Source organism: Lemur catta, chromosome 2 (genome assembly GCF_020740605.2).
Source record: "Lemur catta isolate mLemCat1 chromosome 2, mLemCat1.pri, whole genome shotgun sequence".
NCBI classification, from domain to species: Eukaryota; Metazoa; Chordata; class Mammalia; order Primates; family Lemuridae; genus Lemur; species Lemur catta.
This window is the reverse complement of record NC_059129.1, coordinates 102,518,321-102,774,496: the sequence shown is the minus strand read 5'-3', so window position 1 is coordinate 102,774,496 and position 256,176 is coordinate 102,518,321. Positions and strand designations below refer to the sequence as shown.

Here is a 256,176-nt window from a genome sequence, read left to right as displayed (position 1 = left end):
ATAACTGAACCATAAAAAACTAGAGCTACAAAAAAGCTGTCATGCTTTTCAGCACCTTGAGCCAAGAAGGCTTGAATGTGCAGACAAATGTTCTTGTGTTTGGTCCAGTTAAGGGACACACACCTGCCAGGGTCCAAGAGTGAGTTTTCTAGTCTGATGTTCTTATTTTTTCCAAATTTACCAAATCCTCTCTGTAAGTCTCCCTCACAGTACAGAGCAACTGTGGCATTTTGGTGCACTGAACACTTTTCCAGTTTGCAGATCATCTAGGAAACTGACTTGAAGTGCCGTCTGGATCTGTTGCCAATGTCAAAAATTTTGCAAGTATTCTTGCCTTTTTAAAAGTAATTTACATGATGATTTTTACTCATGTTTTGCTAAATTTTGTTTCCCCAACTTCACTTAAAACCATAGTCTTGGCTTGCGCCCATAATCCTAGCACTCTGGGAGGCTGAGGCGGGAGGATTGCTTGAGGTCAGGAGTTCAAGACCAGCTTGAGCAAGAGTGAGACCCCGTCTCTACCAAAAAACAAAACAAAACACCATAGTCTTCCAAAAATAGTTTAATATCCTGAACACTTCAACTGCAAATTGTGTTATAGTCTTATCTGTTAGAAGAATGCATTTCAGATTTATAGTAAGTTTCCCAGAGATTTTGATTTTTTTCTTACTATGGTTAAATCATAAATTCATTCTTTTTTGTTTGCTCTTGAAATTTTGCTGTTGGATGTGTCTGATGTCCAGTGCATTTGAATTGATGAAGTATTGGTGTTACCTGCAGAGGCAAGTAAAAGAAAGCAATTATATAGATGTGAGTTAAAAAAAAAAAAAAAAGCATTGCTAAGGGAAAAAAAGGAGGGATTTGACCTGATTTATAGACTTTTTATATTAATTCAGCTCCTTGGGTAATTGCTCAGCTCTTCATGTGAACTTTCCACTTGTAAAAATAAATAAATAAATAATAAGTAAATAAATACATACATACATACAATAAAAAGCTTTTCTCCTTTTATGAAAGAAAACAAAACAAAGCAAACAGATGTGAGAGGAAAGGAGGAAGACCTTTCTTTAGCCTTTCTCTTATCTCTTATTTTGTCTCCTTTTTCTTTTTCCTCAGCCTGTTTTTCTATTGTCATTTAAATTTTTCCTCTTAGCTAATATTTGATATTTTCTTGACTTTATTTTTATATTCTGTATTAGTTTGCTGGGGCTATCATTGCAAAATACCACTGACTGGGTGGCCTCAACAACAGAAAATTATTTTCTCACCATTCATGAGGCTGAAAGTCCAAGATCAAGGTGCCAGCAGGGTTGGCTTCCTCTGAGCCCTCCCCTTGGCTTGCAGCTGGCCACCCTCCTGCTGCCTCTTCCTGTGGCTGTCCCTGTGTGCATGGGCACTCCTGCTGTCTCTCCCTTTTCTTGTAAGGACACCAGTCATACTGGATTAGGGCCACATGCTAACAGCCTCACTTTAATCACCTCTTTAAAGACCTCATCTCCAAATATGTTACATTCTGGGGGTTGGAATTTCAACAAATTAATTTGGGGGCATTTCTTTACATTTTTATAGCCCATTGTCTTAGTCAATGTGGGCTGCCATACAACATACCAGAAATTTATTTCTCACAGTTCTGGAGGCCAAGAAGTCCAAGGTCAAGGTGCTGGCAAGGTACATTTCATTCTGAGGGCTCTTCTCTTGGCTTGTAGGTGGCCACCATCTCACTGTGGGCTCCCATGGCCTCTTCCTTGTGCACATGCATGTGGAAGGAGCAAGCTCTCTGATGTCTCTTGTTATAAGGGCACTAATCCCACCATGAGGGCCTCACCCCCATGACCCCATCTGACCCTAATTATCTTCCAAAAGGCCCCATCTCCAATTAGCATTTCACTGGGGGTAGGGGCTTCAACATATGAATTTTGGGGGAACTCAAACATTCAGACCACAACATCCATGTATGTATGTCTCTGTATCAGTCAATTTCCACTTGGAAAAACAGAAACCATCCAAAATATTTCAAACAGAGTGGAATTTAATACCAGAATTAGTCACAAAAGTGTAGAAAGGACTGGTGGAACAAAATGGAGAAGGAGAAATTACCTAGAGATCAGGAAGCCGCTACCGTGGCTGGGTTGGGAGCTGACAGACATGCACTTTCTGTATGTACTGCTCATGCTCAAACCACATTTGTTGCCAACCAGAAACCCACTGATGCTACTGAAACTGCCTGTCATGCTTTCAATTTGAATTGAGTTAAATATTTAGATTAATTTAGAGCAAAGTTACTCTTTTCTATTATTGACTCGTTTATCCACTGTCATGGGTTATCTCTCCATTTACTTGGTCATCTTTAATATCTTTCAGTGAAATATAATTTTCTCCATAAAATAGTGATGATATATATATCTGTAATAGTTTGAACCTAGTCATAACACATCATAGTTGTCTCTGATTGTGAATAGTTCAGGGAGTACTTTACCACAGCATTGGAAAGGTCAGAGAACAAGCCACATACAAGTAGGTAAGCTTCAGGCGGGTGCCATTATTACTTGGTTTTTTTTTAACTGAGTTCCCTGCATTAACTTGACTTTGACAGGCAGTGAAGCAGGAGAGGTAGCGAAAGCCTGTGAACTAAAAAGCCTGGCTAAAAGCCCTCCTGCTTAAGCAATTCAACTTTCTTCACTTCAGTCTTCTCATTTGGAAATTCAGGATCATTATACAATGTCCCTTTTGGGAATATGGAGATTAAATGAAATAATATATCTACATCATTTAATGCAACCCTGCCCAGGCCTGATATTCTATTACAATGCTATTCCTCCATTCTCTGTGTACTATTGTTGGGTGTCCTGTCCAGTCTCGGTCTTGGCTAGTGGGCAGCTGGGACCCATCTGTCAGTGCTCCACCATGCTGTTGCTGTCCTGAGTTGACTGTGCCCTACAACGTACTGTTGTCCTCCCGTGTGGACTCTGCAGTTTCGTCATCTGTGGATAACTGCCATCTACCTCGTGACCTGGCAGTTAGTTTTGGTCCATGGTAGCCGCAGGGAAGGCTAACTCTGACGCCAATGATGCATACGCTTCAGGCCCCTTCACTTGCTCCGGCTCTTGTGAGGGACCTTGGTAATGGGTTCACTTGGTCATAAGATGCTGTAAAATTTTGCATAAAATAAATTTTACAAAAGTAAGATATTCACTGCGATCAGTTAAGACCACTGCCTTTTTCCACTCTGTTTTTCCTTCTATCAATTTCTTTCTCTGTCAGATGCCATCAAAGTGGTCATGGGTATTTTTTTCTTTCATGATTTGGTATATATTTTTTACTTTAAAGAGGGTTCTTGAAACTGTATAAACTTCAAACCCCACGAAAGCTGAATCTTCCCCCAAATCACATTTAAAAAGTGTGTTGTTGGGGAAGTTCATACTCAAAATACGCTCTGAATGTATTCAACCAAACGCTCAGTTCTGCCGGTTCCCTTTCAAATGTTTATTGAAAACATATGGAGTGCAAAGGGCTCATGCTACAAAATGATGTATGTAAAGGGGTGTGTAACAAATTCCTGTATGTGGCGAGGAGGAGCGTTTTCAGATTTAAGATTGTAAAGGCTGACTATGGAAGCCAACATCTTCTGCAGCTTCCCCCAGCAGAGTGTCTCGGAGTTGCGGGTATTTGTTGTCGTGTCTGAATTTGCCAGAAGTTAGTAATGGCGCTATTTTTATCTCTAAAGTCTACAGTGGACTGGTGTTTTGCTGGCAACTGCTAGTTCTCCAAGTAAGTTCATTTTCATCATTTATTCCCTGCCTCTCTCTGCCCACCATATCAGACACCAAACCTTAGAGATCTTCACGGAAGTTCCAATAAGTAAGTCTTGAAAGTCTTACTTTATGAGGAGGAAAGGGGTCGATTATAACTGCGCTACCTCTGTGTCTGGAATCAGGGCTACTTGCCAAAATAGCAGAGGCTTGAGCCGCCTTGGCTCACACCTTCCCTGCGCCCTGTCCTGACCTGTTGCTGCACGCACGGGAATCCCGGGGGCCTGAGCCTGGCTTCAACAGGCCTCTGAAGAACGCAGGTTCCGTTGGCTTCAGGCCCTTAATTTACTGGCATCTAGCACAGGAGCAAGGCTAACACACCGCAAGCCGTCAACACCCAGGGACAGCAGAGCAGAAGGGGCAGGGTGGGAAGGGGGCCCCAATTGTGCTGCAGAGGTGAGGTTCTGGGGACCCCCGCAGCCCACGTTAAAATCTTTCTGAAAGAGTGTTGGAAGTGGGGGACATGTGAAGCCCAGCTCGCCTGAGTGACCTCAGCGACTCACCTGTAAGGTGATAGCACTAGATCCCACCAGACGGTCCCTAGGGCTGTTTTAGCTCTCTCCTCTGTGATGCCGATGCCGGTTTTCCTATCAGTTTTCTGAATGATCCCTCATTCTAGTCATATTGCTACAGCTCCATGTAAAGAAAGATAAAGGACTTATTAGTCTTATCCATATACAAATCAGCTTTCTTTCTGGGTTTCATTTCTAAATACATTCACCTCTTCTTGCTTTTCAGAGGAAAGTAGAGCACTGACCTGGGCAGGGGGAAGGAGCGGCCTTCCTAGATACCTTCTGTGGCTGCCACTACTTGCTGGACGCAGCCCTGCAGCCTGGCCTGCTTCCCGCACTTTCACACTCTGCCGTGCGCACGCCTTCCCTTCCCTCAGCTGGCTTTGACCTTCCTGCCTCTGAGGCTTTGCTCACACCATTCTCCCTCCTGAGATTTCTCCCCCTCCTCTCCTTTGTCCATCCAAATCCCACTGATTCTTTGGAGCCTTCCTCACTTGCCATCCTCTCCCCTGGACCCATGTGTGTCCATCACACTCCCCTCTCTCCTGAGCCCTCACAGCCCCTCAGAGCGCATCTGTGCTGGTTGTTAGAGGACTGTCTTGCTTCCTTCCTTGAGGAAGAAAACCTCCCAGAAATCCTCAAGTCTCTTATAGCCCTTACAGTATGCCTTGGACACAGTGACTGCTCTACAAATGTTTGTTGATTGATTTTTTTATAATAGCTACTCAATAAAATATGACACCACCTGTGCTATTGTGAAATATATTTATTTGATCTTCATCTCAGTTTTCTGACATACAGCTCCTAAAAACCCTTGGAATCTCTGGAGTGATATGAGTGTCTTTTGTTTGCTAATGAGATAACTGGTGGCTGGGGGCCTCTAGACAGGTTCAGAATGGGGGCTGGTCACCTGGAAAGACCAAGGCACAATTAGGGGTTTGAGGCCCAAGAAGGGAGAGGGGGTTGCAGGTGAAGTTGATCACCAATGGCCAATGATTTAATCAATCCCATCTAGTAGACAAGCTTCTGGAAAAGGCCGAAAGGACAGGGGAGATTCCAGATAGCTGAACACATGGAGGTTCTGGGAGGATGGTGCCCTGGAGAGGGCATGGGAACTCCACACCCCTTCCCACAGGCCTTGCCTTATGCATCTCTGCCCTCTGCTGTTCATCTGTATCCTTCGTGACGTCCTTATCAATAAACTGGCAAATATAAGTAAAGTGTTTCCCTGAGTTCTGTGGCCGGCTCTAGCAAATTGAACCTTAATCAGCTGCACGTGAGATAGGGGTCGTGGGAACCCTGATCTATATAGCCCAGGCCACAACCTGGGGCTTGTGATTGACATCTGAAAGGCTTGTGTAACTGAGCCTCAACCTGTGGGATCTGACGCCATCTCCAGGTGAGGCAGCTATTGTCAGAACTGAATTGAATTAGAGGACAGCCTGCTGATGTCTGCCAGAGAATCTGCAGAATTGATTGCTTAGCATGCGGGGAAACAGCCCCACACTTCTCCTCACAGAAACATTCTATATTGAGTGACCATGAGAGTAGTAAGTGCAGTAGGAGAAAAAACAGTGTGGGTTTTTCTCCCTCTGTGTCTTGGTCCACCTTACCAGGAATTTTATGTGTCTTAACTTACTGGAGGCTTACAACTACCTGCAAGGGAAATCTTGGTTTGTTCCCACTTTTCAGATGGGGAAGCAAACTCAGAAGTTAGGTGACTTGCTCAAGGTAAAACAGACAGTTCGCCTGGCACCAAAGTGCATGCTTTGGTTAAGAGTTTGAGCCTTGGAGTCTGATCCTTAGACTGGGCTTGATCACTTAAGAGACCCTGGGCTCTTCCTTGTTTTGGAGCCTCAGTTTGTTCCTCCATAGAATGGGGATAATATTAATAGTGCCTACTTCATAGGGTGGTTATATGATATGGTGTCATCCATAGGTCTAGCGCATGGTTGATGCTAAATACATATTAGTTAAAATACTATTATCTCTATATTGGTACATCAAACCACCTGCCTGGAAATAAACCCATTGACTGTGAAGTGTGTAGTGCCTAGTGCTCGGTAGACACTTGGCAAATATTGGTTCCCTTGTTTGAATATGTGGGCTAAAGAATCAATTGGGTCCTATCCTGGATTATCTCCTGAATAGTTTTTTCAGCTCCAATCGGGTCATCATCTTAGTGACAACAACATTGCTCTGCCCTTGCCCACCCCTTGCCCCGCCCCCCGCTGACCCAACGGGAGACTGTGGCTCACTCTGGGCAGCCACATGAGGTAACCAGTGTTTGCTTCTGGCTGGAACTTGCTGGAAGTTGGGCAGGCTCACCCTTTGTTTACCACACCTCCATATCAGCTGGAGAAATCCCAGGCCGGCGGCGAGGTGGAGCGTGTGGAGCAGACAGGGAACCCGCTCCCTGGGGCTGGGCAGAGACAGCCTCCCAGAGCTCATGAGATGAGGTCACTCGCTCCTTTCTCCAGGGCAATGAGTGACAGAGACACAGCCGCATGGGCCAATGGAGAGTAAGATTAGAGGGAATGTCCTTAGTGAACTCCCCAATGGGAAGCAGTTTTGCTTTCCTTCCGTCTCTCAGGGCATGAGACCAACCAGTCACTGGAAAACAAGTTTTGGTGCCAGAGCCTTCCGTGGGTTCCAAGACTGCTTTTTCAGAGACAGGTACTTGAATCCTCTTGCTTTTGGCTCAGGGGTCTTTCTGTCCACACCCTGGGAGTTTGGGGCTATGTCTTAATAGGGTCGGGGGACAGTGACTGGCAGGTCACTGTGCCAGGAAGCACCCACCTTGGCAGCTCACTCCTCTCCTCCGTGGCAGCTGGTCATTCTAAGCCCAGACTGCCTTCCCTCTCAATTCGTTACAGCTATTTTGAGAGAGCTGCTGTAAGAGGAGGCCGATGTGAAATAGCGAAGCCAGTAAGGGCACGGGTGGCTGCCTCCTGCCTCCAGGGAACACGAGGGGCTGCGCCCCTGCGGCCTGTCCCGCCCCTGCGGCCTGTCCCGGCCCTGGCAGGTCTGCTCCCTCAGCTGGGCAGCCCATGGGACAGCAATCAGATTAACAAATGGCTGTGGAAACGCACGGACTGCTTGAGGGGCAGAAATAACATTACACCCCATTGGAGGGCTTTAAAGTCGCTCAGTGCAAGAGACCTTCAGAACTAGAAGAGAAAGCAGAGACCACCGACAGCCAAGCCCACCTTTGCCCACAGCCCCCGCAGAGGGACTGCTCACCCCCTGCAGAGGAAGGCGCATCTCTGCGTGAGGGAGACCACGGTTCACACCGCGTGACCCGATGCCCTGGCCGCTGTTCTTTGGACAGGGGAGGGCAACTGTGCCCAGGGCAGATTTATGGGCTGGCTTAGCCCAGTAGGCTGTCTGGGGCTGGAGCTCTGTCCAACAGGGGTGGCAATGACCACCCGGGACAATTGCATTTTCTCTCTCCAGAGTTTAAACCTGAGCCCCGCAGAGAGAGTCAGAGAGCGTGAACAGACGTGGACAGACAGACAGGGGAGCCAAGGCAGGCAGGGAAGCTGACAGTGGAGCGGGGCCCAGTGGGAGGGTGTGGGCGGGTGTCCAGCCCTCGGCAGCCCTCGTCCCCACACGGGGCGCCGGTCTCAGGACGCCCAGCCCGGGCCCCTGCGCGTTCACTCAGACTCTCCCAGGAGTCCACTGTATGGGACAAGCTCCAGTGGGTCTGTCTTAGTTACCACCTAAAGGAGCTAATCAAGAATCCGTGGGTCTGTTTTACAATGAGGGAGGCTTGGAGACCGCGGGCCACTCCCCAGGTTACAGAACCAGTCCAGGACCGAGTCCAGGCAGGAGTCCAGGTTTCCCTAGCTGCAAGCGTGCTCTCCAAGGGCTGGGGGCAGTTCAGGGGCAGGGGGTGCAGGGTGCGGACAGTGACTGGGGCAGATAGCGGAGGAGACGATGAGTTCAGTCACTCAAACTTTCTGTAACGTCCTTATCATTAAAAGCACATTTGTGAACAGTGAGAGTTGAGTTCTAAACTGCTCGTGGGTCATGCCTACTCCTGACTGCCGCTCAGGTGGTTTCTGGGAGCAGAGACTACCCGGCTCACCTCATCAGCCTTTGCTGGGTTGTGCCCACAGGGAAAATAGGTTAGGAAAGGGGGCAGAATGAGTAGAAATCTGCCCCCAAATGCAGACCTACTAACCAACTGTGTGTTCTAAAGGCAGATCCAGTCCAGTTTGGGGCTAACATCTAAAAGCCCATAGAGACCTTGCTGCCCGTACCCCAGTATTTAATGGAAAGAGAGCTTAGAGGGATGTTTTCTTCCTCCCACAAGAAACATCAACAGGCCTGGGGGTGGTGGGGCAGGTTAAAAGAAACGCCAGCAGGAGAGGTCTTTTTCTGAGAGGCTGAAGACCTAAGGAAGGAACTGTCAGGGCCAAACTTTGTCTGGAAGGAATAATCCTTGAGACAAGGCGTGCAGCCCACATGTCCCTCCTCACAGGCCCATGGACGCGGCCCGGGTGGCGGTGGTGGGGGCAGGCCTGATGGGGCTCTCCACCGCGGTGTGCGTGTCCAGACTGGCCCCCCCATGCTCCGTGACTGTCATCTCAGACAAGTTTACTCCTGACACCACCAGCGATGTGGCAGCCGGGATGCTTATTCCTCACGCTTATCCAGGTGAGAGAGATTCCAGCTCCTCTGTCAGAGGTGATGGATGTGGGACGGAATGACGGTGGAGTTCTGCCAGCAGAGACGGCTGGCTGTGTGCGTAAGTGCAACGTGCAGTTTTAACATCCTGTTGGGTCATCTCCTAGGAAAGGTTCAGTTATGCTGCGGGACAAAATCAACGACCAAATCTTAGCAGCTGAAAAAGCAAAGGTTTGCTCTTGCTCATGCTGTATGTGGGCTGAGCATCAGCAAGGGTGCGGCTTGTCACCCAGGCACCCAAGCCGCGGAGCAGCTGTCATCCAGATTTATTGCAGCACCCGTGCCAGGGGGCAAGGGAGCTCTGAGGGTCTCGCCTCACGGTTAAATGCTCTGGTCAGGAAGTGGCTTTCAACACATCTGATGACAGCTCATTGTCAGAGCTAGTCACGTCCCCCCACCTCTCAGGAGGAGGCAGCAGGTGCAATTCTGTGAGGTCCCCAGATGCACAGCAGAAGCATTTGATGAACAGCATTGAGGACTAAACAATCGGTGACTCTAAGCCTTTCAGAAATTACTTGTTATGGGACTAAAATCATCCTAACTTCTAAGCCAGTATAAAAACAATTAGTCAATATGCATTTAGGCCTGAAGATGTATTGATCTTTGAACCTGGCCATGTATCCTTTGCATTCTGCCTTCTTACGTGTTCAGTGAGTGGTGGGAAACAGCATCAACCAAGATCACATTGCAGCTAACAAGGTTTATACACACTGTCCCCACTTCCTCGTTTCCACTCTCTTTTTCTCCTTTAATTTTAGTTTTTATTCTTTATCAAAGTTATATGTGCACATAATTTAAACAGTCAGGTAATTTACAACATTGATTGCAAAAAACAACAATCTGGAATATGAGAATTGCCTTGCCCTTTCAATCTGGAAACACTGCTCTGTAGTCCAGGAAGCAGCCTTTGAGTTACTCAATTGTTCATTTCCTCCTTCTGATGTCTCTGACTCTTTTTTTGGAATTGCTGTCATATGGAGCCTCCTGGACTGATCCTCCAATTCTTTTTTTTTTTTGTGAGACAGAGTCTCACTTTGTTGCCCAGGCTAGAGTGAGTGCTGTGGCGTCAGCCTAGCTCACAGCAACCTCAAACTCCCGGGCTTAAGCGATCCTACTGCCTCAGCCTCCCAAGTAGCTGGGACTACAGGCATGCACCACCATGCCCGGCTAACTTTTTTTCTATATATGTAGTTTTAGTTGTCCATATCATTTCTTTCTATTTTTAGTAGAGACGGGGTCTCGCTCTTGCTCAGGCTGGTCTTGAACTCCTGACCTCGAGCGATCCACCTGCCTCAGCCTCCCAGAGTGCTGGGATTACAGGTGTGAGCCACCGCGCCCAGCCTGATCCTCCAATTCTTTTAGCTTTTCCCCTCTCCTATTTCTATCTCTCTCTTTATTTTGCTTTCTTGAGATTTTCCCAATTTTATCTTTCTCCTTGCTGTTGAATTTTTTTTATTTCTACTATAATATTTTTAATATTCCACAGCTTTTATTTTGCTCTCTGAATGTTCCTTTAACATCCTATTTGTGTCATATGGTTACAATGTCCTTTTTTATCTTTCTGAGGATACTAGTAAAAGTTTTTCTCCCCACATAGTTTCTGTCATCTCCAAGTTGTGTTTTTTGTGTGGTGTTCCTTATTTTTCATGATAAAGATTTTCCTTGGCTGTGCGGGAATCTTTACGTGCCTGCTGATGTTTATGAGTAGGACCCTGAACAGATGGGAATTTCTGGGTGCTTGCACAGGACTTGTTACCTGTGAGCTCCCCGGAGTGGGATGGCAGGGCTGTTTAACTGGGCAACCTCTGACATCATTACGTTTAAGTCTTTCTTCTTGGGAAGGTCACGTTCCCCAGAGAAGAAGCTTCCGTCTCCTGGCTGGGGAGGGTGAAGGCCTGCCAGCATTCTAGAAGGGGAGGGGAGAAGGGTCTGGGATCCTAGCATCTAGTCTGCCTGTGTTTCCTTAACCTCTTATTTTCAGTATGGCATCCCTGCCCTTGCCTGTATTTGGCGTTTCACAGTCCAGAGACCTTGTTTCACCCAATAATGAATAAACCCATCTTTTGCCAGGGTGGTGAGGGCAGTAGGCTTGGCATTGCAGGCTCAGGAACTTGGCTAGGTCAGCTCCTGGGAGCTGCCTCCCAGGAAACAAACACAGGAGCCTGGTGTATTTGCTAGATGCCAGCTCACATTAGGTGCCTTTCTTGGGACAAGAGTTCCTGTGTCTATTTTCCAGGGTCTCCCTTGCTTGTACCAGGCCTGAGTGGTCAGAAGGCTGCCTGGCAGTCATGGAATCATCTTCAAAGAGGGAGGCTCATCTGAGAGTTCATCCAGTCCACTGAGGCCCGAGCTCTCTTTGGCCAGGTGGCTGGGTCTCCTGGCCCAGGGTCTTGCTCTCCCTGGTGCTGCTGGATAAAGACTTTGGTCTTCTCTTTCAGAGACCCTATTCAGACCAAACCCACTAGTAAATATCTCTTGTACTCATAAATGTCAATACCATATGGGGACCATGCCTGTCCCACAGGGTTGCTGTGAGAATTAAATGAGTGAATATATGTGAAGCATTTAGAACAGTGCCTGGCACATGGTAAGTGCTATATCAGCATTTGCTATTCTTTCTACCACTCTGGCTACAGTTTTGTTTTACCAGCACTTGAACGTGAATTATGTCACCAGGCTTGCTTCACCCACGGTTGAACGGGAATTGTCTGTTCTTTGGGGATGACTTCTGCAGCATGTGAGTCCCAGCCACTGTTTTGTCTCTAAGGCTTGGGGTGGGAACAGAGGGCTGCGTTTCAATACAGCCCCACACGCTGGCACAGATCGTTGGGGTATGATCCATATGCAGTCTAATTTAGTTTTCTCTGTAGCTTATTATTTATTTCTTATTTCTAAACCAGCAGCCCTGGTCTGCAGTTTTGGACTATAGCATTGAGTTCACATGGGCACATGTTTAAAGACAACAGTACAGATCCAATGCTAAGAAATATTTATTAGCTCTATAACAAGTGAATTGTTTTAAAACTCTACTACTAAAGTGCCCTCACTGACCTGGGGGCTCTGTGTGGGGAGCAGGATGTTTCCAAGGGTCTCGCTCATGATCCTTCCATGGGAATCAGATGGCCACATACTTCACCCCCAGCTGGATTTGTCTGTGACTTTGGGTTATGCCTACTCCCTGTGCCTACAATGGACACTATTATTTGAGGGCTTAAACCCTGCCTCTTGTTTCCTCCCTGACAGGCCCGGCACCCTTCCAGAAGCTGTGTCCGTGTCTAACCCCCTGGGCTCTGGCAGGGATGCCTGGGGGATGGGTGGCCCCCACACGCCCCTGCTGGCCTCAGGAATGCTGCTCTGAGCTGGTCCCTGAGTCCATGGTGTGGAGGGTAATGGTGCCCCTGGCAGGGAAATCCGGCCTGCAGGGGGCTCTTCCCCAGGGGCCTGTCCCCCAAATGCAGGGCTTTTTTCTTGTAGGGCGAGCTTCCTGGGCTTCTTATCCACATGCAATGTGTTCCCTGCCCTGGCTGACCTGGGCCCCACAGACCTGCCCTTGTCATCCACTGCGTTTCAGCCCCCAGGAAGGAGGCCCTTTGTCCTTTGTCCTTTGTCCTATCACCTCAGCTGTGCGGCCAGCCGGATCTCTCAGCTGTAAACTAACCTCTGCTCAGCTTGGTGACAGACCCTCCGATGACCTCTGGAATAAATATACCTAGTGCCAAGGTCTGCCTTCCAGCTGGCTCACACATTAGGTTTTTCTGTGACTGGCCTGTTTCCCGCCCACTGATTAATCATTATATGAGCAGACACGGATGGCGTGTGTCAACATGCAGCACTCTGGCTGCTGACGGACCCTCCACTGTGGTACTTTACACAAATGTTCCTCCCGGCCTCCTTGTTTTTCCCGTTTCTAGGAAGGAGCTTATCTGAAGCACTGTCATTCTCATCCCTTTCCTTTCTGTTCCACTTTGCTTTGCTCCGTGATTGCAGACACACCCATTCACAAGCAGAAGCAGTGGTTCAGAGAGACTTTCGATCACCTGCTCTCAGTCGCCAGTTCTGCAGAAGCTGGGGACGCCGGTGTCCATCTGGTGTCCGGGTAAGTGAGGAAATCTCAAGTCACCTTAGAATTGAGGAGGACCTTAACAGACATTGGAGTTCAACATACACTCTTTATTGAGTATCTGCAGTGAGCAGAGTGCTGAATTAGATGCGGGAGGATTTAGAAAGAACATTATAGGCTTTCTCCAAAGAATTCAAGAAGGACAAGTTACAGTATTAGACTTTTTTTTTTTTTTTTTTTGAGACAGAGTCTTGCTGTGTTGCCCGGGCTAGAGTGAGTGCCGTGGCGTCAGCCTAGCTCACAGCAACCTCAAACTCCTGGGCTTAAGTGATCCTACTGCCTCAGCCTCCTGGGTAGCTGGGACTACAGGCATGCGCCACCATGCCCGGCTAATTTTTTTCTATATATATTTTAGTTGGCCAGATAATTTCTTTCTATTTTTAGTAGAGACGGGGTCTCGCTCTTGCTCAGGCTGGTCTCGAACTCCTGACCTCGAGCGATCCACCCACCTCGGCCTCCCAGAGTGCTAGGATTACAGGCGTGAGCCACCGCACCCGGCCAGTATTAGACTTTTTAAACAATAAACAACTGCCACAGTTTCCCATCACAAATATTATTTTGAGTTTCCTCAGGAACTATGCAGTGATTTGCAAATTTGGCTAAAAAACCACATAGGAGGTAAACATTGAGCTTGGGTTACATGGGGACGTTGTGGTGAATGGAAAGCAAACAGGTGTGACATTGGAATGAGTGCAGAGACCTAAAGGTACAGGGACGTCTTATTTATTTGGTGTCCTTGGAGAATGAGATAATCTAAAGAAGTAAATTTTGCAGTCACTAAAGTTGCCTTTGAAGTGCCATTTGAAAAAAAAAGATTTCTGAAATGGGTAACACGCTTCTATTTGATTTTTAATATCTGACTTCAGGAGACATGCATAATTAAATGAAAATTTGAGAATAAATTCTATTTAACATTCCTAAAACAGACTAGGACTTAAAACATGACAATATCTTTTAATATCTTCTTAAAGAGATCATTAAATATTCTATCACTTTTATATCTCAGTGTCATCATCTGCCATAACACATGCCATCTGTGTTATCGTGTGTGATAACAGTCTCCCTTCTGAAGAGCAGAGGGGTGTTTGCCTTTTACTAGGCCCCCAAGCCAGTACATCTTTTGTACCATTGTGCCTGCTTTAAACATTTTGCCCCATCTCCTCTTTTGATGTCAGGCTGCCCACTGGCATTTTCAGTGGGTGTACACACCTCCCTCAGGCAGATTTCAACCCTTTTTTTCTCTTTTTGTCTTTCCTCACTATCACAAACACCAAGATGATGTTGACGTCAATAATTTCCCAAAAGCCCCTCCGCAAAGTAGCAGCTTTTGCTCCTCTATCAACCTATGGATTGATTCTTCTCTGTAACTATCTCCAGAGCTAGCTGATGAACCACAGAGAATAACTGTTTGCATTGATTTATGGTCACTCTTTGTTTTTGTCCAAAACCAACACAATCCAGTCTAATTCACAAACTTTGGCTCTAAGTAATTTTTGGAAACAGCCATGTCCAAAATTCAAAGGTCTTTCAAGAATAAGACTTTACAAGTGTCCTGTGCCTTTTTGGCATACGTGGATAGCCTTATTCATTCATTCAAAATGATTTATTCAGCACTCCCCAGTGCCAGGTACTCTCTTAGGTATCAGGGATACAGCAATGAGCAAGTTAGTAACGCTGCCTGGCTCATGGCAGATGCTTGCTTAATAAATATGTGTTGAGTGAATTTTTAAGGAAAATAGACACAGTCCTGCCCTCATGTAGTTTATAATCTGTAGGGAATGCACTAAATCTAGTGAGTTACCAAACTCATTGTGGCGTGAGTTACCAAAGGGAAAGAGGACAGGGTGCCATGGAAGCAGATGTCTGGAGAACAAACTTGCTCTGGGAAGTTACGAGAAGCTACCCAGAACACAGAGTTTCATCTGAGACCATCGGGAAGAGTGTGAGCTAGTCTGGCGATGTTGTGGAGGTGAAAGGGGATGGAGACAGGTGGGAGACAGAAGAGACAGCATTCCAGTAGAGGGAACAGAACAGCACACACGTAGACCTGAGTCTAGGGGACTGGTGTGTTGGAGAGACTGAAGAAAGTCCAGGGTAACAGGGAGCCACTGAGGGGGTTTTCACAGTGAAGCAACGGATCATTTTTGCATTTCAAAAATATTTTGCCTGTAGTGTGGAGGATGGCTTTGTGGGAAGAGAGATGGTGGGATAAATTGGGTGTTGATAGTTGGGATAGAGAGTAGATGGAGTTGAGAAATGCCTAAGAGGCGATTGGATGGGACTTGATAGTTGATGGCATTTGGGGGGGAAGGGGGGAGAATCAAGGATGACTCTTGGGTTTCTGTGTTAGCACCTGGGTAGATGGGTACCACTTTCTGAGTTGGGTAAGGCTGGAGAAAGAGCAAGTGTGTGTGTGTGTGTGTGTGTGTGTGTGTATGTGTGTGTGTAAATGCATGAGACGTCTAAGTAGACTTATCCAGTGGGGAGTAGGCAGCATGGTCTGGATCTGTTTTTGGAGCTCAAGGGAGAGAACAGGGCTAGATATGAAACCTTCTGAGTGTTTGGCCTGTAGATGGTGGTGAATTTACAAAAGAGGGCAATCCAGCCCAGGGTGAGTGTGCAGAACGCGACAGGAAGTGGGCCAGCATACAGCCCTGCAGCAAGCAACATTTGTATTAATACCTTCCTGGGGACTGCTCTGAATGAATTACTTAGAAGTATAAATTCTGGTATGTTAATCATTAGCAACTATTTTTAATGCTATTTTAGAGCAATGATTTACAACATTTATTCATTTACTGATGAAGATAACGCAATATTTATAAATCCAAATATATACATAGCAGCTATAAGTAGCAGTATTACTACAGGCTTCTTGTTAACAATCAATATTGTTCCAGGCTCATCTACCCCAGTGATGCCAGTGACTTAATGATAACAGGGCTCCTCTTGGCAACCCTGGCTTCTCTCTCGTCCTACAACTAAACTTGATGACTTAAAACTTAACTCATAATTTGCACCTCTGCTTCCTTCACACCTGCTATTGCTCGTTCCAATTTAGGTATCTCATTTAGAATTGAGGCTAACCTTTAAACTTTTAACGTTTTGCTTACAATTTATGTAAACCATTGTGCAAAGCAGAAAAGACTTTCCTCAAAAATGCATCGTCATAAGAAAATAAAGAAAAATTGGGCAAGAGTTTTTTAGAAAAGGAGTATTAAATTCAATCTTTAAAAGGTATGTTATTTTGGCCAGGTGTAGTAGCTCACACCTATAATCCTAGCACTTTGGGAGGATGAGACGGGAGAATTGCTTGAGGCCAGGAGTTCAAGACCAGCCTGAAAATATAGTGAGACCCTGTCTCCACAAAAAATAAGAAAAATTAGCCGGGCATGGTGGTGGGCGCCTGTAGTCCCAGCTATTTGGGAGGCTGAGGCAGGAAGGCCAGATTGCTTGAGCCCAGGAGTTCGAGGCTGCAGTGAGCTATGATTGCACACTGCACCCCAGCCTGGATGACAGACAGAGACCCCCATCTCAAAACCCAAAAAGGTATGTTATTTTAAAAATGTCTTATTGCCCTAAACATGAACATTTGAAATTTAGCTACTGAGTTATCTAAACCCAAGAGAATGGAAGAATAGATCTTTTTCTCTTTACATTTATAGGAAGTGAATTTTTATTAATAGAATGCTTTAGAGAATATGTCACATGGAGTTTACTAGAAATATGTTATTTCACAAAATTTCAGGGAAATTTTCCACTTACTATTTTTGAGTTGGCAGATATTTCAGAGCCTTCCTACTGAAGAAGTGCCATTCTGGGCTGATGTGGTTCTGGGATTTCGAAAGATGACCGAGGAGGAGCTGAAGAAATTCCCTCAACATGTGTTTGGTCAGGCTTTCACCACCCTGAAATGCGAAGGCCCTGCCTACCTCCCGTGGTTGGAGAAAAGGTGAGTTGAAATGGCTGTTCCCTGTTCCCTTTATCTGTCATAGCAGCAAATAATTTCATAGCTATTCATAAAATTTTGTACTGAAAACTCTGTCCTCCCTCAGAGCTCTTTTGCATGGTGTTTTGTTGCTCACGAAAGGCTCAGGCTTTGTAAAACAGCCTGAAGACACTGTCTGTGTCACGTGGTCTAAGTCACACCATGCTCATGGACACGTCTGTCTTCTAGTTTCAGTGTGCACCTTGATGCCCAATTTGTTCCCCACCCTCCCCAGCCCCAGGGGAAACCCACTTACTGAAACAGTATCTTAGTTTTCTTCATCTGTAAAATGGAGAAGTTTGGAGAATAGGCTTCCAGCTAGACAGTGATGTAATTTACTCTACTTCTTTGGATGAGAGAATCCTATGCTTATTATAAACTATTTTTGAATTTTTTTCTCATTTGTGGTAAAGAAAATAGCTTTGTTATTCTCTTTTGTCATAAATAAGAATGCTAAAACTGAGGGCCTATCCAAATTATGTAATTTCTTCCTCACTAAGTTCAGCCCATAATATCTTGAACTTGCATTTTGGCTTGATTTTCAGAATTGTTTCCAGGTAGTTAGGAAACACATTGAGAGTATACTTATCTGAGATACATCAATAAATCTGCCTTTAGTTTAGTCTGGACACTGCAGGCATGTGGAGTGTCGTGAAACATTCACCCTTTCAATTCTTGAATCTGTATATTTGATAGATGAATAGAAACCATGTGAATTATTGCATAAATGTTGGAAAAGTGACTTGAAGCAAGCAGCAGGGGCAATAATCTGGTCCCAGATGTAGGTTATGGGATAACTGTTTCATACAACTCATTGATTACACAATTCTTTGTTGAACACCTGTATACGCCTGGCACTGTGCTAGAAGCTGGTCAAAAAAGAAGGATAAAATATGGTTACTTTTTAAAAAGAAATTCCTGGCCTATTGGGAGTGATTGTGTGTGTGTGCATGTTTATGTATGTGAATTAACAATTACAGTGATACACATGGTGAAGGTTAAGTCCAGATTCATTCAGGTTGGACTGGGAGCACAGAGGAAGGAGCCTAACTCTGCTGGGCACATCAGTGACATCATGATGTATCTTTGTAGCTTTTTAAGCACTTGTCTCACTGTTACCTCTTAGCAATTTATATAGGACATTCTGCTTTTTAAGTTCCAGTTTCATAAAACCTGTACTTTTGTCCCTTTTTTCCTGGCCCATAAATCACTGTGTGCTAAATTTGGACTTGTATCCTAAGCTGATAAATGTACATTCTGAGCCATCACTCGATGGAGTTGTCCACCAGCCAGCACGCAAGTGTCAGCCAGCAGCATCACCATCTTTTCCGAGTGGCAATGTTGTGTAGCGTTACACTTTTTCCCTAATATTAAACAAATGACTGGAAGTAGAAAACTAGAAGTGTTGATGCCAGTGATAAGAAATTGAGGTGTCATATATCTTATGTTTATAAAATTCAGAGAAGTGGAAATTATTAGGCAGGCCAAATAGTGACAGAGCTTTACTTTCAATATGATGCATATTTTTTTTTATTATGAGCCCTTCCTCTGAAAAAACCCAAAATGGAAGAAATGTGCAAAATATTGTGTAAAAAAGGTGAGGTGTCATTAGAAAGTTTTAAAATTTTTGATATTTTTAATTGTCTTGGACTGAAGTTTCGTTATTACCCCAAAGTCTATCATGTTTGGCTTCTCATCTTGGACTTTTGTTTCAGGGATCAGGAAGGTCTATAGGGAACCTGGCTGGAGCCTTGTGGTCTCTGGCAGACCAGGAAGAGGTGGGTGAGAGAGAACCTGAGAGTGTTGCTCTCACTCAGAGAGACTGTGAAGGGCTGGTCAAGGGCTTTTCTGTGTGGGGATGCCTGGGACGGTGCCAGAGGGACAGTGAAGGATGCAGAGATAAGGGAAGTGAGGAGATCCAGTAAACCCTTTATCCAAAGTCCTAACACTTTGATTATCACTTTATCTTTCCTCTTTATACATATTTTTTCAGAACCATTGAAAGTAAGTCGCAGACATGATGACTCAGTAAGTTTTTAAACACTTGTTCTAAGAACAAGGATATTCTTTTATGTAAGCACAGTACTACGACAAAAATCAAGATCTTTATATTGATACAACACTATAATCTATGGACCTTATTCATGTTCTGCCAATTGTCCCAATGATGTCCTTTGTAACTGCATTTACACATTTTTTTCTGGTCCATGATCCAATCCATGATCACATGATCACACATTGCCTTCAGTTGTCGTGTCTCTTTAGTCTGTTGTCTGTCTTTATCTTTTATTACCTTTACAACTTTGAATAGTATAAACAGTTTTGTACAGTGGCCCTCAATGGGAGTTTGTCTGAGGTTTCCACAGGATTGGATTGAGGTTTTGCGTTTGGGTGGGAATGCCACAGAAGTAACGTTGAATCCTGATTGCTTCATATTAGCAGGCACGTGATGTCAGTTTGTTCCTTTGCTGGGGATGTGAACTTTTATCACCTGGCCTGCCAGGTGTCTCCACTGTGAGTCACTACTTTTTCCCTTTGTAATTACTAAATATTTTGTTATGATATACCTGTGACTATGAAAATATTCTGTTCCTGTAGAAACTAGTTCCTATGAAACTAGTACTTTTGCCTACTAGTTTTAGCATTCTTTGATGATTCTTGCCTGAATCAATTATTACTGTGATGTTTGACAAGTGATCTTTCTATAACTCCTTCTACATTTTGTTTGCTTTCTACTGTAAAAAAAAGAGTATTTCCTTTTCCTATGTTTTTTATTCGATTATTTATTTATACAAGTATAAACTCATGGATTCCTATTTTATTCAATGAATTGTAACCTATACTCTTATTTATTTTCATGTTCAAATTGTCTAAGATTTAGTCAGTGAGAGCCCCTTTAAACTGCTCCTGTGTTTTTTTGACTCATTCACATCACTTTTTAAGCACTTCCTTACTTTTGGGCACAACGGGATTCTGTACACCCCCAGTTTTGAGAAGAAAACAATTTTTCTTTTCATGAAAATTTTCCTCCATCTTTTCCTTAATGCAAACCTGAGGTAATGCCACAATTTAATATTATGGATTCATTACAGAAATAAATTGCCTTTACTCTTTCTCCCTCTCTTTCTCTCTGTCTCCTGAAGTTTTCCCTCTCTTGTGATTTGACTCCTGATTTTGGGTGTAGCTAAAGAACATACCCAACATCAGACCCACTTCTACCACAAGCACCCGGAAGGCCAAGTTTACATTTAGAATTCCTGGATTCCCAGGGGTGTCGCATCTTAACATGGTGGCAAGGGGCCTTAAGTGCACTCCAGGGGGCACCCCAGCCCAGGCACGCGGACTCCATCCCATACCCTCCCCCTGAAAATAGTCCCTTGGCCACCATTTGGGTGCACCAGGGGTGCACACTGTGGTGTGGTCTGCCCCTCGAAGGAAGACAATGCAGGCCCTGAACAAATGTAGGGGATATGGGGGTCCTAGGTCCCCAGAACATGAACTAGAAGTGAAGGGAAAGGACTGGCTGAGCACATCTCTGTGCCCCACGTACTCATTGTCTCAGGGGCACGGTCTTCTAGGCGCCCAGCCAAGGAAGGAAGGGCTCAGAACAGCCAGGGTAAGCTGTGAGTCCTAGTAATGGTCTTGAGCTTATGGGTTACCAGGGTTAAGGGATGTGAAGAGTTTCTCCCAATCTCTCGCTGAAGCATTGGGTATAAAGTCAAGAAATAAGACCTAACCGGTAATTCCTCCTGGGAGAGAGGACTCATTGCTTTCCTTTTGCTTTAGGGGACAAATAGTTGATAAGGTCCTTGGGAGACAAGGAAAGTTTTGATGAGGCAGGGAGGGAGCATGAAGGCCCAGGGCACCTGAAGGATTGTCACTGTGGGAGGGACAGAGGCAGGGAAGCCAGCTTCACTCCCCCCCGCCCCCCTGCGGGTCACCTCCTCTGAGCAGTCTTCCGAAGTCTCCCAGTTTGCCTGGCTCTGCTCTGAGCCATCTCTCCGCGATGGGGGTCCGGGAGTCCCCCGTCAGGCCGGGAAGTGACACCAGCCCCCAGCGCTGCCCTGCACCTGCGTGGCCACCCTCCTTGCTCCCAGGCTTGTTGACAGTGAAGGTTTTAGCTCCGGGGCAGCCCTCAACCATTCCTACACAAAACAGAAATCACCTGAACAATGTCTTCTTCCTGCTTCCAAAGTATCACCTTCTAGAAAGCAGGCCCAGGTTTCCATAATAACCGTATTTTCAGGCCTGATCTCTGACTGCGGGGTGAAGGCCGGGGAGCAATCCTGCTGCCCCCTCAGGAGGTGTGGGCCTGCGCTCAGCGTTGCGCCCCGCTTAAGATAGCCCAGAGAGGGTGGTGCCACCTGCTGACCGCAGCGGCCTGATGACAGGCAGACGGCTGTCGTGCTTCCCGTCTGCAGCCGGCTTACAAGAGGACCGAGGGGCTGCTCTTGGCCCCCATAGGGTCCCGGGGAGGCCCCCTGCTGTCTTTGATGCGCACGCGGCAGCTGGGACGCGAGTGGCACAGACAGAAAGCCGCAGTCTGCGGCTGGGAAGAGTGGAGGAGGAGACCCTTGTCCCAGCAGGCCCCCCAGACCCGACCCTATCTGCAGCGCCGCTCTGCAGCCCCCTGTGCCCCGATGCCTTGCTTCCTCCTGCTCCGCAATGCCCCCTCCCCCGTCAGCACGCAGACGCCCCTCTCTGTGCGGACTAGCGGGGCCCAGCCCCAGCGCTTGGCATCCCCTGTGCCCCCGCGGGGGGTTCGCGGGGCAGGGTGAGCAGGGCCGCGGGTGGGAGACCCCATGGCGAGCCCCGCCAGCCCTGCCTGCCCCCCGCACTCCGGTCTACTCTGTGGCCTCCCACGCAATAAGTGTTCAGCCTCCGGCCTTCTGCCTCTAAAGTGAGCTCTTCGCTCAGCTACTTACACAGGATCTTGGGCCTAAGAACTATCCTTCTGAAATAATACAAACTTCTAGGGAAAAAAATGTTTTTTACCACAAATTAGGTCTGTAGTATTTTTCAAAGAAGAGATCATCATCTCCTTCTCAAAAGAAGAAATAACAATGCCCAACAATATCCAGAAAAACCCCCAGTGACTCAGTCACCAAGCAGATCATATTTTATATCTTCAGCGAGTGGAGTCATACTCTGCTGCTTTTTCACTCACCCCTTCCAGGAGGGAATCATAGAGGCAGAGGAATCATCTTCCGCCTGGCAGCCTATATATCACCCCGGAGGGACCAGGACCGCCCTCCCTGGATGACACCGGAGAGCTGGGCGGCCGTTTCTGTAACTGGGCCCCGATTGCTTCCAGGGGGCCACACCGTGTCCCGCGGCGGCCCCTGCTGACCGCAGCGCTGACCGCAGCGCTGACCGCAGTATTTCCCTTTCCGCCGTCCTCTCCTCCCCACGCGGCCGATAAGGCCTCTCTGTTACTTTCTTTCTCTGCCAGAGCCCTCTGTCTCCCGTCTTTGCCTTCCCTGGGTCTTATGTTCTCCGCGCGGCCTGACTCGCGGAGTCAGGGAAGGGAACCCCTGCGACTTCCTGCCCGCTGTACGGAGACAGGGCTGTACATCAGCAATGCTGACGGGTCGTCCCAGCCGTACAAACGTCCAACTCGCGGAGGTCCCTTCCCTTGTGCAGCAGACCCCTGCTCCGCGCCCAGCACGCGGGACCCGCTAGAGCACGGCCTTCCTCCCCTTCCAACCATCTGCCCCCAGCCCCTAACCAGAGGAGCAGTGGGCAAAAGGCACAGACTCGCCGTCTACTAGGAGCGCCCCGCTTTTTCCCTGGCTAGGCAAGGATGAAGTGAGAGGGCACTGGCCAGCAAGGTGGAAAAATGATGGTGTTTGTTGTTTCTGATGATGTCAACAACGGTAGTAGGGACTAGGTGGAGGCTGTGTGGGGTGCAGCAGCACTGGGGGCTTCCATTAGGGCTTTGGGGGTTGCTCTAAGGCAGCTGCAGAGGGGAACTTGCTCTTCACAAGCCCACCTGCAGCTAGACGGCCTAAGTGTGCACGGCTGCCCCGTTCAGGCCCACCCTGCCTGCAGAAACCCTGAGCTTCATCTACACTCACCTCCTCCACGGGGCCAGAGGCTGCTCCACGCCTGAACGGGGCCTAGACGGAGTAATATGAGTCCATGGAGTGGACAAGGCAGGGAGGGACTTCCTGAGAAGTGTGAAAGAGAATGCAGTTTATTTTACTGGAGTACGATTGCAAGGGCATGAGTGAGGAATGTGGTCATCAGATGACATAATGTTGTCAGGTCAAAATCAGACTGTATCTATTTAGTTGCTTTATAAACCTAAGAAATTATTTTAAAATTCTAACTATTATAAGGTATCTTAGGTATAGCTACATTGAGTGTCACCCTGAAGAAACAGTGGATTTTTTTCCCCCGCAAATCTGTATGCGTAGTACTATTTGCCAATTGAGATTTTAAATTAGGTTTTTTTCCTTGGTTTCAGACAAGTAGATCACTGTTAATAAGGCATTGCTCTTCAGGTTTGAAACAAGGACTAATTTCAAAAACCGACTACATCTAATAATGCATGCATAATACATCCTACTACTCTGTCTAATAAATTCCTTATGTAAAATATCTCACAGAGACAGCCTTGCCCCCTGGTCCCTGAGCACCAGCCCAGGCCCAGCCATCCTTGCTTGTATCTTTGGCCACAGCTGCCTCCTCCCTGGTTCTCACCTCTCCTCTCCAAGCTATCCTCACATAGTGACTCAGAAACTCGATGCTGTTTTCCTCCTTCCAACTAACTTTAAAAGACAGATGCCACCTTGGTAGCCACCAGGCCTTCCTGGATCACAGTAGAGCCGGGCTCCACACAGAGGTGGGGAGAAGTGTCCCCTTCCCAGTTCTGAACCTCCAAGGCAGCCCTGCTCGGAATCAGTGCCAGCCTGGGGCCCTCACCCTCTAGCCGGGGGAGCCCACTGGGGAATGGACACCTTGCTGTCCCCTCCTCCTTTCACCATCCTGGGCCAAGGCACAGAGTCCAAAAGCAGTCTGGCCTGCAGAGAAGCAACTCGGCCTTCACACAGTCATTTACCTTCTCGCCCCAAAGTAGTCTTAGAACCAAGAAGAAAGAATCAGAAATTTTAAATTTTAAATGAAAAAAACATTTTTTCTCCCTAGTTTCTACTCATTAAGTTTCAAAAACTATTAGGGTCTAAGTTTCAGCAAGTGAATTGCAGGGCCACATGGGCTCCAGGGAATATATTGGCTCTGCTGGTTTAGTTGCCTTGTCTCACCCTTCACTGTGTCCCTGCAGAGCTGTACCTTCCCTCCTGCCCTGTCTTCTCATTCCTCTCCCTCCCTCGTCCCACTGCCCCCAGGGCTGCTGGCAAAGCAGCTGCTCACACCTATTGGTGCCCATGCTCCATCCCACTGCACTGGAGCCCTCCAGACCCTGCTGCCCACAGGGTCTCCACAGCAGAGCCCCTACCTCTCTGTTTAGTGCTACGCAGGGTTCCTCTCTCACCAAGTCTTCAGCTGAGGAAGAGGATGGGAAGTAGGGTGGGAATTGCCTCTAATCCCAAGAGCAGAGAAGGGATGAGGGGACTTCTCTTTGCTTGTGGGAGATGGAGTGTGTGTGTGGGAAGGGGGGACGTATGTGTAAAGAAATGCGTAGTGGACTCCCATCCTTCTCAGGGGCACAGCCAGCTCAATTTCCCTCCTTGCTGAAATTCCCATTGAGTTGAAAGAAGGGCCCCAAAGATGACTGTCCCCCATGTTTATGGTCAGGCTGATGTAGTCCAGGGAAAATAGGCACTCATGTTTTAGGGTGAGGACCAGAGGACATTAGGCTGGGGCTATTTAGTGAGCCCAGGTTCTTGAGAGCCCCCTGTCCCCTATTTTCTTATGGGAAATTGGGACAATGGTATTCTCTCTCTCTGGGATGAGGACTTGCTCAGTTTCAGGAAGCCCCAAAAGGAAAGTCATCAAGCTTCTGATACCCAATCATGTCCCCCCAAACTTCCAGAATAACTATCTCATATGATCATAAAAGCAGCATTGTAGGCACCTGGTCACCTAACTTAACATCCAGCTTCTGGGTACAGTTTCCTCCTATGCATTGATGTCATCTTGATGCATTGCCCATGGGATGTATAATGATGACTGGGCATCATCATTTGCATTGCAGTGGCATAAAGCTGCCCAGTCTCTGGGCATATTCAGTAAATTTGCTCTTGGGGAACAAGGCCTGGGAGGGACCCAGCACAGTAGGCCTGACAGGGCCTTCCAACAGCCCAGCCGCTCTGGTAATTTAAGAAGTCTCCAAGTACAGGTTGGACTTTCATCAGGAGCTAGTACCACAGGGGACCCTTGAAATGCAAAAGAATACATTTGCATTTATTGAATGCCTGCATAATTATCCTAACAATCCTGTGAGTTAGACATTCTCATCCCTGGCTTACAGTTGAAGAAACAAGTTCAGTGAGTTTAAGAAATTTGCTTAAATCCCAAGGCTGGTAAATTCTCTTATTTCCCTGAATTAGGAACATAATTCTGACTTTTAATTAGGATGGCTGGAGCACAGAACCTACTATTCAAATATGAGAACATGGAATCCACAATTAACATGGAATCTACAATCTATTAAAAGCAAAACCAAGATAATGTTCAAATAATGATTAATTTAAAAAATGTTTTTAATTGAAACGTCATTCTTAATTCAATGTAAGTGGTGTATGGGTATTCCTGAGGGCAGGAATACTCATAGATGAAGGTCTTATATTTTACAGTAGCATAACAAACCCCTAAACCTTTTAATTTTTCTTACAAAAAATCTTTATTGAGCAACTGTAATGTGCTTTGCACTATGTCAGACTTTTTCCAGATGTTGCCTTATTTCATTTTCACAATGAGCCTATGAAATCAGTATTATTATCCCTGTACTATGGACTGAAGGATTAAAGCTTAGAGAAGTTGAATAATTTGATCAGGATCATAAGAATGGTAAAGGGTAGAGCGCTCCTGAACCCTTTTTAAATGTCTTTTCTTTGTGTTCACTGTTTTAGAGATTATAAACACACTGCAAAGTGTTGGTCAGTATCATCACAGAATTCCAACATACTCTTCTTTCTAAGCCAGTGTTGGGGGGAAAAAAACTTTACAGAGTTATTTTACCTTTAACAACATTCATCTATTATTGTATGTTTAGAACAGATAATTTAAGCTTCCAAATTGTTTATTCTACTGAGAGAGATGAAAACTTGTGACCATAAAATTTGTTACATTCAATATTTTCATCTATGAGCTTTTTACTTAGAAAACAAACAAACAAAACAGCTCCAGCCTCATTCTCCCTCTTTTAACCACTTTTAGTTACATCAGAAAGTAATCCATTGGCTTTATTGGTTTTTTGCAGCCCTAAAGTATGAATGTTTGCCAGATTTTTTTCTTTGGTTTCCTTCTCTCAAGTAAAAAACTTACTGTCTTCCATGGATTTTCAGAATAACAAGAAAGGATGCATAGAGTAGAAATGCCAGCGCTTAGGATTTAAGCCCTGTTGTTTGGAGCATTGGTGCTGGACATACAGCTTGTATTTAATAGGAAGCGCACTGCAGGCTCATGTAATCTTACAGCAAGAGGCAGCCTTTGAGCTCTCTCCCCTAGCACAGTGCTTGGCACAGCACAGGCCCCCAGCAAATATTTGTTTAATAATAAATGAATCTGAGGAGATGGAGCCCATTGCAGCAGCTTCCCCTTCAGTCAGATGCAGAGAAGTTGGAAAGTGGCGCGGAGATCGCTCAAGGCTGTTCTTGTATATAATAGGAAACTGAGCTATTGGGGTCAGGCTCTCTGCACTGGAGCAGCAATGTTGGTCTGTTCCACTCTCATTAACTTGAAGTATTTTCTAAAAATGGGATCCAGTGTCAGAAGACCAGTTTCCTGCTGATCTTGATACAAGTTTCAATTGAACTTTCCAAACAGGAAGTGAGATCCCTCCTTATTACATTAAAAATCAGTTGTCAGTCAGGCACGGTGGCTCATGCCTGTAATCCTGGCACTCTGGGAGGCCAAGGCAGGAGGATCACTTGAGGTCAGGTGTTTGAGACCAGCCTGAGCAAGAGTAAGATCCCATCTCTACTAAAAACAGAAAAATTAGCCAGGCATGGTGGCTCCTGTAGTCCCAGCTCCTTGGGAGGCTGAGGCAGGAGGATTGCTTGAGCCCAGGAATTTGAGGTTGCTGTGAGCTAGGCTGACGCCATGGCACTCTAGCCCGGGCAACAGAGTGAGACTCTGTCTCAAAAAAAAAAAAAAAAAAAATCAGTGGTCAAACCATGCCGTCATTTACCACCTTCTCAGCCACCTCTTATTTGTGCTCTGGAAGTTTCTGCCTTTTCTTATGTTTTCCTTCACATTAAACTTTTGTTTATCTGGCCTTCAAAGCAGATGGTGCTCAGAAATGCTGGCATGACCACTTCTGCTCTCTCAGGAGCAGGTAGGGTACAAGCACTCTACCTCCATTTCCCATGTCAGCCCTTCCCAGTTTCTCCCTGAAATAGGCTGGGATTGCAGCAGTCAGGGAGAGAGGATGCCAATGTGGTGTCACCCTGTATTTGTCAGGGTTCTCCAGAGAAACAGAACAAGCAGGGTGTGTGTGTGTATATATGTATATAAACAAGGAATTGGCTCACACAGCTGTGGAGGCTGGCAAGACCCAAGCTCTGCAGGATGAGTTGACAGGCAAGTTGGAGACACAGGAGAGCCAATGGTGTGGCTCCAGTCCAAAGGCCAGCAGGCTTGACACCCAGGAAGAGCCAATGCTTTAGTTCCAGGCCAGAAGCAGGGAGAAGCCAATGTCCCGGTGTGAAGGCAGTCCAGCAGCAGGAATTCGCTCTCACTTGGAGGAGGGGCAGCCTTTTGTTCTATTCAGGCCTTTGACTGATTGGACAAGGTGCACCCACATTAGGGAGGGTAATCTGCTTTACTCAGTCTACTGATTTAAATGTTGATCCTCATTCAAAAACACCCTCACAGGAACACCAATATTTGGCCAAATATTTGGGCACCCGTTGGCCCAGTCAAATTGACACGTAAAATTAACCATCACAGGCCCAAAGTAAGATTTCATATTGTCTTTGGTACTGGCTGACATTTCCTTCAAGCCCACTCGGTAAGGGGCCCCGAGCTGGGTCATGAGGGCCGTAAGAAGCATAACATGTAGTCTCTTCCCTTGAGGAATTTATGATTTACTGATATCAGTCCCCTAAAATGTGTTGTGCTTAGTAGCTTTCAGAGTAGTGGCTACTATCTTACTGGGACCTCACAGCCCTCCCCTGAGGCAGGCAGGGCGGTGTCATCCCCAACACAGATGAGGAAACTGCGGAGCAGAGAAGTGAGGTGAGTTGGCCAAGAGCTCAAAGCTAATGTGAGACAGAACTGGGACCTAATCCCTAACCTTTCTGATCCTACATCCCCTCTCGTGTATTAACAGAACTTCACCCTGCCAGGCGTTCACACCTCTGTCTGCCAGTACCTCTGTCAGCCCTTCAGGAAGGGCCCCGCGACTGACACTGTTTTGGTCCCTCTGGGCAGCGCCTTGTGGCCACGCACTCGACCCACATCTGTGGAACACAGCTGCCGAGAGCCTCTTTCTCACATTAAACCTTCTTAGACTCATACTTAATCATATGAAATTCATATTAAACCTATAAATAAGAATACACAACCTGGGGGTTATTGTTTAATGGGTACAGGGTTTCCATTTTGTAAGATTAAAAAAGTTCTGGAGATGGATAGTGGTGATGGTTGTACAACAGTATGAATGTGCTTAATGCCGTTGAATTGTACACTTCAAAATGGTCAAAACGGTCAAATTTTATGTTATGTGTATTTTACCACAGTTTTTAAAAAAGAGTATAGGGCCTGGATAAGCCATTTCTTTTCATTATCGATATACTTGGTCCAAAAAATAATTACCAGTTACAACTGTCATTTAGTCTATTGACCGCAAATATGTTGTGTTCTCATGCTAATATCCCCGTAGACATGGGGAGGCGGGCATGTGACCCCGTACCAACCATTTAGTCAGGGAGACCAGACTAATGCAAGGGAACATGAGGAGCTAGCGATATGAGACAAAACGTCCAAGGCAGTAAATTTGGGTGTTAAATAAATGAAATAAACAAGAAATGCTTGCTTAAAATACCAGATCGACTTGGTATTTATTTAGCATCTAGAATGATATAGGAATTCTACAAAACATAAAAAGGGCAAGACATACGAGTATAATTTCCTTTGTTTTGAATTTTCAAAATAGGTTTTCATTTCGGTACAACTGTAAGAACCCCCAGTCCCCAAGGCTAGGAGGCAGCTGATGGCTGGAGTCTGGCCCTGGAAGTTTTCGAGGTGTGTTCAGCAGGTCGTCACCTCATTTTTGTTCCCGTGTTCCTGTTCTTCACTTCCTGGAGGTAGCTGAGCAGAAGGCGACTGTGGCTCACCTCATGGTCTTTCTTCCCAGGGTGAAAGGGAGTGGAGGGCAGATACTCACCCGACGAGTGGAAGATCTGTGGGAGCTTCATCCATCCTTCGACATCGTGGTCAACTGCACGGGCCTTGGAAGCAGACAACTTGCAGGAGACTCAAAGATTTTCCCTGTAAGGGGCCAAGTGCTCAAAGTTCAGGCTCCCTGGGTGAAGCATTTTATCCGAGATGGGAGTGGGCTGACGTATATTTATCCTGGTATATCCCATGTAACCCTGGGTGGCACTAGGCAAAAAGGAGACTGGAATCTGTCCCCAGATGCAGAAATTAGCAGAGATATTTTTTCCCGATGTTGTGCTCTGGAACCCTCCCTCCGTGGAGCCTGCGACATAAGGGAGAAGGTGGGCTTGAGACCCTCCAGACCAGGTGTGCGGCTGCAGAAAGAGCTCCTAGCCCGGGACGGCCAGATGCTACCTGTGGTCCACCACTACGGCCACGGGGCCGGGGGCTTCTCGGTGCACTGGGGCACTGCCCTGGAGGCCGCCAGGCTGGTGAGCGAGTGTGTCCATGCCCTCAGGACCCACACTCCCAAGTCAAAGCTGTAGATGTCATGAAATGACAGCAAATGGCTCCGGAGACTATTGATCAAAGCACAGTTTAAACATCAGAACAGGTTCAAATAACTTTTTCATTGCTTGAAAGTTTAACTAGGCATTTCTTTGTTTTCAAAATCAGAAACAATGCAGCAGGTAAACTTAGGAAGTCTAGTACTAATGACACAGGGCATAAAGCTCTTTTTTTGTTCTTAAAAATACTTGTTATAGAGTAAGATTTCTTTTAGATCTGATGTCCAAGCACCTATGCTAATTTATACGAATGCTGGAAGCTATAAGGATTTTGACATTTTTTTTGGCTCACAAATCCACAGAAAGAGATAATGTATGGAAAAGTCACCGTCAGTTGCAGAGCTACCTGTGATCCTCTTAGGTTATAATGAGCATTATAATCCCTCTAAATACATGATGATCACAAAATGCAGACTTGCCACATTTAATTGAAGACAAAGTATGATGACTGCTAGCATTAGTGGCAACCTTTTCCTCCCCTCAGCTGGTAATCATGGTAGAAGACAGAGATGAAGTTGCTTAGGGATCTGGCATCAATTCAGTAGCTGGAGTCGATCACCTAAGTGTTGTACATTCTGTTACCACAAATGACGGCGAGCTGGCTTGCTGTGTAGCTGACTTTGCCTAAGCATTTTTGAAGATTGAAAATCATGTGCAGCCAAAGAGCTAATTTGCTAATTAAGGTGGAACAATCATTCTGCATGACATCTAAGCAAAAGGCATCCTGCAGGTTGTTAAAACATGCTGGGGAAAAGGGGAGTGTGTCTCATGACAAAATGAGTTTGGGGATTGCTGAGTTAAATAAGTTTTTCCTGGCTTTTTGCCTCAGGCATGCCCAGAGCCTTTAATCTGCTCATGTGTTTTGTGAATCTTCAGAAGGGTGTTTGGCTTGGGTGAATGGAAAGCCAGATGCTATTCATTGAGGTAAGGAGGCTTGAAAAGAAATAGATTTAATTTTAATGTTTGAAAGAGATGACAACCTATGTTTAATGATAACAGGTTCTATTTTGGACATCCTGGGTGAGATGTGGGATTGGCAATGAAAATGGGAAAGAGAAAGGTCCCCGCACAGCTCTGGCTTTACTGTCTCTTTCATTGAGCATCAGCGTATGATTTTGTTTAAAGAGAACATTCTGCTGGTAGAGAGTGAGAGAAGCATGCTGGCGTGTTGGATAATCTTTATCATTCCACTTCTGCAGTCTTAAAATTCTTAAGTTAAATCAAGTGTGAGAGCTTTTCTACAGATTTCCACCAGGGGGTGGTGTTGCATCAAATTCAGATAAATTGGTACAGTCGACTATTTAGAAATGACTAGAAATAAAAAATGGATACCAAGTGTGCAGAGTGTGTGTGATTCTTTTGAGGCTTTGGAGTTTACATGCTCAAAATGCAATGATTCTGAATTCTGTTTAAAGAATTTGTGAAATGTATAAGTTTAGATAGACTGGAAACACACATATGCATCTCACATAATCCATTAGAAATAAGGTTATGATAAAATGGCATTTCAAAGGGGGGAAACAAAATTTTTAATGGTTAAAAATAAAAAGGAAGGACACTGCTCAGAAAAGGTAGGACTTCAGTCGTTTCGCAGTGGTTTTCAGAGTACGCCTTTGTTCCGTGTGCTGCTACATTTTTATTTTGTGTGCAGAGGCTCACACTCTAAGACCTTTGCCTATTTGCTACCCTAGTTTAGCTTCACACTGCATTTTGCATTTCTAAAGCTCAGCACTACGAGACTGCAAGACTGGAGGCTTCTTGGAAAAGTGGCCATGGCTGCATGCCCTGATTTCATTTTCTCTAATTGCTAAATATTTGCTCCCAGTGTTTCTCAAAGGTTATTTATTTTGGTCAGTATCTGCCAATCTGGGGTGCACCCGAGAATCACCTGGGAAGTTCTGAAACAATATTGATGTCCAGACCTGCTTTCTGAAATTAGACTCTTTGTGGGTGGGGTGCAAGTATGGCATCAGTATTTGCTCAAAACTGCCCACAGGTTCTAACTGACAACCAGGGCTGAGAACCACCGAACACTATTTCCCTTCTCTCCTCGTAGGGCTCCCCTGCTAGTATAACTACAGTCCTTCCCCTCCTTCTCTGCCTTCTTGGTGCATTGAGCTAAGAGGGATGTGCTCACTTAAGCAGGTGTGTCCTTAGGCACTGCTGGGCAAAGTGGCCTATAGGAATTAGCTGTCTCCCAAAGTGGCTCCCTAGAAAAGCTGGGAATCACCTTGCTGGCTATATAGGTCAGCTGCCCAGAGACAGCTGTCTGTCATTGTCTAAAAGATGAGAGACTGAATATACAAATGGACAAAGTCCAGAGCATACAAAAATAGAACTCTGACTCACAACCTGCAGCAACCTACCCAAAAAACCAATCCCCTTTTCTGCAATAAACAACACAGGAAGCCAGTCTGCTCTATGTCAGACCTGCAGGAAGCCAGATTGTCATCACTAGTAATCCAGAAAGCTAAACAGTAACTTCTGTAACAATTGGCACAAAATGGCTGGACTTGATTAATAATTGACAGCTCCCCTAATTTTTGTCCCCTCTTCTAACTCAAGATCAACCAGAGAAAGCAAAATATGCACCCCTAACCAATCACATAGGGTGCTCTGCTTCTAGTTAACCCACCTGCATCTTCACGTGCCAACAGTCTCCAGTCAGGGCATATCTGACATCTCTTTTTTCTACCATAAAGCTTTCACGCTCCTCTGCCCACATTTCAGTCTCTGCCAAACACAAGCAATGGTGGCTGACTTCTTTGCTATAGCAAAATCTAAAGAAATAGCCTTTGCTTTTCTCATTTGGTTGGTGTATTAGTCAGGGTTCTCCAGAGAAACACAACCAAGAGGATATAGATAGATACATAGAAAGAGATTTATTATGAGGCATTGGCTCACATGGTTATGGAGGCTGAGAAGTTCCATGATCTGCTGTCTGCAAGCTGGAGGTCCGGAAAAGCCAGTGGTGTGGATTTGGTCAAAACCCGAAGGCCTGAGAAGCAGAGGAGCCAATGGAGTAAGTCCCAGTGTGAACTGGAAGGGCAGGAATGCTGATGCCCAAGGGCGGGAGAAGATGGATGTCCCAGCTCAAGCAGAGAGCACACTTGTCCTTCCTCACCTTCTTGTTCTGTTCAGGCCCTCGACACACTGGATGATGCCTGCCCACACTGGTGAGGACAATCCTCTTTACTCACTTTATTGATTCAAATGCTTCTCTCTTCCAGAGATGTCCTCATAGACACACCCAGAAATGATGTTTTGCCGGCTATTTGGGCCCAGTCAAGTTGACACAGAAAATTAACCATCACAGCTGGTCTTCGTTTATTTCCACAAAGACTTCATGTTTATATAAGTTGAGGTCCTCTCCAGTGATCCATGCTACCGCCCGAGAACGGACTTTTTCTTCTTTTCTTCCTTGTTTTCTATTTTAGAACATCTTTTTTTTTTTTCTGAACACGGAGAACAACTGATGTCCTTCTCAAATCCCAGCTTTCAAGTGTCTGACCTTTGTGGCTGAGTGTGTGCCTGCTGTGCCTGTGACCCAGAGCAACAAGGCTGCTCGGAGGCCCTGGCATTGCCCACACAGTGCTGCTTCAGCAAAGGCTATGCACAAACTTTTAGGGCTTTGTTTTTAACTTTCAAGATATTTGCTTAGGAAGAAAAGAAGTTAAACAGAAAGGCCATAGCCCAGTTGGACACAGTTGCACATAGGAAAAGCTATTTGAAAAAATGACATATATGCTTCCTTTTATGGAATTGATGCATTCAAATCAGCTGATATTCAAACCAGTTTTTCTCAATCAATTAAAAGCTTTTGGAGAGAAGGAACAAAAGGATGGTGGGACCTCTGTCTGCTGAGAGTTGTAGTTCTTGGAAACCTCTTCTAGGACTCTCATAACTTGTCAAATATTTGAAATGAATGTAGCGCTTGTAATCTTTTTTTTTTCCTTGAATTTCTCTCATCTTTCTCCTTGAAGATGTGAATGATGGGGACACATTTGAAACCTGTTTTCTTAGGATATCATTTACTCAAGAAAAGCCGATTGAGATGTTAAGTGGTCTCTTTCTTCTTGAAAAATCTTAGCAGTTTGCCACCAGGCCTGGGGGCTTTATTATCCTAAGTGACTTTGCTGCCTATAAATCACAGCCCTAAGTCACCAAAGGAAATGAGTTAACCAGATCCCTCAAAAATATAAGCAATGTTTCTTCAATTATTAGCAGAACAATTGACTTCCATCTGCTCAGGGCACCTGCCTACCTGGCCTGCAGCCATGCTACCCACAATTCCACCCCTCAGAGTCTGTTCCCTTTGAATTGCAATTTTTATCCTGGTGCATGTTCTATGGCATCAGTCCATGTCCAGACTTTTCGTTTACTGTAGTATTTTCCCTTCTGTACAGATCCAAGTTGTCTGGCAATATTACTCAGCATGAGGTCGATAGGCCCAGTGGTCTGCCTGCTCTGTCTAGGCCCCCTTTCCTGGGAAATCTGCTCAGACCTGGGGGACTCACTAGTGGGCAGTATCCCCCACACTCTGCCTCTCTGGTCACATCTTATTGGATCAGAGGAAATTATCAGTTAAGTTTGGGTTCAGTTGCTCCCGTCACCCACCATTATTTGCTTTAACCAGATGGGCATATATTTCTCTCACATAAAATAAGCCTAGATATAGACAGTTTGGGCCTGGTGTGGGGTCTCCAATGGCCTTCAGTGGCACAGGCTCCTTCCTGCTCACACTCTGCTAACTCAAGGGTATGGCCCTTGTGCTGAGACCCAAGATGGCAGTCAGAGCCTCAGCCATCACATCATCACATCCACACCCCGGGAACTTCACGGAAGACTCACTTGTTTATATTTCACTGCACGGGATTTAGTCTCAGGGTTACACTGAGATTGAAGGGAAGCTAGGAACGTAGTCTTTTGGCTTGGTGGTGATGCAAAGACCAAGGTTTTAGCAGCCTCTGCTAAAAGTATCAAACTATAAATTGGGTTAAGCTGGTCAGGTTAAGCATTTGCACTAAGAGATTCTAAAACTATTTTCTGGCAATGGCAGGCTCTAGAGAGTCCAGGTTGTTCAGGTTTACACAGAGGAAGCCAAGCAAGAGAGAAGAGGAAGAGAAAAGCAGAGGGACAGAAGCCCCGGGGGCCCTGTGCTACTGCTGAAGCACTGAGGGTGACCTTGGGTTCTGACCCAGTCCCACTTCTTAGGAGGTCTCACTGGACAGTAAATTCTGCATTCCTCAGAAACTGCATATTGTTAAAAACTGGTTTTTAAAAATTGTTTTAAGAAGGTAAAGAAGAAGGGAGCTGAAGTGTTTCAAATTCCCCCCAAAAGAAGGTTTTTTTTTTCTGTAATAATTTCAATAATAAGAATCCTTTTTATAGCCAAAGAGTAAAATCTAAACATCACAGATCAAATCCACCATTTGGTAACTTGTGGCTTTTGCTTAAAAGTCTTGTCCCTTTTTTCCTTTCCTATCACCAACTCAGGATATTTTACATATTCTTACTTCCTTTATCATTATTATCACCCATTGTTAGGACAAAGTCAGAGCTACTCAAACAAAGCCCTTGTGTTGCTCAGGCAACAGTTTTTCTTGTATTCTAGACATATTATTAGTTCTTAGTCAAGATCTTGTTATAACCAATGGTGACCTTAGTAATACCGATTATGTTCTTTAATTAATAGAAGTGAGTTATGGCCAATTTGTAGGGCAAAAACTCATATTTTAGGAGTAATGCCTGTATTTAATTTCCTGTCCATAGATTCTATGCCACATGTGGCCTTCTGGATCCTTGAGTGTGGCCTTTTGACTGAATCCAAATTTTACAGAACAAATCCTTTTAATAAAGTTTAGATTTGGTCGAGGGGCTGCACTTGGGGATCTGGAGGGCCACATGTGGCCTTGAGGCTGGAAGTTCCCTAGCCCTGCATGGGGAAATATTTTATCATAACCCTCCTTTTTCCTTTAGCCTATTTAAGTAGGTTCTCTCCTTTCAACCCAAAATCCTCGTCTAAGTCAGTTTATAGAAAACAAGTGGATGGCTGTGATGGGAAAACACAGTTTAACCATCCACTAGACCAGGGGTCAGAAAACTTCTTCTGTAAAAAGCCCAGGTGGGCACAATTGTACATGTTTGTAGTCCCAGCAACTCAGGAGGCTGAGGCAGGAGGATTCCTTGAGCCCAGAAATTGGAGACTGCAGAGGCGGTAGTGAGCTATGATCATGCCACTGCACTCTAGCATTCTAGCCTGGGTGACAGAGTGAGACCCTGTCTCTTAAAAAACAAACAAACAAACAAACAAAACCCAAAAAAAAAATCCCACCGAACTCCTCCTCAACTCTGCCATTGTAGCCTGAGAACAGTCATAGACAATACATAAACAAATTGTTAGGGCTGTGTTCCAATAAAACTTTATTTACAAAAATAGGCAGAAGGCAATATTTGGCCTCAGGGGTGTAGTTTGCCCTGTATTAGACCATAAGCTCCACGTGGTCAGGAACATGTCTGATTTAACACTTAACACCCAGCTCCAGGCACTAAGCCTGCACTTGATATATGTTTGCTGAATGACTAGGTGAGTAAACCATTACTGTAATATCAACGGGCAGATTATTCCAGCTTAAATTTGGAAAAAAAATGTTAAACCCTATTTAGTAAGCTCTCTTGTTGGCCTTCTGATTGATTTTCCTTAAAAACTGTAAAAATCTACGTACTCCTAAAATCTCACAGCTTACATTTATGGCCTGGACTGTCAAGGAGCTGAAGCAGCTAGAAAGAACAGGCTGGAGAAATCTTTCTTGGAAGAAAAGCCAGCATGTCTGTGCCTCCACCCAGGTCTGTGTATCTTCCTGGCGTTATTCTACTAAGCTGGGGCCATGAGGGGTGTTAAGGGCACTCCCTGCTAAAGGAGCAGCTTAAGGCTCCGTCTCTTCCCTGCTTCTGTGCTCTCTGCAGCCTCCAGGCCTTTGCGCCTGGGATTTGGCTCCTACTACAAGTGGAACAAGATAAAAGATAAACATCAGTCCTGTGTCGGGAAACAGCTTTGGCCAGAACCTTCTCTGAGGCTGATGGCTCATCTCAGTGCCTTCTTCCCACACTGACCCCAGGTGCTGCTGCCCACCTGGGCCACCAATAGCACTTGTATAATAATCTGTCCGGTCTTTTCCTCGGCTTGCCTTACCCTGGTACTCAAACACGAGTTAACTTCCCTGAACAAAATCCTCAGGACCAGAGGTCTTCGACATTTTACATTAATTTCTCTTTGGGAATTTCTGCATCACAGGAGATGCCCAGAGCCCTGGATTGAGGTCAGCTTCCTTGAAATTTCCTTCAGCAGGTGGGCAGAGTTTTTATGATCCCCCTCACGGACAGGCCCACACTTTCCAGGTCTCCCGTGCCTCGGGCAGGGACCTCATTTCTAATTCCTTCTTCATGCACTCTCAAGCCCTCTTTCCCTGGGGCCCTTTCTGGATATTGAAACCCCAGCCCCCACGTCATCTCTCTGTAGGTCATCTTCCAAACATATGGCCCAAGTATAAACAAGCATTTTGAGTGGAGCAGTCTAAGTTCAGGTTTAGAAGGAAAATGATTTTTTCTAACTCTGCAGGAGCATAGTTCTGCAAATATACACCATTTAGTCTGTAAAATAAGACACATAATGCTAGGAAGTTTTCTCCATCTTCTAGAATCTACTCCATTCCCCCCAGCAAGGAAGGGAGCTTCTCAGTCATGCTCACCAGTGCAACTTCAATGTCAAGCTTAGCGGCTGGTACATAGTAGGTTCTCAATCATTTTGGTTGTAATGACCAACAGATTAATCTTCATAAAGTTGAGAGAGTCCTCACAAGTCAGTAAGAAAAAAAATGGGCAACTCAATAGAAAAATAGGCAAATGATATGAATAAGAAGGTCACAGAAGACTTGTCAAATGGCTAGTAACTCTGTGAAAATATGTTCAGTCTTACTTATATTTAAATAATTAGAGCTCAACAGTGAAATTTAGTTGTTTACTTACCACGCCAGCAAAGATTGAAGGGAAAGTTGATATCCAAGAATGTGGAGAAATAGGCTTTTATAAACCATAGGTGAAAGTATAAGTGGCTTTCTAGGAGGAAAATTCCACAATTATTTTAAAATTTAAAAAATATTTGTTCCCTTTGACCCTATATTTCTCTTCTAGTAATTTATCCTAAATAAATAATGATATATCCATAGGATGAAATACTATGCAGTTGTTCAAAATGTTACAAATCTGTATGTACAAACATAGAAATGTGACCAGGATATATTAAGTAGAGCAAATTACAAACATTGGTATACTATAATATCTTTTTTGAAAATAATACCCGTAACAAAGTGTAAATGTGTATATTTCTTTATATACCAAAGAACAATAATGGAGACATATCTATAAAATGTTGCCCATGATTGTCTTGGGGAAGAACTGTGGGAGATATTTATTTTCTACTATATTGATTTATAGTGATTACATTTTGTATTATAAAGGGGTGTTAATTGTATTATTTTCAAAAAGAATAATATAAAAAAGAAAAGGAGTCCCTGTTTCGGGTATTTCGGAGGACACTAGGGACTTTGCCTAGAGCCTTTTCAGTGGGGGACTGTGAGGAGAACCAGGTGCACAGGCCCCAGGAGTGATTCTGTTGTGAGGAAGTGGAAACGGAGAGCACAGACAGCTCTTTCAAGAAGCTCATCTGCTGGTTTCTAAAGGGAGTGAGGTCGGCGGAGAGCCCTTTAAGATGGGAGAGACATGAAAATGCTCAAATGCTGAAGGAAAGAGACCCTAGGGTGGGAGAAATTGAAGATCCAAGCCATGGAAGGCTAAGGGTCAAGGGACCTTGATGTACAAGGACCCTGGGGGAAGGCAGGGGAGGGCTGGTGCAGAGACGGAAGGAAGGCCAGCAAAGGGCACGTGGGGTGGGCACATGTAGGTGTGGGTAAAGACACTGTTGGAGCTCTCATCTGATGACCTGGGTCGTTCCCTGTAAAGTAGGCAGCAAAATCTCTTGCTGATAATGAGTGAGAAATTGTAGGAGGGAAAAGGAACTTGAAGAGAGGGGTGAAGTTTTAGAAGAGACATGTGGAGAACTGACCAGGAGCACCTGAAATGGATCACTGGGTAATGCCTGGAGGTTGGTGATCCTAAACTGGTGGTGCCCCAAATCTGCAAAACTAATTAAATAAATAAATTAATTAAAGGCATATTTATTAAATGCCAATGACGTGGCAGACAATTTTCCCAAACAGGGGGAAAGAGTGGCAAATGAGACAAAAGTCTTGTCTTCATAGAGCTTATATTCAACTGGGGGAGACAATACATAAATACATACCCTAATGTTAGGAATTGTTAAGTGCTTTGAGAAAAATTTTTTTTTATGTAGGGAGGATCAAAGTCTGCAATTTTATAGAGAGTGCTTTGGTTGGGCCTCTCTGGGCAGGTGACACCTGAAAGAAACCCGAGTGAAGTGAGGGGATTGTGATCCCTGTGAACGTCTGGGGAAGAACCTTCCAGGCAGAAGGAGCAGCAGGTACAAAGGCCCTAAGGGGAGTGGAGTGTGCCTGGTGTGCACAAGGGAGGCGAGGAGGCCAGTGTGGCTGGGGGCAACGCGCAGGAAGGGGAATGGGAGAAGATCGGGTCAGAGAGGGAGACCCAGGTGGGTCAGGTATGGATTTTGGGTTGTGTGCTAAACGCAGTGGGAAGCTATCGGAGAGTTGAGAATGAAGGCATGACATGCTTTGGCATCACTTTGGCAGCTGTGTAGAGAATAAACTGAAGCGGGGGGAGGGCAAGAAAACAAAAAGGCAGACAGCGGTGAGGAGCCCATCGGAACCAGCCTGTGGAAAGAGGACAGGGGGTGGGACTAGGGAGTGGGGGTGACAAAAAGGGCTACATTCTGTATGTATTCGGAGGGTAGAATTACAGGATTTGCGAATGGATCAGGTGCGGGACGTGAAAATAAAAAAGGAGGTAAAGATGACTTCCAGGTTTTTGGTGAAAGCGTCTGGATGAATGAAGCTGCTATGCTCCGAGATGAAAAGCATTGAGGGAGGAGAAGGTTTAGTTGGGGGATGGGAGGTACAAATAATCACGTGCCCGAGAAGCCGTCAGAATCACCTCCACCACTCAGTGCTCAGTGCCTGGCGCCACGCAGCCCTGTAATCAGGGTCAGGCTCGCCTGTAGGCAACTAAATGGCACCCATGCCCGGTGACATCAGGGGTACTTAGAATGTCCTCTGTTCCTTGACTTTACTGACCTCAAATTTCACCTGAAATTCCATTTTTTATTATATGTAATGACTTTTTGGTTTTATATTATTTTTAAAATTTTAATAGATTTAGGGGGTACAAGTCGAATACTGCTACATGTATATATTATAGTGGTGAATGGGCTTTTAGTGTACCCATCACCCGAGTAGTGTACAGCGTACCTCACAGATAATGTAGTAACTTTCAACTGGAAGAAAATGTCCTCTTTGTTCTGCTCACTGGGGACAGGTTGGAGGAGAGAATGTGTGATGAGACTTTAAAAAGTTCGTGGAAAATTGGAATTAAAAGATAAAGATATAAACTTTATTTCTCAACATAAGCTCCATCAAGGTCAAGATACTTTCGTAAGTAATGATACCAGCCATTTAGTCCATCCCAAAGAACAGAAGGGCCTGGGAATTCAACCATGTCAACATAGTCTTTTTTACATTAACTGAAGAAAACTGGGTGTCCTTTACAGATTTCTTAAGATTAGGAAACCAACAAAAAAAACAAAAAAAAGTCAGAAGGAGCCGAATTAGAGCTGAAACATGGATGCCTAGTGATTTCCCATCAAAATTTTCCTTGTTTGATGAGAGGAATGAGCAGGAGCATTGTCATGTGAAGAAGCGCTTACTGGTCAAGTTTTCCTGGGTGTCTTTTCTGCTAAAAATTTGACTAGCTTTCTCAAGTGACTCTCATAATAAGCAGATGTTCTTGTTCTTTGGCTCTCCAGAAAGTCAACAAGCAAAATGCCTTGAGCATCTCCAAAAACTGTGGCCATGACCTTTGCCATTGAAAGTCCACTTTTGCTTTGCCTGGACCACTTCCACCTCTTGGTGGCCATTGCTTTGACTGTGCTTTTTCTTCAGGATCTCACTGGTAAAACCATGTTCCGTCTCCTGTTACAATTCTTCACAGAAATGCCTCAGGATCTTGATCCCACTTATTTAAAATTTCCATTGAAAGCTCTGCTCTTGTCTGCAGCTGATGTGGGCACAACGGTTTTGGCACCCATCAAGTGGAAAATTTGCTTGACTTTAATTTTTCAGTCAGAATTGTGTAAGCTGGACTGATTGAGATGTCTGTGGTGTTGGCTATTGTTTCTGCTGTTAATTGTCTGTCCTCTTCAATTAGGGCACAAACAAGATTAATTTTTTCCTCAAAAACTAATGTGGATGGTCTCCCACTGCAGGCTGCATCTTCAACATTGTCTAGTCCCTTTTTTTTTTTTTTTTTTGAGACAGAGTCTCACTCTGTTGCCTGGGCTAGAGTGCCGTGGTGTCAGCCTAGCTCACAGCAACCTAAACTCCTGGGCTCAAGCGATCCTTCTGCCTCAGCCTCCTGAGTGGTGGGGACTACAGGCACACGCCACCATGCCCAGCTAATTTTTTTTTCTATATATTTTTAGTTGTCCAGCTAATTTCTTTCTATTTTTTTAGTAGAGACGGGGGTCTCACTCTTGCTCAGGGTGGTCTCGAACTCCTGAGCTCACACAGTCCACCCGCCTCGGCCTCCCAGAGTGCTAGGATTACAGGCTTGAGCCACCGTGCCCAGCCTCTAGTCTCTTCTTAAAACACATTATCCATTTGTAAACTGCTGATTTCTTTGGGGTATTGTTCCCAGAAACTTTCTGTAAAGCATCAGTGATTTCACCGTTCTTCCACCCAAGCTGAACCACCAACTTGATGTTTGTTCTTGCCTCAATTTTAGATGAATTCCTAGTCTGATAGGGGTCCTTTTCAAACTGATATCTTATCATTCTTAGAGCCTCAAACTAGATCCTATTCAGACATATTACAACAAGTTAGTATGGGTTTATTTTAGTGGAAAAATTTTTGAAAGCCATGCACAGTTCTTTTCATAATACCCATTTTCCATGAACTTTTTGAAGACCTGTCGTACATGAAGGGCGGAGGAGAAAGGCATATCAGGGTCCGCAGGAGACTCATACGAAACAAAAATGTTTGGGAAGGCAAAGGTCTTCAAGCAGACACTAGTGATTTACAACTTAATGTGAATGTGTTTCAGGTCTCAGTTGAGAGTTAGTGTTGTTAATGTAGAATTCAGGGTGGGAAGGTTGTGGGGGTAAAAGGTAGAAATGTTTGGGAAATCCACATACACTGGGTCTCTGCTGGAGTTGGCAGAGTTTTGATGAGGGTGGTGGTGCGCAGAGCACAGAGGTATGTGAAAATATGTTTTGCTGAGGGTGGGCGGTGCCTGTACTCATTAAGGCTTAAGTGAAAGAGTAGAAAATACTGACATGTGCAGATGTGAATAAGGTGTATGTACAGTGGGCAATGTATTTGCTATTTCTTATATTTGGAAGGAGACAAAGAAAAATGTGTTTAGAGGAAGTGAGCGGGTAACAGAATCATTTCACTTCTAGACAAGGCAGGACTGCTAGGATTTCTTTTCTGGCTAATCTGGGAAGAGTTTGGAGGAATGAGGCAATGTTTTTTTCTTTTTCTCAGTTATGTGTTAAATACTTTGGGGCTATGGGTGGAATGATTTTTTTTTAATTTTAGAATATTACAGGGGTACAAATATTTTGGTTACATGAATCGCTTTTGTACCGCTTTAGTCAAAGTTATAAGTGTGCCAATCACCCAGACAGTGTACATTGTACCCGTTAGGTATGATTTCAGCCATGCCCTCCTGGTGGAACGATTTTAAAGAGCTATTCAGAGACAAGGGAATAGAGTCAGCAGAATGCTGGGCTGTTAAGGGGAGAAGGCTGAGATAGAGGCATTATGACTACTTGCAGGCTGCAACAGAGGAGTTTATCCACAAAGCATTTCTTCAGTCTTTCCTGGGAGAATTAGAAACACTTTCACAACTATCTAATTTTAATCTTTCCAACATTCTTGTAAGGTAGGTAAGAAGGAATATTCTTACACTTTTTTTTAACAGATCATAAAATTACATGACAAGTATTTTCCAGAGAAACCATGTGAGGCCAAAGTGTAAAGTCAGTCAGAGAAGTCTATCTTCTGAGAGCAAAACTGTTATTCTTATTGCAGAAGCATTTTGTTTAGTCTGTACCTTCTCCTTTCTAATTCATGTTATTGATGGTCTTCAATATAGTAATGGCAGGGCTTAGTATTGACCACTAATGCCTGGTAACAGCGTTAATCATGAAGGCTTTCCTATAGTTTTGAGTGGATTGTGCATAGAATATGCTTTTTTTTTTTTTTTTTTTTTTTGCTAGGCATTTAGAGAGTTTTCAGAGTTGCAGAAAATTTCTCTGATACATGAAGCTGTTGAACCTTAGGAGCAGTCTTTTGTTCAGCAACTCAAAAAGCCTTTCCTGGAACATGAACTGCTAATGACAGACAGAATATTTTTTTAAAAGTCATTGCTAGTTATTACTTCCTACCTCCTATTGTCTGAGGAGAGAAATAATTCTATTGATCTGCCCAGCTAACTTTTACCCTTGCCAGTAACAAAGACTTAATTTTTAACAATGGCGGTGAATAATAGACAAACAGAGCCAATTTAGTCTGGGTTAGTAGAGCCTGAAAGATAATGCAGCGTCTCCCCTTTGTTTAATATGGGGTTCGAGGCAAACTGTGTGGAAAGAGTTGTGTTTCTTTAGAGCCTGGTGGTTAACAAGATGAAAACCTTTGTGTTAAACAAGGTTTCTGTGTTTCAAAGAGATTTGATTGTGACAGCTTATGGAGTTAGTTTCAATATTTATTTCTTGCCAATGAAAGCTTAATATTATCTCCTTTTCACATTTAATTTAATTGTTAAAAAAATTCAGGACTGGAGGCCTTTTGTGAAGTCAATACCCTTTTGATGTTAAACCAGAATTAGGCAAAATGAAGTTGTTAGCTGGTCATATATAGTGCCCAGTGGTCACTAGATTCCCCCTTTTGCTGAAATTGAGTGCTGGAATATGATGATGTGGCTTGCAAACAATTTTCATTATTGTCCACCAAACTTAGGAAGGCTATAACCTCATCTACTAAATCTACAAAATCAAGATCCCTCTGAAATTTCATCAGTCTAGCTTTTAGGGGCTTTAAGAAAGACACTTCAGATGTACTGTAGTATTGCTATGAGGCTATTCTTGGTGCATTCTGTGGGGCTGCAGCAAAAAGTGAGAGAATTTATTCTGAAATAATTATACTATTAATACATTATTATCTAACTTAATGTGAAGAAAATGCACAGTTGGGCGATGACCACTTTATTTTGTTAAATCTCTGTGTTCAAACCTTATAAAATTCTATAAATTACTGGAAGAACATTCTACAGGAAAGAAAGAGACCCATTTTAGTCTTGGAAGAAGAAGTAGAGAAAGGCCTGGAAAAGTATTCTCTTTTTGCATTTGGAAGATTTGGAATCAATCTTTTTCGATGTCAACATATCTGATGTTTTGTGTTTTACAGTTTGATACGTTTTATTTTGAAGAATATAAGGTGAGGGCTTTGGGAATACTATAGCCTGCATTCTTAGGGCCTATGAAGGTCTTAATGATTTTACTTCCAATCATCCCAATCTCTTCTGCTCAAAACCATCGATGACTCCTCATTGCCCTTTTAATAAAATTCAGACTCCTCAGCCTGCTCTTTCTAAACCATCATGGATAACTGTCCCATCTCCAGGATAGGGCCGTAGTGTTCTTTTCAGGCAGGGGAATGACAAGAGAAAAGATCCAGAGGCAGGACAGCACAGTGGGTGCTGGGGTAGAGTGCATGAGGGCACTCGGAGGTTGGGTCCACATATACAAGTCTGGCGTTGCAGGTTTCTCGAAATCCTCTGTTGCATAGATTTCACTGAGCTCCTCTCCATGCCAGAGAGGGGTTACGAGCAAGGAGGCAAAAATGAATTATTCACCATCCACATCCCCACCCTGCATCTGCTGTGGGACGCAGGCTGGTAAACAATCACCGCAGACGCAGTTACTTGCTTTGATATACCTGGCTGGGACAAAGTGATGGTAATAATGGGAATTTGTTTCCTGATTTTTACATATAATTTCCTCACATTAAGGCAGAATTAAAAACCCACAAAGACACCAAAATAAGGACTGCTGCTATTAAAAACCTAGCCAGTGATCTCATGCCCAGTGGTTGACGTAGCTAATGTGCGCACCCCAGTGATATTAGCAAGACACCGAGATTCTTCCCCACTCTTCTTTGTTACCCAGCTCAGGGTGGCTTTTCTCCTGGCCCCCCTTTGTGACAGGGAACTGGGTTTTTTTCTCCTTCTTTCTCTCCTAGCAACAGCAACATTCTTGCAGACAGCATTAGTCTCCCTCTCTGAGCAACCATCCAAGTCGGCAGGGCAGGAGGGAGGAGAGGGTCGCTCAGATTCTGAGAAGTCCTGGGCAGTCTCTAGCACCAGGCGCATTCCTGACGGAGGGGTGGGGCGATGTGTGCACTGCCATTGGCTTTGTATTTGATACTAATGGTGCAAACTCACAGTCAAGTGATCAGCGCTGGGGCTACTCCAAGGGGCAGGTGAAAAGGCATGAGAGATGATGGAGCTGGAGCAGTATGAAGAGCTGGCTTTAAAGAGAAACAAGGGGGAAGTGAGCACAGGAAGCAGGATGAGAAAGGTAAAGGAGAGAAAAGTGGTGTGGTTGTGTGGCACACAAAACCCACAGCAATCAGAAATAAAAGGAAGAAAGGAACTGCTTTAGACTAGTGCCGGTCGAAGCGGGAAGGAAAGGATCTGCTAGTTAAATTGGATCAATGTGCTTTCCCAGAAATAATAGAAACCTAGTGAGACACTGCCTGCCATGTGATGACTCTAAGAAAAAAGACCAGGGGCTTGGTAGTAACACCAGCAGAATAACTCTGGTTTTTGTTTTTCCTTTTTTTTTTTCTTTAGAGCAAAAGTGTCTCACTATGCTGCCCAGGCTGGCCTTGAACTCCTGGGCTCAAGCAATCTTCCGCATAGCTGGGATTTACAGGCAGGCCACCACACCCAGCTTCATTTCTCCTCTTATTAATATTTCAGTAGAGTCGAGACCCAGTAAGCCCACGTCCCCAACAATTCAACCTGAAGCAAGAGAAAGAGGAACATAAACTGGTGCAAAACAAATGTCCTCTCTGATTTTACAGTGAACAACAACAATAACAAATTACACATGATAGCACTGTGTGCCAGGCACACTACCCTAAGTGCTTTAAATATATTAGTAACTCATTTAACCATTACAACAATATCTTCATACTCTATGAGGAAGTTACTATTATTACGCCCATTTTATAGATGAGGGAACTGAGGCACAGAGAGTAAGGTAACTTGTGAGCTGAAGGGCATTTCATCCCAGTGAGAGCACCATAGAGTTCCAGGTGTTACTGCCTCCTGAAGAGCAATTGAGGAGCAGGCTCTTGCTGTATACAATCCCTATGGGTAACTACAACTCCTTCCTTTCATTTCACTATGGTGAGAAATTCTAAGCACAAACAGGGGAAGGGAGGGAGGGTGGAAGGGAGGACTTTTGTACTCCTTTTACCTCCCTGTGCGGTGTTGTGAGGTAGAACAGAATGGCTGCCAAGGGGCCTCCTGAACTATTGAATATGAAGACCCTTTGTTAATGCCTGAAACTTTGCTAGCAGCGGTTCTTAGAGGACTGGGGGAGAACATTTGCACCCATGGATATGAGGACACCTTGTAACAACTGCCTCCTACATTCCACCCCCCCCCCCTGCCAACCATTAGCACTGTGGGAACCACTGTGCCAGGGTTTCTAAAAGTTTGATTGTGGACCACCTGAGGCTTGTTAAAATAAAGGTTTGGGGGACTCACCTCTGCTTGAAAATTCTCTGGAGGTGGGGCTTTCGAACCACATTTGAACAACTCCCCGGGTAATTCTTATGTACACTTAAGTTTCACAGCCTCTATACTAAGATCTGAAAAAAACATAGTTCTTAGGTTTTTGCCTAGGGCTACAGCAGTAATGTGATGAGAAAGTAAAATGGCTTTTGACCTCAGGATTTTTAATATATTCACAAGCCGAGTGGAAATGACAGAGCCCTGAGATTTTCGCCTTGGGCATGCTGGGCCTCACTTTATCCTGTCAGTTCCCTGGTGATCTTTTCTGACCTTAAAAGGTTTTTTTTAAGCCCTTGACTTTGGGAAAGTTTCAACCAGGAATGTTTTTGACTTCAAAGTGATCTGTAGCTGGGAGATTATTTCTGGCATGTGTCATAATGATAAGATGAATCGAGGGTGCGGGAGAGGAAAGGCTCTACAGGTGGTCCTATGAAAAAGGCAATGCTGTGGTAATTCTTAACCTAAGCCCCTTTATTGTCACAAAATCCACGAATGTCTCATTGTGGGAGCTTATGTCTGTAAATAAACCTTTCTAATAATGCCTCAGATGTGTTTTCAGAACACATCCAAGAAAGCGCGCGCGCGCGTGTGTGTGTGTGTGTGTGTGTGTGTGTGTGTGTGTGTGTGTGTTACATCTTTTTGTCAGAACTTCCTGCCCAGGGGTGTTGGGGCCTAGGGTTTACCTCAGAGCCACCAGCCCCTGCAGTCTCCACCCTGTGCCTGCACTGATCTTCCCACACCAGCATCTTTGATCTTGGGTGTGTTTTTTCCTCCAATGGCTTGTGTGATGCATTCCCTGATTCTTCCCAAGTTCCTTGGGGGGTGGGCAGGAAGGTACCAGGTTGGAGGGATTATCTGTGAGCCAGCCAACAGAGATTTGACTATGATTCTTTTTAGGTTAGGATGGATGAGCAACGTGGTCTGCTGGAGAACTGTGGTATCTTGGGTCTGACCTCAGCAGAATTGGGGTGTGATGTTTGTCGTTTGCCAACAATTCCAGAGACATAATTGAAGCCCATCCCATGCAAGGCATTGCTGGCGGTTCAGAGGCAAGTGAGACCCCCAGCCCTATGCCTGAGAGACATCCCAGGCAGAGGAAGGCTAAAGCAAGTCCACAAATGTTAGTGTAACAATGGGAGAACACAGTGTGAAGGGGGATTCAGAAGAGGCAGGAAAGGCTCATGCTCTCTCTCCCAAGCAGGCCAGCCCATTAAGACATTCCCTAGGCATTTTCCATATGACTACCCCAGAGTTAGCTTTATTAGGTTGTGGAATATGCAGTGGTGTGATTTTAGGCAGGGCTCCCAGCCTCAAATAGCAGTTCCAATGTCTGTCATTCCATTAAAACTTTGTTCTTTTAGCTCTTGAGACCTTTCATCCTGAGTGCTTTTAACATAGATGCTTCTGATGGGACTATCATCATGCGGAACTACTACCTTAATATTTCGCTACTCCTTTGGGGGGGCGGAGGAGGAAACCAACTGACAGTCCAGTGAACACAAATCCCATCTGAGATGTGGCTTGGGACCGGTGTTACGTTAGAGGGGAGTTGAAGAATGGGCTCAAGTGTGGTGATGGAAGAAATAGAAGGGAACTAGAAATAAACTTTGCTTAGTTCATCCTTCTGTTGGGAGCTGTCTCAAGGCTATCCTTTGAGGTTTTCCAATGATAACAAAGGAATATTTGATGGACTTTAAATGGGATTAATATGGCCTTTTTGGTGGATTTAAAAATTAATAATAGCAGTTCATATCAAAAGACCTATAATTTTGCCTTAACCTAGCATTCTACTCTTAAGAATTAAACTTAGTGTGATGGAATAATTATAAATACACACAGACTCGATTCATTCTTCACTCTTTAATTTGACAATTATTTATTGAGCACATACTATTAATATTAATACATGCCAGGTACTGTTCTAAGCACCAAGATTATAGCAATAATTAAAGTAAACAAAGTCCCTGACCTCATGGAGCTTACATTCTAGTTGGGGAAGACAGATAATGAACAAGGCATCGTGTTATCAAACCTCATGGGCAGTTTTCAGTCCACACACATCTTATTAGACCTCTCAGTCTCTTCCTTCTAGAAATACTTTCTTCATTTGGCTTCTGGGACACTACATTCTATTACCTTCCTGCTTATTTATCTCAGTACCCTTTGATGGATCCTCCTCATCTTCCTGACTTTAAATTGGGGAACCCCAGAGCTAAGCCTTCAAATACTTCACATCTATACAATAATGACTCAAATTTATATTTCCAGTCCTCACTATTCCCTTGAATTCCAGTCTTTTACAGCCAATGAGCTACTCCACATCTCCATTTGCATGTCCCAAACTCAGTGTGACCACCAAAATCAGACTCTTGATTTTCTACTCCAAACTACTGTTACTTGAGTCTTTCCCTTCTCAGTTCATGGCAACTTCATTCTTCCAGTTACTCAGGCAAAACCTTGGAATCATTCTTGGCTTCTTTCTTTCTCTCATACTCCACATATCTATGACCAGATTAAACTACAAAGATGTCCATCACAGCATTGTTTATAAAAATAAGAACTTGGAAATGATCTAATCATTTCACAGTGGAAGAATGGTTAAATTATGGTACATATTGTAAGTCAATAGGTTACTGTTCAAGGATATTTTTATTACAGAAAACTTCTAACATGCTTAATGACAGAGAGCTGTGAGCCCACCATCCAGCTACGACAATGATCAACTCAACAGCCACTCTTGTTTCATGTACACCCCCACTTATGTCCCACCTCCTCAATGGGTTATTGGTAAGCCAATTCCAGACATCCTATTATTTAATATGTAAACTATACAACACATTATGTTGCAAAAGCAGACTGTGCAGAAATATGTATAATATGATTTCATTTTTGTAAACTACATATATATGCAGGGCAAAAAGTCTGATGGGATAGCTATCTCTGAATTGTGATGTTGTGAATGATTGTTGATTTCTTCTTTTGCTTGTGTGTATTTTCCACAATGCACATGTATTACACAGAAAAAAGATGATGAGGGGATGGGGAAAGATATTGAGGCCAGATATTTTAGCTTCATTCCTCTTGTAAATTTGATTTATTCAGGCTGCGTATTTCACACTGTGAAAAAGAAATAACCACTCGATGGAGGTAAAGGTCCTTCCTGGTCAGCTATGTTTTCTCTTTGGACACTCTGTAATGAAAACTTGCCACACAAGCATCTATCTTTACAACAGGGTTTCTCAACTTCAGCTCTTCTGACATTTTGGGCTGGTTAAGTCTTTGTTGTGGAAGGCTATCCTTTGCGTTGAAGGATGCCCACCAGCATCCCTGGTCTCTACCTATTAGATGCCAGCAGCATCCACCCCGTACCCCACCAAGTCTAACAACCAAAAATGTTTTCGGACATTGCCAACTGTCCCCTGGGAGGCCAAATCACCCCTGGTTGAGGACCACTGTGCTACAGCATGTGTGCAACTTGAAATGCATGTTGTCTAGGAGATTAGCAGTAAAAATGTTCCGTTTCACTCATTTCCCTGGCTGAATGCTCAAGGAGGATGTAATTTGTGATCTGATGAAAGCTTCTATTGTGGTTTACTGACCTGCTCGTTTAATTAACCAACCTATGACACAGCGGTTAATGATTATTTGCATTTTGAAACGTATCCAGAAACGACCAAGACACATTCAACTCTATGAGAAAAGCAAAGGTCATGAATGAAAGAAAGATTGCTTGTCAGCCGCAGCAGTGATCAGTAAGACTTGCCTCTCCAGCCCCCCAACTGACCCATGTTATTATTCATTATTGTCCACGACACAGGAAAATATTGCGTGGAAATTAAAAACAGGAGATTTCTTCCTAGAAAATTAGTGATACTCAATGCATATAAACGGTTCCTTTTTATTAATAATAAACACATAGACACAGTTGGAAAAGAAAAGGGAAAATGGTACTTAATTAAATATTGCATTTAATTTGGATTTTTTTCCCATAATGGAAACATCTTATTAGAGAACCACAGAAATGAGATAAGGGAAAATATGAGGTCATCTTGCCCATTCTCTTCAAGAGCTACACTGTTCTTTATGCACCCCCTGCCTCATCCTCCACTCCTAGTCCAGAGTCTTAGTGAAAGTTCCCATTTTAATAATGAGGATACTCCTCATGTTTTTTTCCCTGGAGAGAAACTCAACAGATGAGCAGAGGGTATACATTAGTGGTATCATGATCTTTAAAAGATTAGTTAGTGGCATTGTGCCGACTGCATAGAAAATGAAACCTCTAGCAAAGTCTGCATCAGACATTACTGATCCAGGTTTATCAAGCATCATACAAATTGCATCTTAAATAGCATTACACAATTTTACAACTTAGTAGAGTTCATTTCTTGCGTCTTAATGGTGTTTGCTTGGAATTGTTGGGTACGACTAATTCCAGAGAATACTGTGTAAGATATTTATCATCTCTTTATACTTTCTTATGCGTGCCTACCTCAGAATCAATGTTTACTTTTTGTTTTTCATGACAACGTCCAGGATTTTCTTTAATGGTAAATAGCAAAAATAATCACTATTAATTGAATATCTCCTGTGGGCCAGGTATTATTTAGCTAACAAACATATAACATTTAATGCAATACTTGTAATCCTACCATATACGAGGTCTGTCCAGAAAGTATCCAGCCAATGTTAATATTACTATAACAAGAACAGTTTGTGCGACATCAACGTAACCTGGCAGCCAAGGAGAGTGGACTGGGATGCACATGTGTGAACAAAATGACTGCACTGTCCTAGTCAGTGGAGCGCTGGACGCTGTTGAGTGAGCATGTGTACTGTGGCTGTGGCATTCAAAATGAGCAAGTAGAGCAACGAATCTGCATCAAATTTTGCGTTACGCTTGAACGTTCCTCCGAGGAAGCTATTCAGATGATTCAGGAGGCTTTCGGTGACGATGCAATGAGTGCAGCGCAAATAAAAGTGTGGTACAAATGCTCCAAAGGTGGTTGAGAATCTCTTGAAAGTGATCCATGTTCTGGAAGGCCTGCAACAAGCAGAATGCCTGAGAATGTTGAACGTGTATGGGTTAAGTTAAGAGACGCTGGGAGAACTGTGTGAGGTCCCAAGGTGCCTACTTTGGAGGGGACTGAGTCCTTGTTCTATGTACAATCTTTCTTGTATCTTCTTCAATAAATGTCTCTATTTTTCATATTACATGGCTGGGTACTTTCCAGACAGACCTCCTGTATAAGTCTGTTTATGTACAGGAAAACTGAGGCTCAGAGAGCTTAAGTTCTTTGTCCAAAGTTTCACAGTGCCTGAATGACAGGGTCAAACATGGTTCAAGTAAGTAGTCACAGGATGTGCTGCTGTCTCTCACAGTTTGTATGAGGAAAAATGTACTTGTTTGGATTCCTTAAAACGGAGCCCATCTGCAATAGCCCCCAGGTTGCATCTAAGAAAACAGTGAAAGTCAATCATAATGAAACATGCAGGAGCCCAAGGACCTGGTGTGGCCAGGCAATGGACTAGACTGGGTTGGGAAATTTTGTTACACGTAGAGAAATAGCCCGAGTGCTTGGTTCAGTGACAAAGAATAAACTGGATCTTTTTTAAGCCAGGAAGAAAAGAGGATTTTAGAGAGGAGGGTTCTCTATGGAAAATTCCTGAAATTCAAAAGGGAAGGGGGTGAGGCTCCCTCCATATGTGATCTCTGTTGACCATGCTGTAGGTTAAGGGGAAAAAGAGGATAGGTAAGCAGGGGCAGTCACACGCAGAAACATGGAAAATGAAAGGGTTAAAGCAAGGGAAAAAATTCGATCACGATTAAAAAAAAAACAGCTCCAAACCTAAAACCCAAACTCACACCAACTGTGTTGTGGGAAAGAATTCTACTAACAATTGAAAATGGCACATCCAACACTGGACTTCAGGCTGTAAGCGTTCAGTCTGATTAATTAAGGTCAAGGTGATGATGGAAATACCAGCTGGGGAGCATTTTGCCGAAAGATAAATTTGTCCCTCTGTATCTCTGCAAGACAGCAGTGAGGTGTGTGTTTGGAGCTAAATTAATTTGATTTACATCATGCCATGGTAACTTCTGTTCTCTCTCCCTGCTGTCAGATGTCTTAGCTGGCTTTTTCCCTCTCCTCCTTCACCCCCACACATTTCATAACATGGAGAGAAAGCACGAATTGGCTTCAGGCAGAATTTAGAAATGGAATAACTCTAATCTGATTATTCTACATTGAGCTCCATTCGTCCTCTGCCCCCCTCCTTTCTTGAGAGGGAGAAGTTGTAAACCTGGGCATAAGTGCGATTTATTTTTATATTGTGTTTAATGGCAGAAACTGCTTGACTGTTGATTGTAGCCACACCTGGCAGCTCACCTAAGCTCATCCTGTGTTTCTCCAACAATACTAATACCAGAAAATGAAGCTGGGGCTCGGGATCCCATTAGGAAAGCGTTTTCTGGCCTCGTCTCTTTCAGCTCCGCCAGGCTTCGGCGGCCGGGCTGGAGGGCGCTTCTTCAGAGAGCCCTGCTCGGCCGGCCGCTCGCGTCCGGGGCGGGGTGGGGCGCGCAGCCCCGGGCCCGCGCCTGGCCCACCGCCCCTCGCCCCTCGCAGCGGCAGGGCGCGCTCGGCGGGCAGGATACGGTTACGCCGAGGCTTCCTCGGGGTGGGGAGGAAGGGAGGCGGGTCCGAGCCCGCGCCCCGGCCCGCGGGGGAGTTCTCACAGTCGGCAGCTCGGGCCCGCGGGGCCACATCCCTGTTGCCGGCCGGGCGCCGCCCGCGGGACCCCGAGCGCGTCCCCGGGGCCCGGCCCCGCCATGGCCCGGGACAGGCCGCCCGGGAGGGGCTGCAGCGCCCTGCGCCGGGGTCTGCTGGGCGCCGCGCTGCTGCTCGGCCTGCGGCTCTGCGCAGGGTTGTGGCGCGCCCAGCCCGCAACCGGGCCCCCGGCCCGCAGCGCCCCGCCGGCCCCGGCCTTCAGGCCGCCCGGGCCGCACCTGCCGCCCGCGCCCGGCCCGCCGCGCGGCGCCAGGAGGCAGGTGACCTACGTGCGCAGCGGGCGCCGAGCGCCGCCGGGGGGCGGCGGGAGCGGGACGCCGGAGCCGAGCTGCTGCGCCCCGCGCGGGCGCCCCCGGCGGAAGGTCAGTTGGAACCGTGCGGTCTTGGGCCCTGGGCCCGAATCCCCTCCCCGACCGCGCGGCGGGGCCCTCCGCTCGGGATCGCAGGCCACCCCGCTGGGCCCTCCAAAGCCTTCCTCTTCTCTAACCCCCGTGCTCTCTGAGGCGGCTCCACTGGTCGCATCCTCCCAAGCTCAGACAGAGTGAAGTGGGACCGAGCAGAGTTCATTCAATATTCAACTGACACCAGTGGCTGAGCGTCCACTGCGTGCCAGGCGCCCTCCCAGGCTCTGGATATCCAGCAATAAGGACCATGCCCTGCCCTCACGGGGCGTACACTTTAGTGAGGGGACGGCTTGAGCGATAGGCAAGGGAAGTGACGGGCAGGGACGGGGAAAGAAAGGAGTTGTAGTTGCTGTTCATGTGCTGTGTTTCTCCCAGTTTTCCCCTCGAGGCCAGGACAAAGCAGGGTGGGTGTCCACTGGGAATGGCTTGTCCACTCCCTACATCACAGGGAAAATCCACGCTCAAGCCGAATTTCCTTTGAATCCCACTGCCCGGGTTGGCAGGAAGGTTGGTGCAGGGTGAGAGGTCCAGTCCCCAGCGCCATTTAATGGGAGGTTAATTGGATACGCGAGGACCCAAGTAATAACCTGGCTTTGTCTGACATCACTCCGCAGTGTTGCGCTTCCTTCCGCATTAACTTCTTGGCTCATACCTCATCGAGTAGTCCATTTTAGCCTCTGATCGGTAAGCCTCAGGCCTCCTACCCTTCTTTTTGGAGCTCGGTAATTTACATGGTACTTGGGAATGAACAGATTAAGGACTACAGGTATGAGCTGGCCTCGTCCTTGCAGCCGTCAACGCCTCCTCCCAACCCCATCCACATCCTGTGAAGCACTTCCTTCGGCTGCCTGGCTTTTCCTCATTTCAGTTGGACACCCTTCCCCCACCCCTGCTGTTGGACAGGGGGAAAAGCTCTTCCTCTGACTGAGTTGCTTCCTTCCCAGTATCACACCCCACCACTTCCTCCACTGCTTTTCCCCGCCTCCTCCTCTTAGGTCTTTGCACTCTGTCCTTCCACACCACTGCGGTTCCTTTCCAGGCCATCAGTGTTATCTTCCTGGATAACAAATATTTGTTTCTGTCTCTGAAACCTCATCTCCTATGTAAAGTCTTAATTAGCTCTTCCAGAAGAAAGCGGCCACTCCCTCCCCATGCTTCTAATGCACCTTCCATGATATCATGTTATGCATTCAGCACACTTTTGCCAAGGGCTTACCAGGTACCCAATGCTGCATCAGGTGCTGGAGGCACAAGATGAGTTCAAATTCTCATGGGAGAGGCACTCAGCACAGGCATCCGCTGATGTGACCAGTACTGTAAATGAGGCCTTGAACTCTGCCTGCTGAGTCAAGAAAGGCGGACTGAGGAGGGGAACACTTGACCTACAACTTGGTAAGAGTTGGGTTTCTTTTGTTCCTTTGTGGCTGTCCTCAAATGTCCCATCCTTGATACCCTCAACCCCACCCTGCACTTCTTTTAGATTCACTCTCAACATCTGTTCTTTCTGCAGTCACCTGTCCAAGAATTACTCTTAAGTCTTTGTCTCTACTTGAGACAACAGTACAGATAACTGGAACTTGTCCTACAAATAGCAAGGTTTGGAATGCGTAGGCTCAGAGGACCACTGGTCACACCCGTCCCATTAGGAGGCTGCTACAGTGATCCCTGCTGGAGATGGAGGAGGCTGAGACAGGGTGGTAGGTGTGGAGGTGGTGGAAGGATGTGTTTGGAAGGTAGATGAGGGAGGAGCAGTTGGTTCCTGCTTGGTTGTTTTGTTTGGGGGATGGAAGAAAAGCAGGAGTTTGGTTTTGAGATATCCTTTGGTCATTCAGGTGGAAATGTCAAATAGGCAGTTGGACGTGTGAATCTGGAGTTTGGAGCAAACATCCAAACTTGCTTATATAAAAATATATAAGAAAGAAGGTAACAGTTTGGGATTTGAGAGTCATCATGTACAAGTGGCACTAAAACCATGATATTGTATGAGGTCAACTAGAAAGTGGGTGTGGCTAACAAAGAAAAGAGATCTCAGTCTGAGCCCTGGGGCTCAGTTTAATTAAAATTAAATTAGGAAGAAAAAAAAAAGGAAAAATTTAGCATAGTGCCTGACATATTAGTCTACTCCAGCTCTGTAGCCTCAGCCATTTGCCAAATGTAGTTTGTTATAACCTATTTCCATGCCTTTGGCTTTTCTGATTTGTTTACTTGCAAGGTCCCTCTTCCCCCTTCCTATGACTCCTGCCCTTTCCATCCTTGAACATTCAGGTCAGCGTTCATGATCTGGAAACCTTCCCACAGCAATCCTTCCATGCTGATCTCTGCCCAGTTTGGGATGACAACAGAAATGCTGTCTGATTTGTGTTGCTTTGTACATGTTGCAACCCAGTAATCCATTTCAGATTGAATATTTTGTGTCCACTGTTGTTCTTGATGGGAAGGATTGTGTTTCCCATAGGGATCCCTAGTAAATGTTTACTCCTGAGACACCAATATGTAAAAATATAAGAATCTTACTATTTCAGCCTATTATGGGTAACTCTAAATGTCTTTGGTTAAAAATATATAAGAAAGAAGTAAGTGGGCTTATTGCTGTTTTAGCCGCCTCCTAAGGAAAAATTTTCCCTGGATTTCCTTGTCCCTAGCTATTTACCTATTTTCAGGATGTACATCTAACCTCCTCAAATTCCTAGATAGTGAGAAAATTGAATTTGTTTCATTTTCCCATGATTTAACAGTTGAATTAAAATATTCCTTAAAACTGGAAAGACCAGTTATCTAATCTTTCCTTCCACTTCTGGGAACAGAGCTCACTAACCTGCATCTCCCTAGGGACAAGTCTTGTTCCTTTTCAGCCTCACATCACGAGGTGGTATAATATAAGCTGAATGCACTGTTAAGTAATTGAAATAAAATTTGGAAGTTGTTTGTTAAACTCCTTGGATCTTATTTTATTTAAATTTTGTTTGTTGAGGATACTGATCAACAATATTGTTAGGTTCTTGGTTACTTTGCCCTGGGCACCCCCCAGATGGGTAAAGGAGAAAAAGTTCCATTCTATTTTGAGGATGGCTTTCTGGGTGGATGAAAACCTGCATGAAATAATTGGGTTGCTGAGTGTGTCTTGTCACCAAGCTTCTTTTGCAGGTGTTAGAGGCACAAAAATTCAGCAATTACATTGCCCCTTATTCATAGCTTATGTTCTTCTTAAAGAAAACAATCTATTATAAAAAAGAGAAGTGAAGTGTAGTTCTCATATAATTCTTTCTCTCTTTCCTCATTCCTTTCTTTCCCTGAGGCATGGAAGAACTAGCTCTAAATATTAAGTCCTTTTTTGCATCAGGGGTTCTAATTTGACAGCACTGTGAAATGAGGACAAATGACAGAGAATGGATATTAATAAATACTGCTCTTTTTGATTATGACCATCCTGGAACCTGTACATTCTTGTATATTGCAGACTCTTTAAGCATTGGATCAGAGCTCTTAATCTCCAAATTTTGTATACTACCCATGCATAAAAATATCACTGTGACTCTTTTTCTTTCTCTTCTCTGTTTTCTATCTGCATGTGGTTTTTCTGTTTTGTTTTGTTTTTTCCTTTTTCTTTCTTAAGCAGACTTTTATTATGTTTACCATGAGTAATGTTCTTTTTGGGAGGATTTATGGGAAGGACTAAGCTATGGTCTCCATGATTTACGTCTTTTTTTTTTTTTTATGCAGCTCTTGGGCGGATGTTATACTTCTTACAGGTTGACAATCCACCTAAAAGACAGCAGCAAAATACAGGGCTTATTTGCAGAAGAGAGAAACTCACTCAAGGGCCAAGGTTTCCAGAGAAATTTCTTCTCTCTTATCGGATATATTTTACTTGACATTTAATATGTTGGATAGAAAAGTGACTTCTGAGTCACAGAGCTACAGAACCCAGCAATGTGCTGGCTTGGTTTGTTAGTTACAGATTCTTTGGAACAATGTGTCAGGGGGGAAAAAAAAAGCTGTTTCCTCTTCTCCTGAAAAACCATATGGCAAAATTTGGTCTTTCTCACTTCTTGCCATCCTCTTAGTTTTCTAATTCTGTGATTGTCATCAAGAAGAAAGAGGGAAAATGACATAGTATGCCCCCTGTTATATCCAACTGCCTGAAGAGTCATTATTCTTTAGGAAATACTTGAAGGTAGGTTTGAATTGCTTGTGAAATATGGCCCAGCAGTTTCCAGCTCCTCAGGTTTTTGCGTGTGTACCTACACTTCAGTCCTTCAGGGAACATTAATCAGTCCTCTCACACTGTCCTTAGGAGGCAAAGCATTTTCATTTTAAACAAAGTCATTGAGGGTAATTGAATGAACTCCAGCAATATGTGGGTGTGAAATAGCACTTGCTTAGTTGCAAAGAAAAGCAGGCTTTCATTACAACTTTGATGTGTCTTAGATGGGGAACAGGGCGCTGCACTCTTTCCAAACCCCGCAGTTGCTCAGGGAGCATTCTGTGGGTAAAGGAACTGCTAATGGAGGCTCTATTGTTTTTCAACAACTGGTGGTGGAGATTTTAGGTTTTTGTGTGTAATTTATCCAGTCCATTTTCTCCGAGGAAAAGAATGTCTTATCAGTTTTCTTGGATAGGATTGGATTTCCTTTTTAGTCTGTGAAGAGAATCAGGGCCCAGTAGTTAAACGGAAGACTGTCAAGGGTGGTAGGCATTTGAGTTTTTCTGCCTGTGCTGTGATACCTTTGGAGTCCTGTGCTTATAAGGGGTTTGGCTCTTTGTGCTGGGATTTGTAGAAGGTAACATGAGCCTGTTTTATTTACCATGAGGCACACACTAAGACAGGAATCTACCAGCGCTGATAAGCTTCTTTTAAAAGCAGCACTTGGGTCTTCTAGATACTTCATGTTGATCCCACTAATGTCTTGTGGAGTGTTCTGCTAAAAATGGGTAGGAAAATTTGCTGTCCAAAAAGCATTTTTATCCTGCTCAAATGATTGAAAAAAATTGAGTTTATGAGCCTTATAATCTAGGTCCAGATGTAATATAAACGAATAGCAAGCTGGGTTGCTAGTTGGCAGCTCAGGAGGTAAATTTGGCCTATGAATTTTGTTCAAGTCACATGGTGTTTTAAGTATTTGAACATAAATATCTTTAGATGGGGCATATAGTGTCTAGTGGGGTCAGCTCACCATTCTCTCCATTTACCTCACCTGTCTTGTCTCAGAAGGCATTTCAACCCTGAGCCAGATCATGCCAGTCAAAATTAGCAGTCGTTTTCCTAAAAAGTGACAAGTGAGGTTAATGCTAATTGCAATGGTAGCATGGCACATGACTACTAGGTAGAAAGGAACTGAAGGTCCTTTTAAATTGTTCCTGTTGAGGAAGATGAGTTACCTACGGCTGGAGCTGGATATTGGGGAGGGTAAGATTGTAGGAGAATATACTTAGTTAATATAATGTTCTTTTGGGTGTAAATAAGAAAACTGGACTCTGGCCTAACTTAAAAAAGAAAAAAAGAATTAAAGAAATGTATTGGGAAACCTTGGGGATTTCTCACTGAATTAGAGGAAAAGTTGATGACCACCTTGTGGAAGAAAGAACGACTAGAGCTGCTTTGGAAATCCCAGCTTTCTGAATTCCTGACCTTCTTCTTTAAGTGCTGCTGTAACGCAGCTTGCCTCACTGGCCTGCAGGACTGAGTCTCTGATAGTCACTCTGGATCAGCCAGCTCTGGCCACTTGCCCTTGACATAGCCCAAGGGCTCCCTCCCTGTCCTGGAAGCCATTCTTAGAGAAAAGAGAAACTTTCTCTAAGTTACCGCAAGAAATCAAGTCCTTGGCATTCTTTACTCAGTATATTTTTGTGTAGGTTTGCCCTTTGGTTTTTGTTTTTCTCATATGTTATTCTTTTCTTTCAACTAGCCCTTGGACATGAGCACCTAGAAATAGAGTATAAGGTTGCTTTTGTTTTAATAATCTCAGACCCTAGCATCAATGTGTGTGAATATATATATATTTCTTTAAATATTAACTATTTCTCTGTCTAGATGTATTCTTATAGATAACCCTATTTCCAAGTAGCTTTTGGCAATAAGTTGGCACCTTGTGTATACTTCTGACTTTTTTTTTTATTCAGTGGGTGTATGCACACAAAATCTATTTATATATAATATGTTTCCTATACTTTTTTCATATTTTACTTTTTTTAAAGTAAAAAGTTATTTGTCTTTTAGTAGAGAAAGTAAAATAAATATCAGTAGTTAGCCAATGATCCCAATTAGGGTTCTCAAACCAAAGTTAGAATCTTTTGTTCTTTGATTCTTTTTTCTGTGAATGCAGCGTTACTTTGCAAAAAAAAAAAAATCTGAAAAATTCTTCAGAGCCTCTGGATATTTACACCCCTTTGCAACTGGCTAGTCTGGGATTCTTTAACATACGGTGATTTCTGTCAGTTAGGACTCTCTGGGTTGCAAGTGACAGACACAAATGAAACTGGTGTGAATGGCAAACAAGGACCGACTGAAACAGTACTGGGGAGAAAAAGAAAAGCTGCAGAAACCAGGAAGGCTCTGGAACTTGATGATGTCTACAATGAGCACTGAAGACCTTAGTCATCCGTATTGCCCATTACTACAGATGTGCTGGGTATTTATCTTTCATTTCAGCCACACTTTTGAATATCTTTCCTGTGTTTAAGGAATTCTCTACCTTTCTAAGAAAAATGCCAAAATTTTTCCCCCACTTCTCATTGCGTCTACAGTGCATTCATGTGACCTGTGCTTCACCATTCAGATACACCTGCATGAGCATTTGGATTGGACCTTACAGAGGTCCAAAGGAGGAGGTGGCACAGGGACCACAGAGTGGCTCAGGGCTGAGGTTCTAGCAGCGGCATCCAGAGCTCAGAGTGGTTGAATGAGCTGTGGTGTCCAGACCCAGCGGTGGGGCAGCATAGTCTACACCGGCATGTCTGGAGGTGGTGTTACTGCCTTGAGATTCTGTAAGCTAATAAATCTTTAATCAATTCCTTTTCTGCTTAACTAGCCAGAGTGGTTTCTATTGTTTACAACTGGGAACCTTGGCAGACCAATAAATTAGAACTGGCAGATGGGAAGGTTACAGCGGTAAAACTTTTCCTTTTCTATTCTGCTTAGGTCTATTTAATTCAGATTTTGGAACATGATGATTGGGGGCCAAGTGAACTATGGGCTGAGGGACCTTTCCCTGGCAAGATAATAACATTTTGCTTCAGATACTAAATTACACAAATCTGCTAACATCACTAGAGACTCCAAGCCCTTTTTCATGGCACTATTTGTCTGGGGAATCCAGCAGGAGGGGCTCCTTTATGCTTTATGCTGCGGTCACAAACAATGCTGCAGTCTCAGGGTTCATACTAACATGCGTTTATTTCTTGCTGGTGCTGTGTACGCACTGTGGGCTGGCAGGGGTGGGGCATTGCTTTGTGCTGGCATCGTCCTCCCTCTGGACCCCAGGCCAGCAGCGCAGCCACCATCTGGAGCATTGCCGATCACCTTGGCAGAGGGGTGAGTGCTCTGGAGGGTCTCGCATGGCATTATTAAAAGCCCTGGCCTGGAAGCAGCATACATCACTCCTGCTCACAATCCAGTGGTCAGAGCAGTCGCTTGGCCCCGCCCAATGCTAGAGGTGCCATCCTGCTGTGTGCCAGAGTCAGAGAGCTGGTGAGCAGCACTTATGGCCACCACAGTATGGTAACCCTTCAATCATCCGTGTCTAAACGGACATTGTCTAGGTCATGTTTCACGTTCACCGTTTTGAACGCCTCACTGAATCTGCACATTTCACAGTATTGAATAAAGCATAGGAGGCTCTTTTCAGGAAACTGAGATCTAAAATGAAGCAGACGTGAATTTGGCAGAATAGTGAAAAAAAACAAGACTTGATTTACATCTTACAAGCAGTGCTGTGGTGCATCCTGAAGTTTGTTAAATGCGATCATTCTTGTTGACATTGTTTATGTTAGATTCTTTGCACAAAGCAGGGATGGGATGATGGTCTGCTGGTCTTTTTCTCTGGGGGGGAAAAATGCAAGTTATTTGAATAAATAAAGCCATGAGTGTAAATGAGCTGAAGACCTCTGATGAGATGAATCAAACGCCATGTCTAAATCCATCTTCATGGTGATCACTTACCCAGTTTTAGTTGGAGCCAGTCGAATGACTTCCAAACGTGTTTTCAGAATCCAGCCACAGATCAGAGGTAATTCATGTTGAATGGCATTTGCTATTGTGCACAATATGACAGCAAGTCATTTTAGTTTATTTTTCATCTTTGAGTGGAACACAACAAAAAAAATCCTAATGAGCAAAATATATGCTCATCGAGCTCAGAGTGATTAGGCTGTGGAAGAAGGATTTTTCTTGCAGCAGTTTTGGGAGTAAAATATGGGAGAAGTCAGTGAAGGTTATACATGGGATCCTTGGAGACCTGTTTACCTGGATTTACAAATGTCATAAAAATACTGCCGCATGATGCAGCCTTACCTGTAAGATAGGCTCATATATTTACACTTGAGGTCAGAAGTTTAAATTTTGCTCCCGTACTTACTGAATGTGGACAAATGTAATACCCTCTCTGAACTGTAGTTTCTTCCTCTGTAAAAAATTAGTAATACTTAATTCACAAGATTGTTGTGAAGATTAAACAAGAACATGTTGGTGAAAGCACTTAGCAGGTGTCCTGGCACATGGAAATAGTTCAGTAAATGAATCTGATCTGTGTTCAATATTGTGTTGCCAGCTGGGACACTGGCCTGTGATTGTCAAAAAGGTATAGGGGTGTTGGCTGGGTACAGTGGCTCATGCCTGTAATATTGGCACTCTAGGAGGCCGAGGCAGGAGGATTGCTTGAGGCCAGGAGTTCAAGACCAGCCTGAGCAAGAGCAAGACCCCGTCTCTACCAAAAAAAAAAAAAAAAAAGAAAAAAAAATGGAAGCATTAGCCAGGCATGGCGGCATGTGTCTGTAGTTCCAGCTACTCAGGAGGCTGAGGCAGGAGGATCACTTGAGCCCTGGAGTTTGAGGCTGCAGTGAGCTATGATGATACTGCTGCACTCTAGCCCAGGTGACAGCGCAAGACCCAGTCTCAAAAAAAAAAAAAAAAGGATATAGGTGTCTGTGGTGTATAAAGCCCAATTGTAATTTTTAATATTTCTTTTATTCTTGAAACTTAATATTCTCTTAATATTCTCAGGGATCAGAGGAGTTGGAATATTTTTTAAAAATTTGGAATAAAAGCTAGCAGTAATGAGTACATTTTTGTTAGTGTTTTTATTATAAATTAATTTCCTGTATAACTCATTTGTTATGAAATTGTTATGGCTTACCTGTCCGTATCAGTTTATGATTTTTTTTCTTGAAAACTAATTACAAATATCTTTTACAATGTACTGTTGAATAATTTTGGTCTGTATTAGGATTGACTGTATAAATGTATAAATTCCAAGCTTTTAAAATATAATTTTCCCTCAAAAGAATGTTTACAGATCTGCTATTAACTGGGTTGCTTATTACCACTATTACCTTTTTAGTTCAAAGGAGGCTGTTTGGAGTAATCAGGGATTAAAGAGCTAATTGTTGAATTGTTTTTCTGGCCCTGTCTTCCACATTTTAGTCAATAAAGTGCATATTATTATACTTGGTACTTTATATGCATTTTAAAGATAAACTCAATTTAATCAACACAATAAACAACGTCTAAGTATCAACATTGCACATAGTATTATGGGGAATATAATTCCTTCAAGAAGCTTCTAATTTAAGAGTGGGCTGGGAGGGGGCCATTGTCCTAGGGGAGTTGCATATATATTCTTTCCTTTAATTCTCAAAATGAACCTGTGAGGTAGGAATTGTCCTCATTTTGCAGACGAGGAAGTCAAGGCTCAGAGACACTAATAAATTTGGGCAGGACATAGCTATAAGGAATGAAGTGAAGGTCTGAACTCAAAATCCATGCCTTTTTCTGTTTGCCTGCTGAGAAGGGAGCTAACAACCAAGTCTGACATAAAGTGTATTATTTACCAGATAAAAATTAAAATCTTGTATACAAAAGACACCACAAAATTAAAAGACAAATCATAGTCTGGGAGAGGATATTTGCAATGTATATCACCACTAGAGGATTAATATCCAAAACCTTAAAAGAACACCAGCAAAACAAAAAAGACAAAACAACAGAAAAATAAACATGGAATCAACCAGAAGTTAACAGAAGAGGAAATCTGAAAGGCCAAAAAACCAAATTGTATATATGTATAAAGGTGATCAATTCTACTAATAAGAAGGGGAAGCAAATGGAAACACGATGGGGTTCTAGCTCATCCCCATCATATTGTAAGAAATACATCTGATAAAACAAAGATTGATAACAATATGGAGAAAAGGGAGCTCCTTACTATCAGTATACTGCTTTATTCAAAGTAGCTCCCTAGCCCCACTCTTTTAATACCTTCTTTCATTTTCTCTATAGCATTATCACTCTCTATTTTTACTTTAATTTTTGTTTGCAGCCTCATCCCCGATGAAGGTAGGGAGCTCCTCTGTCTTACCACCGTTTCCCCAGTGACTATGATAGTTCTGGTACATAGTACGTGCTCAGTAAATAGTGGCTGAAAGAATGGTTCTTTCTATCATGGGGGTACTAGACCAATGGGTTTGAGGAACAGCTGAATCTCTCAGGTACTACTACAGAGTCCCTTTGAGGTCTCTGATCTCTTTATCAGGGTATTGACACCGTAGACTCTTAGCATAAATAACCCAGCATTCACTTTCTTCAGATAATGGTGACTACAGAACACAGGTCCAGGACCACATCCGGCCTGCGCCTGTTTCTGTATGGCTCATGAGCTAAGAATTATTTTTACAGAGAAACCGTTGCAATCAATCTGATGTTAGGAAACATGAATTTTGAACCCCAATAAAGCAAAATGCTATAAAAAAAATAAATCTCATTCTTCTCATTACTAGATATGTATTACTAAAAATTGTGCACAATTATTATTATTGTGTTTTGAATTTTATCATAAAAGTGTTGTAGATCTCTGTCTTCTCTCTTGTTATATAAGTACTTACTTAATGTCCTTGATTTTGCCTCTTGGCTCACAAAGGCTAAAGTATTTACTTACTATCTGGCTATTTTCAGAAAATGTTTACCAACCCCTGCTGTAGACGTGGCCTCAGGGTCACCTAACTGTGACTGTTCCAGGGGTGGGGGTGAGAAAAAAACTTCAGTGGACCTAGACTTTTTCCATCTTCAGTGTGAGAAGAATAGTCCTGGACTTCCAACAGGGCACCGAGAGAATGTTCTGGTACTCTCTGACCATTCGTGGGAATGTCACCATAAAGTCTTGAAGGTCCTAAGAGGCTGCAGTGAACATTAAAGGGATAAATCTTGGTTTTTCCTACTGTGACCCATTACCCACTTTTTCTAACACAACTGTGAGTTTGTTGAGCAGATTATATTGTGAAAGTCAGATGATCCTATCTTTTCCAGCTTCTGGGGTCACCCTTTCCCTAATACTTACATTAAAATGTCCTGAGCCATGTGCTATGAGTTCAGTATCTTTTCTTCCCTCCAGTATTCTGATAATGTCTGGGGCTTACATTTCTCATCACCCTTCTCTGAATTCCTGCTGCTAGCTCAGTGTCTCCTGTCTGGCCACTGTGGTCTCCTCTTTGCACTGCCCACTTCTTTAATCTTCGAGAGTGACACCAACACAGGCCTGACTGAAGGTCTCAGAAATGGAAGAAGACATCAACGCGGTTCTAAACAGAAATCAACTTAAAATTGGTGCCTTGAAGTTTTCCTGCCCACTGGGATTTCTTACAGGCTGTCTTCTCTTTGTAGGCTCCTGCTCCATTGTTTCTGCTTCTCCTGTCTACACATCAGTCCTTGTCTTCCATTTCAAGGCTTCACACTCCCACTCCCCACCCCCGTCTCTTGAGCTTCTAGCAAACAAGTGCCAAATACATGTCCTTTTCTTACTCAGCCAATTTAGCGTCCTTTGTTTGTCCCTCTTCGTCCAGGCCTGGCCTAGATGTGAATTATGCCGTGCTGGCAGAAGGCAGAATTGGCTGCAGTCAGTGTTTGTTTTCGGTAATCATGTTTCCCCATCCTCTCTACTATTAGACAATGCAGATAATGTGCTCAGTACAGCGCCTTGACCATGGTAAGCAGTCATTATATGCTGTGTTATGGTGTATGGGAAATATGTTATTAGTGGTATTTTGGGAGCAGCAATATATTGCTTCATGCAGAACCCCTTTTTTCCTTCACACATATCTTCATTTCCCCCTTTGACTTTTGGAGTCCCTGGTGAACTGTATTTCTTTCTGTCTGCCATGGAAATGGGTGATGACATGAACTTTAGGTTCAGAAGTGCCCAGAAGTTACTCAGCAATTGCATTCCAGGTATATACCCAAGAGAATTGAAAATATATTTTTACACAAAATTTGTACATGAATGTTTGTAGCAGCATTAGTCAGAATAGCCAGAATTTGGAAGCCACTCAAATGCCTATCAACTAATGAATGGATACACAAAATGTAGTATATCCATACAGTGGAATCTTATTCAGCCATAGAAAGGAATGAAGTACTGATACATGCTACAATGTGGATGAACCTTGAAACATCATGCTAAGTAAAAGAAAACAGTCACAAAAGGCCACATATTGCATTACTCCATTTTAATGAAATGTCCAGAATAGGCAAATCTATAGAGTCAGAAAGTAGATTAATGGTTGCTGGGGTGGAGGGGGGGGTATGAGGAGTGACTGCTACTAGGAACAAGGTTTCTTATTGAGGTGAAGATAATATTCTGGAATTAGATAATGGTGATAGTTGCAAACCTGCATATATACTAAAAGCCACTGAATTGTACACTTTAAAATGGTAAATTTTGTGGTATGTGAATTATATCTCAGTTTTAAAAAATACCCAGAAGCCCACAGAATGAATGACAGGTGTGAAACTACATGCTTTGCTCTGTTCAAATAAAGGAACTGTGAGAGCACCCTGGGATCTCGGCCTGACGGTGCTCACTGGTGGGCACAGGGATGTTCAGCAGAAACGTGGAGCCCACGTGTTTGCTTCTCTAGGTAGCACCTGGCTTGGCCTCTCAGGAATGGTCTCCTGGCCCCTGGTGAACCTCCTGGTGCTCAGTCTCCTGACAGCTGCCCAGGCCTGGCAGATGCATTGCAGAACCAGACGCACACAGCCCTGCATTAGAAACCTAGGAGCTTGCCATGTGCCAGATGAGAGGCAGCTTCAAGGTGCTGTCGCTATTGAGCCTGCTGACCTCGTAGTGAGTCAGCTTTTTGCACAAAGCACTGACACAGAGCACCAGGGGTTTGTCAAAAGATGTGGCCAAGCATCTGTCAGCCCACTGCACCTCATACATGAGTGAGTTCTTGTGCAGCTAAGGACTTCAGCTACCTCGGCTCATCTTTCTCACTTTCATTCTCAGCCAAATCTCTGTTGTCACCTCATTCGTAAGGACTTGGGTGCAGGCAGCATCCTATACATGTTGGTGGGCGTTTGTCTTAAAGGGAACAGCAGTTACACCAATACCTTGCTTTTAGACAGCTCTTCCCAGCTCACAAAGGCTTGCTCTGTTGTTATTTATCAAGTGGTTCTTATAATACCCTTAATGAGTGAGATGGATGTTATTTCCATTCCACCAAGAGGGAATCTGGTTAAATTATTGGTTCAAGATAAATTGAGTTTATAACCCAGGTCAGCCAAGCTCAGATTTAGTGTTGTTTCTACTCTGTGCCATGACTACCTCTATGCTGAAACCCGGATCTCAGAAAAGTATGCTAATTACTATAGATTTTAGGTTTGATATTAAGGCTTCCTAAATGTTTTCCAAATCAACTAATGTATTTTAAAGCTTAATTTTAGCTATTTTGTCAGGCTGGAATTTCAAGTATGTCTTATATTGCTTAAAAACAAATTTGAACCAGTTATGTAATTATGATAGGGCATGTTCTTTTGAGTAGTGAATATTCATTTTGCACAGAAATAGTAAAAGATGGCTTATTTAACTAATGTGCACTTAGAGGAAACTCAATCAGGAACAGATAGCTACATTGGTTTTGAAATTGAAATGCTTGAATTTATTTGGGTACCCTGGTTACAGAGAGTTGTTTTGGAAAATCTGAATGCCTGGGCGTTATTCCTGGACAGGGAATGTTCTTATTTATAAAACCAAACCACCAGCACAGATTGGAGCCTGTTTAACACATATAACATTGTATCCTTCCTTGTTATGTTGATGTGTTAAGATAAGAAACAGGAGAAAAGAGCACTACCTATATGTGTAATTTGTTATTTTAGAAATATAGGTAAGCCATGATACTCATAATTAAAATAAAGACATGTACATTTGGTCAAATCATTAACTTAATAGGAAAAACAGAAAGTGCTCTTAAGGTTTTTAAAAAAATGTTCTATAATAATAATAAAACCATACAGGAATGGGAGAAGGGCAAGGGAAATTGGAAATTTAATTTTCTGTGCCTTTTATCTGAGGAATTCTTATGTTACAGTTATTTTGAAAACCAAACTTTTTGATTTAAAAATAGAAGTGAAGAAATAGGAACAGATTGGAGTCTAGAGGAAAAAATTTAGAGAAAGAAAGAGAGAAGTACAACAGGAGGGCTCTGCACAGGGAGTGCTTGTGTTCAGCTTCGTCTCAGACTTCCTCAGGGCCGTGTAGGTGACCGGGACAGTTGACACTTGGACTGAGTTCACAACAGTGCTTCGGTACCTTTTTGAGTTACACAAATTTGATGAAAACAATTTGATGGAGGCTAGGGACAAGCGTTCCAGAATAATGAACATTTGCACATGACACAATCATTTGCAAATTCAGGGGATTCAAGGCCCTTGTGAAGTCTTCAACTCTTAATCCAAGAGTGGATCAGAATTGTTCATAGGAGTTCTCAGAGTGCAGATACCTTGGCCTCCCCTGGCCCTGCCTCCTGTGATGGACCGCTCCTGCAGGCAGGTGTGAGTGCCAGGTTAAGACATGGCCAGTGATGGTAGGGATGGCTGATTTCTAAACTTGGGGTGGAGAGTTTAATAACTAATGTTCACTTTTAACTGAGGCTGCCCAGTATGATGATGGGCTTTTCTCTGCTGGCATCGCCTGGATGCTGGCTGGGCTGAGTCCTCAGCACGTGGGGCCCAGTGTCCTGGACGACAGCCTGTAGCATCAGACCCACCCCTAGCAACCCCCTCTAGCCAGGCCTAGCTTCTTCCTCGTGGTGCTGAGATGTGTGATCACCTTGGACTCCTTAAGCTACACCTTGAAGAAGAGCCATGTTTTGTTTTCAGGATAGTAGCCAGTGGTTCCTCCTGCTATTGATTTTTGTGTTATTTCATTTGTAAATAAGTGCTTGTTCTATGCTGTAAAGATGATGAATGCTAAAAAAAATTTTAAAGGTGGGAAAATTTATAGTTTCTTGAGAAAATAAATATAAAGGAAGCTATGGGTCATCTCTTCTACCTTGTCTACATCCTGATTTATATTTATATTCCTCCAGCTACTCACTGACATTAATCTCTAGCACCTTTCTGAGTTGATTAATAGCATTGCACTGTCTCTAACTATGCACTTGTGAATCTCTACAACTGTTCGTTTAATTAACAAGTTGAGTAGAAGCCTCATATTCAAAGTCTCTGGTTTGCAGTACTCAGTTATATACATTAAAAGGTGGTTCACACAGTGAATCACAAAAACATATACCTACACAGTGTATTTTTACTGAAAACATACACATGTACATTCATTTGCCAATCTTTTGTTGTGTGTATGGCCCCTGGCTGGAGTTCTGGTCTTTCTTGCGAAAACTCATCTAAACTACATCACCCAATCTTTCCAGTTTTGTTTTCTTCAAAGTAGAGCAAGAATTTGACACTTGCAAAGCAATCTGAGTGCAGAACACCTCTAGATTTTAGTGATTTTGTTATTCTCTTTTACAGTTACTTCATCCCTACATAATGCAACAGTATTTAAAAATAGCACCTAGCCTTTATTGACTTGGTTTTTATAAAAAGAGAACCCATTTTCTTTCTGTGCACACATTTCATGGTTTTACCTAATTTCCAATTAAATTATATCATTTCAATAAGTTGTGCAACTGATATAGCCTGGTTTGGGGACAAACCAAATGACTCCTGGGGAACATAAACTAAGCTGCAGAAGTGCACAGATAGGGAAAATTCTGAGTTGGTTTTGTAGAGACAGATTAAGAATGCTTCTACGGTAATATATGTTGAAGAAAATAAAAATTGTCTACCATGTTTTGAATATATTGGAGCTCACTTACTTTACTTATAAAATAAATTCCTACAAGGAGGAATACACTCATTTAATGTTAAGAGAATCTGCACAGCATTGTTCTTATACAGGATGAATGGCAAGAACCAGACCAGAGCAGTTGTGACCAGAAGGTTCTCTCTGTGAGGTTGTCTCTGTGGGATCAACCTCCCATGACAAATATAGTTTTCATCTTTAGCTGAAAAACTACTTTTTCTGCATTTAACAAATAAACTTTACAGTAACAAATACATATAGCTTCCAGATTACATGCCAACAACCTTTGGCATGTGAAAATAAACCTTCAATGTTATAGAAAAGCTCTGTGCTCTACTTAAACAGATTTGGACAAAACCTAACTTTATGATTTCAAGGTACAGAATATGTACAGATTTAGCTAAAAGTTTATGATAACTGGTATGTAGATACTTTTTAATCTATCAAAACAAATGCTAATTTTTAATGATGTGTTTTAAATTCTCTAAAATGCTTCCTTGCGGTTTCTCTCAGGGCTCCCGCTAAACTACTTGTCATCTCTGGTTTATATTTTAATTTGAGCAAAGCTGAATCAAAGACATCTAGGGTTTATAATAATTAATTTCCACCTAAAAAAATTATTTATATTTAGCAAGATTAAGATATTACTCTAAAGCCCAGTTAGTGAATTTCCCTACTTTCTTCCAAAGTAGTAGAAAAAAATTGTCCTCAGCTCCAAGAATGAAGCCATGTTCTCTCTTCCCTGGCATTTAAATCAATGTGAAAATGTCCCTTGGAATCACTTCTGAGGGAGACTGTAAAAGAAGCAAAACACATGGTGTCTTCATGAGGCTTGGAGTCTGGTTGGAGAAACAAGATTGACACACTAGAAACAGATTCTACCAAATGTTTGGTTATGTATAAAATGAGAAGTAAAAGTAATATTGCTGAAGCACCTGCTTTGCACATAGCAGAGGCATGAGGGATTAGGAAATTTGAGGGAAATGTGTGGGACTAACACTAGACTCTAAAGAATAAATGGAATTTGAACTGACAAGTGAATAACGGAGAGGATTCTGGGCAGGAGGAAACAGGCCTAGCTCAGTATGTTAGGGCAGGATGCACTAGAAAACAGACCAGAGGGTGGCATTTGTTTTATAACTAGAATTTCCTCATGGCTTTTATCTGAGCACTTCCTAAGTTCTCTGGGTCTGATCTCAACACTGACTTGTTTTTGGTTACATTTCTTTTCTTTCTCCATAAAACAATGGTGTGTTCTAGACTATCATTCAATCTCTGATAGTGTGCATTGAGAAGGTTATGTGGGGATGCATTCATGATAATGATAACTGTCTTTTACTGAGTGCCTTTTAGGGGCTTGTATCAGTCAGGATAGGCTAGGTTATGCTGCAGTAACAAACATCCTTCAAATTTCAGCAGATTAAAGTAAGAAACTTTTATTTCTCACTCATGCTACAAGTCCAGTGTGGGTTGGTGCGGTGAGAGGCGAGGTCTCAGCTCGTGGCTGCCATTCAGGGACTCAGGCTGCCTGTTCTGCTACTTACATGTACCATCACCATTCAACAGAAAGGCCTGAATCCTTTCCCCAACACATTCTAATCCTCCTTTTTAGCTCACTGAGGATTCATCTCCATAACATCTTCAGAGCCACTAGTGAACTTTTTAGTATGTTCCACATTTTATGGATAAAGAATTTCATGAATTTCTTACCCCATTGCATTGATGAGTTGATCAGCTCAAGACAGTAATTGTGGTTTTTACCTGGGAATTCCTTCTGAAGTTGCTATTGGGTATGCCATGTCTGTATTGTCGGGGAAACTAGGTATGGGGAAGACAAAACTCTGAAACCTAGGTTGGAGGCAGTGTGATGTGGCAGGGCGGGTAGGGGACTAGCAGCCTAGAGGCCTAGGCCCAGATTTCATCCCTGCCACCTCCTACCTGGGTGACTTTCACATGTCGCTTCACCTCTCTGAACTTCATTTTCTTTGAAGGGGTTGGTCTACATTATCCCTAAGGTCTCTTTCAATACCACAATCCTCTACAAGTAAGAAACAAGTAAAATTAAGGCTTGAAATGGTTTGTGTCTTCTAGAATCCGTAACCTGGTTTGTTTGTTTGTTTTTTAATTCTTCCTTGTGGAAGCAAGTTTGTTTTTCTTTAATGCAAAGAATATTAGTCCTTTCTCATACAATTAAGATCTATGTTCAAGATTTCATGAGCTTAAATGTACATTTATTTGTACAATTTCCCCCCTTTTTACACTTGTTATATCCAGTCTGAAATGGGGAAAGGGCCCTGGGCCAAGGTCAATTGCCACTTTGGCAGCTTTACTTCTAACCTTGGAGATTCTCACTCCTGTTCACCAAAGAACCCTGAGTCCAGACAGTAACATGGAGGCGAACCCAATAATAATTGACCTCCAGAAGGGTCTGCCTCCTTCAGCAGTTCTTCACGTTCCTGAAAGGGGCCATTTAGTGATGAAGCGGGTAGATTTTTCCTTCCATTTAGGTTTGAGGCTGAAGTGCATTTGGTTCCAGAGGAGTGCAGCCAGCTCTGCCCGCCGTGTTCTGCCCTGCTGGCAGCTTCCCACGGATGAAAAAGAAGCATTTATATGGCTTCTTCTAACTTGTCAGGCACTATAACTTATAGCACATTCAGACAGGAAAATGTTCTATAAATATAGAATCATGCAGAGAATGTCCTGGAACCAGAGTCTTATCTCTAAGTGTCTGGTAGGATTTACTGAGGCTACCAAATACTGTATCACTGTCTAACAGCCAGAGGGGGAGACTGGACAGTATGACACATGGACAATATGAAAATGACAAAAGAGTTAGTTAATGAAGGAATGCATGCTGAGAACTGAGAAATACATACATATTAATACACACACACAGTTGTGTGCAGTGACATAGTCAATGGGATGTGGCAGTCTCATCAGGAAACTGGTGGTAGATGGTGTGTGGCTTCCCCCAACCTGGCTGTCCAGCCATGGCAGAGCACCTAACATCTTGCTTGCTTGTGTCCTTTCTCAAAGATGATTAAGCACCATGCAGTGTCCACAGATGGTTTCCAAAGAAGGCTTTGCTTCCTGTCAGGTCACCCCCTTGTCCCTTCAGGGTGGCTATAGGATGCTGCCAGATTGTGTTTCAGGTGCCATTTGTGGCCCCTGGGAGGCATTCTTTCTGCCGTAATTCCTGTTCCTCTGCACTTGGTGACTCTGAGTGAGGCATTTTTTTTTTTTTTTGAGATAGAGTCTCATTTTGTTGCTCAGGCTAGAGTGCCGTGGCATCAGCCTAGCTCACAGCAAGCTCAAACTCCTGGGCTCAAGCAATCCTACTGTCTCAGCCTCCCGAGTAGCTGGGACTACAGGCATGTGCCACCATGCCTGGCTAATTTTTTCTATATAGTTTTAGCTGTCCAGATCATTTCTTTCTATTTTTAGTAGAGATGGGGTCTCGCTCTTGCTCAGGCTGGTCTTGAACTCCTGACCTCAAGCGATCCTCCTGCCCCGGCCTCCCAGAGTGCTAGGATTACAGGCATGAGCCACCGTGCCCGGCTTTGAGTGAGGCATTTTAATTCTTTTTGGTGATAAAAATCACTTCTTGTTTAGAGTCTAGAACTGAAATGCTTTCCCTGGTTTAAATGAAGTTGAGGACTGATGTGGGCTGAGAGCCACCAAAATGGCCCTAGGAACCCCCTGTGGACAACCCTGGGTTGCAGATAAACTTGTGGGGACAATGGAGATTGATGTGCAGGTGTTGAGGGAAAACTCCTTTTTCCTCTCCTTTCTCTCATGCCCCCCTTTTCCTGTTCCCTTCTCCATTCCTCTCCCCACTCTCAGTGGCTTTATGTTCTCCCCACCCTCTGCCAACTCCAGTTTTCCTTTGGCTTTGGAAGCTACTTGGGATTCCCAGCATCTTTGAAATGGGTTTATGATGTGCTGCAGACCTTCCATCCCGAGAAGCTGATGTTTCAGGAACTGGTAATTGTTTGATGGGATGTTAACTGACTGGAATTTTCTGACTGAAGCAAGTCCATGAACATAGCAATTGATGTTGATCCAGACGATGTTAACCTGCTAGGATTCTGAGTCCCAGGAAGTCCAGGAGGTATCCTAAACATTTTGATGAGGCTGTGCGTACATGTGCAGGGTGTGTGTGTGTGGAGAAAGAGAGAGAGAGAATGCTTAAAAATGTTAATGCTCTTCTGAATTTCCATTTGCTTTCCTAGGCAAACATTCTTATATCAACTTACTTTCATAAGACAAATGAAACTCCCTCCTTTCCTGGTTGATGTGCTACCTCAGTGAAACCCACGATTTGACATTCGAGTCCTTGCTGCGTGCATGCAGGTGCTGGGTAGTTTCTGTATCATGAAAACAAAACCCTCTGCCTTTCATTGGATCTACTCCAGGTATTTGGCTTCTCTTTTTACTGCCTGTGGTAAAAACCTAAAATACACTATGTTTTATTCTCTTAGCCATTCCCTCGTGTGTTTCAATCTCACCCACATTTGAACCATTTTTAACATATACAGAAAATGTGGTGAATGTAAAGATGTCAGTTTAAGAACAAAGCCCGACTCAGACTTATTTGGCCTCTCTTTCCAACCTACCAGCAGAACTTAGAGAATAAATCTAGAGCTGAGTATTTATTCCTCCCTGTCCTTTTTTTGTTGTTTATTCCTTCCTAAAAGTTATCAGGGCCTGCTTGAATTATGGTGCATTTTTTCTTGTCAGAGTTGATTTGATTTCTGGTTCCCTTGCCTCCCGGCCTACACTGTGTAATGACGCAGAGGCGGCAGATTGATGGGGAAAGGATTCAGAATGCTGCCCTGGATTTGGGTTTCAGCCTGCGTGCTGTCTGCTGCCAGAGATGTTTAGCAGATGGTCCCGGAGAGGTGGGACTGGGCCTTGACAGGGAGGGGCCCCAGGGGAAGAGGCTTCTCTGGGATGGGCTTGCTCTGCCCTTTTTCACCTGGCCGTTTTGACCCTGTCTGTCACAAGAGTCATGGAGGCTCAGTTTTTGTTGTTTTTAGTTTTCAGCGTTTGGTTATGATGTGTATAAGTATGGAACTCTCTGATTTTCCCCTTAGAGGTTTGCTGAGCTTCTTGAATCTTTAGGTTTATGTCTTTTGTCAAATTTGGGGATGTTTCCGCCATTATGTCTTTAAATACTTTTTTCTGCACTGCATTCTTTCTCCTCTTCCCCTGAAACATCAATGACATGAATGTTGCACAGGTCCTTGGGGTCTTTCTGTTCCGCCCCCACCCCCACCCCCAAATAGTTTTTTCTCTCTGTTGTTCAGATTGGATACTTTCTATTGGTCTGTCTTCAAGTTCATTCCATTACTAAGTCCATCCACTGAGATTATTCCCATTATTATATTTTTCTGTTCTAAAATTTCCATTTGGATCTTTATGCCTCCCATTTCTTTGCTGAGACTTTCCATTGCTTTCAGGAATGCACACCTTTACTTCGTGGAGTATTTTATAATAGTTCCCCTTAAGTCTTTGTCAAAAAATTCCAACATCTGTGTCATGCCTACATTGGTATCTGTTGATTGTCTTTTTCCCACACCAGTTGGGATTTTCCTGCTTCTTCAGATACTTAGTAGTTTTGGATTGTATCCTGGACATTTTGAATATTGTGTTATATACTACAGATAATGGTGATGTATTTGTTTTAATAGGCAATTCACCTGGCTGAGTTCAGGCCTCAAGTTCCAACCAGCCTTTTGTGGGTTGTGATTTCAACGTCCATTCTGTTTTCAAAGCCTGTGCCGTGTGGTTCAGCTCTGTCCCATCTGCATCCCACCCAGGGGCCAGTCTGGGAGCCAGGCAGAGGTCTGTCTGCTAGCTCAGTTCTCACACTTTGGTTTGCTAACCAGAATCAGATCCATGCATACGCAGTTCTAGAGTGAGCCCAGGACTTTATAAACCACTTTATGGGTTGCTTTTCTAAGGTACTCCTCCCCGATTGCCGATTGCCGTAGGATTATCTGGTTCCCTGCAGTTTCTGAGCACCTGGCTGGTAAGCCTGGGCTTTAGTTGCCCCTGCTCTGCCTGTGCTGGGCTGCACACTGCCTGTGACTGTGCCTGAGTACAAGGCCAGCAGCGGCAGCTGGAGGAGGGAGACAGAAAATAGTCAGTGGGGATTCACCCCACCCTCTGGGGGCCACAGCCTCATATCAGAGAAGAAGATTTGTTTTACTCCTGGTTTTAGGTGCCTTCCGGCCCCCACTGTGGCTTCTACCGCCTCCATGGGATTGCCTGGGGGTTGAGAGGCACAAATAGAGAAAGGGAAAAAAAGGAGGAAAAGTGAGGAATTTCCCCCACTCTCTCTGGGCACTAGGAGAGGCTTTCCCTCCTTGAGCCTGGACCAGAGGGCTGCTCCTGAGCCCTTCTGCCTGTGCCAGCAGCCTCCAGGGGGCGGGAGCATTACCAGAAGGAAAAACAATGGTGAACTCGCTGCTAGTGCCCAGGTACTTTGAATTCTGGTCTTCCTCCCCGATCTACCTGCTACTGTTTGTTGACTTTTCAGATTCCTCAAATAACTGCTCCCTGCATTCCAACCAGCTTTCATTGCTGCATTCAGTGGGAGACACAGGGTGCGAATGTGACCCACAACTGAATCTGAGATCCTTTATTTTTAAATGAAATCTTTGCATGGGGTACCTGAATTTTAAACATCACCACACAATGTATAACTCACCCCTGCTCTTTTTGAAGCAGGGCTGAGTCTGAGCAACCAGCTGATGACATGAGAATGCAGAGACAAAGGCATGTGAACTGCACCCCACCCAGCTTTCAAAGCCCCTGGGCACGCTGTAAGCGCGGTAGAAACGTAGTGGCGGACGCTGACAAGCTGTCAGCCGTGGCTGGATTCATGTTCAGTCCAGACACCATTTTGTTCCCCTCCTCCCCCAACAACTCTCATCCTCTCCTGCTAAAAAGGAATAAACAATTTCCTTCAGTCATTGTTTCCTGCCCACTCACAGATGCTCTTAATTAGCGCAAAATTGCAGCAAAATTGCTAAATAAATCTATTTTACTTGTTTTGGGTTTGTTTCTCCCAGAAAGCTTAGGCTTCCCCATCATCAACACATCCTCAGAGTTTTGTTTAGTTTGAGTCAAGGACTCACAACCTTGTTCTTTTCCAGGAGCACAACCGTAATAAACAGGATCAATTGTTAGTTATCTCTCCCAGCAGAACATTGCTGGTTCTAAAACCTTTCAGGAGCTTAGTAGTGGTGGGAACGTGCATGTGGCAGTATTGAATCTTTATAAAAAGTATCCTGAACACTGTATCAATTATCCATCACGATGAAGGAACCAATCATTGAAATTACTATCATACAATTTCATCCCCAAAAGGACTATGGCATTGAAACAGAGAGGAGTGGACCATTAGAAGCTTTCTTTTGCTTATTTTACATTTAGTTTTTACACCAAAGCAATGTAAAAATGCATGCACAAAAATTACTTGTAAAGCTGCTGGTGTCACTGTTCTTAATTTGACAATTTCTTTGTAGGCTGCATGAGGTCATTCATGGATATGAGGATATAGCCTGTGAAGAAGAAAGCTGTTATTCCAAATTTTAAGACGAAGAAAGCTTTTGCACAAGGCAGAATCAATAGCTCTCTTTTCTAGGTCATGGGCAGGCCTCCTTTTTTCTTTAAATTTTTAAAAATGCTACCAGTTTTGCTTGGGGCTTATGGTATCGAGTTAATATATTTCTTTCATGTGCACAAGTGTAGGCTGGTAGGCAAAGGAGTATTTTAAAAGATTGCTTTATTTTTTGCTTTGTCTTTTAGGAGTAAAATCTCAGAATTCAGCTTCATAGCTTGAGAGAATCATTTTCTCTTTTAAAAAAACAACATTTAATGCTGAGATAACAAATGGTAAAAATATCCCAAAGCCTCGTGGTTGTGCTTGTTGCAGTCTTTTTGAGTCAGATCCATTATCTCTACTCACCGAATGACTCAGTGATCACTTTTTACCCTTTGAGAAGTAGAATCTCAGATATCTGCAAAATAGCTACTCAACAGCACGAGTTAGTTGTGCATCGAATCTTCTGCTGTCTTTAATCTGAATTTTTGGAGTTTTTTCTATGTAACGAAGACATTTGCCTCTCATTAGAAGAAGCCAGCCTGCTTTCCAATACTCATTTCCTGGAGAAGGTGCCAGATACGGCCTTCACAAAACAAAAAGGGGCGTGCTTCCTTCCCTTGCACATCCAGGACCACGTGTGCCCTGAGAAAGGCTTGTCTGAGGCCGGGGAGGTTCCTTTGTGTGAATGTCCTGGTGGTTTGGGAGCAGAGGGACCCCATCCCTGCGGGAGCTCAGGAGCAAGGCCGTTTCTCTGTGGCAACTCATGGAAATGCTCCATGCGACATTTCAGCTCAGGCTTGCTGGGGACAGGCCAGTCCAAAATGATGGACCCTCCCACCACCTTCTGTGTGAGCTGCTGCTTTACCTGTCTGAAGAGGAAGTACAGGCGGCAGACGGGACTGGGAGTCCATGTGCCCACTTCCTGGGAGCAATGGGGTGGCATTGTTATGGCCACTGGATAGTTGAGACACATGGATAACAGGCATTTAGTGTACCCTGGTATTTAGGGAATTGTTTGGAGTAAAATCGTAATAATAAAAATTGTTTTGAAAAGAAAAAGATGGTTTTTGTCCTTTTCTATTAGCCTGCCATTGGTGTTTTAAGGTGCTCAGAGAATTCTATTTGTGGGAATTTGGGAAGGACAAATGTTGATATGTGCACTAGAGAATTAAGACAAATAATAATTGAAAGAGATGATAAAAGCTAGTGGTTTCCATGGGGAAATAATCACAAACTGCTGTCAGACTGATTCCAATAAGAACATTGCTTTATGTGAAATGTTTTTTAAACAGCTCAACCAATGCATTAAGCCAGAGCACTTCTGAGGGCATTTATTTGTTGTATGTTTCTATTATATCCCCATCTGAGACTCTTCAACTTATATTATTTACTATTCTAGCTGCTGTGTTTAGCTTCTTTGTGGTCAACACCCAGTTGGAAATGAGAAATACCAGATTGCAAGAAGGGTACTATTTGTGGGTCCTTAAGATAATTCTATAGTTTCACCATATTGATTCACCATAGGGATTCATAATTACTCATCTGTGAAGTTCCTTTCATATGTTATCCCAGGTTAAATGCTACTTCTGTGTTGAAGGTGTCTCTTTAATGATGCTAGAAAGAACTTTGATGTGCTTATGGGCTTCTAGCAGTGGAGGCTGCTTCCCAAAAGCTGCTTTGTATTTTCAGGCATTTATTTTGGAGTAATACTCAGGTGCTCCGTCTCTTTGTGCCCCCATTGTACCCTGTAGAGATTTCTGTCGGAGCCCTACAACCTTCATTGCCTTTGTTGGTTTACACAGCTGTGTCCTATATTAAATGGTCACACAGAGCCTGGCATGAGGCACAAGTGCCCACTGAATGAATGAACGACTCTTTGGTCAAATCTCACTGCCTCTTTCCAAAGAATGCCGTGCAGGAGGCCTTCCATCCGCCCCCGCGTCCTCCAGGCCCAGTCTCCCCCTGCTCCCTGCTCTGCCCCTGGGAGGCTGACCTGCATGGACCAACCACACCCTCCCTCTTCTCTGCCTTCCCTTTGGGTTTGGCCAACAGGAGGCAGGAGATTGACGGTGGGGCAGACGGTCAGGGTGGAGTATGTTATAGGATCAGCTGTGTTCTTCTATTAAAGACCTTCTCGGCCGGGCGCGGTGGCTCACGCCTGTAATCCTAGCTCTGGGAGGCCGAGGCGAGTGGATCGCTCGAGGTCAGGAGTTCGAGACCAGCCTGAGCAAGAGTGAGACCTCGTCTCTACTAAAAAAAATAGAAAGAAATTATCTGGCCAACTAAAAATATATATACAAAAAAATTAGCCGGGCATGGTGGCTCATGCCTGTAGTCCCAGCTACTCGGGAGGCTGAGGCAGTAGGATCGCTTAAGCCCAGGAGTTTGAGGTTGCTGTGAGCTAGGCTGATGCCACGGCACTCACTCTAGCCTGGGCAACAAAGTGAGACTCTGTCTCAAAAAAAAAAATAAATAAATAAATAAATAAATAAAGACCTTCTCTGTTTGGTTTCCCTCGGGCTTGTCGGGGCTCTCTGGTGTTACCAGACACCGGTATTGCATTATTCCTTATTGGTTTCCTTGTACCCTGCCCACACCTTTGTAAGTGGTCTCTCTATTAAATTAGCCAGTTTGAACGAGCTCACTGGATCCTGCTGGGAGCCTGACTGATGTACCCAAGTCACTCAGGTGACAGCATTGGTTATAATCTAGGTATCATAGGGGCAGAATGATACCTCTCCTCACTTATCATAAGCATCACGGCCAGCACTCCTGTAACAAAAGGCAGGTGAACAAGAGAAAAGCATAACAAATTTATTTAATCAAGGTTTTATGTGACATGGGAGCTGTCAGAAATGAAGACCCAAAAATCCAAGGAAAATGGTCTATTTTAATGCTTAGGTTCAATGAAGAATGGACAGCTGTGTAGAGATATGATTGGACAAAAAGGGTAAAATCTAACACTAATAGACTGAGTAGGGAAACGCAGCAAGGCCTGTCTGTCCCAGATTGTTCTTGTCTTCTCTGAGAAGCATTCCTCCCTCCTGGGGAGGAGCAGAACCCCTCTGGCATGAGGGTATTCGAGGGAGAATGGAGAGGGAGAGGGTGACCTTTCTAAGGTGACCCCTTGCCTTGCGGAAGAGGGGTCCTAGTTTCTATGACCTGCCTTACAGAAGAGGAATTCTGGTTTCTTGGATTTGCTTCAGAATGAGAAAGAGGAAAGAGAGACAGGAAGGCAGGAGACGGTCAGAGAGAACTTTATCTCAGGGCCTTTCAACGACCTTCGGTTTAAAGTACTCAGTATGCCAAAGCACCACGCTTTGGGGTGTCATGTTCTGAGCCCCAACAATATCATAATCTGTCTCCCTTGCATTGTTTCAAGTAAACACCCACGTCTAGGCCAGCCTACTTCCAAATTAGAATCAAGCTGGGCAGGGGTCAGCACACCGCAGCTTGCAGGCCAAATGCAGCCTGCCGCCTGTTTTTGTAAACGGAGCTTGATTGGAATGCAGCCAAGACCATTTGTTTATTTATTGTCTGTGACTACTTTTGAGCTCCAATGTGAGGAGTTGCAACAGAAACTCTGGCCTGCAAAGTCTAAAACATTGGCTATTTGACCCATGATAGCAAAGGTTTGCCAACCCCTGATTTAGAGGAAAACCAAAACATGCGAACTTCATCCTTTTCGTCATCGAGAGGCTCTGGGCCAGATGCTGGGGGCACTTGTGAGTGGTCCCATGACAGTTAAGTGGGAGGTTTCAAGCCCCAGGCCTAAGTGCTCGTGGAGCGTCCTGTGGCTATGCCGACTGCCGTGGCAACCCGGGAAGGCACTCTGTCCACGCGACGCGGAAAGAGTGTGACCAAGCGAAACTAGGAGGCATGTGTGTTTAATGTATGATTTCATAATCAAATAATTTCCTGAAAAGAATGACTCTCTGGAACGTTTTAGCATTTCCCTATCAAGTTATTTTGTACCTGTCTGTCTCTCCCACCGGACTGTGAGCGCCTTCTGGGAGAGTCCGGGTTTTATTGGGACCTGTGTTCACCAGTGCCTGGCATGGAGTGGCTGAGGCTCAGTAACTACTGTTTGACTGAATGGTGACCAACATCTCACTCAGAGAAGGAAACATTAAATGGGGGGGGGGTGGAAGGCAGTACTGGAAGATATATCAGTTGATGTTCTCCAGCTCTCGCTGACTAGAGTTCCTGCTCACCCTTCACAGAGCAAGAACAGCCATGGGAAAAGGCTGTTCTTCCAGAAAGGGGGCCCCTCGGGGAAGAACGGCCACGTCATTTGTGGGGCCCAGTGTAAAATGAAAATGCAGGACCTCTTCTTCCAAAATTATGAAGAATTTCAAGGCAGTGTCAGCAGAGCATTAAACCAAACCTGGCCCTTCTAAGAGGGACAGGTTGCATACCCAGGAGGCCGGCCCTGCCTCATGGATTCCTGAACGAAAGGCAGCCTGTGGGCAGTCGGGGAGGGGTCCTTCAGCCCGAGGGACTGCATGGTGCTCAGCCACCGCAAGAGCAGCACAGGCTGTGGGGATGCTAGGACTGCGGGCTCTAGTGTCCCTGCGATGGTGTGTGTCTGATAATGCCTAACCGAACACTCCATCACTTCCAGAGTGTTTGCAGTGATCTCAGACCCACACACCAGAGTGGATTCCTCTTCCCCAAACTCAGACACCTGGCTTCATAATGACCAACCTGCCTGTTCCTGCCCTGCTCCAAGGCAGTTTAACCCCAAGTCACTTCTGCCACTCCGACATACCACATTTGTACTAAAGTGTCTCAGGGCTAGCCTGTTTAGATATTTCTTATTTGGATGACAGACATTTCCTGCCTAGAGAACAATGTGTATACATGAATGTTCCCTTTATCTTGTCCCCAGAACTCTCCCCTGCCCCTTTCTCACCATGAGAGGGGGTTTAGGGACCCATCCTAACCAGGATCCCTTGTGCTGTGACACCCCAAATCCTTCCTGATGCTAGACATCTACCCAGGCAGCTGCTAGAGCTTCTCCTGCCCCCAGCCCTTCCCACGCTGCATGCTGAGCTCTCTCCCCTCCCCTTCCCTTGGAATCAGAGGGAATTTTCTGGAGCTCTCCAGGTGGTGACAGCTGTAGGTGGGGAGCTCTGGGCTCCAGCCAGTGCCTCCTTTTCATGGGAGGGGTTCCCATTTTTGCTTCTTCCAGACCACTGCCTTCCCCCAACCCTTCATCCATTCATCCTTGCTGCAAAACGAGGCTAAGGGGTCATCCTAACCCTTCTGCTCATGGGGGCTCCTCCTGCCCCCTGCTAAAAGGTGGAGGCTGCCTCACAGTGTTGGAAAACCACTCTCCCCAGCTCTGGTGGTGACAGCTCTGGGTCCTCGCCCTGCAGCCAGGTGGCGTTACCCCATCACCCTGTGCTTAGGAGGATAATTGAGGGCCCTGAGCATTTTTTCTCCACACAGACGAGCCTCCAGGATCATGGTGCTGCAACCAACAAAACTGGCCTGTAAGAAGACACATGTTCTTTTTTCCCCCCAAAGTTCTTTCTTTCTTTCTTTTTTAATTGTATAACTTTAAGGGTTACAAGTGCAATTTTGTTACATGGATGTGTTGTGTAATGGTGAAGTCTGGGCTTTTATTATATCCCTCACCCAAATAATGTACATTGCACCCATAACCCCCAGCCTTCCACCCTTCAGAGTCTCCAGTATCTGTCATTCCACTCTCTGTCCGTGTGCACACATTATTTATCTCCCACTGATAAGTGGGGAGGCACATATTCTTAAAGCTCCAAGCTTTGGGAAACTGTAGTAGATAAAGGAGTTTTTTTTTCTGAATGAGAGGGCGGCATCATGTCATATAAAGCCACGGTTAAGGGAGAGCCCGATGGGGTTGAGTGGAGTTTGCCTTTGATCACAAGTGCAGAGTCAGACAGTCCCCGGGGCCTGTGCAATCTCATGCTTAACCTGGGATCTGGCTGTCTCGGGACTCGTTTGTCTCCCTGTGACTGATGTGGCCTTAATGACAGCAGCTCCCTGAGAGCTCCTTGAGCCTGTGTGCACATGTGTTTGTTTTGCTGACAGCTAAAGCAGCCTCGCCCCCACCTCACACTCTTCCTCCTTCCCTTGCCCACCACGCTTCTAGTTCCTGACGCTGCCCGTGTTGTGTGTCTCCCGCAGGGTCCCAGGTGGCAGATCCGTCTCCAGCCTTGGGCAGGCCCTGCTCAGTCCCTGGATGAAGAAGCCTGGAGGTTCCTGAGATACATCAGCACCACCCAGGTTGTGTTGCAGGCTCACGTGGGTTTGAGAATAATGTAAAAGATTCGGATTGGCCCTTTGAAAGAAGGATTTGTCAGTGAGGGGCTGGGGAGGGTCTCAGTGACTCCTGATAGGGACTTGATAGGGCTGTGATTTCCGAGCATTGCTGCCTAAATTCATCCACTCACTGGAGGCAGATAAGATGCCTTCCATTTGCTCGGGCATCTTCTTCCTTCCAGGAGTATCATCAACCTGAAATGTTTTAATGATTCATCCCATAGTGTTCTAAAGATCCGCTTTAGAAAATTGTTTTGGAAAACCATTTGAAGCGACAGATTGGTCCCTGTGAGTAGGCAGTCAAGTGTGTCACAAAACAAAACCATCATCTGGAGGTTCAAGTTCCATTTTGTATTTGGAGGAATTTGCCTTTTCACTCTTCTGCCACAGATGCTTGGCAGCCAGGGACGTGCTAGGCAAGAGAGCAGAGGAGACTTTGCAGGCAGTGTGCTGAGGAGTTAATGAATCCAAAGGCTCTCTGTCCTTAGAGCCGTTTAAATCATTACTGAGCACCGGCCTTTATTAGTGACTTAACACACTGTGGCAGCTCCTGCCCAGCTGCAGGCTGAGCCAGTGCCCCAAGCAGGCAAAGAGACTGTCCATTAAGGAGAGTCTATGGCTCTTGACACGTTAATCAGGAGGTTCCATTCTCAAGTTGCCTGATCCCGGGGGACAGAGAGACAGAAGAGAAAATCAAGGCCCCAGGGAAACAGCCCTGCACTGAGAGGTGCTAGCAAATTAGGAGTTCAGACTGCCTGTGAGCTGTGCAGTGGGGCTGGGGGTGTTTGGGGGGAGTGCTAGATTCTTTTCATCTCCCTCCAGCCTGGGCTTTTGCCATCCTACTTTTCTTCCCCAACCTCGCTCATCCATGGGAGAGAATATATTTCTAAATCTTCAGGAGGCTAGTTTAGGGGTAAAAGAAAGTCCCATGTCGCTTATGATGTAGTCAGACAATCATATGGATTTTAATATTTGTCACCCAAACATGGAAGTAAAAGCTTATTGAATTAATTATGAGTGATGGGATGAATTGGTCCCTGTGCCGCACATCATTTTATCTTATTTTGCTGCTGCAAATTAATTTGGCAGACTTATGCAGACTTAATTAAAATACTGAAATTTTAATTTTACAGTTTGGTTTTACATGAAGGATAAGAATCTGGACCTCTTAACTGTTGACTATAAAAAGCCCTTAAAGGCCCCAGAGAAAAACAAGAGGTGTTAAATTTATGAGTTGAATTTGAGAACTATGGGCTTGTCCCCCACCCCTACAAAATAAATTTACCTAGTGCAAGCGTCTAAATTCCATTTTATATATATTTCACATTAACTTTCTGTAACTTATAAAAGGCATATTTACTTAGAAGAGGCTCTTGAGGCATGAAATGGCCATTTCAGACCCCTCTTGGATCTTTCCCCATGCTATGGGCTGAGAGGAGAAAAACTCTAAAAAAAAAAAAAAAAAAAAAAAAACCCAGAAGCATCCTACGATGTGATGTTGTAAACCTGGGCAATTTACTTGGTGTCTCTGGCTCTCCTTTGGATCCTGAAATAGAATAGATTGTATCAAATTATTTTGAAGGTCCTAAGGTTGATCCCTTCCAGTTCTGTGTGCTTGTACTGTGCACAGAGTAGTAAAGAATTGTTATTAACCAAGTATTTTTGAGAGCCCACACATGGCCAGGAACCGTGCTAGGCCTGGGGCATATGGTCTCTGCCCTCAAGATTCTAACAAACTAGTTCTGAAGGCAGATAAATGGATGTATAGTTATTATTCAGCTTGATGAGTGCAATAGTAGAGAATGGGTTGTTGAAGCTCTCTAGAAGGATTTTTGTCCTCCAGAAAGAATGCGATAAAGTTTCAAACCTCACAATGGTTTTATAATCAGGAGCCATTTTATCCAAGTATGGTACCATGCTTTGATGTACTTCCGGGTTACTAGGAGGCCAGCCGGTGGGAGCCACCAAAGATGACACTATGTGGTTCTTAATCACAATCTTTTACCAACCAAATGCTCCCTCCCCTTCTCCATGTAATGTACAGCTTTTTGGAGGCTTTTGTGGCTTATGCCTCATTTAGAACTCATCTTGACAATGAAAGCCTACAAAACTGGCAGAACATTAGAGTCATTGTTACCTAAAATTTTCACAGTTAGCAGAAGTGAGTCATAATGGGCAAGGAAAAAAATAAAACCTCTGAAGTTATTAAAGTGAATTCCACCCCCATTCTCTTATGCTACTTTTTAAAATATAAAAAAAATTATGTCTCTCAAATCTGTATTCAAGCCTGTACAGCAAAGCCCAGCATTTGACATGTTCATCGATTTATTCATTCCTCAATTCAGCAGGTATTTGCTGAGCACCTGCTTTGTGGCTGGCACTGTGCTGGCCACTGGGAAATCAAACCTGGATAAAACACTCCCACACACTGGTAAATAGCAAGGGTGCGAGAATTATGTGTTCTCTAACAGGGGGTGTACAGATGGGTGAGGAAGGGTTTCTAGGCTGAGGCAGCTTGGGAACAGAGGCACGGGGCATGGGACAGCCTGGCAATAGAGAGCAGTGGGTGTGGTACCCTTGGACGTGTCCATCGTAGTGACCTTGGAGGCATGGTTGGGGCTAGGCATTTCTTAGTGAAACACCAGACCAGAGGAAATGGTATTTGGGTAGAGTGTGCAGAACATCAAGCTCAGGTTAGTTAGGTGCTATTGTTTTTTCTAACGTGAAACACCATGATGCACGGCAAAGTTCTGCAGTTGATGATACACTGTCTGCCACTGACACGAAAGGGTTAAATCATAAACACAGCGCTCTGTTCTAAAGGGAAAGCTCCAGATCCAGCTTTTTATGTCAACCCCCAAACCATATGCCTCCAGGAAGCATGCCTCACAGTACAAAATTAATCTAAGCAACGGTGGCTGTTTTAAAAAGGAAAATAAATATTTAAAAGCCTATTTTTCTGTTTGTTCATCCATCCACCCTTCCATCCATCCAGCCATCTACCTAGTTATCTGCACATCTGTCTATTTGTCAGAATAACCGAAGAACCCAGGCTCTGAAGATTTGGACTACAGCTTTACAATGATAATATCTATTATATTTACTGCTACACACACACACACACACACACACACACACACACACACACACACACACACCCCGCAGGATAAAAACAATAAAAATACACTTCTGCCCTTGAACCTTTCAAAAGTAATGGTACGGTATAAATATACAGTTGATCATTAAAGTAATTCTTGCCAAAAGTTCCAAAATTTTAAGGGTTCCTTTTGCCAGATTCTACTTATGGCTTGGCAGAAATGCTATGCAAGCTTTTGGGATACAAATGAAACAAAAATAAGTTAGATCCCTTTAGGTCCAATAACTAAAAAACATTTCAGAAAGCATTTTTTTCCTGGAGTTTATTTTCCTTTGTCCAGACCTAATTTGCATTATATGGCTAAAATTACAAGGGGAATTAGACAGAGAACATAATTAGTTGAGTTAGAGCTTAGCTAGAAGTTACTACTCTCACTTATTTTGCTTACAAGAGAGTTTATTGAAGCCCTGGTCATAAATCTTAACTAGAAAGTTTGAAAAAAATCAATATTTAATTAATTTTTAGAGGCAGAATTTTTATGGAGGACTTTTAGTTGTTTTCAAAAGCTAATGGCTATCAATGAGATGGTTAATAAATGGTTAAAACTGAATAACTCTGTGTTTTATTTTTGAGCTTAGAGAGGAAGGGGGAACATTGTCAGAGAGACTGAGTGGAAAAAAGTGTCTCTCCAGTAGGGATATATCTGTGCAAGATGAAATCCATAGAATAATTAGAAATGCTTAAAGTGGAAGAGAAGAAAGCCCTAGTCCTTGACTTTAGCAAAGGAGGAGTGGCTGGACTCCAAGCCCTGACTCTTGGCCCTTAATATTTACCTGGTTTTTGGAGGCCTCTGGCTAGTTGTTGGTGCCAACCTCTTTCAAGCAGTGGTCCCCAACTTTTTGGCACCAGGGACTGGTTTCATGGAAGATAGTTTTTCCAGGGACCCGGGGTGGGGTGGGAGTGTCATGGGTGTGGGTGGGGGTGGTGCGGAGCTCAGGCCCGGGGGTTGAAGACCGCAGTATTAGGGGTAGGGTCAGAGGGCCTGCTGTTTTCTATCTGAAACTCTGTCCCAAGAATAGCTTCTTCTCTTAATTTGCTAAGGCACAGGTATGACCAGGCTGGAACATTTTGCCTGGGGCTTTACAAAAGGCCTGCAGTAAACTCACAGGGCCACATGCATAAGAATCACCTAGGGAAGCTTATTAAAATGCATGTTCCCAAATGTCAGCCTCGAAGAGTGTGCTTTTGAAGATCTGGAGTGGGAGCCAGGAATCTGCATTTTAAGTATCTCCCCGGTGATTGTGTTGCAGGTGGACCACACCTTGAGAAACACTGTGAAAAAGGCGAGAGTAGGTTTGGGTGGTACTAGGAGGGAATTATGAACAAGGACTGGTGAGCATCCATATCCTGATCTATCACATGGAGGTTCTCAGGGAGAAGGGCACACAAAGAACAATAGTAATGGGAATCATTTACCACTTCCATAAATACACCCTGGGAAGCTTCCCTGGAGCAAATGGCTCAGACTTCTGAGGTCCAGGCATGCCCTGGAGGCCCACAGAACTGCCCTGGACTAAGTAACTTCCTGCTGGAGGCTCATGGAGCAGAATGCTAGGGAAAGTGCTGATATTTAAGGCACAGTAATCTGCCCACTAGTGGAACAGGCCCAGTGAACACTCTGAGCTCTGACTAATTAGATTAGCAACTTCTCTTCCCTTGAGTGGGTGGGTGGGGAGTGGGAGGTGGGCAGGCAGAGATGTAATTTCCATTTATCTGTGGGAGAATAGTAGGAGATGAATTATACAAAATAACATGCTGGTGCACCCAGCTAATAAATGTATTCTGTAGTAGTTGCTTGAGAAAAGATTCATTCCATTTTCTGTTATTATTTTTCCCTTTAAACAATGGTTGGGGATAGAGAAGTAGAAAGATACTGGTTAAAGGAAAAGGATATATAAGGTTTTCACTTTTTCTGCTTTCCTCTAAGATGTTCAAATCCTAGCAGAAGAGTCTCTCATTGTCACTGATAAATAGTGCCGGGATGATTTTGCCAGGCCAGCCCTAGGTTTTAGCAAGAGTAATGCAGATGCAGATGTATTAGTAGTTGAACAGGCTCTTCATAATATCCTCTTCTTAGATTAAAATTTTGGCAAGTCAGTTAAATGAAAGGATTAGGCAAGCCTAGGATGTCTGCTTAAGAAGAATATTGCTTGCTGTTGTGTTTTCCAATGAGTGAAAGCAATGAACCTCAAAACATCTGGAGTGGTCTTTCATCAGTGATGTGCTAGCAAGAGCTGCTGCATTCATGGAGCATCATGATGACTGTGAGAGTTTTGAGGGATTCAGGGAAATACTGTTGCTCAGTAAGGTAAATGCCACAGAACTTACTTTCTCTGGTTCCCGCAGCCTCAGCCGTGCAAAATGCACCAGCTTCAAACACAAGTCAGAATTGCTTATGGAGTGTATTTGCTTAATGTGCAGTTGAAATTAGAGACTTGCTTCTGTTTGACTTAGATATACATTCTCTTTGGTTTTCTTATCTAATTTTGATGGATGAGTTAAGAGAAGTGCTTTGGTTAGCTCAGGAAGTGCCTCCTGCCTGGGGCTCTTGGCCTCCTTCCTCAGGAGGAAGCTCATTAGAGCAATAAGTCACAAAGAACACTGCCTTATCAGCAGGGACTGCCTATTAATTTCACTTGACCCATGATCAGCTGTTTACTTTGGATAACATCTGCCACCTTTGTGGACCTTAGTGGCCCCACCTTATCTGCCTGAAATAAGGAAGAGATAATCTTGTGAGTATCCTTCTGAGATCTATGCCTGTGATTGTATCTCACATCTTGTAGTAGGGCCACTGTGGGTAGCAAAGGCGTCTGTGCTTTGTGAGCACTGTCCTCTGTGTCTGGGACGCCCTGGGTCTGAGCCTCTTGGTCAACTTCTCTTCATCCTCTAAGACCAACACACCTCTGCAAAGCAGTTCTGACCCCTCCTCCCTCCTGTCTTTGCCCCTGATTTGTTCTCTCTCGTATACCCTGTGCACATGGCTGCAGCTGCTCTTAACTTCCCTTCAAGCCTGCATATGGTCTCCATGAGGTTACTTATTATCTGGTAATTGAAATCCCTCCAAACATTTTATAGCAGTCTTGTGGTCCCCTGGGGAGGGGCGTCGTAGTTAGCTGTGGAGAAGGATATGACTCTCCTATTATGGTTTTCAGGGGCTGGGGAAGCACTAAGTCCCTACCTGCCATTTATCATCCAGGGTTTTAAATTATTCACATTGATTTCCAATCCTTACAGATTGCATGTGATCACATGAATACAGACAACCTGGCTCCTGATGCCAGCCCTGCACAGAAGCCCTGGTCGGTGTGTCTTGATGACAGGTTTGGCCTAGCTCATCAAATCCACAGCAAGCAGTGCCGCCTCTACTCTTTGGGGTGAGTACATTTTTCACAGCAGAAGAAAACACAGACTTTCCTTTAGGCAGCCGAGGCTTCTTCAGCAACACAAGGTTAGGAATGGTTGCAGCGTATAACAGGTGCTGTGCTTTGCATCCTGACATTGTTTCAGACTGATCTCTTTGTTGTGCATCTGCAGGAATGTGCAGATAACAGATGCCTCCTTGGCCAGAGCTACTTCCCCCCACCCGCATTCTGCTGGTAGTAAGTTGGCAGCTCCAGTTCTCAGCATGAAGATGATCCTCTTGGTGAAACCAATGATACTAAGAGCATTCTTATTGTAATGAGAGAGAAGAATATTAATGAGCACAGCCAGAAAAAAAAGGATGTTAGAAATTTTATACACAATTAGGAGTGACCCAAGACAAGCAATGACCACTGTTGATTTTTATGTTTTGTATCAATGATAAATCTATGTGTAGTTTTACATTTTTTTTTTATAAAAAGCAAGGGAACTCTTATGAAAACCATGTGACTTTGTCAAAACTATTTGGAAAAAATTGATATTCAGTTATTCAGGTTGAAAATGACCTGAATGTACAAATAGATTTAGAGAGCGTTTTGTAAAGAATGAATATAAACTAATGAGACTATTTCATTAAATATACCAGTACTTATATAAACAGGCCTGAACTTACAAATGATAAATGTTTCCAAAAAAAGGGCAGGAGGAAATTGTGTTTTGTTTGGAACACCCTGTTCCCTAGACTCTTTGCAGAAGTAATGTAGGTTCTCAGGCTAGACCACTGAAGTCCTTTACAAACAGTACTGGGGACCCCAAGGAGTGTCACATGCTTGTTCCTCACCTGTCGGCTTTACCACCTCTACAGTCTACATTCAGGGCCAGGTATGATAACCACCAGCCATAATCATAGGTGGTCAGGGTTAGGGGCCGAAGGGATCACCATTGTTGTCAAACTATAAGCAAACAAAAGTTACTAGTCATTGTGGATTTTTTAAAAAAGATTCAAATAAGAATTTAAAGATAGTGGGAGGCCGGACGCGGTGGCTCACGCCTGTAATCCTAGCACTCTGGGAGGCCGAGGCGGGTGGATCGCTCAAGCTCAGGAGTTCGAGACCAGCCTGAGCAAGAGTGAGACCCCGTCTCTACTAAAAATAGAAAGAAATGATTTGGACAGCTAAAAATCTATATAGAAAAAATTAGCCGGGCATGGTGGCGCATGCCTGTAGTCCCAGCTACTCGGGAGGCTGAGGCAGGAGGATTGCTTGAGCCCAGGAGTGTGAGGTTGCTGTGAGCTAGGCTGACGCCATGGCACTCACTCTAGCCCGGGGAACAGAGCAAGACTCTGTCTCAAAAAAATAAAAAAATAAATAAATAAATAAATAAATAAATAAATAAAGATAGTGGGAACATTTTTATGTGGGTTAAATGAAGAGCAATGGTATATATCGGTGGAGCTTGCACACAGTAGGGCCTTAACACGTATCCGCTATTAAAGGATTGCTTGAAAGGAGAAGACTAGGGAGGGAAGCTGGTTATGCTTTGCTCTAGATGTGGAGGCTGTGAATTTGAAGATGAGATGCTCCGACAGTTGATTAGAACAGAACTCTTTTTCTGGGAGGCCACCAGCTATGCTTCGAGATTGTAGGAAGGATGGGAAGTTGTGACAGCAGAGTTTATTTTATGTCGCATTAAAAATGTATGAAAGTGGGTCATAAAAATAATTGCATAGTACCACATGCAAATTGGAAATCTCAGCTTGGTCCTATTTTCTTGCTCCAAAGTGCCTTTATATTTTACTTAATATTTTACACCCTGGAATAATTTAATTTAAAGCATATAACTGAATAAAATAAAACTTGGAAAGCTTTGGGGAACATTTTTAAATTCCTTTTTGCTTTCCTTGTACTTCAGAGCTGTTAGATAAGATAGTTCTGCAGTAAGAGTTCATATTATTGCATGTAAAAAAGTAGTTTATCATTTAAAAACATTTTTATTGATGCATAATATTTTACATATTTATGAGCTACGTGTGTTATTTTGTTACATGCATAGAATGTGTAATGATCATGTCAGGGTATTTAGGATATCCATCACCTTGAACATTTATCATTTCTATGTGATGGGGACATTTCAAAACCTCTGTTCTAGCTACTTTGAAATATACAACACATTGCTGTTACCCTTAGTCACCCTACTGTGCTATTATTCCTTCTATCTAACTGTATGTTTGTACTCATTAACCAACCTATCCTCTCCCTCCCCCCTTCCCATTCTCTAGTATCTGTCTTTCTACTCTCTACCTCAACTTTCTTAGCTCCCACATAAGAGTAAGGACATGCAATATTTGTCATTCTGTGCCTGGCTTATTTCTGTTTTTATTTTTATTATTTATTTATTTATTTAAATTTCAGAATATAACTGGGGTACGAACATTTTGGTTACATAAATTGCTTTTGTACTGTTTGAGTCATTGTACCCATTAGGTGTGAATTTGCCCATCCCCTCCTCCTCCCTCCCACCTGACTGATTTCTGATGAAAGTTATTTCCATATGTGCATGTAACATGGATGGCTTATTTCATTTAACATAATGACCTCCAGTTCCATCCATGTTGCTGTGAATGTTAGGATTTCATTCTTTTTAAAGGCTAAATAGTATTCCATTGTGTATATGCCATATTTTCTTTATTTATTCATCCATTAATGGACACTTAGGTTGATTCTATATCTTTGCCGTTGTGAATAGTGCTGTAATAAACATGGGGATGCAGGAATCCCTTTGAGATACTGATTTCTTTTCTTTTGGATATATACCCAGTAGTGGAATTGCAATTTCAATTAGTTCTATTTTTAGTTTTTTGAGACATCTCCATACCATTTTTCATAGCGGCAGGCTGTACTAATTTACATTCCCAGCAACAGTATGTGAGTTCCCTTTTCTCCTCATCCCCACCAGCATCTGTTATTTTGTCTTTTTAATAATGACCATTCTAACTGGGGTAAATGATATCTCATTGTGGTTTTGATTTGCATTTCCTTGATGATTAGCAATGTTGAGAATTTTTTCATGTACTTATTCAAAACAAAAATAGACAAGTGGGACTATATTAAACTTAGAAGCTTCTGCACGGCAAAGGAAACAGCCAACAGAGTGAAGAGATAACCTGTTGAATGGGAGAAAATATCTGTAAATTACTCATCTGACAAAGGACTAATATCCAGAATGTACAAGGAACTCAAACAACTCAACAGCAACAAAACAAATAATCCCATTAAAAAGTGGGCAAAGGACATGAACAGACATTTCCCAAAAGAAGTTTCTCATTTTCATTTAAATGTTTACTATTCAAAATCAACTTTGTACAGAGCAGAAAGAACATCTGAATGTACTTCAGATGTACAGAAGAACATCTGAATTCCACTGGGAAAAGAAATGAATAGATTATAAGGGCCAATATTTGATTAAAAACATGAAAGTGCTTAATTGAAAACTGAGACTAAAGAAAATATTTCTGATGCCTAAAAAAGGATGCCTTGGATTGCCGGTGATTATGCTGATTTCACTGTTGTTAAGGATCCAGGACCCAGACTATCATCCTCCTGCTCAGGTAAATTGCCTGGGGGGCAATTATTAATAGCTTGCTGGCTGACAACATCTCAGTTGATGCTCAGGGAAGAGGGAGCCCCTGGCCAGAAGTGGTACTCCTGAAATGAGGAGCAAGAGCTGGGAGTCAAAGCTTTTTATTCCACAGTTAATGTAAAAGGCATTTGTCTGAAAGAGTGCACTCCATATAATGTTCAGTTGAAAATGAAAATCAGATCCTTTTCAGTTTTGAAATGAAGTAGGCTAGATCAATTAAGATAAAGTAAGGCACTGAGGAAAGGTATATATTAGGGAGAAGGGGATAGAGAAGAGAAATAAGCCGAGGCTGTGGGTTGGATGATATCATCTGCCTTGTGACTTCAGATGGGGCCTGCCCTGCAAGTTTTCTTGTATATATAGTGGTGGGGCGGTGGTGGGAAGGTGAGGGTTGAGGGTGGTAGATAAAGTGAAAGGAGAAAAATCACCTATTTTACTTTTTATGTCAAAGATTGTATTTTAGGGGTAGGAGAGGGAAAGGAGGGAAAGACTTGAGAAGGTATAATACATCGGCAAATATTTTTCATCTCTTTTTTAGGTAGGTTGGTAGGTTGTGCCTTTTGGTTTCAAGTCATAAATTCTCAGCATAAGCAGAAGATTTTATAAGTGACACATGGTTAGGTAACAAGAGCCAATATTTTATACAGAAAATCTGGGACTTTTGGTTACCATGAGCATTTTCAGAAGAATGAGTGAGCTTCAGAGCTAAATGTTTTCATCTTATAACAGCTGAACACAGGAGGAAGGGTGTTAGTATAGTGTATGTGAATGAGGAATCAGAAATTCATGGACCCCAAGGTCTCTCTTTAGGCATTTCCCCCCTAATCACCCTCTCCATGTAATTTTAATACCTTTAATACCATAGATATACTGTATATCTGTTTACGTAAAGTGTGCATATCTGTGCTTTGTATGTAAAAAGAAGAAAGATATTTTTGCCCCCAAAATTCATTTTGTACCTGTGGGAGTGGTAAGTGTCCCTGTTGAGAATACATGTTTTAGATGAAATCTTGGTATTTCATGCAATGTTACATAATGAAAATTAATAATCATAAAATAGTTTTTATCCACTGTTGTGTCATTTATGCTTTTAAAAACCTGTTTCTTTCCCTCTAGTAGTTGGCAGTTTGCAGGTCTAGATAGTCATTTGGCCAGATTCTCTGGTTCCTGCTGGGTTGGAGAATGGAGTGCTGAAACTCCCGGGGAGCCACTAATTGTCTTACCTCTTCCAACCCTCCGCCTTCAGCAGGGAGGGTTAAAAACGCTCCCTGTATCTGCTCTGAGTTTACTTATTTAGATTTAGCTTTTTAAGCAGCTTATTGAGATATAATTCACACACCACACAATTCACCCCTTTAAAACACACAGTTCAATGGTTTTTAGTCACTATGGTCAATTTTAGAGTATTTTCATTACCTCAAAAGGAAGCCCTGTACCCAGTAGCAGTCACTCTCAATTTCTCTCCAATCCTCTTCCACCAAGCCCCCAGCACCCAGCCTTAGGTGCCCACTACTCTACTTTCTGTGTCTATAGATTGGCCTATTCTGGACATTTCGTACACATAGAAGCATACAATACGTGAGCTTTGTGACTGGCTTCTTTGACTTAGCATAATGTTTTCAAGGTTCATCCACATTGTAACATGTGTCAGTACTCCATTCTTTTTTATGGGTGAATAATATTCCATTGTGTGGACTGTAGTAAGGATATACCACATTTTATTTATCTACTCATCAGTTGATGGACATTTGGGTTGTTTCCACTTTTTGGTTATTATGAACAATGTTGCCATGAACATTCATATACAAGATTTCATGTGGACATATGTTTTCATTTCTCTTGGGTCTGTACCATTTTACTTCCCCACCAGTAATCTATGAGGCTTCCAATTTCTCCACATCCTTGCTGACACTTGTTATTATTGGTCATTTTGATTATAGCCATCCTAGTGGATGTGAAGTGGTATCTCACTGTGATTTTGATTTGTATTTCCCTACTGGCTAATGATCTTGAGCATCTTTCATGTGCTTATGCTCAGAGTTTTTGATTCCTGAGGAGCATAAAAGCCACTTACCTTAATACTCTCAGAAATATTTTGAGAACCAAGGGCTTGAAATAGTGCCATAATTCATCCCTTCTACCCTTCAGCAGCATTAGAAGGCATGTGGTTGTCAACACCACCCACAACTAGTCCAAAGAACACCTTTGTGCAACTCAGGAAAAGGCACCCTTCCCTCAAGAACCTTTATTGCCATCTGCTAGAAAATCATCATTATGGTAATTATAATGTGAATGGCACCTCCTAAAGTTGTTCAGTGCACAACCCACACAACCACATGCAGGGGTCCTGGTTGTTTTTCTCCGAGCTGTCAGAGAAAAAGAGCCAAGATGGCTACTCTGTTATTCTATTACGTTTGGATTTAGCCCTATAAATCTCCCTTTATCTATTTCCTCAACAACTCTCAGATTTGGTAGTCCTTCTATGCTGACAAATTTGTTGTGATCTCAAACCCCAGCATTAACATATATAGAATAATATTTAAAAGCATGGTTATATAATTTTATCTCCTCCATAGGGAGGGAGAGGTTGCAGTATGAGCCTTCATTCAAAGGCTTATACGTATTAACTGCTTAACTATTTCAGCAATGGATTGTAGCTGGGACTAATTGTCCCTCAATATTCATTCTCCCCTTTTTTCTTTGGTAACAGAACCCCTGAGGTTAGCAGGGCACATGGCCACTTGCTGATGGCTGAATTCCTCAGCCTTTGGTGTAGCTATAAGGGGCCATATGACTATCATTGAGCAGTAGGATATGAGTGGAAGTGATATGTGCAACTTCTAGGCCACACCCCCAAGAGGAAAAAGTGAGACCATCACTTCTCCTCTTACCATTCCCAATGGCTGGAATACAGATGGAGTGGCAGAAATGGGACAGTCATCTCAGACCTTGAGATGAGAGCCCTGTGATCTATATTCCTTGCTTCATGAAATAAACATTAAATAAAATATTTCTATCAAGTAAAATTTTCTACAATGAATTCTCTTTCCAGTTAAAGAACAGCAGAAAATGGTCTCCTGATAGACTAAATACATTTTTGCTATAAATAATGGTTGTCATTTTATTATGGTTATTTGTTCAAAAATCTTTCTTCATTACTGCTTTGTGAACTTCTTCAGACCAAGGACCATGTTTAATTTATCTGTTACTCCCTGGTGTCCAGTAGAGTGCCTTGCACATATAAAGTGCTCTATAAATATTTATTTATATACATGAACAAATGAATGAAATGTAGCCCACTACAGGCTACATTTGGATACTGGATATCGTACTGGATATCCTGGGAATTCCAAACTCTACCTAATAGTTTTCTTCCACTTAGGGCAGCATTTTATAGGTCTGTCTGTTGTCATTCATCTACTCAGCATTGAGGATTCAGAAATGGGAAAAATTGACACAGGCTTTTTCTTCATGGAGATTTACTGTCTAATCAAGTAACTGACAGTTCCCTAGACCTGAGATCACAAATATTCCTTCTATGATCCTGTGTCCTGCGTTCATCGCAGTAAGGTATAGTATAGAGAGTGCATGATTTGGAACCACCTAAATTGGATTTGACTCCTGGTTTTAGCACTTTGGGCCGTGTTTTGTAACACCTATGCATGCTATAGCTATTCCTGCTCTTGCTTTTTACACCTGCCACAAACTTTACTAATTTAAACTGAGCTTAAAGAAGTATTTCAAATAAATTAAGAATTATAGACATTGGTTAAATGAATATAGTTTATTACTTTCCAATATAGTACATATTTATATATTAAGATTAAATAGATTGAGTAAAAGTAACATAAGTTAATCAAAAAATTACAAATTGCAAATAGTTTCATGTTATCTAATGTATTATACAAAATAGTTCCCCACTATTTAATGATTAACTTATGTGTGTATATGTTTGCTTATGATATTTATAACAGAGAACACTTGTATGCAAATAGAAAATTTCTGGAAAGATACACAGAAAACTGCTAACCATGGTTATCTCTGGAAATTAGTGGCTAAACATTGTAGTGGTAGAAAACCTTTTCTTTTCATTTTATATACACTTCCTACAATTTGAGTTTTTCCATGTGTATTTATTTTACAATTATAAGCAACTAGTTTAAATTGAAAACATACCAATATATAATAAAGTACTTTACCAAAAAAAAGTAGAACTTTGTGTAGCTAATTTAATTACGGTTGTTTTTTGAGGTCTTGATTAAAATACATATATGTGTTTTAGAATGGAGAATGTTTTCTTGTAAACAATATTCTGAACATTCAGAGGAAGAAATTCTTCACATTTTTTACTCTAAAAGGTTTATATACGAATTACATTTAGTGAGTACTTTTTTTGACAGTGTTCTCTGTTCTCTTAGTGAAGGTACAAAACTGCTCTTTTCTACTGGGGGACCTACGACAACACTGCTTTGTTCATCTCAGTTTCAAAAAAATTTAATTAACTGAAAAATCCCTTGGGACAGGTAAATTCTACAATATTCTGATCTACATGGAAATAAATCTGTCTACTAAAAAATGCTTTGTAGTTTCAACTGCAACTTTTGGATTTATCCTTAATACTAGGTATATCAGTTAGCTATTAATGTTTAATAAATCACTCTAAAACCCAGTGGCTTAAAACCACCATTATTTTCTCTCACCTGGATGTCTGCAGGTCAGCTGGGCTTCCATGGATCCAGGCTGGGCTCAGCTGGGAGGCTTTACTTCAGGCTGAGGTGGCAAAGGGCAGTTCTGTTTTTTCTAGAAGGCTGGTAGACTGGCTGGGGTGCCCCTGCTCCTCACATCTCTTATTTTCCTGAGACCAGCAAGCTATCTGGAGCACGTTTTTATTGTGATAATAATGCAAGAGAGTGAACAGAAGCACACAAAGCCTAGGATCAGGACTGGCATACTGTCACTTCCTTCCATAAAGCCAGTCACATGGCCAAGCCAAAAAAATCAAGGCATGGAGAAGGACACTCCGTCATGATGAGCGGGCAGCAGTGTGGATGAGGAGGGGTGAAGAATTAGAGCCAGCAAGTCAGTCTGCCACACCAGATTAGGTAATGGAAAATTGGGAGGAAACCAGGGTAGAGACTACAATGATTTGAGCTGTGTGGATTAATAGGAGGTAGAAAATAGGGAACAGGATTTCTTAGGTAGAAGAAATGGAAGTGTCTATGAGAGGAGTGCTGAATTTTTTTTAGGCAAAAAGGGTTGAAAGAGCTGTAGCTGAAGGACATCAGAGGGCTGACATGCAATGGAATGCAGTGAGGAAAAGAGCAGTGTGTAGGGTGAAGGGACAAGAAGAGGCAGGCGAGACTACAGTCATCCTTCAGCATCCGAGGAGGCTGGTTACAAGACCACTGCAGATACCAAAATCTGTGGATGCTCAAATCCCTGATATAAAAGGGCCTGGTATTTGCATATAATCTTGGAACATCCTCCCTTATACTTTAAATCACCTCTAGGTTACTTATAATACCTATGATGTAAATGCTATGTAAATAGTTGTTACACTGTATTGATTTTTAAAATTATTTTTTATTATTGTATTGTTATTTTTTATTTTTATTTTTGTGAATATTTTCAATCTGCAGTTGGTTGAATTTGTGGCTAGGAACCTGCAGATACAGAGGAACAACTGTATTAAGAATGTCTAGGTGGATGATCTTTGTACTGAAGACTTAAATTAGTTAAATAAAATCAGGGAAATGATTCTTATCCACTGAACTTGTACACTTCCAAATTATGTAATAGTCAGTCATTCCTCGGTATGGGGGGTCATTGGCTCCAGGACACCCTCACCCCCTCCTACCCTATGGATACCAAAACTTACGGATAGAAAAGTCAACCCTCCATATCTGTTTTTCAGTCCAAATTTGGTTGAATCCACAGATACGGAACCACAAATATGGAGGCCTACAGTATTTATTGAAAAAAATGCACTTATAAGTGGCCCCGGGCAGTTCAAACCTGCATTATTCAAGGGTCAGCTGTAGTAGAGTGTAAGATAATGAAGTATTTCTGCAGTGGGTTTAGGTTTGGCCAGTGTATTACAGATATTCTGGGTTTTGGTATCCTAAATCACATATAATTATAGTATTTTGCACAGAGAAGTCATAGCCACCATTTTTAAAAATTACTCTTTGGTTAATTTCATGCTTGTTATTAAAATTGATCCTTTAATCAAAGTGATACTTTATACCACTAAAAAAGAATATTTCTCACTAAATCCAATATTTGTAAGTTTATAATATTCCACATGAGGTGCTACCTATTTGGTACTTAAATATAATGAAATCATAGTTTCTTCCCCTTTTGATGTGAATTTAGGTAAGGAATTTCTTCTGCTTCTTCAGTTCTGGATCCAGCAGAACCATCTACATTTGCCTTTTTTTCTTTGCACTGTTTAAAAATATACTTTATTTCTAAGAAAATAGCTGTTGTTTTTAAGTCAAATTGCATGCACAGCACTGGTCATTAGAGACAAATGACCTCCTTAATAGAACACACCTCTCAAAGGAACGGGTCCTAGGGCTTATATTTTTTAATACATTCTGAGAAAATCTCTTTAGACTATTGGATATTCTTCCTTGTTTCATTGCTACTGTGATTTACATCTTTTAAGACAATCAGTTTGATAGCACTTCTACTTGTTTGAGCGTATGATTCTCTGGTCTGTTTAGCAGATAAATTCTCTTTATCCAGAAGCTTTGAGCTTTAGTGCTTTTTGTGAAAGAAAGTTTATTGTATGTGTACATTGGAAAACGAGAAGGCTTGATAATGGCTAAGAAACTTGGCCTTGGAACTGTCATTTTGTCAATCCAGCAGGGCGTATGGAACTCATGACATTTGTTGTTGTTTCCTCCTTGTTTCTTTGCAGGCTGGGAAGTGACGATACCCGTTTTGAAGTTAGCATGGCCAACAACGGCTGCGAAGTGCATCGTTTTGATCCCAGTGTCAAGTCAGCTCATGTTCTGGAGAGTCAGCGCCTTTGGTATCATCGTTTGTCCATCGACTGGCGGGACCCGCATCCAGCTGTTGCCGCCCACAAACCACATAGCAACACCAGAAAACTGGGAAGCATTTTGAATGAATTTGGGCATCATAAGGTGAGGTTTTTCATTTGGTTTCATAATTAAATAAAGCAAACAAATCCATAAACGTTTTTTTTAAATGCAAACCAAGGATAACAACATTGGCATTGGATAGTTGACGGTGCAGTTTTAATCTTACTAATCACCCAAAATTATTCACAGAGTCAACTCTGTAAACATAAAGTTTTGGCAAAGATATAAATATTTAAACTTATTTGGAGATTTTAGTTGTTGAGTAATGCTGAGGTCTTGGCCAACACTGAGCAAGAAGACTGAAAAACTTACTTCTGGCGTAGGCTGAAGAATACCATTTCTGTTTGGCAATTATTTAAAATTTTCAGAAAGGGCAAACTACTTATGTTGACCTCAAACACAAAAAATAATCTGAGCCAGGTTTATGTTTGTGAGAGATTGCTTGTGCATTGTTTCTCACTGTTATAACATATGTCTCATGTTTGTCACTATTTTGCGCCTCTGGGTTCTTAAAGTTCAGAAAATATGTGTAGTTTTGATTAAAATCTACTTTCTAAAATTGAATAAACATTATGTATTTTATATAATTATGTCAAATGATGTCAAATCTCTGTAAATACTTTATTGTGAATGGACAGCAAAAATGGAACTGAGTCTTTGCACTGTGTTCCCTGAAAGCAATTTTTAGTGTAATATACCCAAACTAATTGCATTCAGTAGGCAGATACTAGGGTTCTCCTGAGTGTAGTTGGCTTGTCTTTGATCTCTAACCCTGGTTGGGTCTGGCCTATCTTAGCCTGTCGTTCCCAGCCAGAGGTGCCATGTAATTTAGAACTTGTCAGAATGGGAGTTTCTAGTTGAGAAATAATGTGTATGGGACTCAATTTTAAACTTGAGCTGGCTTTTTGATCTTTAATAAGAGGCCTATATTATTATTCCTCTTTCTTTCTCCTCCTCCCCTTCTCTCCCTCCTCCTCTTTTTTCCTTTCCTCCTGCTCCTCCTGCTGTTCCTCCTCTGTCTCCTCCTCCTCCTCCCCATTTCTCCTTCTCTTACTGTTCCTCCTCCTCCTTCTTTTAAACCCCTTTAATTAGACAGCCCAAGCTTCTTCAAGAACAACTTCAAAGAATTTGCTGTTCTTTTAACATGTGATTAACTATTGATTTATATTTTGCCTTTCCACTGATAGTAACTAGCATTTAATAGTCAGGAGCCTTAATGAAACATATATATACACACAAACACATACATTTTTTTGGGTAAAATCCCAGAACAGAACCCTTTTTAACATGCTATTGATGTTTAAAATATGTGTGGGAAGAAGCAGGAGCATTTTTCAGAACTTTATTTTTATATTATTTTATTTTTTTGCTACTTGTTACCTTTGTAGACCTGTTTTTTACAGCTGAAAATTACAGGCCTGATTCTCTAATATGTCAACTCTAGCTTATTCAACGACGCAGCTACTTATTCTTTGTGTGCAATTAGGACTCTTGCTGCTCCCCCTCCTTGATGCTCTTTATTTCCTGGCCCTCTCCAGCCCCAGTCTTCAAACAAAAGAGTAGGGAAAAAAGGGGAGACTCAGTGCCATTTTGCTTTTTTTCAGTAACATTTTAGCAAAAGATTTGGTAATGGTAAGGGTAAAAGATGACTTTGAAAGGTGATCTGTGGATACAACCTATCTAACCACATTTGTTATGGAAAATGTGTTTTTGGATAGCAAGGTGGGTACCTGAATTGTGTTTGTTTAGCTCCATGGGAGCTGCAGGGAGCAAACCTTTACGCTGAGGAGAAAGCATGGAGCTTTTTGCAACACTGCTCCTGAGACAGCAGAAATATTTATAATAATACCTAAAAAGGAGAAATGCTTTAAAGGATTGCTGCTATTCCTAAGGCTACTTATTTTTATTAAAAACATTCACAGTGAAAGCGATCAGGCTCAGAATTGCCAGGCGTGCGTTTACTGCTCTAAAAAAAAAATTTCCTTGTTGAAGAATTTAAAAGATACTGATGTTCTTCCATAGAGATTCTTTTGGGGAATGCTTTAAAACAAAAAGAACAAAAACTAAACCCATCGGCGAGTGATTGCTTCCATTAGGAGCATGCTTCTAGGAGCTATGTGGTGCCAGATAAAAGGAAACCTTGTCTGTGGCCTGTAGCCGGCATGGTCTGTTTTCATTTTTCTGCATGTGCAGACACTGGTAAATCAGATGTGGAAAGCAAAGGGGAAGCAAATAGGAAACAACACAGTAACAAATGTCAACACTTTTTGCCTAGCCTCCTTTTGACTCCTTTATTCTGAAAGTGACTGTAGAAACCAAAGCATCGTTAGTTGTTTTTTTATTTCATGACTTTGAAATATCTCATATTGTTTTGTAATAATTTCCACGTTAGGCTGTTGTTGTTCTCTTTATCCACACCTAGATTCCAGCCCATCGGGCAAAACTGGGTATAAATGAAAGCGGCATTCTGAGATAGTGACAGAAAGATGCATATGGCTTTTGCACTGCTTTTAAAACTCTTTGGTAATTTTAACTTCAAACTATAAATTAAAAATAACCTTTCTGAAGCATCAGGCTACAGCAGCTGCATCAGCAAAACCATGTGGACCAGAAGCCCAGTCTGTCAGGGAATGACATCACCTGGATCCAGCGCTATTTGAAATGATTAACTGTCTCCTCCTTGCTGAAGCGCTTGTTGCTGTTAACTAAGCATAGGAATTTTTCCAGAATGTCACTAGACATTGAATCTAAAGTTTCTGCTCATATTAATCATAATATATGCTTTTTTCCTAAAGTCTTTATTATACACTCAGAGTGTCCTAAATGATCCAAGCTGGTTAATGAGACGTTATAACAATTATTATTATTTCCAGTCTTAACCATGCTGCTGCTAATATGAACAACACGACTGCCTGAGAGTGTACCTTTGTAAACTCATTAATCTAAGTTTGAAGGATGGGTCCTCTTAGTGGCTTTTGGCATTGGTAAAGTCATCGAACCTCTCTGGTGCTTAGTTGGATTGTGAGTGAAATGAGGACAATGATAACTGCCTAAATTGTGGATTGTTTTTTGAGAACTAGCTATGAGAACACAATGTGAAAGTCCTCTTCAGAATGCCTGGTGTGAATTAGTCACTTATTTGTTTTCAGTAATTTCAAAGGATTTTTTTCTTTAACAATTTTAGGAAATTTTTACAAAAAATTTTGTCTTTTTTTTTCTTTCTTTCTTTGTTTTCAGGGAAAATGTAGCAGAGACTTCTCTAGAAATTGCTAACTGCATCTAATTCCAGTCAAGATTTTTTAATGAAAGTTTCGTGTGAAACTGAAGGGCAGTTGGTCCTTCAAATGTGGTTGTAGAGAATTGTTATTATTATATTAATATATGCTGCCTCGGGGCGCTGAACAGTTGCTGGCACATGTATAGGAAGTAAATACTGTGCTGTATAGAGATTAAATAAGCTGTTGAGGATTAACTGGGATCTGTTCCACACAGAGCGGATGTAGACCTAGGCTGCGGGGGCTGGGGGCGCTGGGCAGATGACCTGGGGAAGCTGAACTTCCTGCGGGTCAGCTCTGGGTGACGAGTCCTTCTTTGCCCACTCTTGTCACCAGCCAGGCGGCAGCTGAGTGTCTGCTTGGACCCTCTCAGGACCGCCCGTTTCTGTCTCCCTCGGCCTGGAGCTCACCACTGATTCCAGAATGTCAGTTTTGTTGTGAGGTCTCTACTATGTTTGAAAGAATATGGGCTTTGAAATTAAACTACAGAAAGATTCCCATTCTTTTCCTTTTGCATATTATAATAAATTGGCAAATATAAACAAGATACTGATACTGCCCTGAATTGGAATGCTTGTTGGGAATAATACACTTTGCTGCTGAAAATGGAAAATAATATACTCTTTTAGGAAGAACATTCAACCATGGGTATATATTATGTCGATTTTATTTCCAGAAATCTTTTTTGCCTTAAATTCCACTTTATCTGGTATTAGTTCCACCACACCAGCTCTCTTTTGATAACTATTTGTATGAATACCATTCGGAATTCCTTTATTTTATTCTTTTGATATAGTTTTAGTTTATGTGTAGCATATAAGAGTAATGTATTCAGTATATGTCTGGATTGTGTTTTTAAACCCAATCTGATAATCTGTCTTTACACAGGTGTCTTTAATTCATTTATGTTTGTATTTATTGTGATTATTGGTATTCGGGGGCTAATTTCTACTCTTTTAAATTGGGCCTTTGGTTTTCTATTTTTTCTTTTTTTCTCTTCTTGCCAAAGCTTATATTTTTATTTTTCATGGCTATCTTTAAATTTTAAATGTATATAATTAGCTATAAAATTTAAAACCATGTAAAATTATTCAATATTTCTATATTCTTCCTAAACATGACAAAGATCATAGCAAGTTAACTCTCCATTGAACATGGGTGTCTACATTATTATCTGGAGTTTTACCCTTTTTTTTTCATTTTGAAAAAATTTTAAATGCAAAAGTTGCTAGCATAAGACAATGAACTCTCATATATTTTTTCAGTGAGATTCACCAATTGTTAATATTTTGCCACATTTGGTGCTCTCTCTCTCTCTCTCCCCTTATATATGCAGAGATAATTCAACAATTATCTCTGCAAATTAAAAAAGTTATAAAACTCATTGGAAAGGAATGGATGAATACTTCCATAATATTAAACATTTATCTACATATGTGAGTTTAATTCATTTATATGTACTATTTTTGGTGATATATTTGGGCTAATTGTGTCTTACTTTGGTATATCTCAGTCCAAGAGCTGGTATCATAATTAACGTGGAAACAGTGAAATATCCTTATTAAAGTCAGGGGAAAATAAAGATGTTTATCATTACCATTTTTAAAAAGTAGATTAGAACTCCTTAAAAAAAACAAACTTCTCATTTTGAGATGATTTATAGATTCACTTGTAGTTGTAAGAAATAATACAGAAATTCCATACACCTTTTACCCAGTTTGCCCCAGTGGCAAACCTTTGTATGATATCACAACCAGGATACTGACATTGATACAGTTCAGATACAGAATATTTCTAGTACCACAAAGATCATGTTGCCCTTTTATAGCCATAGCTACCTTCTTCCCCTTACCTCTTTCCCTAACCCTTGGTAACCACTAATCTGTTTTCCATTTTTATAATTTTGTCATTTTCAAGAATGTTATCTAAATTGAATTATATAGTGTCTAATCATCATTGCTATTTGACCTAGTTCTTAATAGCCAATACAATTAGAAAAGAGAAATTAATTTAGAAATAAAAATTAGGAAGAAGGCAAAATTTTATTATTTACAGATGTATTATATTATTATTGAGGGATTTATTATTTGAAGATAATATACTGGATTATTATTATTTGAAGATTATATACTGGAAAACTCAAAAGAATCTAATGAAAAGCTGTCAATAAGAAATATAATGAGTTATCTGAGTGCAGTATACAAAAATTTTAAAACTACACTTTTATGAATAAAAATCAGTTAGAATATAAAAAGGAAGTAAAGACATCATTTACAAAAGCAACAGAAAGATAATGAGACATGTGCAAGATCTACAAGAAGAAAACTTTAACCACTGAAGGATTTAAAAGAAGATTTGAACAAATTCAAAGACAGCACATTCTTTGATATAAAGACTCACTATCATAATGATTTAGTTTTTCTTATGTTAATCTATTTATTTAACATGATCCCAATAAAATTGCCTGTAGAATTTTTTTTTGTAGAACTAGATATGCTGATTCTAGAGTTTATATTGAATTAACAAGCAGAAATAGCCAATCAAATTTTGATAAAGGAGGTTAAGTAACCCAATGAGGTATTAGAACTTCTTACCAAACTATAATAAAAACAAAACTGTACTATTGCATAAATAGATAAACAGATTAGTGGGCAGAATAGCATATCCAGAAATACATCCAAATACATCCAAATGCACATTTGATATATGATACAGGTGGTATCTCAATCAGTGGGAAAAGATGCATATTACAGTAAAATTATGGGTAGGCATTTATAAGAAATTAATTTTAATTTTTATTTATGCCTTCTGCCAAAAAATCCAAACCAATAAAAAAAGAAATATTTCTAAAAACCATAAATAGGAAGAAAATACTAAGAAAAAAAACTTTGGGGATTTTTTTTATAATCCTGGAGTTAGAAAGTCATAAAAGAAAAAGATAATTAATTTGATTACATATAAAATTTCTGCATGGTAAAACTACCAGAAACAAAATTAAAATACAAATAAGAAACTAGGAAAATATTGACAATTCATTTCATAAGCAAAGAGTTAATTTCACCTGTATAAAAGGGCTTCAACAAATCAATACGAGAAAGATCCATGACTTGATAGACAGTTGATGAAAAAACAGTTTGCAGAAAAGGAGATACAGATGGCTTATATCTGTGGTCCCAAACCCAGTACCGGTCCAGGACCTGTTAGGAAACAGGCCACACAGCAGGAGGTGAGCGGCAGGCGAGCCAGCAAGTGAAGCTTCATCTGTATTTACAGCTGCTCCCCATCACTTGCATCACTGCAGAAGCTATGACTCCTGTCAGATCAGCAGGGGCATTAGATTCTCATAGGAGCACAAACCCTACTGTAAACTGTGCATGTGAGGGATCTAGGTAGTGTCTCCTTATGAGAATCTAATGCCTGATGATCTGAGGTGGAGCTGAGATGGTGATGCTAGCACTGGGGAGCGGCTGCAAATACAGATTATCATTAGCAGAGAGGTTTGACTCCCCAGTAAATATAATGTGCTTGAATCATCCTGAAACCATCTCCCCACACACCCATCCATGGAAAAATTGTCTTCCATGAAATCGGTCCCTGGTGCCAAGAAGGTTGGAGACCTTAAACCATCTCTGCACACACCCATTCATGGGAAAATTATCTTTCATGAAATAGGTCCTTGGTGCCAAAAAGGTTGGGGCTTATATGAAAAAGTACTCAGATCGGGCGCGGTGGCTCACTCCTGTAATCCTAGCACTCCAGGAGGCCGAGGTAGCAGGATTGCTTGAGCTCAGGTGTTTGAGACCAGCCTGAGCAAGAGTGAGACCCTGTCTCTACTAAACATAGAAAAATTAGTCAGGCATTGTGGTGCACACCTGTAGTCCCAGATACTCAGGAGGCTGAGGTAGAATTGCTTGAGCCCAGGAGTTTGAGATTGCAGTGAGGTATGATGATGCCACTGTACTCTACCAAGGGTGACAGAGTGAGACTCTGTCTCAAAAAAAAAAAAAAAGAGAGAGAGAGAAAGAAGAAAGAAAGAAAGAATACTCAAACTTGCTAATATTAAGAGGAATACAAATAAAATTAGATACAATGTTTTCATCAGATTTTCAAACATAAAAAGTAGCAGGAATGTCAATTGGTACAACCTTTCTGCAGGGCAGTTTGACAATATCTGTCACATTGCAAGTGCAGATCCAGCAATTCTACTTGTGTGAATTTGCCACACAATCATATTCCCAGATGTGTGAACTGATATATAAACAGGTTATTTTTTTGCAGCGTCATTTCTAATAGCAAAGGATAGAAAACAATCTACATACACACCATTGTGGAAGTGGTTAAATGAATTATTGCACATCTTTTCATGGACTACTTACAATGTACCATAAAAAGAGAACAAAGCAAATTTTTATGTACTGATATGGAACAATATTTGAAGTATATTTTTATGAAAAGGAACTTACAGTGTAAAGCAATTACTAAACAGTTTTGAAAACAAAGAACAAAATTAGAGGATTTATACTACTTGATTTCAAGACTTAATATAAGTGATAGCAATCAAGATAGTATGGTACTGGCCGGGCGCGGTGGCTCACGCCTGTAATCCTAGCACTCTGGGAGGCCGAGGTGGGTGGATCGCTCAAGGTCAGGAGTTTGAGACCAGCCTGAGCAAGAGTGAGACTCTGTCTCTACTAAAAAAATAGAAAGAAATTATCTGGCCAACTAAAATATATATAGAAAAAATTAGCTGGGCATGGTGGCACATGCCTGTAGTCCCAGGTACCCGGGAGGCTGAGGCAGTAGGATCGCTTAAGCCCAGGAGTTTGAGGTTGCTGTGAGCTAGGCTGATGCCACGGCACTCACTCTAGCCCGGGCAACAAAAGTGAGACTGTGTCTCAAAAAAAAAAAAAAAAAAGATAGTATGGTATTGACATAAAGATAGGCGTATAAATCAATGGAAGAGAATTTGGAAATAGAAACACATATATAATTATAAAAGTCACCAACGTAATTTAATGGGAAAAATTATAGTCTTTCAAACAAATGGTGCTGGAACAAATGGATATCTGTATGGAAAAAAAGTGACTCTTAACTTCACATTATCTCAAAAGTTATTTTGAAATGAAATGTAGACTTAAACATAAAAGCCAATATTATAAAACTTCTAGAAGAAAATATAGGAGAAAATCTTCACAACCTTGAAATAGGCAAAGATTTCTTAGACAGGATATAAAAAGCATAAACCAGAAAATTTTTAAAAAAGATAAATTGGACTTCATCAAGATTGAAATATTCTGTTCCTCAAAAGACATTGTTCAGAACATAAAAACTGGAAGAAAACATTCACCACAGGTATATCAAACAAGACTTGTATTCAGAATACGTACAGAACTCTTAAAACCAAAAATAAGAAGACAACTCAATAGGAAATAGGCAAAAGATTTGAACCGACACTTCACCAAAGAAGATATACAGATGACAAAAAACACACACGAAAACACGCTCAATGTCATTAGTCATTAAAGAAATGAAAACTAAAGCCACAATGAGATAACACTTCATAACTACCAAAATGACTAAAATTAAAAGGATTGATGATACCAGGTGATGGTGCGGATATGGAATAACTGGAGTTCTCAAGCCTTTCTAGTGGGAATGCAACCTCTTTGGAAAAGAATTTGGCAATTTCTTGTTAAGTTAAACATATTTACCAATTAACCCTGCAAACCTACTCCTACGTGTTTTAGCAAAGACAACTGAAAACATGTGTCTATACAAAGGCTTTATAACTGAAAATTTACAGACGCTATATTCCTAATAGCCCCGACAATCCAAATGTCCTAGCAGAGTGAATGGGTAGAGAAGTTATGGTATGAATATATCACCTGCAATGTACCATACACCGTACATCCATATAGAATGGAATATCACCCAGCAATAAAAAGGAACAGGCTTGGTAATACATACAGCACAAATGAGTCTCACACACTTTATACTATATGAAGGAAGCCAGATACAAAAGACTACATATTATATGATTCTCTACTTATATGAAGTTCTAGAATAGGCAAAACTATTCTATAGTGATAGAAATCAGAGCAGTGGTTACTTGGGGCAGGCAGTGAGGGGGTGGAATAGGAGATTTACTGAAAGGATCACAAGGAAACTTTTGGGAGTCATGGAAATATTCTATGTTTTGAATGTGTTGTGGTTACATGGGTACATACATGTCAAAAGTCATCAACCTATATATTTAAATGTATGAATTGTATTGTGTATAAATTATACCTCAGTAAAGGCAAATTGAAGAAGAGAGTGTGTAGATTGCTACCATTCTACCATTCACATTGTTTTTGTCTATATAGAATTTCTCTGAAAGTGTATACGAGAAAATGGTGATACTGGTTGCCTCCAGGGAGAACTGGATGGCTGGGGAAGAGGCTCAGTACTCTGTGTATATTTTGAATTTCGTACCTTGAGAATATTCAAAAAATTAAAATATTTTCAATTGCTTCTCCTCCATTTCCTTTATTCTGTACTTCTGGAATTCCTTTTAGATGTATTTTTGGAGCCTCGAAGACCATCCTCCTCGTTTCTTTATTGCTTTTTCGTATTTTAAAATGTCATGCACTCTGTTCTACTTTAGGGTAAATGCCTCAGCATGAGCTTCCAATTCTTTAATTTTCTTTTTAACTATGTGCAGCCTAGAGTTTATGCCATTTATTGATATTTTATGAAAAAATGACTGTATTTTTCACTTCCAAGATTTTTAATTGGTATTTTTCCTGTCCATCTGTTCATTTCTATTATAGTTTTGCATGTTTTTATTTAACAATGTATTGTCACTGGTTGTAAGTTCGTAAAAGTTGACATTATTCTTCTTGATTGATCCAAACATCCTAAACATACTCATTTTATTAAGTGAGTTTCCGTAGTGTAGTGGTTATCACGTTCGCCTAAGGTACTCATTTTAAACTTTTATCAGACTGTTTAACAAAATTAATTTAATCTTGGAATGAAGTAATGTTCCAATCATTGCTTTGGCTGGTTGTTTCTCTTATCCTTTGGTTTCTGTGCGTATGTTGTAATTTTGGGTTGTTAGCTTATTTTCAGTGAAAGGTTTTTGATTTGATTTTGCTTTTCTCTTTCTTTTTTGCCTCACCCTTCTATGCTTAGTGATTTTGCAGTAGCCTCCAGGACTTGGTCTTTTATAAGCATCTGGGGGCTCCCACTCCTCCCAGTGATATTTGGAATCCAGCTCATTTGCTGTTTGCTAGGGTGCATCTCTCTCCTCCCATCTCTCTAGGCCAGTGGCTGGTGCTAAGCTAGAGCTCCAGCCAGTGGTTGTTAGCAGTTTATTTCAGGCTCCTTTGTGGAGCCAGGGAGCACCACCCCAGCCCGTGGCTCTAATCAATGAATGTGGCTCCAGTTGCTGTCTCAGGGGAGCAACTGCAAGTCCAATTTCCTTTAGGAGATGCACACCCAGCACCACTGCCACCTGCTTTAGGCTGGCAGCCAGAATATCCTGGCTGCCATCCTGCTCACTGCTCTGTGCTCTGGTCCATGGAGACGTTCAAAGCAAGTTTTCAGCCCTGCTTTGTCCTTTCCCTCTCTCCCTCTCACTCTCCCTCTGTTTCTCTTACATAATTCTCCCTTTTTGCTTTGTGCTTATCACAGGGGCAGGGGGTGCAGCATCTTACCTTCGTATTTCTCTTTAAATCAACTTTAAATGGATTCATCTTTCTTTATTGTCTGAAGAAGTAATGTCCATGGACTCATGAGTCAGCTGTCCTAGTTGTGTTCGCTAATACATATTAACAATACCTTAACAAATGAAAGCTTTTGAAATGTTTATTTATGTTGCCCCCCAATCATATTCTATACTATTATTTCTCAAAGTTAATGTATCTGTGAACCACCTAGAGAAGTGAATTAAAATGCAAGCGGTGATTCAGTAAGTCCAGGGTGGAGCCTGACATTCTGTATTTCTAGTAAACTCTGAGATGATGCTGATGTTTGTTGCTGGTTGGAAAATTATACTTTGAGTAGCAAGGTGTGTACCACACTTGGAGAAACACAGGACCAGAGGATATTTCATAATAATTGGCAATGCTGGGACTTGAGCCCAGGTGGTGTCCCTCCAGAGCCCGAGCACCGGGCCATTTTGTGCCCTGTTGTTGTCTTCCATCCTCAGCCTGCATCTCCCTCTGCCCAGGTGATGTGAGGGACGGACACTCTGTCGGGATCCAGATCATTTTTTCATTCCCACGCAGCCTATTGCATCAGATTTCGTACCAGCTGTTGTCCTGGGACAAATTTTTTCTCAGGAGGGAAGCAAACGGCCCCTGCCAGTCTGCCACACCAGGTCAAGACCCAGGCGTGCCTGAGTCCTAGATTTACCCATGAGCTGGAGCTCTGCTTTTGAGCTGTGTGCTCCTAAATGAGCTGTGTGTGTCTCCTAGGCAGAGACCCCTTATTGTATGGACTCCCATTTGAAATACGTAGTGAAGCGCACTGGAAATATATGGGATGTATGTTGGACTAACTGTTTCCCCAGCACCTTCCTAAATAGAAATGTGCAGGCACCAAAGTTCGGAGACCTTATCTTTTGACACAGCCTACCCTGATGCACAAGCAGCAGCCTTGAGTATCCAGAGACCTCAGTTACTAATGTTTCAGAAGAATGTTTGGGCAGGAAACCTTACAGAAAACCAGATACTGTGTGGTAAAGGTAGAAGTCCATGTGATTCTTTAAGGTCCCGGGACAATTTTCTATCTAAATTTGTTTATTTTCCTTTTTCAAAGAGAAGTGTGTTTCTTTCTGTGTATTTGAAGGCAACTTCCTCTTGCAGAATTGCTGTTTAATCACAAAGGTGCTGTGTTTCTGTGAAATAAGCCGGTGGCAATTTAGCAGTAATGAGTCATTCATGGAGCTGAATTGCAATTTGAAATGCAGAGACATCTTTCTGTCTCCATCAATGTGCAGTGGACCCTAAGGACAAGTTGCCTTGGGAAAGTGAGTCAAGAACTTCCGAAAGCAACAGTTAGGAAATGGGTTTTTTTTGTGTGTGGTTTTGTTTTGTTTACCCTTTTCGCTCATCTATAAAGGTGAGATTTGCCATGTAGCAAAATGTCTTGGCTCTTCTTAATATTTTTCAAACCATTCAGTATTCTGCTAGCATGGAGCTACAATAGATTAGAAGAGAGAACTAAGTACATCTGGATTTAGCTGCGGTTGGTGTTTTGTTTGTTGTTGTTCTCTCCTCGGTTTTCCTGGGGCAGAAGTCATGACTGGCGAAGTTGTATGTGAACAGTGTTCTGGAGTCTGGAGACCCACTCCCACCTGTACAACCAAGTAGTTCTCAGATTCTAATGTTGGAATGGGGGATACCAGACCACAAACCAGAACAAAAGCGATAACATACCACAAGTGAGGAATTCAACCACAGAGGGAGCTTGATTAAAATGTCAAATTCAGGACCAACCCCAGAGATTCTGATTTAGTTGGTCTGGCATGGAGCCTAAGAAGCTGCATTTTAACCAATTCCACCCCACTCTAACCCAGGTGCTGTGAAGATCACCCTTTGAGGAACCTCACTGCGTAGAAAGGATGTGAGTGGCTGGGGCTGCCATTTGCAAATCCCTCACCCTCTTCTGGGCATAACGCCCTTGAAACAAGAAGGGGGTCTGGAGCCAGGCTGTCAGCTTCTGCAGCATCCTCCCTGACTCCTTTACAAGTCTCTGAGCCTTCCGTGCCTCAGTTTCCTCTATTGTAAGATGTGTGATATGAACCCCTGCCATCGGAGAATGTTGTGTAGGCCAATGAACTCGTATTAATGAGAGAAAGGAACAAGAAGTTTCCATAAGACCAAATTTGTGATTTTATTTTATGGAGAATTATGATTGACTATTGCTTTTTTGAGATTTTCAAAGGAGACCAGTATTATTACAGAAGAGGAATACTTCACATGTGAAAGAAATGAGCCTCCAAGGAGCTGGCATTTGTTTTTCTTTGTTGCTGTGTACCAGGAATGGCTGTACTTGTCTGAGCATCTTGCCATGTGGACAAAGTTTGGGGAATGAGAACCAAGTGAATCCTGAGGAAGTAGAGGGCTGTGAGCTCAAGGTGCCCCTCAGGTTCCTGGGTTTCCCTTTGTGTGATTTCCTTTCCTAAAGAAGACTGTGGGTCTGTCGAGGACTGCCATGTTCAGTGATGCGTGGCTCAGATTTGCAGGATCATGTAGCTCTGCAGTTCCTTTATACGTGTTAAAAAAAAAAGCTTAATGCCTTTTGACAGTAAGAGCTCTGAGAACTTGCAATCGTGTTAGTGAATCCTCTGAGGGAGTGTATATTCCTGAGCAAATCCTTCCAGGTCGCACCCGTGCTGGCCATTTCTGCCTCGGGAGCTTAGCCCAGGCCAGTTTTCAAAGGTGCCCAAGCATAGCAGACACACCCATGAAACAGCCTCCAGGTGCTTGGGAAAAGGTGTTCACAGGTTTCAGAGGTAAAACCTGATGTATTTTCCAACCAGTAAAAATATCAGGAAAGGAGGATTTCATTTGCCACTTTTTAGTTAAAAACATAAGGACCTTTTAAAAAACACAAGTTTTGCAGCGTGGAGTGGCATTCAACAGTTTTGCAATTAAAATGATAATGAAACATTTCTTACAAGAACTTCTCTTTAAAATCAGCATGATGGGTTCACAGCACACCATTAGAAGGAATTATGTAAAGGAGCCTCTCTGCTCCAAGTTTTATTTTAAGATTTAATTTATTCCAGATTCTGCAGGAATAAACCATCCATGTGACAAGCCTGCTAACAGATGTCAATTTAGTTTTATAGCACATGCCTGCACTTCAGAGTCAGAAAATGAAGATTATTCTTCTTGCCTGCTGTTTATTACATGACACAGCTTCATAACACCATGCCCCAGAGGACAGCTGATTAATAACCTGTGGGCTGGCAACTTACCCTGCTTCTGTCTGTGTTCTGCAGCGTTAAGTGTATGCTTTCTTTCACATTACCCTTTTGGATTAACAGAGGTACTGGAAAGAGCAAAGGTGACAGAAAATGGAATTTTCTTTGTTTTAATGCCATCTAGGTCAGAAGACATTATACTGTAGTATCTGTAGTTTAAGAGAAATAAAATAAAAATACATAAGAATTATTCAACTATACAGAAGTAAATCTATACTAAAATTTTTTGTGATGTTGGTAGGTAAAACATAGTGACTCCATTATGATAAATATTATCTTAAATTCAACCATAATAAGAAGTCTTCACTTCTTCATATTCACAGGGCACATTTCCCTATGTTCCCATGATAGAGGAATGATCAGTTTATTTGCATATTGCATTTCTGTTCATATCCCCATCCATGTGTCTCTCTATCCATCTGTCCATCCATCCATGTATCCATCCAATAGATATTTATTAAGCACCTTCTATATGCAAGGTTCTGCATTTAAATATTAAATACGTAGGAATAAACAAGTCTCTTTTTAATTTTTTAAAATTTCTAATTGTGGTAAAATACACTTAACATAAAATTTACCAGCTTAATCCTTTTTAAGTGTACAATTCAATAGTGTTCTGTATATTCACATTGTTATGCATCTACTCTCCAGAAATTTTTCATCTTGCAAAAGAGAAACCCATATCCATTAAACAATAACTTCCCATTCCTTTCCTTTCCCCTGGTAACCTCTAATCTACTTCCTGTGTATGCATTTGCCTGCTATAGGTACCTAATACAAATGGAATCACGCAGTGTTTTGTCCTTTGTGTCTGGCTGATTTCACTTAGCATAATGTTTTCAAGGTTCATCCATATTGTAGCATGTGTCACAATTCCCTTCCTTTTTAAGGCTGAGTAATATTCCATTGTATGTACAAACTACACTCTGCTTATTCATTCATCTGCAGATGGACACTTGGGTTGCTTCCACTTCATGCCTATTGTGAGTAACAAATACCTCTTCAAGATCCTGCTTTCAGTTTTTTGGTTATATACCCAGAAGTGGAATTGTGGATCATGTGATAATTCTATTTTTAATTTTTTGAGGAACCATCATACTGTTTTCCATAGCAGGTACGTCATTTTACATTCCCATAGACAAGTCTTTTAATATTAACGTGTAGCTGAAAAGACAAAAATGTGATCTTGTAATGAGTGCTACAAAGGAAAAGTACAGTGTGCTAGGGGAATGTTTAATAGAGAAATCCAGTCGAATCTGTTGTTTATTCTTGTATTTCTGATGCCTAGTCCACAGTGGAGGCTCGATAAGTATTGGGTATGTGGGTGAATGGGCCATCCAGACCCTCGGTGTTTCCTTCCTGCTCTTCAGCTGCCCTCCTGCTGTCGAATGGAGAGCCGCTGTTAATGGTTTACGGGCTTTTCCTTGGTTGCCTCTATGGATCTCTGGGGAGATTGTGGAAAACATTTTTCTAGTAATGCTTTTTTTCTCAGTCTGTTTATGATCCAATATTCAGAGATGTTGAGATATTTCCACCAGATTTGTCCCTGCCTTTTCTTGGTGGGGAAAAAAGAAAGCTGCGTGCCGATGTAAGATAAAAGTGTAGTAATGTTAGGAAGTGGTGGGGTATTCAGGGAGAAATGTTCTCTCTATTATTAGAACATTACTTCTGTTCTCTAAAGAATTTTGTTCTATAAAGATAGCAAAAAGACCTCTTGCTCATTTTCTCATTTTGGCTTTAGTCAGTAACATTTTGCTCAATTATATGCTATTTATAGCTATTTTAAATTGAAATTTCATTCTTGAGATTTTTCAGGAGAATTTCAGACATTTAAAATGTACAGACATTATATTTGAAGACTTAAACTTCTTGTCCTGGTGTTAATAAAAGGAATCTGCTTATCTGATCCCCAAACTAATGAAGACATATTTATTATCCTGTCCAATTTTTAATTTTGCTAACAATTGAGGCATAGAAAGAGGCTGGCCACAAAAATATTTGGCACACTTCTTTCCTTAGAAATTTTTACTGGTTTTGCTGTTTGCCATGGTGTTATTATTCTGATCAGCTAGAGCGATCAGTTATTTGTCTGGAATGAGTCCTGAGTGTTTATTATAATTGCTCTGATCTTGATATTGGCACAGGAGAACAATGTTGATGACATTTTCAGGATACTGGCTTTGGGTCAGGTAGCAAGTATTGGGCCATGGTGCCCAGTGGGAGTTGCTCTCAACCACAGAAAACCAAACACCAATTCTACAACCTGTTTGTTGTGTGAATAGCAAGGTGAATTAAGCCTTCTGAGCTGCATTCCATTTTCTGTAAAATGAGAAGGATAATACCTTCCATGCAAGACTGTTGAGGGGATTAAAGACAAAAAAGGACTGTAAAAAGACTAAATGTCTGGTCAGTTGTTCCCCAGATGGGAGCTATTTATTAAATTGTTATTGTGTTGGAGTGATTTGAATTGTTTTAGGACAAAATTCAAATACTAAGGATAGAGTATATGTTATGGATGATTGGTATATTTTATTGCTCTTTTACTTTCTTAGTGATAGTGGGGGAACGTCTATTAAGTCAACCATTTACTCCAGAAAACATTAAAGAGAGTCAGTATCCTGGATTGGATTTGGGAAGTATTTAGAACAACAGTAGTGTGAATCTGATGTCCAGACATCCCTTCAGTGTTCTTGGGACCAATCTTTCTGCAGTGACAGCCATGGACATAATTTTTGTGTGTTTCAAATATTCCACCTGCTTCATGGCATCTGCAGAAATCTCATAATTTAATGATCTTTCCCATGTGCATCTCTTGCGTTTGAGTACTTAAAGCTACACAGGCTTATTGAGTATACTATTGTGAGATATTTAAGTGGTGAATATTGATATCTTTGAAAATATTTTAGATAGTGATAGTTAAGTACTTTTCACTACATTGGCCTTATGACATTGTATTTCCCTTTAGGCTGACCTCTTTCTGAAACCTTCTGGTATATCATTTTGACTCCTTTCTGGGGACATATCTAGTACCAATTGTTGGTTGAACTAAGTGCTCAGGAATATTCTGGATAACTAAATTTTCTAACTAAATGAAAAAGGCACTGTTGCTCACCTCTTTCTTGTTGTTCTCTTCCGGTGCTACCTACCGTGTTGAATATAAACACCTCATTTGATGTCCAAGATCTCGATTCAGTTTTTCAGCCTCTTTATTTTCCACTGGGTTACTACAGATAGATATCCTATGCTCTAACCTAACGAAATGGTTTTACTTCCAATTTGCCTAAACTTTCTCATCTTATGTAGCTTCAATCATAGTCCTATAATGTCTATTGAAGTACTCAACCTCATTGAAAAATAATTCCAATCATGTCTAATATTTTCTCTGATCTGATCAAGTAAAACAATTTTATGCATCTTACAAGTCCTATCCCAAATGCTGTCTCTTCCATAAAGCTTTTCTCAAAATCATTTAATATTTTTGGATTACATAAGTGACATATATTCACTGTAGAAAATTTAGATAATAGAGAACTCAGAAAATAAAAGGATGAAAATTAAACTCACCTATATTTCTACCACTGAGATAACTACTATTAATATATACAGTCTCTCTTTCCTGACATCCCCCCCGCCCCCATAGTATATATATTTTTAAAAAATGAAAGTGGGATCATGGTGTAGATGCTATTTTATAATCTGGGGTTTTTTACTTAAAATATTTTGAACATTTTTATATATTATTAAACATTTCATCTAGATGTAATGCAGCATTGTGTATAATTGCAAAATTCTGGAAACAATATAATTGTTCTTTAATAGAGGACTGAATAAATGAAATATAGTAAAACCCATACAATTGAATACTCAGTGAGTATTAAAGTACATGCTTTATATCTATATTTTGCTTATATGGAAAGATATCTAAAATAAATTGTTAAGAGCCCAAAGCAAGTGCCAAATAGTGGGTATACCATGACACTCACTTTGAATAAAAATAAAGCAGTGTGTACACAAATACATGCTTGTATATGTACTTTAAAACACAGATCTTTGCCCAGGAACGGTGGCTCATGCCTGTAATCCTAGCACTTTGGGAGACCTAAGTAGTAGGATTGCTTGAGGCCAGGAGTTCAAAACCAGCCTGAGAGTGAGACCCCGTCTCTACAAAAAACAGAAAAATGAGCCAGATGTGGTGGCGCTTGCCTATAGTCCCAGCTACTTGAGAGGCTGGAGCAGGAGGATCACTTGAGGAGTTTGAGGTTGCAGTGAACTATGATGATGCCACTGCACTCTAGTCCCAGTGACAAAGTGAGACCCTGTCTCACAAAGAGCAACAGCAACAACAAAAAAACCATAAATCTTTGGGTAAAGGTTTTGGGTAAAAGTACTGGGGATTCTTTGGGTAAAAGTACTTTAGGTGCCTTTGGGTCTTTGGGTAAAGGTGTGTTTTTGGGTAAATATACTTTAGGTAAAGGTACTGGCGGGGGAGAAAGACACTTCATTGTCCTTTTGAAGGGGTTGTACATTTTTTTTACCATGTGTACTTTATGATTTTTCCATAAAATCTTATACAATGCTTATCTACAGTGTAATTTTTAAATGCTGCATATATTCTAGTGAATGGATATATCATAGTTTATTTAACCACTCTCCAATTTTTGAACATATAGATTATTTCCAGTTTTTGACTACTATAAACTGTGCAGTCTAAGGCTTTTCATATGCATTGTCGAAATACCCTCAAGAGAATTTGTACCATTTTACTCTACTAGGATTTGTCCAGTGGATGTGATTTCTTACTTCTTTGAATTCCCGCAAAACTTTGTTTGCGTATCTTTTATGGAAGTTAGCTAGTTCCTTGCATCATAATTACCTGGGTACTTAGAGCATGTCTACGATACATGCTATATCTGTCTATATGATATACTATGTATCTATTTATACTATACACTATGAAATTCCTGAGAAAGTGACTCAGTCATATTCACCATTGTCCCCGTTGCAGTACACAGCACGGTGCCTGGCCTGTGTGAAACATGCAGTAAGTAAATACTGGGTGCATTGAAATGAATTAGCTTCACACTGTTAGTGAGCAGCTTTCTAAAATGATGGTATTGAAACTTGCTCGTCTGGCTGGGCATCCTGTGGTCGTAGCCCTCTTTATAGACCACCATCCTCCTTGTGGAACTTCATGAAATCCGAATATCTCTAGTTTAATGATTTGAGCTAACTTTACCAGAAGAAAGCATGGCTATTTATGTGTAGGAAACATAAAATCACAACAAAAGACCACGTGTAACCAAGCCATAGGACTATGCAGGATTGACTACTTCAAATTTCCCATTAATAATTGGTAGTCACTTGTCATTTATTTATTTTTCTCTTGGCCCTTGGTGGCAGACAATTAGCGGTCAGTGTGCAGGCTTAAGAAACACTGATGAGTTTTGTCATTTGGGAAATTACCTTGATGCAACAAAGCCTCCACAAATACTACTGGGTGAGCTGTCCCACAGGTTATGGATCACAAATTAAGATGCTTGAGTCACATGGTTTGTTGAATCAATTAAAAACACACATTGGGATTTAAGGGGAGAGAGGTGGAGTAAGTTAATGTCCTTAGGATCAGGTACAAGCAAGTAGAAGGATCCCCCTGCATGAATCCTGCTCAGCGGGCCAGTCTTGCTCTCCTTCTCCTCCGTCTCCTCTCCTTCTCTCGTCAGCTTTCCATGCTGACCGGCCCAAAGGACCAGAGTTGAGGTATAGAGGCTCAACTGGAGAGACGCAGGGACGAGTGTGTCTGGTCACACTGCAAGCTCACCAGTTAGCCTGTGAGCAGCTATGGATTTTATCCGGCAGAGTATCAGTGAGGTCAGAATGGGTGTCATCAATGGGTGGCCAGTTGAAGACCTCAGGAATATTGAGTGACTCATATACCTCATGTATATTTAATGTTTAGTGGCAATTTTAGTGTTTATTCAGCAGTTCTATCACTTTCTCTCCTTAGCGCACATATGTACTGCTTATTTTATTTATACCTAATATGTCTTGTAAGTTACTTACTTATCTATACTTGGCACATGTTGTGAATTTCACATATCCCTTTTGACTTTTCATCTTCTATAGAAGAATTGAATATTCTCAAATAAAACAATACATGCACATTACCAGTTTGAAAGTTAAAATTGATAAGATTATGTTGATTAATCCACTTCAGTGTTCAAACATCTTGATCCAGTATTCTACAGGAACCTAAAACAGTCATGCATGGGCCCTAATGAATGAAACAGAGTGAGCAAAGTGAGGTACAGTCATGCATCGCTTAACAATGGGGCTAAGGGCCAGCGCAGTGGCTCATGCCTGTAATCCTAGCACTCTGGAAGGCCGAGGCAGGCAGATCATTTGAGCTTAGGAGTTCGAGTCCAGCCTGAGCAAGAGCAAGACCCTATCTCTACTTAAAAAATAGAAAGAAATCAGCTGAACAACTAAAAATATATAGAAAAAATTAGCTGGGCATGGTGGTGCATGCCTGTAGTCCCAGCTACTCAGGAAGCTGAGGCAGTAGGATTGCTTGAGCCCAGGAGTTTGAGGTTGCTGTGAGCTAGGCTGACGCCACGGCACTCTAGCCTGGACCACAGAGTGAGACAAAAACAAAAACCCAACAGCGCTATGTTCTGAGAAATATACCATTAGGCGATGTTGTTGTGTGAACATATAGAATGTACTTACTCAAACCTAGATGACATAGCCTATTGCTTCTAGGCTACAAACCTGTACAGCATGTTACTGTTTGGAATGCTGTAGGAAATTGTAACACAATGGTAAGTATTTGTGTATCTAAACATATCTGAACATAGAAAAGGTATAATTCAACACCCTTAAAACTGATCTGCAGAGAAAAAATTATTCTGGCATATTTTTAAGCCACACAGTGTCCAAGACAGTGCTTTTTGACAAGTAAGAATTTTTCTCTTGTGGTTAAATTCTGTTTAATGGAGATTTTGCTGTTCACCTAATGGCTATGATTTCGGAGAATGTGTGTTTGAGGCCAAAGTCTCTGGTCTCAGGCCTAGTATAGCCAGGTTCTTAAAATTTCATAGAAAATGAAACTTGCCAAATAACTTATTACCACCTCTTTAGCCATTGCTCTCAGTTTCTCCCCCAGTCTAGATTTTAACACAAGCTGTTTCAAAGAGGAAAGTGCAGAGATAAAGTTTAGCCTCTTCTAGTGTTCTTGTAAAAGGTAATGATGTATAGAGAAGCCAAAGGCATTAGCAAGGAACAGAAACAGAAGGAATGTTCTACCTGCTGGAGAGTTGGCTCTCAAAATGCCCTTTCTCCAGTTAGCACAAGGGAACCAGAAACGACAGACTCAGCTTGCCCATGCAGTCATGACCTTGGCCTGAAAGAAGGTATCAAATGGGATTGGCCTGAAAGAATTACAGAAAGTAGAAAGGGTAGAAATTTGGCTAGCTGTGTTGTTTTTACTAAAAAACAAATGTGCTAATATCAAATAAGGCTCCCTGTGACAGTTACTCAAACTTTTCTTGGTTGGGCAAAATTTGAAAAAAATTTATCATGTGAGGAAAGTGAAGCATCATTCTTTTTGCTTCTTACACATTCTGTTATCAAGAATATTCTTTTTGGAATGTTTGGGGGAAAGTCAGAATAATTTTGCATGTTTTAGTTCAGCCCAGAGTCTTCCTATTTATAGTTTTTGACATGCAAGATAAATGTTTTTAATCAAGACAAATTCACTTATTTATAAGAACACACCATATTCAAGAATCAAGATGAAGGATAAGATATCATGGATAAGAAAATCTCCTATCCAAGTAGGAGAGTGTTAATTTATTGGGACAGCAAGCGATATTAAAGGTGCTTTAGCTTTCTATAATACCTTCCTGACAAAGATTCCTTTACTATAACTTAAACTGCATTTTTTTGAGGGCTTCTCCATTTAGAGTGAATTTAACAATCATAGATTTAATATAGGGTAGCCATTTCCAAGAAATTATTGGACAGCAAAGGATAAATGAATCCTGTTCCCTAGGCAACTGCATGGAAGGGTGTAACGTCCCTCAAGCTCCTAAAATGAGGTTTAAAGTTGCTACTATTTTTGGTTTCAGCTTACTCTGGAAACGGTTTTTATTCCTTGAAATTACTCTTTTATATAATGAAGTTTGAGCCCTTTCCAGCTCCTCTCCCTGTAATGTCAGTCTTCTGTGTGACAGCCTCTCCGTCCTTTGATCTCAGCATGTGTGGCTATAAGAGGAATGGCTGCCCTGGAAATGAGATGGAATTGGGGATGGAAACTAATCTCTTGAAAAGCAGAGACATTTCCAGCTATTCGTTAGGCTTTCATAATTTCATGAAGAAGAGTGCTGTGGGCTTTTTTGACCCGCTCAGTCTTTTGTAATTTTTTAAGCTAATGTGGTATAGGACACTCAGGTTTAGGTGGAAAGTATTTTAAATAGAAAAAAGTGCTGCAATGGGTACACTTCTGATTCTTTCAGTAGGCTCTTTGTGTGGATGCCAATGCCATCTCTTTTATGTGGTTCCCCCAGTATTGCCATGCTTTTTCATCTGCCACCCTTCTTTTGACCTTTTTTTCTCTTGTTCTCCTTGCCCTAATTCTATTAATATTTGGTTTTTTAATGATTTTTTTTCACTACATATATATTGAGCAACTGCGGTCTTAGGAGCAGGCTGGGAAATCCCTGTGCAAGGGCCAGGTGTCGGCAACCTTTCAGAAATGGGGGGTCTAGCTGCTGACTCCATCTCCTCAACATGTTGTGGCTGGTGGTGCCTTGTGACTCAGCAAGTCCAAGGGACCTCTGGAAGGCCCCCCAATAAACATACTCTTCATTGTATTCTACCAGTTAGATTCACTTGGGTTCATTAGGTATGATCTTTGGAAAAGAGATTCCTCTCTGGGAGGTTGAGTTTAATCTTGCCTAAGTATCAATGACTTAAGTCATGTAATCTTCCCAGTTTTTCACGCAGATGTTGTGTGATACTTGGCTGAGGGGATCGAGATTGGCCGAGGTGGAACAGGGAGAAATTTTTGTATATGGCTCGGTGGTACATATTCCATGATAAGGGGCCTTGGCCAGCCAGAGGGCATCTGACAGTGAAGGCTGTGGGTGGGAAGTCACAGGAGGTGAGGGAGGAAGGTGGGAAGGAGAAACACATGGGGATGATTTGCCTTCTTTACTGTTTTGGCTAAGTGCCACCTGCAGAGTTTCATGACGTGCTTTCCTTGTGCAGGTCAGCCTTAGGTTGTTAGTGCTTGTTGTATACTAACTACTGTCAAGTATTTCCTCCTTTATGCTACAGGTGAAGGAGAGAGACTGGATTTTTCTTGTTGTTTGCTTTTGCTGGATAATATTGAAAACTATTTATGTATTCTGTAAACACTTTTTGAAGGCCTCCTATAAATCAGGAACTCAACCAAGGACAGGGAATCAATGGTGAAGGTCCTTGCCTTTAAGGACATTGTGGTTGATGAGATGAGGCAAACATTTGTACAAAAATTATATATTATAACAATGTACTAAGCGCCACCACAGAGAAGCAGAAGAGATGTAGCTCATTTTTCTTGGGGAGTGAGGAAGGGGGCACGGAGGAGGTGATATTTCAGGTGGCTCTTGGAAGTTGAATAGGAGTTTATCCAAGGCAGAAGAAGGGAGGGCAAATAGTAAATACAAGGGCACAGAGGCGAAAAAGAGGATGGCAAATGCTGAGAAAGGTTAAAACGTCAGCATGGCTGGCACAAAGAGTGATTTGTGGAGACAGCAAGGACATGGAGGCAGGAAACGGAGGCTGTGAGGGAGCCGGTGAGGCCTGAGAGCCCTCTGGATTTACTCTGTGGCTGCAGAGAGCCAGCAGGGGCCTTTAAGCAAGGGACTTGTAAAATGAGGCTTAAAATTAGGTAGATAATTCTGGAAGCATTATGGAAGGTGGACAATTCAGGGCTAAGATCTCTTGAGAGAGTAGACTCAGTTCATTAAAAATATTGGACAAGCAACCATTAAAAAGATTGATTATAGTCAGTGTTGGAGAAGCTGACATTAGTCAGCCTTGGCATTTTAGCAATGACTGTAGCATCTGTCAGTGCTACCGAAAGTTAAAGTGTGGGCAGGCAGGAGGGTCTTTTACTTTTTGTTTTATACATTTCTCTTTTAGTTGTATTTTTACAGCTATTGTTTATATTATTATTAGTATAAATTATTAATTTTTAATAAAATTATACTATAATTTATAATGTAAATTATATTATGTAATTATTATAATATAATAATATATTTATAAATTAAAATTTATTTATAAATTATTTAAATAATTTAAATAAAATAATTTATTTATAAATTATAAATTTATAAATAATTTATAAATTTTTATAAAATTATATAATTTTAGTACAGAATTATTTTTTTTGAAAGGAGAAAGCAATAAAATTAAAGCTACAGCACAAAACATTTAAAAGCTCTATTTAATAATTCATTTAAAAAAGGAATATTCATTCCTAAAGCATTTAAAAATTCCTCTGGGGCTTGCTATAAACAAATTTGAACTGGGTTTTTGCCTGTACAGAAAATGGACATATGTCACATTCCCCACAAACAGTGACATCTAATTTTGCACTATCAGCAATTAATTATTTTCCTCCGTGGATCTTGTTAATCCAAATTGTAGATTACTCCAAATAAATACTTGATATTTAGCTATGAACTGTGTACTTACAACTCTTTTGAGTGTGGGTTTGGAAATGATGCCATAGATAACTGAAAATTGACTTAAAAATGTAGACTATAAAGATTTTTTTATTTTTTATTGTTTTGGAGACAGGGTCCTGCTCTGTTGTCCAGGATAGAGTGCTGTGGCATCATCATAGCTCACTGCAACCTCACACTCCTGGGCTCAAGTGATCTTCCTGCTTCAGCCTCCTGAGTAGCTGGGACTACCGGCGCATGCTATTGTGCCCGGCTAATTTTTTCTATTTTTTTGTAGAGATGGGGTCTTGCTCTTGCTCAGGCTGGTCTTGAACTCCTGGAGATTTTTTACACAGACTATGGACTCTCTTTTGTTGATCCTTCCCTGTGTATTGTTTTTTCAAGTTCAAATGTGTCTGGGTGAAAATTTCCAGCACATAGATCAAGAAGCTTACAATTGATACAGCCTTGTTCATCATATTTGGTTTTTTGAAAACAAATTGAAAATGTATGTTCTTAACTGAGATATTAGGAAGCTGTCTTCTGCATGAATTCATTAGTGAAACATCCACTTACAGGACTAAAGTAACCAAATATGGGAACTGCACTTCAGAATAACCAAGATGATGTTGTTTTTCCTCTCCGCGTGTAAACAACACAATTAGAACACATTCATCTCCTTTAAGATGTTTATGGAAAACATTGTTATAAGGATCATTAGTAACTTAAGGAATTTAGAATAACTTGAACTTGCTATTAATAATATAGTGTCTTGTAAGAGATTTGTCTTTCTGGGAAGTTCAAATGTTATTATCATACCCAGGAAAGAAGCTGTTAGGCTGTGAGGTAATGATTCTCATGCCACTTAAGTTGCTTCAGAGCTCTTCTTGGTGCCTGGAAAGTGTCTGCCTGAAACCATCCACTCCCTGCAATATAGAGCATACATTTTATTTAGGGAAGGTGTTCCTGGTGACAGATTAGCAACTGGCTGGCTGCTAAGCTCAATAATGGTGTCTGCACTCGGGGAAGTTGCATTCTACCCTTGGTTTCTACTGAAAAAAATGCCATTTGGAAAACTCCCCCAGCTTCAATAAAATTACATTACATCATGGCTGAAGCTTCCCAGTCATCAGCAATTCTTTTAAAGAAGAAAGATGAATAAGAGGATAAGGAATCCTGGAAACCTCAATTAAAAAATTATAAAAACAGCCACCACCAAAATCAAGCAAAATGACAAAGTCTCTCCCTGGTTGACAACCCATAAAACTTTAATGATTACCTCCACTCTCTCTGTTCTGGGCCAACACACACACTTTTAAAAAATCCATTGTATGTATTGATCTCTTTGATTCAGTTACAAGTGTATAGTTTGCCACACAAAGTAGTAAAAGTATCTTTCACTTCAACTGTTAGGCAGCGGTCCTGCTATTTTCTCTGTTGTGAGAATAAGAGAGGTTTTAGGGCAGTCAGAGAGGAGAAATCTCAACAGAAGTCCTCACACTACCCTTCCCTCTCCGCCCCCTTCATATCCTCTTCTTCCGCCTCCTTCTTGTCAAGCAAGTGAGGCTTTTAGCATCACATAAATGTTAGATGACTCCTTCACTCCTCCATAGGTGCTGCATCCCTTCCTTCCTTTTGAATTTATAATCTTTTTTGCTCATACAATTCAAAGATTGCCAGGTGTGAATCAGTGGATGTTGTGAAACATGAAAAAAATTAAAACTTCTTAATTCACATTAGCATAAAAAATGCAATGACAATCACATTTTTTAGGAAGGTCAGCTCTCATGTCATATAACTCTATGTAGGTTAAATTGTGTGGGCAGATCTTCACTGCTATGGAATCAAAAAATCCTAGGATAGCCTGCTGAGTTACACCAAAGAGAAGCTTAGGCTGTTTGCAGATATCTCTAGAATACTCAAGTCAAGATGTTGAAGTGATCTTTGCCTGAAATATGGGGAACTGGTCATGAGTATTAAACACATAGCCTTTTAAAATGAAAAACAAACAAACAAACAAACAAAAAAAAAAACAAACCAAAAACATAACCAAAATGTTAATAGTCCCTCTTGGGACTGGAATTTTGAACAAGTATTTTCTTTATACCTTTTTGTAGTTTGCTAATTTTTAACAATTGCCATATCTTATTTTTATAAACAGAAACAAACAGCTTCCCAAATTGTTTTCCTTTTCTAGGAATGGAGAAGCTTGGGGTGAGGCTGGGATGTCATATGTTTGTTTCTTGATATGTTAGGTCTCAAATAAGTTTTTAATCTTTTTGGCAATTTAACACGTGATATGATGTTGTCTGTAGACCTGGCTCCTTACAGTTGGACTTTACCAGAATCTAGGAGTTAAAGGAAAAAGCAAAATCCATTTCTGGAGTGCAGCGGGGTGAATTAGTGGGAGGAAACCCCTCCATAGCAGGAATGGGGGCTTCATGGCACTTATTCCAGCATCTACAGATGCACATGGTGACTTTCTTCTTATGTAATTGTGTTAATTTATATGGAATTTTATAAAACATGAAGTGATAAGAAAATGTCCCAGCCCCAAATTATGCCACTTGGTCACAGGGAAGCTATGAAATTAATATGAATGACAATGTCACTGCTCTAGAAAAAGTACATGGAACAAGGGGTTGGGGATGCCAGTTCTAATGACCTAATAAACTACAGCTGCTGAAGTGTGTGTGCCTTGCTTGAAGCCAGGCCTGACTGCTGCCCTTCACCCCCAGGAATGGCAGCGAGTGCTAATAGCTCAGCAAATGTATTCGATTAATAAATACTGCACATTTGCTTTTTTCCTGTCATTTTTACCAAAAGAACTGTAAAGTCAGAAACCTTCAACAATGTTGTATTTTGTGCTTCGATCCTTTAATACTGTGGGGGTGTAAGAACATGGTATAAGAACACTTGTTTTGAATTCAGACCCAGTTAGCGTCCTCATTCTGCCACTTAATAGATGTTGGTTGATTGTTTAACCTCTCTGAATCTAAGGTTTCTATGGAAACTGCTAGGAATTGGTCTTGGCTTCGCCTCTCACAAGTTGTGTGACCTTTCTAGGCCTCAGTTTCCCCATCTGTAACATGGGGATAAAAAAAGCACCTGTTTTATTTGCTTGTTTGAGGAGTAATTGAGACATTCCATGTGAAGTGCTTAGCAGACTACTTGGCTGGGCACATAGCACATGCTTAAAGTTGGTTATTAGTTTTGTTGTTACCAGTAGACACAAGATAAGAAGATTAAGCATGTGTTATGTGGAATTGCACATCTAAAGTAAATATTAAGGGCTTTTAAATAATATCCAATGAGAGCCAATGAATGGTTATCTCTGCAAGTTACTGTCTATGCATTTTTACTAAGAGGTTTTTAGATCTAATCTATATCTGAGTATCTAGCACATTTGTTTGGTTACTGTATAGGGGATATGTATATGTTATAATCAGGTACTTATTTTTTTGTGTGTAAAGTTTTTCCTCTCTCATTCTAATTGCTATATAAATTTAACAGGAAATTCAAAAGTCATGCTGCTTGAATTTTTTCTTGCAGTTTTTTTTCTTATTTTCTGACTTTTAGCCATACGTCTGTTTATAGTTTGCTTTCATTTAATCCTTTCTTTTCTCTTGGGCTGGGCCATGTATATATGTCTTGATTATAAGCAGAGGTGACTTTACCATGAGGTTAATGAAACTCAAGCTTTAGGGCCTGTCCCTTGCATGGGCTACAGTTCCCTCCCAAGACCTGCACCTAATTCTATATTAGGTGTATTTATAATTTTGTATTCCTTTTTTCAAAAATAGGGTCCCTCGAATGAAATAAGCTTTAAGCTCTGCAAAATCTAGATCTGCCCCAATTATAATTTACATTTGTTTTGCAGGTGAAAGACAACACATCCAACTTTAAAATTGTCTAAAGTGAATTTTATTATGGGAACATTATGAGACTAAGTATATCTTTACTTTCTTATTTTACTTGAGGTTCTGATTAAATTTTGCTCTGCTTTTTAAAAAAAATCTGTGCCTTCATTAAAATCCTTGGCTGGTCAAAATAATGTCAATATCTGGCTTCTTAAGTATATTATAGAATTTCAAATGTGTAGAGATCTGACTTCATTAACATGATGGCTCAAACTTATTAATAGATTTTTTTCAGACTAAAGGAACTGACTAAGTGTGACTTTGCAGCCCAGTTTTGTTATGTGTTGTAGATTGCTCGACGAAGAGAGGAGGGATAGTGTGGATAGTGTAGTGTGGCGACCATGGGAACTCTAGCAGGAGAATTGCTGTGGTCCTGGAGCAGAGTAAAGGGAGGCAAGAAGAAAGTACTCGAATCTAGAGGAAGAATAGAGACCACAGAATTAGAAAGTTACTTACCAATTCCGAAGTGCTGAACAAGGAGAGTGAATGTTTAGATGGGAACTTTAACTTTGAATAGACATGGATTGTTGGTCTATTGCATGTCTACCAACCACTTCACAGAAGCTTTCAACTCTGAATAACTTTTCCAATGGGGACACCACTCTTAATAGCCACGAATACTAGAATATGTCAAATATATTTAAGATTAGGTTGAGTTGCATGTGAAAAAAATAATAACATTATTTAAAAATAGGAAAAGTTTCTTCCTCTTACATAAAAGAAATCTGGAGGTAGGTAGTACAAGTCTTGTATGGAGACTCCACAGTTATCAGGGACCCAGGCTCCATCCAGTTTTCTCTCCCTCCACCCCTAGTGTGTAATCCTTCTCATGTTCCAATATTGCTGCTGGAGCTCCAGCCATGACAGCCTCATTCCAGGCAAAAAGATGGAGGAAGCACTAAATACAGGCTTTTCCTTTAAGGAAACTTCCTGGAAATCCCACATGACACTTTTACTTATGTCTTATCAGTCAGATGTTAGTCACATGGCCACACAGCCATAGAAAGACTAGAAAACATAAGTCTTTTATCTGGGTAGCTTGTTGTCAGCTAGAAATTAGGGCTTTGTTATTAAGGAAGAAGGAATAATGGATACATGGGCAAGCAATGGCTCTGCCGTGCTATATTTGCCTTTAAACTAAATGATGGTATATGTTGCTATTTTCCTTATTTTCCTTATTGTTGCTATTTTCCTTATTTTATAAAATGCATTTCTTAGTGCATTTTATAGGATCTGAGTTTGTATTAATGTGCAAACTGGTATTTATCAGAAGTAAATTTAGAAAACACCAGATTGTGCTTTTCTGGGTACTTCTGGTACAAAGAAATTCTTGGCAGAGAGGGATACTGGGAGAAGAAAGGAACTGTGCTTTTTTCTAAGATATAGTCATCTTTAAGGTGACTGCCTGGTTAGTCTTTAACTCACAAGGAGAATGAAGCTTAGAGTTGTAGACTTGCCTCAAAGCTGTGTGTGTGTGTGTGTGTGTGTGTGTGTGTGTTTGTGTGTGTGTGCACGCGTATCTAGCACTCAGAGCAGAGGAGTGATGTTTGAGAAGTGGAATCTCTGTCACTAATTAATTACTTTGTGATCTTGAGTATATCATTTGGCCTTATCTGTAAGATGAGAAAGTTGGACCAGATGTTCACAAAGTCCCTACTGGCTCTAATCTTTTATAACCCAGAACCTGGGGGGGGTCATTTAACCATCCACCTATCCACCCACCACTCATCCATCCATCTATCCCTCCATCTGTCTGTTCATGTCCTTCATCCATCCTCCCACTTATCCATCTATCAAATATTTTTGAGCATCAAGTGCCTGGCAGTGCGCTAGAGACTAAGTATTCAAAAATAAATAATTTAGGCCGGGTGTGGTGGCTCACGCCTGTAATCCTAGCCCTCTGGGAGGCCGAGGCTGGTGGATCGCTCGAGGTCAGGAGTTCGAGACCAGCCTGAGCGAGAGCTCGTCTCTACTAAAAATAGAAATAAATTATCTGGACAACTAAAAACATATATAGAAAAAATTAGCTGGGCATAGTAGCGCATGCCTGTAGTCCCAGCTACTCGGGAGGCTGAGGCAGTAGGATCGCTTAAGCCCAGGAGTTTGAGGTTGCTGTGAGCTAGGCTGACGCCACGGCACTCACTCTAGCCCGGGCAACAAAGTGAGACTCTGTCTCAAAAAAATAAATAAATAAAAATAAATAAATAAATAAATAAATAAATAAATAAATAATTTATCAGCCTTCATGAAGCTAATGGTCCAGGGTAAGGCATAGGAAGTATAGCATTTTTGCCTCTTGTCAGATGAAAATGCAGTTGAAGAAACTCTGTCTTCGTATACACTTGCCAGTGTGCTGTATTACAGATGGCTCTTGGCTATTATGTTTGAAATACCTCCGTTGATTTCTTGTACCAAATTGTAATTTTGCCTGTGAGTCATTTCCCAAAACATAGCTGCTGTGAAGCACAGAAGGCACATTTTGATATTAGCTTAAGTCAGATGATATTAAGTTTTTTTGGATGGACCTTATGGAGAATTGGTGAAAATAATAACAGCTAACAGTGACGGAGCTATTACTCTGTGTTAGGTACTGTGCATGGTGTTTTACACATATTTTTGGTTTAACCTCAAAACAGCCCTATGATGTGGGTCCTGTAGTTTTCCTCTGAGTCACTGAGAGGCTAAACAGCCTGCCCCAGACCCTTGTGGTGGGGCGATGTGCCCCAGAGCCAAGGCCCTCGGCCACCACCACTGTTCTTGGAAAAGTACTTGTGTGCACAAACACACATTTTTGTACACAGCTCTAGGAGATATAAGTCTCCCTGAAACCTTGGCAATGTGTTAAGGAAACTCTCACCTAATTGTATCATAATTAAGAAAGCAGCTGGTTAGAAAACCACCATATACCTTCCAAAGTCAAAGATTACCAACATGGAGACACTTTCTGCATCTGCTCACGAGAAGAGGAAGGAACCAGCCTGTGCTGAGGCTGAGTCCTGTGCATTGTCACCATGAGAAACTCACCCAGTGTCATCAGCCACGTCCAGCGATTCTCAGACTGTGGTCCTTGGACCGACCCTCAGCTGGGCTCCCATTAGAAGTACAAATACTCAGGCCCCACTTCACATCTACTGAATCAGAAACTGTGTTTTCACAAGCCCTCCAGCTGGTCCTGAGGCATGTGTCTTCTGAGCAGCGCCATCCAATAGGACTTTGTGTTGAAGATCAAGACCCTGACACAATACATGTGCCCAGTGCATGACGGAATCCATAGCTGCTCTCATTCCTAACTTCCAGCCCTTGACACGGGGCCATGGGTAAGATGTTAGGGAGGCAGATGGGCAGGACTTGTTGTCTGCTAGGATGTTACACCTGCTGTGTGCCAGGACTTCTGGTAGAAACTTGACACCCAAAAAGGAGTGAGGTTTCTGCCCTGAAGGAACTTATAGCCCAGGTAAGGGAATCGACATATCAACACGAGTGAAAACCATGCTGTCTACTTCCCTAGAACTCTGTACAGGGTCTAGAAATGGAGGACATTGAGGTGGCCCCAATAGATCTAGTGTGAGTTGTGATGGTGTTAACTGCAGCACTGGGGTTCACGTCACATATGACTGGCCAAGGAATAGTCAGAGCTTTGAGACCTGGAGGTTGATTTGTTAGAAGGGATACTAAGATCTGAGGTGAGGCTAGGCTAGGTGGTGAAAGCAATTTCTTATGTATTTTTTCAAAGCTGCATTCTTCAACTGTGTGTGTGTGTGTGTGTGTGTGCGCACACACATGTGTACACAAATGTCCTGAGACCTCTTAGTATCCCCTCATCTCCTTTCATTTCTGCTTCTAAACACTTGGCCCCACTTCCTGCTGATCCTTTCATCATTTTCCTCCCCAGGACACTATTTCTTCTCACTTAGATTTCAGGATATGTTGAAAACAAAAATAAAAACTAAATACCAAGTGAGTTTATTTTGTGTCCCTCTATGTTAGTGCTTGCCTTTGGACCACGTTTTATGTGGCATCAGTCACATTGCTGGCCCCAGCATGCTCTGAGATTGACCTGGTCCCAACATCTAAGGGTAGAGATTCCCCTGTGGAACCTCAAGGACATGTCTTCCTGGAGAACATTTTATTTGGGTGCTTACTTGTTTATACATCTGTTCATTTAGGAGTGGTTTATAGTTGTATATGTTTTATGTCTTCTTTCTAGAAATACGTTAGAACACTTGCATAAATACAGTCAGGCCAGAAAAATAAATTAACCGGGTGATGTAACGTTAAGGCACCGGGTTCTGATCTTAAGGTCAGAGAATGACTGTTGTCTTCAGCTGCCCCCAGGGAAATGGGATAGAAATAAAGACAGAACAGCTGCCTGACGCTGTCCCTGGTCCTGCCTTTCTGCCTGACTCTGCCTGGGCCAGGTCCCTTGCTCCCACCTCAATCCTGCCTGGATCTGTGCTGCTTGATTCCTTGCTGTTGCTTGTTACCAGTAGCCCTGCTGACTTCTAACTTCTTCACTTGTCACCAGCTCACTCATTACCTGTCCCCGACTTGGATTTGTGGGGCTACGTAGTACATTACCTTATCCAGCCCAGACGATTCTTGTCTAGCAGCCTCTGGTTGGATTCTTTGGTCAAGCTGAATATCTGGCAAAAACAAAACAAAACAGCCTTTGTTTGTAAATGTTTTCCTCATTTCCTTTTAAATTCATTTGCAGAGTATTGTTCCCTGCAGAGGTCATTTCTGTGAGCTGATTACTACATAAAAATATTTTCTTTTATTATTAGTTCATTAGCTTAGGGTGACCCTCCATATTTCTCATAATATGCAGGGCAAACCTCATCTCTTTTTCCCTAGTGATAGCAGAAATCTTGTAATGTTATATTTCTGCCAGTTGACAATGATAATCAAAACTGATTTAGTGTGTTTAAAGTCTAGGGCTCTCAAGGAGACTTTTAATCCTCTTATTTATTCAAGATAGATTAATTTGCTCTATTTTTCTACAACAAGATTCTCTTTCTAGCTTCCAGTTTTGTAGGTACAGATATATCTTCCTTTAAGTAGCCTTGATATAGAAAAGCCTGGATTTACTTTATCCTTAAATAACAACTTTTCATAATTAAACTAAAATGCAGGAAGAAGTTGTATTGATGTAATTATTTTGAAATTATGATTGACTATTGACCCAAACTGTAATGAATATGAAGAATGAATGTAGCTAGATTTGTTGGGTGGTAGGTATTTGATAATAATTCAATTTTTAAAAATATTCACAAATAACTAGATGATGTGGTCAAATAAATAATAATTTTTAAAAGATGAGCTCAATCACAAAGTTCAATTTCCACACTCCTTTTGGGCATTTATCTTTTACAAAATGTGAAATTTTGTAACAGGCATGTGTAAATGCCTTATAGTATATGACTCTGGCCCAAAAAACAGACAGCTCATATTGAGGCAAGCCACTGTGTTTGCAGGTCATTTGGAGCCTGAGTGGAAAGTTCCTCCTTCTGAGTTGGGTGACCGATAAGCTGCATGGTTAATATTGACATTTTATTGGAGTTGCTTATGTAGCTTTGGCTCTTAGCCAGGGATTTGATTAGTATGGTGATTAATTATCTTCATAACTGAGGGTAATAGCCATCTTTAAGCTTTAATATGTATTTTCTGGATAGAAAAAGAGACTTATCTTTTTAATCTAGATTTAATCTAGAACAATAGATGAAAACATTTTTTACTAAAATGTTTTAAATAAAAAGTTATGTAAAGACAATTTAACATGTATTTAGTTAAAATTTATTTGTTTTATTGTTTTCTCTTTCTTTACATATTAATAGCGTGCAGGTTTTTGTCTAATCCAGTAACTCTCCAGACAGCAAGGGGTAGGTGGGTTTAGGAAAGTTGCAGAATGTCACAGGGTGTTTACCGGGCTGGTGACAGAGGAGCCTTTTGTGGTTTGTGTGCACTGGGCTCCTAGCTTGGTACTACCTGGTTTGTCCTCAGTGTTTCAAGAGCAGGGACAGGAAGGGGATATGGGTTATAAAATTATTAAAAGTTATAAACTGTGCCCATGCTTTGAACCTGCTGTTCTACTTCAGAGGGTTTATTCTAAGGAAATAATAGAAGGCGTTCAAAGTCTTAGCTGCCACATTTGTTCATAGCATCAGTTTGTAGCATCATCCATTTGGGAACAAAACTTAAATGTACATCAGAAGGAGGAGTGGTTAAATAAATTATTTTAAATCATTATAAAAGCTGTTAAAAAGTAAATTATAGACCGAGGCTTTCAAACTTTTTTTTTTTATTAAATCAGGAGAGCTCTTTTTCCAAATGAAAATTTGTGAGGGATTCCAAATATATAAAAGAGATCAAAAGGGAGCTGCTCTTGTTGAACTGAGGTCTGGAGCTTCTCCCATTTGACGTCTTCCTTGTCCCAGCTGGGCCCATCAGTTACCTCCGTCAGAGTTTTATGAAAGCTCTTAGAGACTTTGTTTGAGAGAAAATTTCAGACGAAAATTTATTGACATGGAAAGATATTCATGGTCTGTTACATTAGAAAGCAGATTTGAAAACACAGTATCATTCAATTTTGTGAAAAAACATGGATTTTGGTAATGCTCATATGTGTTATAATCTTTATTGTGTGTGTGTGTTTATGGCAAAGGAAAATGTTTAGGAGTTGTAGAGTAAAATGCCTTTAAACTCTGGATTATAGTTATTTTAATTATTTTTGCTTATCTATGATTTTAATTTTATGTAATTATGTATTGTTTTTATAATAAGAAAATATTTTTGGTTGAGTATATTTTAATTTCTAGAACTCATAGCTTTGGAATATATAGTATTTGACATAATACAAGAAACTTTTAACTTTTAAAAAGATTCACATAAATAGCACTTGGTCTCTGTTCTAGCTATCTATTGCTACATAATGAATCAGTCCCAAACTTAGCTTTTTAAAATAACAACAACTGATCCCTTTATGCTCTGTCATAGTTTGTGTGGGTCAGAGTTTTGGGAAGGGCTTTGCTGGGTGGTCCTGGCTCAGGGTCTCTTATGCGGTTGCAGTCAGTGAAGGCCGGAGCAGCGGAGAGTTGGCCAGTCATCTCTCTCTCTTCACACTGACTCAGGGCCTCTTCCTGTGGTCTCTCTGCAAGCACTAGTTTGGCCTTTCTCATAGCATGGTGGCCTCAGGGCAATCAAACACCTTGCACGGTGGCTAACGTTTTCAAGAGCAAATGTACCTATTAGCAAAGTACAAGCTGCATCACCCTTTATGGCCTGGGCTTGGACATCTCCTAGAGTCACTTCTACCAGACTTTGTTAGTCAGTAAGTCTTAGCCTATCAAGATTCAAGGGGACCAGCTACATAATTTGCGGGGCCCAGTGCAAAATGAAAACGACAGGTCCCTTGTTCAACAATAATTAAGAATTTCAAGACAGTGACAGCAAAGCATTAAACCAAGCACAAAGCCCTTCCAAGTGCAGGGCCCTGTGTGACTACACAGGTTGCACTGACGCTGGCCCAGGGGAGGGAACGTTGACCTCATCTCCTGATGGGCGGAACGGCAAGGCCGCACACAGGAAAGGATGTGAGCTGGGGGATAATGGTGTGGTCATCTCTGGAAAATAAAATGTACCCAGTGTCTGTGACGCACCTCCAATTAATTTGGTGGCTTACACTTTTACTACCTAGAACCAGAGTCAGCCATCAACTACAAGGGAGAAACTTCAGGCTACCACAACAGTAACAGGGATGTATTTTAAAACTCTTTATGGAGATAGTGGTTGCCTCTAAAGAGACGATAGAAAAATATTAATACCTGTTTTGTATCTGTTGTGGGTTGAATTGTGTCTCCTCCCCTAAATTCGTAGGTTGAAGCCCTAACTCCCAATGTGGCTGTATTATTTACAGATAGGGCCTTTAAGAAGGTAATTAAGGTTAAATGAGATCGTAAGGGTATGGCCCTAACCCACTAGGACTGGTGTCTTCACAAGGAAAAGAAGAGACACCAGGGGCGCATGCACAGAGGAAAGGCCATGTGAGGACACAGCAATAAGACAGCCATCTGCAAGCCAAGGACAGAGGCCTCAGGAGAAACCAAACCTGTTGGCATCTTGATCTTGGACGTCTAGCCTCCAGAACTGTGAGATAATAAATTTCTGTTGTTTTAGCCACTCAGTCTGCTATGGTTTGAATGTTTCTGTCTCCTCCAAATTTCATGTTGAAACTTAATCCTAATGCAACAGTATTAAGAGGTGGGGGAGGGAGTCCACCCCTTCTCACCCCTTGCATGCCTTCCGCTAAGTGAGGACACCTAGATGGTGCCATCTATGCGAGACAAGCCCTCAGCAGACGCTGAACCTGCCAGGGTCTTGATCTTGGACATCCCAGTCTTCAGAACTGTGAGAAATAGATTTCTGTTCTTTATAAATCACCCAGTATGAGGTATTTTGTTATAGCAGCACAAACAGACTAAGATACAGCCATGGCAAACTAAAACAATATCTAGCAGTTGCAAATATTTACTTTAGTGGCCCTTTTTAGTATTTTCTATATTACTCATCCTAATCCATTGAACATCCCAGGTTCTCTGTCAACTTCCAAGGAAAGCTGAATCTAAAGCAAATGCCAAGTTTTAATTAATGTCTCTTCTTTAATAACATTCTGACGAATAAAGTCTTTATTATTCATTTTTCCTGGAGTATTGCTTGTGTCCAGTAAAGGTGCATGTCTATTGTAATACTGTAGCTCTTCTATGGATTTGTATAAAGTAATATTATTGCCTCAGATGGTTGCTGGCCCTTGGGCCTTTGGAACAGGACACTTCTAAGCATTGGCCCTGAGAATTGACTCACAAACACACTGCAAAAGCCCAATTGTGGCCGGGCGCGGTGGCTCACGCCTGTAATCCTAGCCCTCTGGGAGGCCGAGGCGAGTGGATCGCTCGAGGTCAGGAGTTCGAGACCAGCCTGAACGAGACCCCGTCTCTACTAAAAAAAAAAAATAGAAAGAAATTATCTGGCCAACTAAAAATACATATAGAAAAAATTAGCCGGGCATGGTGGTGCATGCCTGTAGTTCCAGCTACCAGGGAGGCTGAGGCAGTAGGATCGCTTAAGCCCAGGAGATTGAGGTTGCTGCGAGCTAGGCTGACGCCACGGTACTCACTCTAGCCTGGGCAACAAAGTGAGACTCTGTCTCAAAAAAAAAAAAAAAAAAAAAGCCCAATTGTGATAGCACCCTCAAACGCTGTTATGGGTTCAATTGTGTCCCTCCCAAAATTCACATGTTGAAGTCCTAACTCTTGGTCCCTCAGAATGTGACCTTATTTGGAACCAGGTCTTTACAGAGGTACTCAAGTTAAAGTGAGGTCATTAGGGTGAGTGCTAATCCAATATGGCTGATGTCCTTATAAAAAGGGGAAATTTGGACACGGACATGGACACACAGAGAGAACACCATGTGAAGATGATGGTGAGGCTCAGGAGAGCAGAAGCCAAGAAATGCCTGAGATTGCCAATAAACCACCAGAAGCCAGGAAGATGCAGGAACAGATTCTCCCTTGTGGCTCTTAGGAGGAACCAACTGTGTGATGCTTGATCTTGGAATTCTAGTCTTCACAGCCATGAGACAATGAATTTCTGCTATTTAAACCACCCAGTCTGTGGTGCATTGCTATGGCAGTCCCTTCCTCCCCTTTCCTGGAATCTCTGCAGTTCTGGGTGGGTGATCACAGGACAAACTTGTGCCCATGGTGAGGAAGCTGCCAGATGGCATCACATCTCAACCCAGTTAAAATGAAAATTCTCATTTCTTCAAAGAGTTTTGTGAAAGTCAGTTTGTTGGATTTTTCAGGTACAAGGCAAAGGAAATAATTTTTGATAGAAGGACTCCTTTAATACCTCTGATACCAAAAGATTGTCTTATCTACCTTCTTTGAGACCCTTCTACCCAAGAATATGTCTTCACTTATTCCAGAGTTTACAGGGAGTTAATGCTCAGTTGTTTTTCTCCAGAAACCTGATTTAACCCAACTGTATTAGGATTGGCACTTAATTATTCTGATCTAATAATTTGCGTGATTTTTAGTGCCATAATTGTTGAAAGCTGATATTAGAATCCTAAAAGTGGCATATCTTATTCAGCAATGTTTAATGCTTTATAATAACAATAATATTGGAGGCATTATGCAGTAATAATGGAAATTACATTTGCAAAGTCATTGTAGTAATGGGACATTCTGAAATGCAAGAAATAGAGAAAGCTCACTGGAAGAGCAGAACATGTTTTATTCACAGCCTTTTGGCTGTCTGTGCTCTCAGGTCGGAAGCAGGGAGGAGCTATGTGATCCCTGCTGGCATGCCACCCCTGGGCTGCGTGATTGAGATCCACCCTTCAGTTTTGATCGAAGTGGGGGATTTTCAGTCACTGGCATCAAAAAAGGGTGGGAGTGTTGAAAATACTTTTTGCTCTTTAAGACAGATTATCATTTTATAAATGAAAATTGGATTTCCAAAGAAAGCATATATTTGCTATGGTTTAGCCTAATAATTTGGTTCTCTTCGAGTTGCTCGCAACTTCTGATTGATAGTTTATTTAAAAATATGTTTGGAAAAAATATACAAATTCTATTCCCTATACTTCACTAATACAGTTTTATGTCACTTTAAAGCTGATTAACTTTACCCTGTCCTTTGAATACTTTGATGTGTTGCTCACATTCAATTTATGCAAACTCACAGAAAACCACGATGAAAATAAATCTGTAAGGAACTTAAGAGATTCTTGGCTATGTGAACTGATACGACCAATGCTGATTTTGAGTTTTGGATACTTTCTGCAGCAATTAGATAATTTTGTAAAGTTTTAATTAAATATTTCTTTTGGCAGCTTCACTGCCCTTCATCCAGGAGTATTCTGCTTAAAACTGCCAACATTAAACAAAGCCATGGAAGTGCCAGGGCAGCATAGATGGAAAAAAGAGTGAATTAGTTTCACTGTGTCTGATTCACAAGAATTATTTTGGCCCAGTGTATGTTCACACGGAAGCTGCCTTTGCTCAGTTTCTTTTATGAAGAAAGGTTTTTCTTTTTTACTTTTTCTCTTTGATTATAGAACTGTTGAACAGACAAGCTGGTTTACAGATATTTAGTCTTGTCTAGTCTTTTCTAAGGCCGCTCAGTGTTTTGGGGGTTACCACATTCCTTTTCCTTGGTGGAGCGGGAGGTACTATTCAGGCAAGAGAGTGCAGCCATCTCCCACAGGGCCTCAGGTCATCAGGCAAAGCCCATTTTTTATAGCAATTATATGTAAATTCTTTGTACTTTCTCTTTCAATCAACTCTGAAATCACACAAGGAATGTTTCCGGGGCACCAAGAGCCTCAGATTTCAGCCTTACATGAGAAGCTTATCAAACAGATATGCACGAGAGAGAGGAGAGGCTGGGCTTGGTGCTCATCCACCTTCTAAATGAGCAAAGATATTTTCACTTTCATGGAGCAGGATATTAGTGGCTTCAGTCGGTAGCTTCTTGCAGGGCTGTGTCACCACTTGGGACTACAGCCTTTGCTCCTTTGCAGTGATTCCCTCCGTTCTAATTATGCCGATTTGTGTGTGAATGCTGTCAGCTTTTCCCTGTGTGGTAAAATGAGCCCCCTGGACAAGTGCTCTGCAAGTGTAAAGTGGGTATACCGATGGCAATACTTTACTCAAGGGCCCATATTCACTCTCCAACAGCACCTTATTTTCCAAACCCAAAACCTCTTTGGGACACTGAGGTTATCCATTTTTTTCTCTGTGTTCTAATGAGGAGGCAGCATCATGTAGTGGTTAAGAACGCAGGCTTTGCAGACAGACTGATTTCACCGCTGCCTCCCCAGCTGTGTGACTGATTCCTCACTGAGTCTGGCTCCTACTCTTTAATTAGGGACACTAACAGGATCACCCTCACAGCACTGTTGAGAGGATTAAGTGGCTACTACAAGGGGAAGCACTTAGCGTGGTGTCAGGTACATATAAGTACTTGGTAAGGATTAGCTTTTGTTGCTTTCTGAAGATGTTTAGGGTTCTGCTAGTCTAATAGATTTTGTGCAAATCCAGCAAAACGGAGCTGCTTCTCATAACTGGATTAATTGCAAAATATTTCTCTCCCCTCATATTCTTCCTTTATTCCATCTCACCTGAGATATGAACTTGTATTCATTAAATGAGCAGAGGATGGTGTTGCTTTTTTAAAATTTAGAATGCTGTACTAGTATATATTAATACTTTTAAAAGAAGTCATGGAATAATACTACTTTTCTTACAAGTCCAGTATTCAGGTACCCGAGAACTCTTTCCTTGGCTTCCAGTACTGATGATGTTGGAGGGGGATGAGGCTGGGAAGGTGGTCCCTGCAGGCAGTGGCCCTCTGTCAGTGCCTCCTTGTAGCCACCATTCTGTCAGGGCTTGGCTGGGTTCGTTGGAGTGGCACAGAGCTTGTGGGGAAAGGCTGTGGGCACAGAGCTCCACAGTACACACTCCAGCTTCTCCTTCTTGGGTGTCCATTCCCACTGGGCAGAAAGCAAGAAGGTCCAATATGATTTCTGCCTGGGATTTCATTATTTGTATATTAACATTTAATATGGAATAAGGTTAGAAGTTCATGTCATAAACAGCCACTAGAAAATTTCCTCCAACTCTAAAATAAGTTCTGCTTCTTTAGGAGGTTGTTAGGTTGTTAGAACATGAGGCTCTTAATAACAAGATGGTATTTTCAACAGTGATTTGTCAAATCTGCTAATCTCATCTCATTGCTGTGTTACAGATTGACGTTCTCAAGGCAGATCTGGAAAGCGCAGAATGGAAAGTTTTGGAAAATCTTATTTTGGAAGATGTCCTCGAGCAGATTGGACAGCTCATCTTTGAGATCCATCTCCACTGGCCTGGGTTCGAGGTCAGCGGTAGCGACAGCAGCGTCGTGCGGTTCTGGTACAGCCTCCTCAAAGAGTTAGAACTAAAGGATTTCAGACTTTTTCACAGTTACAAAGATTTATCTAAACCTCAGCTATTCCTGAAGAAAGACATTTTCAATGCAAGTAGCTGTTATACTCTGAGTTGGGTGAATACAAGGTGGAAATAGGAAGCAGGACCTCATCAAGAACATGAGGGAATATGACTATTTGCAAAATGGAACATGTCCATGATTCTAATAATGGGTTTACTCTCCCAGTCTCCCACTAGGCTGTACCTGCTTGAGGCAGGGAGTGTGGTATTGCCTTTGTAGGGCATGTAGTGAGCGTGGTGCTCGGCATGTGACAGGGACACAGTTAATACTCGTTGAAGGGGTGCACACAGTCACTCCCATTTGCCCAGAACCAGGCTTTTTGCCTTTTGCCTCTGACAGAGTGTGGATGCTTGCCCTCCTCCACTTTAACTTGAAAGATAATCCCCTGCTCAGCCCAGTTTTCCCTAAAATTCACTACATATCTATAATCCATGAATTCACCAGCATTAGTTGAGATTATGTAAGTTTTCCATTTTTACTAGGTTGATGAGATTTTTAAGTTCATTGCCTACTGTCTAAAATAGTGCCTTTCATTTGACTCTGACTCACCTCTCTCAAGGGTTTGCTTGTTTGCCTTGTCAGTAATATTCTTTGAAACCTTATAGATTGCAGTAATTCCTCATGCTGTGGCTTCGTGAGAAACAATCATTCTGGTTTCTGGGAACTCAGACACACCAAATTCTGTCACTGAATTAGAAAGACTAGACTGTCAAGAACTTCAACTCAAGATTCTTGTCATGTGTAACCTGAAATCCCCTTCATTTGCTATGAAATTTAGCATAAAGCAGAATATGGGTGTCTTTGCTGCTGCCTTTTTTGCCTTCAAACATGATTTTCTAACAGACTTGCCTATGCTGTTTAATTTTTTTTTTTAATACATTATCTCAAATGCTAAGTGCATTTTTCTTTACTGCCAGTTGGCAGCATTGATAAGATTGCGGCCTGAGGGCCACAGTCTCTCTTTCCTAGGATGGTCATCTAGTTTTTCAGTAGCACCAATCCTTTTTACATTAAAAAAAAAAATTAAGTGGAAAGTTTAGGTTCTTAATAGTTCAAATGATCTCTATCATTCCTATTTACAAGATTAGACATTACTCCTCTGAACAATTAAGAAAAATCCTATTTCCAATAAGTTACATAGTATAAAAAATAAATCAAATTATTGTCTAATTATAAATTAATTATATTTTTGGTATTTTTTTACATCTTGAGAGTGTAAAAACTGTATGTATATTGTTCAAAATTTTGGGGGAAGGGAGGGGGTAGAAGAATATTGTTACTAGACTTCAACCTTTCTCCCAGCTTTGTACTTCCTCCTATCCTCAGACATTTCCCACCTTCTCTTTGTTTCTTGCAGGGGTTTGAAAATGCCATTCCTCAAGTGAGAATCCAAAATATATTACAATGGAATGATCTCACTAACTTGAGTTCCAAAGAGAACAAGACTTTCTGAGTTAGTTGTGATGGTTTTTTAAAAATATAAATGAGGTTTTTATTTTAAAACTCATAGTACACCTAATAATAAAAGTTGTTGAGCTGAGAGGCCCAGCTTGAATAAGTGTGATTTGAAATGGCAGTTTAGTCATTTCAATGTACGTAGGTATTTCAAATATGCAAAAGGGTCCATAAAAACTCTAAAGTGGTTTATACTGTTAGTTTTTATGGTGTCATCTCCAAAGCAAAGCTAACTTTAGCCCACTTCTGGATTATATCACATATTTTTTTCATAAATTTTGATATACTGAAATAAACATTTTTATACACTAAAGTATGACAAGTGTACTAATTTTAAGTGTCCAGTCTGATCAACTTTTAGATATGTACACACCCATATCAAGATTCGTAATTCATGAAACTGGAGATTTGGGGCATTACTGAAAGCCCCCTTTGTCTGGGGCAAGTTAACCATTTATTCCAGATCGGTGGTGCAGAACATTGCCATCATCACACCATATATGTCTGAAGCAAGAATGGCTGTCCTGTTAAAAAAGAATAAATCACAAACATACCCACCCACACCCACCAACTAGGCAGCCTGTTTAATAGTTATTCATACTTATTTTATGCTTATTTCTGAAACTGTCCCTTAATCTCTTCATGGATAGTTTGAAATTTATGATGAATATTCTGATGGTTGCTAAAGTCTCCCTGCCTCTAGAATTTATTATGCTTGTCACGTAGGCCAGGGTTTCTTAACCTCAGCACCATTGACATTTGGGCTGGATAATTCTTTATTGGAGGTGGGAGGGCCATTCTGTGCACTGCAGGATGTTTAGCAGCATCCCTGGCCTCCACCTACCGGGTGGCAGGAGCACACCCCCCATTACCCCTCCCCAAAGCTGTGGCAACCAGATATGTCTGCGGACAGTGCCAAATGTCCCCTAGGCGGCAGAATCACCCACTGTTGAGAACGATGTCTTAGGGGGCCACCAGAGGGACCAGGATACTGCCGCACTGTTGTTTGCTTGTGAAGAACAGGCAAAGACAATAATTATCACCACTGTAACCACAACAAAAGCAACACAAATGGAATACAACAAACAATCAAGAGGTACTATTTACTGAGAGCTTACTGTTTGCCAAACAATTTGCATAACTTATTCCCAATTCTCCCAGCAACCCCAGTAGTTTTTCTTTGGATGGGTAAAAAAGAACTGAGGTTAAATGGCTTATTCAGATGACTCAATAGTAGATGGAGCAACAGGAATCCACATTTCGGTGTTTCACATCCCACAAAGCCTGTATTTGGTCTCCTCCACAACGCTGCCTCCGCAACCTTTGCCAAATATAAGATGCTTTGTCTGAAGGACACATTTTTGCTTCCCTATCTGTAAAAGGGGACAAAACAACAAATAGATAAGACCTCCAAGTCTGTGAGAGTCAGAATTATTTTGTAGCTTGCAGGTTTGCTTACCTTAAACCATCTACTTGATTAAACTATTCCTGCCAAATGGAGGCTCACTGAAGAAATATGGGGACCCAGCAACTTCTCTGTCGATACATTTAGGTTGCCAGAAAAGCTCTTAGAAGGCCTGGAAGTGACTCTTGCTCTGGCTTATCTTAGTACTTGGCACTTTCTTCCTGAGTTTTAGAAAGAGCACAGTCATTTGGAGCTGCAGTGTGATTCTCCTTTGCTTAAAGCTACTCTTTGACTTGCAGATAAATGAGCTACAATGTGAATATCTGTGATGTGCATCTCCTTAATTAACTCTTACCAGTGTTCATGAATGATTCCAAAAATACAAATTTAATAATGCTCTTATCAAATGACAAAAATAACTGCTCTTTTTTAGGTATAAGACATATGAGGATGTAAGAGATCCAGAAGTCACCTTTTAGCATAAACTGTGTCACAATCTGAGATTAAAGAAAAATAGTTTTCCCCTACCTCTTTTCTTTTCTTCTTCTCCTTCTTATTTATTTATTTATTTTTCTGTTTGGAGACAGGGTCTCACTCTCTTGCCCAGGCTGGTGTGAAGTGGCATGAGCATAGCTCACTGTAGTCTCAAACTTCTGGGCTCAAGCAACCCTTCCTTTTTTCTTAGAGTGGTTGTAGCTGATGCAGTCATAATAGTTTATCATATAAGTATTTGCAACTATTTGACACGTTCAAATGAAGAAAGCCAGAGAGAAGTGAACAAATTTCTATTAGAATTGACTGAAGGTCCACTAATGTTTATATCAGTGAAGAAAAAAAGTAAATTCATGAATTTACAGTGTTTAGTCCAAATCAGTTATTCATGTAAACATTTCTGCCTTGGTTATAAGATCTTTTAGTAAATACAAGATTTGCTTATCTTAAGTATTAAATGTTTAGATTTTGGAAAGCTTGGATTAATACAGGAAGCCAGGCTCATCATATTTTGCCAGTGTAAAAATGAAGACCTAATTTAAACAGATCATTCTACTTAACAATATAGCAGTACCTCTAAGCTCAATTAGTATAATTGTTCTTTTCTGGTGGAGATAAACCTATGTTTGACTTTTAAGCAATAACATAATTCTTTTTGTCCTAGCCAATTGCTGGTACTTTGTGAGTTCAGTAATACATTTAACCTTATGTTAAAACATCTTCCTTTTTCTTACATTGAAAGAGGTATTTGAATTTAGATAAAATCATAACCAAAGATTCAATATATTCTTAAAACTGCCTAAATGTAGAGATTATTGAAATTCTTTAAATAATTTTGTTATATTTCTGTCCTCAAGAAAAATAAATCAAATATTCTCAATGTTGTCATACTTTATGTTTAGAACTATTATATATGGAGAAATGCTCATTCTCAATTCATTAAAATTAATGCTTTCTAAAACCAGAAACTTCTTATTTTTCTCAGAATATTTTAACTTGTTCTTAGTGATTGCTTTTGTACTATATGATTGTCTGAAATAATAAGGGATTTAAAAATTTGGGGGCAAGTTTGACTAGAGTCACTAGACTCTTCAAAATTAGACTAGACCATTTCAGTACAGAAGCCAAGTATGTACAGGACTCACACCCAATCGGTATGTACCATAGAGAAGATCTGTTGTGCAACGTGGTGATTATAGTTAATAACAATAAACTGTATAATTGAAAACTGCTAAGAGAGTAGATTTAAAATGTTCTCACCACAAAAGATTAAGTACAGTGTATATGAAGTAATGGGTGTCTTAATTAGCTTAATTTAGTCATTCCACAATGTATCCATGTAACAAACTATCATGTTGCACACCATAGATATAAATGATTTTTGTCAATTAAAAAAAAAGTACGTCCCATGGAATCCTTCAGACATATTTACACTTAAAAAAAAAAAAGTACCAGTAGAGCTATGGTGGTTGGTAAATTGCTGTGGCTTTGAGTTCCTGGGTGGTCCTCCTCCACTGGAGCCTCTCACAGAATGTTTGGGCAATTAAAAGTTAATGCAGACCACAAAAGGCAGCTTCCAGGACCGTGACTCAGCATGGACTCAGCACTGTGGCTAGCTTCTTTTATAACTGGTCTATCTTCTGCCTTACTTGTCATTGGGTACTTTGAATATCACCCCTGGGGGGGGTGAATATAATAAACAAAGGTCCAAGTGGGTTCTATAACATAATGAGGAACAACATTTATCTATCAATAAAAATTAGCTATTATCTGTACAAGAAAATATTATTTCTCAAGGATTAATGACAGATCAAACATCATTTTCTCAGGGACCCCTCTGTTAAAGGCCCCCAGCTGTGTGTCCCCACAATGCCCTTAACACTCTCCATACTTTACTTGTGTAATGTCTGTCTTTCCTAGCAGACTGTAAGGTCCATGAAGGTAAGGCCCATGTCTGCAAGCCCCACTGTCTAGCATGGAACCTGCTAGGTAAAAGGTGCTCAATAAATATTGTTGAATATAAATTTAAAAAGCTATTTCACGTTGAATTTTTCCAGCAAATTATTTCATCACCATTTGTTATTGAAGTTTTTTTCTGGCATTAAAAATACCTTTGGAATTTAGGTGGACCTCATTTTGTTAATTTAAATTTGGACACAATTTGTCCTTGTCTTGACATGGTTGTTTATTGCACTGCATGTGCTAGTCCCCATTCCTGATAAAAGAATGCTACCCTGGAGATCTTCTTGACTTTAGAGAATTGAGAGCTATAGAATAATTGAATTGAATAAATACAATAATAGGGCCAGGGCGCAGTAGCTCACGCCTGTAATTCTAGCTCTCTGGGAGGCCGAGGCGGGCAGATCCTTTGAGCTCAGGAGTTTGAGACCAGCCTGAGCAAGAGCGAGACCTTGTCTCTACTAAAAAAAAAAATAGAAAGAAATTAATTGGACAACTAAAAAAATATATATAAAAAATTAGCTGGGCATGGTGGCGCATGCCTGTAGTCCCAGCTACTTGGGAGGCTGAGGCAGGAGGATTGCTTGAGCCCAGGAGTTGGAGGTTGCTGTGAGCTAGGCTGAGACCATGGCACTCTAGCCCAGGCAACAGAGTGAGACTCTGTCTCAAAATAAATAAATAAATAAAAATAAACAAATAAATACAATAACAATTTTTCAGTTTATGAGAGAAGGAAGGTAGGATGATGTGAACCTATGTCTACCAAAGATAGGGGCTACTATTTTTATAAAAATGATTGAATCCACACTGTTTTTATAGGACAAAATGGATAATAAAGACTATAGTTGAAAGAGTAAAATCAAGGTGAGAAAAGATATTGTATTCTCAAGACTGAAGTATGTATGAGCCAAGGAAATTTCCTTGTGGGCACAGAGAAAAGTGATGGGGCCATAACTCTAATGGAAGGACCATGATGTCTTCAGGTACAGGTTCTGTTTTACTAAAGGATAAAATAAACACTATGTAAATAGCTGTTTCTTTTAACCTACTTAAGATATGGCAAGCTAGAAGTCACAAATATTATGACACAAATCTGAGTTTTAAAAATATATAATTAAGTGGCACTATGTAGAGGCAGGTCAGCAGGATGAAGGGAATTAGGTGCTCTTGATACTGCTAACTCAGCAGTTCCCAACCTTTTTGGCACCAGGGACTGGTTTCATGGAAGACAATTTTTCCATGGAGGGGGGTGGAGGGGAATGGTTTCAGGATGATTCAAGTGGATGACATTTATCGTGTACTTTATTTCTATTATTATTACATTGTAATATATGATGAAATAATTATTATACAAACCTCTCTGCTAATGGTAATCTGTAGCTAGTTCCCCAGCACTGGCATCACCACCTTAGCTCCACTCAGATCATCAGGCATTAGATTCTCATAAGGAGCCACAACCCAGATCCATCACATGCACAGTTTACAGTAGGGCTTGTGCTTCTGTGAGAATCTAAAGCAGTCACTGATCTGACAGGAGGTGGAGCTCAGGTGGTCATGCCAGCGATGGGAGCGGCTGTAAATACAGATGAAGCTTCCCTCACTCACTCCTCACTCACCTCCCGCTGTGCGGCCTGGTTCCTAACAGGCCACAGACCAGTACCAGTCTGCGGCCCAGGGGTTGGGGACCACAGTGCTAACTAGCTGTGTTATACCCAAGCAAGTCATCACCTTTCTTGGCCTATTTTATCTTAGTTTAGAATACTTAATTTCTATAAGTTTTGTCTAGCTTGAAAATTTCACTATTTTGACTATTGTGCCTAGACAATGGTAGGATAATTTCTTGTGTGCTGCTATGGTCTGAATGTTTGTGTCTCTCCAAATTCATGTTGATATTGAATCCCCAATGTGTTGGTATTAAGAGGTGGTGCCTTTGGGAAGTGACTAGTTCATGAGGGCAGATCCCTTGTGAATGGGATTAGTGCATTTATGAAAGAGCCTTAAGGGAGCTTGTTCCTCCTCCCACCATGTGAAGACCCTGCAAGAAGGCACCACGTCTGAAGCAGAGAGAAAGTCCCTACCAGACACCAAATCTGCTGTGCCTTGATCTTGGACTTCCCAGGCTCCAGAATTGTAAGCAATACATTTCTGTTCCTTATAAGTTACCCAGACTAAGGTATTTTGTTGTAGCAGCCCAAACAGACTAAGACATGTGCTATAAAAGGAAATCTTAGGATAAATTCAGAAGAATCCAAATGATGTGCTTATGCAGAAGAAAAAGCCCGGATAAGATAAAAGGTGAATCCATAATGATGGTTCTTTGGTCACCAAGTGAAATGCCCTTAGGAAAAGTACTTTTGTGGATCATACACTTAAATTTACATGGTTCTCAAAATCAGAATGTAGGTTTCATACACTGCACCAGGTTATACTTCTGTTTTTAGACTGTCCCAATATGGCAACATCTAAAGATACTAAATACAGCTATATATTATTCTCAAAGATCCTCCCATGTGTATACATATAATGTATATGTGTGTGTATATATGTATGTAGGAGATGTGTTTGCGTGTGGCTGAATGTCTAAGAAGGAAAACTCTTTAGACACAAAAAGCCCAGAGGGAACCTAGAGCCAGAGAGGTAGAGCAGGAACCTACACTGCAGTAGCCCTAGGCCAGTATACCAGTATGGCTAGAGACCTAGGGCACTAGAGATAGGCCTGGTGATGGGCGGAAAGGACTGGGGCTGAGCACACCTATTGCAAAGTGGGATCCTTAAAAGGCTATGACCTCAGTGAAAAGTGAACCCCAAAATTCCACACCTACCAGTGCACGAAAGCTTATCTCTGCTACAACTGAGTACAAATAAAAGTTTTCATGAGAAACTGAAACTGCAGGCCTGTGCAAGGAATTGAATTTATCCTAATCACACAGTGAGGAAAACCATAAGCTAAGAAATTAAGATAAAAATCTAGTTCTAGGGGGTGATACTTCAGGGGTATGTGGCAGAAGCAGATGTAAAACCACTCTGAAGGGACTCTTCACCAATCCAGGCTACAAAGGATTTCCTTAGAAAAACAAAACCCATAATTAAAAATTACAACTGACAAGGAAATAAATGGTCCACCATGAGGTAGTCAACAGACACAATAAACACTGGGATTTTTAGTCCAAGGACTTGAGATAACAGAGTAACAATCTTAAAGAAAGTGTAATATATACCTGGTTTAACACGATGAAAGCCATAAAAGACTATATGGAAGACACTATGAAAAAGAACAGGTAGACATTAAAAAATACTAACAGACCTTCCAGAAAAGAAAACTAATCACTGAAACAAGAAGTTTAATGGATTAAACAACAGATTAGGCACAGGTAAGGAGACTTTAAAATGAACTGGCAGACAGACCTGAGGAAACTACCCAAAATGTAGCACAGAAAAATCTCGTATCTTTATGAGATATCTTATGATCAGTTTGACTTTTAGAGTGTCCTTCAGAAGTGGCAGTAAAATTGAATATGAGCTATTCTTGTATAAAATGCGGTACTAAAATTGTACTGCATAAGGTAGACACATGTTGCTAGCGAGCACTTAAAATGTGGCAGAGGAACTAAATTTTAGATATTCACTTTCAATTAATTTAAATTAAAAATCACATACAGTCACGCTCTGTATAATGTTTCAGTCAATGGCAGACTGCATATACAACAGTGGTCCCTTAAGACTATGGTCCCCAAGCCCTGTGCCGCAGACCAGTACTGGTCCGTGGCCTATTGGGAACTGGGCCTCACAGCAGGTGACAGGTGAGTGAGGGAAGCTTCATCTGTATTTATAGCCTCTCCCCATCGCTCACATCACTGCCGGAGCTCTGCCTCCCTCACACCCACCCCTGCCATGGAAAAACTCTTCCATGAAACTGGTCTGGGTGCCAGAAAGGTTGAGGACCGCTGCCTTGAGATCATAACGGAGCTATATAATGGAGTAGTCCATACTGTCTAGGTTTGTGTAAGTACATTCTTTGATGTTCACACAACAAAGAAATCGTATAATGACCTATTTCTTAGAATGTACCCCTATCTTTAGGCAACACACTTGATTCAGTTATTGGGAAACTTTTTCAGTGTTTGGAACAACTTGTGCATAAAAATCAACTCTGTATTTTGTTGAAAATTTAGTGTCTGAATTGAGATGTGCTGTAAATGTAAAATACATTATCAGATTTCAAAGACTTAGTATGAAAAAAAGTAAAATAAAAATTTTAAAAATAATTGAGTACATCTTGAAATAAAATTTTAGATATATTATGTTAAATAAAATATATTAAGTCCCTTTTTAAGAAACCTAGCTATTAGAAAACTTGAAATTACATATGTGACTCACATGTATCTATTGGACAGCACTGTACTGGAACATAAATCAAAAACTGTTTGAGATCTGAGCTGGTCTCCCAGATCTAAAATGCTGGAGGTTGGAGTAGGAAATGGGGAGCTAAAAAATTCATTTGAAGATGCTATTACAGTTATAGGAAGCTGTAGAATCAAAGGAGTTATTTCTTTTACTTACTGTCACTAAAAATAAAGCCACTCTAAGGGCTCTGGCTGCAAGTCTGTGACTTCTTTTTCCTTAAGTTCCAAATAAATGCACTGTTTGAGAAAGTTCTTTCCACAATTAGAGTGACTATGAATATGGAAGGTATATATAATATACATGCATACATATATACACACATGCACAAACATATTTTTGACTACCTACATTTCTCTTTGACTTTACATGCTCCAAATTGTCTAGTTTCCTAAATGCCCAAGATAAATTCAGGACTCTACCTCACTGGTTGACTTTGATTTGGGAGGTCTGAGTTTAGCAACAAGACTTCTACATTTTTAAAAAGCTTCCCAGTGATTATATATAGATGTGTGTGTTTTTAATTGCAATATTTTGTTACCTCATTCACTTTATTTCCCATTGATCAAATAAACATTTCATAACAAATTTTGAGTCATATGTTGTGATAGATACTTTCCTTCCATTGGATCTTTTTTTCTCCTTCTCGAACCCCTTAGTGATTGCTTTGTTTTCATTGTATTTCATCAACTATTTTGTCATCCACTAAAAAAGAATGAATGTTGCCAATTAAACAATGACACATATTGATTTTAACCATAGCCCTATTCAGAAATGTCAAAATGTGAAAAATACGCATTTTCGATGAAATATGGTTTCAATATTCCCCAGGTCTCACTTTGAGACCCACATTTAATACTGCTGGTGGACACTGATCGTGACCTGGATGCCACTTTCCGCTCATTCCCTTCCCCATATCTGAATTCATTATGGCTCCCCAACTAACCCGTACTTTCTTTTGAATTCTACTTTTCAGTAAGTGACACAATCCCCAGGTAATTCCTATGCAGACAGTTCTTAGTCTACACTCTGAGAAGCACTGTTCTTCAAGGAGACCCTCTATAACTGGTATTTATGGTTGTCATCCAAGCGTTCGACACTTCATTGTCAACATTTTTCTTTCAGGTATTTTATAAACATGCTAAGGATACCAGCCAGCCCCATAATGTATCCTTAAGAACTACTTAGAAATGTGCCTGTTTGATGTTATTCTCTGTTTTTTATCTTAAAATTGGCTCCTTATTTAGGACAAAATATTCCCAGCATTTGTTTCAATATTAAAATATTCGTTCAATTAAATCTTTCACTAAAGCATCTCTTTTATTCTAACTTTTAGGAAGGAAATGTCCTGGATATGACAAAAAGATTGCAGTGAGGAAAAAGAGCCAGATGGTAACCACTGAAGTCCAGTAACAATATAATCTTGAGACTTTTTTATGCTGGAAAAGAACCTCACTCATTTATGCACTCTAAAATGGGGTGGCACCACTACTAAATGAATGTGGAATGCGTTAAATGTAATCTGTGTGTTCTGAGGGTATTGCCCTGATTTTATTATTTAGTTAGAATAAACCCATTAATATACCTGAATACACCACACCCATCTTTCAAGCATCATTTCTTTCCATATGACCCATTTATATCTGCAAATTGTTTAATTTGGTGTTTCAACATACTTAGGACTTAAAAGGAGACTAAACATGAACATTGCTATAACACTTTCTACAAAAAATGCTTTATTTAAAAATAAGATCTTTTTAAAAAAGAGACAACTTTTATATACAGTTACTTAGTTCAGAAACAGTGAAAAACACAATAAAATAAATCCGGATTTAGAAATCATGATTTGTCACTTGTAATACTGGTGCTAAACAAGACAGTTTAGATGTATGATTCTTTTCATCCTGTCACATTTCAATAATTCACATTTGTTAAAACAGTAGTTGGACTAAAGAAAAGGTTGTGTCTGAATCCTTTCCCCTGCAGAATCTGCCACCCTTCCCGGCAGTTACAGAAATGGCAGCAGTTAGGCAGTGTGTTTGTATTTCTTTCAGTGTCTGTGTGTGAGAAAATACATCTCCTGTACTTTTATTTTTTTCTATTTCCTTCATTGAAATTTACTTGTATGTGGCTATAGGGCCTGGTCTTATGTACTAGGTCTTTTTAAATTTAAATTTTAAAAATTAACGCTCTCTAAGGCCAAGGAACATGCAATACTATGATAGCACAGGACTCGGAGCTTAATGCTCTTAGGTCAGCAACACTCAACATGATTTTGATCTCCAAGTCAGCACTCTGAGCAGCTATCAACCAATCTTTTCCAGCATGGTACTGAAATATGTCAAACCACATTCAAACATCTAATATAGACTTATAATAAAATAAGAGAAATGGCTTATCAAACTAAAGTGCTATTAGCTACTATATTCAAGATGCTGTCTTGATTTCATAACCTGAAGTTATCTTCTTGGAATGTCCAATTTTTTTCAAAGGCTTACAAAGATGTTTAAACTTTTTTTAATCTTAAAAGTTCTGTCATATACATTCACAAGCAAAATCAGAATAATTTTAAAGATAAAACATATGACTTCAAAGAAATTACAAGTTGACATTTTGGACTATGCCCTCATACCTTATCTCCTATGAGGAGGATTTCAGTAGTAACATCTGTGAAGCAATTTTCTGAAAATGTAGCCAGGTCATCACTGACAGTGAATATAAATACAATTCAACGTCTTGGCTCATTTTCTCGAGTTCTATCTTCAGAAATAATGTAGATTCTCTGGTTAAATAAATATAGTCCTGTCTACACTGATCAGGGTAGAAAGTCAAGGAAAGAACTTTGGACTAATTTTTATTTTACATTGTTTAATAGTTAGAGGAATGCTGCAGTTAAAGATTACTGATTTACAACTAAAAATATACAACATATGTCACCAAAAATAGTGGAACTTCTGAAGCCAAAAGATTAGAACTTAACCCACTGAAAATAATGGGCATAGTAATTATGGGTGGCTTTATCCTACTTTCAGATTTATATTAAATGATATCATCCCTGTTCTTTATTGCCCTTTTGGTTGAAGAGGTGAGTACATGGCACCTTTCTGAGCCATTAATTACATTACCTTTTCTAGGATCTCAGATCCATTAGGGATTCTTTTTTGACCCCAAAGGGATCCTTTCAGAATGTCATGAAGATAAACCAAAACAGCCTGCCAACAATAACTACTTGTAAAATAGAAAGTCAATGGTCATTCTCTACATAAATAACACCTATAAAGAACAAAATGAAGTTGCCAAAGAAATTATATAAGTCAAATTTACAAAGTTTTTTTTTTTTAAACAATAGGTCAGCGTCATAAAGCCATGTAAAGAAACATTACCTGTAAAAATCAAGTTATCAACCAATACATTTAATAATTAAATACAGTTAAATATGACATTGGATCAAAAATGATCCCAGATAGTATAAGGTTAATCCCACAATTTAATGAGACCATCCCAACCACATGTTATGACCTTAGATGTTTCATGAGGATGCCAGACTGCACCTATACACACTTTATCATGAGCTTTAAACCGACTATAGAGTTTTGTGGTCTTCCAGTCCCAAATGTTTAATTTTCCATTTCCATCTCCTGAAATCACATAGCTGTAGTGGGAAGAAAAATAAATCTAAATAAATTCAAATATCTTAAACTGGTAAAGTAGATGAAGAACAGAGAAAGATTTTATCTTTTTACCTTAGCATGAAAAAATAAAACCTAATGCAAATAAACAATATTCAGAATAACAAGGCAGAACATGAAGCAGTCTATTAATTTGAACTTCTATAATAAAACCTCCCCGTTGAGCTACCAATCTAAGAGTAGAAAACTTTTTTTATTTTTATTTTTTGAGACACAGTCTCTGTTGCCCAGGCTGGAGAGCAATGGCATGATCATAGCTCACTGTAGCCTTGAACTCCTGGGCTCAAGTTTGGCCTCCCAAAGTGCTGGGATTACAGGCGTGAGTCACTCCACCTAGCCAGAAAATTATTTTTTACTGGAGTACAGAGAGTCCCAGGGGCCATAATGAATGATGTATCACAGTCTCTAGACAGCCAGGAACAGTGTAGGGGAACCAATTTCACATATAGCCAGTGAATACATTTAGACCCATTCTACTATAGTAACTCTACTACTTCCACAATTATTTTCGGGCTTCAGTATCTTTTGAATACATCTAAGGCTGAATCAGAGGTAGAAGCCCAATCACCAGGCTAAACATACAGAATTACAGGGATTTCTAAATTACTTCTATCTATATATTTTAATTAAGAATGGTGCTATAGGCTTCACAAATCCATATGACCTAGAAATAGTCAAAAGCTGCATTTGAAGTTTCAGCAGACAAGCTGTAGTTAAGTTGTTCAACACTGCAATACAGAATTCTTCTAGTGTTCATTCAATCATAGCAATATAGCGATTATAGCATTCCTAGTCTTGCTTAGAAAAGCAAAGAGAAAATAAGGCATTGCTGATATAACATAGGGACTTATTAGGTGGCTAAAAGGCATAGGCCTAAGTAATATAAGGAGATATACTGAAGAACTTAAAAATTCAAAATACAAGTTTCCTAACTTGTTCTTGCTTTTAGATTTGGCATTCTGACAGATTATAGAGCTCTCATACAATTACATTATGTGACAGTGATTTGTAAAGTATTATTTACACAATAGCTTATATCATATTTAAATATGAAAATAGATTAGAAGATTTAAAGTTACCTCATGTCTGGTGAAAAGTCCACTTGACAAGCATAGCCTGCTACCATGTGGCCCTTAAAAATTTTTTTCTTATTTAATCTAAATCTGTTCTGTGCTCCAAAAATTAAGATTTGGTTGTCCATGGATTGGCATGCTAGCCACTTGCCTGTAAATTCAAAAAATGGGATATTTTAGAGAAAGACTGAAAAGTTTTAAAAAATAAATATGTTCACTGTGATTAATACTCTTTTGCTCCCAACTACTTTATAATACTAGAAAATAAATTTACCATACCACCTGTAAAATGTTACAACTATGTCACTGGCAAGAGGTATTAATATATAAAGTAATGGGTTTTGCTTATACAATCCTGTATCATTAAGAAATCTCCATATAGAAACTTTTCTTTTTTTTAAAAAAAGGAAATACAAAAATCCCAAGCTTAGTATCAATTGAACTAAAGCAAAACTTATGAAAATAAATCAATTTGTAGGAAGTATAGAAAACAGAACTATGGGAAGAAAGAGACCTATCTGTGGTAATTATGGAATTAGGAAAATTAAGTCTGGTGAGAAAACCTAGGATTATTAAATTATAGCAACTGTTTTTTTGAGACAGGGTCTCACTCTTACCCTCGGCTAGAGTGCAGTGGTGTGATCATAGCTCACTGCAACCTCAAACTCCTGGGTTCAAGCAATCTTCCCTCCTGCTTAAGCTTCTTGAGTAGGTGGGACTATAGGTGTGCACCATCAGGCCCAGCTAATTTTTTAATTTTTTGTAGAGATGGGGTCTTGCTGTGTTGCTCAGGCAACACATGACTGTACTTGCATCCGATATACAGTAGTCCCTTGGTATCTATGGGTGACTGGTTCCAGGACCCCCTTGCCCCCTTACCATGGATACTGAAATCCACAGATGCTCAAATCCCTTATATAAAATGGCATAGTATTTGCATATAAACATGTCTCCTGTATACTGTAAAATCACCTCTAGATTACTTATATTAATAATACCTAATGCAATGTAAATGCTATGTTAATAGTTATTACTGTACTACTTTATTGTTTTTTTCCTTGAATATTTTTGATCTGTGGTTGGTTGAACCTAAGGATGTAGAACTTATAGATATGGAGGGCCAATTGTGTTTGTAAACAATGCTTACTAAGGAAACAATCTTAATGCCTGAGTGGGTAAATGACCTTGTTCAAGATGGGCACAATATTTGTAACAGTTTAAAAGCACATTACATAAAATGTATATGCAGTGACAAAGTATATAATATAGTGATTATCAAAATAGGATCTAGTTAGGTTGCTCTTCTCACAGAAATGATTGGGCATTTGACAACTATTACCAATCTGCCTGTGGCAGATGTCCTGAAGGAAGAGCAAACTCTTCCTTGTTCTACACTTACAGTAGCTATGTGAGTTAATAGTGGCTTCGATGATGATGTTCCCCGACATCATAACTATCTATCTATCTAGGACATGGTTTTGCTTTGTTGCCCAAGTCTATCTATCTGTCTAAGACATGGTTTTGCTTTGTTGCCCAAGCTGGAGTGCAATGGCTGGATCATAGCTCACTGTAACTTCAAACTCATGAGCTCAAGTGATCATTCTACCTCAGCCTCCTGAGTAGCTAGGACTATAGGCATGTGCCACCATACCTGGCTAATTTTTTAATATATTTTTTTGTAGAGAAGGGATCTCACTTTGTTGCCTAGGCTGGCCTCAAACTTCTGGCCTCAAGTGATCCTGCCACCTTGGCCTCCCAAAGCGCAGACCCTCCACTTTAATATCTTCATGTAGAGCTATAATTATATTGGTATATTGTCAGTATCTCTATAGCACAAATTATCTTGTACTTAAAAGGCAATGGATTATTGAATAGGAAACAGTATTTCCTTTCTTTCCTTTTTTCGTTTTTTTTTTTTTGAGACAGAGTTTCACTCTGTTGCCCTGGCTAGAGTGCCATGGCATCAGCCTTGCTCACAGCAATCTCAAACTCCTGGGCTCAGGTGATCCTCCTGACTCAGCCTCCCAAGTAGCTGGGACTACAGGCATGCACCACCATGCCCGTTTTGTTTTTTTTTTATATATATTTTAAGTTGTCCAGCTCATTTCTTTCTGTTTTTTTAGTAGAGATGGGGTCTCGCTCTGGCTGAGGTTGGTCTAGAACTCCTGAGCTCAAACGATCCACCCGCCTTGGCCTCCCAGAGTGCTAGGATTACAGGAGTGAGCCATTGCGCCCGGTCCAGGAAACAGTATTAAATAGATTTATCTTTTTTATTTTTGCCCTATGAAATGATTTATTGAAACTGATTATGTTGGAAGTAGAATTAAAAAAAAACAAACAAAAAACCCCTACTGTCAAATAGAAATCCTTAGATGCTCAATGACAGCTGTAAATCTTTGTTTCTTTTATTTTTATTGTCTAGAAAAACAAGAGTAGGTGAAGTGACTCACATATGAAAACTAGTAATTATTTCTAATATTGAAAAGATTTCCTTATACAAGTATGGCACTGTGACAAAATTCCCCCGGAAGGGATTGGCCAAAGTTCTTTTGAATATAGCAATTACACCATTTCTTAGAAGCTCATTTAAAAACACATTCTATGTACTAACTCACCATTTGGAGACAAAGTCACTGCAGGCATTGAGTGCATACTGGGTTCTGCTATATACTTGAAATCCACCGGGATATCCCTAAAAATTTAGAATAGCATGCATATCAGAGTAAGTAATTTTAAAAAAGTACCTTTAGAAGAATTATATCCAAAACAAAAGGCTAATATCCAAATAAAAACAAACTCTTGAATTTATATATTTAATAGACCTTTAGTGAAACTTCCTGGAAGAAGGAAAATCACAAAATGGTATTGTATTACTTATTATAAATCTTTTAGTTTATTAATGACTATCCTTTATGATATATAACAGTGTCAGTGATTTTGTTTTCTATTTTATTTAAACTTTGGCCTTTATGTTAAAAAAATCTGTTACTTAAAGTTCTGTAATAATGAACTCACCTAAAAATGTACTATGGTAGGCAGAAGCAAGATGTCTGAGGCAAGGTCACAGGGAAGTATTATTTTACCAGCCAGTCAAGCTCAACTTGTTGTTACTCTGTGAGTGGGTAAGAGTGTTACAGAGCTTTCAGCAACTCAAGTGGATGTCAGGCAAGGCTATAGGGACTGTGAGCTGGTCTAGCCATCCAGAAATGACTAAGGCCAGGGAGATTAAGTACCAGCTTGGTACGTGGACTATTTTCAGTTTACATGTAAAGCACTTCAAATGTGTACAGTGCAGGAGAAAAAAATTAAAAAAATAAGTCTCATGTGAGAGATATAAATACTAAAACAAAAACAAGAATCCAAAACTAGTCACCTAAATTTAGAATCATCAAAAGTTCTAAGTACCTTTTCATTTTTAATATTCTCCACGATAAAAATGCTTTAGCAATTCTGAAAGGATTTTTGGTCTTGTTGCTTTTCGTGAGACCAGAAATGTTTTTGTACAGCGTAATATGTGGGAAATGTAATCTGAAGAATAACATAGAATATGGAGCAGCAATTTCAATTTCAAACTCTGATTTGAGTTCCAATACTGTCATTAACTGGAAAGTAATAATTTGCCTTCATATAAGCATTTTCTTTATCCATTTATCCATTTACCCAGCAGTAGGAGCAAATGATTAGAAAAAAACTTCTGTCAGGGTCTTGGTTGGAGGAATATTTTCTGGTGTGACCTGGGAAACAACACCATCTGTCAGATCTCCAGTCCTTTACTGCTGTAAGTCACCAGTGAGGACTGACATTCAGAATGACCAAAATGTATTAAAAAGAACCGCAATATAAAAAGAGTTTGTGTTTTTTTCCCTCTCCATGTTTATTATTAGTGGCTAATAATCTTATAGCATGAATTAAAACATAAGAGCATTTGAAAATTAAATTAACCATAGTTCAGGTTCAGTAAACAAATTCAAATGGACACTTCATTTGATACAACAAATTCTAGAACAAGGAATAAGTCTGAACTACCTTGCAGACTTCTAGTAAAAATGTCTGTTAGGCATCGTTATATTTAATAAACACACAATTTTCTAATTAGATACTGTAATTCAGTATAATAAGCTAGTAAGTAACTCATATGTTATAAATAATCTTCAGTTTGGAAATTAATTCACCAAAAAAACCCTTAAAAAAGTCTATGAAAATTTAAAGATAAAAGATAAACAGTGTGCCACACTTTGTAAAATTTTCTTTTAAAAATATTTTACCAAAATAAGTACCTTCTGGAGAAAACATTTCTATGACATTTTATGCATTTGGTTGGTTAAAATGCCCTAGGCTGCTGAATTCTAATATAATCTCTATTCTCCTTCAGAACTACCTAAATGTTAGTTTATATAGTATTGTTTAAGAAAGCCCAGTTTCCTTTGGTTTGTTTTCTTGTATATTATGGTACTCTAAGCAGGTATAGGGTACAGTAAAAGTTTGGCAAACACCACTTGTCTGAAGGCCCCAGAGTTGCTAATTTTCCTATAGCTGAGGCCAACTCTCACTTTGAGGAGGTCAAGGCCTTCCTTCCCTTCCTATGCAAGCCGCCTGTATCACTAGCAATGGCTCCTAGGAATGGCTCATGCACTGAAGCACAGTTCTTGGGATCCTGTGCTGGTTTTTCTTCCTACTTGTCTTTGTAGCAAGACTGATCCTCACATTTATTAATTTCTCACTAATCAAATGCAATACAAGTTACCTTCTCTCCCCACCAGTCCCTTCATCTAATTAGCCCCTTCCATATGATCAAAAATTCAAGCTCAGGAATCAGTTTGACCTGAATATGAACTCTGACCCTTTCATGTCCTATATAACCTTGGGAAAATTACTTAACCTACCTTAGTTTCCTTATGTATAGAATGGGAATAACAAATGTACCTATCTCATAGGATTGCTTTGCATATTAAATCAAATAGTTCACATAAAAATGCTTAGCATAGTGACTGGCATATAGAAAGGGCTCAATAAATATAACATCATTTTTTTTTTTTTTTTGAGACAGAGTCTCACTCTGTTGCCCGGCTAGAGTGAGAGCCGTGGCGTCAGCCTAGCTCACAGCAACCTCAAACTCCTGGGCTTAAGCGATCCTACTGCCTCAGCCTCCTGAGTAGCTGGGACTACAGGCATGTGCCATTATGCCCGGCTAATTTTTTCTATATATATTTTTAGTTGGCCAGATAATTTCTTTCTATTTTTTTAGTAGAGATGGAGTCTCGCTCTTGCTCAGGCTGGTCTTGAACTCCTGACCTCGAGCGATCCACCCGCCTTGGCCTCCTAGAGTGCTAGGATTACAGGCGTGAACCACCGCGCTCGGCCTATAACATCATTAATAATTACAACAATAATGACTTCTTTAGATATTAAGTGCATACTGTGTGCCAGGCACTGTGTTGGTGCTGGGGACAGACAGTAAGCAAGACTGACACCGTTTTTTTCCCTCAAGGTTAAGAACTTGTCGGGAAAGAGGAACAAATCAGCACAAAAGTATGCTAAAGCTGTGGAAAGCAAAAAATAGTGTAGGATGACAGAGAACAGGCTCTGGGGATTGATCAGGATGGCTCTGATAGTAAGCAAGGGACAAACTGAAATCTAAAGGATGTCATCATTTCAAACAAACAGCACCATGACTTTTTAGGAGCATTTCTTAAGATCCAAGAGGAAATAAAAAAAGAAGCATGCTGATATCACCCTTAATTTAATAGAAAATATTTGCTGATCAGTGCTTTACTTTAGAAAACACACTCAAGTCTTCTTAAGCCCTGTAACAGCTACAACATTTAAATATTTGCAAATTTGTTTTATACCACTCTACATTTAAAAATGGAGCTGAAATATCACCTGAAGGTAGAAACATCTGAAAGTTTAAGTATAATCAAACTGGTAAAATAAAGAAAACAAAACCAATCATATATATATATATATATATATATATATATATATATATATATATATATATGAATATATACATATGTATATATAGTTGTTCTCCAGAGTATTGTGCAAATGATCTAAGGTGGCTCATATAAAACTTGTGTCTTCATCAGATTCTCTGTAAAGAACATTTCTGAAGTAAGAAAGATTTTAGTTACAAGGTAGTCTCAAACCATGGACCTTAAGGATAATGCTATACAGTACAGTAACTCTCCACTAATTGGGGGTAATCTGGAGGCGTGTAGTGGTGGTGGTGAGTGTGGGAGAAACTACAGTTAAATTCCATTAGGTCTTCAATTACCCAAATTGTCTTGACAATGGTTAGGGACCTGCTCAGCTCCCTCAAGAGATTCAGTTTGAGGAGAAAACCACTGACTATGTTTCAAGGCTTCCCACTTCTTCTTAAAGTAGAACAACTTCTGGGGGTGGGAAGACACATTTTCTAGTCCTTGCTAGGCTGTAATCATGGTTGAGCCGTGCTTCATAACTGACTGTAAAAACAAGCTGGGTTCCATCCAAACATTCATTTTAGCAAAAGATTAGTATGCATTTTTTTGCAACTAAATTATAAAACATGATCTACAATACTTAATTAAATTAGCTTTAATATTGCTTGACTTTAGAAAAATCTTCTTTTCTCTAGGACAGCAAAATTAACCAATATATTATGATTATATTCTACGAGTAAAACATTTATACAAGGGTGATAATATGGTGCAACTTTCAGCACTGAATAATCATAAAGCAGATGTTTACAAAGTTAAGAAAGACACCCGTATTTTCTTTGGGTTGGTTCTGAGGCCAAGGTCTTATGCTTAATTCCCCGACTTCTTGCCAGTCATTTTGCGAAGATGAATAAAATACCCAATAAAGAATGTAAGAGAACAATACAAATCTATCATCACTGTAAGAAAAACAACTCAAAATACACATCTTTGGAAAGACTGTCCAGACTACGAAGGGTAGCATATTTAGATTTTTATATCCATATTGTGGGTACTTAAACAATTAAAACTGTTTGACTGATAAGCCCGGATCACAGTTGCAAAAATACTCAAATAATTTCATATTATCAGGCTTTGTCTTTGGCTATAAATTTTTTAATTACTTTCTTTATATAAATCAGATTTTCTACTGATAGAAACTCACCATTCCCAAACTCTTAGGCTCTTATCATCAGATGTGCTCACAAATCTCCTATTCTCATCAACAAAAACAATGGTGTTGACAGCTCCCAAATGCCGATCATATTCCTGCACAATTTCTCCACTTCGAATGTCCCACTACATGTCAAATAAGAGAAAAGGTAAAGATGGAAGCAGAGCAGATTTATGAAAAAGAACAAGGACCATAATTCTGGAAAGTGGAGTGGGAAAAGATCTCCAACATCATGTTTTTATGAATTTACTGTTTTCTACTAAGAACTGAGCATCAGCAGTCCTTAAGAGTAGTGAACATTAAATGAGTTAATATTCCTTATTCTATCCCCTGATATAACATAAAGCTTATGAATCTTAATAAAAATACTGGAAAACACTTACTTGCACAATCTTCTTATCCGACATCCCAGCCACAAAGAGATTTTGCTTATCTTCATCAGGATTGAATTTGACACAATAGGGCACTTTTCGGTTTGTAAATCTTGATATACACTGTCCTAAAACCAAAGATTCAAGTAAAATAAATTTGACCACTACAAGATGACTATGAGATTAAGATCTAGAGGTCATTTGCTTAATAAATTTTGAGAAAGAGCAGCCTGCTTGCTCTTTACTATAAACTATATTGTTCTTTTTCACAGATTTTAAATGATTAAAAATATGTTTTTCAAAACTAAATCTGTATCACCAATGGTAGAATAAATTATAATTCCATTCATACTAAGGAATATTACAAACAATAAAAGAGAACAAACTACCAGTACAAGCCACATGGATGAATCTCAGACATTATGTTGAGTGAAAGGAACTAGAAACAAAAAAGAATATATGGTATGATTGCATTTAAGAAGTTCAAGAACAGGAAAAATGAATTCATAATGACAGAAGTGGTTAGTGGGAGTGGGTGCAGACTAGAAAAGGGCATAAGTAACCCTTACTGAGTACTGGAAATGTTGGGATATTTTGAGCTTGGTGGTAAACAACTGCATAGATATGTTTACAAGAAAAAAAAAAATCACTGAATATTTATGCACTTTATACACTTTACTGTAGGCATATTCTATGTTGATTTTTAGAAGAGTCCACAGGATGGCAGTCTTTCAGTCTTGGCTACACAGTAGAAATCATGGTCCATAGCCTGGACCAATTACAGAAGTAGCTTAGCTCTGATGGTGGGACCCAGGCATCAGTAATTTTATAGCAATGCTAAAGAGGTGAAGAGCACAGGCTTGGCATCAGAGAGACCTTGGTTTGAACCCCACTCTGCCACTTACCAGCTGTGTGACCCTGGGAAAGTTACCTCTTTAAGCCTTAGTTTCCATACCTATAATGTATTAATAGTACTTACCTCATAGGCATATATTAAGATTGAAGGAGATACTGCATATCAATGTTTACTTAGCATTATACCTGGTAAACAGTGCTTAATAAATATTAGCTGTTATCACTACCCTTAAACCTTAGTAAGATTAAAAGATGATTTTTTAATTATATAAAAATTATATTAACCACAACATACTGATGCAATTAACATGGCTGTGAATATATAAAACCAACTGTGCCATGGAAGTTCAGATCTACATTTTAATCAAATTTGAGCAATTACATTTAATCCTGTTCATCAGACATTTATTGTGTTTCTATTACGTGTAATGCACTGTTCTAGGTTGATATAGGGGAACAAAAAGATCAATTACATGGTCTATGGAAGCTTTCAAATTTTCTTGTCTATCAGTAATGTTTGCTTTATATAGTGTATCTGGTGGAAACAAAGTTTCACAGTGAAAGAGCTACTTAAACAGTTTCAACCCTACAAACACATTTTGTGGTATTAGCTGATAGTCAATGGTATGAGAATTAGCAGTCAGAGAAGGAGCCATTTTGCCACAAAAGACCACTTATACTGTTTCATATAAAAATGATAACTTCTAAGATTGATATGTATTAGTATAAGTGAGCTCTTACCTGTCTCAGTGTCCCAGAGCTTCAGATATCTGTCATACGCTGCGCTGAGGAACTGTGTTCCTGCAGTATTAAAGCAGATGTCCCTAACAGCTTTACTGTGACCTAAAGGCAGAGCCAATAGAAATGGCAGTGAGATGAAGTTTTGTATCTTCTCTTAAAACATAAACACCATAAAGAGAAACAGCATTAAACGGTAGTTCTCGAGTCAGGCTGTGAATCAAGGTCACTGGAACCCCATCACTTAATTTACTGGCTTAGAATATGTTATGTGTGGGCTTCGGAGTGTGGGTGTTTTTTTCCCCTTTAAGAAGCTCCTCAGGTGATTCTGATGCATAACGTTTTGGTAAGAACAAAGGAAAAGATCTAACTTTTTTTTTTAAAGTTTGTCATGGCAATCTCTTAATATGCAGTGCATACAATTGATGACTAACCAGCTAAGAATTATTGCCAATTAAAGAAATGACTGCTGAAATTTTGGAGGTTCGCTCTCAGATTGCTCACCAGGCTGGAAGTAAAAACAAAGTGACCTAAACCTAAAGCTCAAGAAATTGTAGCCCTTGTTCAATAATTGTATATTTCTGTGATCACATTACCAAATTTCACAAACCGATTCAGAATCTCGGAGACTAAGCCTTTTTGAAAACTATAATATTAGCTTCTGTTTTGTTTTAAGATGGCATTTAATTTTAAGGTGCTGATTACGCTTTACGTAGAAATCAATCTTGCCAGATCAATCAACTCTTTTGAAAGTTACAGGGACAAATAAAATGTGGCTAAACAAAACCAGAAACTTTCCTATTTTTATTACCCTATGACCAAGACATGTACAGTTGTACAAAATGTGCATGGCACAAATTGTCAATCACATGTGGCAGCCCTAAACTACCACCACCAGTGAACTCCCGTCAGGCAGTATGTGCCACTGCAATTAGGCATTCTTTTCTAAAGCAGGAGTCCTGGTCAGAGCTGCTATCCTTGCTTCCTAAGGAGGAAAATTTCAGTTTTTCACTAAAAAATGATCTTCCAGAACAGGGGAAACAGATGGGAACCAAATACACTGTGTTTGACAGAGACATTTTGTTCTCCTACATGCAGCTAAGAGCCTTTCCACAAGTTTTCCTTCAGGCTGTGGTGGCATCTTGGGCAGTATTTATTTGGAGGGAGGCTCTAAAATCATAACAAAGCACTGCAGAACTGACTCCCACTTTAATCTAAAAACAGAGCCACTATCATGTACACAGAGTTTCAACATGGTACAGTTAAATTTGGAAAGAGTAGCCTTCACATGAAATTTGACAAAGACAATAAACCTGTCTCTACCAAAAAGGCTGGTTGTCAAAAAGCTGTCCTCCCTTTGGCCCTCTTATTTTCTTCAAAAAGTTCTCTCAAACTTATCCTTTTGCATGCTTTAGCTGCCAATTCCCAGCCTCTCTTTAAAGCTCAACATCTAGCTATCTAATTGCTTACTGGACATTTTCACCTCAGTACCCCAAAGGCAGCTCAAATTCAATGAGTCCTAAACCTCATCATCCTCTTATGTTCCCTCTCTTGGTGAATGGCACCACCATTCCTCCAGCAACCTGGGAGTCACCCTAGATTTCTGCATCACTCTGATCACTGACTTCCCATTACTAAATCCTAGTGCTTTTAACACTTAAGAGTTCCTTTCTTCTCTATTTCTGCTGCTTTGGTTCAGACTTTCATCATCTCTAATTCAGATCAATGAAATAACCATGTAATTCATGTCCCTTCCTCCAAGCTTGCCCTACCAAAGCATCCTCCATATTGCCAAGTGATCTTTGTAAACTTCAAATCACGTTGCTTTCCTGCAAGAGCTCTTTAATGGCTCCTCAATGCCTTAGAATAGAGTGTAAACTCTTTATTAAAGGTACACAAGGTCATCCACACTCTGGTCCCCCTCCTGCTACTTTTGTCTGCTTTTGTCTCTCACTATTCCCCATGCCCTGGCAATCCTGAAATATATGTGGTTCCCCCAAAGTGGCACGTTTCTCACATCACTTTTGCTTTTGCTTCTGCTGCTCTCACTTGCTAGTTCTCTTTATCTCCCTGAGGAGACTTACTCCTCCTTCCAGACTCAGCTCGAGTCTATGAAGACTTTCCTTTACATCAACATAGCAAAATTACTGTGAATGATGTCATTACTTCAAAAAGTCTTCCCAAACAGATTTATAACCAGAGAGAAAATAAATATTACCAATAAATGTTCTCAAACAGCGCCGGTCTCCGTAAACCTCCCATAGCTGGGAAAAAAAAAAAACAATACATGGAAATACTAAATTTAATAAAAGCCTTTCAATCAATGACAAGTCATATGCTGGCTATGTGTGTGCATATCTGCATGTGTACAAGCGATTTAATCGTTAAATATTGCTTGACACAGCTACTTTGTGTTGTACTATTTGGAACACACACAAACTTCTTAAAACTAAGGAGTTTTAAAGATCTTTACATCAAAATATCAAGAGAACCATAGATGGACTTAATTCAGATGACTTCTTATTTTTTATTGTTCTTTTCTGTGTTTTATATATTTTCTATGATGAAAATACTACAAACTGCTTTTAAAGGAATTAAATGATATTAAAACTGCCATGTATACAATATTTTGATACTGACTTTTTACTTTTCTGAAGTAATAACTATTATAGAAACCATATGAAAATGATGACATAGAGTAAAATAATAGGCTCACAATTTTTATCACATCTAAAGTAGATTAATATAATAGCTTCGAAACTAGCTCTATTTTTGTCTGCCTCAAATCCAATCCTCAACAGTGCTGCTGGTGTTCTGAAATAGAAAGCATTTGCTGGCTACCCAATGCCAAGAGGATATAGTCTCAGTTACTGCAGCATACCAGGCAAGGGCCTCTGAGACCTGGTCTCTTGCCATGACTGAAATCATTCTTAGTCTCTTAGATTTTAAGCTCTAGCAACCACAGAACTGTTGTAGTTTTCAGCATGCATCATACTGATTCATTCTATTCACTTGCCTCAAACACACTCTACTTCCGGCCCCCCAACCCTTTACTTAGTTAACCTTCCTACTGAGGTATGCTTCCTCTTTGAAATCAGAGTATCTTGTGTCTGCTTCTATAATAATCATTTATATCACAACAACATGATCACCCTAAGGGCAGGGACAGTGCCTTAACAATTTTTTACCCACAGCCCCTTGCACATAATAGGCATCTAATAAATGTTAATAAAAGTGAACTAGGTTGGTCAGAGAGAAGACCATCTCAATTAACATAGTCTATATAAAGTAAAAGTTTAAAGGAGATAAGGGTTTTTACTCCAAACTGCTGGTCTGTCATTTTAAGCTGTTAGAGACAAATGCCAAATGGTTGCTCTTATCAAAGGAAGCTGCCTTTATATGTTGTTAATACCCATGAATTATTTACAAAGGATTAAATTTTAATGATTCAACTTTCCAAGCCCCAAGAGCACTATAGAGTTGATATTTATTGAACCATCATAATAGTTCTTAACGGTCTGAACACAGAGAAGACACCAAAAAGATAAGAACTATCCTTTCAGATTAAAAATGTTTTTTCAAGGCTTTCTTCATATTCAAGTTGACATGCATTGGTAACTGAGGTTTTTTCTACCACACATTGTATGGCTGAACAGAACTAAAGGTGGAGCTTCTGAGAACAGAAAAAGTGGGAGGAGGGGCTGGGAGCATTTTTGCTACTTGGTGTCTACTAGTACCTAGAAGAAAAAGGATGAATTACATTGTCTACTCTCTAAAAATAGGATTTCTATCATGTGTCCTCTCTACCTCATAAGGTTCAGAGAAACAAATGAACTCAGTTACCTATCCAAAATCTCTATAAAAGTGCATTATTAGTGATTAAATATTTAGTGTCTGAAGCCAAAGTTTCTGGATTACATTCTAATAGTTGTCTATGCTTAAAAAAGAGCCTAGCCAATCGAACCACAGAGCCATAGTTGAATCTACATGTTTGGAAGCAGTTCATAAATCGCTGCATTCATGGGGCCCAAGACAAAATAATTAGCTTCTAATTGCCTAACAAACCCAAATTTATTTATAATTAACCGAATAGATTTAATGAAAGAACTAGCTTTGCAGCACTCCTATTCTGTTACTGAAAACTCACCTTGATTTTACAGTCCATGGAGCAAGACAGCAATAAATGGCCGGAGAGAGGAAACAATCTGACTGCACTGACGCCCTATAAAAAGGTATTACAGTTATCAACCAGAAGCATTCTAAACATCAGCTAAAATTAAGCATCAAGAAAAGACAGTATATTTTAAGCAACCTAATTTGCTATTTTTCTTCATTCCAAAAATCATGCCCTAGAAGAACCTTCATTAGTATTCCAGGAGCAGGCCTTATTGACACTAAGCTTTTGAAGATTTTTTTTTTTTTTTAACCTTCAATATTGACTTCCTCACCCAAGGGAATCCTGAGTTAATCAAATTGCTAATGCCTCCACTTCTCTTCTTTCTTTTACTTAGTCCCTTTGGTCTTTGCAAAAAGCTGGAAATTATCAGTTGAAATAGTGCACACGACAAAGAATATCAATACCAAAAGTTTTCATGTATTTTGTCTCTGCATTAGTTTCAACATTACCATAGTTTATGAACCAGGAAGCATCTGATTTCTGAAAGTCTGATAACCACAAGAGCTAACACAAGATTACTGAGGCTAAGCAGAAGACTTGGTGCTAGTACCAGCCCACTACTCACTGATTTGGTGCCCAAGAGGAAGCAGAATGTGGCAGAAACTTGCGGCGAAGGCCGGGGCTACAACAACGGGGCAGGACACTGAACCATGAATGCTATGTCATGACCAATTCAGATAGCCTTGAAGACTGATTAGTCATTTGTGACTGACATGTGTGGGCACATCCAGAGCCTAACTCAGGTTTATCTTCAATTTCACTTCCCTGCATCTTTACTAGAAATACTGAATGTTACATATCAATAGCTGAAACTATGTTGGCTTCACTATTATAACATTACAGGAAACAGAAACAAGCTACTTATACTTACCTTTGTGTGCCCAGACCACACATGAATTTGTTTTTTGGGAAGGTAACACTTTTCAGGTGGCACAGCTGACCGCAGGTTAACACCAACATCCTGAGGTATGTGAAGATAGGACCTGCCTTGATAGTCATACATTTCTTTAACTGAAACAAGAAGGCAAAGGAAATCAATGAACAAATGTAAGCCATAGTTATGAAATCTATATTCTTGAAGTATTTTATTCATAGGGATATCATGCTCTATTAAGGTTTAGGTAATAACACTCTGATGATGTTAAGATCAAGAGTCAGCTAAGATTTAGCTGCTTGAAATCATTTGCTATCATTTACAACTGGGGGTAGTTGGAATTCCTAAATATCCCAAGATTATTAGACCTTTAAATAAGATCTATACTTCATTACTCAGTTACACATTTTAGTGATATATAATAAAGACTTCACTGCAGTATAATTACAGTGAGGGAAGAAAAGATAAAACTTGGGCCTTATGAGTCACTGGTAAAGAATCAGAAGCAAAACAGGATAAGAAGGAAGTTAAAACAAAACAAAAAATATCAACTATCCTTTCCCCCTACTTTCCTCTTTTATGCCTTTCTGGTTTCTTTTAATTTCTGTTTCCCCACTTTCACTACAAATTTTACAATAAAGTCATCTGTGGAAATTAAATTACACAGCATACATAAAGCATTTAGCAGCATGCCTGGGAGAGAGTCAGTACTCAATAAATGCTGTTATTATTATGTTATTGTTATTGTTATGGTTTTAAGCACCATAATACCGAATAGACTCCTTGCAGATAAAAAAACTTGAGGAACCCAACATGGCATCATCAAATCTAAATATCTGATATATAACAACAGAATAATTAACATTATCAGTGCTGAATTATACTTGACAGTTTCAAATACTCACTACATAATTTCTTAAATATAACTAATTATTAAAGAACAGGTACATTGTAGACTATTTGTAATTTATTTTGGTGACTATGCATTGAGAGTCTTAATCTCCAATCAGTCACATGAAAAACAAAGTTTATCCTTTTCAAGTATAATTTAGTAATGGTCATGAACTGTGAGAATATCTGAATATTTGGCCGGGGTTAAAAACAGTTAAAATGACTGGGTCACTATTAATATAGCAAAAGAGTCAACTTTGTCTTAAGAAAGAACAGATTGTGGACCATTCAATTTCTTCTTTATCATTTTCATATTCATTAATACTTCAAAAAAAAATCTGCAGCTGTCATTAATCATGCTATTCTCTCTCCTTTATTAGTGCACAGAAGAGTCTGCTGTAATTTCTTTGGGATACAAATTGTCCAACATAATTATTCTTAATATAATGATTTTTATAACAGTTGATGGTAAAGTTAATTAATATTATTTGAACAGAGAATAGAGTAATATGAAAGATTTTCATAAAATAAAGAAGTATAAAAAATATATTACCATGTAAGATTGTCTTCTCCTCCCCAGGTTTCTCTTCTTCCTGTTTGCCTTTTTTCTGCCTCTTTGCTGTGATTTCATCCAATTCTTTTTGTTCTTCCTAAGGAAATTAAAGAGTGAACTTTAAAATGAATGTTCTAGAACCCTATCATGCTCAAAGTTGGTCACAAATTCTTTATGATGAGGTCCACATTTTTGCTGAAGCAATAGCTTACGAGAATGTGTCCCAGGATAACAAGCTTGACTCTTCCATAAGCAGAGACTGATTACCTCTCCCATAGATTACAAAATGGCATTAAACATATAATGAATACTAGATAATACTTTAAAACTGATTTATACAAAATTAATCCTTCTGGAACACTTAGAAATAAATTCAACATGTTATGTTAATTATGCAAGTGAAAAGACAAAGCAATTAGAAAATCTAGTACCAGAAAAGAAACTGAATTTTAGTAGACAATGTTGTTCTTCAGTAAATAGCTTTTACACAGTCACAGGGATATCAGTAACAACTATAGATTTGTGACACAACTCTTTTGGGAGGAGCTGTGGAAGGAAGATGAGGTGGCGGTAAATCTGTCTACAATAACAGTCAACAGATCATCTCTAAAATAAACAAACATATGCTGCTATTTATATTTATTTTAGAGATCATCTATTGACTTGTTTTTATAGATAAAGATATACTGGATGTAAGCAACACAGATTTACTGGATGTAGGTAACACCTAGAATGCAAGCTTCATGAGGACAGGTTTTTCTTGATCTTGTCCATTGCTGCATCCCTGGGACCTAGAACAATGCTTGGCTCATAGAGACAGTGGGATTAGAAGGTGGGGAAGGGACAGGTAGAGCTCTGTACTTTTACTTTATAAACTTCATAGCAGTATTATTTTAAACAATATAGATAAAAGTTGTTCAAAATTTTAAATAAATAAATAAATAAAACCTCCCATCACTTCTGGTATCATAGCAAGGCTGATTCTGTAGTTACTATCCAAATGTCTGGTATCAGAACAACAGCTACCATGGCAGCTTAATAGCAATATCAAGTGATCTTTATTGAACATTGTTCACTATTATATTTTAATAAGAAAGTACAAAAGAAAATAAATCAGCAAGAAAGGTAAACAAATACTCTAAAGAAAAACAAAGAAATTTTATTACATTTTCTTAAAGAACTAAGGCAGAGAAATTGTGATGAGTCATTTGGTTCTCTAAGGAAATCTCAAGTTTATTAATTAACATAGATATCCTTCATAGAGGCACAGCATACAAATGAATTGACAATGAAAACCATCAAAGCTTACCTCTGAAGGTTTGGCTACATCTTTTTCATCCACATATTTTGCCCAAGGTCCCAAGAAACCATCAATATTAGATGCATCATTTTCTTTGAACTTTTTCCTCTTTTCTATTTTCTTCTGACCAGTTTCAAACACAGTTAAACCTATATTAACAAAAAAAAAAAGAGAGCAATCACAAATATGTATACTTTCTAAAGATATATCAGCATATATATATAACTTTGTTTTATACGGTTAAAGAAAGGTGATTGTTCAAGTGACCAAAGATTTATTAAAAAACAAACTATCCAAAATCTGTATGAATCTGACATACACCAACTCATGCTATATAAAAAGGGATTCAACATTCTAGGGAAAGCAGCTTTCTACAAATGTAATATTTTGCAAATTCTAATACTGTGTATTCAAAGAAAAGACCCAAATATGTAATCCTACAATGATATACAACCCTTTTAATGAATCAAAAACCTGTATCAGTGGATTTTTACCACTTTTTGAAAGAGACCCAGTAACTCAGTATTGCTATATAATGATAAATCTACCTTTGAAAGCAAGAATAAACTTTAATTTATCATTTAAAAATAGAATTAAATTACACTAAGTACTTAGTAAATTATCTTCATTTCACTTGTAACGCAACAATATAAATCAAACAAAACCTTGTTTGGTATTTCTTCCAAGTGATCTCAATCTAAACTTGACCGCATTAATGTTAACAGTAAAATAAAAGAGGAAGGAGGAGTTTTCTAGTTGAAATTTTGATTGATTAGCAGGAGGCAGCATAGTCATTAAATTGGAAAAAGAAAGGTTTATGGGAGTCATGGGCACAAGTTAACTAAGAATCTAGCTACATTTAGATATGGCTTGCAGAGGTCCAATGTAAAGAAGAAAAGTCTACCTATATTAATTCTAATCAGTTTCTTTTAGGCTATGCTTCATGACAAAAGTTTGTTTAAATTCTGTTTTAACAATAAACTAGCTCATACACAGAAGGCAGCTTGATCATATAGGGTCTATAGCTACTGAGTAGAAGTGTCCCATGCAACTGGCACATTCTTTTTTTAATGATACTTTACGGATAACACTCCAATGGGCTGATGAGCTTTGTGACAAGTTAGTATGATGCTTTGCCTTATTATAATAAGTACAAAATGAGTATGAGCAAAAACATATTTCATAAAACATATTCAAACTCAGCCTTCAAAGCAATCCTTCAAAGACAATCTTCACAGACGTGAAAAATAAAATTTTTCTGCTCTGTTAAAATGTAGCTTGACATTAGTCTTGAGAGGAACTCAACTGCCAAAATTATCTATACATTAATTATAATTTATTATTGCTCTAAACTGTATCACTCTATTGTCTTAACTTTAAAAAACAAAACCAAGAGGTGAGGCACTGTGGCTCACACCTATAATCCTAGCACTTTGGAAGATTGAGGTGGATATCTTGAAGCCAGGAATTCCAGACCGGCCTGGGCTACATAACAGGATCTCATTTCTACAAAAAAATTAGCCAGGCATGGTGGCACACACCTGCAGTCCCAGCTACGCAGGGGACTGAGGTAGGATTGCTTGAGCCCAGGAGTTCAAGGCTGCGGTGAGCTATGATCACGGCACTGTACTCCAGGCTAGGCAACAGGCTGTCTTTAAAAACAAAAAAATCAAGGGCTAAATAAAATACTAGCTTTTTCCTACTGTCTAATTAAAGTCAATCTGAAAAAGAATAATTATAGTTATATATATTTGATATTAAATATGTCAAATAAATTACCTTGATTTTTTTCAGCTTCTTCTACAGAACCAATATATTTAGCAGACACTTGATGATTATCTAATGAAGGGTCTAACGCATAACCTGAAAGGAAAAAGTGTAAATTATTGACTCCATTTTGCCATTTATAATTCATTTTATTACTACACAAATATACTCATTTCACATTTTCCTTCCTAGATGTCAAAAATGGTCTCCTTAACTTAGGACCAATCCTCCTTTCCTGAGCTATGTTTCTATTATGTTTAGAACAACTAGCCCAAATTTCAGGCTGGACCGTGAACGACTTCAGCAGAGTAAGAATTATCTTATAGAATAAATCTAGCATGTTGATATTACATTACTAAGAGCTTCTCTGGCCAAGATATCAAACTTTAGTTTTAAATATTCTAAGAGCTTAAAAATATATGTACATTATACATTTCAGGAGTTTAGTTTCTTTTTGGTAATGGATATTTCAGGACTAAGTTTATCAAATTATATAAACTATTAAATAATAAAAAAAGAAATAGGGAAATAGGGTAAGAAGAATTACATAAAACCTATCTATTATTTTGAAAATTTCCTTCTCAGTAAGGAGTCTTTCCTCCCATCTTTAAAATATTTCTACTTCATAAGTCATTCTTCATATTTCCTTGGTAACAGAGGTAAGGACATCTAATAGTACACTCCTTTAACTAGTTATAGAGTATGTAGCTACATATAAATGTGGTCTACAGTGGTCTATGGGAACTTAAGGAAAGAAAGCTTATCTAAATTAACTCAAATCAGTTTTTCTTCACACAAACACAATAAATGTTTGGTTACATCAGTCCAGCATATTCACAAGAGAGTCAGATCATTGGCCAGTCTATGACCTGCAACCCACAAAAATAATCACGGAATACATAAAAAGTACAAGCCTATAAAGGGCACAACTTAGTAGATATATTTAACATTTTTATTTTTCGTGTAAAGATTTTAGGGTACTTCTTTTGGGGAACAGAAAAAGATTTGTCATGAAACATGCTTTTCAAAAAAGCTAAGGATGTGAGTGATCAACTCACCCTCCTGAAATGCTAGAATAGAACCAACCACCTGGCTATTGGTTCACTTGCATTAAAATATGTTCTTAGCCAGAGAAGAGAGCTTGATGCAAGAAAAGAAGCTTTGGAGTAGAATCTCTGAAATTACAGGTTCAAATACGATGAGTTGTGTTTTTTTTTTTTTAATCTTTCATCTCTTTGATGTACGGAATACTCTGTATGTGACTTTTTTTTTTTAAAAAAATGAGACTTTGCAGGTCTCATATAAAATTCAGACCAGGCCGGGTGAGGTGGTTCACACCTGTAATCCTAGCATTCTGGGAGGCTGAGGTGGGAGGATTGCTCGAGGTCAGAAGTTCGAGACCAGCCTGAGTAAGAGCGAGACCCCATCACTACTAAAAATATAAAGAAATTAGCCAGATGACTAAAAATCTATATAGAAAAAATTAGCCGGGCATGGTGGCGCATGCCTGTAGTCCCAGCTACTCTGGAGACTGAGGCAGAAGGATTGCTTGAGCCCAGGAGTTTGAGGTTGCTGTGAGCTGAGCTGATGCCATGGCACTAGAGCAAGACTCTGTCTCAAATAAATAAATAAATAAATAAATAAATAAATAAATAAATAAATAAATAAATAAAAATAAAATTCAAACCAACATACCCTGAGTTAAAAATTCCTGTCTCACTCACAAAAACTTATCTAGAATTTAAATCCTACTTTGAAAGGAGACCTATACCCCTATGTCTATATATTAATAAATGGCATTGCATGATGTGTTTGGAGGGGTAGAGGGGGAGAGACAAGGGGAAGGGGCTTCCCTGGTCTTTCTTGTCTCCACGTAGACACCAATTCCCAACTCATCTGGCCACAGTCTTGTATCTGAGGAAAGGAACTTAGGCTGTCCTACTGCTCCACATCCTTTGTGGTAAAAAGTCTTTATTGCCACTATCACCATTCCCACTATTGCCTCCCACCCCAGGCGATTAGAAGACAATAATATTTTCCTTTTACAAATAAGAGAAGTTAAACATTTAGCCATATGTCCTACTACAAATCAGCTAGTCATAAAGCAAGATCTAACTCTAACACTACAGAATTTCAGTCCAATTCGTTTTCTACTATTCTCTGTCTCAAGTGAATCTATCTGCATTTCTGAAATATTCTCATCTGTCTTTCTGAAGCTTATTTTCCATCTTATCTTTTTAATGGAGTTAACATCTACTTTCTTCCTTTTGATAGTCTTATCTGAAATGGCTATAAGATCAATTTTATTATTATACCCTTAAGGTTACTAATACTAATAAATATTCCAATAGGTAAATGAAAAGAGACTATAAACAATTTGGAAGGCTGGGCATGGTGGCTCATGCTCGTAATCCTAGCACTTTGGGAGGCCAAGATGGGAGAATCGCTTGAGGTCAGGAGTTCGAGACCAGCCTGAGCAACATAGGGAGCTCCCATCTCCACAAAAAATACAAATATTAGCTGGGTATGGCGGCACCTGCCTGTGGTTCCAGCTATTCATGAGGCTGAGGCAGGATGATCACCTGAGCCCAGGAATTTGAGGTCACAGTGAGCTATGATGATGCCACTGCTTTCATGCCTGGGCAACAGTGCGAGACACTGTCTCAAAAAACAAACAAAAAAAGCAATTTTCAAAAGAATGGTCATAAATATATAGAAAACTCTTCAACCTCAGTAGTAAAGGTTTATCACAATAAAAAGATTTTGATTACCAGGTAAACAAAGGAAAAACAATCATATAGATCTTTGGTAAAGATGAACAGGACTTTCACACATGGTGGTGGTAGAATAAGTTGAGAGAATTCTTTTGGAAAGCAATTTGATAATATATAACAAAAGCTTTAAAACACATCTTTTGAATGTACTTTTTGGAATCCATTTAAGAAAATAATTTTAAAAAAACCCTGTAAAGTATTATGTATAAAAATATTTGCTACCACATTTTAAAAAGCATTTTATTACAGCATAATGTATATATCACATTTTTAACAGTGAAAAGTAGAAACAACTTGAAATCTAAATGATACAAAGAATTGTTATCTTTGTCCAGCAGACTATTTAAAAAAATCATTTAAAAATGTCAATAAAGAGTTTCTAATATTGAAGTTAAAACTTATGTTAATAATGACTACGGTAAGACTAAGAGTATTTATTTAAAACTTTGTATTTCACTTCCATAGATGAGTGTAGAGAAAAATTCTGGATGAAAGTAGAAAAAAGCGAAGAAACCTCACTGAGAAGCCCCAAGTATGACCAGCAAGGGAGCAGGCTAGGAACCCAGGAGGAAAAGGGAGGAAAATGGCATAAAAGAATTCAGACAATCATTGGAGGCCTGAGAAGTCAGGAGAAATACCATAACAAGAGCTAAAAGCAAAACTGTCGAGTAAATAAATGGGATGATACAGTGAATGAGACTATCTTTACTGATAGGGACTTGATAACGTAGGCTCTATGACAAACTAAACGTATTGTAGAATATAAATTTTCCAGAAACAATTCACCGAGATTATAACAATGCTATAACATTTAAAAATGGGAAGAAATGTAGAATCAATGTTTTCTGTCCCAGCAGTGATGTGCCAGCTCCCTTATATTTCACAGGTGACACTAGTATAAGATACAAGGAGGGTTTGCTCCATGGTACTTTACAAATGAGGGAAGGTAACAGAAAGGTCTCATAGCCTTACATCTTACATTCCATACGTAGAGAGAAAAAAAACAAACTCACAAATGGAGAGGAAGCTGGTGTAGGAATATGAAGTCAGATACGTACTTTCTATGAGAAAATTATAAGACTTAAAAAGACGCCATACTTGGTTGGTACTTGGTACTTGAAAAAAGAGACAGTGTTAAACTTTTTGTTGGTTCATTGATTTATTAAGTTCAAACAAATTGCTCTCAGCTCTAAGATCTATCATAAGGTAAGACAGACCAAAATTTTCTTAGTCTTGCAACTGGCCATTCCATTTATTCTAGGCTGCCTAATATACTATATAGCGCCACATTAGTTTTTTGTCTTTAACTCACTAAATAGTTCAACCTGTGTCCCAGCTCACTGCCTCCTAGCCGGAGGCAAAAATCACCTGGAATTTTTTTTTTTTTTAATAAGCCCTTCTGAACACAGGTCTAAAGCCAACTGAATAATTTTAAACGCTTATTCTTGCTATAAGGTAATTTAAGAATTAGGTATCAGTATAAACTTAATTAGGCTTTTTTTCTGTTTTGTTTGCTTTAAAGATTTAACTATATTATCGTTTAAGGCCCTTTTAGAGTCTAAGAAAACAAGCAAAGTCTTTAAAAGTCTGTTTTATTGTAGGCTAGAATATAATAAATTCATGATGCAACAGAGTTGATTTTTATATGCTTCACTTACTTTAGATTTACATGGTACCTTTTACACAAGAATAGGTACAATGCATTTGTAACCATCATATTGGACTGGGAGTGTCAATGAACTCTTGGGTGATTTGAGTGCTATAGAGTCTGAGCTGCAACTTTTGGCACTCTGTAAGCCAATTATAATCTTATACATGGTGAAACATAATCTAATATATGATAATCCTCTTAAAACCAGTTTCCATGCACATTAAGTTTTTTAAATCCCACCACTGATATAGGATGTAACTATTTTACACAATGAATTTGTGACTATTCTATTTCCTGATACCCTTCAGTGATTAAGAGAAAACATTTCAGAGATAAGATCTGAGCAACAAAGTTAAGTAGCATATAATAAGATAAAAAAGTAACCTCTTAACACTATCCTTTCATTTTCCATCTTTAAGAGCAGTCTGCATGTAATGGACACGAAATAACAAGTGTTCATTACAAGTACAATAAATAACATTCTATTTCCAGTACTCAGAAATCACAGCGGGTTTAAAATGACAGCTAAAAACATTAGTTCACCTTCCCATGTATATAAATATTTATGGATGTGTATAAGGCAGCATACTACCCTTTCTGAAGGAATCTAGGTTAACAAATTTAAAAAGCCATAAGATAAAGTAGATTCTCTCTCTCTCTTTCTCCCCGCTCCCATACTTCTAAAAAAGCCAAACTTGAAACTATTTAAGTCTTATCACCTTACCATATGTGGCAAAAGTTCTTCTTTGTTGTTCAAACATAAAATCATTGATATGAGCTGGTTCAGCATATCCAGAAAGCATATTTCTAGGGGCAGCCATTTGCTGTGTCCTAAAGGGATTTTCTGGTCCAAACTGTAATGTTGTAAGAAAAATAAAAAGAAAGAAAGAAAGAAAAACATAAGTTCTGAGTATACGAAAGCTAGAATTACTGAACTATATATCTTCAACTCTAAATTATCAAGGGCCAGTTACCCTATTCGGGAACATGTTAGCCTCACATGGTTCAGTGCAACTAGGCAATGACTGATTAGCACTGTTTGTCAGCCCCTGGGACAGAAGGAAAGGAACCCACCTCGTGCAAATCTACACATGGCTATTTACTTCAACAGCTCAGTAGCCACACGTGGTATTGGTTACTACATTCCCAACACTCTGACTCAAAACAAAACAAAATTCAAAAAGTATATTCAAAAAACACACAAACTGATGATTTCCAAACACTTCGAGTTTTGGGTGTTAACTAAATTTAAGAGTAAATTTGTGTTCGAGTGATTTTTTAACAGTTAATAACAATATAAGTGAATATAAAACATATGAATATATATATTTTCAAGTTAATTAGGTATGGGTATTTAACAGTTTTTAGCTAAAATAATTTTGAAGTACACCACAGTCCATTATAATTGTAACCTCCTTATATAAAATGCATACATTTAAGGGAGAAAATGTTGCAAACCATACATCTGACAAGGGGTTAATACGGGTTAATACCCAAATATATAAGGAACTCAAAACAACTCAAAAGGTAGAAAACAAATACTTCAATTAAAAATGGGCCAAGGACCACAGTTTCTCAATATTTCTCAAAAGAAGACATACAAATGGCCAATAGGTACATAAAAAGTGCTCAACATTACTAATCATCTGGGAAATGCAAATTAAAATCACAATCAAGACATCAACTCACATCTGTTAGAATGGCTGTTATCAAAAAGACGAAAATCAAAAAGATAACAAATGTTGGTAAGAATGAGAAAAGGGAACTCTGCGCACTGCTGGTGGGAATGTAAATTAGTACAACCACTAGGGAAAACAGTATAGCGGTTCCTCAAAAAATTAAAAATATAATAAGTACCACATGATCCAGCAATCCCACCACCGAGTATATATCCAAAGGAAATGAAATCAGTATGTTGAAGAAACATCTGCATACCATGTTCACTGCAGCATTATTCAAATAGCCAAGATATGGAATCAACCTAAATGTCCATCAACAGATAAATGGATAAAGAAAATGTGGTATTCAACACAATGGAATACTATTTAGCCTTTAAAAAGAAGGAAACCCTGTCATTTGTGATAACATAAATTAACCTAAAGGACATTATGTTAAGTGAAGTAACCCAGGTGCCAGGACAAATACCACATGATCTCACTTATATGTGGAATATAAAAGTCAAACTCATAAAAGCAGAGAGTAGAATGGTGGTTACCAGGAGCTAGAGTGGGGGACAGAGGGACATTGAATGATGTTGGTCAAAGGACACAAAATTTCAGTTAGATGGCAGGAACACGTTCAAGAGATCTATTGTACAAACATGGTGACTAGAGTTAATAACAATGTATTGTATACTTGAAAATCACTGAGAGAGTAAAGTGTTTTTACCACAAAAAGTAAGTATGTGAAGTAATGTATGTTAATTAGCTCAATTTAACCATTCCATAATATAACGTATAATATTTCAAAACATCATGTTGTACATGATAAACATATACAATTTTTATTTGTCAATTTTAAAAACTTCATTAAAAAAACCCCACATATAAGTACTAATTCAGATTATGTAAGTATCCCTGTATCTTTGAACTAAGTTAAGTAGTGATGTATTTATAGACTTGGGAGAAAAGCATTTTTAATTTGTAAAGACGTTGGTTAATAACTCTCAGAGATCTGGAATTACAAGGCTGTGGTCCTCAAAAGTCTTCAGTAGGTAGAGTACTGGTGAGTTAGTATCTTAGCAGCATATTATAATATCACAAGAACTAAGAAACTTTATACTAGTAAAAATGGACTACATAAAGTCATAACTGTAAGTTCACATATAGGAAAAAACCCTGAATTATTGAATTAATAATATTACACTAGATTTTTAGTTAATTTTTCATTTTTAATGCAGTCATCAATGTTTAAAAAATTTATAAATAAATTTTAAGGTGAGAAGTGTCTATTGATTATTTCCTGGAAATTAAGAAAAGATCCCCACAATCCAATTTTACCAGAAGAATACTTTAATCTTGTCAGACATAAGCACAGTTTAAATATTACTGGCATAAGACAACTTCACTAGTGCTGTTTCTATGATATTGGGCCTCAGTTTTCCTCATTTAAAAAATAAAAGATCTGAGCTATTAATATATGATTTCTAAAGTTCATTCTAGCATTAATATTTATAGCAGCACTTATAGCCAGATTTTTAATAGTAACTAGCATTTTTTACTCTTTGTATTTTTTCTATTTTCAAAAGTACTACTATTTTAAGGAGTCTAGAGTTCTTCCTGAGACTTATGGGCTTATGACTTTAGAGAACCTAAATTAATACATTTTTCTCGAAGCAGATTCAAAAAGAATTGAGTGAAATGAAGAAAATCACTAGACTAAAACAATGGCTATTATGTCTTTAAGTTCTATCCATAATTTGAGAAAATTTATCTGGATAACTAGGTAGACTATTTAGGAAAAGTCTTTGGTTGGGAGGGAGAAACAATATTTTATAAAATAAAATAAGTAATTCAGCTAATTTTCAGAACTAGCAAAGTCAAAGGCATACAGTGTAACCCTGCAAACTCTACAATGGCCTTCAAACAGGTCGTCGTTATAGAGATAATTAAGAGTGATCTGGACTCAAATCTCCAAATATGCTACTTCCTGGCAGTGAATCTGAGAAAACTTGGTATCTTCACTGTAATATAGGAATACAAGCATTTACTTCATAAGGTTGTAGTGAGGACTACAGGAGATAAAATATGTAAATTCCTCAATATGGTGCCTGGTATATAGTAATAAATGATAGTTGATAGTTTTTACTTAATTATTCTCTATCCCTGTTTTTTCTCATCATGCAAATTCTTACTAAATGTATCTTCCTAAAAACTCAGTTTTGATTACGCCACACCCACATTTAAGAACCTCAGTAATCTATCATCTATTAAATCAAGACCAAACTTTTCACCTTGGCCCTGTGCAATATTATATAAAGCACTATTCTAGTCTTATTTCCCCATTCTCCCTTACTGATAATGACCAAGGCTGTTCTTTAGATCTTTTATGACTTGGCTCATCCTGTTCCCTTCTGCCTGGATTTTTTTCCTCATAAAAGCCTACCTTACCATCAGTGGCAATAATATTAATGTAAATAACAAGAGCTACTCTTTGTTAAATGCCTACTTTGTGCCAGAGTTTCCTAACCACATCGTACATTATCTCATTTATTTTTTTAACTCAATAAAGTAGAAATTATCTTCATTTTACCTATGAGAAAACTAAGAACACCCAAAGTTACACATGAGCTAATAGGCAGTCTGCTTAACTAAAAATCTCATGTTCTTAACCTGGATTGTATTGCCCATTTCAAATACTACTTCTTTCAGGGAACTTTTTTTTGCTAATATTTACAATCTGATGCAATTTCTCCTTAAACTTAATAGTACTTTAGAGGCATTACAGGAAATAGTCTGGTTTCTATCTTTTAAAGAAAAATACACTTAACATATCCTCTCTGGTAAACACTAGCTTGAGAAGAGGGATTATATCTTGTTTCTGACATTAGATTCTCAAAATACAGGAACTAGAATGCAATCAAGCAAAGTTTCTGGTAATAATTTTCCAGCCTTTGCCAAGTGATACAGATTCTAGCCATAGAACACAAAGTTCATAATTTGTTAAGTCACAGACAATTCATTTGGCAACGAGGAAAAATTATGATTTTGGTTCCCTTTTAAACCTCATTGCTCCTTTCTTAAATCTCAATAAGTATTGCAGTGTTCCTAACATAAACTAGCTTATATATTTAATGAGAGGCTCCCTAACATTAGGGAAAAGAACAGAACATTAAAGGATTAATAATCCCACAAAGAGAATGATAGGCCTATTGTCTTGTCAATATCACCACAAAAAATTTCAACTGACCGTTTAAATTTTTCTTGAAAGTTCTGAAAACTGTAATTACCTAGCAATGTATTATATTAGCTATACAGAGGATTTAAAAATTTAAGAAAAGCAGACTTCATAGAAAATAAACTGACATCAGTATGTCATACACCACAGTACTTCAAATTAAAAAATTTGTTTTCTGAATTCAGTGGCTATATTTTATTGAAGTACTTTCCATTTAAAAAATTATGAAGCATATATATACTATACAACCTCTCTTCAATGGGCTTGCTAAAATGGGGCCAAGGGATGTGAAACAGCCTACAAGTTCAACAAGCTATAAGGATTTAAGAAACAATGGAATAAAATTTAAAACGTACTTCAGGCTCAGAGCATGACAAGAAGATTTTTTGCTGGTGCACACCCAGAGAACAGCTGGAGCACTGTCTAAACAGGAGCACTGCCACCTGTGACTATGCTATACGCTTCAACGGCCATCTTTTAAGTGACTATAGAAACCTACTCAGGCAAAGTACTATATGAAGTAGTTCTATAACTCTGATATGTCACAAAAAGGACAATGATCTTACACTATAAAATGAAAAATATTAAAAAGTACCTCATTTTCCACCAAGATGCAATAAGATATGGCTCCTTACTCCCATCTTTAAAGTGCTTCTGCTACAGAAGCCTTATTTTTTTGCTTTATAATTACTATTTTCTGGCACCTCTATTTTGTAAATCAAGCATTCTTTCCCATTTTAAAAGGCAAATTATCTAGAAATTTAATCTTTTCTATGAACTTTCCTTAATAGACAATATTCAAAGACTTCCTTAAATGAATAATATTCACCTTTTCTGTTTTTTTCTTCCATTTTTAAAAAATGTTTTTATCATTTATCACCAGGAGAAAGAAAAAAAACAACTCAATACTTTATTTTAGTCAGAGCAGGCATTAAACACTGTGACTACTTCCCAGCAATGGATTAGTACAACATTTCAGAGGCATCTGTAACTAGATGTTTCACAATATACTACACACTGATGTTAACAAACCAAAATTTTTTCCTTTATGGTTACTTTATATTATTCCATCATCAACACTGAGAGGAAGATGTCAACTAAGTTCACATCCAAGAATCAGATATTTTCAGATTTTCTTTTTCAAAAGACATAGTTCCATGTTGTCAGACATTTGTACACAGGTAGATAAGCAGCTAGTGAATTTTTAAAAGCATTCTCATGAAAGCTAGAGAAAGAAGGATCTATTCTCTAAAAGCTTAAGTAGTATGCTTTCCTGAGAAACCTTTTTAAAATTCACCAACTGTTTCTCTATCTATGTATAATTTAAATACTTTAGTTAAAGGCAGAATCTAAATTAAATGTTTCCTTACCTCAGGAGCAAACATGGTCTCATAGGTAGGATTATACTGAACCTCTTTTACAGCAGGGTCAAGGTGAATTCCAGTCTCCAAATCTTCCTAAAAGAAAACCAAATGAATATTAAAGATCTGATAAGTGACTATTTTATTTTAGAAGCCACATTAAAGTCACACAGCCATTTTTAATGCCAACTTTATGATTATTACATCAGTACCATATGATTAATAATTCTAATAATCAAAGATTAATAAAAGTAATGTATATAATTATTTCTAGAGGTTAAAATATATTAAAAACTTTTTCTTTTCAAAATATTGACTTTATTAAAAATTTCTTAATACGTTAATACTCCTCAAAGTCATAAATTTAAGAGATTCCAACTCTTTTTTATTAACTCAAAACATCTGATCTTCTGGTGCCAAATTCAGAAAAGCACTCCTTTTTTATTCAGCAAACCATATCAGATATATAACCACATGGCGCTTGGTTAGGTACTGCAGAGGAAACAAAAGGAAGTGGCAAGGCCTGAATCTTCTAAATCTAAAGTCTTATCATCTACGTAAATCTTTCAACCTTCTTAAATTCATTCCCCAGTTTAACAGACATAAAAATCTCATCTCCACTGAAGAATCATGGTAGTCTATCTTTTGTATGACCCTATCACTTACAAATATGACAACTCCCAAATTGGCACCTCTAGCCTGGACCTCCCCTCTGAACTGGAGACTCCCAGGACGTCTAACAGATATTTCAAATTTAATATATCCAAAAGGGAACTCCTGGTCTACCCTTCCCCAATGAACCCTTCCAGGCTTTTCTATCTAAATCACAATTCCATCCTTACAGTTGCTCAGGTGAAAATCTCTAGAGTTATACCTGACTCCTCTTTCTTTCACTCTCTATATCCAACCCATCATCAAATCTTGTACTTTCCACATACATCCAGAATTCATCCACTTCTCACACCCTCTTTCTATCACCCTGGTCAAACTCATCATCTTGCATCTGGATTATTGGAATAGCTTTTTTTTTTTTTGGTAGATATGGAGTCTTGCTATGTTGCTCAGGCTGGTCTCCAACTCTTAGCCTCAAGCAATCCTCCTGCCTTGGCCTCCCAAAGTGCTGGGATTACAGGTGTGAGCCACCAAGCCTGACCTTGGAATAACTTCTCAACTGGTCTCCCTGCTTTCTGCCCTTGCCCACCCACAGCCTCATTCCACATAGGAGATGGTGCAATTTTTTCAAAACCTTAGATTATGTTATTCCTTTGCTGTAAACCCCTAGTAGCTTCCCCACTCAGACTAAAAGCCTGACAAAGGCCTACAAGGCCCATTACCAGTTGTTCTAAGAAAGTAGGCATGGTTCCCTAGGGTAGTTTTAAGGGGCATTTTCATCTTTCTGTATTATCCTGTCTGAGTAGTCACATATTAGAAACGTTATTTGATAGTATCTTTCCTTTAGTGAAGACATTCAAGTTATATTTTAAAAATTTTAAAGAAGTCATATATCATCTATAAACTATATTTCAGTAAAGCTGGCATTATAAAATCGCTGTTGTAAAATGAGGGAGTTGAGTCTAAGTGATTGAGAATTTTACCCTCCCCGAACTGCCCTCTACCCTCTTCAATTTCTGTCTTCACCTAGCACTAAGCCTGGGCTCACTCTGCCCTAGTCTCACTGGCTCATTTGCATTCCAGCAATAAGCTAAAGGACAATCTTGCCTCAGGGTCTCTGCACTTAATAGTTGTTTTTTTTTTTGGAATGTTCTTCCTCTGCATAGCCACATGATTATTCTCTCTCCTTTTAAGTCTCTGCTCATTTTTTCTGCTTTCCCCTTACCTTGCTTTTTCGCCATATTTACCATCACCTGACATGTGTTTATTACCTATCTCCTTCCACTAAAATGTAAGCCATACAAGGTGGATTTTGTACAAGCAAATGTACAATCAACCCCTTTCATATCACCATCTTTATTCTATTGGCTTCTTGCTGGTGGTAAGATACATCGATTCACACAATTCAAAAACAATGCAAAGTAACATCGCACCTTGACTACACTCCTGGCCTCTGGCTCCACATATCCAACTGCCTACTGAATTTCATTCTACGGATGTTCCACAGCACCAAACACTATGCTATGCCCCAAACAACGTATCACTTCCCCAGGCCTCTACCTTCACCAACAAATCAGGCACTTTCACTAACAAATCTTGCTGATTCTACCTCTGCGTATTTCTCCAGCAACCACACTTCTACCCTCCCTCCTCCACACTCCAACTACCACTGTCCTAGTTTGGGGTTTCATTATATCTTGCCTGGTCTATTATAATACCTCCTTATCTGGTTTAATACACCCGCACTTTTGCTATATTAGACTAACTGCTGATTTTTAAAAATAGCAAGAACTTTGATGCTTTCTGTGCTGTAGGCAATGTTACTGCCTTGTATTTTAGGCATTTCCTTTATTATCTGATAGTATGTCATCTTCTTATTTTCCCTGATACCATACCTCCTCCTGCCTCAGGAAAATTGCTTTTTTTATCCACAGACCCAAGGAATGTTGTACTCTTGAGAGTACTTCTGATACATTATTTGTTGCACATGACTTTTACTTATATCTTATATCCTTACTGCCTAGCAGAATGCAGGGCATTCAGCACATGTTCAATAAATATTTGTTAAATTAAATTGAAGAAAGAAAAGCCAAATCCACAGAGAAATTAAATAGGGTAAGGCTGACCAAAGATTATTGGACTTGGCAATTACATCACAAAAAACCTTTGCTAGAGTGACTTTGGTAGTGAGGAATAGTATGGAAAGCCAGTTACAAGGGGTGGAGGTGTAAATGAGGACTTAGAAGACATTTGGTGGTAAAAAACAGAAGAAGAGATAGGGTGTCAGGTTGAAGGATTTTCAGGGTAAAATTAAGTTTCTCTTCCTCCTTAAGAAAGGCTAAGTCAAAGACATAGCCAATCATAGGCTGGAGGAAAGGTGACAGCAAGAAGAAACACATGACAAGAATAAGGGGATACTCAAAGGTCTGGTTATCTTAGAAGAGGTAAGAGGGGATGGAATCCAGGATACAGTTGGAAGATTAACCTCTAAAAAGAGGACTGCTCTCTTTGAGATGAAATAGAGATAACAAAGATAAGAATGGGTGCTAGATGATAGATGTTTGGCCTGCCCTTGTGGAGTTTACATGCTAGTGGGGGAGACAGGCAATAACCCATATAATAAATAAATGAATTACCACAATGAACAACATTTAAGGGACCCAACTGGTAATAAATAAAAATTATTGGCAGATTAACTAGGTATATCAGTCAGGGTTCTTGGTTGCAAGCAACAGGTTGACTCAACAGTATTGAATCCTTATGAGTTTCTCTTAGAATTGACAGGAAGGGTGGAGAACCAGAAATAAAGGGATGGAATCACAATTCAAAACCAATCATCACAGGGCCAATCCAGTGAGGACAACGGTTTATCAATAATGAACACCATTATTAAACTGCTATGGCTGCCACTGGATACTGCTATTGAAAGTACTGGCCTGAGAAACTAGAAAATGTTGACCACCTTAAAATCCTCTTTCCTTACTTCTTTGTGGATTAGTTTCAGATTAGAAAACTTAGATGGATGCATCTGTTTGGCTGACTCCAATTTATAGTCCTGACCCTTAGTTGAAAGGGAGCTAGAAGAATGAGAATCTGGGTTTTCAGCTTCTGGAGGTGGGTGGCAAACAGGGATGTTCTTCACATTAAGACTCTTAAGGAAGGGGATTCAAATGCTGGGCCATCTAAAAGATGACAAATATATATCATCCTTGGATATACACTAGAATCTTCACTGATTAGAGATAGTATCTTGCATAGGGTCCAATGGGAAATCCAATACCATAAAGTCAAAAAAGATCACATACAATTTTTTAAACTGCACAAAAACAACATGCTTTTCCCTCTAAATATTCAAAGCCTCAGTGACAAACTGCTTAAAAATAACAAGAGGCTTAGCCATATATATACCCACCCCAAAGGATTTTTTTTTATCCTTTGAGACTGGGTCTTACCTGTGCTAGAGTACGGTAGCATCATCACTGCTCATTGCAGCCTCCAACTCCTTGACCTGGGCTAAAGCGATCCTCCTGCCTTAGCCTCCTGAGTAGCTAAATATACAGTCATGCACCACCACACCCAACTAATTTCTAAACTTTTTGTAGAGACAGGGTCTCGTTATGTTGCCAGGCTGATCTCAAACTCCTGGCATCAAGTGATCTCCCTGCCTTGGCCTCCCAAAGTGCTGGGATTACAGGTGAACCACTGTGCCTGGCCCCCTATGGATTTTAGTTCAGTTGCTAGAAACACTTTATAATATGGGCTACCAGATCTTTCCAGTTAAGGGTATTTAAAATATTCTAACTTTGCATTATTTTGAACAGAGTATCAAAAGACATCAACTTTTAAATGCAAAGTATAATTTTAAAAACCTACTCTTTATATAAGCAACAATGGCAACCAATAAAAAATATAAATATATCCCAGTTTCTGGTTCCTGCTAAAATTACAGAACAAATTGAACAACCCTCAAGAAAATGAAGGGTTGGTTAATTTGATATTTAATTAGAAAAACTTGGACAATACCACAACCTTGTTTTAATAAGCATGAGGAATTCAGAACCAATTAGGCATGCAATTGGAATTGCCACAGAATTACAAAGGATTTCTATTTAGTTTCAATTATCCACAAAAATTAAAGTGCAGTAAGTGAAGGTCACCCTATGGATCAAACAGGTTTAAACAGTTTATTTTTTGTTGATTCAAAGTAATTTGAGAATAAAACTAAAGAGTATTCGCTTTTTAGTATTTTTACATTTCTTCCTATGTCCAAATAAGAAAATAGACGTGAAAAGACTACATAAATTATAAAGCATATCATAAACACTAATCATCATTATAAAGTATTTGTCAACTTATGGCATAATTTTTTTTTCCCCAGAAAGTAGAAATGACTAAACTTTCTAATTTAGGTGGATGACAAAACGAACAGAAATTCAGATAAAGATATCCTTTGAGTTTGGCCCTTAACAGAGGTAGGGGGAAAGGTGATCCATTTGAAGCTCATAAATATAAGAAATATCACCCAAGAAGAAACTAAAAAATATGTCTTAAAATTAGAAGGAAAATTTTCATTTTACTCAAGTTGGCTATACTAAAGCAGGGAATACATTGGGGGAAAGTAACATAGTCATTGATTGAAATGAGAGAAAACCAGGTTTGCTTTTATTTTTTTAATTTTAAAGTCACTTAACAAACAGCTCTTGCAATCCAACAGGGCCTGTCACATGATTTCTAAAGTGCAAAATCTGACAATATTGCATTAAAATAAATTTTTAACCAGAAAATAACCATTGTTATACAATGTAGAATAGAGGTATGTTTAATTGGTGTTCCAGAATAAGAGAAGAGAGGACTGATATGTGAAGAGATAAACAACTGGCCAGAAATGTCAAAAGACCCACACCCCAAACCAGTCAATCCACACTTAAAGAAACCCCAAAAATTCTGAGCAGAACAAATAAAAGGAAATCCACACCCATGTATCCCATAATAAAACTAAAGAATGAAACCAAACCACAAAAATAAAAACAAACAAACAACAACAACAACAACAACAAAAAAACAGAAGGGGGGAGAGTCTTAAAAGCTGTCAAAAGAAAAAAGAAAATCCCTTTCAAAGAAAAACAGCTACACCAATAGCTGATTTATCAGTAACAATGAAAACCAGAAGATGGTAGAACACCTTAAAAGTGCTAAGAGAAAATTGTCAGCTAAGCAAACTAAACCCAGTAAAAATATCCTTCAAGAAAGAGAATTAAATGAAAACATTTAAAAGACAAACTAAAACTGAAAGCATTTGCCACCAGTCAACCCTCACTAAAGGACATTCTTAAGGATGTATGGACAGAAAGAAAATGATCTCTTGCATATGGGATGCAAGAACCATGATGATGCATGATCATCTTGTGGAGGGTGTGTGAGCGTATGTATATGCATATATATACCAGACAACAATAGCTAAAATAGGAGTGGGAGGGATATGAATAAAATTAAAGTGTTGTAAAGTTCTTGCACCATTTAGTAGAAGGTGAAGGTATTGATCAGACATGTTGTGATTTCTAGGGGTAACCACCAGAAACTGAGTGCATAATTTATAGACGAGAGTGGGGGGAAAAATGGAATGAAAAAAAGAAAATCCATAAGAATGGATGCCTAACTTTCTGCCTTTCTTCTTTTCTGTTATATGTACTTAAGACTATACTTTTTATGTTTTAATTGCTATGGCTGCATCTCATATGTTCTGATGTATGGGTTAAAGTGCAATTTCACAGTTTTCAAATATGGGAATTTTATGTCTATCTTTTGTGGTTGGTTTCTAGCTTAGATGCATTATGGTCAGAGAACATGGCAATATGACTTAAAATTTGTTGAAACTTATTTTATGGCGTAGTACAGGGGCCAGCAAACTGTGGACAGAATCTAGCCCAGTCTGTTTTTTGTACCAAGAAGCTCAGAACAGTATTTACATTTTTAAAGAGTTGTTTAAAAAAAAAAGATGAAGAACGGAAGGAGGAAAGGAGGGAGGTAAGAAAGGAAGGAGGGAGGGAAGGAGGGAGGGAGGCAGGCAGGCAGGCAGGCAGGTGTGACAAATTTTATGTGGCTAGCATAGCCTAAAATACTTACTATCTGGCCCTTTACTGAAGTTTGCCAATCCTTGGTCTAGTATGTGGTCAGTTTTAAAAAAATGTTATATTAGTGCTTGAAAACAGTATTCCGTGCTGTTGAGTGCCACATTCCATAAGACCTTTAGATACAATTTAGTAATTTTGTTGTTCAGATTTCCTGTATCATGATTGTTATTTTTTGCTTATTCTATCAATTATTGAGAGAGGTGTATTAAAACCTCCCACTGTCATTGTACATATATTAATTTCTCATTATAGTTCAATTTTTGCTTAAATATTTTGAGCTTACATTGTTATATACCTCTTTGTGACTTGAACCTTTTATCATTATAGAATGACCTTTTTTGTCTCTAGTAATGCTTTCTGTTTTAAAGTCTATTTTGCTGATCTTAATACAACCAGCATTCTTTTGGTTAGGATTTGCCTGGTATATCCTTTTTCTATTATTTTATTTTTTATCTTTCTGAAGGTCTTAGCAAGCACGGCAAGGTAAGAAAAAAATTAAAAGAAATTAAGACTGAAAGAAAGAAGAATGTCATATTTATAGCTGATATGACTATGTAAATAATAAGATTAGTTAGAAAGTTAAATAAATGGAAAAATAATTCTATCTATTAATATAATAGCATAAAAATAATATGTACCTAAAGATACCACCAACAAAACTGCACAAAATCTTGATGGAGAAAATTATAAACTCTGGAAGAAATAAAAGAACCTAAAGAGAGCCTAAACAAATGAATAGATATACCATTTTCTCCAAATTGATCTATGATTCAATGAAATTCCAAACAAAATCCCACCTGGGTGTTAGTAGAACTTTACAAATAAATTCTAAACTGTATATAGAATTACAGGGGCCATGAATACTTACCACATTCCTAAACAGCAACAACAACAACAAAAGGGGAGGGAGGAACTACTCTACCAGATATCAAGCAATATTAAGAATGTTCATACCATACACAAAATTTAATTTCATGTGGATTAATGACTTAAATATGAAAAGCAAAGATGTAATGCTTTCAAAAGATAATATGGAAGAATATTTTCATGACTTTGGCTTAAGTATTGCTCAGACAAGAAACAGGAACCACAATCCATAAAAGAGTAATTTGATAAGCTTAGACTAAATAAACTGTTCTGTTTATAAAAGATAGGGAAGAGTGAGAAGACAAGCCACAAACTAGAAAACATTTTTGCAACACACACAATTGACAAAGGATAGACAGTAACCAGGATATATAAAGATCGTCTACAAATCAAAAGAAAAAAGACAACCCAACAATTGCTCTGAAAAGAAAAAAAAAATCAAATTACCAATAACATATATGAAAAGATACTCAACCTCATCAGTGCTCAGGGAAAAATGGATTAACAACACTGCATAAATTTATTCTCTGCCAAAAATGCATGCTATTAATCACAGTACAATCAGTCAAATACAGATGAACGTATTTGCATGCTTCACATCTCCTCCCTTGGTCACTTTCCAATTTTCCAATCATTTGCAATCATTACATTTACTACGTATAAGCTTTTTTTATTCTTCATATAAGCAAGTGCTGGTTCACGAACCAGCAATGAGCAATGTCCTTTACTCTCTCATCACAGAACCCAGACCTCTAGGGGGGCTAGCTCCAGGTCTGCTTCTAATGGAACCTTCTGGTACCTTATGTAACCTTTCCTCCTGGATTTCCTTACTCATAAGTGATAGAACTAAGTGAGCTTTAGACACCCTCTCCACCCCCACCTTCACGCCTACTGCCTGCTCAGCTCTAAAACTCTGATTCTCAATGTATATGCTTTTATAAGCCTTTCTTTTCCACTTACTCTTTCATTCCGTTCTCTTACTAAGAATATTTTCCCCTTAATCTTATGTACTAGGTATTGGAGACATGAACACATAGAACAATCTCCAGGCCCCACGGTCTCACAGTTCAGGGGGAAAAAAAAAGATTACCAAATCACAGCAATGTGGCAAATGCTACAGTAAATAAGATATGATAAAGGTGCTGAGGTAGACACAGAAGGAAACATGTACACTGAGATTGAAGGACCATAGAGTTTGGGGTCAGGGAGGGAGGAACGAGGCAAGGATTTCCAGGCAGAGAGACCAGCATCAGCAAAATCTTGAGAGGAAAAAATAAATTAGGCATTTGGGGTTTTGTACAGAGTTCAGCATGGGAGAATGGCAGGCTTCACATGCTACATAAGGAACTTAGAAATGACTCAGTAGGCAAGGTGGTATCTTTGGGCAGGGAAGTGATAAGATGAAAGTAGAATTTAGAAAGATCATTCCAGGTGCACTGTGGAGGAAAGAAAGGAATATGAAACTGGAGACAAGAAAGAAGGAAGTAGAAAGACCAGTTAGAAGGCTACAACTGTCTTAAGAGAAGCGACAAGAATCTGAACTAAACAGTGGCAGAAGAAAAGGAAAGAGATTTGATAAATATCATTGAGTTAAAACGAACAGGACCTGCTATCTAAAAGTAGTGGCTGAAAGAGAAAGAAAAGTCAAGAATAACTCCTGAAAGAAATAAGGCAGATATGAAGGCTGTACTAGTGAAAATAGAGAGGAAGGAACTGATTTGAGAGAAGTTACTGAGGCAGAAATGTTAGAACCAGCTTCAGGGGCTGAGGAAGAAGGAAGAAAAAAGGATAACCCCTTTGTTCTTGGCTTGGACTAAAGGGTAGGTTGTGGGGTCATAAATCAAAATGGGGAAAACAGAAGTGGATTTTGAGGGAAAGAAACTGTTAATTTTTCAGCACACTGAATTGGAGGTGCCTGAGAGCCATCCTAGGAGAGAAATTTGTTGGATTTTAAGCTAGTAAGGAATTTAGAACTAGAAATAATAAGGAGAGCTAACATTTAATAAGTGTTAATTGCATGCATGGCACTGTAAAAAGTGCTTTAAATGCTTTATGACAATTCTTGTAATTCCATGAGATAGGTCCTAGCGTTATTCCTGCTTTATAGATGAGAAAAAATTAGGCACAGAGCATTGAAAGGAACTTATCCAAGGTTACCATGTGGGTAAGTGCTGGAGGCAGGATTTGAATCCTGGAGTCTTCAGAGCCTGTGCTAACCACTTCATAGTGTTTACCTGAGAGCTATCAGACAGACTTAAGATTGAAGGTATGAAGAACCAGTGGGGTGCAAAGAGGACTAAGGGCAGAGTCCTGGGAAATGCCAATAATGAAGGGGAGGGCAGAAGAACAGGGGACCAGAAGGCTGAAGATAACCCCATGGAAGACAAAGGGAGAGAAAGTTTCAAGAAAGAGGAATTAACATTGTCATTTGATGCAGACACTCAAGTCAGATGGCAGAACTTGACAACTGGAAGGCCCGGGGCATCACTCAGGGAGAGTAGTTTCCCAAGAGGCTAGGGCCAGACTGCATTGGGTTGAGAAGAAAATGAGAGGAAGTGAAGAGAGCTCCAAAAAGCTGAGCTGTGAAAAGAATAAAGACTCAGGAGGTTGTGGGAGAGGCCTAAGTTTGGAAAGTTTTCTTATAAAGTTCGAAGGATTCTAAGCGTTCTTTCAAGCCAGATGCTATTAATAAAAAGTAAAACTCACAAACAGCTCACTAAATTAAAACCTGTACAACACTTAAGTCATAAAACTACACTTGGGAACATCTTGCAAAGGAATTTCTGTACACTGCCTACCCTCTCCACATCTTGAGCTTCTGATCGCCTACATCAGGCTCTAATGGGCCTACACTACCAACTGGTGGATGCTCTCACCGGGCTCTAGACACACCAGCCTTTCCTCAGTTTTTCAAACACACTAAGCTCTTCGCCTTCTCAGGGTTGCCCATCACCTTTACCTGGAAACTCTTGCCTTCACTTGCCCAGGGCTGGCTTCTCATTCTTTAACGCCACCTTTTCTGACAGGACATCCCTGACCACCTTTGAAATCACACTTTTACCTTATTCCCTAATATGGCACTGTATTTTTTTCCTTCACAGTACTGGATCCAATCTGTAGCCACTTTAACTTTTAATTTGCTGCCTCTTCCATTAGAATGTATGCATCATAATTGCAAAGATGTCTGGCTTCAGTATCTCCAGCCCTTAGAACAGTTCCTGATAAATAACATGTGCTCAATAAATATTTGTTAAATGAACTATAGAATCCAATTTCTCCCTTTATCACCTTTCTCCACTGGGATCATAAATGCTGTTTCTTAAATCCAAGGCCTTTTCCTCACTATATTGACATACACGATCACAAAACATTCATAGCACTAGTTACCAGGTTATGTGCTCAAATCATTATTTGTATAATTGCACTTAATCTTCACCCTAATCCTTTCATGTAGATAGGTGCTTTGAAAATTACCTCCATGGTATAAGTGAGGAAACAGGAGGTTGTATAACTTGCCAGATTTCACCTAAGTGGTGGTGCTGGGATTAGAATCTAGTTCTTCAAAAACAAAACATACTCACTTCAAGTGAAGGCACGTAATTTGGTTTGGTAAGTCCTTATGTAGTTTTATTTATGTTCCGAGGTTACCTACTCTATCCAGTCCACGACCCAATCCATAAATTCAACTTTCTCCTCCTCTTCCCGCTTGTTTTCTGATGGCGGGAGGCGAGGGCAGGGAGCAGTGGAGGGCTATCCCGAACTTCCGATTCTCGGTTGCTCCCGAGGAAGATGTATGTATGTAGGAGACGAAATCCAAGCGTTAGCACCTTATCTCTTAGCACTGAAAAAGAGGTAACCTCGGACCTAACAAGCGACCGGCGGTTTTAAAGCTCAAGCCAACAGTTCCCGCAACTCACCAGTTGCCAAAAGCACTTACCTTAACTGCCACCTCCGGAGCGGAGTCCACTGCCACTGCCAAAGAGGTCTTGGCCGAGGGCGACTTAGTCAAGTGCATGAGCGAATCGGCGGCTGGCAGAGGACACCGACTGCCCTCACTGTCCGAGTCCGACTCGGACCCTGAACCCGAACCGTAGGAAGCGGCCAGAGCTGCAATCGCAGCCGACATGACGGCACCAGATCCTCTGAGGAGACCAGGCCAGGGCGGAAGAAGCAGCGACTCCCGGGTCCTGACAGATTGCCATGAAACATATTATTAACCTCCTTTGCTAAGAAACCATTTAAAACATTTTAAAACAATAAACTAATTATTATTAGAATAACAGCAATCTTAATTAGAATTTGGAAACTTTTATATAGGGCAGAAGGGAAAGTCTTAAGAGCTTACAACTTTCAGGACCTAGTTGGTTAAAGACTACGATTTCCGAAATACCTTAAGGCCTCGAGAGTCCCCCACACTCCCAGCGTGCAGCGCGGCGGGAAGTGCAAGAGGGCATAATGGGAAGTGTAGTTTGGAGCGAGGGGGCGGGGCGGGAGGGCAGGTCCCCCTCTGACCCCGCCCCTGCATGGATGGTTCTTTCAATTGGCTATCATCTTCCCTCATTCCCTAGCCAAGCACTGTTCTCTCCGTCCCCCTCCCCCAAACTGAGGATTGGGTAGTACCATAGAGCCTCACGGAACAGGGGGAAGAGGGATCTTTACCCCCACTGATGGGTGAGTGGGCGGAGGCTGTACTTCCCACCACGGTTGCACCTGGGCACTGCGGGCTGGCAAGTAAAGTGGGAATCTTAAGTTGCAAGACCTATGACTGGCCGGGAATAGCTCCTGGGTGGAAGGATAGGAAATTAGGTGGAGAGAGTCCCGCGGTCCCCCCTGCTTCTGGCGCGGGTCCCTGCGCCCGGTATTGGAGCGTCGCGCGCGGGGAGGGGGCGGGTGGGGGGCAGCGGCCGCTCGCGGTGTTGTTCGCTCGCGCGTCGAGCACACGGTGGGTCCGGCGGCCGGCGGGCGCCCCGGGCGGCGTTCCCCGTGGCCTGGCGCCTCGGCCGGTGCCCCGAGCGGGTCCCGCCCCAGAGTCTGACGCTCCTGCGGGCTCTAGGTGGAGTCCCGGGAGCTGAGGGGGACCGGCGACCGCCGCCGAAGCATGAAGACGGGGTAAGGCAAGAGCCCCCCAAGATTTCACGGTGAGCGCGAGTCTCTCAGGAATTATTTTTTGAGGGGGAGTGGGTACCGGGAGAGGAACTCTTCCTCACCGGCCGGAGCCGAAAGAGGTGTGTGTGGCTCTCTAGCCCGCAAAGGTTACGGGGATGGATGGGCGCGCCTCCCCCGCGACGGCCCCCACCCCCATTCTTGGGTTTCCCGAGCCCCCGCCGCCCATCCACCAGCCGGGCCGGACGCCGGGGGAGACGGCGGCGGGCGCGCCTGGGTCTCGGCTGCAAGGACCGCCCTGAGGCTGCCCTGCTCGGAGAGACTGCGGGTCTCACCTGAGGTGCCATGGCCCGGGCTCCCTGCCCACCCGCACCCACAGTCCGCCCGCGTGCCTTCTTGCTCCGGGGGAGGCTGCAGCCCCGGGTGGCGGAGAAGCCTTTGCTCGCTCTACGTGCCCGAGGCTCTGTAAAGCAAGCTCGTGCGTTTGCGTCCAAACACATAACGGTAAAGCGAGTGTAGGCATCCTTTTTTTCGTTTGAAGAGGAGGCGAAGCAGTGCCGTCGCTTCTAATAGTCTGTTAGTGGGGGGTGCCTTGGGCAGAGTTAGGGAGCCGCTCACTCAGCTCTGATGTCGGCAGGACTCGCCCATTGTGCCACCCAGATAATTATTCAACTATGCAGCATCCATTGCACCTTTCCCATTTGTCTTTTCCCCTTGCTGTAGCATGCCCCCTAGCTTCGGTACTCTGACACCTTCTCTTGCACTTGAGGATGATGAACTGGAATAATGATGAAAAGAAAGCACATCCGACCTGAACATTCACGACCTGTCCAATAACCGATTAATTTATCCCCAACTAGACTAGGTACTTAGATACGATTTACTCTAATCATATCCTTTTTTATATAAGGTTTTAATTTTAATGTTTTTCTTTGGTGTTAGATTCACGTATTAGCTAAGTCTTATTTCTGTTAAGTAATTGATGTAATTGATTTATTGGTTATTCAACCTGGCTAATGTTCTTAAATTTAATTTGTATGGTGGGTAACTTTCGTTTTTCTAATTGTTAGCGATATATCTTAATTACAAATGCAGTTCTGTTTGAACTCTCAGAAACAGTTTATCCCTTATGCTCCAAGTTTCTGTTAGGAAAAGTACTTTTATTTATGTCGAATATTTGAATAAAGTATTTGACATGAAATTTCCCAAGCTTTGAATAAGAAAAGTTTTGTATTTATTTTTCAGTAGCAGAATATTTGCTTACTAATCATAGCCTTCAGTTGAATGAAAGGAAGGATTTAATATTTAAGGTGAGGTTTTTAACTGCTATATTAATCATTTCCTACTTTATTTGAATTTTTTTATTTTTTATTTGCAATCTCATGTATTTAATTAATTGCTATGGAAATTTTTTAATTTTCCTAACTTATATCTGCAAAGATGGGTAGGCTCCAGTTTGCATGATCTACCTGAAGGATGAAATATTTATTTGAAAACATAAGAAACAACTGTTTGGTACTTGATTTTTATGTTAAAAACTACTTACATCTCATTTAAAATAAATAATTCACTACTAAAAATACATTTTTTATTTTTGTAATCCTCCATTTCCATCTTTTCTTGTTTAAGCTTGTTGCATTAACTCTTTTGATAAAATAATTGCACAAAGCATTGCAGAGACAGTTTTAAGGTACAGTAATTATTTTATGGCACTTGGAAGTGGCGCACATATAAGTTGATGGTGTAGAATCAGTTGCTTGGTTAGGCAATGACCTTGCAATTTACAAAATGGATACCTTTGTGCCTTGGTTTCCTTATATGTAAATGGAGATAATACTCATTTACTCCAGTAGGTAGTATGCTAAATTCAATAAAGATGTTTTCAAAGTGCTTTTAAAGAAAATTTAAATATGTTAGCTGATGAGTAATGAAAATATTTCTGTGTAAAATACAATGAAAAAATGTGATTAGGATTTTCCTTGGCATGTTACAACGGCAAATTTACATTGATTTTTGCTTTGGCGACATATACCTCTAAATTGAAGAATGTTTCTCATCTATCAAGGGTTTTTAATAATTGCAGACTTAAGAGATACTATAGTTAATACCTTTATATACTTAAACACATAGGTATAAGTAGTTAACACTGAAGAAGAATTATGTGACTTAATAATAAAGCGAGTAGAACATTGAATTAAGTTTGTGACAAATAATATATCCAGAAAATACTAAGGCCTTTTTCATTAAAAATCTGCAGGTGACACATTCCAAAACACAGACCTTATTTGTAAGGTCTGATATGGAGCTACTTTGTTTATTATTCAGGTTTTTCAATATACATTCAGAGACAATGTGTTAATATTGTATAAGACTTTATTTAATTACACATTTTGCTTTATTTTAGAAATAATTTAAGATATCTTTTCCAAGTGCTTGAATTTCATTATTACAGTGGATAGTAGCTTTTGATTTCCTTATTGGAGGATTAATTCAGTCAATTTTCATAGCAAAAACTACTATTAAAAAATTATATTATTAGAACTTTTACCAAAACAATGCTTTTGGTTATTTATGGGAAAGCTTCATGTAGTTATTAAGACTATTAAAGTGTCTTTGAAATTACTATTGTATGGTTTCCTTTTTGGAGAATTAATTTGATTATATTTTATAATGTTTTCTTAAATGATGGAACTAAAATTTAGCTGTTGCTATCACTTGGGTAAATGCAGTTAACTCACAGTTTTTCTTAGCTCTGTGAGGACAAGAACTGACCTGCAGCTTACTGTCATAAATCCAAAGTTGTTAGCCTAGTGTGTAGCATATAGTAGGGCCTCAGTTTTCTCTGTTGAACAAATAAAATGAATGAGTGAATTAATATGCTGAGTGAAAAATTTCAAAAGGTGATTTATCAAACAGATCTTAATAAAACATACAGCTTTATCTCAAGAGAGAAAAATGAATTTGGATGTTCTCTGAACTCAATTTACCTGTTCAAATATAATTCCTTTACCTGTACATTTTTGAACTTGCACTGGATACTGAATAATGTGTATGTTGGCAACCTTTCATTTATGAAATGATATATATTAACAGTTTTCTTCTTACCTCTCATAGCTTACTTCATGAAAATGTATGTTAACCTTTTTGCTTTTCTGAACTAAATGAACAGAGAAATGGTTTGATCTTTTTGATTTACTGAAGTATTCCAGTGAAATAGCAATAAAAAATGTATGTAAATTAAATACTTTGTTAAATGCCTGAGTACCCAATTTTAAAAATAAATGACCCCTGAGGTGGAACTTTTTATAAAATTAAGAATCTTATAGTTTTAGGTTATCACATTTAGCTTACAATTTTGAGCATTTGTGAATTGGCAGTCCTTACTTAGAATGGGATTGATTATATTTTAAAACTTGTAAAATGGTTTGGAACTTGAGAATTCTTTTCTCAGAAACAGTGTACGTGCTGGTTGGGTTCACAGATAGCTACTAAAGCCTATTTAACCCATAATATACCTGAATTACAGGATTATGCTAATAATACCAGAGAATTATAAAATTATAATAACTGGTATAAATATATTAAAATACCTATAATTCTGTGTACGGCAGTCTGTCTATGGGAAAAATCAATTCCAAATCTACCTTGAAGTGCTAGGAACATGTTATTCTTGTGTTAGACATGACAATATTGTTAGGAACTTGTTCTCTTTCACCCACTGGACATGAAGAGGAGGATCTTCCTCAGTTTATTGAGTGGTGTAGCTTTACATCATCTGGGACAAGAAGTTAGGGCATGAGAGAAATTGGAAAGAGTTGGGGTTGTCTTCTGCATGACTTTATCTCTCAAGGTCTTTGGTTTTCTTCAGTTGTGAAATGAAAAGATTGAATCAGATGACCTCTGAGGTCCCTTTTAGCTATAAATAAAATTCTAAGGCACTTTGAAGCTTGGTGTAACCCCCTTTTTTTCTGGGAGTTCATTTTCCCTTTTTAATATTACTGTTTATATACCTCCTGTCAGGAAATTTCTCCTTTCTGGATCTACCTGTGAAAAGAACATAGTCTTAATCTTTTCTCGTGTGTCTGTTCTCAGAAGCAAGACTTTTTAGTTTTTTAAAGAAGTTTTTTGGTTGTGTTTTTTTCCCTTTTTTTTTTTAATTCCCAGCACTTCCAAGAAACAGAATTAGGATGATTTTCTGTGTTTCCTTTTTCAGAGATTTTTTTGTTTCTTTGTTTGTTTCTTTCTGACAGTTATTAGTAAAGTTAAGGTAGATTTTATTCATTCTTTAGAAAAAGATCATATTCCGTGAATCTCCAAAGAAATTTTTTTACATGAAAAATAATGAAATTAACATTGTGACATGGGACTATGAAGGTAAAATGATGGAATATGGTCTGGAGATAGGGTTGCCACATAAAGTATGGAGCATCTTATATTTTTGGCAGCCTTATCTGGGGTGCTGTGGAGCTTTGGCAACGGCATAGTAAGCTTTGGTATGGGTGTGGTGGGATTGAAGGTAGATTGAGAAAATGAATTTATGAACTCCTTGAGGAAAGGGACAATTTTGTTTTTTGTTTGGTTGTTTTGTTTTGTCTCATTTTTGTGTTCCTAGTGCCTGTTTTTAGTTTAAGGTAAATGGATTTTGCTTAGATGCCATTACTGCAGAATAGCAGGAAAGTCATTTTCTTAGGAGGGTGGAAAGATCAGGGTGCTGTGAGAAAAGGGGTCATGAAACACAACTATGTTTGTTATATACATTGGCATATTCGTAGGTTTTTAATTAACTTCTTATTTGGAGATTAATGATATTCAAGAATAATGTGTAACATGGTCTAAGAAGAAAGGAAATAACATTGCATGCTTGCTGTATGTGCATGTCATTGTATAGATACTGTTATGTCTATTATCTTATTTAATTGATATCCTAGCCCAGTGAGGATTTTATTGAAAGAGGTTAACTGAATTGAACACGTTGTTGATTCTGCCTACCAGAAATCCATGTTCTCTGGGAGCTGCTTTCTCGCCCCTTTCCTCAGTGAGTTACTGTTGGAGCAGTTATTTTAATAACTTGATAACAGCAATTTTGCCTGCTACCCTCCCTTCATTTGCAATTGGTCGATCTAGTGGTGGTTACCACCTGCCCCATGCTAAAGCAGTTATTCCTTCAGCACATGATTATTGATGGGCTGCTAGGTACTAAAAGGATAGATAGGTTTCTGTCAGACTCTTGGGGTTAACAGTGTAGTGAGAGAGACAGATGTTGAACAAAAGCACACATTTATAATTAGAAATTGTGGTGAGTGCTGTAAAGAAAGAGGGAACTTAATTTACATTGGGAGTCAGAGAGAGCTTCTTGGAGGCAAGATTGGTGGACGTTAGCTAGGTGGAAAAGGAAGAGAATAATGTAGAGAATACATGTGAAACAATTTTGAAGTGGGAAGGAGCTTGGTAGGTTCAAGGAACTAAAAAAAAAAAAAAAAAAAAGCCAGAGTATGTAAAGCTTAGTGTTTAAGAGGGATTGTGTGAGTTGATATGAGATTGTGGAGGTAAATAATATGCAGGACCTATATAAATAAGGCTTCGTTCAACAAGCATTAAGGATTTTATTTTAAGTCTATTGGGGAAGCCCCTGAAGGGTTTTAATCAGATTAATGACTGGATCAAATCTGTCATTTATAAAGATCACTCCGTCTTGGAGGGGGTCAGGGAGACCAATCACAATTCTGTCCCTTTCTGTAGCTTGTTGGCCTGCTTCTAGACATTTACTCTAAGCCAGGTCACTCAGAGATTTTCCTGGGCCCTAAGTGCCCAGAGGTTGAATAATTTGTTTCCTTTCCAGTTGCTGAAGCCATGAGACATAAAACTCTGAAACTGTTAAATGGCCTTGTTTCTTGCCATGTGAACTAGATAAGCAGGGGCATCTAGAACAAAGAGTGCAAAGAGAAGGAGATACACAGAGTCCTGACTGTATTCAGATTCTTTTGTCCATGGTACTGAGATTGGGTTCCAAGAAATACCCTAGTATCTTTGTAATAAGTCCTCCTTTTTGTATAAACTAGTTGGAATTGTATTTTTAGTACCTGTCAACCAATGAACCGAGTCTTCTCATAGATTAGGTAATTTGTGGAAGGTCACATAGCTAACAGAAATGGAGGTGGAATTTTAACAGATAAGTGTGATTTCAAAGTTGCTTTTTTCCATACTAGTCTATGCTGCCAAGGTGCCATTTCTTAAACTAACAGTCCTAAAGGTGGATTTTGTGGTGACATCTATTGGATGATGATGGCAGCAAAGTTTTTTTTTGTATGTGTGTTTGACAGTAGTCCAGATTCTAGCCATTCTTTCCTTCTAAGTAACAATTACCCAGGTCTATTCCAATAAGTTAATGCTTCTGTATTGACTAACTTATTTGAAAAGAAGAAGAAAAAGCTTACGTGTTAGGGCATGGATTAAGTTGTTTGATTCCTCTGCCAAAAAATATAAAGTCTGTTAGATTTTCACTTTGTGCTACAAAAGTAACCTTTTTTCTTTCCCAATCTTTTTAATAGGGACATCTGTTGTTGTATATCTGTCTTTATTGGTAAATTTTTATAACATACATGTGCTAGAAGTTATGCCAGAGTATGTGAAAAGGTTAAGCAAAAGGGAGGAACAAAACATTTTATATTTTAGTTGAGGTTGAAGACTAGCACTCATTTTTTTAAACCAAAATAAAATCTCTGTGTGGTGCATCATGATACATGGCTACAAATTTATCAGTTTTGTTGATGCTTTCAAAGAACCCTCATTTGGTTTCATTGATCTTCTCTAGAGTTCCTGTTTTCAATTTCATTGATTTCTGTCCTAATTGTTATTATTTTTTTCTTCTGTTTGCTTTAGGCTCATATAGTTCTTCTTTTTCCAATATCCTAAGGTGGAAGCTTAAATTATTGATTTCAGATCCTGCTTTTCTAATACAGGCAGTCCCTGACTTATCATTTTTTGATTTATGATTTTTTGCCTTTATGATTGTATGAAAGCGATATGCATTCAGTAGAAAGCATACTTGGAGACTTTGAGTACACATACGACAGTCTGTTTTTCAAAACATTCAGTACAACATTCAATAAATTACATGAGATGTTGAGCACTTGGATATAGTAGGCTTTGTGTTAGATGATTTTGCCCAACTGTAGGCTAATACAAGTGTTCTGAGCATGTTTCAGGTAGGCAAGGCTAAGTTAGCTGTGATGTTGTGTAGGTGAGGTGTATTAAATGCATTTTTGACTTAATAGATTCATTGGGACATAACCCCATTGTAAGTTGAGCATCTATATGTGCATTAAGTGCTATAAATTTTCCTCTAAGTACTGCTTTTGATGCATCCCACAAATTTTGATAAATTGTAGTTTCATTTAGTTCAAAATATTAAAACATTTGTCTTAAAACTTTGAACTATGTGTTATTTAGAAGTGCAGTGTTTAATCTCCAAATGCTTTGGGATTTTCCATCTATCTGCTGTTGCTTTCTGGTTTAATTGCATTATGATCTGAGAGCATATGCTGTATGATTTCTATTCTTTTAAAATTTTTATAGCCCAGAATATGATCTACCTTGATGAATAGTGTGTATGAGCTTGAGAAGAATGTATATTCTGCTATTGTTGGGTAAAGTACCATATAAATATCAATTGGCTCCAGTTGATTGATGGTGTTATTTAGTTCAGTCATATCCTTCTGATTTTTCTGCCTGTTAGATCTGTCAATTACTGATAGAGGGATATTGAAGTCTTCAAGTGTGGTAATGGATTTGTCTATTTCTCCTTGCAGTTCTGTCAGCTTTTGCCTAACATATTTTGATGCTCTGTTAAGTGGATATACATTAAGGATTGTTAGGTCTTAGAGAATTTACCCCTGACCTTGGTGAGATGGTTTGGTATTAATATAATACCGAGAATCAAAGCCTGAATGGTACAGGATTTAGTGAGAATTGGAGGAGAGAAATCAGATAACTTGTTCAAGAAATTTTGCCATACAGGAAAGCAGAGAAATTGGGGGAGGGGGTTGGTGGCTGGAGGGAGAAGTGGGACCAAGAGAAGTTTTTGGTGGTGGTGTTTTAAGATGGTGAAATTATAACATGTCTTTATGATGCCGATGGCAGTGATCCAGTAGAGGGGGAAATGATGATGATGCAGAAGAAAGAGAGGATAGTTAATTCCTACTGCTTAAATAGGATTTGAGAACTGGCCTGGAACTTTGCCACCATGTGAAATAGTTTCTGTGAAGAAATTTTTAATGTTGACATAGTCAAATTACAATTGTCTAATAACCCAACTTGTTTACTATCTTATAGTTGTAGATTATCTTTAGTGATGGATGATATGCACGTTAATAAAGCTACACACCAGTTTTCCATTGTGATAACTACATTAATTTAAGTCAGGTGTAGGATTGTTACATGTTGAGAGAAGATAGCAAAGCTCTTTGGTCTACCTGAGCTTGTCTGAATTTGCTTTAATCTATTAGTGTCCAAATTTTTGTTTGCATATTTCCAGAAAGATTTTTGAAAAACTATATACTCTGCCCTCTTATACATTTTAAAGTTTATATCTAATATTACTAAGCTTAAATCATTTATTTTTTCTTCACAGGTGGTAGAAAACAATAAGCATTTTGTAGCATATAAGTGCTGTCTTTAGCTGGAATAGTTAAGGCTATTTGATTAAATGGCTTTTTGACAGCTTTATTGTAATATAATTGACACATAATAAACTGTACAATTGGATGAGTTTTGACTTATGGATATACTCAGGAGACCAAAATGACAGTCAAGATAATGAACACCCAAAAGTTTCCTAGTTCCCCTTTGTAATCCTTGTATCCTATCTCTCCCTTCTACTTCTGCCAACCCCAACCCCTTCCCTAAGCAGCAACTAATCTGCTTTCTGTCACTGTAGATTAGTGTGCATTTCCTAAAACTTAATATGAATGGAATCATATAGTATATTGTCATGTGTCGCTTAAGGGGAGCGATACATTCTGAGAAATCACTAGGTGATTTTGTCATTGTTTGAACGTCATATAGTATACTTACATAAACCCACAAACCTAGATAGTATAGTGTACTATACACCTAGGCTATATGGTATACATAGCATATTGCTCCTAGGCTACAAACCTGTATAGCATGTCACTGTACTAAATACTGTAGGCAACTGTAACATAGTGGTCATTATTTGTGTATCTAAACATACCTAAATATAGAAAATACTGTAAAAGTATGATACAAAAGATAAATAAAAGGTATACCTGGATAACTGTACTTAACATGAATGGAGCTTTCAGGACTAGGAGTTGCTCTGAGTGAGTGGTGAGTGAATGTGAAGGCCTAGAACATTACTATACACTACTGTAGACTTTATGAGCACTGTACACTTAGGCTACACTAAATTTATTTTAAAAATTTCTTCAGTAATAAATTAACCTTAGCTTAGTGTAACTTTTTTACCTTATAAACTTAATTTTTTAACTTTTTAACTCTTTTGTAATAACACTTAGCTTAAAACATAAACACACTGTACAACTGTACAAAAATATTCTTTATGTCCTTATTCTATAAACTTTTTTCTATTTATTCTTAAAATTATTTATTTATTTATTTTTACTTTTTAAGCTTTTTGTTAAAAACTAAGAAACACGCACATTAGCCTAGGCCTACCTACACAGGGTCAGGATCATCAATATCACTGTCTTCCACCTCCACACCTCGTCCCACTGGAAAGTCTTCGGGGCACTAAGATGCACAGAGCTGTCATTTTGCATGATAACAATGCCTTTCGCAATGACTCACCAAGGACCTGCCTGAGGGGTTGTTTGTTTGTTTGTTTGTTTTTTTGAGACAGAGTCTCGCTTTGTTGCCCTGGCTAGAGTGAGTGCCTTGGCATCAGCCTAGCTCACAGCAACCTCAAACTCCTGGGCTTAAGCGATCCTACTGCCTCAGACTCCCGGGTAGCTGGGACTACAGGCATGCGCCACCATGCCCGGCTAATTTTTTCTATATATATTTTAGTTGGCCAGATAATTTCTTTCTATTTTTTTAGTAGAGACAGGGTCTCACTCTTGCTCAGGCTGGTCTGAACTCCTGACCTCGAGTGATCCACCCACCTCGGCCTCCCAGAGTGCCTGGCCTTTGCCTGAGGGTATTTTACAGTTAACTTTTTTTATAAGTAGAAGTGTACTCTAAAATAACTATAGGGGACCACCAAATATGTCATAATGTCGTTGACTGAAACGTCATTATACGGTCCATGACTGTAATTAGAGTTATATTAAGATAGGATAGTTCTTCATCCTTGAAAGATCCCATTTTAAGAAATACTTTCAAAATTTTTTCACACACAAAAATAAACATTTTTTAGTTCTTATGTGTTCTGTGCCAGGCTTTATGCTAATCACTTTATCTCACTTAATCCTCATAAACAGCCAGGTGAAGTATGCAGAATTAGCCACAGAGAGACAGAGAAGTTAAGGTCCTAAGCACAGTTTGTAAATGGCAGAGCCAGGATTCAAACCCATCTGGTCTGTGGTCAGACTTTGTATTCTTGACTGCTGTAGGGAATCACCTTTTAGATTTTCCAGATGAAGTACAACTAAAAATATTTTTGCTACATGACAAAGTAAATGAAAACATTTTATCCATTATTAGTATGTAAAATGCCAATGTTAGTTTATTATTTTAATAATGTATGTGACACTAAAACTAAAAGAGTTTTCATCACATGTTGGTTTCTAGTGTCTCTGGTCGTTTTTTGAGCTTTGCTTTCCATAAAATGAGGAAGCCAATTGTTCTCATTGTAATCTGCATATTCTCTATAAGACTATATTTTTGGCATATAAATATAATTTGGAGAATGTCATTGATATTTTAAAAACATAGTCTTACATCTGTTCAGGGTGAAAGAGTTCAGAAATATTTTAGTCAAAATAGGAAGAACTCAGATTAGGAAAATTACTGTAGGGCATCACTTTTCTCATTAGTAAACCCTCTTCCTAGTCTTCTTTCTCCCTAGTTTCCTGATCTATCAGACTCTTTCTTTTTTGTGAGCATTCATCTGCTTTCCCATTTATAAGGATTCCTTAAATAATATAGAATAAATGGCTTATCCCATTTTGGCTTGATATGTCACTAGTTTTTCTCATGGATGCTTCTCTTTTCCCCGCTATACCCTTGACAACCTTTTAAGTTTAATTTTGCACTATTGCATCCCTACCCCTTCTTTTACAAAAACTGGGCCTACCTATTTGACTTTTGTAGTACCTTGCTTCTTTTATTCCTAGAATTTATGCTTAGGAACATAAAGGGAGTTAGAAGGGGTGCACAAGAGCTAAGTCTTTACAGCACTATACTCAGACTTTATCATGCATCCTAATTACCTGCAGATCTTGTTAAAAAGCAGATTCTGATTTAGAAGTTCAGGACTGGAACCAAAATCCTCCAGTTCTTACAAGTTGTCAGGTGATGCTGATGCTATTGATGCTGGTTTAAGAATACTTTGCATTGACACTGCTATAGAAGATCTGAGTCAGAAGGAAGTAGAAAAAATACTGCTTTGAAGGAGATGCATTCTTAAATGGTCATGTTATTATAAAATATGAATTCAAAGGAGAGGAAAAAAGGAAAGGTAGGTAGTTTGAATGAGAAGAGGTGGAGAGGAGACAGATATCTTGAATGGATACTTTCTTAGTTCCTAATATTGCTAGAATTTGTGGTAAGATATACATAACATAAATTAACAATTTGAATCATTTTGAAAATGTATAATTTAGTGACATTAAGTACAGTCACATCTTTTATGACTTCTTTTTTTAAAAACTTTTGAAAAACTCTTAATTAATTGATTTTTTTAGAGACAGAGTCTCACTCAGTTGCCCACGCTGGAGTACAGTGATGCCATCATAGCTCACTACAGCCTCCAACTCTTGAACTCAAGTGATCCTCCCACCTCAGCCTCCCAAGTAGCTGGAACTACAGGCATGTGCCACCATGCCTTGCTAATTTTCTTATTTGTAGAGCAGGATCTTGCTATGTTGCTCAGGCTGGTCTCAAACTCCTGGCCTCAAGCAATCCTCCCACCTCAGCTGCCCAAAGTGCTGGGATTACAGGTGTAAGCCACCATGCCTGGCCTCTGAGACTTTTATTTTTTAGAGCAGTTTTAGATTCACAGCAAAATTGAGCTGAAAGTAGAGTTCCCATATACTCCCTGACCACACACATGCACAGCATTCCCTACTGTCAGTGTTCTGTACCAGAGTAGTACATTTGCTAAAAGTCCACAGTGTACACTAGGGTTCACTCTTGGTGTTGTATATTTGATGGCTTTTGAAAAATACATAATGACATGTATCTTACATAATAGTTTTTAATATCTTACAGAATAGTTTCGCTGCCTGAAAAATCATCTGCCTATTCATCCCTCTCTCCTTTGTAACCCCTGGAAACCATTGATCTTTTTACTATTTTTATAGTTTTGTATTTTCTATAATGTCATATAGTTGGAATCAGAATATGCAGTCTTTTTGAATTTTCTTTCACTTAGTAATATGCTTTTAAGGTTCCTCCATGTCTTTTCATGGCTTGTTAGCTCATTTCTTTTTTAGTGCTGAGTAATCTGTTGTCTGGATGTACCACATTTTATTTATCCACTTACACAAGGACATCTTGGTTGCTTCCAAATTTTGACAATTAAAAGTAAAGTTGTTTACAATATCTGTGCACAGGTTTTTGTGTGGGCATAAGTTTTCACCTCATTGGGTAAATGGCAAAGAACATGATTGCTGGATTGTATGGTATGAGTTTGTGTTTACTTTTGTAAGAAACTGCCAAACTGTCTTTCAGTTATGCATTCCAAACATCAATAAATGAGAGTTCCTGTTGCTCAGCATCCTCTTGCATTTGGTATGAGTATTTTAGATTTTGGCCATTCTGATAGGTATGCAGTGGTATCTCATTGTTTTAATTTGCAATTCCCTAATGGCATATGATGGCATCTTTTCACATGCTTGTTTGCTGTCTGTGTATCTTTTTTGGTGAGATATCTGTTGATCTCTTTTTCCCATTTTAAAAATCAGGTTGCTCATTTTCTTATTAGTGAATTTTAAGAGTTCTTTGGTTTTTTTTATTTTTAATTTAATTTAATTTTATGTTTCAGACAGACACTTGCTCTGTTGCCGCAGGTAGAGTGAAGTGGCATAATCATAGCTTAATGCAACCTCAAACTCCTGGGCTCAAGCTGCCCAGCTAATTTTTATATTTTTAGTACAGACAGAGTCTCACTATGTTGCTCAGGCTGGTCTTGAACTCTTGACCTCAAACAATCCTCCTTCCTTGGCTTCCCAAAGTGCTGGGATTACAGGCGTGAACCACTGTGCCCAGCCCATATAAACTTTAGAATCAGTTTGTTGCTATTCACAAAATCACTTGCAGGAATTTTGATTGGGATTGTGTTCAATCTATAGATCATGTTGGGAAGAACTGACATCTTGACAATATTGAGTTTTCCCGTCTGTTATGGCCTGAATGTTTGTGTCCCTGCCCCCCCATTCATATGTTGAAATCCTAACCCATAATGTGATGATATTAGGAGATGGGGCCTAGGTTAGGTCGTAAGAGTGGAGCCCTCATGAATGGAATTAGAAACCCCAGAGAGCTGTCTGCCATGTGAGGACACAAGAAGTCAGCAGTCTACAACCCAGAACAGGGCCCTCACCAGAACATGATCATGCTGACATCCTGATCTTGGACTTCCAGCCTTCAGAACTGTGAGAAATAAATTTCTGTTGCTTATAAGACACCTGGTCCATGGTATTTTGTTATAATAGCCCAAAATAATACATTATCTATAAACATGGACTATCTCTCCATTCATTTGGTTCTTTGATTACTTTTGTCAGAGTTTCGTAGCTTTCCTCAATAGACCTTGCATATATTTTGTTAGATTTATGCCTAAATATTTCATTTTGGGGGATGCAGTATAAGTGGTATTGTGCTTTTAACTTCAAATTTCACCTGTTCATTGTTAGTATGTAGGAAAACAAATGGCTTTTGTATATTAATCTTGTAGCCTCCAGCGTTGGTATAATTGCTTATTAGTTCTTTGAGTTTTTTTGTTGATTCTTTCAGATTTTCTACATAGACAATTATGTCACCTGTGACAGAAAACAAAGACAGTTTTATACCTTCCTTCCCAATCTATATACTTTTTATTTCCTTCTGTTATTGTATTATCTAGGACTGATATGGTAGAAGGGGACATCCTTGCTTTGTTTCTGATTTTTAGCAGGAAAGGTTCTAGTTTCTCACCATTAAGTATGATGTTAGCTATAGGTTTTTGTATAGATGTTCTTTATCAAGTTGAGGCAGGTACCTTTCATTCTTAGTTTGCTGAAAGTTTCCATAATAAATGGGTGTTGTTTTTTGCCAGATACTTTTCCTGCATTTCTTGACATGATCATGCAGTTTTTCTTCTTTAGCTTGTTGGTATGATGGATTATGTTAATTGACTTTCTAGTGTAGAACCAGCCTTGCATATCTGGAATAACTCTCACATGGTCCTGGTGTACAGTTCTTTTTATACATTGTTGGAATTGATTTGCTAATATTTTGTTGAGGATTTTTGCATTTGTGTTCATGAAAGATGTTGGTCTTTAGTTTTCTTGTCATGCCTTTGTTTGTTTTTGGTATTAGGGAAATGCTAGCTTTATAGAATGATTCATGATGTATTCTCTCTGCTTCTATCTTTTGTTTATGACTTCCGAAGCAAGAAATATGCTGTTTGCATGACAAATTTTAGTTTATATCTTGCTTGTTTTGAGAATACTGAACACTGAAGAAGTTAAATTGTGAATAGGTCAGAATAGATGCTCACAAAACAGTCTACAAAAAATAGGAGAGGAGAAGCAGACTGTCTTTTTATGTTCTAGAAACTGTCCCCCAAACCAGAAATTTTTTTCATAACTAATAATATCTGATATGTTTATAATACTTTTACTCTTTAAAAATATATTGAATGTATTTTCTTAAAATATATTGACCGAAGTGCCCAATAAACACTTCAGAGATGTCAGCACATAGGTAGGATTCTGAATTTCATCACTCTTACTTGTGCTCTTTTAAAATTGCTTAATAATTAACTTTAGATTTATTAAGCTCAGTTGGTGATAACAAAGTCCCCCTTGTGTTTTATTTTAGATCTCTTTTCTTTATTTGCTTGTGTGGGTAATATATGATATATTAATTGAAGATTTCCTATACGGATTAGGTTTTTGCTGAAATTGTGGTCCTTTCATAGAGGTCAGGTTAAGGCTGGGCCATGGTTCTTCCTGTCACGTAGCCTGTTCATAGAGGACAAAGTAACATTGTTCATAATAGTGAGAAATCTGGAATGCAGACATAGTTGTAACAATGCATTGAAAAAGATACAATTTTTGCCTAGTTTTTTACTGAATGGTGAAGAGTAGTTGAATTCCTATTTAGTTTTTCAGAAAGTTGTAGAAAGCAACAATATGCTATCAGTTTTCTTCAGGTAAAACAATATAATGCTGTAGATAAATAAGATCTCACATATCTTGAACATGTAAAAATGTCTGGACAAATAAAGTTTAACAAGCTAAGTGTACCCTTGACTGAAGAATGATCCTCTATTATTTAAGAGACTTGTGTGAGTGTGATGAGCTCATTCAGGGGATTGATACGAGGAAGGAAACAGCGATAGCCAAATTCATACAGTAATTGATCAGGCTTTTGGATTAGTTTGGTTGCTAGTTAATTGAAACATTAATTAATACTTACCTCTTAGGGACATATGTTTTCTTCTAAATAAGATGGTAGTAAAAAGTAAAATGAGGTTGCTGGAAAATATAATATACTGTTTAGTTGTACTAAATAAAACTATTTATAAATAACATAAATAAAAGGCACTTAAAATATTTATTGAGTTAATGAATTTAGAATACTGCTGTTTAACTTAACTTAGAAGTTGGAGGAAGACATCTTGAAAAGGATTCTGATTTCTTGAGCTTTTAAAGCTAATGGTTTTCAGTCAGATATCACCTTAGTAGTGGTAGCAAAAGATTTTTCAAATTAAAAAATATTTCAAACTTCTGGTTAGACAAGAATTGCATTTATTTCTTCTAGATTTCAAATTCACAATTGGTAGAATATGATTAATGAGGATTTTAATGTATTGATCCTCCAGTTTTCTATTATAATTAAAAGTAATTGGTTAAGTTTAAATTACTCCTTAGGCCTTATATAATATTGTGTTGCTCTAATTCAAAGAAAAAAGTAGCGTCTTTTAATATGAGGAAAAAGGAATAATCAATGTTAGATGTTATTTTTGTTCTTATTTTTAATCAGTAGTGGAGAAATCAGTAATTAGTAAAATAGCTGTTTGTGATAGCTGTTGGAATAAAGCTGGAATAGAAGCTATGGACAAAACATCTTTAAAATCTTCAAGATAAAATTAAGAAGTAGTGTATCTCAATAACAACTCCTGATAGCAGGTATCAATTTAAAACCACTTCTAATTTCTACTTAAGAAGTTATATTAATAAAAGAATGGTCTTGAAAATATCTACTTTTAAGTATATGGGGACAGGATTAGAAAATGTTGATTTTACAAGTTTGAAACCAACTTCTCAGTTTTTCCATTTCAGTTAAAGGTAGCACTAGTCTCCTAGGCTCAAAACCTTCATTCTTTCATATCTAATGATTTTTCTTTTCTTCTTTCCAACTACCAGCAGTTTAAACCCAGGGCCTCATCAATTCATCGGTGGTAAAATACAGGTGCCCCTAAAAGGGTTCTATATTCAGCTGTCCCATTATTTTAGTCTGTCCTGCAATTAGCTAACATTCTTCCTAGGCTCATAGTTTTCATTAGAAACTTGATTTTGAATTAGCTATTCTTCTTGCTAAACTATAATAAATACTATTTATACTGAGATGTAACAAATATGCCTTTTAATTTCTAATGCAGTTTTCTTTTATGTGATGGAAATGTATATTTTGTTTTTAAATTAGACTTAGTATTCTAACTAGATAAAACATTCAAGATGATATTTTTGAATTCAAAAGTTTGCTTTAATACTAAAGAGAAGTGGAAAAATTGCGGAAGCCATGGTTCTTTTAGGGCCATATTGAAATAGATGCTTCCGAAAGTACAGGTAGAGCATCCCTAATCCAAAATGCTTCAAAATCTGAAACTTTGAGCGCCAACATGATACCACAAGTGGAAAATTTCACACATAAGTACTTAAAGCAAATTTTTTTATGCACAAAATTTTTTAAAACATATAAAACTATCTTCAGCCTATGTGTAGAAGGTGTATATGAAACATATATGAATTTCATGTTTATACTTGAGTCCCATCCCCAAGATATCTCATTATGTATATTCAACTAAAATCCAAAAATATCTGAAATCCAAAATACTTCTGGTCCCAAGCATTTTGGATAAGGGATACTCAACCTTTAACCGTGGTCTTGTGAATAATGCTACTTATTTGGTTTGCTGGCCACGGTCTGACATTAGGCTCTAACAGCTAACATCTGGTGTCAGTTCGTGTTGATACTTGAAGACCCCCTATCAGGTGCCAAAAGATGGAATTAAAGATATGGAAAGAATCTTGTATGTCATTCCACTTCAGTGATAGTATCCCTTCTCTCAGAATCTGACAGTGTCCCATGTTTATCCCCTATATCAATGGTTCTCAACTTTATTATGCATCTTTGGCAAATAACATGACACAATTGCATGGAGCTTGGTGTAGAACCCTGCTCTCTCTAACTCAACAGATGTCTTTTTTTTTTTTTTTTTTGAAACAGAGTCTCACTCTCTTGCTTGGACTAGAGTGCCGTGGCGTCAGCCTAGCTCACAGCAACCTCAGACTCCTGGGCTCAAGTGATCCTCTGCCTCAGCCTTCCTGGTAGCTGGGACTACAGGCACCATGCCCGGCTAATTTTTTCTATTTTTAGTTGTTTGGCTAATTTCTTTCTATTTTTAGTAGAGATGGGGTCTCGTTTTTGCTCAGGCTGGTCTTGAACTCCTGAGCTTAAGCAATCCTCCTGCCTCGGCCTCCCAGAGTGCTAGGATTACAGGCGTGAGCCACTGCACCCAGCCTTTTTTTTTTTCAAATGCAGGGTTGATTCTCGCTACTAATCTGTATGTTATTTTTATATATGTATATATACTCTTTTTCTCTTTATTTATACTTCTACCAAATTTGCCTTTCACTGTTTTTAAAGTAGCCTATAATTTCCTATTCTAATTCACCCAATTCTGAACAGTCAAAATGCAGAATGCTATTAGCTGCTATGGGACATAGAAAGAAATATAAGCTATGATCCATGTCTTCAGGGAGCTTATAGTATAATTGAGTAGATAAGACATAAGCATGAAAAATTCAAATAATGTATGAAACAATTCAAGAAAGATCACAAGGCAGCTATTTGGTTAGTAATAAGTGGCATAGAGAATAGAACTCTGAATTCAGACGAAGGGATAACTCACCATGAACTGGGTATATTGAGAAGGTTTTCATGGCAAAGGAAGGATTTGTTTAGGGCATTGAAGGGTGAATTGTATTGAGCTAGTTGGGGAGGAAAGTAGACATCCTTTCTAAATAGAATAGTAGTTTCTAATTTTCACTGCTAACTCTGACATGAGTTATATCATTTTTTAAAAATTGCTGTGCTAATGGCATAGAGCATGGATTCAAGTAAGTCATCTGAGTGATTTATTCACTTATTTTATCTTGAGGTAAATGAAGCTTATGTAAGTGTTTCTCTACTCATTCCTTAAAAGTCCCCTTTTATATTATATAAGATTGCAAACAGGAAGACACTTTAGCAATAATGTAGTCCAACCTCTTATCTAGTAAAAGAATCAGAGGCTTTCTTATTGGATATTTCTGATATAAAAAGTTTTTATTTATGTTCAAATTAAATGTTTCCTCATCACTTTAACCTATTGGTGCTATATTTGCCTTGAGAGAATTCTTGTCTCTTAACCTCATTCCAAGCCAGGAAACATAATAGCAAAATATTAATAGTTTAAGAAAATCTTTACCCTTTTAGCTTCTGTTCAAGTTTGACCTTAGAGCAGATAAAAAGCATACTTAGATGCTGATTGTGATGGTATATTGATATATTGAGTCCAAAAAGAAAGCTAAAGGGTGGTTTAATTAATAAGAGCCCAAATATTTAAGAGCTGTAGATTAAATCAATCTATGTTGATTTTCACTGTAGAAAAAAATTAGGAATTAGACAAAATTGGGAATATGTAAAGAGTCTGATTGGTTCAGGGTATAAGAGCACCAGGCCCATCCCTTTGAGTACCGTAGGTAAAGTCATCCACTGTAAAGGTATCTCTTTGAGAAGTATCTGTTTCATCAGTAGTAGCCATCCTATTTGTAATTTTATCCCTTATTTGGCATTAGGGTGTTTTTAGCAGAATTTTTTACATATGCCTGACTTTCGCCAAGGACAAATTTACATAAGATCCAGGCTTCGGATCTCTTTAGTCTTTGCATTTTAATTTTCATCCAAATTCTCTGATTTTTTTTTTTAGCACAGTAAAGTTAGAATAGAAGTCATGGCCGAAAAATACTTAAAATCTTCAAGATAGAAGAAAAGAATCCCTTTCAGTATCTCTAAATTTGTGGAATGTTTGGTTCTATTTACAGTAAATTATCCATCAGAGGTAATTATATTCAGGAATATGGTTCAGATAGTTAATTTTATTAATAATAGAAAATGCTTATTATAATAATAGATAACTTGTGAAATCTGGGGAAAAACACACTTTCATTTTTATCCTTATTGCTTCTGTATGAAAATGCAATCAAGTGAAAATTTTTAAATTTTATGTATTTCTCATAAGATACTTGCTTATAATATGTAATTACCATACTGGCTCAAACCATGACTGTATCAGTATATTTTAGGTATTGCCCTTAGCGATACCTTATTTTTCTTTTCTAAAAGAAATCAATAAATTACTTGGTTCATTCTCTTCCACTTCAATATTAAAAGCTATTTTTAAGTCTTGTGTTTCTGTGTGATACTGTTAAGTACTTTAAAACACAAAGTTTTCTTTTAGAATTATTCATCCCCATCAGTGTTATCTGTGTGATGTTGTATTATATTAGGTATACAGACAACAAAATAGAAACATTGAAAAATATGTGGGAAAAAGTAGACTTAAAAAAAGAGAGACCTTAGTTTCTCTGCCTGTCAGTACATCTTCTTTGGCATCATTCAAATAGTTTGTAGAAACTCACTTCCTCTAACATTTTTCCACATACAGAAAAGGAGAATTCACAGCTTCTCCTGAAATTTACTTTTGGAACTCAAAGGAATCCTTCTAATTTTTTACTATAAAAGTACCCTCAACTCTTCCCACCCCCCCCTTAAAACAAACTTATTTATATTGTTTTCATATTTGAATACAAGTAGAATATAGCTTATCAAATTTTTTTAATAATATCAACTCCAATGGAGTATTTGTAAATTCAGGCTTATATCATAAACTTTAAATTATCACCAAAAAAAAAAAATCCAAGCTTTCATAGGGGTAGCTTTTACAAGGATAGAAAAATGTAAATTAAAATTATAGTGTGATACCACTATATGCTCACTAGATTGGCTAAAATTAGAAAGATTGTACCAAGTTTTGGTGAGGATATGGAGCAACTTGAACTTTGTTGGTCGGAATGTAAAATACTGAAACTGCTTTGGAAAACAGTGTGGTAGTTTTTTAAAAAGTTAAACATATAACCCAACTGATCCACTCCTAAGTATTTACCCAAGAAAAACAAAAACGTGTCCACACAGAGACTTGTATAAAATGTTCATAGTAATTTTATTTCTAATAATAAACTGGAAATGACCCAAATGTCCATAAATTATGGTACATTCATACAATGAACTCCTACTATCTGACAATAAAAATGAATGAGCTATTGATACATGCAACAACACAGATGAATCTCAAAATCATTAGGCTGAACAACAAAAGGCAGACAAAAAAGAATTATTACTTTATGAGTCCATTCATATAGACTTCAGCAAGCAAACTATAGTAATAGAGATAAGGCCAGTGGTACTTGGGAACATGAGAGGAGGAAGTGATGACAAAGGGACAAAATTTGGGAGTATGATTGTGCTAATTTCACAGTATTAAACTGTGTTAAGATTTTTAAAGCTAATCAAATTTTACACAAGTGTATGCTCAAGGAATTACTACAAATTTAACAGGTTAAAATATCCCTATTAATTATCTCACAGTGCTGTAGATCAGAAGTCTGAGTGTGCCTGGCTGGATTCTCTGCTTAGGGACTCAGAAGTCTGAAACCATGGTATTGACTGGACTGCATTCCTTTCTGTAGGCTCTGGGGAAAAATCAGTTTACCAGCTCATTCAAGTTCCTTGGAGTTGTAGGACTGAGGTTCCTATTTTCCTCCTGGGTGTCAGCTAAGGGTTGCTTATAGCTCCTAGAGCTGATTTCAGGTCATTTGCAAGTGCCCCCTGCATCTTCAAGCCAGCAGTGGCATGCCAAATTTCCCTCATGCTTCTAATGTTTGGCTTCCTCCTCAGCTATGAGCTAGAGAAAACTTTGCTTTCAAAAGACTTGTGTGATTAGGTTAAACCTGCCTAGATAATCTCCCTATTTTAAGGTCAACTGATTATGGACTACAATCATATCTCTAAAATATCTCTTATAATCACAGAAGTAGCACTAGGGGCTGTATTATCCTGTGGCCATCTTAGAATACTGCCTGCCAAATGCCATATATTGTGCTTCAGTTATACCTTAATAAAGTTTATATGTATGTATATATTTTTTCTATAAACAGAACAAAAAGATAATGGTAATATGTGTATGCAAAGGGATGATTGTGAGACTCAAATAAGATGTAGGTTGATTATTCTCACTGATTTGATTCAGCATGGTATTTCCATGTCCAAATCTGGAAATAGAACCAAGATAATAACATATTTATCACCTCTTCTATATTTATATTTTCTTTTATCTGTGATCAGAAGAAACAGTAGCCCAGGTAAGGGTACAGCTAAAAATCAAACATAATAGAAAACAGATGATTTTATAAGTTTAAGTTTTTGACTCAAAATTGTGATTAATGAATATTGTGATTTAATGTATGTCTATAAATATAAATTTAATATTTTAAAGTTTCTATTTGTTATTTAAACTTGTAGCATGGATGAATTATTTAGGTGTGCATTTTTTTGATCCTGTCATTGTTTAGACCAATCTTGGAATTCTTGAGTTTATAGAATTCTTACATTACAGAATGTAGGAAGTACTGTTTCCATAGCATGTAAAAGATTTTATCTACTTACTGTTTATTTTCTAGAAAGGATTAAATCAAGAATAATACATTAATATTTTATTATAATATTGTCCAAAGGCCAAAGATTTTAGATTGAAATTTTTAATAGCCTAAATGAAACTTTAGAATAAAATGTGGTTGATCTTGCTTAGATCATCAAATTATTAGTGTATAATATCAAGTGTTAGCAAGGATGTCAGACAGGTGGAACTCTCATAAGTTGCTGGTGGGGGTATAAATTGGCTCAAGCACTTTGAAAACTATTTGACAATATTTACTAAAGCTGTACATATGTTTGTATATATATACCCTACGACCCAGTGGTTTACTCTCTCCAGTCATTCCACATTTACTCCATATTACACAGTCAAATCTCTTTAAGGTAAAATGTTTGTTATCTTCTACTCCTTTTTAAGAAGACTTATTTATTCTTCACTATCAAAGTTCAAAATCTTCAATTTGATTGCATGTTTTTGTTTATCTTTTATTCTTAACTCTGTGGTCCTTTCAAGCAAATTTCCTTGTTTTTCCTCTCTTTTTCTTGACTTAAAATATGCTCTCTCTCTGCCATTTTATCCATCATGGACATCAGTGCTGTTCACAGTAAAACTTTCTGCAGTAATGGTAGTGTTCTGTAATTATCCTGCCTAATATGGCAGCCACAAACCACGTGTGGCTATTGAGTATTTGAAATGTGGCTAATGTGACTGAAGAACTGATTTTTTAAATATTTACTTAATTTTAATTTAGCTATTTGTGGCTAGCAGTTAATGTATTAGATAGCACAGGTCTATATAAATGTTGTCTTTCTTAACCTCTTTAGCTTGTTTTGATTTCATTCTCTCTGAATAGCTTATAATTTTTCTTACCCTACTTTAGACTTTAGCCATATGTTAATTTTTATTGTTTTTAAATTTTGGTATGTATCTTTGCTTTCTGATTATTTTGTAAGCTTCTGGGTGGTAAAGCTATTTAATTTCTTTTATATCCCTTTCACTATCTGTGTTTTAATCATAACATGTAATCTACAAATATTTACTCAAGGAGGTAATCATCTGGGAATTGGGGAACATTATTTGTAGCTTCAAAATACCATTGAAAATCTTTTAGTGTATTGTGAAATTTGTCAATACAAAATGGATTTAAAAACAGTAACAGATTAAGAATAGAGCAAGCAGTAGATGCAAAATCTGGAAACTTAAAATCTGGTCTCAACTCTGTTATTAATTTTGTGAACTTAGAGAAGTTTCTTAACTTCTTCAGGGAAGTTTGCTCATCTACAAAAATGAGATATTAATTGGTTGGTTTTTAATATTTCTTCCAGGGTAAGATTCTTTTAAAAATAGGCTTTTCTGAATTGAAAATTACTAACAGTGAGGATTAAACAGTGAGGCACTGGTTTTATTTTGTATTTTAAAAACATCCAGGAAAAGTACATGTTGAAATGCCCAGGTTTGAAATGACAAACCAATCCTCTGCGTAGTGAAATGCCAAGATGAAAAATTACGTAAAGATCTCATAAGACTGAGTGGGCAAGAAAACAGCAAATGAGCTTTGTAGCAAACAATGATAAAACTAAGGAATAATAAACCATATTTATTTATTTTTCTTCCTTTTTTTAATTTCAACGGATGTGGGAGTACAAGTGGAGTTTTGTTACATGGATATATTGTGTAATGGTGAATGCTGGGCATTTAATGTACCCATCACCAAAATAGTATACACTGTACCCAGGAGGTAATTTTGCATCTCTTACTCACTTCCCAACCTTCCCCGTTTTCAGTCTCCAATATCTATTTAATATTATTTCACTCTGTATGACCATGAGTAGTCATAGTTTAACTCCCACTTATAAGTGAGAACATATATAAAACAATATTTAAATGATTGTATATTCCAAGTAACTCTTTAGTAAGTCCATCAATAAGATTCAGGAGAATGTGTCAACATGTTATGATGAAGGAAATTCTGAATTGGAAGTCAGAACTGAGATTACTGTCCTTGCAATGCCAATAATTAGCTGTATTGTTTATATGCAGGAAAGTTTGAAAGGATATTTACTTCTGCATGCCATAGCATGCACCTTCAGACCATGGCATAAACCCAAGAGAGTGCCCATATGCTTTCAAAATATCTAAAAGAATAATTTCATTATGCCTCATAGAAATCAACTGGCATAAGTATGATATAAGCGTTCTTTGTTTTTTATCTTCCAAACTCACAAATTCATACTCGTTTGAACAGCTCATTTGATCCATTTCTCCAGCCTTCCCAAATCCTTCCACAAGGCTCCAGAGAACTTCTGCTTCCATGACCTGCAAACTTTTCTACATACAGTTATATTCAACCTCTTCTCCAAACTTACACCTTCCATCTCCTTGTTTTAACTAAAAACTGGCCTAAAATTAATTTCATACTCTCTTATGCGGAAGTACTATTGATAGCCATACATCCTGCATATATTAAGTTTGGAAAAGATCTTTGTTCCCCGATGCTGCTTCCAGACATTTTTTTCTACTTTAAAATGAGTCAGAGAGTACTGCCACTTCTATTGCTTAATATTCAGTGTTGGTGAGAAATTATGATAGTAATATTTATTGTGCAATCACTATGTGCCAGGGACTTTTCTGAAACTGATACATACCCTACATGTATTAATCATTTTAACTTTCACATCAAACCCTTGAGGTAGATGTTGTTATTATCCTCATTTTAAAGATGAGGAAATAAAGGCACAGAGAAGTTAACTTGCCCAGGTTCTTATAGATAGTAAGTAATGGAGCTGAGAAAGTAGTAAAATACCCTCATGTGTGGTAAGAATGAAAAGTGTATAATCTTAGGGGAAATAATTTGGAAATAACTACTTCAAAAGCCTTTAGTTTTTCATATTCTAAGAAAATAACCAGAAACTTAGACAAAGATTTATATAATGAAAGTTTATCCCTTTTAAAATCAAAATTAAAACAAAAAAGTTTAAATGTAAGTATTATTTTCTGTACAAATCTGGAAGTCACCAAAATGTCTAACATTAGGGAGTGTTAAATAAAGTATGCTATATCTTACAGACAATAGTGTAAGAATTAAAAAGTGTTTTCCCTGGTGTTTGTGAGGGTATGGAAATAAAAAATTTAAAAAATTTTTGGAAAGTTGATATTTTCAAAATTTTTGAGGCATACACTAACAGTTTGATGCCAGCAGTTCTTCTGCTAGGAATTTATCTAATGGATATTTTTATACAGATCAAATATAGTGAGATTACAAGAAGTCAACAAAGATTCCATTATTTCTAACTTAGCTACTATTTGATAGAGCTATTAACTAATATAAGAAATAAAGAGCCAGGTTTTTGGTGGGGAGAATTATTACATTGGTTTAGGTCTCATTGATTTTGAAGCTTATTCATAGGGAAGTTGAGTAAGAGATAACCAGCAAATATTTGAAAATATGTATCCAGAGATAAGAGGAGGCCTAGCCTGAAGGTGAGAGAAAAACTTAGGATTGGAGATATGTAAATTTTTCCATATCTTGGCATAAATCATGTGCAGGAGTCTGTGAGTAGGCTTGTTCTCATCTATGATGCATACTGATGTACTTTGCTACTTTTTAAGAATATGTATACTTCTATTTTGGTTGGTGAAAAGAATAGTTTTGTTCTCTTAAGTGAAATTAAGTTAAGCTTCAGAAAAGAGGTGATGCTTGAAGCTAGTCTTGAACAATTAAGTATACTCTGTAAGGATAAAAAAGTAAAAAGCATTCTAGACAGAAAGCAGCATGAGAAGAGGCAGGACTGTAAGACAGCAAGGTGTGTTTGGAGTGATTAGGGTGTAAGGTAGGAAGATAGTGAGAAATGAGGCCAGAGGAAGTGGGAAAGGGAAGGGTAAATCCTGAAGAACCTGTACATCATGTTTGGATTTTATCCTGACAGCAAGAAACCATGGAAGGGTTTGTTTTTGCAGGAGACGGATATTACCAGATTCAAAATTTTGATAATACGATAGTCCTCATCCATGGTTTTGCTTTCCCCAGTTTCAGTTACCCACAACTGGGTCTAAAATCATTAAACAGAAAATTCCAGAAATAAACAATTCATAACTTATAAATTGTACGCCATTCTGAGTGGCATAATGACATCTTGTGCCGTCTCATTCCATCCTGCCTGGGGTGTGAATCATTCCTTTGTCCAGCTATCCTTGCTGCCCATTAGTCATTGACATCATCTGCTCCTGACATTCAGCCATTGACATCATCATGGTTCAGTGATCCAGGATCAACTGAAACAGATGATCCTCCTTCTGATGTATTGTCAGAAGGTCAACAGTAAACTTAACACTGCATCACAATGCCTAAGTCATTTACGTCGCTTCATCTCATTAGGTAGGCATTTTATCATCTCACATCATCACAATAAAGGTGAGTACAGTACTCTGAGTGGTAAAAACACACTCAGCGTGTTTTTTTTTCCTCTGCTCTCACACCACAGCAACTACCAATCCAATGGGATGGATTAGTGAGAGTATAGATGGAATGGCAGGAAGAAACTCTAAGAAAAGGAATAGTTCTGTGATCAGTTGTGTGTGATTTCTCCTCATACACCAAGCCAGCAGTTAGTTCTGCAGTGGATACCAGCTGGTCCTCCAACTCAATTCTGACACTGTCTACCTGGAGATAGCATCAGATTCCACAGTGGAGGGCTCAGTCCCACAAGACTGTTCCCTTTTCAGGCACCAGTTGCAAGTCTGGGCCTCCAGAACTTCTGACTGATCGGCTTCAAGTTGGTGTTCCCATAAGCCCCTTCTTAGGGTTTGGTTAATTTGCCAGAGCCACTCACAGAACTCAGGGAAAAACTTCCATTTACCAATTTCTTATAAAGGGTATTACAAAGAATACAGATGAAGAGATGCATAGGGTAGGGCATGGGGGAAGGGGTGTGGAGCTACCATGCCTTCTGTGGGCAGGCCACTTTCCAAGAACCTCCAGGTGTTTGGCTATCAGAAGTTCTCTGAACCCAGTCCTTTTGGGTTTTTATGGGGGCTTCATTACATAGGCATGATTGATTAAACCATTGGTTATAGGGGATCAACTTAACCTTCAGCCCTTCTCCCCTCTCCAGATGTTGGGAGGAATGGGACTGAAAATCCCAACCCTCTAATCCTGCCTTGCTCTTTCAAGTGACCAAGGGGCTGCCAGCCCTCAGTCAGTCATTAACATACAAAGAGACGTCACTTTGGAAATTCTAAGGATTTTACAAGCTGTATGTCAGGAAATGGGATTGAAGACCAAATGTATATTTCACAATATCACAAATACAATAAGATGTTTTGGGAAAAAGGGACCATATTTATATGACTTTTATTACAGTACATTGTTATAATTGTTCTATTTTATTAGTTATTGTTAATTTCTTACTGTGCCTAATTTATAAATTAAACATTATCCATGTATGTATAGAAAAAAAGATTGTATGGGGTTCAGTACTATCCATGGTTTTAGGCATCCACTGGGAGTCTTGGAATGTATCTCCCTCAGATAAGTGGGGACTACTATGTTCTTAAAGCTATGGTGTGGGATGAGTTGGATTAGTGAGAGTGTGGTGTAGATGGAATGGCAGGGAGAAGCTGTAAGACTGCCAAGTGAGATGATTAGTTGGAATAGAAAAGGAAGGGTAGAATATGAGAGTTGTTAGTGAGGTTAACATTAATAAGGCTTGATTTTGTTTTTAATGTAGATAGGGACTGCAGTGGTAGGGTAGAATTGAAGATAATACCTAGATTTGAAGAGGAAACATCATGAGTTTAGTTTTGGACATATTGAATTTGAGAGATCTTACAGAACTTCCAAGTACAGATGTCCGGGAGATAGCTGCATATTTACATCTGCAGCTTAAGAGAGAGATTTGAACTGGAGTTAAGAATTTCTCTAAGGTATTGAACAAATATATATGTAATTGGGTTTTTTTGTTTGTTTTTTTGTTTTTTTTTTTTTGAGACAGGGTCTTGCTCTATTGCCTGGGCTAGAGTGCCGTGGCACCATCATAGCTCATTGCATCCTCAAACTCCTGGGCTCAAGGAATCCTCCTGCCTCAGGAGTAGCTGGGAAGGTGCATGCCAGCACACCCGGCTAATTTTTTTTATTCTTTGTAGAGACAGGGTCTCTCTGTGTTGCTCAGGCTGGTCTCAAACTCCTGGCCTCAAGTGTCCTCCCACCTTGGCTTCTCAAGTGCTGGGATAATAAGGTTTATGTGCCAAGCATGTACCAGGTACCCAGTATACTGTGAGGAACAAAACACATACAGGAGACAGAAATCAATCATGAAGATACATAATTACAAATTGAGACCAGTGTTATAAGGAAAAATCACAGGTTGCTATGAGAGAATTTTAACAGAGGACCAGATCTAGTTGGAGCTGGCGAATCAGGGAGTGCTCTCATTTGAGCTAAAATTTGAGTAACAAGTAGGAGTAAGGAAAATAGAGAATGTGGGCAAGTAGAGTATTCTGGGCAAAAGGAACATTAGCTGTATACCAATAAAGTATTCAAAGGTTAACAGACTGGATTGATTAAAGAAAAAGAAATGAAAAGGAAGCACCTAACTGTATTCTGTGAAGAGACATGTCTAAAACATAAGGATATAAGAAGGTTAAAAGGAAAATTATAGGAAAAACTTTATGATGTAAACACAAACCAAAAGAAAGCTGGTATAACTATATTAATGTCAAAGTAGACTTTTAAGCAAAAAACTATATTATTAGAGGTAAAGAGGGAATTTCATAATGGTAAATGTACCTAATAACATAGTCTTAAAATACATAAATCATGGAGAATTTAACAAATCTACAGCCATAGTGGGAGATTTAACACATGTCTCTGACAGAACCAGCAGACAAAAAATGAACATGACTATAGAAGATTTGGGCACATTAGCAACTCTACTAAGGGACATGTGGAACATTACAACAACTAACAACAAAATGTACATTCTTTTTCAGTATACTTGGAATGTTTACAAAAATTGACTATGTTGGACAATAAAGTAAGTGTAAACACATTTTATAGGGTTGAAGTCATACAGTGTATATTTGCTGATCACAATGCCATTAAGCTAGAAATTAATACAAAAAAAACTTTTCAAGGACATTACATGAAAGGAAGATAATAGACCATTTTCTCTCATGGACATAAGTGCGAAAATACTAGCCATATTAACAAAACAAAACCAAATCCAGAAAAATACAAAAAAGAGATAATCTCCCTATTTTGCCATCAGCTGATTAGCAACCTTAACTCCATCTACTACCTTAATTCCCCTTTGCCATGTAATGTAACATATTCACAGATTGGAGGGAATAAGAAGGTGAGCAGCTTTGGGAGGCCACTATTCTGCCTACTACATACATCTGAACAAAGTTGTATTTATTCCAAAGATGCAGAGTTGCTTAACAACAACAAAAAAATCAAACAATATAGTTCACTACATTAAAAGAATAAGAGTCACATGATTATCATAGTAAATGTAGGGAAAACATTTGATATAATCAACATCATTCATGATTTTTAAGTCTTAGCAAACTAAGAAAAGGAACTTCTTTAATCTATTGGAGGGTGTTGCAAAAACAATAACAAAAACCCTATTGCAGACATCTTGTGAAGTGTTGAAGGCTTTCCCTTTGAGTTCAGGAAAAGACCAGAATGTTTGCTGTCATCGCCTCTGTTTCACCTTGTATTAAAGGTTCTAGCTAGTGTGCTAAGGCAAGAAAGAGAAATAAAAGATGGATTAGAAAGGAAATAGTCAGTATTCATATATGATTGTGTATACTTAAAAATCCAAAATAATTACCAATAGGTTATTAGAGATTATTAGGAAGGTCTCTGTATATAGGGCCAATATTAAAAAATCAATTTATTTTCTGTATATGCAACAAAATAAAATTTAAATATATGCCATTTTCAGTATTATAAAAATCATTTACATACAAATAAATCCAAGGATGTATAAGACTTCTGTTCATAAAACTGTAAAACATTATTGAGAGACATTTAAAAATCCTGAAATAATTGGAGCATTACGTTATTCATGGATAGAAAGAAACGTATAAAAGTACTTCGCAATATGATCTATAGATTTAATATAGTTCCAATCTAGTTCTCAGTAGGGGAGTGTGTGTGTGTGAGAGACTTGATGATTTGATTCTAAAAATTACATGGGAATACAAAAGGCCAAGAACAAACAGGACATTTGCAAAGAACAAGGTAGGAGAGCTTGCCCTGTTGGAAATCAAGATTTACTATAAAGCCCCACTAATTTTTTTTTTTTTTTTTTTTTGAGACAGAATATCGCTTTGTTGCCCTGGCTAGAGTGAGTGCCGTGGCATCAGCCTAGCTCACAGCAACCTCAAACTCCTGGGCTTAAACGATCCTACTGCCTCAGCCTCCCGAGTAGCTGGGACTACAGGCGTGCGCCACCATGCCCGGCTAATTTTTTCTATATATATTTTTAGTTGGCCAGATAATTTATTTCTATTTTTAGTAGAGACGGGGTCTCGCTCAGTCTGGTCTCAAACTCCTGACCTCGAGCGATCCACCCGCCTCGGCCTCCCAGAGTACTAGGATTACAGGCGTGCCCACTAATTATTAATAAGATAGTGTGTCATTAGCTCCAGGTTAGACAGAACAATGGAATAGCATATAGCCCAAAATTGGATTTGAAAATAAATAGAAACTTGATTTATGATAAAAGTGCCACTGTGGAGCAATGGAAAAAGAATAATCTTTTAAATGAATGGTGCTGAAATAATACATAATAAACTTGATGCTGTATCATAGCGTTCACAAAAGTTAATTCCATGTCAATTACACATTAAAAGTGCAAGACAAAGCAGTAAAGCTAAGAGATAACATAGAATGTCATATTTATAATCTTGGTATAGAAAAAGATTTCAAAAATTGTGCTTTTGTACGAAACCTAAAAGGAAAAGATTGATATATTCTATCATATTGATTGTAAAAACTTCTGTTAATTAAAAGACATCATTAAGAGAGTGAAATAACAAGTGACAGAGGAGAAGATATCTGTATCATTTATAACCTTCAGATGGTTCATATTCAGTGTTTCTACAAATCAGCCCTAATATAACAAATGGCAAATGGGCAAGAGCATTGAACAGGCACTTCTCGAGAGAAAAATCCAAAAGACCAATAAACATAGGAAAAGCTGCTTAAATTCGGTAATTGGGGAAGCACAAAGCTACAATAAGTTGCCACAACATATCCTCAAGAATAGCTAGTATTTGGAAAATGACAGTATCAAGTTTTGTGAGGATGTGGAGCAGTAGCAGCCTCTTACGTTGCTGAAAGGAGTATACATTGGTAGTCACTTTTGGAACAGTTTGGCATCCTTTCCTAAAGCTGAAGCTGTATATATCCTTAACTTGGCTATTTTCTTAAAGTATTAATATATGCACAACAGAAATGTGTACACTAAGACACATGTACATGAATGTTTAGGATAGTGTTATGCATAATGGCCTCAAACTGGAAACAACTCATATCAACATTAGAATGAGTAAATAAATTGTAGTGTTGTCATACAGTGGAATTTTCTACAGCAGCGAAAACACCTGCATCTACACAAAGCAATAATAGATGAATGTTATAAATACCATGTGAAATAAAATATGTATTTTATTATTCCATTTACACAAACTTCAAAAAGCAATCAAACCATAGTGTTTAGAGTTGCTTGCATAAGTGGTGAAAACAGGAAGAAAAACAAGGAAATACTTATTATAAAAGAGTAGAGGTTACCTTGGGGAAGAGGTAAGAAAGGATGATTGGGAAGACAACCAAAGTGGAAGGGTTCTGGGGTCCACGCAATATTTTATTTCTTATATGGGGTTACATGAGTGCTTAAATCATTGAGTTATACAACTTTATTTTAGATGTTTTTTTCTATATGTTTCATATTGCACAGTTTAAAATGATTTAAAATGTAGAGTGAATGGTGAACAAATAGGTCAGAGGAGACAAATTCTACACAAAAATTTGTTTTTGAAAGGATGTTGATAGGTAATACTTCAGTGCAATTGGATTTATCCAAAACGTCTCATTTGGTAGTCATTAAAGCTTAGTAATTAATAACTTCCTTCTGTAGTCATTGTTAACCAGTAGGTAGGTACAGTCAGTCAGTCCTCACGTTCCACAGTAGTGTGGGACTATAAAAATGACCATGCAAGTTGAAACTATGCAAAATGATTTTAATGAGTGGGAAAAATTATAATTGTTCTATCCTCTTTAAAAATTTTTGTCAAAACATTAAAAATTCTATTGTTGGTTAAACTATATAAGGAAATTTTAAAAAATAAAACATTTATTTGGCACAATGTAATTTAAAACATGAAAACAATTAGAATTAGTGTTTTAATTCTTTGTAAAAAAAATAGTTATCAAGAGCAATTTGAACAGTGCCTTCTGCTGTGTACAACTTAAAATAGCAGAGCTAACAGAGTAAACATCTTTTCTGTGCCTTGGCAAATTGTCACACTTCTGTCTTCTAAGTTTGGATCAGCTTCCAACATTCCATTAAATATTAATATCTTTTGCACTTTCAATGTTGTGAAATAGCTCTGAGGGGTACTTTAAAGTTGTTTTTGTTTGTTTGTTTTTGTTTTTTGTGGTTTTTTTGGCTGGCATCACCTCCTGTGGAACATACTCGTTTTTTGTCACAACCACATTCCTCACTTACATCTGTAAGTTTGTCTTCACTAAGTTCTACTGACTGCATATCTAGAGGCTCTCAAATAGTGGCAGTGACAGCATTCCCACAGTCAGCTATTTCTTCTGTTACTCTGCTTATATTGGATTTGAATTTCATTTTCAGTGTTATCATTTTTTGGTTTTTTTGCTATGCTTTTATCTTTGTTAGCCAATTCCTCTTTCAACTATCCATTTAGTAAAATTTCACATGGGTTTAGCACTGGGAGGCAAGAAGGCAACGTGGGTGACATGCTTTGCTGTCTGCAGATGAATTGAGTAGCAAATGAGGGGTGACCAATCACCAACTGACTTTTAAAGAAGTGATTATTGGTCACTGATCATGATGTGCATCTCTTATTAACATACTGATTCGTGGACAAAAGTGCTAGCTATAAAATTTGTATTCATGCAATTACTCACAGTTAATATACTGTGGTAAGTGAAATTCGAACCATGTTGTTGGGGAACTGGTTTTATAATATTTAACTAAACTCTGGTAGCTGAAATTTGTGCATATGGGAAACATGAAAAGTGGAGGCAACCTGTAATTCAAAGAAAGTTGAACTTTTTGATCAATTAAATAAAGATTTGGTAGGTTTTGATGAAATTGGAATATTTGATCTTTGAACTATTGAACATCTGGTACATTTTATGTGGAAATGTAAATTTGATACTACTCTCCCAGCTTCTTTAATCCTTTTAGGCACTTACTAAGGTCCTCTCACACCAACTCTCTAAAACAAAACTCCACTGCAGTAAGTGAAAACTTACTACGAGTAAGGAGAATAATTATGATGGTGTTGTGAATTCACCATGTATTAACTGCCATTGAAAGCAAGTTTTTAAAAAATATTTTATATAATGTTGATATTCTAATAATTGAAAATGAAACAAAGTTAATAAATCAATTTTGATTCTTTTAATCAGGTAATTCCATTTTCATTGTCTTCATACAAGCAAATACAGTTGACCCTTGAACAGAGTAGGTGTTGAGGGTACCAACCCCCTGCACAGTTGAAAATTCATGTATAACTTGACTCTCCCAAAACTTAACTACTAATATTCTCCTGTTAATCAGTGTTGCTGACAACATAAACAGTTGATTAGCACATTTGTATGTTATATGTATTATATACTGTATTCTTACTATAAAGTCAGCTGGAGAAAGAAAATAGTATTAAGAAAATCATAAGAGAAAATATATTTACTGTTCATTAAGTGGAAGTGGATCATCATAAAAGTCTTCATCCTTGCCCTCTTCATGTTGAGTAGGCTGAAGAGGAGGAGGAAGAGGAGAGATTGGCCTTGCTGTCTCAGGGGTGGCAGAGATGGAAGAAAATCCACATGTAGGTGGGCCCAAGCAGTTCAAACCTGTGTTGTTCAAGGGTCAACTGCATTTTGTTCTTTAATATGAAAGATAGCATCTTACTCTGTGTTGGTTGAAATTGAATGTTGTTAATTTATTTTTTGATTTCTTATAGGTGAACTGGCACAGGGGTTGATCTCAAGATGCCATTAGTGAAAAGAAACATTGATCCTAGGCACTTGTGCCACACAGCACTGCCTAGAGGCATTAAGAATGAACTGGAATGCGTAACCAATATTTCCTTGGCAAATATAATTAGACAACTAAGTAGCCTGAGTAAGTATATATCAATTAAAAATATTACAAACCAGAATGTTATGCTTTAGAGTATTAAGAAGATGTGATTAATTTGGGGGGAACTATTTGGTGAGAAGCAAACAAAATTATCCTGAAAAATGTACTCATTTTAAGTAAAATCAATGAGTTTTAGAATAATTTCTTCTTGCCCTGAACTTTTCTTCTGAGAAAGGGAAATAAGGACAGAATCTTTAGGCACAGAATCACATCATGAATGAGAATTACTAAGATTGCTTTTTAACATATGATTTGATCTGTGGAAGGTAGGACCAGAGTCGTAGTTTTGCTTTATTGTTATCACTATTTACTCTTTTTAGAGACTGCAACTATTTGTGTTTTAAAACATTAGTGTCTCTCTCTCTCTGTATGTATTTAATTAGCCTAGGGAAATATTTTTATATTATCAAATATCTAAGTGAAAGGTGTGGGGCCATCGTGAATCAGATACTGCTAATCAAGTGAGTTGTCTAAGGCACATGAGAATATTAGTCAAGAGTCTGATAATGCAGCTTGCTGTGGAAACAGCACATGAACCTGGCCTCTGGGAGACAGAAGGCAAACATGTTGGCCAGAGGATAAAGGCCAATGGAAGAGGCAGGTGGGGAGGAGACAGTGTGTTCCCATTATAAGATTACAGAACAGAGCTTGGTTAAGAAATTAAACCAATTATTTCCCATTATTCTAAATTTAATCAGTTAAAATTTTTTTTAAGAAATCCAGTTTATCTTTTGAATTCAAGGATTAGCTTTTTAATAAGACATTAATCTTTCATTTTAAAGATAAAACAAGGTATTCTTGGCCTAGATATATTCTGCAAGTTGTCCTGGATTTATCTTGTCAGCCATATAGATTCTGCCGATAAGCAGGCTTATCTTTCTTTTAGCTTTTGTCCTCTCTTTTATAATTGAGTACTTAGCACAAGAGACTGTTAATCTAATTTGTTTCAAGTGAGAAAGTTTGGGCATACACATCTGTAGTGAGAACAACATAAAAAGTTACATTTGAATGCTCTTTGTGAGAGTACTACATATTTGCATTATCTGTGAAATAGTCGTGAGAATAAATAAAAGGCTACTTATTTGAATTTAAGTATATTTCTTGTTCCTTTTGGTGGTTATTTTTTTTAGGTTAGTTATTGGCAGTGAATCACTAAAATATTCCATTGTTTAGTTGTTTTTTCCTTAGGAAAGCCATTATATTATAGAATGTACTTTTGAAACTAGTCAAAAGAAGAGTCTTATAGTTCCCAGATATTGTATTAACATGTGATTAACCATATTGTTTAAAGATATATTGCTGACTTTTGTAATCTAGCACTGATTGAGTCTAATATAACATGACTTCATATAAAATTTGTTTTACATGTACATGAATACATCAGCATATTAATATTAAAATACATGTTAAGAGCATAGAAATGACAGTAACTTTGTATAAACTATTTCTTAAAATTAAAATGAATTTTGGATCTAATACAGGCATCTTGTCTTAGGTATATACCTAATATAGAATTTAGAACTAATAATCATAATTAATTTAAATTGCAGTACTAACGCATGGATTACATATCTTAAAGATAAAAATTGAAGGAATTTTCAAGTCTAATATAGTCCATATAAGCAACATCTGTCAGCAGGCACCTGGTCATGTAGCCAAACTCTGGAAAATATAAACACATTGTGAAAATATAACTAAATTGGGTTTTGAGTGCTTCGTGTTTAGAATCAGAGACCATATAGGCATTTTCTAAGCAGTTTATAAAGATTCAAAAACAAAGAGAAAAACCCATAAAATATCATAGCAAGGTTTGACAATAGTTTACCGACCTGAAATTAATTCCTCTGGCAGCTTTCTCACTTGACATAGTCGAGAACCTGGAATTAAATTTAAAAGGCCTCTCGATAGCCAGAATAAATAAACACATGCACATAAAATAACCAATTGATCCCTCTCTCAGAGCCTATTTACTTTTACTTTGATAGTTCAAACAGCTTTGATGATGTGATTTCCAAACATTTATGCTTCAGAGCAGTGGTCCCCAAACTTTTTGGCACCAGGGACCAGTTTCATGGAAGACAGTTTTTCCATGGACTAGGATGTGTGGGGGGTTGGATCCAGGATGATTCAAGTGCATTACATTTATTGTGCATTTTATTTCTATTATTACTACATTGTAATATACAATGAAATAATTATACAACTCACTGTAATGCAGAATCAGTGAGAGCCCTGAGCTTGTTTTCGTACAACTAGATGGTCCCAGCCTGGGAGTGATGGCAGATAGTGACACCTGAAGTATGTTGCTTATGTCCAGTCTACTCCATAATCTCCTTGTGGTTGCTCTCACTGCAGAAAACCCTTCTTCACAAAGATAGTTGGAAATGGAAGCAGGCTTTTCAGTGCTTTTGTGGCAATCTCAGGATATTCTGCCTTGACTTTTAATCCAGAACGTATGGAGATTTGAAGTTGTATCGAACATACTTTTAAGGCCACTGTCATTTACGATCTCAAGCAGTTGATCCTCTTCTAGCACGGACAAAGTCAGTTCACCTGGCTTATTCACAAATGTGTTGAGGATCCATTCCTTCCCAGTTTGGGGTCTTTTTGTGGTTGGGAAGTAATGTCCAAACTCTTTTGAAAGCTGAGATAGGTGGTCATGCACCAGCTGGGAAAAAGAATGCTCTGGCTCATTCTCTTTCAAATTTTCTGCTAATGTTTGAAACATGTCAAAAATCCCAATGTTCACTTGTTGCCCCCATAATTCCAGTTTGGCTTTGAATGCAGCCACTTTATCTGCTGACTTAAACACAGTTGTTCTCCCCTGCAGTGACAGATTGAGCTCATTAAGCAGGTTGAATATGTCACACAAGTAAGTTTTAGGACCCCATTCTGTGTCACTGAAATGTGCTGCCAGTGGTGACTGTTTTTCTAAAAGAAATCTCTGGAGCGGCTCTCATAACTAATAAACTCTGGCCAGTGATCTACCCTTAGAAAGCCGTCTCACTTCTCTGTGTAAGAGAAGACGTGTGTGCTCTGTGTCCATCTCCTCACAGAGCTGCGTGAACAAAGATGAGTTAGGGGCATGTACTTTAATGTTGATAATTTTAACCACATCTTGCAAAATGTTTAGTTCAGGTGACATTTTTCGGCTAGCCAGCCATTCTCTATGGATGACACAGTGCATAGACTCACATTCAGATGCAAACTCCTTGACCCAAGTAGTCAAACCAGAAAGCTGTCCAATCGTGGCAGCCGCTCCATTAGTGCATATACCGACACAAAATGACCAATTCAGTTTTCCTGATAGGTAATCATTCAAAGATTTGAATAGTTCTGCAGCTGTAGTGTTGGTTGGCAACAAAAATGCACGTAATACATCCTCATGCACATCCTCCTGAAAAATATATTGCACAAAAACAGGCATTGTTGCCTTGTTGTCAACATTGGTAGATTCGTCAGCCTGGATTGCATACCACAGTGACTCATTAATCCTCTCTAACTGTTGTGCCTCAATATCCTCTGCTATTTCATCTGTTTGTCTAGTTATGGTGCTAGCCGAAAGAGGAACACATGCCACCTTTTGACCTGCAGCCTCTCCTAAAAGTTCACGGCAAATGTCCTCAATAGCAGTCAGGATCAACTCTTTACCAATAGTAAAGGGCTTCTTAGCCTTAGCAATGTGGTTAGCCACTAAGAATGATGCTGTCAGTGCAGACACATTTGGTGAAGTGGCGGCCTGCAGTAATTGCTTCTCTTCTTCATGTTCACTTTTTTTTCTTTTGAAAAACTCCAAAGGCTTGTCTTTTAATGCAGGGTGCTTGGTCTCCATGTGGCGAAGCAGTTTTGAAGGTTTCATGGCTTCAGTCACCACATATACAAAGCAGGCTTGGATTATATGAATCACCTATTGCAGTGAACCTGTAATTTAAGTAGGACTCTTGGTATTTTCTTTTAAATGCAGCTTTCATTTTGTTGGAAGTCTTAGTCTTCTACTGTTCATCATTGGGTCTTTCTCCCTTTTCAAAGAAGCTCTCTAGCAGTGTTTGTTTTTTACTCATTTTTGCTAGGGTTAGCTTGTGGGCTTACCCAAACTGTGACCGAGACAAGTGTGCAGTGCAGGAAAGAGGTGAGGACGGAAATGATAAATAAAATAATGGGCGAGCCACACACAGACTAAAATAAGTGTTAGATTCTGACTTAAAGCCTACCACCAGCTGCAGCTGTGCAATTGAAGTACATCAACTCACTTGCCACTATAAAGGCTGCCATCAGATGCAGCTTTGCAATTGAAGTAAGATGCTCACTTGCCACTATAAAGCCTGCCACCAGATGCAGCTTAATTGTCACTTGCAGCTGACTGACAGGGTTTTGATATGAGTCAGCAAGCAATTGATTTATTATGGTCTCTGTGCAGTCAAACCTCTCTGCTAATGATAATCTGTTTTTGCAGCCGCTCCCCAGTGCTAGCATCACTGCCTCAGCTTCATCTCAGATAATCAGGCATGAGATTCTCATAAGGAGTACGCAACCTAGATCCCTCACATGTACAGTTTACAGTAGGGTTCACGCTCATGGGAAACTAATGCCACCAATGATATGACAGGAGGCAGAGCTCAGGCAGTGATGCAAGTGATGGGGAGCAGCTGTAAATACAGATAAAGCTTCGCTTGCTCACCCACCCCTCACCTCCTGCTGTGTGGCCCAGTTCTTAACAGACTGTGGACTGGAGTCTGGGGACCACAGCACTTTGATACCTTTGATGCTGAACTAATGGGGTTCTGGGTAGCCAGGAGCATTGTCCAATATCACAAGAACTTTAAAAGATAGTTCATCACTAGCAAGATACTTCCTCTCTTCAGAGACAAAGCATCTATGGAACCAATCCAGAAAGAGGGTTCTCCTTGTCCAGGCCTTATTGTTGTGCAACCAAAAGACTGGCAGCTGGTGTTTATCTCTTGCCTTCAAGGCTTGGGAGTTACCAGCTTTTATAAATAAGGGCAGTCTGCATCATAAACCCAACTGCATTTGCACAAAACAGTAGAGTTAGCCTATCCCTTCCTGCCTGAAATCCTGGGGCTTTCTTTTCTACCTTACTACTGAATGTCCTATGTGGCCTTTCTTTTCCAGCATAGAGTATTTTCACCTGCATTAAAAATCTATTCAGGCAGATATCCTTTCTCCTCAGTGATTTTCTTAATGGTGTCTGGGAACTCATCTGCTGCCTCTTAGTTGACAGAAGCTGCTTCTCCTGTTACCTTGATGTTTTTTTAAAGCCAAACCTCTTACTAAAAGTATCAAACCATCCTTTGCTGGCATTAAATTCTCCAGCTTTAGATCCTCCACCTTCCTTTTGTTTTAAGTCGTCACATAATAAGTGTGCTTTTTCTCAAATCGTATTAGTCTATAGGTGTGCCTTTCTTATAGTAATCCTGCATCTACAAAAAGGCTGCATTTTCAATGAGATAAAAAGATATTTCACAAAAAAGAGTAAGATTTTTGTGCCTACTGACATAGCTACAGTAACTGTTTCATGAATTTCCTTTTCTTTCTTTTTTTGTTTCCCACAATGGTCCTTCCACCGGATTCATTTACCTTGAAATGGCAGGCAGTTGCAGTTATAGCCCTTCATCTATGGTACATATCAAGCAATTCAACTTTTTCTTGTAATGTTGTGACTTTTCTCTGCTTCTTGGGAGCACCTCCAGCATCACTAGTGGCACTAGATATGGGTCCCATGGTGTTATTCAAGGTTTACGGTATTGCAGTAAACACGATAAAAACTATGCAAGAACCGTGAGAGATTACTTTCTACTGTGATACTCAATTTACTAGACAGACAAACTGCTCACACAGCATTTTAAGTGGATACTCACAACACTGGAGCTCACTGCAATCAACAGGAGGTGGCTGTGAAATTATTACAGTAATATAGTTTGTATTATAGTTAATTTTATTCAATTATGATTTAATACTCATCTTTACATTTGTTTACATTTTTCTTGACTGTCAGTGGCACCAAGTGCAGTTTGTGTTTGTGTGCATAAGTTTTGATTAATTTTAACTTTTTATAAAAGATTCATGTATATTTTGTGGTAGGAAATGATAAAATAGACTAGTATCTATATATATTTTATGCATTCATGACATATTTAACTTTTCTTCATTATTTGATATTTCTAGGCTATGTGATTCATCTGCAGGCTTTTCTAAATTGTTGCAAATCTCCAAAAAAAAATTCCAATATATTTATTGAAAAAAAAATCTGTGTAAATTGGACTAGCCCAGTTCAAACCCATATTGTTCAAGGGTCAACTGTAGTTTCAAATAAATGCCAAATTCAACAGGACACCACTTTTAAATGTTATATTATTCAGTGTTTATTTCTGATCACATTAAATTTTGTGGTATATGATTCATTTTTGCTTAGGTAAATATGCTGAAGATATATTTGGAGAATTATTCAATGAAGCACATAGTTTTTCCTTCAGAGTTAACTCATTGCAAGAACGTGTGGACCGTTTATCTGTTAGTGTTACACAGCTTGATCCTAAGGAAGAAGAATGTAAGTTTATTTATGTTTTCGTCTACATATATATTTTAAGTTAGATGAGATGAGTGATATATTTAAGATCAGTATTAAGCATGAATTTATTACAAATCTTTTTACTCATGTCCTTTGGTATACATGTTGTAATAAATCAGTAAGTTATCTGTAAATGCCATCAGCATGACTCTTTTTTGGCTTTTCTTTCCTACTCTTTTTTATCTCCTCTTTTTGTACACTACACAGCGTTTAATGTTTTGACATAAAGAAGACACTTGAACTATAGTTTCTTCCTTAGTTCTCTTTCTCTTGTCTCCCTTTTAATTTATTTGTATACTTTTATCTTAGAAATAAAAATTATTGGAAAATTACCTAAAATCCTTAGGTTTGAGTCTGTAAGATTGTACCTACTTTTAATATGCTTTTGTATGTTCATTTTGCTAAAGTCTGATTTGTTATTCAATGCTACTTTTTATTTTAAATGAACATTTTAAAAACAAATTGCCAGTATTTAGGGCAGAAATATTCTATACCTAGTTATTGAATCGGGAGTATCAGATAAAAAAGCCATACTATGGGGTAAATAATAGTAGAAACTTAGTGGCAAAGCACATATCATCCTTGACAGAATACATTGCTGATGTTTCCCAAATGCCTCTGATTTTTTTTTTAACCCAAAAGAAATGGAACTACAAAGACATTATTTTCACTTATTTGCCATAGAGAACTGTTTAAGGTAAATCTCTTATAACCCTCTCTACAAAATATTTTTTGTTCAAAAACTTTTAGTATAAATGTAAATTATATAATAGACCTAAACTTGAACAATAAAATATTAAGGATATCACTGGAAAAAATTAAATAATGTAATGATGGATGGTGTCTTAGTGATTGAATCATTTACTTTTGAAATAATCAGATTTAATATATAAATAAGGAGAGGCAAATACTTACATGCTAAGTTTCTGTTGCTTGCAAAGATATAAACTTACAGCTCTGGATGCAAGAAAAAGAAACTACTTTTTAAAAAAAAAAATTAAAACTTTATTAAGATGCAGTTCACACACTATATACACCTTGCAATTTGTCCATCTAAAGTTGAAGTGTGTAGTTCATTGTTTTTCAGTATATTCAACTGTTACCACAGTAAGTCTTAGAACATTTTTATCACTCCAAGAAGCAGCATGTACTCATTAGCAGTCACTGTCCATTTCGCTTTCCCCTCAGCCCCAAGCAGTCACTAGTCTACTTTCTATCTGTGTGGATTTACCTATTCTGGACATTTCATATGAATGAATGTACAATATGTGGTCTTTTGTGACTGACTTCTTTCACTTAACATAATGTTTTCAAGGTTTTGTGTTGTAACATGTATTTATATTTCCCTAATTACTAAGGATGTTGAGCATCTTTTCATGTGCTTATAGGCCATTTGTATATCTTTGGAAAAAATGTCTATCCAGTTCCTTTGTCCATTTTAAATTGGGTTCTTTGTCTTTTTACTGTTGAGTTGTAAGAATTCTATACATATTCTGGATCCAAATCCTTTATCAGATATGTGATTTACAAATATTTTCTCCTGTTCTGTTAATTGTCTTTCTTGGTAGTATCCTTTGAAGCATGTCCATGTATTAATATTAATACATTAGTTTCAATTCATGAAATTCTTGAAATAAAATCATTGGTAGTAGTGAAAAAAATATTTTATGGCCATATGTTCAAATATACAATTTATAGCCAAAATTTTTTTCAGATAATTCAAATATTTAAATTACAATCGTGTATCATCTAATAATACAGAAATACACAGGCAGTTTTCATATGTAACAGAAATAAAAATTAACATTTAATAGTTAACAGTTTCAAAATACCGTTAAATTTTAACAAATGTCTTAGCACCACCATTAAACTTGAAAGTGAAAATACAGATACCAATAAATAACTTAAAGTGTATGTATTAAAAAACAAATGTTAATGTGTCAATAGCTATACCATCAGAATTGTACATAGTTTCCTTAAAATTATGTGAAGCAGTGGGGAAGAATTCAAATCTAAAAGCTGGACTACTTAATTTGAAGTTGTTTTGGGGAGGTTTTATAGGAGGAATTTTTAGTTATTTAACCTAGGTCTTTAAACTCATGGAGTTCAAACAAAATAATAATATGCGTACAATACTAAATTACAATGTAGTATCAATATTTTTTATTACTATTATGTAGTACCAGTGAAAACTACCACTATAATTTTTAAAATGTGTAAGAAATGAGTTCTAAACAAAGACTTGTGTAATTATATTTAATTCAATTATGTTTCTAAACATTGTGCTAATTTACTGTTATATACTACTATTTAAGTAATATCAGATGTTGTTAGTAAATAGAAGGGCTTTGTCACAGTGGCCTATTAATATGACAAGGATAAATCAGAGGAGTTGAAGATAGAAAAGCATATCATGCTTATTACTTTACATTAGGTTTCTTCTTGCTTACAAACTTACAACTAATAAGTGGAATGGAAGAGTGGCAAGAATTGATCCATTTGACTGCAGAAAACACAGGCCACTTCTGACAGGAACCTGAGAACAGTGTGTGGTATTGTGGCAAAAGGATTAGCCTCAAAGGCAGACAGAACTGAGTTTTCTGTTCTGGCTCTGCTGCTTATTAACCATTTAACTTTGGCCAGTTATATAATATTTCCTAGGCTTAGCTTTCTTATGGTATTTTTAAGTGGAATAATTCCTATCTTGCTGAATTGTTTAAAGATTAAATGAAATGAAAATTAGTGAAAATATCTAGCACATATAGTGTGGACTCATTAAATACTGTATCTCTCATACCACTTTTTAGTGATAGTGGGGAAAAACTTTTTCCTTCTCTGAGTTTTATTTTGGTGTTTATGTTATAAGCCATGCAGCAGTGGAGTTGCTAGAAATGCAATTATGGTGGGGCAATTGCAGAGACAGCCTCATTGCTCCACCTGCGCCATAGGCCCAAACGTTCATATTGAGTGTATTTTACTTGTGAAAATGATAGAGCTATTATTTTGGAGAAAAGAGTAATTGAAGAATTGTTATGATTGTTCAGTGCTGACCTTGTGTGGTATAAAGCATTTGTGTACTTAAGGCCATATTAGATGTGTAAGAAATTACCTAATTTTTTAATATCATGAAATCACTCTAAGAGTTAAGAATGCAGTATTATGGTACATTTCTCATTTTAACATGATGCACAGTCCAAAAGAAAATGAGTAAATGAAGTTATTTTTAAATTATATATATAATGAGGTTGTGAAAGTTACTGGAAATACTAATGTATAAGACAGTCTCAGTCTTCAAGAACTTATAGTTAGGTAGAAATCCTTATAATACAGATAAAAGTTAAGTAAAATAGAGAATAATATAGATCACCCATTACTTGAAAATATTTTCTTTATAGTAAAATCTGTTTTAAATTTATAGTACAAGTGTAATATTTATAGTACATATAGCATAGAGATCAGCAGTGTGTTTAGCCCAGAATGCCACTAATAAATGATTCCTTTCAGAGTTATCGGTGTAAGCTAAAAAGAAGGAATAAAGGGAGATGGGGGGAGAAAAGATTATAGAACAAGAGAATCTAAGTTGGTGGGGGCCCAGGGTGGCAGGTAAAGAAAAGAAAAGGTGTATTTCGTGAGAAATGTAGGTGTGCTTTGAGGTGTCACTGGGATCTTAAGAGACTTGGAAATCAAATGTTGTATTAAAACCCATCTGATTGGAAAAATTAGACACAGAATAATTGGGTTAAATATAACCATAGAACATTTAAAATATTATTTCTGGATCATAAGCCACTAAGGTCACAACCTCTTGAGCCATGCTGACTTTAAAACAAATGCAGTAAATTAATTTGTTCTTCTGTTAAATCATCTTAATAAAATAAAGTAAAATGAATTCTTGATTTTTGTTTTAGTGTCTTTGCAAGATATAACAATGAGAAAAGCTTTCCGAAGTTCTACAATTCAAGATCAGCAGCTTTTCGATCGCAAGACTTTGCCTATTCCACTACAGGAGACATATGATGTTTGTGAACAGCCTCCACCTCTCAATATACTCACTCCTTATAGGTCAGTGAGCTAATAAATAAGAGGGCCTGTTATTTATCTCAGACTTATTATTTAAATGCTAAATCCCCAAACATTCTTTATTTTGTTGCACTTACAGCCAACACAGACAGTCCTTTCTGTCCACCATCTTTAGAAAACCTTTGCTTTATTCACTAGATGGATTCCTAAGGTTCTGGCATACAAAAGACATGACCTATTCAAGGGGGTTGTTTTGACATGTATTATTAAGAAAAGCCACTGACAAACTTATTGGGAACAGATAGGGAGTTGTTATTGTCCTTTTCGTTTGCTTTTTAATCACATAGAAAATTTAAAAAGAGGTCAAAATTCCACCTTACTAAAGAAAATTTAAAAAGAGGTCAAAATTCCATCCTACTAACAAAATGAATATTATAATTTTTGCTTATTTTGTCTACTCTTGATCTGTATACATCAGCTTCTTATGTAATGAATATGTGGTATCTATTTTAAAAATGCTTTTTAATATTTAAAATAAAATCTGGAATTAGCCTTTCTTTGGAGCCCTTTCATAGGATTTGTTAAGTGGGTAATTTGAGATGTACAACACGTATCCCGAACAAAATGATATTCAAATAGTTGTTTGAAATTGTAAGTCAGTATGCAGGTCATTGGATATAAGTGTGACTGTTAGAATGACTATTAGGTGATATCTTTTGGATTTAGTAAGATAGTAAGTAAATTAGAGTATTGGCAGAAACTGTAAAATTTCTCTATTCTAAATGATGTTATGTCTTATCAGGCTTTTATATTTGGTGAAACTATTTGTAATTATTGGAATTTCCCAAAGGACTTTTAGAAAATTTGGTATTCTGCAGAAGTTAGGGATGAAAATTGCCCTGACTTATTAGTACCAACTCAGAAAAGCATCTGGTTTTCCATTTTTCTTAGTTTCCTTTCTGATTTAGATGAAATTTTTCTATTGGTGTAATAATCTAATTTTGGCAATATTTTAATATACCATATTTTATTACTGTAAGAGAATAAACATTTTAGTAAAATTCTATTCTGGTTGCCTCTTTGTCTTACTAATGTGTATTTTAATTGATATTTTATATTTCAGAGATGATGGTAAAGAAGGTTTGAAGTTTTATACAAATCCTTCATATTTCTTCGATCTGTGGAAAGAAAAAATGTTGCAAGATACAGAGGATAAGAGGAAGGAAAAGAGGAAACAAAAGGTATTACAAAAAGTTCAGAAAATTGAAATTTTTTGGTATATTTGTGTCTTGTTGCATATATGGAACTGTACTAATCCCGTACTTTGACATTTTATTTTTTTGAATTCATATAGTCAAATACTGAAATCTTTATAACTATACAGAAAGATCACAGTCTAATGGGGAGCAGATGAGCACTTAGATTATTAGAGTATGGTGTAATAAGTGCCATAGCAGAGGTTTGCATGGAGGGTTTAGGCAGCACAAAATAGCAACTGCTTTAGCCAGCAAAAAGGGTTGATAAACACTTCCAACAAAGTTTGTAAGGAATCTCGAAGAACAAATAGGAATTACGTAGACCAGGGAAGAGAATGGCATTCTGGTAAGAAGGAACAAAGGAACATTGTGTGGATATTGGTAATGTAGATTAAGCTAGTATTTTCTTGCCACAGTATATCCTAAGTATTTCTTAAATGTTTTGGAAAGGTTATTGTATTCTCACGAAATTCCTGTTATCTTTCTTTTGTTATCATTTTCTACTTTCTAGTAAAATTGACTTGGATATGCTTTATTTCATGTTAATGATGACTGAAAATATAGAAGGAAGAAGAAAAGTTGGGTTTAGGCTAAATTATGAGGGAGGCAAAGTTTGTTTTCATCATCCCTGTTGCTCCTGTAGTTATCTTTACTTTCCTCAATCTCTAAAATGCCCTTACTTTATCATCTTCTGTGCTAGATGATATCCCAGCTTTCTAGCTAGTATTTGCAAACTGTTGACTGGGAAGCCAGATTATGCCTGCAGGCAGTGTTTCATTTGCCCCCAAAGTTTTTAACTGGAATGCCATAGATGGACATACCTGTCTAGTTCACTGCATGCCCCATCTTACACCTGACTGGCTTTATTCATGTATGTTATCTGCTTGGGCCCTTCGGGCATTCAAATTTTTTACATCTACTCTAGACCTTTCTGTGCTTTCTCCTCCAATTTGAATCACTTTTTGTTTTATTGTTTAAAGACTGTGTTTTCTATTGAGAGACATAGTTATTATGGGTTAATAGGATAATTGGATTCTTCTGATATGTTTTCTAGCTAATCAGATAGCATAACCTTAGTAAATTTTCATGTTTTGGTTAGAGTTAGTGCCATTTGTGTTAGAAATTTCAAACCAATAAATTGGGGAAGAAGGGTTGGGGAATTTTTTTTCATCTGAAAGGACTTACTGACCTCAAATTTTATTATTTAGGCATATTATTTTGTATCTGATATATCAGTTCAAATTAGAGATTCAAAAACATGACAAGAAGCTGAGATTACAGCACACTAGCTAAGATTTAACTCTGAATGTACAAGTGAACTGTCTCGGTGTTACTTTTACTATATTATGTTGACAATGTTGATGTTAAAATTTTATTTTGATTGTTGTAACCTCCTTTTAAAAAATTAGAACTTCAGCATTTGGCTTTGTTTCAATACATCTGTTATAGCAGAAAAATCTAGATCGTCCTCATGAACCAGAAAAAGTGCCAAGAGCACCTCATGACAGGCGGAGAGAATGGCAGAAGCTGGCCCAAGGTCCAGAGCTGGCTGAAGATGATGCTAATCTCTTACACAAGCATATTGAAGTGGCTAATGGCCCAGCCTCTCACTTTGAAACAAGGTTTCTTTTCTTTTATTTGTTTTTTTAAAAAATTAATGATAAAACATTGGCTTTATTTATAATACCTGTACTTCTAAGTCTTAGGTCCTAAACTGTTGAACTGGCAGACCCTGTTTTAGAGATGATTTCAAAATCCCAACTACTATGAGCCTACTGAAGTCTTGGGCAGGACATTTTTATACCTAGAGCTCAGTTTTGTCTTCTATAGAAAGAGGTGATTGGAATAGATAATCTTCAGCATTGTTTTAACTTTCAGAAGTCTCAACTTCCTCTCAATATTTCAGGCAAAGTCTGCTAGAATTTCATAATAGAGGAGCAGAGTCTGGAATTTTTTTTGAGGTATCACTGATTTGTTGAGTGTAAAATAGGAGTTGAGAAGAGGTTCTATTTTGTTCCATTTTCTTTCCCCTGACTTACTTTCTTTACCACATCCCTCACGTTATGTATATCAGGGCTTTCAAACAAAATTACTCATCCCCTTTTGCAAAAATACCGAGTAGGTCTTTTTCCTTTCTCAGTGGCCAGGAGTCCTGTCTAAGTAGCATGCCACCACAGCAAACACGTTGTACTGGCATCTCTCTGTGAAGACATTTATTTGGGTATAGTCATAGTTATCTTGAATAGAAAAGAGCTTAAGGTTTTCTTTTGAATAATACGTGTTACTTATCGGGCCATAAGTGTGAAATATCTTGACCTATTTTAGGAAAAATATATATCTGAGAGGTACTATTTATCTATAGTACTGAAAGAAAAAAAACTGAAAGTATTGAGATTTTAAAAAATTAGTAATTTGTAGTTAAACATTTACTTCTACTACAGTTGAGTAATTAAGGTATTTATCTGACCTACTAGCAGTAAATACAATAATTTCTGACTTGTTCTGTGCACATCTATTAAACCTAGCTTCATCCTCAGATTGCATTTCAGTAAATAAATATTTATTATTTATAAACCTTCACATGCTCAAAATGTCTGAAATTTTGCTTAAATCTAAGTTACATGTTGCTGTTTTGCTCAGCTGTTTGCTGAGTACCCTAGCATTTTTTAAAACACCAAAAGGACAGAAACGATGTAGCTAGCCATCTCTGTGGTGCTAGTATCAGGGAGGCCTTTTTCCCTGGTGCAAGACTTTTGGAAGGCATTTATGTAGATTAGAGAGCAACAAGTTATCCCAGTAGTAGAAAATTTCAGTTTCATAGTCTACCTTTCTGTCCCTGGCACCTTCTTGTAAAGAAAAAATGAAATAGAGGCAGATAGCTTTGAACACAATTTGCTACAAGTTAATTATTTTCTTGTTTATAAGACTTATATGTAATACTTTTTCATCCTTGTGAATGGACTTAGTATTCTATCATAAAATAATCAAATAACTCATGGTCATCATAATAAACCTAAATCAGCAAGTAAAAGTGCATTGTGAATAGCATTCTTTGTTTTAAAATCAGGGTTAATATAATAAATTTCTGAAAATTTTCTTAAAAATCACTAAAATATTGGCCTTCAACAGATAAATTTTAAATATTATCTCTTGTAGAACACTTTGTTTCTCTAATAATTCAAGAAAAATACACCAATACTATATATTTCTTTTAGACCTCAGACATACGTGGATCATATGGATGGATCTTATTCACTTTCTGCGTTGCCATTTAGTCAAATGAGTGAGCTTCTGACTAGAGCTGAGGAAAGGGTCTTAGTCAGACCACATGAACCACCTCCACCTCCCCCAATGCATGGAGCAGGAGATGTGAAACCCATACCCACCTGTATCAGGTATGTTGGGACAAGCATGTGATCTTAGCGGTCAGTGATTTTTTTCCTTTAGAAGACCAGATAGTAAATATTTTTGACTTTCTGGGCATTTAGTGTCTGTCACAGGTACTCAATTCTGCCATTGTTGCATGAAAGCAGCCATAAACTGTACATAAACAAATGAACGTGTCTATGTTTCAGTAAAACTGTATTTATAAAAACAAGGAGCAGGTCCGATTTGACCTATGGGATGTAACTTGCCATCCTCTGACTAGAGCTGACACATTCTTCTGGGAAAATCTGGCTAATAACAATTTACTTTAAAGTGCGTTTCATTTTATTATAGCTTTGTTAATCAAGCCTATCATGTGCATTGTAATAAGAAAAATTAAGAATGTTTGGAATGTGTTAAGGGTCTGACAAATGAGAACCAAAGATGTGTGGTTATGGATGTTAATTTGATAATTAAGAAAAATAAGAATTTCAGAGAGAATTGGCAGTTTCTTATAATCTTTCAGTAAAACTATTCCAAAGCTTAATTGTATCAGTTGTTATCCAAATTATGAATTTTCAACAAGGAAATAGAGAAATATTCTCTATTAGAAAAGTTTTCTAATAGAGAAATAGAGATCAAATTTATAATTTTCAGTTTAAAAAAACTAACTTTCTGTCACAAACTCATTTGATGCTTCATCTTCAGGAAGAAAGAGAGCTGTAAATTTCCTTTGTGGTTTGTAGTTAGCTATCATTGACTGACCTAAAAGGACATATGATGACTCTTAATAGTTATAGTATAAACACAGCATTGTATTGGCCACAAGTATTGCTATAAATATTGCAATATGATAACTATTGAGCCATTACAGAGATTCATATTCCAGTGTATAATTTAGCATTTTGTCAAAGTAAGCATAAAATGAGTACATATGAAAGTTGCATGAGAAGATAAGATTGTTTAGAATATTACAAACCAAAGTACCACTTATTAATTTTTTTGTTGATGTACTTTTAGTTCTCACTTCTTTCTATAAACACTGTTGAAGAATTTAAATTTCTGTAGGAGGGCCAGGCGCGGTGGCTCACGCCTGTCTAGCCCTCTGGGAGGCTGAGGCGGGTAGATCGCTTGAGGTCAGGAGTTCGAGACCAGCCTGAGCGAGACCCCGTCTCTACTAAGAATAGAGATAAAAATTATCTGGACAACTAAAAATATATATAGAAAAAATTAGCCGGGCATGGTGGCGCATGCCTGTAGTCCCAGCTACTCAGGAGGCTGAGGCAGTAGGATCGCTTAAGCCCAGGAGTTTGAGGTTGCTGTGAGCTAGGGCTAACGCCACTCTAGCCCAGGCAACAAAGTGAGACTCTGTCTCAAAAAAAAAAAAAAAAAAAAAATTTCTGTAGGAACATGTTAATGCATCTACTGTAATTTAGTTACTGATAGTCATTTATGGTTTATGTGGTTAGGTTTTCTTTTCAGGTTTTTCTCTTTTAATAACTTGCTAGGATCTCTTTTATCATTTCAGTTCTGCTACAGGTTTGATAGAAAATCGCCCTCAGTCACCAGCTACAGGCAGAACACCTGTGTTTGTGAGCCCCACACCCCCACCTCCTCCACCACCTCTTCCATCTGCCTTGTCAACTTCCTCATTAAGAGCTTCAATGACTTCAACTCCTCCCCCACCAGTACCTCCCCCACCTCCACCTCCAGCCACTGCTTTGCAAGCTCCAGCAGTACCACCACCTCCGGCTCCTCTTCAGATTGCCCCTGGAGTTCTTCACCCAGCTCCTCCTCCAATTGCACCTCCTCTAGTACAGCCCTCTCCACCAGTAGCTAGAGCTGCCCCAGTATGTGAGACTGTACCAGTTCATCCACTCCCACAAGGTGAAGTTCAGGGGCTGCCTCCACCCCCACCACCGCCTCCTCTGCCTCCACCTGGCATTCGACCATCATCACCTGTCACAGTTGCAGCTCTTGCTCATCCTCCCTCTGGGCTACATCCAACTCCATCCACTGCCCCAGGTCCCCATGCTCCATTAATGCCTCCATCTCCTCCATCACAAGTTATACCTGCTTCTGAGCCAAAGCGTCATCCATCAACCCTACCTGTAATCAGTGATGCCAGGAGTGTACTACTGGAAGCAATACGAAAAGGTAATTTTCTCAGAGCTATGAAAAACATTACTATGTTAGCATTGGAAGCTTTCTCAATATTTAAGACAGTAATATGTTCTTTATTTATAAAATTTTAGGTGATCATGTTTTTATACAAATGGCCTTTAGAAAGTAAAGCTATATCCAACTTATATTTTAAATCATTTTCAAGAAAATATATCACATTTAATCATTTCATTTTCTTACTTCATGGGAATTCTTAAAATGTTTGAATGAGATATTTAAAATCTCAGAGTTAAATGTTTTAGAAAATTTAATTAAAACTCTTTATATTATCCTTAATATGTATATTAATTGCTTTAAAATAGTATTTTCTTCATTGTTAAGGCTGTTTATTTGGAGTATCAGTGACACTTGCTCTACCAGATGTCTTTAAAGGAATAAGGTTCCTCCCTTAGTAACAAAGGAAAGACTTCTCATATTCATTTATTTATTCAGTCAACATTTCCTAAGCAACTACTATATACCAGACACAAAGAGAATAAAGTGAATAATAGTGCCTTTCCCTCAAGTGTGGGGGATAATGAGGCCACAAAAAATATATTCAACAGTGTTTATTTGACCATAGAGGTGATAGAAGAAATGTATTACCTGATTTAATTTTTAGGGGGTGGTGAGCAGGGAGGTACAGTAGACCATGACAGATAAATAACTTGTAGATATCCATTGGGATATCTGGTAGGTTTGACCAACTAGTATCATAGTTGATAACATAATGAATGATTTAATGGCTCTCTAAATATGATCCCTTCTAATTCTTTTTAAATCTTTTTATTTCTCTCATAGCATTTCTCATGTATGTTTGGTTTTATTCCAGAAAGATTAATAATATCTGGCATTTAATATTTTGATTTCAAAATGAATGTTTTGGATTTGCTGTATCAGGTATTCAGCTACGCAAAGTAGAAGAGCAGCGTGAACAGGAAGCTAAACATGAACGCATTGAAAATGATGTTGCTACCATCCTGTCTCGCCGTATTGCTGTGGAATATAGTGATTCAGAAGATGATTCAGAATTTGATGAAGTAGATTGGTTGGAGTAAGAAAAATGCATTGATAAATATTACAAAACTGAATGCAGATGTCCTTTGTGGTGCTTGTTCTTTGAAAATGTTTGGTCATTCTAGTGTTTTTGCTTTCGTTTCCTTATAAATAACCCTTTTCCTTCATAATTTTTTATTTCTAAGAAAAACATTAGCATAATTTCAAACTAAATGTTTTACAGTGGCTTATTTTTTTCCCTGAAAAGACATAATTTGGTCAAATAAACCACTAAGTATTAAGCATGGACAGCTGTTGTTAGAGTAGCAGATTCAGTTTTTTGATATATCTTAATTGTGCACTTCGTGAATTTTAATTTAAAGAAAGCAACTGAGATTGAAACCTTGAGGGCAGCTGTATCTATTAATGAGCCTTATTCCATTTCCTGATGTTTTAAAAGAAGAAACACTGCCTTGATTATATGAATCCACTCCGAAAGTACATTTAGCTTGTAGTGTTGAATTCTCTTAAAGGAATGCTTGAATTTTTTTTAATTATTGTTTTATGGTTTTTTAAATACTTGCCTTATTTGAATGTTTAGCAGTACCCCCTTTGCCACTTATATATTGTGTGATACAATTTTGCTTGCCTATAGGAGTTTAAAAATTTTCCATGTGAAATACTCTGACTTAAACATACATGTAACTTACATAACTGTTAAGAATAACAGTCTGATTTAATAAATGGTTCATTTTAAAAGTTCATGGGTATTGCTCTTTGAATAAAACTATTTCTGATAGTTTATCAAATACCATAAAGTAGGCTCTAAATAGTAAAGGAAAATTTAACTTAAGCTATGTAATTTCCTCTTAATTTTACAGATTCATATTGTCTTGTATGTAAGGTAGCTTTTATGTCATTTTTTTGTATGGTCACAAAATCTGTATATTTCAACTCCTTGTGGTCTTAAAACCTCAACTTGCCATTTAATTTCAGCATACCTTGATTTCAGTTTACCAGTGCTCTTGAAATTATATTTTGTAATGATAAAATGAGATAATGTTTGCATAGTCCAGATTCAGGGGTGAAGGGGAAACACCATTATAATCAGATTACTTAAAGAAAAGACCAAATTAGATTTGAGTAGATTGTAAAAGTGACGGCGGTCTTCAGCCGTGCCTGTCTACCCCTGTTGCAATACAGTTTCCGGTTCTTGCTGTCAACAAAGTGGGTTTTGTTCCTATACCCTTGAACCTGGGTGTCCCTGAGACTTGTTTTGGCCAATAGCATGTGGCAAAAATGACATTGTGCCAGTTCTAAGCCTAGGCCTCAAGAGGCCTTGTAAGCTTCAGTATTTCCTCTTTCTCTCTCTCTCTCTCTCTTTCTCTCTCTCTCTCTCAACCCTGCCTCTGCCATGGGAGTGAGCCTAGACTAGCCTGCTGAAGATCAGAAATCTCATGGAGAGCTATTTCAGGTGAGGCCATCTTAGACCAGCCAAGCCCAAGCTCACCTGTTGGCTGACTGTAGACAGATGGGCATGCCTGACCAAGATTAGTCTAGCCCAGCTCAGTCCACTAACCCATAAATTCATGAGCAAAATGAATGATTATTGTCTCATACCTAAGTTTTAAGGTATGTTATTCTCTGCAACATTATTGTGTCAATTGATAGTTAATACATGAGGTCACTTGGCAACTTGATAGTTTAGGGACTATTTAGGCATACAGCTAATGACCTATATAATCTTTGTAGAAGGAATAATGAACAAACTTCAATTGTAGCAATTCAGTTTGGACATAAAAAACATTCCCTGATGACTTTAATAAACAAAAGATTTGATTTGCTTTTTTGGGTAGCTTAGCTTAGAACAAGAGATTAGATAGCCATTTGGGATTCCTGTCCAACCTCATGAAAATATATATTGTCAAATTTAATTCAAGAAAACATGGCTCAATTTAAAATCTGTGTTCCTAAATGTGCTCTGGTCAAAAGGCAGAAACTAGTATATATTTTTTATAAAGTTCAACTGTGGCCAGATAACCAAAACATAACAATACTGGTATTGAAGCAGTTAAGAGTGATGCAAAAGGAAATTTGTGAAGATTTCTTAGTTATAGAAGTAGACATGTTAGTCAGTAAAACCCAGCAGTAGGTATCCTCAATAGTTTGATAGATTTTTTTTGTTTTTCAGAACATTCCTGGAAGATAAGAAAGTACCTGCAGACTGAAGAAGCTGAATATGTAGTGTCCATTTTAAAATCAAAATGACCTTTTATCCTAGATACTCATCTTAACTTGCTGAGGGACTTTTGGAACAGATCATTCAGTGGTCAGTTTTAATACCCTGAGAAGAATGAAAGTTACTGGGCACTGACTGTCTTCTCATTGAATTATTTTACTATTCAACAGGGTCATGCACAAGCACAGAGTCAGAAAAAATGAATTGTATACCATGGGGATACATTTGGCTTCGTTTGTTTTGGTTGAGGTTACCCATTTACCTCCATATTACCAAATCCAATGCATGCTTTTTAGTCCTT

At 39.1% G+C, this 256,176-nt stretch overlaps 4 protein-coding genes and 1 long non-coding RNA gene across 8 annotated transcripts; 3 read left to right on the top strand and 2 right to left on the bottom strand.

The window, feature by feature from the left end:
* The first annotated feature begins 6,888 nt into the window (after positions 1 to 6,888).
* Positions 6,889 to 31,534, top strand: DDO (D-aspartate oxidase). Of its 2 annotated transcripts, XM_045544177.1 has the most exons (5): positions 6,889 to 6,997; positions 8,808 to 8,983; positions 13,001 to 13,109; positions 16,909 to 17,085; positions 29,606 to 31,534. In XM_045544177.1, the coding sequence occupies exons 1-5, from the start codon at positions 6,918 to 6,920 to the stop codon at positions 30,171 to 30,173; spliced, it is 1,110 nt and encodes a 369-aa protein (XP_045400133.1). In that variant the 5' UTR covers positions 6,889 to 6,917; the 3' UTR covers positions 30,174 to 31,534. The 2 variants fall into 2 exon arrangements, with proteins under 2 accessions (XP_045400133.1, XP_045400134.1); XM_045544178.1 differs by lacking the exon at positions 8,808 to 8,983 and having other exon boundaries at positions 6,976 to 6,997.
* Positions 31,535 to 54,090: 22,556 nt separating this feature from the next.
* On the top strand, positions 54,091 to 145,629 carry METTL24 (methyltransferase like 24). 2 transcript variants are annotated; one of them, XM_045544175.1, is made up of 5 exons: positions 54,091 to 54,411; positions 84,586 to 84,684; positions 91,115 to 91,254; positions 101,805 to 102,033; positions 143,684 to 145,629. In XM_045544175.1, the coding sequence occupies exons 1-5, from the start codon at positions 54,091 to 54,093 to the stop codon at positions 143,996 to 143,998; spliced, it is 1,104 nt and encodes a 367-aa protein (XP_045400131.1). In that variant the 3' UTR covers positions 143,999 to 145,629. The 2 variants fall into 2 exon arrangements, with proteins under 2 accessions (XP_045400131.1, XP_045400132.1); XM_045544176.1 differs by lacking the exons at positions 54,091 to 54,411; positions 84,586 to 84,684; positions 91,115 to 91,254 and adding an exon at positions 94,767 to 94,847.
* An 838-nt stretch (positions 145,630 to 146,467) lies between these two features.
* LOC123632211 lies at positions 146,468 to 147,292 on the bottom strand. The gene is made up of 2 exons (XR_006733297.1): positions 146,838 to 147,292; positions 146,468 to 146,751 (listed from the first exon to the last, which is right to left on the bottom strand). It is a non-coding gene; the product is annotated as an uncharacterized LOC123632211 (long non-coding RNA).
* An 8,062-nt stretch (positions 147,293 to 155,354) lies between these two features.
* Positions 155,355 to 199,545, bottom strand: CDC40 (cell division cycle 40). Its single transcript, XM_045544174.1, has 15 exons — positions 199,287 to 199,545; positions 187,749 to 187,835; positions 182,207 to 182,336; positions 177,070 to 177,153; positions 175,300 to 175,439; positions 173,991 to 174,087; positions 172,544 to 172,683; positions 171,643 to 171,717; positions 169,714 to 169,759; positions 167,499 to 167,600; positions 165,915 to 166,030; positions 165,523 to 165,656; positions 161,013 to 161,089; positions 158,404 to 158,548; positions 155,355 to 157,287 (listed from the first exon to the last, which is right to left on the bottom strand). Exons 1-15 carry the CDS (start codon positions 199,473 to 199,475, stop codon positions 157,110 to 157,112), a joined length of 1,740 nt encoding a protein of 579 aa, XP_045400130.1. The 5' UTR covers positions 199,476 to 199,545; the 3' UTR covers positions 155,355 to 157,109.
* A 434-nt stretch (positions 199,546 to 199,979) lies between these two features.
* WASF1 (WASP family member 1) lies at positions 199,980 to 254,398 on the top strand. Of its 2 annotated transcripts, none has more exons than XM_045544173.1 (9): positions 199,980 to 200,020; positions 235,071 to 235,231; positions 241,680 to 241,814; positions 245,744 to 245,897; positions 246,979 to 247,096; positions 248,561 to 248,733; positions 250,327 to 250,506; positions 252,006 to 252,634; positions 253,541 to 254,398. In XM_045544173.1, the coding sequence occupies exons 2-9, from the start codon at positions 235,099 to 235,101 to the stop codon at positions 253,696 to 253,698; spliced, it is 1,680 nt and encodes a 559-aa protein (XP_045400129.1). In that variant the 5' UTR covers positions 199,980 to 200,020; positions 235,071 to 235,098; the 3' UTR covers positions 253,699 to 254,398. The 2 variants fall into 2 exon arrangements, with proteins under 2 accessions (XP_045400129.1, XP_045400128.1); XM_045544172.1 differs by lacking the exon at positions 199,980 to 200,020 and adding an exon at positions 200,218 to 200,487.
* Positions 254,399 to 256,176: the final 1,778 nt, after the last annotated feature.

Excerpts from the sequence above, each read along its gene's own strand:
- DDO (XM_045544177.1), top strand. The coding sequence starts at position 6,918 with ATGAGACCAACCAGTCACTGGAAAACAAGTTTTGGTGCCAGAGCCTTC. Across the intron at positions 6,998-8,807 it reads GACTGCTTTTTCAGAGACAG|GCCCATGGACGCGGCCCGGG; the intron begins GTACTTGAATCC and ends CCCTCCTCACAG. Across the intron at positions 17,086-29,605 it reads CTCCCGTGGTTGGAGAAAAG|GGTGAAAGGGAGTGGAGGGC; the intron begins GTGAGTTGAAAT and ends CTTTCTTCCCAG.
- METTL24 (XM_045544175.1), top strand. The coding sequence starts at position 54,091 with ATGGCCCGGGACAGGCCGCCCGGGAGGGGCTGCAGCGCCCTGCGCCGG. Across the intron at positions 84,685-91,114 it reads GATACATCAGCACCACCCAG|ATTGCATGTGATCACATGAA; the intron begins GTTGTGTTGCAG and ends CAATCCTTACAG. Across the intron at positions 102,034-143,683 it reads ATGAATTTGGGCATCATAAG|ATTGACGTTCTCAAGGCAGA; the intron begins GTGAGGTTTTTC and ends GCTGTGTTACAG.
- CDC40 (XM_045544174.1), bottom strand. The coding sequence starts at position 199,475 with ATGTCGGCTGCGATTGCAGCTCTGGCCGCTTCCTACGGTTCGGGTTCA. Across the intron at positions 174,088-175,299 it reads ATGTAGCCAAACCTTCAGAG|GAAGAACAAAAAGAATTGGA; the intron begins GTAAGCTTTGAT and ends TAATTTCCTTAG. Across the intron at positions 166,031-167,498 it reads GCTCTGGGACACTGAGACAG|GACAGTGTATATCAAGATTT; the intron begins GTAAGAGCTCAC and ends CTTTGGTTTTAG.
- WASF1 (XM_045544173.1), top strand. The coding sequence starts at position 235,099 with ATGCCATTAGTGAAAAGAAACATTGATCCTAGGCACTTGTGCCACACA. Across the intron at positions 241,815-245,743 it reads TGATCCTAAGGAAGAAGAAT|TGTCTTTGCAAGATATAACA; the intron begins GTAAGTTTATTT and ends TTTTTGTTTTAG. Across the intron at positions 250,507-252,005 it reads CCCATACCCACCTGTATCAG|TTCTGCTACAGGTTTGATAG; the intron begins GTATGTTGGGAC and ends TTATCATTTCAG.